This window comes from Puma concolor, chromosome E2, assembly GCF_028749965.1.
Source record: "Puma concolor isolate L17-30 chromosome E2, mPumCon1.1.hap2, whole genome shotgun sequence".
In the NCBI taxonomy this organism is placed as follows: Eukaryota; Metazoa; Chordata; class Mammalia; order Carnivora; family Felidae; genus Puma; species Puma concolor.
Genome location: NC_141681.1, coordinates 55731912 through 55971771, shown reverse-complemented (window position 1 = coordinate 55971771; position 239860 = coordinate 55731912). Strand labels below are relative to the sequence as shown.

General features: G+C 51.0%; 16 protein-coding genes, 1 long non-coding RNA gene, 1 other non-coding gene and 1 pseudogene across 41 annotated transcripts in view; 10 read left to right on the top strand and 9 right to left on the bottom strand.

The window, feature by feature from the left end:
- The window catches only part of LOC112851192 (sialic acid-binding Ig-like lectin 14), a 4186-nt gene extending 1139 nt beyond the window's left edge, over positions 1 to 3047 (top strand). The window contains exons 2-7 of the mRNA XM_025914737.2: positions 1 to 167; positions 341 to 619; positions 825 to 872; positions 2014 to 2271; positions 2367 to 2502; positions 2631 to 3047. The exon at positions 1 to 167 is cut by the window's left edge and continues 217 nt beyond it. Coding sequence (XP_025770522.1) covers positions 1 to 167; positions 341 to 619; positions 825 to 872; positions 2014 to 2271; positions 2367 to 2502; positions 2631 to 2673 — 931 coding nt within the window. The 3' untranslated portion in view covers positions 2674 to 3047. The remainder of the gene's footprint in view (positions 168 to 340; positions 620 to 824; positions 873 to 2013; positions 2272 to 2366; positions 2503 to 2630) is intronic.
- Positions 3048 to 18737: 15690 nt separating this feature from the next.
- SIGLEC10 (sialic acid binding Ig like lectin 10) lies at positions 18738 to 31409 on the top strand. Of its 12 annotated transcripts, none has more exons than XM_086688367.1 (12): positions 18738 to 18881; positions 18962 to 19342; positions 19672 to 19782; positions 20053 to 20100; positions 20233 to 20496; positions 21832 to 21879; positions 22011 to 22268; positions 22355 to 22639; positions 22949 to 23042; positions 23138 to 23285; positions 25863 to 26179; positions 26806 to 26943. In XM_086688367.1, the coding sequence occupies exons 1-11, from the start codon at positions 18845 to 18847 to the stop codon at positions 26145 to 26147; spliced, it is 1959 nt and encodes a 652-aa protein (XP_086544493.1). In that variant the 5' UTR covers positions 18738 to 18844; the 3' UTR covers positions 26148 to 26179; positions 26806 to 26943. The 12 variants fall into 12 exon arrangements, 10 of the variants coding, with proteins under 10 accessions (XP_086544493.1, XP_086544489.1, XP_086544486.1 ...); XR_015244431.1 differs by having other exon boundaries at positions 18739 to 18881; positions 19498 to 19782; positions 25863 to 26197; positions 26919 to 27055; XR_015244432.1 differs by having other exon boundaries at positions 18739 to 18881; positions 19498 to 19782; positions 25863 to 26197; positions 26806 to 26932.
- On the bottom strand, positions 26747 to 31466 carry LOC147573777 (uncharacterized). The gene is made up of 3 exons (XR_015244446.1): positions 31388 to 31466; positions 27133 to 27309; positions 26747 to 26887 (listed from the first exon to the last, which is right to left on the bottom strand). It is a non-coding gene; the product is annotated as an uncharacterized LOC147573777 (long non-coding RNA).
- A 5961-nt stretch (positions 31467 to 37427) lies between these two features.
- On the top strand, positions 37428 to 39562 carry CE2H19orf84 (chromosome E2 C19orf84 homolog). Its single transcript, XM_086690592.1, has 2 exons — positions 37428 to 37531; positions 38391 to 39562. Exons 1-2 carry the CDS (start codon positions 37497 to 37499, stop codon positions 38917 to 38919), a joined length of 564 nt encoding a protein of 187 aa, XP_086546718.1. The 5' UTR covers positions 37428 to 37496; the 3' UTR covers positions 38920 to 39562.
- Positions 39563 to 40227: 665 nt separating this feature from the next.
- On the top strand, positions 40228 to 46546 carry LIM2 (lens intrinsic membrane protein 2). The gene is made up of 4 exons (XM_086688722.1): positions 40228 to 40559; positions 44587 to 44749; positions 45830 to 45964; positions 46195 to 46546. The coding sequence occupies exons 1-4, from the start codon at positions 40251 to 40253 to the stop codon at positions 46254 to 46256; spliced, it is 669 nt and encodes a 222-aa protein (XP_086544848.1). The 5' UTR covers positions 40228 to 40250; the 3' UTR covers positions 46257 to 46546.
- Positions 46547 to 52661: 6115 nt separating this feature from the next.
- On the top strand, positions 52662 to 53808 carry NKG7 (natural killer cell granule protein 7). Its single transcript, XM_025914755.2, has 4 exons — positions 52662 to 53066; positions 53147 to 53293; positions 53378 to 53512; positions 53604 to 53808. The coding sequence occupies exons 1-4, from the start codon at positions 52910 to 52912 to the stop codon at positions 53660 to 53662; spliced, it is 498 nt and encodes a 165-aa protein (XP_025770540.1). The 5' UTR covers positions 52662 to 52909; the 3' UTR covers positions 53663 to 53808.
- A 121-nt stretch (positions 53809 to 53929) lies between these two features.
- CLDND2 (claudin domain containing 2) lies at positions 53930 to 57168 on the top strand. 4 transcript variants are annotated; one of them, XM_086690590.1, is made up of 4 exons: positions 53930 to 55836; positions 56169 to 56306; positions 56532 to 56604; positions 56877 to 57168. In XM_086690590.1, the coding sequence occupies exons 1-4, from the start codon at positions 55668 to 55670 to the stop codon at positions 57046 to 57048; spliced, it is 552 nt and encodes a 183-aa protein (XP_086546716.1). In that variant the 5' UTR covers positions 53930 to 55667; the 3' UTR covers positions 57049 to 57168. The 4 variants fall into 4 exon arrangements, with proteins under 4 accessions (XP_086546716.1, XP_086546717.1, XP_086546714.1 ...); XM_086690591.1 differs by having other exon boundaries at positions 56532 to 56651; positions 56877 to 56994; XM_086690588.1 differs by lacking the exon at positions 56877 to 57168 and having other exon boundaries at positions 53930 to 55322; positions 55655 to 55836; positions 56532 to 56870.
- Positions 57169 to 57666: 498 nt separating this feature from the next.
- Positions 57667 to 71108, top strand: ETFB (electron transfer flavoprotein subunit beta). Its single transcript, XM_086690587.1, has 6 exons — positions 57667 to 57826; positions 65506 to 65664; positions 65777 to 65935; positions 67788 to 67850; positions 70183 to 70341; positions 70895 to 71108. The coding sequence occupies exons 1-6, from the start codon at positions 57770 to 57772 to the stop codon at positions 71063 to 71065; spliced, it is 768 nt and encodes a 255-aa protein (XP_086546713.1). The 5' UTR covers positions 57667 to 57769; the 3' UTR covers positions 71066 to 71108.
- On the bottom strand, positions 69017 to 69112 carry LOC147573775 (U6 spliceosomal RNA; annotated as a pseudogene).
- Positions 71109 to 73793: 2685 nt separating the features above from the next.
- VSIG10L (V-set and immunoglobulin domain containing 10 like) lies at positions 73794 to 83337 on the top strand. Its single transcript, XM_086690585.1, has 10 exons — positions 73794 to 74339; positions 74420 to 75250; positions 75684 to 75977; positions 76137 to 76421; positions 77335 to 77589; positions 78038 to 78316; positions 78548 to 78844; positions 79684 to 79797; positions 80015 to 80169; positions 80894 to 83337. Exons 1-10 carry the CDS (start codon positions 74300 to 74302, stop codon positions 80963 to 80965), a joined length of 2622 nt encoding a protein of 873 aa, XP_086546711.1. The 5' UTR covers positions 73794 to 74299; the 3' UTR covers positions 80966 to 83337.
- A 1157-nt stretch (positions 83338 to 84494) lies between these two features.
- On the bottom strand, positions 84495 to 100635 carry IGLON5 (IgLON family member 5). Its single transcript, XM_086690586.1, has 8 exons — positions 100504 to 100635; positions 92731 to 92809; positions 91389 to 91621; positions 89939 to 90058; positions 88378 to 88512; positions 88093 to 88213; positions 87405 to 87559; positions 84495 to 86118 (listed from the first exon to the last, which is right to left on the bottom strand). Exons 1-8 carry the CDS (start codon positions 100580 to 100582, stop codon positions 86030 to 86032), a joined length of 1011 nt encoding a protein of 336 aa, XP_086546712.1. The 5' UTR covers positions 100583 to 100635; the 3' UTR covers positions 84495 to 86029.
- Positions 100636 to 109302: 8667 nt separating this feature from the next.
- On the bottom strand, positions 109303 to 123652 carry LOC112850839 (SIGLEC family-like protein 1). The gene is made up of 6 exons (XM_086690584.1): positions 123570 to 123652; positions 117198 to 117483; positions 116568 to 116849; positions 116319 to 116421; positions 111418 to 111556; positions 109303 to 110551 (listed from the first exon to the last, which is right to left on the bottom strand). The coding sequence occupies exons 2-6, from the start codon at positions 117217 to 117219 to the stop codon at positions 110135 to 110137; spliced, it is 963 nt and encodes a 320-aa protein (XP_086546710.1). The 5' UTR covers positions 117220 to 117483; positions 123570 to 123652; the 3' UTR covers positions 109303 to 110134.
- Positions 123653 to 125177: 1525 nt separating this feature from the next.
- On the bottom strand, positions 125178 to 141929 carry LOC147573774 (SIGLEC family-like protein 1). 4 transcript variants are annotated; one of them, XM_086690581.1, is made up of 8 exons: positions 141420 to 141926; positions 140947 to 141116; positions 140721 to 140855; positions 130237 to 130345; positions 128506 to 128787; positions 128281 to 128386; positions 126997 to 127153; positions 125178 to 125941 (listed from the first exon to the last, which is right to left on the bottom strand). In XM_086690581.1, the coding sequence occupies exons 4-8, from the start codon at positions 130238 to 130240 to the stop codon at positions 125927 to 125929; spliced, it is 564 nt and encodes a 187-aa protein (XP_086546707.1). In that variant the 5' UTR covers positions 130241 to 130345; positions 140721 to 140855; positions 140947 to 141116; positions 141420 to 141926; the 3' UTR covers positions 125178 to 125926. The 4 variants fall into 4 exon arrangements, with proteins under 4 accessions (XP_086546707.1, XP_086546706.1, XP_086546709.1 ...); XM_086690580.1 differs by lacking the exon at positions 140721 to 140855; XM_086690583.1 differs by lacking the exons at positions 126997 to 127153; positions 140721 to 140855 and having other exon boundaries at positions 141420 to 141929.
- A 7556-nt stretch (positions 141930 to 149485) lies between these two features.
- On the bottom strand, positions 149486 to 149592 carry LOC147573773 (U6 spliceosomal RNA). The gene has a single exon (XR_015245188.1). It is a non-coding gene; the product is annotated as a U6 spliceosomal RNA (small nuclear RNA).
- Positions 149593 to 149727: 135 nt separating this feature from the next.
- Positions 149728 to 159327, bottom strand: LOC112850838 (sialic acid-binding Ig-like lectin 5). Of its 3 annotated transcripts, none has more exons than XM_086690575.1 (9): positions 159176 to 159327; positions 158680 to 159084; positions 158228 to 158506; positions 157986 to 158033; positions 154505 to 154762; positions 154140 to 154424; positions 153734 to 153833; positions 153361 to 153442; positions 149728 to 151415 (listed from the first exon to the last, which is right to left on the bottom strand). In XM_086690575.1, the coding sequence occupies exons 1-9, from the start codon at positions 159225 to 159227 to the stop codon at positions 151242 to 151244; spliced, it is 1683 nt and encodes a 560-aa protein (XP_086546701.1). In that variant the 5' UTR covers positions 159228 to 159327; the 3' UTR covers positions 149728 to 151241. The 3 variants fall into 3 exon arrangements, with proteins under 3 accessions (XP_086546701.1, XP_086546700.1, XP_086546699.1); XM_086690574.1 differs by having other exon boundaries at positions 159170 to 159325; XM_086690573.1 differs by having other exon boundaries at positions 154505 to 154726; positions 159170 to 159224.
- A 9982-nt stretch (positions 159328 to 169309) lies between these two features.
- On the bottom strand, positions 169310 to 178095 carry LOC112851191 (myeloid cell surface antigen CD33-like). 4 transcript variants are annotated; one of them, XM_025914736.2, is made up of 7 exons: positions 177953 to 178055; positions 177515 to 177892; positions 177098 to 177376; positions 176821 to 176868; positions 175316 to 175412; positions 174946 to 175027; positions 169310 to 169791 (listed from the first exon to the last, which is right to left on the bottom strand). In XM_025914736.2, exons 1-7 carry the CDS (start codon positions 177990 to 177992, stop codon positions 169627 to 169629), a joined length of 1089 nt encoding a protein of 362 aa, XP_025770521.2. In that variant the 5' UTR covers positions 177993 to 178055; the 3' UTR covers positions 169310 to 169626. The 4 variants fall into 4 exon arrangements, with proteins under 4 accessions (XP_025770521.2, XP_025770520.2, XP_086546704.1 ...); XM_025914735.2 differs by having other exon boundaries at positions 177515 to 178095; XM_086690578.1 differs by lacking the exon at positions 176821 to 176868.
- Positions 178096 to 203981: 25886 nt separating this feature from the next.
- Positions 203982 to 216868, top strand: CEACAM18 (CEA cell adhesion molecule 18). Of its 2 annotated transcripts, XM_025914738.2 has the most exons (6): positions 203982 to 204155; positions 206133 to 206489; positions 207643 to 207915; positions 209666 to 209947; positions 211234 to 211369; positions 214518 to 216868. In XM_025914738.2, the coding sequence occupies exons 1-6, from the start codon at positions 204104 to 204106 to the stop codon at positions 214534 to 214536; spliced, it is 1119 nt and encodes a 372-aa protein (XP_025770523.1). In that variant the 5' UTR covers positions 203982 to 204103; the 3' UTR covers positions 214537 to 216868. The 2 variants fall into 2 exon arrangements, with proteins under 2 accessions (XP_025770523.1, XP_086546705.1); XM_086690579.1 differs by lacking the exon at positions 206133 to 206489.
- On the bottom strand, positions 213371 to 224754 carry LOC112851189 (sialic acid-binding Ig-like lectin 8). Its single transcript, XM_025914734.2, is given in 8 exon segments — positions 213371 to 213693; positions 219129 to 219225; positions 219788 to 219884; positions 220715 to 220963; positions 221808 to 221855; positions 222081 to 222119; positions 222122 to 222358; positions 222542 to 224754. Coding segments are annotated over 8 exon segments (1386 nt in total). The 5' UTR covers positions 222984 to 224754; the 3' UTR covers positions 213371 to 213516.
- A 7688-nt stretch (positions 224755 to 232442) lies between these two features.
- On the top strand, positions 232443 to 238210 carry CTU1 (cytosolic thiouridylase subunit 1). Its single transcript, XM_086690572.1, has 3 exons — positions 232443 to 232545; positions 235499 to 236047; positions 237620 to 238210. The coding sequence occupies exons 2-3, from the start codon at positions 235540 to 235542 to the stop codon at positions 238192 to 238194; spliced, it is 1083 nt and encodes a 360-aa protein (XP_086546698.1). The 5' UTR covers positions 232443 to 232545; positions 235499 to 235539; the 3' UTR covers positions 238195 to 238210.
- Positions 238211 to 239860: the final 1650 nt, after the last annotated feature.

Here is a 239860-nt window from a genome sequence, read left to right as displayed (position 1 = left end):
GACCCAGGGTCGATTCCGCCTCCTTGGAAACCCCCGGGACTACGACTGCTCCCTGGACATCAGAGACGCACGGAGAAGGGACTCGGGGACATACTTCTTTAGGGTGGAGAGAGGGCCTTCTGTGAGATATAATTTCCTACAGAACCGGCTCTCTGTGCGTGTGACAGGTAAGGAGTGGGGTCAAGGAGAGGACATGCATGGGTCCTGAGAGCCCCAGGGCAGGCCCGGGAGGGGACCCCCTGATTTCAATCCTGGCTGGGAGGAAACGGCTGGCCTGGTGTAGAGGCTGCTTCTGGGGGCACACGCAGGGCCTGGGTCTCTGTCTCTCTTTCTCCCTCAGCTCTCACACGGACACCTGACATCCACATCCAGGGGCCCCTAGAATCTGGCCAGCCCAAGAAGATTACCTGTAGCGTGCCCTGGGCCTGTAAGAGGGGGACGCCGCCGACCTTCTCCTGGATCGGGGATGCCCTCACCTCCCTGGGCCACAGGACACACTTCTCCTCGGTGCTCACCCTCACCCCGTGGCCCCAGGACCACGGCACCGACCTCACCTGTCGAGTGAGATTCCCCGGAGCTAACGTTAGCACAGAGAGGACCATCCAGCTCAACGTGTCCTGTGAGTGCCAGGCCAGGACGCCAGGGTCCCTGAGGACAGTGGGTGCTGGGGGTGGGGGAGGCAGGGCTTGGGTGGGATACTTGGGGAGTATTCTTGGAAGCACAGTTTCAAATGGAGAGAATACCCGGCACCCCCCCCCCCCCCCCCCCCCGCTCATGACCATCTCACAATACTGCAGGTGACCAATTATTTGTTCCTGTTCCAGATGCTCCGCAGAAACTGATCATCCGCATCTTCAGGGGAAATAGCACAGGTGGGAGACACCTGGGGCACAACTGATGTCTCAGAGGTCAGATAAGGGAATGTTGTAAGGGTCTGATGGAATGAAACCCCATGGCTCCTTATCCCCTCCCTGGTCCCGCCCCCTGGCCGGACTCTCTAGAATCACTGTGAGTCCTATTCCACCATGTGCTGTCACCACGGCTGCCTCCTCTCCCCTGACCTCTCTCCCCTCCTTGCCATCATTCCGTTTTCCTGATTCTCCGCTTCTCCTGTGACCATGACATTGCACTGTCCCACAAGGCATCTTAAATACAGCTTCCTGTTGCCAGGCTCCGGGCCTCTGGCTGCTTCCTGCGTGACCCCGTGGGTAAGCCCGTCCCCTGGTGCTTCCAGTCCTACGTCTGCCCTGAAGACCCCCACAGATCTCTGTCCCGTCCCGATCGTCCTGAGTGCACTCCCCTGCCACTGGTGGGAGGGCCTTCCTCCTGAACTACCTGAGTCAATATCCTGGAAGTCACTTTAGACATTTCTGTACCTCGCCCAACACTCCCCATGACTCAGTGAGTTTTGCAAACTGGACTTCCTGAAAATGTCACAGTGGCTCTCTTCCTCCACCCCCACAGCAGCAGCCCCGCCTCGGGCCTCTGTCTCTCTTACCTGGACACAGTGAGACCACCTGCACCCTGGTCCAGCCTTCTCTGTTCAGTCTCTGTCCCCTCCCCGTCCTGCCCGCTGCAGTTGGGCCCAAATGCGTCTCTACATGTCCCAGATCGGACCCTGTTCCTCCCCTGCTCAAAACCCTCCCATGGCTCCCCGTGGCCCTCAGAGGAAAGGCTGAGAACATCACCTGTGTGTGAGCCTCCGAATCTTCCCTGCAAGTGGTCAGACCTACCTGTGTCCACACCCCTCCTCGGCATCACGCACCAAAGTCCACGTCCTGGGATGTTCTCTGCCAGGTCTAGACATGGCCAACTCTTGCTCAGAGGTCCATCTGCCTGTCCTGGGATCACCGGGTACCTGTCCTCACTTCCCCTGATGGGTCTTCACTCTTACTTGCCTTAGCTTGGAACGCTTGTCTGCGAGACACTATATTCCACCCCCTGTGTCTGTGGAAGGACAGAGGGAGAGAAGGGGCTGTCAGTCCTGCCCTTCTGACTCTCTCTGTCCCCTAGTCCCAGAGGCCCTGGGCAATGCCACCTCTCTGCGAGTTGAGGAGGGCCAGTCCCTACGCCTGGTCTGTGACACTGACAGCCACTTCCCCGCCAGGCTGAGCTGGTCCCGGGGAAGCCTGACCCTGAGCCCCTCCCAGCCTTCAGATCCCGGGGTCCTAGTGCTGCCCCGGCTGGTCTTGGGGGATGGAGGAGAATTCACCTGCCGAGCTCAGCACCCGTGGGGCTCCAACCACGTCTCCCTGAACCTAATTGTGCAGGGTGAGTGCACGCAGGACACCTGCATTCCGAGGTGGGGCTGTGGACAGGACCAAGGTGTGGACTTAAGGAAACTCACTCCCATCCTCTTGCCCCAGGAATCTCCTGTTCCTGCCCCCCGCTATCTGGGGAGCCGTGGAACACCTGGCCTCTTGTCCTCACCCTGCTCAGAGGGGCCCTCATGGGGGCTGGCTTCCTTCTCACCTATGGCCTCACCTGCATCTACTACACCAGGTGAGAAGCCCTTTCTCAAGACGTCCCAGATTTGGGTGACCCCTCGGGTGACATCACATTCCTTGTCCTTTCCAGAGCAAACCCTCCACGGAACTGGTCTCTCATTTCGGAACTGTGTTTTCCACCAGGTTCAGAGGCTCCAAAGAGGATAAGGCTGCAGGTTGTAAGTGAGCCCCCTTCCTCGCCGTGATGCCGATGCCTGACGGCTGAAGATCCACCCAACTATCAGATCCCGAGACTCACCCTGGCACAGCTCTTGTGGAGCCCGGCGGTGCTGGATGGCGTGGCCCTGCCTCTTCTCCAGAACTACAGTCTCTTCACCTCTGCTGCCCGAGAAGCTCCCTGGTGGTTCTGCACCAATGGTGGGAGAGGGCAAGTGAGGGGGTGGATAAATCTTTGTTATTATTAATTGGAATTATGTAGCCCCTTTGTAACATTTTGCTTCTACCTTAATGTGGTTGGGATAAGCCCATAACTCAACCCCATACTATATTGTTATAAATCTCATAATATTATTATTTTGAAAACAGCGAATGTTAAAGAGATCTTTTTTCTCTCTTTTTCGATGTTTCCTTTCTTTTTTTTCTTCCTTCTTTTTGAATCCAAATTAGTTAACATATAGCATAATAATAATTTCAGGAATAGAATTTAGCGATTCATCGCCTACATAGAACACTCAGTGCTCCTCCCAACAGGTGCCCTCCTTAATGTCCCTTGCCCATTTAACCCCCACCCCCACCCAATACCTCACCAGCAACCCTCAGATTGTTCTCTGTATCTAAGAGTCTCCTAAGATTTGTCTCCCTTTCTGCTTTTGTCTTACTTTTGCTTCCCTTCCCTTATGTTCATCTGTTTTGTCTCCTAAAGTCCTCCTATGAGTGAAGTCATAGGATATTTGTCTTTCTATGACTGACTAATTTTGCTTAGCATAATACCCTCCAGTTCCATCCACGTAGTTACAAATGGCAAGATTTCATCCCTTTTGATTGCCGAGTAATACTCCATTGTATATATATACCACATCTTCTTTATCCGTTCATCCATCGATGGACATTTGGGCTCTTTCCATACTTCGGCTATTGTTGATAGTGCTGCTATTAACATTGGGGTGTACGTGCCCCTTCGAAACAGCACACCTGTATCCTTTGGATAAATACCTAGTAGTGCAATTGCTGGGTCATAGGGTAGTTCTATATTTTTAATTTTTTGAGAAATCTCCATACTGTTTTCCAGAGCAGCTGCACCAGTTTGCATTCTCCACAGCAGTGCAGGAGGGTTCTTCTTTCTCCACATCCTCGCCAACATCTGTTGTTTCCTGAGTTGTTATAAAGAGATCTCTTTTGGGGCGCCTGGGTGGCGCAGTCGGTTAAGCGTCCGACTTCAGCCAGGTCACGATCTCTCAGTCCGTGAGTTCGAGCCCCGTGTCAGGCTCTGGGCTGATGGCTCAGAGCCTGGAGCCTGTTTCCGATTCTGTGTCTCCCTCTCTCTCTGCCCCTCCCCCGTTCATGCTCTGTCTCTCTCTGTCCCAAAAATAAATAAATGTTGAAAAAAAAATTAAAAAAAAAAAAAAAAAAAAAAAAAAAAGAGATCTCTTTCATTAGAAAAAGAAACCATTTCATGTTTATCCACATATTAACCACTCAATTGCTCTTAATTTCTTTGTATACATTAAGATTTCTCTACAGCATCACTTTCCTTGTGCCTGAAATATTTTCTTATATTTCTTGTGGCATAGGTAGGCTGGTGATGAATTCTCTCAGCTCTTTTTTGTCTAAAAGCTTCTGTTTACATTAGCTTGGAAAGATATTTTTTATTGGGTAAAGAATTTTAGGATAACATTGTCTTCCCTTTCAGTTCTTCAAATTCTTTTGGTTTTCATAGTTTCTTGTGAGAATTCTGTAATTCTTATCTTTCTTTGTTTGTAGTTTGCCTTTTTCTCTGGCTGGTTTTAATATTTTCTCTTTTTCCCTGGGTTTAAATCATTTGGTTAATATATGCCTTCGGGTGTGTGTGTGTGTGTGTGTGTGTGTGTGTGTGTGAAGGAAGAGACAGGAAGATGGGGGGAGTGGTAGAGGGGAAAACAAAGAGAGAGAAAATATTATCCTGTTTGGAATTTGTTGAGTACCTTGGATCCGTGGATTTATAACACTGATCAAACTTGTAAAAATTGAAGCCAATATTTATTTCAATTTTTATTTTCTTCTTTAAAAGTTACATTTCCGGGGCGCCTGGGTGGCGCAGTCGGTTAAGCGTCCGACTTCAGCCAGGTCACGATCTCGCGGTCCGTGAGTTCGAGCCCCGCGTCGGGCTCTGGGCTGATGGCTCAGAGCCTGGAGCCTGTTTCCAATTCTGTGTCTCCCTCTCTCTCTGCCCCTCCCCCGTTCATGCTCTGTCTCTCTCTGTCCCAAAAATAAATAAACGTTGAAAAAAAAAATTAAAAAAAAAAAAAGTTACATTTCCTTTGGGGCGCCTGGGTGACTCAGTCGGTTAGGCGTCTGACTCTTGATCTCAGCTCAGGTCTTGATCTCACGGTTCGTGAATTCAAGCCCTGCATTGGGCTCTGCACTCATGGTGCAGACCCTGCTTGGGATTCTGTCTCTCCTTCAGTCTGCCCCTCCCCATTTGTTCTCTCTCACTCTCTCAAAATAAGTAAATGAACTTAAAAAAATTTTTTTAAGTTACATTTCCTTTCTTTTTAATCTTACACTCCTTCTCCATATAATGGTGACGTTTTCCTTTACATCCTTGAGTATATATGGCACATACTCATAATAAGTTTTTTAATGTCTTTGTCTCCTAGATCTGCCTCCTGTGTCATGTCTGACCCTGATCCCATTGGATGAATTTTTCTGTTGAGTGTCACGTGTTCATAATTCTTTGTATGTCTGGTAAGTTTTCACTGAGTGCTGGACACTGTCAGTTTTATGTGGCTGACTGCATGCTTTTGTTGTATTTCTTTAAAAACATTGGTCTTTTTTTTTTTTAAAGGCAGGTAGGTTACTAGCATGTTGGGCCAATATTTTTAAGACTTTTTAATTTTAGCCCCTCCTAAGATAGGTCTAGTGTTGGGCTAATTTTCTTTCACTTGAATGCCATCACCCTTTTGGAGCTTTCACTGAATACTCCATAGATTCAAAAAGGTATCTTTACTCTGGCTGGAGGGAATATACACATGTCCAAGCCCTTTGTGAGCTCTGGGAATCTTCCAACTAATAACTCTCTGGTAATTGCTCTCTCCTTAGAAATTGTTCTCATTTGGGTTCATGGGGTTTCACCCTATGCTTGTGCAGATCCAACGACTCCAGGACCTTTCATGGAGACTCTGAACCCTTTCTCCACAATACTCCCGTCTGAAACTCTGACCTACATATTTTAGCCACATCAGCTTCCTAACCTTCAAAGTCTGGCTGCTCAACTCAGTGAAATTTCAGTCCCTTTTATGGTGCCCTTACCCTTTTTCTTACTCTGCTATCTACAAACAAACTCCTCACAGAAAACCTCAGTGATTATATGGTTCACCTCATTTTTGTCCTTCTCTCAAGGATCACCATTCTTCCATGTATGAAAAGAGAAGTTTCTTGTATTTTGTTTTATATTCTAGTTGTTTACAGGAGGATAATTCTGGACCCTATGACTCTCTCATGCTCAGAAGCAGGAGTCTCCAGCAGACTGTTTGTTTGTTTATTTATTTATTTAATTTTAAAAATATCTTTATTTCTTTTTTAAATTAATTAATCAATCAATTTTTATTTTTTTTTTTAATTTTTTTTTCAACGTTTTATTTATTTTTGGGACAGAGAGAGACAGAGCATGAACGGGGGAGGAGCAGAGAGAGAGGGAGACACAGAATCGGAAACAGGCTCCAGGCTCTGAGCCATCAGCCCAGAGCCCGACGCGGGGCTCGAACTCACGGACCGCGAGATCGTGACCTGGCTGAAGTCGGACGCTTAACCGACTGCGCCACCCAGGCGCCCCAATCAATCAATTTTTAAATTTACATCCATGTTAGTTAGAATATAGTGCAACAATGATTTCAGGAGTAGATTCCAGTGATTCATCCCCTATGTATAACATCCAGTGCTCATCCCAACAAGTGTCTTCCTTAATGCCCCTTACCCATTTAGCCCATCCTCCCTCCCACAACCTCTCCAGTAAACCTCTGTTTGTTCTTCATAATTAAGAGTCTTTTATGTTTTGTCCCCCTCCCTGTTTTTATATTATTTTTGCTTCCTTTCCCTGTGATCGTCTGTTCTGTGTCTTAAATTCCTCATATGAGTGAAGTCATATGATATTTGTCTTTTTCTGACTAATTTTGCTTAACATAATACCCCTAGTTTCATCCACGTAGTTGCAAATGGCAAGATTTCATTCTTTTTGATTGCCGAGTAATACTCCATTGCATGTGTATACCACATCCTCTTTATCCATCCACCCATTGATGGACACTTGGGTTCTTTCCATACTTTGGCTATTGTTGATAGTGCTGCTATTAACATTGGGGTGCGTGTGTCTCTTTCAAACACTACACCTGTATCCTTTGGATAGATACCTACTAGTTCAATTGCTGGATCGTAGGGTAGATCTATATTTTTAATTTTTTGAGTAACCTCCATACTGTTTTCCAGAGTGGCTGCACCAGTTTGCATTCCCACCAGCAGTGCAAAAGGGTTCCTCTTTCTCCACATCCTTGCCAACATCTGTTGTTGCCTGAGTTGTTAATGTTAGCCATTCTGACTGATGTGAGGGGGTATCTCATTGTGGTTTTAACTTGTATTTCCCTGATGATGAGTGATGTTGAGCATTTTTCATTTTCATCTGGACGTCTTTGGAGAAGTGTCTATTCATGTCTTTTTGCCCATTGCTTCACTGGATTATTTGTCTTTTGGATGTCGAGTTTGATAAGTTCTTTATAGATTTTGGATACTAACCCTTTATCTGATATGTCACTTGCAAATATCTTCTCCCATTCCGTTGGTTGCCTTTTAGTTTTACTGACTGTTTCCTTCTCTGTGCGGAACCTTTTTGTTTTGATGAGGTCCCAATAGTTCATTTTTGCTTTTGTTTCCCTTGCCTCTGGAGATGTGTTGAGTAAGAAGTTGCTGTGGCCATGATCAAACAGGTTTTTGCCAGCTTTCTCCTCTAGGATTTTGAAGGCTTCCTGTCTTCTGTTTAGGTCTTTCATCCATTTTGAGTTTCTTTTTGTGTCTGGTGTAAGAAAGTGGTCCAGGTTCATTCTTCTGCATGCCGCTGTCCAGTTTTCCCAGCACCACTTGCTGAAGAGACTGTCTTTATTCCATTGGGTATTCTTTCCTGCTTTGTCAAAGATTAGTTGGCCATACGTTTGTGGGTCCATTTCTGGGTTCTCTATTCTATTCCATTGATCTGAGTGTCTGTTTTTGTGCCAGTACCATACTGTCTTGATACTTATAGCTTTGTAATACAGCTTGACATCCAGCATTGTGATGCCTCCAGCTTTGGTTTTCTTTTTCGGGATTGCTTTGGCTATTTGGGGTCTTTTCTGGTTCCATACAAATTTTAGGAGTGTTTGTTCTAGCTCTGTGAAGAATGCTGGTGTTATTTTGATAGGGATTGCATTGAATATGTAGATTGCTTTGGGTAGTATTGACAGTTTAACAATATTTGTTCTTCCAATCCAAGAGCTTGGAATATTTTTCCATTTTTTGGTGTGTCTTCTTCAATTTCTCTCATAAGCTTTCTATAGTTTTCAGTGTATAGACTTTTCACCCCTTTGGTTAGGTTTATTCCTAGGTCTTTTATGTTTTTTATTTATTTATTTTAAAGATTTTAATTTTTGTAAGTAATCTCTACACCCAACTCTCAACCCCAAGATTAAGAGTTACATAATCTACTGACTGAGCCAGCCAGGTGCTCCCCCACCCCCTTGAGGTTTTAATAACTGTTTTATTAAGATACAACTTATATAACACAAAATTAATTCATTGTAAGTGTACAGTTCAATGGCTTTTTTAGTAAATTTATGGAGTTGTGTAGTCATTGTCACACATTTTTATTAGCCTAAAGAGGACCCTTGTGCCCATTTGTAATCAATACCAGTCCTTTCACAGCTCCAGGAACTCATTGATCTGCTTTCAGTCTCTAATGAACTATTTTATGAATATTTCATATACATCGAATCACATAATATAAAGTCTGTTGTGCCTGATATCTTTCACCAGACATTAGGTTTTTGAGGTCCAAACATGTTAGAGCACATGCCATTAGTTAGTGGCATTTTATTCTCAATGTTATTACATTCTATGAATATACACCACATTACATTTATGCATTCACCAGCCGAGGGACATTTCAATCATTCCCCGTTTTGGCTTTTAAGAATAATGTTGCTGATTCCACTCCCATTCCTATTCTGGTTCAGGATGATAGGAACGCCATTCCAGTGGGATGAAGCAAGAATACAGGCGCCCTCTCCTCCAAGTCTGAAGTTGAGGGCCACGGCACCCTCCTATGAAAGGGCGGGTGGCTACCCCACTTCTCATCCCCTGCCAGCTACGTGTTGAAGACCCTAAATTCCAGGTGAACACAGCTGAGAAGTTAGAGGCTCTCTTCTTCGAGCTGCCCCCTATCCACAGGGCAGAGGCTCTAACTCTGAATACTGGTACTGGTAGGGAAGAGCATGATGGATAGTATTTTCTAGAATGACATAAATGTTTACTAGCTTGACAAGGGTTTTAGTTACATGAATAAATGCCAGCTCACCAAGTGATGTCTCTGAGCTCCCAGGGGTATCTGTTTTAGTCTGTTCAGGCCGCTATAACAAAGCACCACACACTGGGTAGCTTATGGACAACAGAAATTTATTTTTCACAGTTCGGAAGGCTGAGAAATTCAAGACCAAGACACCGACATATCCGGTGTCTTGTGAGAACACACGTCCTGGTTCACGGAGGGCTTTTCACTTGTCCTCATGTGGCGGGAGGGGTAAGGGTGCCGTCTAGGGTCTCTTTTATAAGGGCACACAAATCTCATTCAGGAAACTCTACCCTCCTAACCTAATCACCTCCCAAAGGCCGCACCTCCAAATACCACGGCACCGGGGATTCGGGCCTCAGCACTTGAATGTTGGGGGGAAGATACAGCATTCAGTCCATAGCAAAGGCTAAAGCCACATTTGGTAAATATTCGCGCAGTCATTCATGTTACTCTGGATTAGGGGCGGGGTGGGGGGGGGCTGCTGTGTGGTCATTTTGTAGCTTAGACAGTGTTCTTGTTTATGTCTGTGTTAAGACAGGATGATGGAGAATTCTCATCCTTAGCTTGTTCCATCTCAGTCACAGAGTGGACTCGTCTGGTGTGATATCCTGTGAGATCATGAAAAAAAAAATTTTTTTTTAGGTTTTTTATTTTTGAGAGAGAGAGAAAGAGACAGAGCACGAGTGGGGGAGGGGCAGAGAGAGAGGGAGACATAGAATCTGAAGCAGGCTCCAGGCTCTGAGCTGTCAGCACAGAGCCCGATGTGTGGCTTGAACTCGTGAACCTCGAGATCATGACCTGAGCCAAGGTCGGATGCTTAACCGACTGAGCCACCCAAGTGTCCCATGATCATTTATATTTATTTTATTTTATTTTATTTTATTATTTTATTTTATTATGTTTTTAAATTTATATCCAAATTAGTTAGCATACAGTGCAACAATGATTTCAGGAGTAGATTCCTTAATGCCCCTTACCTATTTAGCCCATCCCCTTCTCCCACAACCCCTCCAGTAACCCTCTGTTTGTTCTCCATAATTAAGAGTCTCTTATGTTTTGTCCCCCTCCCTGTTTTTATATTATTTTTGCTTCCTTTCCCTTGTGTTCATCTGTTCTGTGTCTTAAATTCCTCATATGAGTGAGGTCATATGATATGTCTTTCACTAATTTTGCTTAGCATAATACCTTCCAGTTCCATCCACGTAGTTGCAAATGACAAGATTTCATTCTTTTTGATTGCTGAGTAATACTTCATTGTATGTATATACCACATCCTCTTTATCCATTCATCCATTGATGGGCTTTTGGGCTCTTTCCATACTTTGGCTATTGTTGATAGTGCTGCTATAAACATGGGGGTGCATGTGTCCCTTCGAAACAGCATACCAGTATCCTTTGGATAAACACCTAGTACTGCAATTGCTGGGTCGTAGGGTAGTTCTATTTTTAGTCTTTTGAGTAACTTCCATACTGTTTTCCAGAGTGGCTGCACCAGTTTGCATTCCCACCAGCAGTGCAAAAGAGATCCTCTTTCTCCGCATCCTCGCCAACATCTGTTGTTGCCTGAGTTGTTAATGTTAGCCATTCTGACTGATGTGAGGTGGTATCTCATTGTGGTTTTAACTTGTATTTCCCTGATGATGAGTGATGTTGAGCATTCTTTCATGTGTCGGTTGGCCATCAGGATGTCTTCCTTGGAGAAGTGTCTATTCATGTCTTTTGCCCATTGCTTCACTGGATTATTTGTTTTTTGGGTGTCGAGTTTGATAAGTTCTTTATAGATTTTAAATACTAACCCTTTATCTGATACATCATTTGCAAATATCTTCTGTCGGTTGCTTTTTAGTTTTACTGATGATCATTTATATTTAATAAGAGAACACCGGGGCCTGGCTGTGAATGCCAGCACGGTCTGCTTTACTCTTTATCAAAGGGGAAAAAATGAAGATAATAGAGTAAAAAGATAGGAAGTTGAGAAGTAAATGGGGATCACATCACCGATAGTCTTGGTTCTTCACGTAAAGAGCTGGCATTTCACTTTGGAAAATGGATACTTCACACTGAGTGTCAAAACACACACCAGTGAGTAGCAATCACGTCTGATAATAAAATACTGAACCTGCAGCATTTTCCCTTTACTAGAAATTAGCGAATCCAAATGTATCGTAGATCAGTATTTCTCTCAGCATCTTGCTTTTTAATATGCCATCTTGACTTGAAGAGAAAAGGGAAGGCCCAGCTGAGGCTGCCTGTGTGTGATATTACACGACCCCAACCTAGACAGTGGGACCTGAGTAAGACCACATGCTATAGACTGGGTCCCCCCAAAACCTGTATGTTCAAACCTACCCACCAATGTGATGATAGTAAGAGGTGGTACCTTTAGGATGTGATTAGGTCATGAGGGTGGCGCCCTCATGAATGGGATTAGTGCCCTTGTGTAAAAGAGGCCCCAGAGACTCCCTTGCCCTTTCCACCACATGAGGGCATGGCGTTTTAGAAAATGGTCATCTGTGAACTAGAAAGTGGGCTCTCACCAGACATGGAATCTGCCAGCGCCTAGATCTTGGATTTCCAGCCTCCAGGACTGAGACAAGTGAGTGTTCCTTCCTTAAACCACCCGGTCTGTGGTAATTCTGTTATAGCGGCTGGTTGGATGAAGATAACACAGGAATGTGTTTTCTTATGCGGCCATCACATGGTGAGTGTGCCTGGGTGGGACTCCATTTGAGAACACTGTGTGAGCAGGGGCAGTACTGACGTGTTTTATATTTGGGGGAGGGTAGGGGCCCCTGGGCCGCTCAGTTGGTTGGGCCTCTGACTCCTGACTTTGGCTCAGGTGAGTTCGGCTCGTGAGTTCGAGGCCTGAGTTGGGCTCTGCGTTGACAATGTAGAGCCTGGTTGGGATTCTCTCTCCCTGCCTGTGTCTCTGCCCCTCCTCCACTTGCTCTCTATTTCTCCCTCTCAAAATAAATAAAAATAAACTTAAAAAAAAATTGGGGGGGGGGGTTAGGGGCACCTGTGTGGCTCAGTCAGCTGAATGTCTGGCTTCAGCTGAAATTGTGATCTCATGGTTCATGGGTTTGAGCCCCATGTTGGGCTTTGGGCTGACAGGTAGGAAGCTTGCTTCCTCTCTCTCTCTCTCTCTCTCTCTCTCTCTCTCCGCCCCTCCCCCGCTCTCCCTTTCTCTCTAAAAAATAAATTAACGTTAAATAAAAAAAATAAAATAAAATTATTTTGTGGCAGGGGAAGGAAGAAGAGTGGTTCCTGTCACTGCTTTAGTAGGCTGTCCCTGGCAGAGACTGTGTTTATTGAGGTGCAGTGAAAGGAGCAGTCATAATTTCTAGGCGCAGTGAGAACGAATGCAGCCTTTTGGGAAGAGCCCCGTTTGCAAGTGTGTGCGGCAGCGGAGAAGTATTCCCCGAGTTCTCCAGGACCAAGACCGCACAGACCCTAGTGCCTGGGGCTCCAGAGGGGTCGGTCGGAGCTGCGGGGACGGAGCGCCTCCTGGGGGCTACGTGCGGAGCTGCAGTAGAGGCAACTGAAGCCCCTGGGACAGGTCGCGTGCGGGACAAGCGGCAGGAAGAGGCTGGTGTGTGTGCGTGTTGGGGGGTGGGTTTGTCTAAGATGCCCCCTTCCCCAGATAAAGGCTCCTCACCACCCTCAGGGCCTCCACTACAGCCAGACCTGGACTCTTCATCCTGCGCTGGGACCCCGCCCCGCATGGCTCTGGTCCTCAGGTCCACATCCCTGCACCCTCCTGGGGCAGAATCCTGAACTAATTACCTCTCTCTCTCTCTCTCTCTCCCCTCCCCAACCTCTCCCGCCCCTTTACCTACCCCCCACCCCCACCCATCCACCTATCTACCTTTGACCCCATTGTGAGTTCAGGGGCGGAGGGAGCCTGAGCCCATGCTCAACATCTATTAATGAAACGAGAGGGGAGGCTTGCAGGGCTGGGTGTTTGTTCTAAAGGAATCCGTTCAGGGGTGCCTCGGGGGCTCAGTCAGTTGATTTCTGCTCTGGTCAAGATGAGTTCAAGACCTAGGTGAGGCTCTGTGCTGACAGCCCGGAGCCTGCTTGGGATTCTCTCTCCCTCCCTCTCTGCCCCTCACCGACTCTCCTTCTCCCAAAAATAAACATTTTCTTTTTTTAACGTTTATTTATTTTTGAGAGCGGGCGAGAGACAGAGTACAAGAAGGGATGGGGCAGAGAGAGAAGGAGGGAGACCCAGAATCCGACGCAGGGTCCAAGCTTCAAGTTGTCAGTACAGAGCTTGGTGCCAGGCTCAAACTCACAAACTGGGAGATCGTGACCTCAGCCGAAGTCAGATGCTCAACAGAAGGAGCCACCCAGGTGCTCCTAAAATAAATAAACATTTTTTTAATTTATTTTTTTTAATTTTTTTAATGTTTATTTCTGAGACAGAGAGAGACAGAGCATGAATGGGGGAGGGTCAGAGAGAGAGAGACACAGAATCTGAAGCAGGCTCCAGGCTCTGAGCTGTCAGCACAGAGCCCGATGCGAGGCTCGAACTCACAGACTGTGAGATCAGGACCTGAGCTGAAGTCGGAAGCTCAACCGACTGAACCACCCAGGCGCCCCTAAACAATTTTTTTTTAATTTTTAAAAAAAAATTTTTTTTTCAACGTTTTTATTTATTTTTGGGACAGAGAGAGACAGAGCATGAACGGGGGAGGGTCAGAGAGAGGGAGACACAGAATCGGAAACAGGCTCCAGGCTCTGAGCCATCAGCCCAGAGCCCGACGCGGGGCTCGAACTCCCGGACCGCGAGATCGTGACCTGGCTGAAGTCGGACGCTCAACCGACTGCGCCACCCAGGCGCCCCAAACATTTTTTTTTTTTAAATAAAGGAATACTTTCAGAAAAAATCTGAACATTCTTTGGCCCAAAAAAGATTCTCGTGGCCTCAGCTAGCTGCTTGACCCTTGTCTGGCCAAGGCTGGGGGATGGGCAGAGGTGATCTGGTCACACTGAGGAAGGGTGGAGAATTCTGAGGGGGCCCAAGAAGCCACAGGAAATTCAGAAGGGTGTGGGGGTGGGGAAATGTTGGGGACAACTCTAAACTGAGAACAGTGGGAGGGGCAGCCATGCGAAGACCATTCCTGGAAGTGACAGCCCCAAGTGTCACACATCACTGCCCCCCAAGTGGGAACAAACTTAGTAAATGTGAGAAACAGAGCTGGGATCACTGGTGGAATGCAAAAGCAAAGCAAAAGAGGGTTCAGAGTGAGTTTGGGGAGGTCATCGGGAGATAGGGTGAGCAGTTTGGATTTTCTCCTAAATATAACAGGACACCACTGCAACTTTCAAATAAGAGAGGGACTCGGTCTGATTTATATTTGAAAACATTTTTTAATGTTTATTTATTTCTGAGAGAGAGAAAGAGAGAGCATGGGAGCAGGGGAGGGGCAGAGAGAGAGAGGGAGACACAGAATTGGAAGCAGGCTCCAGGCTCCAAGCTGTCAGCACAGAGCTTAACTCGGGGCTCGAACTCACGAACCACGAGATCATGACCTGAGTTGAAGTCAGATGGGTAACCGACTGAGTCACCCAGGTGTCCCTAATTGAAAAGTAACTCTGGCTGCTGTGTTGACAAGGCACCATGGAGAGAGCAAACTAGAAGCAGGAATAATCAGTCACTGCTGTCCTACAGATGAGCGAGGGTGATGGCTTGGACCCAGGAAGTGACTCTCCATTGAGGGTGATTCTGCCATCCAGGGGACAGGTGGCAATGTCTGGAGTGTTTTTAGTTGTTACAGCTAGGGTGGACGGGGTGCTACTGGCATCTGAAGGCTGGAGGCCAGGGCTACTGATGAACATCCTGCCAGGGACCCCACCCCTCAGGAACTATTTGACTCAAAATGTCAGTAGTGCTGGTCAGCCTGGGTGGCTCAGTCTGTTGAGCAACCAACTCTTGATTTCGGCTCAGGTCATGATCTCATAGGCATGAGATTGAGCTCCAAGTGGGGGCTGCTTGAAATTCTCTCTCTCCGTTTCCCTTTGCCTTTCCCCTGTGCTCTCTCTCTCTCTAAAAAATTTTTTTTTTAATTTTTGAGAGAGCGAGAGAGAGAGATAAGCAAGGGAGGGGCAGAGACAGAGGGAGAGAGAGGATCCTAAGCAGGCTCCCGTGCTGTCAGTGTGGAGTCCAACACAGGGCTCATCCCACAAATTGTGAAATCATGACCTGAGCCCAAATGAAGTGTCAGATGCTTAGCCAACTGAGCCACCCAGGCAACTGCCCCAAATTGAAAAAAAAAAAAAAAAAAGTGTCAATGGTGCTAAGATTGAGACATCTTGGATGAGAGTAATGAATGGTAGTGGGGTGGGGATAAGTGGATGGGATTTTTTTAATACCTAAGAAGTTGAGCTGATGGGTCTTGTGGGTAATTGTACATGGGAGTAAAGAAAGTAAAGAAAGTAAAGGAAGCCGTCAGGCCAATGCTCGGGTGTGGGCAGGGCTTGGTGCCGCATAATATTTAGAGAGATGAAAAGCAGGCTTGTGGTGAGAAATAGTGCTGCATGATGCATGTTAAGCTTGAAATGCACACTGCAGATTCCTGAGTAGGTGTCTAATAGACAGGGAAGGGTCAGGGCTGAGATACAATTTACAGTCATCAGCTCGTTTATTGTTGTTGTGTTTTGTGGTTATCTATTTTGGCTTGCTTTTTATTTTTATTTTTGAAAGAGAGAGATAAAGAGAGTGAGCTGGGGAGAGGAACAGAGGGAAGGAGAGAGAGAGAATCCCAGGCAGTTTCCATGCTCAGCATGGAGCCCAACACAGAGCTCAATCCCATGATCGTGAGATCATGACCTGAGCTGAAATCAAGAGTCAGACCTGGGTGCCTGGGTGGCTCAGTCATTTAAGTGTCTGACTTTAGCTCAGGTCATGATCTCATGGTTCGTGGGTTTGAGCCCAGCATCAGGCTCTGTGCTGACAGCTCAGAGTCTGGAGTCTGCTTCCGATTTTGTGTCTCCCTCTCTCTCTGCTCATGCTCTCTGTGTCTCTTTCTCTCAAAAATAATTTAAAAAAGGGGCACCTGGGTGGCTCAGTCGGCTAAGCATCTGACTTCGGCCCAGGTCATGATCTCACCACTCGTGAGTTTGAGCCCGCATCAGGCTCTCTACGGTCAGCATGGAGCCCGCTTTGGTTCCTGTCTCCCTCTCTCTCTGCACCCGTCCCCCCAGCTCATGCTTTCTCGCTGTCTCAAAAATAAACAAAAACATTAAAATAATAATAATTTTTTAAAAAAGAGTCAGACACTCAACTGGCTGAGCCACCCAGGCTTTTAACCTCATTTTGAAGAAACTTTAGACTCACAGGAGTTGCAAAGAAACGTACAGGGACATCCTGTGGACTCAAATCTCCCCCCTCCTCCGTGTTATCATCTTCCACAACTAAGTACAATCTGAAAATCAAAGAATTGTCTGCACACAATCAGGGCAAGCCCATGTCAAGACCCAGGCCTCCCTCCTCTCTGGGAGGCCCCTCCTCTGTGAGCTCCATGCTGTGATATCTCTAGACAAGAGCCTCCCCTGGGAAAAGGGACCCTGGCTCTCCCCCAATAGAGCCCAGGTTGGGCAGTGGGGACCCGGATCAGAGTGCAGAAGGAGGTGGGTATTAGGGGCTGGGTTGTGCCCCCTTTGCCCCGTTCATATGTTGAAGCCTTAACCCCAGTACCTGCGAATGTGACTGTATGTGGAGATAGGGCCTTTAAATGGGTAATTCAGTTAAAGCAAGGCCATAGAGCAAGCTCAAATCCAGTATGCTGGTGTCCTTCTTTTTTTTTTTTTTATGTTTATCTATTTTGAGAGAGAGTGCAAGCAGAGAGGAGGCAGAGAGAGAGGGAGAGAGAAAGCATCCCAAGCAGGCTCCGTGCTGCCAGCCCAGAGCCTGACTTGGGGCTCGATCTCACAAACTGTGAAATCATGACCTGAGCTTAGATCAAGAGTTGGCCGACTGAGCCACCCAGGCGCCCCAGGACTGGTGTCCTTCTACGAAGAGATCAGGACACAGGCACACAAAGAGACATGGCCACGTGAGAGCTCAGTGGGAAGATGATGTCTACACCCCAGGGAGAGAGGCCTGGGAAGCAACCGACCTGTTCTTCCAGCCCTACTGACGCCTTCATCTTGGACTCCAGCCTCCGAACTGCGGGCAAGATGTTTTCTGTCATTTGAGCTGTTCTGTCTGTGGTGCTTTGTTACGGCAGCCCAAGCACGTGACACGAGAGCGAGGACAGAGGTGGCCACAGGTCACCTCCTCCGGGAGGCCTCTTCTGGTTTCCCAGGAAGAAGTGACCACGCCTTTGTCGTGAACATCTGTCCCAGCATCGGCTGGGGGGTGGCAGCGAGGGGGAGCAGTTACGAGCACTTCAGTGCTTTTTCATTTCTCAGAAGCTTCATTTACCAAACTGGGTCCCCTTGAGGTCAGACACCGTGACTGATTTGCCTGTGTCCTCAGGAGGCCGCGTGGCACCTGCACACACCAGGTCCCAGGCACGGAGGTTGACTGTGGGGGCAGGTGCTCCCATCACGACAGGTATTACCAGCAGGTGCATCCAACCTTAGGGCAGAAGAAGAAGGGGAGGTTGAGAGGTGGACAGAGGTCTTGGCATGGGGGCTTCCGGTGGACCTGGGGGCGGAAATCAGCGAGCCCTCCCAGTGAGGAGGAAGGGGTGGGACTGACACCAGCCTAGGGGTACCAGATCTGGCAAATAAAAACACAAAGGCGCCCAGTTAAATTTGCATTTCGGATATGAACGCTGAATAATTTTAGTATAACAATGTCCCGTTGCGATATTCGGGACATACTTCTAAAAAAAAAAAAAAAAATCATTCATCCTTTAACTGAAAGTCAACTTTAACTGGGGCACCTGGGTGGCCCAGTCGGTCAAGTGTCTGGCTTCAACTAGGGTCATGATGGCACGGTTCGTGAGTTGGAGCCCCTGATGGGGCTTTCTGCTGTCAGCACAGAGCCCGCTCCAGATCCCTTGTCCCCCTCTCTCTCTGGCCCTCCCCTGCTCTCTAAAGTCAACTTTAACTGGAGATTCTGAATTTTAACTGGCAAGACCCGTCAGCCCCCCACCTCCCACAACCCCCTTCCTGCATCCACTCTTGCTGTTCCCCACTGCCCTCCTTCCCCAGGGGCCCCTGTCTGAAGAAAGGCTCATTGTACACTTTCACTTCTGCTTCCTCAGCCACCTAAGGCCCAGCGGGAGAGCCCCGACCCTCCACCCACCCAGCCCCCATGGCCTCACCCACCTTCCACTCCCTCCCCCCCCCCAGGGGACCCCCAGAAGGACCAGCTCTGCCATCCCGAGCACCAGGCAGCCTCCCCCCGCCCCGCCCCACCCCCAGGAAAGATTCAGAGTCCTAGCGGGTGAGGTGGGGCTGGAGAGTGACAAGATGGGGCGCCCGGGGGGGGGGGGGGGGGGGGGAGGGGGGCGGGAGCGAGTGGGGGTGGGGCTCAGGACCGGTCACCTGGCCCGGGGTACAGCTTTCGCAACTGGCGGTTCCCCTTCCTCAGTGGAGGCGTCCGGGGGACGAGCCTGTGTGAGGGCAGGTCCAAGTGCACCCTCGTGCAGAGATGGCCCTGTCACTGCTGTTGGCCCTGCTGTGGGGCGGTGAGTGGGCCACGGGGCCAGAAGGGGCCTGGGTGGGGGCACGGGCTGGGCTTGCAGCTTGAGCCCTCTGTCTCCTTCAGGGTCTCAGGCTCAGGCCCCAGGATTCTCCCTGCAAGTGCAGAGCGTGGTGATGGTGCAGGAGGGCCTGTGTGTGCACGTGCCCTGCACCCTCTCCTACCCCCGGATAGGCTGGACGGAGGACACCCCCGCCCTCGGCTCCTGGTTCGTGGTCGGGACAGACACGAACAAGGGAAGACCGGTGGCCACAAACAAGTGGGATCAAGTGCAAGGTGGCTCCGGGGGCCGGTTCCAGCTCACTGGGGATCCCCGGAACCGCAGCTGCTCCTTGCTGATCAGAGACGCCCAGGTGGAGGACTCGGCACAGTACTTCTTTCGGGTGGAGAGAGGCAGTTACGTGCGGTATAATTTCGTGGAGAGCCCGCTCTATCTGGAAGTGACAGGTATGGACCGGGCTCCAGCAGGACTGGGCGGGAAACTCTCCTCCTCCCTGCCGTTCCCCACCCCCCCCACACACACACACTGTGGGGAGCAGATCAGGGGTCACCCCTGTAGCACCCCCTCCCAGGGCTAGGATTGTGCCCTCTCTTTGCCCCAGCCCTGACACAGAAGCCCGATGTCTACGTCCCAGAGACCCTGGAAGCAGGGCGCCAGGCGACACTCATCTGTGTGTTTAACTGGGCCTTTGAGGAATGTCCAGCCCCTACTTTCTCCTGGATGGGGGCCGCCGTCACCACCCCAGGGCCCGGACGCAAATCCTCCTACTTCTCAGTGCTTTCTCTCACACCGAGACCCCAGGACCACGGCACCCACCTCACGTGCCGGGTAGACTTCTCCAGAAAGGGCGTGAGCACAGAGACAACCGTTCGACTTAACGTCACCCGTGAGTCTGGTGGCCAGGGCATCAGGGTGTGCAGACGGGCACGGCGGGATGTGGCCGGCGGGGCATCCAGACAGGTCGGTGGGGAGTCGCATCACGCTGCCTCGGCCCTGGGAGGGGCTTGGGGACGCCATCTGCTCCCCAGCCACAAGCATCTTTGACACCAGTTTGTCACTCGCCTCCCGGAGGATATCACTTCGCCCCGAGGGGGTTCCCTCTTACTGCCAGGAGCCCCACGGTCCTCCCCCAAGCCAGGTCTCAATCTTGTTGCAGATGTCCCCAAAGACCTAGTTATCAGCGTTTCCAGAGCCAAGGCATCAGGTACGTATTGAGGGCCTGGGAGGGTGGGGCTGGTCCTCTGCGGAGGGTGGAGGCGAGGGAGACAGAGGGCGAGGGAGACTCTGTTCCTCCTTCAGCTTCTCTCTCTCTCTCTCCCGGCTTCTGTCTCTGCAGCCCCAGAGCCCCAGGGAGACAGCCCGGATCTGGAAGTCCAGAAAGGCCAGTTCCTGCAGCTGGTCTGTGCTTCCGAGAGCCAGTCCCCTGCCACCCTGAGCTGGGCCCTGGAGGACAGAATCCTTTCTTGGTCTCACCCCTGGACCCCCGGCCCCCTGGCTCTGGTGCTGACCCGGGTGATGCCTGGGGATTCAGGCTGCTACACCTGCCGAGCAGAGAACGGGCGTGGCTCCCAGAGCCGCACCCTGAACCTCTCCGTGCAGTGTGAGTGTGACCATCAGGAGCCTGGTTTCCAGAAAGGGAGAAGGAAGAGGGGGGGCTGGGGCTGGGGGGCAGGGCCCCGGAGCTCGAAAGGGACCTGGAACCCCAGGCTGAGGGGGCTAACAATTCTGATTCCAACTCCAACGTGGGTTTTCCACCACACCACCAAACAATTCTCTGATGCCAGCTGGGTGTTCTGCAACTCAACCCGGTTGAACACTGTCTACCTGGAGGTGGTGGCAGGTCTCACAGGTGAAGGGCTCGGTCCCGCAAGGTCCCCCCCCCGCTCCTTGGGCCCCCACTTCAGAGGCCAGTCACAAGCCAAGCTGACCAACTGGCTGTAGGTCGGAATTTCCCATGACCCCCCCCCCCACCTTGAATTCAATCGATTTGATAAAATGGGGCACAGAACTCAGAGGAACACTGCACTTACTGGATGGGGGGTTATTATAAAATGATACAACAGCAGACAGAAGAGATGCGTGGGGGGCAAGGCCGCTGCCCGCGTACCTCCCCGTGTTCACCAGTAGGGAGGCTCTTCAAACCCCATTCTCTTGGGTTTTTATGGAGGCTTCAACACGGAGGCAGGATTGACCAAAGCTTTGGCCACTGCCGTCCGATCCCACCTGCAATCGCTCTCCCTTCCCCGGAAGTCAGGGCAGGGATGGAAAGTCCCAAAGCTTCAGTCACCGAGGTTGGTTCTCTGGCCACCAGCCACCCCCCCCCCCCAGGTGCTTTCCAACGGTCCCCTCATTTACATCAACCCAGGTGTGGTTTGAAAGGGGTTTGTTTTGAATATCAAGACACCTTTATCGCTCTTGTCTTTTAGGAAATTCCGAGGGTTATAGGAACTCTGTGCCAGGAAGGGGAGAGATATGTATATTTATTTAATTTTTTTAAGTTTATTTATTTTGAGAGAGAGAGAGAGTGTGCGCGTGTGTGTGTGTGTGTGTGTGTGTGTGTGTGTGTGAGCAGGGGAAGGGCAGAGACAGAAGGAGACAGAGAATCCCAAGCAGGCTCCATGCTGTCAGCGGAGAGCCCGATGTGGGGCTTGAACTCACAAACCTTGAGCTCACGACCTGAGCCAAAACCAAGAGGCAGACACTTAACTGACCGAGCCGCTCAGGTGCCCTTAAATATTTTATTATAAATCACAACCATAGAGACCAGCCCTTCTTACCAGTCTGTTCCCTTGGGCCACTCAGTGGAGAATCAGTCACTAGGTGATTCCATGCTCGGCCAGCAGCCCTGCCCTCTTTGTCTCCAAGGACCGTTCTCTGCCCTGAGGGAACCCCCCCTCCCCACCCTTCTAGAGCCGGCACCCTGTCTCTGTTTCAGATGCCCCAGAGAACCTGAGAGTGATGGCCCTACAAGCAAACAGGACAGGTATGAAGGGGGACAGAGAACCTGGGGCCTCTTGGTGCCACACCGGGGGCCTCGGCGTCTGGAATGCTGCCATGCAAAAGGGTCCCTGTGCCCTCAGCTGAGCCTCTGAGCTTGCCTCTTCCTTCCCGCAGTCCTGGAAAACCTTGGGAATGGCACGTCCCTCCCAGCCCTGGAGGGCCAAAGCTTGCGTCTGCTCTGTGTCGCCCACAGCAACCCCCCAGCCCAGCTGAGCTGGGCCCTGCGGGGACAGACTCTGAGCCCCTCCCAGCCCGCAGACCCCGGGATCCTGGAGCTGCCTCAGATACAAACGGAGCATGAAGGAGTCCTCACCTGCCGAGCTCAGAACTCGCTGGGCTCCCAGCACGTCTCCCTGCTTCTCTCTGTGGTCTGTGAGTGTGGGGACCCCCGGGGGCGAGACGCCCGGGGCCTGGGGAGCAGAGGCGCCGCTGACCCTGCCCCTCCCCACCCCCTGCAGGCCCCCCGCGGCTGCTCGGCCCCTCCTGCTCCTGGGAGGGCGAGGCGCTGGGCTGCACCTGCTCCGCCCGAGCCCGGCCGGCCCCCACCCTGAGCTGGCGGCTGGGGGAGGGGCTGCTGGAGAAAAACCACAGCGACGCTTCCTTGACCGTCACCTCCAGCTCCGAGGGGCCCTGGGCCAACAGCTCCCTGAGCCTCAGGGGACCGCTGGGCTCTGGTCTCAGACTCAGCTGCGAGGCCCGGAATGCACATGGGGAACAGAGCGCCGCGGTCCTGCCGTTGCCAGGTCTGCGGGCCAGCTGGAGGCCCCACCCCCACCCCCGACGAGTGGAGGCTGAGTGGGGGCAGGGGCAAGGTCCTGTGGTTGGAGCAGGACCTGGGAAGGTGCACGTGGCACCTGCGGCTGGGAACGCAGAGGGCAATCCAAACTGGAAGGCCTGTCGCCTGGGTCCGGGGCGCAGAGGGGTTTCCAAAACTTGGACAGAAGGGGTTGCAGATAAAACTCCTGGAATGGGAGCTGGAACCTGAGCGCCCGGTGGCAGGTGGGCACGTTAACGGGGGAGGCTCAGAGCTGGCTGACCGTCTCCTTGCACAGATAAGAAGGGACTCCTCTCAAAGGCGTTGGGTAGCGGAATATTTCTGGGAATGGGCATCACGACGCTCCTTTTCCTCTGCCTCATCCTGGTCACGTGAGTTAGGAGCCTGCGCGATGGGGTGTGGGATCCGGGGCTGGGGACCGGGGAGGTGCCAGGGCGCACAATCAAGGGGCTTGTTCCCCGGGCAGGAAGACTCTGAGGAAGAAACAGGCCCAGGCAGGGACTCCGGCCCACGCAGGGACTCCGGCCCAGGCAGGGGCTCCGCCGAAGCCCAAGGCCACGCGGAGAAGCACGATCCTGGACTACATCAACGTGGTCCCCAATCCTGGTCCCCTGGTGAGTGGCTCCGTGTGCTGTCTCTACTTTCCCTGCTCAGACTCCCGGCCCTCGCCCCTCCCCTGCCCTGTCCCAACCCTTTTCCCCCAAGGGACATCAAGGTGGAAAAGGTATGGGTGTTGGATTCGAGTCCTGTGAGATCTTGACCAAATCACTCGCTCTCTCTGAGCCTCCATTTCTTCCTCTGCTTCCTTCGAGAGCTGGTTTGAGGATGAGAACACATCATGCACTTGCTCAAAATGTAGCGGCTCGCCCGTTCTTATCACCCCGATGAGGTTACTAATTCTAATTAATGATGTGATCATTCTTAATATCATGGAAAGTCCGTGTATTTAGTGATTAAGAGCGCGGCTCTGAAGTCAGCTCGTCCGGGTACAATCTTGGTTTTATCGCGGTGTGTTCTTGGACAAGTCTCTTAACTTCTCTGTGCCTTAGTTTAAAATGGGGGAAATGGGGGCGCCTGGGTGGCTCAGTCCTTAAGAGTCTGACCTCAGCTCAGGTCATGATCTCATGGTCTGCGAGTTTGGGCCCTGCATCGGGCTCTGTGCTGACAGCTCAGAGCCTGGAGCCTACTTCAGATTCTGTGCCTCCCTCTCTCTCTGCCCCTCCCCTGCTTGCTCTCTCTCTCTCTCTCTCTCTCAAAAATAAACATTAAAAAAATTTTTTTTAAAGAAAATGGGAGAAATAGTAGTATCTATTACGTAGGATCATTCTAAGTACTCGCTATGCTCATGGTACCTGTAAACATTTAGAATAGTAGCCGGCACCTAGTAAGTGTTCTACAAATGCCGGATAGTTTTAGGAGAGAACATTTATTTGTTTATTTACTTATTTATTTTTATTTTTACTTTTTTTAAGTTTATTTAGAGGGGAGGTGCGCATGTGCACAAGCAGGGGAGGGGCAGAGAGAGAGAGAGAGACAGAGACAGAGACAGAGAGAGAGAGAGAGAGAGAGAGAATCCCAAGCAGGCTCTCTGCTGTCAGCACAGAGCCTGATGTGGGGCTCGAACCCATATCAGACCATGACCTGAGCCGAAACCAACCGGGCCCCCCCCCAGGCACCCCCAGGAGAGAACATTTGTATGCTGATGACTCCAAAACTTGCATCTCTCAAACTCACCCTTGACCTTTAGACTCCTATCCAAGGTCCGGGCGGCATGTCTGTTCGAGTGTCTAACAGGCATCTCAGATTTAGCCCGTCCGAGTCGAATTTAGGACTAACTCCACTGCTTATGCTCTCCACGCGGCCCGGCTCGGCAAACAGCACCACGTCCGCCCGGCTGCCCAAGCCCGTCTTTCGCTCCTCTGTCCTCCACCACCCCACGATCAACCCATTAGCAAGACCCCTTCCAAATACACCCAAACCGCCTCTGCCGGTTCTGCCACTTCCTGTGTGTGCCCCCCTGCTTCCGCTCTCGCCGCCCCAGCTCTCTTTCCGTGTGCATGGTATCCTTTAAAAACCCAAATAGGGAGGCCCCTGGGTGGCTCAGTCGGTTAAGCATCTGAGTCCTGATTTCAGCTCATCATGATCTCACCTTTGGTGAGTTTGAGCCCAGCATCAGGCCCTGTGCTGACGGTGCAGAGCCTGCTTGGGCTTCTCTCTCTCTCCCTCTCTCTGCCCCTCCCCTTCTTTCTCTCTTTAAATAAACTTAAAAAAAAAAAAAAACCCAAATAGGGACAACTAACCCCCGTGGAATACTACTCAGCCATCAAAAGGAACAAATGATTGAAAGAAGCTACTGGTTGAAAAAACCTTAGAGACAAAAAAAAAAAAAAAAAAGGAACAAAGAAAAATGCCGATCTCCAATGGTCACGTGTGCAGGATTCCATGTTTATAACACCCTGCAAACGATCAGACTGTAGAGACCGAGGACAGATTAGTAGTGGCCAGGGTTAGGGACGGGAGGGCAGTGAGGACTAGAGAGGACCAGCAGGTGGGGAGAGCTTTGTGGGGAGGAACAGTTCTGTGTCTTGACTGTGCAGTGGGCTGCATGGATCCGCCTGTGTGTGTTCGCTCTGGCTGCCATAGCAAAGGGCTGCAGCCGGGGTGACTTAAACCACAGACGTCGTTTATTGTTTGTTCCTGCCCCAAGATGTAATCCTAGTTCTTTTTTTTTTTTTAATTTTTTTAATGTTTATTTATTTTTGAGAGAGAGAGAGAGAGAGAGAGAGTGCCAGCAGGGGAGGGTCAGAGAGAGAGGGAGACCCAGAATCCGAAGCAGGCTCCAGGCTCTGAGCTGTCAGCACAGGGCCCGAGGCGGGGCTCGAACTCACAAACCGTGAGATCATGACCTGAGCCGATGTCGGTCGCTTAACTGACTAAGCCACCCAGGCGCCCCAATCCCAGTTCTTAATTAGTGTCTGGTGCATGGTGAGCTCTCGAGTATTTGTGGAAGGAGGGAAGGAAGGAAGGAAGGAGAGAGGGAGAGGAGGGGAGGGAGGGAAGGGAGGAAGGAGGGGAAAGAGAGAGGGAGGAAGGAGAGGAGGGAGGGGAGGAAGGGGGAGGGAGGGAGGAAAGAGGGGAGGCGGGAAGGAAGAATAGAAGGAGGGAAGGAAGCCTGGTTGTTTCTCTCCCAGGCTCGCAATCGCAATCGGAACCAGAACCGGAAGGCCATGCCGAGCAGTCCTTCCCAGGCCTCTCCTCCAGGCGCTCCCTCCCAGGAATGTAAGAAAAACCAGAAGGAGCTACATGCTGCTCCCCACACTTGTCCAGGACCCAGATCATCCACGCAAGCCTCAGAATCAGAGAGTAACCAAGAGAATCTCCATTATGCTGCCCTCACCTTCTCGGGCCTCAGACCCTGGGACACCCGGGAGGCCAAGGACACAGGCCCGGAGTACGAGGACATCAAGTTTCACTGACGGTCTCCCGGGCTGCAGGGCTGGGATCCGGGGTAGGCGGAATGGAGAGGGTGAGGAAGACGAGCATCCTCTCTCTCTCTCTCTCTCTCTCTCTCTCTCTCTCTCTCTGTCTCCCTCACCCTCTTGGTCTCCAAGCATGGGTCCTCCCATTCCAGCGTTCCAGACCCGATCATTTGGAAAAGCTGGACGCATCTCTCTGGATGCACTATTATGAGAGGCAAGAGAAATCTTCTCTGCCACCCCCCCCCCCCCCCCGCAGCTGATCACACCGGCTCAGTTTCTCAAAGGTGGGAGGGACTTTAAAGGCAATTAACCTATCATCTTTGCGGGGTCAGCCAGCTAACCTCACAGGTCAGGTCTGACCCGCCGCCTAATTTCGAGCCAAGAGTGTTTTCCACATTTTAAATGGTTGTGGGGAGGGGCCAGCTCAGATGGGAGAGCTTACAACGCCTGATCTCCGGGGTGGTGAGTTCAAGCCCCAGGTCAGGTGTAGAGATTACTAAAATAATAATACTAATAAACTTAAAAAAATAAATTGGAGCGGGGAATCGAAAGCAGAAAAATGTTTCCTGATATGTGCTAAGGATATGAAATTCCAATTCCGGTGTCCATAAATAAAGTTTTATTGGATCACAGTTGCGCCCATTCTTTTATGCAGGACTCTGGCCCACGGCAGGCAGAGCTGAGTCCGAGATGTCTGCTGTCTGGGCGTCTGCAGGAAGAGTTTGCAGAATCTTCACCTAAAGTAAACACAGCCACTTATTTTTACAGAAGAGGAACAGAAGCAGATGTTCAGAGTGAGCTCAAGAGCAGCCACCGCAAAGATGTCCTGCTGGGCGACAAGACAGGAAGTCCCTCAGGGCAAGGACACCACGTGGAGACTGGGCGCAATTGTGCCCTCCAACGCATGAACCTGAGGAAGAACGATCGCAGGAGGGCATGGTACTGGGAACCCTCTCAAAATGTAATGGAAAGCAAAGCTCACCATGCACTCTGAATCGACCAGCCGGTGAAGAGAGAAGATGGGTCTATTTCTCCGAGGGGAGCAGGTCCTTCCTCCTTCCCCAGAAGTCAGAGTCCTAATTGCTTCACAGAAAGCTCTCATGGGGGATGGTTGCTACTTGCCAGGCAGAAAATTGAGGAGCCCAGAAGAGATGTTGGCCTTTGCATTAAAAAAAAAAAACAAAAAACGTTGGGGGCACCTGGGTGGCTCAGTCGGTTGAGCGGCCGACTCTTGGTTTTGGTTCAGGTCATGATCTCCCGGGTTGTGGGTTCAAGCCTGGCATGGGGCTCTGTGCTGACAGAGCGAAGCTGCTTGGGATTCTCTCTGCCCTCTCCCCTGGCTCTCACCCTCTCTCTCTCTCTGTCTCTCTCAGAAATAAATAAATAAACATTTAATAAGTAAATAACAGGGCACCTGGGTGGCTCAGTTGGTTAAGCGTCCAACTTCAGCTCGGGTCGCAATCTCATGGTTCATGAGTTTGAGACCTACGTGGGGCTCCATGCTGACAGCTCAGAGCCTGGAGCTTGCTTCGGATTCTGTGTCTCCCTCTCTGTCTGCCCCTCCCCTGCTTGCACTCTCTCTCTCTCTGTCTCAAAAATAAATAAACATTTTAAAAATTTGATAAATAAATAACAATAATAATAAAAATAAAGCCACACTGGAGAAATCTGTGGAACCAAGAGCATGTCCACACCCCAACAGCTGCCTGGCTCTAAAAATCTTTCCCCACTGCTTTGTCATCCTGCCTGAAGGGGGCGCTCTTGAGCGAAAAGGACTCGGAGCCTTGGGGGGCTTTTGGCTGGACTGGGACATAAAAGGCCCATCTCTGACCATGCTTGTGGTCCACAGGGTCAAGAGCTAAAGAGCAGGGAAAGGGTTAGAGGGGAGGGCATATCATTTCAAAGGGTGACAGCTTCCACGAAGAGGAAGGAGCTGGTGGTGGACAGGTTCATGTTTTCCCAGGTATTTGGCTAAGGTCCTGAGGCTTTGTGTCCTGAGAGAGAGAATAACCGGATGTTCGCAGACAAGCCCCGCTTCACCTAAACCCTCTCAAATTCCAGAGCTATTGATCTGTGGAGACATTTGTAACACGGACTAACACATATTGAGCACTTACGCCAGGCACTTCGGTGAATGCTTATTATATTATCCCACTCAACACAGAAACTCTTAAGGGAATTTTTGACTGGGGAAGTCTCCCTTCATCTTGCCAGATCCCAATTAACTGGTTCATATAAGGCAGCCCGAAAAGGTTCAGAACTTTAAGAAAGAACAGATGTTAATCCAGAAGAATTTAACAAAACCTCTTAATTTGTCTACCCAAGGTAATCGTCAGTACTAATGAGCTGAGGGGCGCCTGGGTGGCTCAAGACAGTTGAGCATCTGATGTTTGTTTTTTTTTTAAGTTTATTTGTTTATTTATTTATTTAGAGTGTGCGGGAAGGGCAGAAAGAGAGGGAGGGAGAGAGAGAATCCACACTGTCAGCGCAGGGCCTGATGGCGAGGCTCGAACTCGCGAACCGTCAGAACGTGACCTGAGCTGAAACCAAGAGTTGGATGTTCAACGCACTGAGCCACCCGGGCACCCCAGGCATCTGCCTCTTGATTTTGGCTCAGGTCATGATCTCAGGGTCGTGGGATCGAGCTCTGTGCAGGGCTCCACATTGAGCATGGAGCTGGCTTAAAATTCTCTCTTTCTCTCCCTCTGCCTCCTTTCCCTATTCATGCTCTCTCTCTCTCTCTAAAATAAAGTAATAATAACATAATAATAATAAGCTGATTCTTGCACTGGTTTCTTAGCCACTACTGGCAAGATTTATCTAATTCTGTTCATCCTTTTAGGGACTAAAGATCCCTTCTCTCCACCCCCACCCCCCACCATAATCTTAGAAAGACAAAAACAAAAAACAAAAAGCAAATCGTCCACAGTGGCCAGCTGCGTGGACACAGTCTGGCCGCTGCTTCCTCCAGAGATGAGGTGACAGACTTTCTCCCTCTCTCTTTTTTATTGTTTATTTACTTTTTTTTTGAGAGAGAGAGAGAGAGAGAGACAGAGTGTGAGTGGGGGAGGACAGAGTGAAAGGAGACACAGAATCTGAAGCAGGCTCCAGGCTCCGAGCTGTCAGCACAGAACCTGAAGCAGGGCTTGAACTCACAGACCTCGAGATCATGACCTGAGCCAAAGTCAGTCGCTTAACAGACTGAGCCACCCAGGTGCCCCTGGGCTCTCCTCTCTTTATACCTGAAATGATTGACAGGACTCCTGTCCAATCACAACTTTTCTCCTCATTCGAGCCACTAAGAGGCAGGTTCTGACTTTTCTCTAATACAAATGTTACAAAGAAGTTAGCATGTAAAAATTTTGATGACTTAGGGCCAGATGTGAAAACTGAAGACCAGCTCATAACTTTTTTCCTTTTATTAATCACAGCTTACAAAACTTCCTTCTTGTGAATGAAATGGCCTGAGCTTTGTGGTACCAAGATCTCCTGGTGACAGTTTAACAAATCACTCTGGTTCTCAGATGAAGATCACTGTGCAGCAAATAATGAAGAGGGAGAAAGAAAGGGGAGGGGGGAGACTTTGAGATGGAATTTTCCAAGGGTTTCGTGATGCAGATATTATGATCTCTGCTTTATAGCTGAGCAGACTGAGGCACCGGAAGGCTGCAGACGTGCCCAACACCACACGATTAGTAAGATTCAATCCCAGGCAATCTGATTCCCGAGCCCAGGCTCTTAGTCATGATCCTATATGGGCCTCCTGGTGAATTGTTGACCGGAGGTGTGGCTGGGCACCTGGGTGGCTCGGTCAGTTAAGAGATTCTTGGTTTCAGCTCAGGTCATGATCTCACGGTTCATGAGTTGGCATTTCTCTCTCTCCCTCTCTCTGCCCCTTCACTCTCTCTGGAGCTCTCTCTCTCTCTCAAAGCAAATAAATAAGCTTAAAAAAAAAAAAGAGGTGTGGCAGGTACAGCACATGGGAAGGACAAAGGATTTGTCCTTGTGTCCAGATTCTACCACTTACTAGCAGAGTAAGTGTAGGCCAAGTGATTTTCCCTCTCGGAGCCTCTATTTCCCCCTGCATTCAAATGACGGTAACACCCTTGCTCAAAAGCGGGTTGTAATGACTGAATAGAGACTGTAAATATAGTGTATAAACTGTAAAGCATCATTTAGACATTAACTATGCTTATCTGAGTACAACGAAGTAGGATTATTTAAGTATGGTGGAGAGCCTTCAGAAGAACAGAGAATTTATCTATCGGGATCCAAATCTCACGTTTGTTGAATGGCAACTATAATATGTGAAATCTTCTCAGCTCGTAAGAGGCTGCCCATTTGCATTAGCCATGGTGCCCCAGTCTGCAGGGGGGTTGCAAACAGCTTTGGAGAATAAGATACAGAGCGAGGGCGAGCACTGTGGTCACTGTCTCCCGTGCTTTCTGTTCTTCCTCCCACAGTCACCGTAGGAGCCCTGATTGGGCTGTTATTGGGTAGCTGGTGATACACCAGGGAGACCCCCTCAGACCTGTTTTGCCTTCTTCAGTGAGCCAACGCTCCTGGGACAGCATGAAGTACAACAGTGAATTAGGTGCAAGGATTCAAGTTGGCCACTAGGAGCCAGTATACACATAGTGAGGGAATTACGGACTCGGTTTAGGATCACCCAATGCAATCCCCTCATTTTAGAGACGGGGCTTAGACAGAGGGACAGGGTCTTGCCTAAGGCCATGCGGCAAAATGGCGGAAGTGAAACTCCTACCCAGCCAGGTCCTAGAATGGATGAGCATTGATTGCACAGCATGAATCCCTTTTAACAAATTTGGAGCGGGGAGGATGCCGGAGGGGCTTCTGTTTCCATTCCTGTACCCCCAAATCCTGCTATGAGAGCCACCTTTCAAAGTTTGTATGACCTAGGAAATTTCTTTTTTTTTTTTTGTAAGTTATTTATCTATTTTGAAAGAGAGAGGGAACAAGCGGAGAAGAGGCAGAGAGAGAGGGAGAGAGAGAGAATCCCAAGCTGGTTGGGCACTTTCAGCTCAGAGACCAACTCGGAGGTCTCAGTCTCGCAAACCGTGTGATCATGACCTGAGCTGAAATCAAGAGTTAGATGCTTCACCGACTGAACCACCCAGGCGCCCTGACTTGGGAAATTTCAAGAGTGCGTTGCTAGGGCAACAGGTTTGGCCAGGGGTCACTAACTTTGAAATATGTGAGCTAAGGTCCTGACTTACCAATAACGACTTGGGACTCGGAGGGAGCGAGGACGGTGTTATCCGGGACTCTGGGGAAGGGCAACGTTGTGTAAATGAAAATATGAATGACAACAGGCTTGGAGGCAGAAGACCCAGCCTGGACTTTCCCCCTTGTCACGTAGTCTCTATAACCAATTCATTAGGAGCTATCAGCCCCAGGAAGTATAAATACAAAACAGCTCTATGTTTCTGATCACTGATCCGATCATTCTCTCTCAAAACATTTTTTTCTCAGGTCATCTGACTGGCTCAGTCAGTGGAGCATGTGACTTTTGATCTCAGGGTCATGAGTTCAAGTCCCTATTGGGCATAGGGCCTGCTTTGAAAAAAAAAAGAATATTTTTCTTCTCAGCTCCTAACTATGTCTCAGATACTCTGCTCAGCCTGGTCTTAAGCCTTCCCTTCAGATTCCTCTCCATCCAGTAGCGGTTCAAGCTGGGACTTGCCTCCTTGGAGAAGAGAGGGACACCAATCATCCTGGACACATCTTTTCTCCATCCCCATTTAAAGCCCCGATTTCCCAAAGTTTGGGGGCCTAGAGGAGGGATGGGCATGGGGACAAGTGACTCTTGACCTGACTGGCCACAGCAGTAGCTTCTTGTCGGCTGAAGCCTTCTCCGGGCTAACCCTGGATGCGTCCAAAGACTGGCTCTCTTGCGGAGCAAGAATGTGAGAACCTGAGTGGGTCCAGTGAGGTTTTCTGAACTCCTCCGTTTTGTTTCGTTTTGTTTTTTTAATTTTATTTTTTTTTAAGTAATCTCTACGTGTTGGGGCGCCTGGGTGGCTAAGTCAGTTAAATGTCTGGCTCTTGGTTTTGGTTCAGGTCATGATCTCACAGTTCATGAGTTAAGCACTGTGTCGGGCTCCGCACTGACAGTGAAAAGCCTGCTTGGGATTCTCTCTGCCCATCCCCCCACTCGTGCTTCTCTCAATTAAAAAAAAAAAAAAAACCCTTAAAAAAAGTAATCTCTAGGGGCGCCTGGGTGGCTCAGTCGGTTGAGCGTCGGACTTCAGCTCAGGTCATGATCTCGTGGTCCATGAGTTCAAGCCCCACATCCGGCTCTGTGCTGACAGCTCCGAGCCTGGAGCCTACTTCAGATTCTGTGTCTCCCTCTTTCTCTGACCCTCCCCTGTTCATGCTCTGTCTCTGTCTCAAAAATAAACATTTAAAAATTAAAAAAAAAAGTAATCTCTACATACAACCTGTGGCTCAAACTTACAACCCCAGATCCACAGTCACATGCTCTAATGACTGAGCTAGCCAGGAACCCCTGGACTCCTCTGTTTCTTTTCTTTTCTTTTTAATATATACCTCTTTAAATTTTTTTAAATGTTTATTTTTGAGAGACAGACAGAGAGAGAGATAGAGACAGAGCATGAGCAGGGGAAGGGCAGAGAGAGAGACAGAACCCAGAGCAGGCTCCAGGCTCTGAGCTATCAGCACAGATCCCCACACGGGGCTCAAATTCACAAACTGTGAAATCATAACCCGAGCACATCTGAAGTCGGATGCTTAACCGACTGAGCCACCCAGGCGCCCCTGCAGGGTTCTGATTAGAAAGAAGGTATAACTTCTGGGTCAAAGTCTAAAGGTGAGCAGTCCCCCACCGCTACCTTGAAGGGTATGGGAAGAAAACAGTGAGGTCAGAGCCTCTAGAGGTGGGGAGAGTCTCCAAGGGAGGCAAGAAAGGCGGCGGGGGAGTGGGGGTGTCGGGGGGGGGGGGGGAAGGGGGGGTATTAAGGGTGGGACGGCAGGGAGAGAAGCCCTCAAGACCAGGAGGCCCTGGTGCCTAACGGCACTTGGAAAGGCCCCCAAGTTGGAAGGGTCCCCTGGAGGGGGACAGAAGTGGGGACTTAAGGGAACCCGTGAGCCCAGTAAGCTGGGAGGCCCTGAAAGTCCAGTCTTGGGACTACGCCCGAGGCCCTTGGGGGGGGGGGGGGTGGCAGTGGAAGGAAGGGGCTGAACCTAAGGCGGGGATGGGGCAACGGGGCTCCCTGGTGGGCCATGGAGACGCCTGCGCGGGATTGCCTCCCTCAGCCCGGGGTCCTGTCGCCCCTCCAAGCTTCGCTCGGCATCTCCAGGCCTGGGCTAGGTATCCCCGGACGCCGCAGACGCCACCCTGCGGAAGCAATAGCCATCGACTCCATTCAATTCCATAGCAAAAAAGTCCGGAGTAAGCCCTGAGAGAGGACAACCAATCAGAGAGCGAGCCGAGTTCGCGCTCAGAAATATAGCCAATTAAAGAGCGAGGGTGCCGGCTCGCGGATCTGCGGGATGCGGGGAGGGGACTCGGCGCCAACGCGAGCTCACTCGCCAATCAGAGCCGAGAATGACTGTATCGCGCGGCTGTCTAACACGGAGTGGGCGGAGCTCAAACGCAACGCTGCTGGAGTTTCCCCACGAATCGGAAGTTTCGCTGCCCCCGACGCAGGAGTTGATTGGTCACTTGCAGAACTTGCCTCCCAATGTTGGAAAACGGATGCAGGACATTCCCTTAGAGACACTAGAGCCCGCCTCCGCTCCCTAGCGTGGGAGGAAGGCCTTAAAGGGCCAGGTTCTTGGTAAGTCGACGTCGGACCTCTTCACAGAAATAGAAACAGTAGCAGAACAAAATCGAAAGCCATTCCATTATGTTGGAATTGACCAGGAAGGGCTATCTCTCGAAGAAACAGGGGACCCCAAAAGTTTAAGCAGTTTGCTTTAGGTCACGGACTTGTAAGTAGCGGAGCGGGGATTCGAACCTTCATTTCCAAGGCCTGTGTCTCGACAAAATAGCCACGCCTCTCTGGGATACGACATAACCAAAGGATGAGACCCAAATCCTAATCACACTCGCTGAGAAAGTCTTGGCTTCAATGATCAAATCTTTTCGGTCCAGCCACCTGGCCTTTGCTCACACCATTTCTTCTCACTCTAGACCTAGCCCAAAGGCCACCTCCCCTAAACAAAACAAAACACACAAAAAACCAAAAACGAAACCAACCAACCAACCAACCCTGCCCCTTGCTGGCAGGCAGCAAAGTTTTCCTGACCCCCTTCCCTCACGTCACCCCTTTGCCCCCAGGCAGCATTCCCTTCCCTCCCGGGCTTGGGGCTCTCACTGGCCTGTTCCAGTGTCCCGGCTCTGATGGCCCTGGAATGTTACCGTCGTCCATCTCTGTGCCTGTCCCCCACCCCTCCAGTCAGCCCTTCAAGGACAGGTGATACCTCCGAGCCATCAGCATCATCCAGCACAGGACCTGGATTGGAGAGAAGGGCAAAAAGTGAAAGCTCGTATCTGGGCTTTCCCTTCCCTAAGGTGGGATGTCGTGAACCTTCTAGTTAAAAAAAAAAAAAAAAAGAAAAGAAAAGAAAAAGAAAGAAAAGAAAAATCATATTCACTGGTCTGGCTGAAAACTTTGCATTATCCTCGATTCCTCATTAACTTATCACCCCCAGCAGCCCTGCTTGCTACAGGTTCTAACAAAATACCTTCTAAATCCCTTCACATCTTCCCATTCCCACTCCCCTCCCTACAAGTCACTGCCACCCCTTGCCTGGAGGATAGTGGCAATTTCCCTGGGCTTCCTGCAACCACTCTTGGCGTTCACCACAGCCTATTATTCTCCAAACCGCTGACACTGTGCTTTGCTTAAAACATAAATCAAATTATGTCACACTTCTGCTTACAAATGTTCAAAGTCATCTCAATGTTCTAAGAAAAAAAAAAAAAAAATCCAGTGTCTCCACTGCAGCCTACCAGGTCCTACATAATCTGGCTCCTGCTCGTGTCTCCCATCAACAGCCCAGATATGAGTCAGGCTGTGGAGTTCAGATCTCACTTGTGCCACTGACTAGCTCTGTGACCTCGAGTAACTTACTTAGACCCCTTGAGGCAAGGTCTGATCACCTGTGAAGTGAGGATTAAATGAGTTAGAATTACTAATTAAAATAGACCTCTACTGTATAAAATGACTAACTAGTATTCCTCAAAATGGTCAAGGTTGTGAAAAGCCAGCAAAGACGAGAAGCTGCTGTACCACAGACGAGTCTGGTAAATGGTATCCTGCATCAGTTCTAGAACAGAAAATAAGAGGACATTAGTGTGGGAACTGGTAAAATCCAGTAAGTCTGGAGTATGGTTAAGTCATGTTAGTTTCTTAGTTGCAATGAATGTTCCACGACAATGGAAGAAGATACACAGTAAGCAAAGCTGGGTGAGGACTATATGGGAGCTCTCCTTATGATCTTTATAATTTTTCTGTAAATATAAAAGTATTCCAGGGGCCCCTGGGTGGCTCAGTCGGTTAAGCAGATGACTTCGGCTCAGGTCATGATCTCGAAGTTCATGAGTTCGGGCCCCGTGTAATGACAGCTTGGAGTCTGGAGCCTGCTCCGGATTCTGTGTCTCCTTCGCCCTCTGCTCCTCCCGGGATCATGCTCTGTGTCTCTCTCAAAAATAGATAAACATTAAACAAATTTTAAATAAAAGTATTCCAAAAGAAAAATTGTATTTAAAAGCAAAGAGACCTATCCCTCACCCCCTCCAAGCTCTGCCCTTCCCAGTGCCTCAAACACTGTGTTCCTTCCACCCTCAGACCTTTGCACTTCCTTTTCCCTCCACTAGGAATACTCAACACCAACGTCTTCTGGCTCCTTCCACAGTAGCCTTCCCTGACCATCTTATTCAACTAAACTCACTGCCCCCTGTGCTTCTCTGTCCCCTTGCCCTGTCTTCACATTTCCACAGTCCTTATTCTTTTAAAAACATTTTTTTTTTTTTAGGTGTGCCTGTATGCCTCAGTTTGTTAAGCATCTGACTTCGGCTCAGGTTATAATCTCAGGGTTGGTGAACTCAAGCCTCCTGCTCTGTCAGCACAGAACCTGCTTCAGATCCTCTGTCTCTGTCTCTCTCTCTCTCTCTCTGCCCCTCCCCCACTCATGTTCTTTCTCTCTCTCTCTCTCAGAAATAAACTTAAAATTTTTTTTAATGTTTAATTTATTTCTGACATAGAGAGAGAGTGAGAAAGGGGCAGAGAGAGGAGAGAGAGAGAGAATCCTGAACAGGCTCTGAACTATCAGCGTGGAGCCCGACACGGGGTTTGAACCTGCAGTGAGATCATATCCTGAGCTGAAACCAAGAGCTGGATGCTTAACCGACTGTGCCATCCAGGCGTCCCCACAGAACTTATTCTAGGAAATGTATACTTGTGTCTTGTCTCTCTTGTTCTCTCTTAAAAATATGGGCTGTGTCTATTTTGTCCCGGGGCTCCACCCCCAAAGCCCAGTATGGGGCCTAGCATACAGTAGGCACTGAATACATATTTATTTTTTGAATACATACTTCTTAAATGAAGAGATTAAGAATGACTATTGTTTCCCAATAAAATACTACCAACACTCGCAGCAATAATGATAAGTAACTCTCATTTGTTGAAACAAATTAGTCTAGACTCTGTGTTGACTATTTTACACAAGTCGTATCTTTAAACCTCACAAGAACCTGGAAGGTAATATTCGCCCCATTTCTCAGATGGAGAAACGGAAGCACAGAGTCTAGAAGGACTGAAGGTCACAAAGTCAGTCAGAGACAGGGCCTGGGTGGAATCCACCTCTCGACTCCAGCCCATTGACGATCCCTTCTGCCGTGAGGGATGTCCAGATGTCCAGAATTCCCTATCTAAATGCCCCTTTAGTCCTAAAGAACCATGGGCCCCCTGAGGAAACGGCCAGAAATGCAGGTGGAAAGAGAGGAGGGGGCTAATGCCCTGACTCCTGGGTCTGAGAGGAGGGGGCTGGAGGGCTGGACTCCTGGGTCTGAGGGAGGAGGGGCTGGGGGCTTGGACCCCTGGGTCTGGGGGTGGAAGAAGCTCAGGCGCTGTACTCTTGGGACTCAGGAGGTAGAGAGCTGCGACCCCAGATACGTGGGGTTGAGAAATTAGGTCCTGAGACCCCAGCGCCCTTTCCCGCGGCTCCGCACGCCCCGAAGGCCACGCCCCACTTTGAACAAAGTCCCTCCCACTTTCTTCCAGACCTCTCTCCGCCTCTCAGGGCCCTGAAGAAATTCAGGCGAAGGTGCTAGAAGAAACTCGGGAGATCTCTGCAAAGATGGAACAGCAGGAGGAAGGGACTGGGCCCGAAGGGTAAGAGACACGAGACCCTTCCCACGGGGAGAACAGAGACCAGAGAGGGAAGGGAACAGAGAAAATCAGAGACAGAGTGGACAGACTCAGAGAGACTATCAGGAAAAAAAATTTTTTTTTTCCAGTGTCATCAGTTGTTAGAAACAGAATCTTGGAGATCTTGTGGTCAGATCTGAGCGAGATACTTAGGGATAGGGACACAGATGTTTGTGGAACAGGGAGAAATTTCAAGAAGGAATGAGAAGAAATCGGTGATGTCAGGAACAGTCACAGGGCTGTTATATTACTGAAATAGTAATAATAATCGTCAGACCCAGGTCTTTAACATGCACCTTTGCCACTATGCGAGGCCATCTTTTGGTGTGAAAAAATTAAGGTTCAGCACAAGGAAATGATTAGCCCAGAAACACACCGTGAGCAAGGCAGCCTGGAGCTGGGTTCTGTCTGATGCTGAAGTTCTGGTAGAGCTGTCTGTCTGTCTGTCTGTAAAGAGAGACGGGAAGAAAGAATGAGACAGAGATAGAAAGAGGGCACCTGGGTGCCTCAGTCGGGTAAGCGTCTGACTCCATTTCAGCTCAGGTCATGATCTCAGTTTAGTGAATTCGAGCCCCACGCCGGGCTCTGTGCTGACAGTGCGGAGCCTGCTTGAGATCCTCCTCCTCTCTCAAAAATAAATAAATAAACTAAATTAAAAAAATAAATAAAAGGAGGGGGGAGGGGGAGAGAAATGGAGAGAAGGGGATAAGGAGGTCAGAGGTGGATGCCCGGCTCAGTGGACTCCCAGGAGAAGTGCGGGACCACAGTAGGAAGGACGTAAAGAGATGCCGAGATCTGCTGACCTGTCCTCTTGTCGTTCTAGGAACAACCCGTCCCTGCCATCACCTGGGCCTGAGCCGTGGCCCTCTGGGCCATTCCCAGCCTTGCCACCTTTTCCCCTGGGGACCCCAGATCCAGCCCACCTGGGGCTCCCTGAGAGCTTGGCCTCTGTCACCGTCCCCATCCGTCTGGACGCCCTCTCCTACCTCCTGCACAGTGCCCTGCTGGGGGCCTACACCTTTCAACAGTGCTTGCCCTCCTGCCCCTGCAACTCACAGGCATGTTGCTCCCAGCCAGGCACCGCCACGAGGCCATCCAGGGGACGTGGGGGCTGGGACGTCCGACGCAGGCCAGGCCGGGGCCAAGGCCAGCCGCGATGGGGACCCAGAAGGGTGGAACAGCCGGAGAAGGGCTGGCGGGGGGGGTCTGGGGCTGGCCCCAAGACTCCCCCGGTGATGCCAGCCTCACCACCAAGGCTGCCTGCCCAGGATAGGAAGACGGAAGCTGGAGGTCGGGAGACACCCCAGGACATGCCAGCTGCCGCAGCAGAAAACTGGGACTCAGAATACTAGGACCCTGAGGGTCCAGCTCCCCAAACTCCTGAGAGGGCCCCTCAGGGTCACCAGGAGGGTTTTCCTGGAGCCCCAGGGCGACCTCAGCTATGGCAGAGATGCCCCAAGAAACATCGTGCTCCCATCTCTTTTCCCCCAAAACCATAGCCTCCTGCCAGTCACCCCATGAAACATGGACCCGACCTAGGATCCCACACCAGAGAAAACCCTGAGCCTCACCCCCGTGCCCCAAGCCATCCCCAACTCCCCACCCCCCATTCCAACCCCATCTACAGTGACAACCTCAGTCCCTCCCATCCCCACCTTCCCCTGCAAGCCCTTTCCGGTCCCCACTCTCAATACCACCTTCCCAATCCCACTCATTGCCATTTCTGTCCCCATCTGCACCCTTGCTCCCAGCTTCTCTACCCACCTCAGGCCCAACCCAACCCTCAACTGTGTCCTACACTTGAGCCCTAGTCCAGTCCACCTTCAACCCCAGCCAGCCCCATCCCGTCCTGTTTCCCAGCCCCAACCGTGACATGCCCTGTGACCCACCGGCAGAGAACCCCATTGGCCCAACAGACCTGCAACCTCCCAGCCCTTTTCCTGCCTTTCGGTGCCGGGAGCCTGGTTGAAAAATAAATGGAAGACTTGCCCCATATCTTGTGTCTCTGTGTGTGTGCTTACGCAGCTCAGGCTAACCCAGCGGGTGCTGTGAGCAAGGCCCGTGAAAGGGGTTAGGTCGTGGGGAGGGTCACAGAGAGAGGCCAGGGTGGCCGGGGCCGCGGGGAGGGAGGGCCTGGATCCCTGTTTCAGCGAATTCTATTTGGGGCCTCTGCCACCGGCCTTTGCCACCACTGCACTTCCAGCTGCTGGAAGCTTCTGGGCCACGGGGCCATTGTGTGGGGAGGCTTAAGGGATTTGGGGGACCCAGGCAGCAGAGAAGCCAGCAACCTGGCTCGGCTCAGTCTGCACAGAAGGGCCGAGGCAGACAGAAGGCTTGTCACAGGCTCTGCCACTCAGGTAGGGACCAGGCATCAGACCTGTAGACCCCTCCTCCCCCAAGATCTAGGGGTCCATCCTTCAGCTCCTTCCTCTCCCAGGGGCCTCATGGGGTCCCAGTCCCTAGCCCCCTCCTCACCTGGGATCTGGGAGTCCAGGCCTCCAGCCCCTCCTCCCGGGACCCAAGGGCCCAGCCCCCAGCTCCTTCCTCTCCCAGGGAACTGTTGTCCCAGCCCCTAGCCCCCTGGTCACCCGGGATCTGGGAGTCCAGGCCCCCAGTCCCTTCCTCTGCCGGGACCCAGGAGTCCAGCTCCTGACCCCACCTCTCGCCTTCTCCCTAGATCACCATGTACAGCTTCATGGGTGGCGGCCTCTTCTGTGCCTGGGTGGGGACCATCCTCCTGGTGGTGGCCACGGCGACAGATCACTGGATGCAGTACCGGCTGTCCGGGTCCTTTGCCCACCAGGGCCTGTGGCGGTACTGTCTGGGCAACAAGTGCTACCTGCAGACAGAGAGCATCGGTAAGGCTCCGGGGCCGGGTCGAGGCCGTGCCTGGGGTCGCAGGCCCTCTCGGGACAGGGGGCAGAGCCCCCACGGGGCAGAACCTCTCCACCTGTTTTGCAGGTGGAGAACTGTGTGGTTCAGAGAGGGAAAGGGACCAGCCAAAGATCACTCAGCATGGAAGGGGCAGAATTGGGATTTCAGTATTTTCTTTTAGTACAGTTAGGAGATGTACGAGAAGTTAAGTAGAGAGGTGGCATTTCCTGGCACGAAATAGATGTCGGGTACAGCACTTGGGGCTGAGGTTGTCAGAACAGCATTTTCTAAGCATCTACTGTGTATCAAGAACCAGGTTAGGGAAGCGCCTGGGTGGCTCAGCCGGTTGAGCATCCGACACTTGATTTGGGCTCAGGTCATGAACTCACGGCTCGTCAGTTCGAGCCCCGAGTCAGGGTCTGCACTGACAGCACAGAGCCTGCTTGGGATTCTCTTTCTCCCTCTTTCTCTGCCTCTCCCCTGCTCTCTCTCTCTCTCTTTCAAAAATAAATAAACGTTAAAAAAAATAAAGCGTTCATTGTTAAAAAAAAAAAAAAAAGAACTAGGTTAGGTGCTATGGGATACAGAAGTAATATGGACCCTAAATTTGCTAAGTACTGGATGGTAGTTTTTAATACCTACTGTGTGCCAGGCTATGTAATATATATGCCTCTAAGTACATGCATATGTATATATGTGACCTGTATATGTGCATATTATAATATATATTGCAAAAATGGGGATAAGAAAAGCTCTTCCAGCCTAGGGTTCTTGAAAGCTATATTATAATCATATATATTACATATATAAAATAATGTTATATGATATACTATAGATCTCTATTATCTCTCTCCATATATATGTATACAAAATATATGTACATCCATGCACGTATACATATATATTTGGAGAGAGATGCTCGCGTGTATTGTATGCCACTTTACATAATATATATTGTATAACATACATTATATATTAACAAATTAATAATATATAATGTTACATATTTTATAGGTACCAAATTCTAGTGGTAGTAGTAATAATGACCGGTATTTATTGAATGTTGTTGTGTCCTACACGCTGTTCTAAATGCTTGACATGGATTAATGCCCTTTGGTCTCCCAACAACACTGAGGGTGACACTTCTGCAAAGAAGACATGAGATGCGCCCTCAGAAAACCAACCATTCTCTTTACGGGGCTCGGGAGGAGGAGACAACCCTCCTGAGCCCTTCCACCCGGATTTCAGCCACCCCGGCTCACTGAACCTGCCTAGGGGAGGCAGCCGGAGGCCCATTTTGCAGGAGGGGTAAACTGAAGCAGGAAGCAGGGGAAAGATTTGCCCCGGCCTCAGGCTCCAGAGCCCGGTCTGCCTCCTGACTTCACGCGCCCCTTTCACTCCTGGCGGTCTCCTTCATCACATGTCTACCATTTCTCCTGCTTCAGCCTGGGAAAGCCCCGGGGACAGCCCCCCCCATCTTATCTGTGTTGGGGGTGGGGGAGAGGGAGGCACGACGGATCACATCGATAGATCGATAGATCGGTGCAGCTTCATCTGACCTCAACGCCGAAATCCTCAGGGACATCCCTCACCCTGACTGATTGCCGGGGAGCTGTCCAAGCAGCTGGCTCGACTTGCCCATCAACTGTAACTGGCTCGCCAAAATCAGAGCAGGGGACACGAGCTTGCAAGGGGCCAAACCCAGCCACAGACGCGTGTGTCTGGCGGTTTGAAGGTTTCTGAAGCGTCTGCCAGGACTTTTTTTTTTAAACTTAAAAAACATTGTTTTTGAGTATTTATTTTTGACACACACACACACACACACACACACACACACACGTAGAGAGCGAGCAGGGGAGGGGCAGAGAGAGAGGGAGACACAGAATCCGAGGCAGGTTCCAAGCTCTGAGCTGTCAGCACAGAGCCCGGGGAGGGGCTGAACTCATGACCTGAGCGGGTTTACCGACTGAGCCACCCAGGCGCCCCAGCGTCTGCCAGGATTTAAAAACTTGGAGATTTGGGCGCCCCCAGTCCTCCAGGCTTTTATCTTAATTAAAAAAAAAAAAAGTTTATTTACTTATTTTTGAAAGAATGAGAGACAGCACGTGAGCGGGGCGGGGCGGAGAGCTAGACGGAGACAGAGAATCCCAAGCAGACTCTTCAAGCTCTCAGCATAGAGCCCCATGCGGGGCTCGAACCCAGGCACCGTGAGATCATGACCTGACCTTTCACGGACCGAGCCACCCAGGTGCCCACAGACTGAGTGGCTTAAACAACAGAAATATACTGTCTCACGGCTCTAGAGTCTGGAAGTCTAATATCAAGGGGTCAGTAGAAGCGGGTCCTTCCGAGGCTGTGAGGGAGAATCTGTTCCCTGCCTCTCTCTCCCGGCTTCTGCTGGTCATCTGGCAGTCTTTGGCATTCCTTGGCATGTCCGTGCATCATCCGGATCTCTGCCCTCACCTTCACACGGTGCCCCCTGCATGTCTGTCTTCCTCCAAACCTCCCCATTTTAAGAGGCTACAAGTCATTTTGCATTAGGAATCCACTCTACTCCGGTATGACCTCATCTTCACTAATTACAGCTGCAATGACCCTATTTCCAAATAAGGTCATATTCTGGGGGGGGGTTAGAGGTTCAACACATGAATTTGGGGGCTCGGGGAGAGACCCGAATGGACCCAACACAGCATCCACGGAGAAACAGCCAGCCGTTTTTCTTGGTGGCGTTCGCACAAGACAAAAAGACTGCATTCTGCAAAGACCCGGACTTTGTACTTTTCGGTGGCAGGATCCAAGCTCTTCCCCCCGGAGCACAGCTGTTCTCCGTGCTCCCAGAGACAGAAGAGGCAAGCAGTTAAGAGCAAGGGCTTTGGTGCCTGGGTTTCAAGGCCAGTCCTACTGCTAATTATGGGACTCTGGGCACGTCGCTGTACCTCCGAGCCTTGGTTCCTTCACCTGAGAAATGGGGATAAAAATAGAACGTCCAGCTTAGGGAGGGAAACCAATAGACTCATGCGTGGAATGCATGCCCGGCACGCACTTGGCAGCTGCTAAGTGGAGAATGAGATCATAACTGTTATTGCCAGGGCATGTCCTAAAGGGCCAATGCAGAGCCAAGCACCGAAGAAGAATAGTGCTCAGTGCCCCACATTCATTTGTTCAGCGGGTGCGAGGGGTGTTGCGGTGAATGAGAAAGCAAGACCTTTGTCCTCACGTAACTGAGAAACCAGCAGGGAGACACAGATATAAACAAGTTAAAGAATAAATAGACAGGGGTGCCTGGGTGGCTCAGTCGGTTGGGCGTCCGACTTGGCTCAGGTCGTGGTCTCGCGGTTCGTGAGTTTGAGCCCCGCGTCGGGCTCTGTGCCGACAGCTTGGAGCCTGAAGCCTGCTTCAGATTCTGTGTCTCCCCCTCTTTCTGCTCATCCTCTGTCTCTCTCTGTCTCTCAATTATAAATAAAAGTTAACAAAATAAAAATAAATAAATAGACCATTTTCTTTTTCTTTAAAGTTTATTTATTTGAGAGAGAGAGAGAGGGAGGGAGGGAGGGAGGGAGGGAGGAGGGGGAGGGGCAGACAGAGATTCCCAAGCAGACTCCGCAAGGTCAGTACAGACACTCATGCAGGACTTGAACCCACGAACCGTGAGGTCATGACCTGAGCTGAAACCAAGAGTGGGACGCTCAACTGACTGAGCCACCCGGGTGCCCCTAAACAGGCCACTTTCAGATATGGGCAAGTGGTGTTAAGGAAATGAAAGAGAGCGATGGGAGGGAGGACAGGAAGTGATCAGGAGGCTTTCATTCGTTCTTGTACGTTCACTCATCCACCCAGTGAACGTTGTGCTGGGGGGTATTTGTGATGTAGAATCCTATCCTCAGGGAACCATCATGCTGGAAGGGGAAACCACCTGGGGGGGGGGGAGGATGTTGCCTGAGGGCTGAAAGGGTGCTTCCTAGAGGGGATTTGGGAGCTGGGCTGTGGAGGACCAATGGGAGTTTGCCAGGTGAAGAGGACAGTGTTTGTTTGCAAAGAGGTACGGGACGAGCTGGGTCAGGCATGTGGAGAGAGGCAAGGCATTCAGGCCTCAGAGGCAGCCCCGTTCACCGCTGAGGGCGGGGGTGGCAGGGGAGTGACCTTCTGGTGCTACCACAGCTTACTGGAACGCCACCCGGGCCTTCATGATCCTGTCGTCCCTGTGCGCCACCTCGGGCATCATCATGGGTATCCTGGCCTTTGCTCAGCAGCCTGCCTTCACACGCCTCTCCCGGCCCTTCTCCGCGGGCATCCTGTTTTTCGCCTCCAGTGAGTGGCCCCCCCTTCAACCCCCCCCTCGTCCCCTTCCCCACTCCCACCCACTCCCATTCCCTGCCCGTTTCCGTCCCGAACTCCACTCTCATCCGGGGTTCCACACCCATCCTAGTCTCACCCCGGCCCCAACCCCCACTCCGAGATGGGTTCTAAAGCCTCCTGCCAGTCAGCCTCTTCTGACCCCAGCTGCGACCCTGCGGCTCAGTTCTGGCACTTAACCACAAACCACCCAGAGACGGCATCACACCCCACTGGTTTGAGGGTGCCATTCCCAACCAGGCTGCCCCTACGTGGGTTGTGGGTGGAGTCCCCAGGCCATCTGCCCTTTGGACCAACTGCTGCACATTCAGGGGTTCCTGGGACCCGGTCAGGTTCAAACATTCTCCAGAAGAACTCACGGCACTCAGGAAAGCACTAAGCTCCTGATCATGGATTTATTATGAAGGATACAACTCAGCACCAGCTAAATCAAGAGATGCGTAGGGGTGGAGCCTGAGAGGGTCTTGAAGGCAGGACCCCCGCCCCCCACCCCAATAGCCTCCCCGGGGGATCAGAGCACACCGTGGAGCACATTGAAGTGTTCCCCAGCCAGAAAGCTCCAGCACTCCACGATGGAGTCGCTGGTCACATGACTGAGCTTAACCTCTAGCTTCCTTCCCCCGAGGTTCTTCGTCTGATGCCCAGTGACTCAAAGCCCCACCTGTCTGTTCTGTTCCCGAGGCTGGTCTTTCTGGTGACCAGTTCCTACCTAGGGTCATCTCAGCTCATCAACATAAATTCGTGTTGACCGGAGGGGCTCAGCAAGAACAAAGACACTCCTATTACCCAGAAAGTTCCAAGGATTTAGCGTCTCCCTTCCAGGAACCAGAGCCCCAGACCAGCCCAGGCAAATTCTTTATTGCACAGCACAGCCCTGGCCCATCCTCGCCCCAACCCTACTCCCCTCGCAGACTTACCTTTTTCCTTTCCCACCCCCACCCGGCCCTCCCCCTTCCTCAATCTCATTCCCACCCTCACCTGCAAACCCTACCCCACCTCTTTTCCCTCCCCCCTCCCCCCACCTTCTCTCTCTAGCCTTTTTTGTCCTGTTGGCCTTGGCCATTTACACTGGAGTCACTGTCAGCTTCCTCGGTCGCCGCTTCGGGGACTGGCGTTTTTCCTGGTCTTACATCCTGGGCTGGGTGGCCTTGCTCATGACCTTCTTCGCAGGTAAGGGGGCTTAGGGGTGCCAAGGTCAGTATCCGTGGCAGAGTGGGCGGCACTCTAGAGGGCGAGATGATGGGGTGTCCCGCACGGGCCTCCCAGCACAGCACGGAGCCAGAAGGCAGACTGCAGGCTTGCAGACACGCAGGGAGGAAGAGAGTGCGGTGTTGGGGTCTTGGGTTGGGAGCCCAGCCTAGAAGGACTTGGGGGGTCAACTGGGATCTCTTCTCACACAGGGATTTTCTACATGTGTGCCTACCGGATGCACGAATGTCGGCGCCTGTCTGCTCCCCGCTGAGCCCAATGTACCCCGACTTCATCTGGAAGTGAAAATAGGGCTGCTGAAAAAGAGGGGGAGGGTCTAGAGGCTACAATCCTGGTTCCTTGTGGGCAGGAGGGGGCCCAGTCCTGGACTCTGGGTGGGGGGGGCCTCTGATTTCTGCATCCCAAGGGGGAAGGAGGAAGAGTGGGGCCTAGTGGGAGGCAGTTGAGAAGACCCGAGGTCCAGCCCACGATGGGGGGTGTTAGAGAAATGGAATCTCCATTAGAGCGACTTTTTGAGAGTCTAATAAAACTGATGTGAAACGACTGACGTGTGGTTCCTGAGGGGTTGGGGTGGTGACAGGTGTGAGCGGTGGATGGGGTGGGGGTAATTGTACTACTGAGGCCTAACCCGCTCAGTTTGTGTGGGGACAGGCACAGACATCAACCACACAGTCCCCACCCAGGTGTTAACTACCCTTCAACTTCTAGGAAACTGATGTGTCGGGCCGATTCTGACAGCAATTCTGGTGTGTGTGTGTGTGTGTGTGTGTGTGTGTGTTTAATGTTTATTTAGAGAGACAGAGCATACGCACAAACTGAGAAGGGGCAGAGAGAGAGGGAGACAGAGCATCTGAAGCAGGCGCCACGCTGACAGCACAGAGCCCAGTGCGGGGCTTGAACCCACAAACCGCAAGATCGTGACCTGAGCTGAAGTTGGACACTTAAACGACTGAGCCCCGGGCGCGTCTGAAGCTTTTTATCCCACATCACCAAGTAACTCACTTCTGACACTGTCTGGTGGAGGTAGCATCAGATCCCTCAGGTGAAGGGCTCAGTCCTACAGACCAGCCCCCCAGCCCTGCCTCATGCTGTCACAAGTGCAGGGGGTCACCCGGGCTTCTGGTCGACCAGCAGTAGAGTGGAGTTTTCCCCCACTATCCTGGGGTTTGGTTAATTTGCCAGAGCGGCTCACAGAACTCAGAGAAACATTTTACTTACCAGATCACCAGTTTACTATCAGAGGGTATAACTCAGGGACAGCCAGACAGAAGGGATGCACAGGGCAAGGTGTGGGGAAAGGGCATGCTCTCCAGGGGGCCACCCTCCCCACTTTCCACGCGATCACCGACCTAGACGCCCTCTGAACCCAGTCCTCTTGGGTTTTTCTGGCGACTTCATTGAACAGGCGTCATCACTGACCACTGGTGATTCTCAGTCTCCAGCCCCTCCCTCCCCAGGTTGGGGGCAGGGGCTGAAACTTCCAACCATCTAGTCACGTGGTTGGTTCCCCTGACAATCTGCCCCTACCCTCCGGGGCTTTCTGTGAGTCGCCTCATTAGCGTAACAAATACACCTTCAAGGCTCTCCTCACCTATGAAATTCCAAGGCTTTTTAGCAGCTTTGTGCCAGGAACGGGACGAAGACCAACTATGTACACGTTTCTTATTATGAATCAGCAAAGTGGTGCGAAAACAGGATAAATGAAAAGATCTGTACAGAAAAACCACCTCGCTGTCCGCTCACACCGTCCCGCCCCTCCCCTCCCCGTGTGGGTCCCTCCAGTGGAAACACCCCATCTCCGATCGGCACCCCCTCCTGCACCTGCCTGTTCACACACCATTCATGACCTTGACCTTCTCATTCATTCACTCATTACCTCATTCAAGAAGCTGATGCCTATTGCCATGAGATTTACGGATATCTATCATAAAATAATAAGACTCTTTAGCAAGGCCGGTACTAATGATAAGAATATTAATTAGAACCTATGCTCAAACTGTCATGTTAATAGAGGCTTACTCCCTGGAAATATTTATTGGGCCCTCCACAAATAACAATAGTACCGTATTTATAGAGGCTTGCTCTGATAATAATGGCAATTGAGGCCATCTCTAATAATAATTTATTGAGGCCTATTTAAGTGGACATATTTACTGAGGCTTATGCCAGTAGTCATATTTATAGGTGTTTTTTTTTTTTTTTTCTGGCAATACTAATGATGTTGTAACTCCAGACTCCTCTCTAATACCCACTTGAAAGGAAGAGGCATCGCAGATCTCGAATCTCACGTATCCTGGTCTCTCCCACGTCCCTAACGGGCCTCCCCATCTTGCTCCATTGTCATCCATCTCTTCCAGCCAGGAATGTTGGGATCATTCTCAGATGCTTTGTTTCGTCCCACACCCCATGTCTGATTCGTCAGCAGGTAGCCTTGGCTCTACCTTAAAAGTGTGTCCAGAATTTGACTCCTTGCTCATCCAGTCACCCTGCTGATCTGGCCTCACCTGGCTTAGGGTCACAGTCCCTCAACCAGCTCTATCAGTGCCCCTACCCATGGCCTGTCCACTGTGGTCCTTTCTCTACGCAGCATTAAAAAAAAATTTTTTTTTTCAGTTTATTTATTTTGAAAGAGAGAGAGAGAGAGCAAGAGAGAGAGCATGCAAGCAGGGTGGGAGCAGAGAGAGAGGGAGAGAGAATCCCAAGCAGACTCTGCATTGATAGTATGAAGCCCCATGTGGGTCTCGAGCTCACAAACCTTGAGATCATGACCTGAGCTGAAATCAAGGGCCGAATGCCTAACTGACTGAGCCACCCAGTTGCCCCTCTACACAGCATTTAGAGGGATTTTTGTGAAAGCATGATTCAAATCACGTTATCCTCTCAATCGCCTCCCCCCCTTCCCCAGGTGGCTCCCAGTTCAGATGAACAGCTAGCCGATCAAGGTCATACAAGGTGCCACGTGTTCCAGACCCTGCCACCTCTTTGACTTAATCCTCCTTCCCTGACTACACTGACAGCGTGGAACCTATTTGGGATTCTCTCTCTCTCTCTCTCTCTCTCTTTCTCCCCCTCTGCCCCTTCCCTGCTTGTGTGCATGTGAGCGCTCACTCTCTCTTTTCTCAAAATGAATATTAAAAAAATAATAAAATAAAGGGAAAGAGCATATAACCCATTTGTAAATTATAGGCTACACAACTGGAAAGCATTACTTTTCCATGGATAATATATCCTGCTTTACATATGTAAAATGCCTGCTTTACATATGGTAGCAGGTATTTTTTTTTTAATTTTTAAAATTTATTTATTTTTGAGAATGAGAGAGACAGAGCACGAGCAGGGGAGGGGCAGAGAGAGAGGGAGACACAGAATCTGAAGCAGGCTCCAGGCTCTGAGCTGTCAGCACAGAGCCCCATGTGGGGCTCGAACCCATGAACTGTAAGATCATGACCTGAGCTGAAGTCAGACGCTCAACTGACTGAGCCCCCCTCCAGGCGCCCCTGGTAGCAGATATTTTTATTACTTTTTTTTTTTAAAGTTTACTTATTTTGAGAGAGAGAGAGAGAGAGAGAGAGAGAGAGAATCCCAAGCTGGCTCCATGCCATCAATGCAGAGCCAGACATGGGGCTAGATCTCATGAACCCGTGAGATCATGACCTGAGTGAAATGAAGAGTCAGACGCTTAACCAACTGAGCCACCCAAGTGTGCCAAGATTTGTATTTTTTTATTTCTTTATTTTTTATTTTTTAAAGTAATCTCTACCTATGGTGTGGGGCTTGAACTTGTAATCCCAAGATCAAGAGTTGCACGCCCTTCGGACTGAGCCAGCCAGGAGCCCTTCAGCTCACTATTTTTAGCTGACAGTTTCCATCTAATATTCTTTATTTTTTACGTCAGAGTGGATACATTAAGCTATATTCTACTCAGCAGGGAGACTAACAGACTTAGTACCTTTTTATCATCATAATAGACTGCATTAAATATTATTAATAGAGTAGGCCTCAGTAGAAATGGGGGCATCTTCCATAATAACCGTTTATAAACAGCATTCACTTCTTTACTACAGTGTAGGTTCAGTGAGAGTGAGGGTCTCATGTGCCTTCTACACCAGTGTTTCCCCGGAGCCTGGCATACTGCCTGACCTATAAGAGGCACTGGTTGGATTATTTCCAGAAGCCTCCTATGGGCCAGGCCCTTTGCTGTGCCCTGGGGGCCCCCAAATTAATCAGGCCTCATTCCTGCCTTGGAGTTCTTGACGTCTGAGCATGTGTGGAAAGTAGTGGAAGAAGAGACACTTTGGATCACGCCAAGTAAAGGTGGTCCCGGGAGATAATAATTGGGCTAGGGGTGTGGGAATAGCGTCCAGGACTGAGGGTGGAGGCTTCGGATTGGAGGACCTCAGCTCTGAAGACAGAACCAATAGAATAGAAAGACCAGGTGTCTAGGTGATCCAGGTGGGCCCGAGGACTGGGCAGAGTTTCTGCAGGATGGAGCCTCAGAAGGAATTCCCTGGGGCTGGGAGAGGCTGGAGAAAGTTAGAAGGGACTGGAGTGACCTGGAAACACTGGTGGCACTTGGGCAAGACTGGCAGAGACCCAAGGAGACCAAAAACTGGGACAGTGTCGGGGAGCCAGGGACCTGAGGTCTTGGGAAAAGCTTCAACACACACATCTTGTCGAGAAAAAGGATGGAGGTTCTGGAGGACAGTTCCATTTTCAACGTCACGTCAGCTGATTCAGGCTCTCCTGGAGGCTGTAGTCTGTCCTTATTGGCTTGAGGGGCATGTGCTGGAGGGTACCAAGAACCTGGGCCCACAGTCAGCCTTTGATGCCAACAAATGCGGAAGCCTGTTGGAGCCTGGTGCGGCCACGTGTGTGTGTACACACGCGTGCCTGTGCCTGTGTGTGCATGTGCCGTGGTGAGGGTGGGACTCAGGGAGATGAAGCAGGAGGGGTGTCTGGTTGGTTCAGTTGGGAGAGCATGTGACTCTTGATCTTGAGATCGTGAGTTTGAGCCCCATGTTGGGTTAGACATTAAATCAATAAACTTAAAAAAAAAAAAAAAGAGATGAACCAGGGTTAAAGGCTTGAGACTGGAGGTGGAATGTAAATGAAAATGAGTGGGATTGAGGTAGGATTTATAGGACTTGGGGTGGAGTAGGAGGAAGAGGGGCTTGGGGCCAGAAATATGATCTGGCATGGGGATGGGAGTGAGGATAAGGTTGAGTCTCAGGATGAGGATGGGTTTGAGTTGGGGATTGAGCTTGGTTTTGGAGATGGGGTTGGGGTTGAGTTTGGGGCTGGGTTTGTGAGTAAGAGGATGGAGGTTAGGTCAGGTGGCAGGACAGGGTTAAGGAGTAGGTTGTGCTTGTGCTTGGGGATGGGACTGACCTTAGCGTTGGTGTTGGTGATGAAAGTGGGGTCTGGTTTAGGAATTGAGGTGGAGTTGAGTTTGTTAGAGCTGGGTAGAGCTGGGTTATAAATGGGGCTGGGTTTGGGGTTAGGTATGAAGTTATGGATTGGGTTGAGTTGGGGTCAGGTTTGGGAATGAGAATAGGGTTGGGTTGGAGGATAGGGATGGAGTTCAGGATGGGGTTGGGTTTGAAATGGGGTAGAGACTGCAGATGGGCTCTGTGATCTGACACCTCCTTCGTCACACCTCCACGGCTCAGACTTCCTGAAGCCTGTCTGTTGCTCTCCACTAGAGCTACATCCACCGCCATTTTTGTGCCGGCGCCCTGCCGCTTATGATCTGAATCTCTCTCTGGGAGCCTGCCCTTCTGAGCATGTTCTCAGGAGTGGCCATCTATCTCAGTGGTGAGGGTCTGGGTGAAGGATGGGGGTTTGCAAACTGGAGTCTCTGATAATGGAAGAGGACCTGGGCTCTTGAGTCACTGTGTTGTGGGGCTGCTGGCTCAAGGTCATCTTCATGACAGAGGTCCTCTTCTAGGCCATTCCCCGGTTCATAGAGGTCAAGTGTGCCTGAGCCTTCTACCTGGGCTGCCACACCTTCACCTGACACTTGCTCATCTGTGAGGCATTACCTAGGACCTGGTATTGATATAGGCGGAGGGGGCTTGCTCTTGGAGGGTGGGAGGGTCCTGTGCCCCTGCCCCTGCCCCTGCCACTCAGGCACCCCGATGAAGGCCACTGGACTGGAGGCCCTGCTCAAAGCAGAGCTGTGTGTGAACTCTTCTTACCAGATAAGGATGTGGGCATGTCTTTCTCCCCACAAACTTTCAGAATTGTGATTCTCCACCCTCTGCTTGCCTTGGGTATAAGCTCCAAGCCATCGATCCAGGAATCTGAGCCCCTGCCTGCCTGCCTCTTCCTCGAGACCTGAGTCCAGGCCTCCAGACCTTGCCCCCTCAGCCCCAAGTATCTTGGCCTCCGGCCCCCTCTTTCTGCAGAGACGCCAAAGTCGGGGCCCCTCTCTTCCAGGATGGAAGGTTGCAGAACCCACAGGAAAGCATGACACAACCCTCAACTGTCCCCTCTGGCCACATCCCCCATTTAACTCACACCCTGGCCTCACTTGCCACCTCCCACCTTGAGGCCCCCAAGCCTCTCACACTTCTTCCAGGAAGCATCTTCTGATGTTAAGGGCTCTAAGGGTGGGAGGTACAGAACCTAAAACAGACAGGCAAGTTCTGAACCACCCCTCAAACCACTGATGAGATGACACTCTCCACCACACACTATGAGGGGACTTGAATCTCCTTGGGGGGAGGGCGTTGTCAGGGTAACCAGGAAGGGAGGGCTTACTGCAAGAGTCAGCTACTGGGAACTGCAGGAGACCACACCAGCCTGGTTTCAAAGGCTTAAAGGCTTCTCTTTCTGGAGCTCAGAGGACCCACGATCACCAGCTTCTTCATCTCCCAGGCCCCAGACACCCAACTGCTCATCTCCATGGAGCTCTGTCGGTCCTTGGCCTTATTCACTGGCTGCCTGGGCCTGGTGTCCATCCTGATCGCTTTGAGCACGGATTTCTGGTTCGTGGCCATGGGGCCTAAATTTTCATTTCACTCGGGCCTCTGGCCAGAGGGGTTTCACAATATGGTGGCAGGTAAGGGATGGCAGTCTCTTTTGGTGGGGGGGAGAGGGGTTGCGTGAGGGGCAGGCACCCAAATCTTCTCTCTTGCACAGCCTACATCCACGTGACACAGAGCTTCAGCATTCTGGCCGCCCTGTGTGGCCTGGTGTCGGTGATCCTCATGGTCCTGTCCTACATCCCCTCAGTGTCCATTCCAGGCCGCGGGCCCCTTGCCTCCTCTGTCACAGCCTTTGTTGCAGGTAGACTCCAGGCTGTACCTGGGGACTGGGGACTGGTGAGTTCCCACAGAGGTGCTGAGCAGTCTCTCCTGTCTTCATCCTCAGCCATCTTCGTGATGGTGGCCATGGTCGTCTACACCAGTGAGCGGTGGAACCAGCCCCAACACCCCCAGATCCAGTCCTTCTTCTCCTGGTCTTTCTACCTGGGCTGGGTTTCGATGATTCTCTTGCTCTGTGCAGGTAACCGCTGCTCCAGGAACTGGAGAGGCCGGCTGGGGGGCCTCTGAGAGAGCAGGGTGGGGCAGGTGTTAACCTCTCTCTGTCACCCCAGGTAGCCTGAGTCTGGGTGCTCACTGCAGTGCCCCCCGGCCTGGCTATGACACCTTGTGAGCGAGAGAGGCGACAACAGCAAGGTGAGGCGCTATTCTCTGAAGACACCATCAGGAGCCCCCCCTCCAGCCCTCACCCCCAGCCCTCCCCCAACCCCTTCATTTGCTTCTTTACCCATTCAACAAACATTTGCTAGGATCTGGTAATTCTGGGATTAATTCCGTCATGACATAAGCTGAGGGCAAGCCAGCTCCATGCTGGGTGACAGAAAGGACTCAGAGCCCTTACCTGTCATCCGTCTGCTACCAGCCGGTATAGGGGCCACTGTGGCCCCATGTCAGCTCCCTTTCCAGGCCTTGCCTTTCTCCCTGTTTCCACCTCAACACCCTGTCCTTTGTCTTTCCCACATTAGTGCTCTTTCCTTCTTACTCCCTGATTTTGCCACCCCTGTCTTCACTCTGGTCCTCCTCGCTCATTTCATTCACTCATTCACACATTGATTCATTCACTCCTTCAGCTGGCTTCTCCTGAGTTCATCCTTTCTGTTGGGTCTCCCTGGGGATGCTGATGGGAACCTGAGACCTGGGCCTTGCCCACTGGGGGCTGCAAGTCCGGTGGGGGAATTGAGACAGCAGTCAGGCGGTGGCGGGGGGGGGGGGGGAGATGAGCTTTCTGGGGAGAGGGTGTTTGGGGGTTTCTCGAGGGCCAAGGCAAAGTCATCTGGGCAGTGGGGCCCAAAGGTGTGGAGAGGCTGGAGGTTTTCAGGGGATGGAGAACAGTGCTCTGTGGCAGAATGTGGAATGCAGAGGTCATTGGGGTGTGAGGGTGGAGAGGTGGGTGAGAGCCAGGCCCCTAAGGCCACAGTGACTCTCTCTTGAGAGCAATGGGGGGCTAGAAGAAGGTTGTGAGGTGGGGAGGGACAGCGCCAGCTGCAGGTGCCCTATAGATCCCTCTGGGATATGCAGGGAGGTCAGAAAGGACAAAGGAGCTTGGCAATGCAATGGGTATGACTGGGACCGGGGCATGAGACGGAAAAGAGGGAAGGGGCCAGAAAGATTCAGGGGCTGGAAGGAATGGGACACAGGGATCCAAGGGCTTTGTGGAGTGATGGGCAGGAGGGGGCCAGGTTAGTGCCCAGGGTTCTGGTGCAACCAACTTGGGTGGGATGGTGGGGTCATCCCTGTTTTGGTGGGAGATGTTGAGCTCAGTTGGGATGTGGTTGGCAGGGGTCTGGGACAGAGAAGTGGGCTGGAGATGGTTGGGGTTGCTATCAGAGAATCAGTGGCCGAGGGAGTCGTGGCTGCGAGGAAACTCATCGGGTAAGAAGGTGCAGGACGGAGATTCCAGGAAAACCAGCCCTGGGAAGTGGAGGGAAGATCAAGAACAGGAGCCTGCATGGGGGTCTGAGAGGGCACAGCCAGAGAGATGGGGGCCTGGAGAGCTTCTGGGGTCAAGGGAAGAATTTTCAGCAGGATATGGTCTATCGTGTCATGGCCATCTGACTCTGAGCTGTCACTTTGTTAGAAAAGCTGTGTGTGTGTGGGTTTTTGTGTGTGTGGGGGGGTGTGTGTGGGTGTGGGTGGGTGGTTATCTCTTTAAGTGGCTGATGGGAGAGGGGGTTCTGGAACTCCTCCTGCCTCACAGAGACCCAGTCTCCCTTCCCCCACACCTCTGGACTCTGTGTCTAAGAAGCCCCTTGAGCTGGGTGTCAGTCATTTAGGTGGGTGTGTGCATGGGGGTTGGGGGAGGGCACTGGACAGGTTAGGGGCACACTCCACTGGAGGATGGAGATGTTCGAAAGACAGAGAGGTCCTTAAGCTGTGACTCCCTGTGGGTAAGGTCTCAAGGTGCCCAATAGTAGCAGTAGGACATGGGAGAAGGAGGTCTTGGGTTTGGGAAGGGCCTGAGGGAGGGGTCCCCAGACAGGGGTGCTGGGGTGAAGTCTGGGATATGTAGGGACATGTGTGTGTGGGTCTCAAGGGCTTGAAAGAGCTGAGAGAGGGGCCTGGGGGTGGGAGTGTTGGCCAATCTTGCGTGTGTGACCCTCCGCAGCAGCCTCCCTGGCATGGGGATGAAGCGGCGCCTTCAGAGCGGGGGCACCTTGCTGGGCTTCTTGGCCCAAATCCTCACGATTCTCTCCACTGCCACCAACTACTGGATCCACTACCCTGGGGGCCACAGTGGCCTGTGGAAGGAGTGTAATGGCGGCATCTGCTCCAACATCCCCTGCCAGAGTGAGGCCCCACCCGCCCAGATGTCCCCCACTAGACAGACAGCAACCCCCCCCCCCCCCGGCACTGAGCACAGCTGGCCCCCTCGCCTCACACAACAGCTGGGCACATCCTGCGGCGCCCCCACCCTCACCCCTTCCTCTCCAGTCTCAGATCCACCTGCTCCTCCGTGACAAAGACTACCACGAACCCCCACTTTGGGATCTGCTTCCCTGTTGGGACATTAACCGCCCCTCATGAAGCAACTTGCGAGTCCCTATCCAAACTAGACCGGCGGGTGGGGGCGGTGGCCCGGGGCGGCACCAGCGCGCGGCTGAGGCGGCCGCTCTCCCCAGCCACGCTGGCGGTGGCGGGCGCGTGCATGGTGCTGGCGGCGTGCTCCGCCGTCGTGGGTTTGGTGATGGGGCTGAGGATTCTGTGCCACGAGGGTGACTCGCGGGGCCAGACTATGAGCGGCACCTTCTTCCTCTGCGGTGAGATGGTAGCGGGCCCCCAGGCATAGGGCGGGCTTGGGAGTTGCGGGGGGCAGGGACCCAGGGTCTTGCACTTGGAGGCGCTCTGAAGGGAATGAGGGGAGGGGCCGGAGACCCAGAGGAGGGCGTGGCTGGGAGGAGGGGGCGTGGCCTGGGCGACGGGCGCGGTCTAGGGGCGCCTCCGAGCTGCGCCCTGGCTACGCTCACCCCGGGCGCGGGGCCCAGGGCTGCTGCTGCTGATCGCCCTGACAGGCTACACCGTCAAGAACGCGTGGAAAAACGACGTCTTCTTCTCATGGTCCTATTTTTCGGGGTGGCTGGCTTTACCCTTCTCTATCCTCGCGGGTAACCTGGACAGCGGGAAGAGGGTGGAGGAGACTGCCCTGAGCACCCCCCTCCCCATAGACTCCCCGTCGCCCTCCCAGGGACTCCCCAGCACACTCCGCTCCCGACTCCCGTACACCCGGCAGGATCGCCCTTAGAGCTCCGGACCCCCGTCCCCGGGGCGCTCCCCGTCATCCGCCCCAGGACCCACCGTCCCCCACCCGCCCTCCGCTCCTCTCCCGCCAGGCTTCTGCTTTCTGCTGGCGGACATGATCGTGCAGAGCACGGACGCCATCAGCGGATTCCCCGTGTGCTTGTGACCGCAGCCTGCCTGGGGCAGAATAAAGGAACGGCTTTCACCGCCGCGGCTCGTGTGCCTTTCTGGGGGACACGAACGCACGTGGGAACATGGATATGAAGAGGACGGGGAACCGGGACACGGGGATCCCTGGGGGCTCAGGGAGGACATAAGCACATGAACCTACAGGGAACGTGGAACATGGGGACACGAGCTTGGGGTGGACAAGGACACGGACTGGGAGGGGGAACGGGAATCAGGGGTAGTGGGGTCAGGAGCGCACAAGGGCGTTTGGAGGGGATGTAGGGACTTGCAGGGAAAACGAGTATAGGGGAACATAAGGGGCATGATCATGGGACGAGGAACATGGCAAAAAGAAAATGGGGAGACACAAGAGGACGTAGGGGACACGAGCATGGCGACTTGTAGAGTTGAGGAAAAGGCGGGGGACTGGGGAAGGGGATAAATCGAGGACACTGGGAAAAGTTTAGAATTCGTGGGAGGAACCAAGCTCCACTCCGGGAGCATCTCCCTACGCTCACGGCCTTTCCCCTAGTTCCCGGCCACGCCCCCTCCTCTAGGTCAGTTTCCTTTCCCCTCGGGTCCCGCCTCTTTGTCCAAGATTCGTTCCCTATTGGCCCCGATCCTCTTGCCACACCTGCCTCCCTTCCGGGCCTCCGGTTGGTCCTCTGTTGGGGCGGAGGCGGGCACCATAGCGGTTGACTGGCTGGCTGCGTGGAGCGCAGGCGCAGAGAGGGGCGGGGTGCGGGGGCGGAACGAGAAGTCTCGATCTGGGCGCCCAGCGAGCTCACTGACCCCGGCAGGTGGCAGAGGCAGGAAGATGGCGGAGCTGCGTGCGCTCGTGGCTGTTAAGAGGGTCATCGACTTCGCTGTGAAGGTGACCGCCCCCCCCCCCCCACCTCCCCGAATCCCGCGGCCGTGTGCTTCCGGGGTCACTGTATGGGAGGTCTTCTCGTACCTCTGATCTCTCCCGCTCTCCCCCCAAACGTCAAAGTACACCAGAGGGCAAAGATCAAGGACTGTGAGGTTCAGACCTCAGATCTCTCTTCATTCAGACCAGGCCCCTCTGGGGTCATGACCCCGTTCCCTTTTCTCGAGTCTGGATTCGCTGTCTTCATAGGGTGCAGTGCGAGTCACCTTCTCTATTTCTTACCTGCTGGAGGTGTCATGGCCCCTATTTATTAACACATGGAGAAACTGAGGCACAGAGAGGTCACTCAGCTAGGATGGGATAGAGCTGAGATTTCCGCTCCAGGTCTGTCTGACTTCTCAACCCAACTAAATGCTTTGCACACAAGCCGCACTTTAACCTTTAGGCTGCTTTGCACACTCCGTTGATTATTCCAATACCGGGCGCTGTGGGAACCCAGAAACTGTCTTTTACCCTACGTAGCCACAGGGTGAGTGAGGAGGTCCTGCTGGGAAGGGAGGGTGAAGTGTTTGCTGGAGACGGAATCCCGTCGGACTGAGCTGGTGGAATGACTCACATTCTCCATGAGGGGGCTGGGGGCAGCGTCTCTGAGGGCCTGGCTTGCCCCCAGAGAGAAGCTGGTCTGGACAGAGGTGAATCAGACGCAGTCTCGCAGGCCCGTGTCTCCTATTACTTGGCTTAAAGCAGACTGAAGGTGGTGACTGCCCATCCACGTGTGTCCCCACCATCAGACTGGGGTTCCACCTCTGCGTCTCCAGCATTGCCCAGCATAGGGCCTAGCTTGCCAGAGGCCTCAGGATGCATGAAACCAGGGCCCCTGCCAGTTTGGGGGGTGGGGTGGGCAGGAGGTCCCGGCAGCTGGGCTTGGCGTGGAAGCTTCAGTGATCATAACTGCCCATGTGTAGTGAGCGATTACTACGATTACTACGGAGGAGCAGGGCTCCAAGTCCTTGGCAGAGATTAACCCATTCAGTGCTTTCAAACCTGGGTGGCGCAGTCGGTTAAGCGTCTGACTTCAGCCAGGTCACGATCTCGCGGTCCGTGAGTTCGAGCCCCGCGTCAGGCACTGGGCTGATGGCTCAGAGCCTGGAGCCTGTTTCCGATTCTGTGTCTCCTTCTCTCTCTGCCCTCTCCCCCATTCATGCTCTGTCTCTCTCTGTCCCAAAAATAAATAAACGTTGAAAAAAAACAATTAAAAAAAAAAAAGCCGCTAGGTATTATCAGTCCCGTTAGACAGGTGAGGAAACTGAGAACCGTGGAGGTTCTGTTACCTGCCAGGTCACCCGCTCCAGGCAGCCAGAGTCAGAATCACAAGTGCAGGCAAGTCCCGCTCTGGTCTCTCCTCCTCCCCTTTTCACTCAGCAGCTGGGAGGCCCGATGACAGCAAATGGCAGGGATGTTGCTCAAGGTTCTGGGACCTGCCCTCCTGGTTTCCTCCGACCTGTAACTGTTCCTTCGGGCTCCGTCGCCCCCTGGGTCTCCTTCTGCCCCAGTCCTGGTCTCCATGGCCTGAGATGCCTAGGTCGTATCTGTCTCCCCGACCCGGCAGGCTCCAGTTTCATGGGCTTTGGGTCGCAGCCGCATCCAGCACGGGGACTGACGTGGGTGTGTGCCGAATGAGAGAACAAAGAGGGGGTGTCAGCTGCTGTCCTGTCCCTCTGGTCCATCCTCTCCCAGCCTCACAGCTCTTCCTGCACCGGGAGCTGCCCCGAGGCTCCCCAGCACCCTCAGGACAAAGTCCCAGCCCCTCAGTGTTTGAGACCCTTCGTGGTCCGGCCTTGGCCGCTGTTCTGCCGTCCACGGTGCCCTGTTCCTCCCTTACCCCTTGTGCTTCCATAGCTCCCACCTAATCTTTCCTGACAGACAGGGCCCCTTCTTGGCTTGGGCCCTTGTCCCCGCTGGGCCTTCTGCTTGGATACCCTTCCCTCTCCAGCCCTACTTGTACCTCCCTTGTCCTGCTTAACGCTGATCTGTCAATCGCATCGGCATTTAGTGATTCGCTGGTATCCCCTGTCCCAACCCTCTCATGCTCCTTGTTGTGTCCTTGGACACTCCTGCAGCCTCTCTGCACTCTGGGCTTGCCTCTCTGCACTCTGCTCCCACACTGGATTGGGATCCTCTGTCCACCCGGATGTCCCCTCCCCCCACTGGTGGCTCCTCAGGGTGCATGCACTTCGGTCCACTCTTGCCTCACTTGTCACCTTCTCTGGGAGGCCTGCCCTGGATCCTGACTTAAAGTTGCAACCCCCATTGTTCCCGTCCCCTCCCTGGCCGTAATTTCACCCATACTCTTGTCTCTTTGTAATCTCCTCTCATTTACTGATTGCTCTCTTTAGTGTCTGTCTCTCCTTCCAGAATTCCAGCTCCAGGGTGGGGAGGAGGGTCTGTCTGATGTAGTTACTGCTGTCTTAGTCATTGGTTCCCTCACAAGAACGGTTCAGAGCCAACTCCAGGCCAGCTGCCTGGGTCAGCTTCCTACTATGTGACCTTGGGGAGCTGCGTAACCACTCTGAGCCTTATTTTCCTCCACCCTACAATGGGGATAACAAGAGTACCTCCTGAATTGGGTGGCGGTGAAGATCGGATAAGCTCTTAGAGTAGTGCCTGGCTATGGGGCGCCAGGGTGGCTCCGTCGGTTGAGCGTCCAACCTCAGCTCAGGTCATAATCTCACGGTTTGTGAGTTCGAGCCCCGCCTTGGGCTCTGTGCCGACAGCTTGGAGCCTGCTTTGGATTCTGTGTCTCCCCATCTCTGCCCCTCTCCCCACTTGCTCTCTCTCTCTCTCTCTCTCTCAAAAACAAGTGTTGGCTGGCACGCAGTGAGTATTGTTATTATTGATAGTACTAGTAATGCAAGTTTACTTAGTCATTTGTTCAGAAACAGATGCCGTGCTCAGTGTGTGTCCGTGTGCACGTCTGTGATTGTGTGTTTAGGGTATTACTCAATAGGCAACCAGCGACACTCAGTTCTGGCCCATGAGGCTGTACCCTTCAGAGTTTCTTTCAAGGCCCGGGGAGAGGCCGAGTCGATTTTGCATTCGTGATTTGGTATGCATTTTCTATTTATTTATTTATTTTTATTTTTCTTATTTTTATTTTATTTTATTTTATTCTTTTTTTTCAATATATGAAATTTATTGTCAAATTGGTTTCCATACAACACCCAGTGCTCATCCCAAAAGGTGCCCTCCTCAATACCTATCACCCACCCTCCCCTCCCTCCCACCCCCCATCAACCCTCAGTTTGTTCTCAGTTTTTAAGAGTCTCTTATGCTTTGGCTCTCTCCCACTCTAACCTCTCTTTTTGTTTTTTTTTTTCCCCTCCCCCATGGGTTTCTGTTAAGTTTCTCAGGATCCACATAAGAGTGAAACCATATGGTATCTGTCTTTCTCTGTATGGCTTATTTCACTTAGCATCACACTCTCCAGTTCCATCCACGTTGCTACAAAGGGCCATATTTCGTTCTTTCTCATTGCCCTGTAGTACTCCATTGTGTATACAAACCACAATTTCTTTATCCATTCATCAGTTGACGGACATTTAGGCTCTTTCCATGATTTGGCTATTGTTGAGAGTGCTGCTATAAACATTGGGGTACAAGTGCCCCTATGCATCCGTACTCCTGTATCCCTTGGGTAAATTCCTAGCAGTGCTACTGCTGGGTCATAGGGTAGGTCTATTTTTAATTTTCTGAGGAACCTCCACACTGTTTTCCAGAGCGGCTGCACCAGTTTGCATTCCCACCAACAGTGCAAGAGGGTTCCCGTTTCTCCACGTCCTGTCCAGCATCTATAGTCTCCTGATTTGTTCATTTTGGCCACTCTGACTGGCGTGAGGTGATATCTGAGTGTGGTTTTGATTTGTATTTCCCTGATGAGGAGCGATGTTGAGCATCTTTTCATGTGCCTGTTGGCCATCCGGATGTCTTTTTTTTTTTTTTTAATTTTTTTTTTTCAACGTTTATTTATTTTTTTGGGGACAGAGAGAGACAGAGCATGAACGGGGGAGGGGCAGAGAGAGAGGGAGACACAGAATCGGAAACAAGCTCCAGGCTCTGAGCCATCAGCCCAGAGCCCGACACGGGGCTCGAACTCACGGACTGCGAGATGGTGACCTGGCTGAAGTCGGACGCTTAACCGACTGCGCCACCCAGGCGCCCCCGGATGTCTTCTTTAGAGAAGTGTCTATTCATGTTTTCTGCCCATTTCTTTACTGGATTATTTGTTTTTCGGGTGTGGAGTTTGGTGAGCTCTTTATAGATTTTGGATACTAGCCCTTTGTCCGATATGTCATTTGCAAATATCTTTTCCCATCCCGTTGGTTGCCTTTTAGTTTTGTTGGTTGTTTCCTTTGCTGTGCAGAAGCTTTTTATCTTCATAAGGTCCCAGTAATTCATTTTTGCTTTTAATTCCTTTGCCTTTGTGGATGTGTCGAGTAAGAGATTGCTACGGCTAAGGTCAGAGAGGTCTTTTCCTGTTTTCTCCTCTAGGGTTTGGATGGTTTCCTGTCTCACATTCAGGTCCTTTATCCATTTTGAGTTTATTTTTGTCAATGGTGTGAGAAAGTGGTCTAGTTTCAACCTTCTGCATGTTGCTGTCCAGTTCTCCCAGCACCATTTGTTAAAGAGACTGTCTTTTTTCCATTGGATGTTCTTTCCTGCTTTGTCAAAGAGTAGTTGGCCATACGTTTGTGGGTCTAGTTCTGGGGTTTCTATTCTATTCCATTGGTCTATGTGTCTGTTTTTGTGCCATATTTTATTTTATTCTTAAAAAAATTTTTTTTAATGTTTATTTATTTTTGAGAGAGAGAGACACACAGAGTACGAGTGGAGGAGGGGCAGAGAGAGAGGGAGACACAGAATCCGAAGCGGGCTCCGGGCTTTGAGCTGTCAGCACAGAGCCCAAGGCTGAACCCACGCTCTGTGAGATCATGACCTTAGCTGAAGTCGGACACTTAACTGTCCGAGCCACCCAGGCACCCCTATTTTTTATTTTTTTAAATATTTACTTATTTTTGAGAGAGACCGAGAGAGAGAGAGAGACAGAGAGAGAGGCAGAGCACACGTGGAGGAGGAGCAGAGAGAGAGAGAGGGAGACACAGAATTGAAAGCAGGCTCCAGGCTCTGAGCTGTCAGCACAGAGCCCGACGTGGGGCTCAAACTCATGAACCGTGAGATCATGACCTGAGCCGAAATCGGACACTCAACCAGCTGAGCCACCCAGGTGCCCCAGCTGCATTTTCTTAAAGCAGATCCTCCAAAGGATAGAAACTTCAGGCCCCAGAAAACCTGTTTCCATCTCTGGGCCTTACCTCAACCAGCCTGTGTTCCTCGGTTCTGGGAGGACACGGCCTTTTCCCCTTACCCTTGTTCCTTCTGCGCTTGGGACGGCTGGCACCTCCTCTTCCTTCAGGTCACACCTGTCACCTCCGTGAGGATGTTGGTCCTCTTTGCCTGCCCCAGACGCGATCTCCCGTAGAAGGGTCTCAGCCCTGACCACCACCTTGACCGTCGGTTGTGGGCATCTCTCCCTGGCCTTGGCCGTCCTGAATCACAGAGAAGTCCTTGAGCTGTGTCAAGAGTTCAGGGACGGCTTTCAGAAGTCACTTTACGAACACCTGCTCCTGTGTCGTGGGCCACGGATAGTAGGACCGGCTCTCCTACCTCTCGAGGGCCCATCTGGCAGCCTGGAGAGTCTCACGATTCCCAAGTCAGACTTGGAGTGAGGCTCTACTTCCTTGTGGTGTCATCCTGGGCAAGGCCCTTGGCCTCTCTGTGCCTCAGTTGGCCCATCTGTACAAGGGATGGGAATGGCAGTAACTAACCTCCTAGGCTGTCAGGACAGTTACATGAGTTCATGCACGTAATAAAGCCCTCGGGGCAGTTGATGCCTGCCGGGGTCATGGCTGTTTCTGTTGAACGTTAATAGTTTGCATCTTTAAGAGACACACGTCCTGACTCATCTCCTTTGACTGATAAAACCTCATTATTTAAAATCATTTGAAAAAAAAAAAAAGACCGGCACTGAATTTTGAGACCATCCATTGTTTCCTGACTTAGATAATTGAACTCAACAGTGTTTTCGAAGCTTCAAATCTCTGGCTTGAAAGGTCTTCCGTGGAGAAGATGAGCGGGCACCTTTCCCTGGTGCCGGTGCCAGAGGGCTCTCATCCCCTTCTGCTTGGGCGTGGGCAGCTTGGTGCCCGGAGTCTTGCCAGAGCGAGAGTGGGCTCGGGGCCCTCCACCAGCCCCCTGGCCCGTCAGCCAGCCTCTTACTGCGGGGGGCTGCTTTCCTGTTTAAAGGGGAGACCTATGTCTTGGATTTTATTTTTGTAACAAGAGGGCTTTTGTGTTTTATTTTTTATTTTTTTCATGTTTTTATTTATTTTTGAGAGAGAGAGACTGAGAAGGAGAGGGGGAGGGAGAGGGAGACACAGAATCCGAAGCAGGCTCTGGGCTCTGAGCTGTCACAACAGAGCCCGACGTGGGGCTCGAACTCACAAATCATGACATGACCTGAGCCGAGGCTGGACGCTTAACTGACTGAGCCACCCAGTTGCCCCTTTTGTGTTTTAGTGTCTATGCTGTTTACAAGTGTTTGAGCAGTTCTTTTTTTTTTTTAATGTTTATTCATTTTCGAGAGAAAGAGAGACACTTCGTGAGAGGGGAAAGGGCAGAGAGAGAGGGAGACACAGAATCCAAAGCAGGCTCCAGGCTCCGAGCTGTCAGCACGGAGCCCCACGCGTAGCTCGAACTCACGAACTGTGAGATTACGACTTGAGCCGAAGTCGGACACTTAACCGACTGAGCCACCCAGGCGCCCCTACAAGTGTTTGAGTGGTTTTAATGCAGGTTCTCACACGTGCATCTGCCAAGTTCTTTTTTGTGCAGGAACCTACAATATGCCAGGTGCTACGCTAGGCCTGTGAGTACAGTCGTGAACAGAGCTGACAGAAATCCCTGTCCTCAGGGACTTGACATTCTAAGGGAGAGAAGATCGATAGCAAATCTATATAAGTACAGCACAGGGGCGCCTGGGTGGCTCAGTCAGTTAAACGTCCGACTTTGGCTTAGGTCATGATCTCGTGGTTCGTGAGTTCGAGCCTCATGTCAGGCTTGTGCTGACAGCTCAGAGCCCGGAGCCCGCTTCGGATTCTGTGTCTTCCTCTCTCTCTTCCCCTGCCCGACTCACACGCTGTCTCTCTCCCTCTCTCTCTCAAATATAAATTAAAGCCTTAAAAAAATGAAAAGGAAACGTCAGGGTATGGTGTGCAAAGTAAGGGTAAGTATTGTTCAGCAAACCTCACATTCTGGTGGCATTCGTATTTATATGCAGGTATATGTTACATATTTGTAATACACTCCTGAGTATCGAAGATGCATTTCTCACCGTGGGTTATGGTAAACAGACATTGGCGAAACATGCTTTCAGGCCCAAGGAACAGAGCAGTGACAAGATGTCAGAGGTCCCCGGTGCTTAGCACATGTCTGAATGACACAATGAGAAGGTGACCCTCCACCTGCCTGTGGGACCCTGGGCAAGGCCCTGCCCCTTTCCGTGTCGTCCCCATCCGGCCCTTGCCTTCCCCGATCCCCTGACCCTGGCCCTTCCCTTCCTGGTTGGGCAGATCCGGGTAAAGCCTGACAAGACGGGCGTGGTCACAGATGGCGTGAAGCACTCCATGAACCCTTTCTGTGAGATCGCCATGGAGGAGGCCGTGCGGCTCAAGGAGAAAAAGCTGGTGAAAGAGGTCATCGCTGTCAGCTGTGGGCCTGCCCAGTGCCAGGTGGGAGAGGGTGCTGGGACCCTGAGGCCCGGGTCTGAGGGAGGAGGGACGGGACCAGGCTCCTGGGTACCCCTCGGGGCTACAAGCCAAGCCGAGTCCCTTCTGCTGGCAGGAGACCATCCGCACTGCTCTGGCCATGGGCGCAGACCGAGGCATCCACGTGGAGGTGCCAGCTGCAGAGGCAGATCGCCTGGGTCCCCTGCAGGTGGCCCGGGTCCTGGCCAAGCTGGCAGAGAAGGAGAAGGTAGACCTGGTGCTGCTGGGCAAGCAGGTAAGTGTGCCCATCCCCCCCCCCCCCCCCCCCCCGTCCCCATCCCTGCTCAGGACTGGCGGCGGGGTGGGCAGGAGCTGAGGCTTCAGGGGACCCAGGCTGGGTGGAGAGTTTGAGCAGGGTGGGCAGGGTGACGGGTCCTATGGGGTAAAGTGGGAGCCCTGGGGGCTGTGGCGATGGTCTGGGTGGGGGAAAGAGAGGCTTGATGGGACAGAGCAGAGAGACCTGTGGCTGGAGGGGCAGCGCTTGAGCTGCAGGGAGTGAGGGGAGGCGGAGAGGAGGTGAAGGTGGTGCTGGGGTCTGGCTGGGAGGGACAGAGAGGAAAGTTGTGGGAGAACTGAGGCTGTGAGGAATAGGCTGGAAGGGGAGAGACTGGAGGCCAGGGGCTTGGGGAGGAGCTTGGGGGCTAACATTGAGCTAGAACGCTACCTACCACCTGAGGTGGGTGTGAGTCTGGCTCAGCTGTTCCCTCTGGAGGCCAGGCAAACGACAGCCTTCCTTTGGGTAGCCTGCCCACACCCTCCCATTTGAGATAGACATTGTGGCCTCACCCAGGGAGGGGCAGAGGATCTTCAGAAGAGACCCAGAAGACAGTAGTGGGAGGGGAGAGATCTGGGGGGGGGGCTTAGGGACGAAGGCTGAGAAAGAATGTGAGAGACTGAGAGATCAGACAGGGCACTGGGATCGCACAGGAGACTCAGAGGTAGAGCCAGGGCCCTGGTGGGAAAAGACAGGGATCCCAGCAGGCTGGATCGGTCCCTGGGGAGAGGCGGAGGCTGATGAGTCTATATAGGTTGTGGGGTGTCCTGCCCAAGTCAGACAGTGGAAAACGAGAGATGACAAACAGCAAAGGAATCAGTACAAGTCAGTAAGCTGAGGCAGGGGGCCTAACCAGAGAACAGGCCAAAAAGGCACGGTCTGGGTAGGCTCAGGGCTCTGGGGACCCAGGTCTCTCACCAGCGCCCCAGGACACTGGTGCTGGCATCATGGCCTCTTGATGCCCCCTCCATTCTCTGGTGGGTCTCAGACTCATGTCCTGCCTGTCCTGGTTGTCAGGGACAGTTTCTGGGACCAGGGCCTCCAACTGGGAAGATGCAGGATAAACTGGTCAGGACAGTCTTTATTATAGGTGGCAGGGTCAGAATCAAACTGGCAGAAGCCAAAAAGTGAACCTGTTAGCTCATATAATTCAAGCTTCAGGCATGGCTTGATCCAGGTTCACATGTCAGCTCTAGGCTCCGCTCCTCTGTCTTGTTTTTACCTTCTGCACCTCCAGGCCCATATCTCAGGAGCCCAGCAACCTCAGCAGAAACAAAAGAGCCTCTTTCCCAAGAGCTTCAGGAACACTTCCAGAGCTGACTCTTCATTGGTCCAGCTTGAGTCAAGTACCAATCCCTGAACCAATCACTAGGGTCAGGGGATAGTTCCTACTCACTCAGTTCCCCAGTGCAGCTGGCCCAGGTCCTGGCTCAAGGGAGGCTTCTGTGAATTATACAGGGGGCAAAGATTTGGCACTGGGGATGCCAGATGTCCTTGTGTGCCCCTGGACAGGTGACTGCCTCTCACCAGGCCCAAGTGAAGGGATAGGATCATTCTAGGCCAGGAGTCAGCAAACTATGGCCCGTGGTCACCGCTGATTTTATAAAGCTTTATAAACAACCACCACGCTTGTTGCTTTATACAGGCACATTTCTATCTATGGCTGCTTGTGTACCACCGTGGCCGAGTTGCATCGCTGTGACTGAGACCGCATGATATTGAGAAAATGTTTGCTGATCCCCATCTAGACAAAGGCCCAAACGGTGCGTGAAAAGACCCACTGTCATACAGTCTTCTCTCTTTCTCCACTCAGGCCATCGATGATGACTGTAACCAGACGGGGCAGATGACCGCTGGATTTCTAGACTGGCCACAGGTGAGGCTGAAGTGAGGAGTACCTTCTGCGGGCTAGACCTGGGGGCTCAGAACAGGGCCACCCTTGTCCCTGCCTTTCTGGAGGAAGGCATGTGCAAGGATGGCTACTCCTGCTGAGAGGCAGGAGAAGTGTACAGCCAGGACGCCAGGCCTCGTCCAGGCCTTTGGTGCTCTGTCTTCAGCCCTGTCACTCTCCAACCACACACCAACGTCATCCCTGCCTCAGGGCCTTTGCACTTGCTCAACCCAGAACAATCCCTCAGATTGCCTCATGCCTTTCCCACTCTCTCCTTTAGGTCTGTGCTCAGTTATTACCTCTTTAGAGAGGCCTTCCTTACCCACCCTGTATGAAATCCTCATGTCCCCTCCTCAGTTCCAGATTCCCCACTCCCCACCTCTGCCAGTCCAGTAGAGACACGAGTCACCTAGGTAATTTAGAATTTTTCACAGCCAGATTAAAAAAGTAAAAAGAATCCGGCAAAATGAATTGCAATAATATTTTATTTAACCTAACACATCTAAAATATTATCATCTCAACATATAATCAATATAAAAACTCCTGAGCTCTGTCATATTCTTTTTTCTTTTTGTATGACGTCTTCAGAATCCAGTGTGGATTTTTATTTTATTTTATTTTATTTTATTTTATTTTAAATTATTTTAAATTATTTATTTTATTTTATTTTATTTTATTTTATTTTATTATTTTTTAAGTTTAGTTATATTTTGAGAGAGAGTGAGAGTGGAGGAGGGACAGAGAGAGAGGAAGAGCGAGAGAATCCCAAGCAGGCTCCCTGCTGTCAGCACAGACCCCAACATGGGGCTCAAACTCACAGACCACGAGATTATGACCTGAGCTGAAATCAAGAGTCAGATGAGTACTCGACTGAACCACCCAGGCACCCCTCCAGGGTGGATTTTATATCTACAGCACATCTCCATTCAGATGCTGAATTTTCATCAGAAATACTTAATTTAGATTCCTAAAATCCACAGTTGAAAACGTAGATTCACACACCCAGGTTGTCCCAAACACACTTCAAAGTTTTCCAGTGATCGCATTGAGTATTTTTTTAAATAGCTTTGTTGAGATGTAAGTGGTTTACAATAAACTGCACATTTTTTTTCCTTTTTAATTTTATTTTTTATTTTTTAAAATTTACATCAAACATACGGAGCCCTTCACGAATTTGTGTGTCATCCTTGCGCAGGGGTGGTGCTAATCTCTGTCGGTTCGTAGGATCGAGCCCGGCATCCAGCTCTGCACTGACAACCTGCTAGGGATTCTCTCCTCCTCTCTCTGTCCCTCCCCTGCTTGCATGCATGCACGCACATGCTCTCTAAACAAACAAACAAACAAACAAGCGAACGAACAAACTTAAAAAAAAAATAAAGTAAGATGAAAAATTCCATCCCTCAATCACACGAGCCACATTTCACATGCTCAGAATACGCATGAGTCCGCTTGATTACCGTTATTACTTGGTTACCGGTCACTTGGTTACCAACAGTCTTCCCGGCCAGGATAAATGCCCCCGAAAGCCCAGGCCTTGTTGGTCATGTTCACTGTGTATCCCCAGGGCTGGCTCATGGGGTGTTCGGATGAGACTAGGGGTGACGGAACATCCCGGCTAAGACTTGAAAGGTTTGTCCAGTGAGTGAGCGAATGGAGACAACGGGCCGATTAGACAGAGAGGGTGTAGGTACATCAGGAAATGTTGATTCAGGACTGAGGCACAGAGGGGCGTTGGCGAGAGTGTGGGCGTGGGCACTGAGCAAAGAAGATGGGGTCCCAGCAGATGTTTCCAGGGTCAGGGTGAGCACATGAGTCTGTTCTTACTCCAGCAGAGGGGCCTCGAAGGGAACTCCTGGGGACAGAATGGTGGGTAGTGGGAGCATGACATGGAGCTTAGAGCCAGACTGCCAGCTCTTGGGTGACAGCACATTTTTGAGCCTCGCCCTGCCTCAATTTTCCTCATCTGTAAAGTGGGGATAATAGCGTTTCCCGTATAGAGTTCCTGAGGGCCTGATGACTTAGTGCGTGGAAGTTGTTTACACGCAATACGTGTTCATCATTATTAAGGAAGGTTAATAATAGGTCGGAACCTAACTGGCAGGTTCAGGTCATTAAGACCTACACGTTGGCTGCCAGTGAAAGTACAGATTTTTGAGGTTCCCTTTCTGTGGCATCTTCCTGTTTGTGAACTTGATGTCTAAAGGTTACCTTGCAGGACTCTCTTCTGTTCTCTCATTCATTCGCCCACCTGTGCATGTGCTCACGTCGCTCTGTGCCTGCCGTGAATTAACCTCACCCACCCTCCCATCTCCCCAGGGCACATTCGCCTCCCAGGTGACACTGGAAGGGGACAAGGTGAAAGTGGAGCGGGAGATTGACGGGGGCCTGGAGACCCTGCGCCTGAAGCTGCCTGCCGTGGTGACCGCCGACCTGCGGCTCAACGAACCTCGCTATGCCACGTTGCCCAACATCATGGTGAGCACTTAGCAGATGGGTCACCGAGGGCCCAAGGATGCATGAGTGCATTGCACGCCCAGGGACTTCTTGTACGAAGGAAGGGATCATCACCCTGCGGAAAGAAAGAGTTTACTGTTCATCTTGGCTTGTAGGATGGGTTCATTGGGTCATTTTAGCCAATAGGGAGAGTTTAGTGTGCCATCTCAGCCAATAGGAAGGGCATCATCTCAGCCAATAGGAAGGGTTCAGTGGATCATCTCAGCCACCAGGGAGAGTTCAGTGGGTCGTCTCAGAAGGGTGGGTTCCGTGGGTCAGATGGGCCGGACTCATTAAGCTAGAAGGTTGAGTTTGCGAGTCCATTTCAGCCCGTGAAGGGCTTCTCAAGACAGCTAACTAAACAGGGACCCTCAGCAGAAGGGCTTCCCAGTAGGTCACGTCTGTCTGGCTAGCGGGGTCCAGAAAAGTTCGGGCGACGGGATTGCTTCTGCAGACATGGCACTCGTGGGTGGGAGGCTGTGGGAGGCTGGGCAGGGCTTCAGCAGCCCTGTGAACTGTCACTGCCCATGTGCAGAAAGCCAAGAAAAAGAAGATTGAGGTCATCAAGCCCGGAGACCTGGGTGTGGACCTTACCTCCAAGCTCTCCGTGGTTAGTGTGGAGGACCCGCCCCAGCGCACGGCCGGCGTCAAGGTGGAGACCACGGAGGACCTGGTGGCCAAGCTGAGGGAGATTGGGCGGATTTGAGCCCCTTCCCTGACACTCAGCAATAAAACTATGACCCTCCCGACGACCGTCTCTGTTAACTCATTCCGTGGAGACCTGTTCTTTGATTCATTCAACAAACATTTACTTAAGTCTCCCGTGTGCCAGGCCCTGTGCTGGGTGACGCCGGGGACCCAGGTGAGTCACATCCAGTCCCTGAGAAGCTTCCATGTTGGGGGGGGGGGTTGGGATGGACGTGGGCAGAGCCAGCTGTAAGCAGAGGTGACACCACACACTGAGGAGCCCACCTGGGGCGTCTGACCTGGAATGTGGGGTCGGAGACTTCCGGTAGATGGCATCCTAGTTGAATTCCTGAAAGATGAAGATCAGTGAGGGGGTGTCACGCTGCAGAGCTTTTGCTGGGAACTCGCAGGTGCCAGGGGCCCGTGGAGACTTGGGGAACAGGAGACAGCAAGCCTGGAAGTTCTGGTTCTGGTTGGGGACACAGAAAACATGTAAGGTGGGGATGAGGAGCCGGGGCCTGGAGTCACACTCTGATTTTATTATTTTATTTTTTTAAAGTGTATTTATTTATTTTTGAGAGAGAGCGCGTGTGCACGTGCCCGGAGGAGGGGCAGAGAGGGAGGGAGAGAATCCCAAGCGGGCTCTGCGCTGTCAGCACGGAGCCCGACGCGGGGCTCAATCCCACGAACCGTGAGATCGTGACCTGAGCCGAAATCAGGAGTCAGATGCTCAACCGACTGAGCCCCCCCAGGCGCCCCCAGACTCAGTGATTTTAGATCCTCCCTCAACTTTCCCAGCTGTGGGATCTTGAGTGAGTTACCTTGCATCTCTGAGTTCCGGTTTCCTCATCCGGCTGATCAAAATAGTAAGAACTTAGTGTAGTGGTTAAGGGCTTGGGGTTTGGATCCTGAGGCCCTGGCAAGTTCCTACTCTCCGAACGCCAATTTCCTCCTCCCTCAGGTGGCGTTAGTAATAATACCCGTGTTCTGGTTGGTTGATGTGGCATAACGAGACACCCCAAAACTCGCTGACTTAAACCACCAATCATTAGTTTGCCCATACATCTGAAAGCTGGGCAGGGCTTGGCAGGAGAGCTCGCCTCTCCTCCACGCGGCGTCAGCTGGGGTCTCAAACGGGGCCCGGGGATACATGTCCGAGATGGCTCAGTCACCTGGCCTGCATGCTGGCTGGCTGGGGTTGTTGGCTTGAGCTGGCTGTCGACCAGGGGCCATGATTCCTTCCCGTGGGCTGCTCGAGCTTCTTCACGGCATGGTGGCTGGCTTCCAGGAGGGAGTGTTCTACGACCCGTGAGGTGGGTTATGCCCGTCTCTGGGCCTCCATGCAGACACTGGCACGGGATCACTTCTGCTGTAGTCTCTTGGTCTGGTAGTAAGAGTCTACCTGGATCCACGGGGAGGGGACATAGACTCCGTAAGGGAGGAATTTGCTGGCATCTTTAAGTTACAAAACTTCCCCCATGAGGTTTTGAGGGAATTAATGTAGCACCTCCAGAACCACACCTAACGCACAGAAAATGCTCACTATGTATTATTACCCTTGTCATTACCATCAGCATGGTGAGAACTCCCTGGGTGAGCTCAGGGGACTGGATGCTGAGCAGAGATCCTGAGCCCAGCATGGGGTTGTAGCTTGCTTTCTTTCTGTTTTCATTGTGTGTTTTTTTTTTTTTTTTATGTTATTTATTTATTTATTTATTTATGTTATTTTTTTTATTTTTGAGAGATGGAGCATGAGTGGGGGAGGGACAGAGAGGGAGATACAGAATCTGAAGCAGGCTCCAGGCTCTGAGCTGTCAGCACAGAGCCTGATGCAGGGCTCGAACCCACGAATTGTGAAATCATGACCTGAACCGAAGTTGGATACTTAACCGACTGAGCCACCCAGATGCCCCATGGGGTGGTAGCTTTCTGAAGGAGTGAGCAGTCTGGCCATCCTGAGCCAAAGCCCAACTCCTCTCTCTGGCTGTGCAACCTCCTCCAGGTCCCTTGACCTCTCTGAGCCATAGTCTCCTAGCCTGTAACACGAGGATAATGACACCCAGCTCACAGGGTGTTTGGAAGTGTTTGGCCAGATAATGCCTGGGAAGCATTTCGCATGGTTCCTGGCACGGGAGAAGTGGTAATTATTATTATGATTCTTAATCAGGTGAGGCTGCAGGACAAGTTGTTGGGGGGGGGGCAGGGAGTGAGCAGAACATTCCAGGTAGAGAAGAGTGCCCACAAATCTGGGAGGGGAGAGATGGGGCATGAGAATGCCAAGGTATTCAAAGAGTGAGAGGGTGGAGGGTGTGGCTGGAGTGGGTGGGTCTGGGCCACTCAGGGTCTGGAAGGGTCCTTGGATGTCTCCTGAGGGCACAGGGGAGCTGTGGGAGGGGCAGGGGCAGAAAGAGGGGCCATGTGAGGATCCAGGGACTGGCACTGGTGGAGATTTGGAGGCTGGAGGGGGGAGGCAGAGAGAGCAGATAGGGCCTGTGCTACGGTCTGGCCAGTGGGAACCCAGAGGAAAGGCTGTGACAGAGATTCAGGGGGCAGAGCAGGAGGGGATGGGGAGAGAGGAGGGAAGACGCCCCACAGCCTCTGGGTAGATGGTGCAACGGCACTTGAGATGGAGAGCCCAGGAAGGGGGTTGTGTTGGAGGGAAGACGCTGAGTTTAGGGGGATGCAGGGCACTTGAGGCCCTGGGGGGCACGGAGATGCAGCTCTGGGTCTCTGGAGAGGGACTGGGTGGGAGGGAGCCAATTGAGACTTGGTTCTGAGGGCAGCAGGGAGCCATGGGAGGAGATGGAGCAGAGCAGGAGCAGGGTCAAATGCAGGTGCTGCAGGCAGGACAGAGTGGACTCGAAGCCGGAAGCTGAGGAGGAGGAAGCCCGAACGGAGGCCAAGGCCATCAGAGGTGGGACTCTCTGAAGGGTCACCTCACCCTCCTCCAAGAAGTCTTCCTGGCTGCCTTCCCCCACGGGTTTGCTACCACCACGTTTCCACTGGGACTCCTTTCTCGCCATCTTCACCTCGCATGTGGGGAGTGCAGAGTCAGATGGGACCAGCTGACGAGGACCAGTGGGGTGGGGGTGGCTGGCTCTGCCACTAGATTGGGGGTGGGGGCACCTCCCTCTGGGTCTGGCTTCCTTCCCCGCCCAGGAAGCTACCAGTCCTGTCGGACTTGTCGACCTGGGAGGCACAGGTGCAGGTCCTGGAGTCTCGCTGCAGTGTCCCCACAGGTGCGGCCAGCACCATGGACACCTCACGGGCTCTGCTGCTCTTCCTGCTCCTGGGTAAGTCCCCTGCGCAGCCCCTTCCCCACCAGCCCGCCCTCTTGGCAGCTCCCCAACGCCCTCCCCTCCTCTTCTTGCAGCCTCCGGAGCAGGGGTCGTCACCCACAGAGCCTCTTCTGGAGTTCAGCAAACCAATTTCTCCTTGGACTCAGAAAGCTCTTTCCGGGGCCCAGGTTCGAAAGTCTCCTCCATCAAACCCCCCGACTGGAAATTTCCAGAGCAGTCTCCAGGTTCAAAAACCACTGCTGCTATCCCTCATTCCACACGGTTTCCTGAGGCCTCAAATTTTAACGACGTGCCTAGGTCAAACGTTTCTGCTGAGGGCCAAAAGTTGAGCCCGGATCCTCCTACCTTCCCTGAGGTCCCTGGTTCCGAAGTATTTTCTGATATCTTGGGTTCTCAAGTTCCTGCCGAAAACTCAGAGCCATCCTCGGTTAAGACCCCAGCTTCAAACATTTCTGCTCAGGCCCTGGAGACTGAAGTTGAGACCCCACGTTCACAATTCTCCCCTAAGGATCAGGATCTTAAAATATCTGCCCAGAAGCCCGAATCCAAAGTAACTGCAGTAGCCCACCCAGTGGAAAGCTTCCCCCAGCAGGTGGGGAGGCCTCTGTCGGTGCTAGTGGGGACCACCATCCAGCTCCCTCTGGTTCCAGTTCCCAGCCTTGGCCCTCCTGCGCCTCTGGTGGTCTGGCGCCGAGGCTCCAAGGTGCTGGCAGCTGGAGGCCTGGGGCCGGGGGCCCCCCTGATCAGCTTGGATCCTGCTCACCGGGACCGCTTACGATTCGACCAGGCCCAGGGGGGCCTGGAACTTGCCTCTGCCCAGCTAGAGGATGCTGGGGTCTACACTGCTGAGGTCATTCGGGCTGGGGTCTCCCGGCAGATTCGGGAGTTCATGGTGGGTGTATATGGTAAGTGGGCACTGAGGTCCAGAGTGCAGGCCGCAGGGTCTGCTCTGCCAGACCTTTGGGCAGATCACTGCTGTCTGACCTGTTTTCTCCCCTGAGGAAGGGGTTCCTGGACAGGGGAGAGAGGACTTCTAGGCTAGAGGGAGGAAGGATAATAGGGGCTGGGGGCCAAGACGGGTTCTTGAGAGAAGTTGGGCCTGGGGATCAAGACTCCTGGGGGCTTGGAATCACGGGTCTCTGGGAGAAGAGGGGGTGGGGGAAGGGAGGGCGGGGGGGGGGGGCGCTGGGGGACTTAGTGGGTCCCTGAGAAGGAGGAATCCTGGGCTTGGGGCCCTGAAGTCCTGGGTGTGAGGAGTGAAGGCCGGGGCCTGCAGTCCTGGATCTGGGGGACGAGGGGGCCAGGGACCGGGTCCTGAGCCCATTCCCCTTCTCCCAGAGCCCCTGCCCCAGCTGTCTGTGCAGCCCGAGGCCCCGGAGATAGAGGAGGGGGCGGCCGAACTCCGGCTGCGCTGCAGAGGGTGGGGGCCGGGTCGCGGGGAGCTGAGCTGGAGCCGGGACGGACGCACCCTGGAGGCAGCGGACCCTGAGGGAGCGGAGCCACCGCGCATCCGCACAGAGGGCGACCAGCTGCTCATCGGGCACCCTGTGCGCAGCGACCACGCCCGGTACACTTGTCGCGTCCGCAGCCCCTTCGGCCACGCGGAGGCTGCGGCCGACGTCAGTGTCTTCTGTGAGTCGGGGTATGCCTCCGGTCGGGGGCTAGGATCTGGGCGCTCGGGGTCCCGACTCCCTGGAGAGGAGGGGGTTGTTGGAGGTCCAGTCCTCGCGGGTCGTGGCGGAGTCCCGGGTGACCCCAACTCTCCCGGTTGCGACCCCTTCCCCCACCCAGACGGCCCGGATCCTCCGGTCATCAAGGTCTCCTCGGACCGCGACGCCACCCCCGCCCTCTATGTCACCAAGGGCAGTAACGTGACCCTGCGCTGCTCCGCCGCCTCGCGGCCGCCCGCCGACATCGCGTGGAGCCTGGCCGACCCGACGGAGGCCGCCGTGCCCGCCGGCCCGCGTCTCCTGCTGCCCGCGGTCGGGCCGGGCCACGCCGGCGCCTACGCCTGCCTCGCCGCGAACCCGCGCACGGGCCGCCGCCGCCGTTCTCTGCTCAACCTCACCGTGGCAGGTGAGCGGGCCCGGGCGGGACCGAGCGGGCTTCGCCGAGGGGGCGGGGCCGCAGCAGAGGGGCGGGGCCAGCAAGGGAGGGAGGAGACTCCCCGTAAAAGGGGCGGGGATGCCCGGGATAAGCGGCGGGGCCAACGAGGGCCGGCGGGACTTGCTCGACTGGGTGAGGAAGGTCACGAGAGGGGAGGGGGCCAGATTCCCGGGCCAGGAGCAATCTCAACAAATTAAGAGGAGGATCAAATGGTGAAGAGTGGAGGCCGGAAAGGGACGGAGTTTCAGTTGCTTGGGCCTGTTGAGTGGGATCAGCAAATAAATTACCTGAGGGCCCCTGGGTGGTTCAGTCAATGAGCTACCGACTCTTCATTTCAACTGACGTCATGATCTCACAGTTAGTGAGATCGAGCCCCACCTTGGGCTCGTGCTGACAGCGCAGAACCTGCTTGGGAGACTCCCTCTCTCTTTCCCCTACCTCCGCTCATGCTCTCTCTCTCAAAATAAATAAATATTTTTTAAAAATTACCTGGGGAAAGGGGAGGAGTCATAAGAGAAGGGGGCTGGGCCATTCTAGAAAGGGCCGAGTTATCTTAGAAGAGGTCGGGGGGAGGGGTGTCGCATCCGTAGGGGCATTGATGTCTGGTTGATGGCTCCCAGTAACTTGGTGGAAGGGATAGGACTAGAAAGGAAGGGGGGGGGGTATGTTTGCAAGGAAAGAAATCCGTGCAAAGATGTTTTTCTAGGAGAGAGGGGCAGTCAGTGGGGCTGCCGCTGCCCACTCAGCCCGGAAGTTTCTGGGAAAAGGGACGCCTAGGGGACGGGTCCAGGTGAAGAGGGGTGGGCGTGAACGCGCGGAGATGAGGGGCTGGAGGGGCGAGGGGAGAGAGGCCGAGCCCCTGTTCTCTCCCTCTGCTCCACAGATCTGCCTCCGGGGTCCCCACAGTGCTCAGTGGAAGGCGGTCCAGGGGACCGCAGCCTCCGCTTCCGCTGCTCGTGGCCCGGCGGGGTCCCCGCGGCCTCCCTGCAGTTCCAGGGTCTCCCTGAAGGCGTCCGCGCAGGGCCGGCGCCCTCTGCGCTCCAGGCGGCTGTCCCCGCTCACCCCCGGCTCAGCGGCGTCCCCGTCACCTGCCTCGCTCGCCACCTGGTGACCACGCGCACCTGCACGGTTACCCCGGGTGAGAGCTGGTGGGGTTTCTTTCCTGTTTCCCGGGGAAGGGGTATACATTTTAGCTCCTTTAGGAAATGAGAAAGGTGGACTTCTAACTCCAGGAAAAGAGATTTCCTTTGTCTTCAAACCTACAGAAGCACCAATACCTCAAGCAGGGGAAGGGGCCACAGTTTCTTTCCTGGACCCAGGAAGAGGGCTGACATCTTCCTACGTGTCCAGAGCAATAAATGGTTGAGAATAATATGAGTTCCTCAGTCCAGCACCTGGGCCATAGTATGTATCTAATAAGTCCTTGCTAAGGAGATCAGGTGATGATGGACTGAGACATGGGCAGTGCTTCCTCATTTGGCTGACGTGTTGGGGTTTCACAGCTCTTTGCTTCACCAAAGCGGGCAGGACTTGGTCTTTGACTCCAGGGTCAGGTCTGGACTCGGCCCGGTTTCTTCTACCTGCAGAGGCCCCTCGGGAGGTGCTGCTGCGTCCTGCAGTGGAGGAAACACGGTCGGGGGAGGCAGAGGTGGCGCTGGAGGTCACTGGCTGTCCTCCACCATCCAGAGCATCTTGGGCCCGGGAAGGGCGGCCCGTGGCCCCAGGAGGAGGGGGTCGCCTGCGGCTCAGCCCAGATGGGCGCAGGCTCCTCATTAGCAACTTCAGCCTGGATTGGGACCTGGGAAATTACTCCGTGTTGTGCAGCGGGGCGCTGGGTGCCGGGGGCAACCAGATCACCCTCATTGGTGAGTCCATTCCTTTCCCAGAACCCAGAAGTCCTCTCTTCCCTCAAACCCGGTCCCCAGCCCCTTCTCCATCAGATCCAAGAGTTCAAGCCCTCAGTCCCCTTCCTCTTGTAGGCCTAGAAGTCTGGATCTCCAGACCCTCTACCCCAGGACCTATGGGTCCAGGTCCACAGCCCCCTTCCCTCTCCCATCTAGGACCCACAAATCCAGCCCCCACCTTAATTCCCCCAGGACCTTCCATCTCCTCGTGGAGGCTGCAGAGAACCCGGGATGCAGCAGTGCTGACTTGGGATGTGGAACGCGGGGCCCTGATCAGTGGTTTTGAGGTCCAGGCACGAACAGAAGGCCCCAACCTGGGTAGAGCCACCACCTACAGGGACTGGATCACCCTGCTCACCCTGGAGCCTCAGGAGCGGTCAGCTGTGGTGCCCCTTCCTCATCGGAACCCTGAGACCTGGGCCTTCCGTATCCTGCCCACCCTGGGGGGCCAGCCAGGGACCCCATCACAAAGCCAAGTCTACCAGGCCCGTGAGTTGGGGCTGCTGGAGGCTTCTCCTGGGCTGCTACCCTCAGTCTGTTTCGTTTATCCCCCTTCTCTGCTTGTATCCATTTTCTGGGGCTCCTTTAACAAAGTACCATGAACCGGGTGGCTTGGACCAATAGAAAGATACTCTCTCACAACTCGGCAGTCCTCCTTCTAATGGAAATGAGGGCCGTGCTCCCTCTGGGACTCTGGGTAGATGCTTTTCTGGCCTCTTCCAGCTTCTGATAATGGCCATTAGTCCTTGGATTGAATCCTTGGAGTTCCTTGGCTTGTAGCTGCAGCGCCCTGGTCTCTGCCTCCAGTTTTCCACAGCCTCCGCCTCCCTGTGCACACCTCTGTCTTCTTCTTGTAAGGACACTAGTCCGGTTGGGTCCGGGCCCATCCTCATGATCTCATCTTGACTTGATTGGTTGAATTGTGTCTCCCCCAGAAAGCTATATTGACATCTTAACCCTCAGTACCTGTGAATGTGACCTTACTTGGAAATAAGAGTCTTTGCAGAAGATTGACTCTATATCTATGATAGCACATTATTTCTGTCATAGCACATTTAGTTTTTGTCATAGCATAACCCATAATTAGGATATTAATTTGTGCCTTCATTTCTGATTTCCCTGAAAATGAATCCCCATGAGAATAGGTATCTGGGTTTGCTCACCAATGGATCGTTACCAGTAGAGTGCCAGGCACACCACAGTTACTCAGTAAATGCACAATGAATCAAGGTTCTTGGGTCCTATAAAAGAGTTGGAGCAGGGAGCTTAGGAAACTTGGCTCCAGCTCTAGTTCTTCCTGCTTCTGATTATCCTCTCTGGTCTTCCAGGCCCCACCCTGAGCCCAGGGGCCATTGCTGGCATCGTCCTGGGTTCCCTACTGGGCCTGGCGCTCCTGGCAGCGCTTCTCTACCTGTGCATCTGCTGCCTGTGCAGCTTTAGGGGTAAGTGAGGGGCCATCTGGGAGGGTCCCTAGGAAGAGACCCGCTGGAGACCTGGCTGAACCAGTCAGCGCAGTCACAGGTCATTCATCCCGCCTCCACCTCCATATCAGCCAATCAGAGTAAGGCTCCGCCTCTCAGCCTCGCTTCCCTGCTCATTGGCTGGGTTAGTATGTTGGTACAGCCAATCGCGTGTTTCTGTTTCTCCTCCTCTTTCCAGGAGACTCTCTGAAGAAAAAGAAGCATCCCCCCTCTTTGCCACCTGTGGTTCCCCCACTGGAAAAGAAGATGCAGAGTGTAACCCCAGTGCAGACGCCACTGCCTCTGCCCCTCAAAGTCCCGCTGGAGGACCCTAGCCCAAACAAGGCTCACCAGGTGAGTGGTGCCCCAGTGTCCTTCTGGAATAGGGGTGGAACTTTTCATGGTTTTTGTTTGTTTGCTTTTGTATTTAAAAAAAAAATTTTTTTTTAACGTTGACTCACTTTTTGAGAGAAAGAGAGAGAGACAGAAACCGAAGCAAACTCCAGGCTCTGCGCTGTCAGCCCAGAGCCTGTCGCGGGGCTCAAACCCATGAACTGTGAGATCATGACCTGAGCCAAAGTCGGATGCTTAACCGACTGAGCCACCCGGTCTCCCCTTTTATGTTTTAATCAGGGAGAGGAGACGGTCTGAGTTCTCTTCCTCCAGGTTTACTTGTTGGTTTACAAAATTAGTAAATTCCCCCCCACCCTTTTTTTTTAATGTATAGAAATCGGACAGGAATTCTCACCCAATTTTTGTCATGTTAAGAGTGAAATTCCAGCTTTCCTCCAAAGGAGAGAATACTCCTTTACTCTTCCATAAAAATTGGCAAAACTCCCGTTTTCTTTCTGTAGTGGGAGGGAACGTCTTCTTCCCTGAAAAAGCTGGGTTGTTGCATGTCTTGTCTCTCCCAAGGGTGGGTGAACATTTTTTTATTCTCCTTTTGCAAGTGGAGGGAACCCGGCTAATTTCTGAATAGCGTGAGCTAGCGCTAGAAAAGCGTGAGTCATGTCACATTCAGCATGTCACATTCAGGGTAACCTCTGAGGTTGTCTCCTTCCCTTCCTTTCTCTTCCAGGCCACTGGCCCCAGTCCAGTCATCTCTCTGGGCGGGGGCCCAAGGACTGTTCGGGCAGCCACACAGGTGTGACCTGCTTTGCACAGGATTTTTTGGGTAGGACTTCCTGGTAGGCAGGGCCATCCTGTCCTGCTGTGACTAAAGACTGGACCCTGAAAGTGGGACTTCCTGTCTCCTTCTCAGTGCAGAAGACTCCACTTGTATTTGCACAACCAAGCCGCTGTGGCTCCTGGGCTGGGAGAGACCCCTGCTGATCTACCACTGTGGTTTGCACACCCTCTAGGCAAGCGAGGGGCCTTCCTACGTCCACTTGCTTCTCCAGGCCACCCCCATGCAGCTCCCAGGGTCTTTGTCTTTTTTTGTTTTTTAATGTTTACTTTTGAGAGAGAGCGTGTGCAAGTGGGGGTGGGGTAGAGAGAGAAGGAGGCAGGGTCCCAAGCGGGCTCCACACCGACAGCAGAGACCCCAATGCAGGGCTCAAACTCATGAACCGTGAGATCGTGACCTGAGCTGAAGTCAGACACTTAACTGACCGAGCTCGCTAAGGCGTCCCCAGGGTCTTCATCTTAAAACAGCTCAGACTGGGTCCTTTTCTCTTTAAACCCTTCCGTGGCTGCCCTTTGCCCTTCAGAAATCTTCCTGAATCCTCACTGTGATTTTCAAAGCCTTATGGTTTGGCCTCTTGGCCTCTGACCACCCCCTCCTGCACTTTCACCCCTGCTACTTGATTAACACAAGGCTTTTTCTTCACCAGATGCTGGATTTGGCCTCCAGGGCTTTGCCCCAGAGGTTGCTCTGCTTGAAATACCACTTTTTGCCCTGTGCCGTCCGCTTCAGTGATTTATAGGAAATATATATTTGGTCATTCAGATGACCAAAATATGTTTTGCAGATATATCTGGTCTTGATCCACGGTTTCTGAAAATGATTCAGAGCCATAAAAGCAAAATACCCATTTCTTGCTATTAATGAAGGTGACTTTTGGATGCCCCCAAAGGCGGGGCTGGTTGCCTGGAGGGTCAAACCTGCAAATGGGGGATCTGGAACTTTCAGACCCATATCCGCCCCCCCCCCCATCTCCAGGAGGGGGAAGGACTGGAGGTTGAATCAGCCAATGGCCAGTGACTTAGTCAATCATAATTATATAATGAAGCCTCCATGAAAACCCAAGGGAACAGCGCTTTGGTCCATTTTGGGAGGGCTTCCACTCTTGGTGAACCAGAGTGCTCCCACGTACCACTAAGCTGGACTCCAAGATCCACAGGGACAGAAGTTCCTTTGTTTGGGAGCTTGCCCTGTGTATCTCTTTGTCTGGCTGTTGATTCCTGTCCTTTATCATATCCTTTAATAAACTGATCAATGTAAATAACTGTTTCCCTGAGTTCTGTGAGCCACTCTAGCAAATTAACCAAATCTAAGGAAGAGGTCTTTGGAACCTCCGATGTGTAGCCAGTCGGTCAGGAGCACAGGTAGCAGTTTGGGGCTTGCAGCTGGTGTCTGAAGTGGGGTATGGAGGTGGTAATCTCGTAGAACTGCACCCTTCACCTGGAGAATCTGATGCTACCTCTGGGTAGAGTGTCAGAATTGAGTTGGTGTCTGAGAATTGCTTGGTGTTGGGCTGCTAGAAAGAAGCCCATCAACCCAATCAAAGGAGGGATGTGGAGATTCAGAGCACAGTGAAGCGAGGCTTTAATCAACGTTCTTGCAAGAGGGAGTATCTGACGGACAGGCACACTCGGGGCAGTTACAGCAGACGATTTATCTCCTAGCACGCAAGTCCCTCCCCTGGTTCCTCATTGGCTGAGTACTACAGAGGTTACAGCCTGACCCGGAAGTTGCCTATGCCCATATAAGGCAAACAGTAGACTGATTGGAATAAATGTACATTCCCTGAGGTGATGCAGAGACTTTCAGTCCCTTCTCCCTTTGTTCTTTGGCGCATGCCCATTGCATGCCCATTGCAAAGCCCGCAAAGTGGAGAGGGGAAGAACCAGGAAGTGAAGTGTCTAAGAGTTTGGGAGTCCATTGTGGTGGTGGAGGAGGTGCGTACATATTTCCAATAGGTTGTAAATCTATTGTTAATTAGACAGCACAGCTTTTATTTGATATTTCTGAAAATGAATCATCTCCTTTACTTCTCACAGGGGGAACCCCCCAATGTTGGGATCAGGTCCAGAAACCCTAAAAATGTAACTATTACAAGCTTAGGAGACCCTTTCCTAACCCATGACCCTAACCTGCCTTGACCCTGACCCTTCTGCTCCTCAAACATAAATACAGAAGTACTTGTTTAGCCTCTGACTCCGTCTCTAAACTGAGAACTTCAGGAAGGCAGAGACTGTGTGTGTCATTTTATCCCCAGCACTTAACACAGAGCCTGGCACATAGCAGGCAATCAATAAATACTGCACATGTTTCGGTGCCAGCGAAAGGCTGGGCTTGCAGCTGCTGTCCCCAATGAGGTCTTTCTTTTTTACTGGGTTTCTCATTGGAAATTTAGGGAGTGCATCAATGAAGATTCCCTTGGCCGCAAGAAACAAAATAAATGGTGGCAAAATGGATGGTGGTTTCAGGCTGGCTCAGCAACTTAGTGACCCCATCAAGGACCTGAGCTCTCTACATCCTGCTCGGCCACCCCCAGTGGGTTGGCATATTGTCTTATGTAGCAAGATGGCTGCCACAGTGCCAGGCATCACCTCTTCACACAACTGTATCTGAAGGCAAAAGGAAGGGAGCAAGGTTCCCTTCCCACACCCCTTCCCTCGACCAACCTCACTAGCGAGGAAAAAACTTTCCTGGAAGCCTACTGGCAAAGTCTCCTTATTGACCCCAAACTAGCCACGTCACTGCAAGTGAGGCTGGGAAACCAAGTGTCTCAGCCTGTGTCGTGGGAGGTGGGTCTGAGAGCAAAGAAGGAGGAAACAACCAAAGCAAGGGCAACCAGCATCTGTCTCAGGGAAGGAAAGGATGTGAGGTATTCTGGTTAAAGATTGGGGTGAAAGAGGCCTTTGGGAAATAGAGCTCTTAGATCTTTTTGGAAAGGTGAAGCCTGGGGTCCTGGGTACCTGGATCCTTGATATCATTTCTGTATCAGAGCTTTCATTTCCTTTTTAATCACTAGAGTGAGGAACCTAACACACGTTGGCTTCTACATACAGGGGGCTCTGTTGCTTATGTAAGTGAAAGTGGGCATCAGGTAAATTTTGATCCAGCTACTCAAATGATGGCATCGTGGACTCAGTTTCTTTAGCTCGCTCCCCCTCCCCCCGCCACTCTGTATTTCAGTGTTTGTATCATTCTCAGGCTCTACGTGCTATCTTCCCCACCATTGCTATCCCGACAGACCAAAGATCTTCCATGTAATGGAGAAAAGCAACTCATCTAGATACACCTCACACCATTGAGCTACATTATCCAGTGGAATAGCATCTTGTGAATCCATACAGCTCTGGAACTCATTAGCCGAGAGGCTGAAGCCAATCAAAATCTACCAAAGACAGAGAAGGCAGAAATGATGCTGGAGAGGCACCACCAATGACCATGACCCTTTGCTCTCCACTCACTCAAATCCTTAATGACACGGATACTTGCAGGCAGAGACTTTGGAAAAAGGCGTTTATTGGTGTGGTGGTCTCAACACTCCCCATGAATCGGAACACACGGCCCCCAGGGCCCCCCGCCCCCTCCCTTGCATCCCTCCCCCTCCCCTCCCCATCCCCTGGACCCTGGGAATGGAAGACAATGTGGGATGGGGCCCACGCCCCCGTCTGAGGTACAGTCACTGCCCCTTGCCCCCCTGCCCCTGCTCTGAGCTCCTCCCCCCACCAAGCTCTGGGTAGTGTGGTTTGGGGCGAGTGTTTATAGCAGGTCCCCCAGGAGTCGGAGCTGGAGACTTGACATCTTGGACTGGACTGGGGATGCCTGTGTGACGCCTCTCTCTCCCCCACTTTGTGTGATGTGTGCCAAGATCGTGTCTTCCCACCTCAGAGCTGGGGTTACAGCCTCTCAGCACGCCCTCCTGACAAGTTGCCCACCCTCGGGGGGAACACAGCCGGTCACCAGCTGCGGTGCAGCCGGAGCCGGGGGGCCTATTGCTGGCCACGGTCGCTGGTATGTGTGTGTGTGTGTCTATGTGAGTGTGTGTGAGGGCGGTCAGGTCAGCCTTTGGGAGAGAGGCCAGGGAGTGGGGGAGTGGGGGACCAGCAAACCCACACCCGTGGGAAGCTGCGGGGGCACGGAGGGCAGCTGGTTGGTGCTGCGGGCGGCCAAGGGGAGTCGGGGGTCGGGGAGGGCAAAGCACTGAGACAGACAGGTGGCCACAGGCACCGGTCCGACAGTTGGATGGAAGCACCGATTGGCCCAGAGGGGGCCAGAAAGTCGGGGTGGGGGGCAGGGAAAGTGGGAAGGTCTCAGGCTGCTGAGCCAGCGATGGGACCTCTGGCTCCAGGCAGCTGGTGGTTGACAGCAATGAGGCCCCGGGCCAAGATGGAGATCGCTCACCTGCTCACAGAGGCTGAATGATAGCTTGACAGGCGAGGGTGACACCCCTCCCCACCCCCAACCTGCCCAGGAGACGCTCTATTAACAGGGAGGGGAAGGGGTGGGGTGCGTGCATACACTGGGGAAGCAGGGGGCCTGGAAAACCTCCCCTCACAGCTCCAGCCGCGAAGCCCACATACCTACCTCCAGCCAGAGGAGAGAGGCAGCAGCACTGGGGGGCAGTGGGCATGGGGGTGTTAGGGGAGGGAAGATTGCTGAGCCCCTCCCCCCACACATACACACACGTGCAGGCTCATGCTCACACACACCCACTACATACACACGATCCAGTTGACAGCCTGAGCTAAGAGAGGGGTGTGGGGTGGCCGGGGGTGGGTCGCAATCGGAAACGTGAACGGTGGCGAAAATGGCTGTAGAAAGATGCATAATTTTGCGTTATCCCTCACAGTGATGGGTTCTCTAAAGAGCTTTCCTCCTCCTCCTCCTCCTCCTCCTGCTTCTCCTCCTCTCTTCTTCCTCCTCGGTGGCAGAGAGCTCTTCCGCCCCCTCGAGACCCACGGCGCTGGCTCTCCCTTTTTCTCTAGCTCTCCGCCTCAGGCCCCTCGCAGGGGGGAGGCGAGCTGCGCTGGGTTCTTCCTACATCCTCCACCACAGCCAGCCCAGGGCGGAGAGGAGGGTCAGGGGCCCCGGGGGCCTCGGGGCTGAGTTCTCCAGGGATCCTGGGCCTGGGGAAAGACAGAGGGTCGCGGGGGTGGCCTGGGAAGGGGAGACCCCATGTGTGTTTCCCGGTGCCTTGTGTCTGCCCTGTCTCTGGGGGCAGAGACGCTAAGACACTTAGCGACACTTGTTTCTGTCTGCCACTCAGTCCCTCTCTCTTTTTCCGTCTTTCCCAGATGTTCTTTTTCACCGCCTCAGCCCGGGGCTCTCTCCACGTCGGTCTCTCCGTCGTACAGTTTCGGTCTATCCAGTATGGCCACCAAGGGTCTTGCAGTCGGCACATCCACAATGGTCCTCTTGACTTTCCTCCCCGAGACTGGCTACTGCACCCGTCCCAGCATCTCTCCACTTCAATACTTTACTACTACGTGCCCATCCACCCAGGTGCTCAAGCCGAAACCTGTGATCGCCTCGACCCCCACTTCCTTCTTCCTCCACCTTCAAAACTCTCGGCATACAGAGACTTTGTGCCACAGAGCGGGGCCTCCTGCCTCCATTTTGCACCCCCCCTACAGGCCATTCTTTAAATAGCATCAAAGTGATTTCTCTTTTGAAGCACCAACCACTAGGTCATTCCCTTGCTTAATAGCCTCTGGTGGCCTCACTCTGCAGTAGAATAAAATCCAAAATCCTTTCCATGGCCCATGAGACTCTGCCCCTCCCTTCCTCTTTCGGCTCAGCCTCCACGTGATCACTGTGCTCAGGTCATGCTAGCCTTCTCACTGTGCCCTTCCATATACGTTCCCTCTGCCTGCAAAGCTCTTCCCGCAGATCTTGGCCGGGCTGGCTGCTTCTGACCATTCAGGTCTCAGTTCAAATGTTATCCTCTCTAGGAAACTTCTGATGATGAGCTTATCTAACGCTACCATTTCCAATCCTTATTTATTTTCTCCGTCACCCTTATCGATATCCACTTTTTTTTTTTTTTTTTTGGTGCTTCTTTATGTACGTTTTTGTTTGCTTTTTATTTTATTTAAGTGTCTACTTATTTACTGCCTTTCTACTACTACTAGGCCATAAGCTCTGCGAGTCCCCAGACCTTGTCTCCTTTGGGCACTGCTGTGTCCCCAGCGCCGAAAGCCCTCCCCTTAGGGGGCACTCAGTGAATCGACATTCATTGAGGGAATGGGTTTCTTGCTCAGTCGCCTTGCTTAGGTCTCAGGGTCGACCTCTTTCCTAAGTTGGCAGTCGGTGTGGGGGACAGTCCCGGCCCCGCCCCTCGCCGACCCCGGCCCCGCCCCCCCGCCGATCCCCGCCCCCTCGCCCCGGCCCCGCCCCTCCCTCTCGGACTCACGCAGGAGCCTCATAGAAGCGCTGGACGCTCCGAGCCGGTTGGCGGCGCGACACGTGTAGTTGCCGTAATGCCGGGCGCTCACGTTGGCGAAGAGAAGCATCGAGCGGGTGCGCTCCGTCTGCACCTTCAGGCCCTCGGCTGTGCCGCTGATCAGCCTGCCGGGGACCCGGGTCAGGGACCGGGCCTTGGAACCCTGGCCTGGGACCCCCTCAGGGCGCAGATCCCACTGCACGCAGCTCTCAGGCTCCCTGATTTCCCAGAGACCCCGTATTCTGCCCCCGACCCCAGAGGCCCCTAGCCTCAGGCTCTAGCCCCCTATGGATCTCTGGGCCATTCGTACTGACACTCCTCTCTCCAGGCACCCCTAGGGGCCCCTCAGGGACACTGGACTCTCCTGGCGTTGGGCCCCCAATCTCTACGGGCTCCCAGATTCTGCTGGACCCCGGCCCCAATGGTCCTCTGAAGCCTCCCCGCCACAGCCTCAGCATCGACCCCTGAACTTCTCCCTGAACAGCCTGAGACCAGGCTCCAACGCTCATCATTGTGACACCCAAGTTTTCAGCAAGTCCCCACAGTCTCGCTAGAAGCTGGGCCCCATCCCCCAGAAGCTGGACTCCCCCAGTTCTCGAGACCTAGGGCTCGGCCACCTCCCCACCCCCACCGGGGCCGGACCCGGTGCTGTCCTCACAGTCTGTCATCCTTGTACCACTGGAAGTCCGCGGGGGGCACTGCCATAGCTTCGCAGCGCAGGAGGGCGGCCCGGCCCAGGGCTGTGCGGGCGCTGGTCACGTCCGTGATGGTCGGAGGATCTGGCGAGGGGTGAGAGTCAGCGAATTCTCCTAGCCAGGTGGGGCCTCGGGGGTTCCGTCCCCATCCCCCTCCTCCCTCCTTCCCGGGAGTCCGGCACTCCCCTTCCCCCTCCCCAGGGACCCAGGGCCTGCCCCCCTTTCGTGCCCAGTGCCAAGGGGCTCACAGTTGACTGTGACCAGCACACGGCGGCTGTCTGGCGCAGAGTTAACGCCGTTGTGAGTCACGCACTCATATTCGCCGGCCTGGCCCCGCTGGATGTCCGAAATCTCCAGGATCTCGCCCTCTGAGGTGAAGCCGTCTGTGCGGGGAGGGAAGGGGTGGGGGCGGGGCCGGACACAAACACTTAACACGGGACAACACGGGCACAACACGGACACACATCAGCGGGGCAGGCACCGCAGGGCCTGGAGTGCCCGGGTCAGTGGGAGCCAGGAAGGGTTTGCGGGAGGTTTGGGGTGGGGTGTGAATCAGCAGCCTGGGATCTCTTGCTAGGGGTCTGGCAGGGAACGAGGGTGTGGGGCTTAGTAACTAGAACCCAACGGGGAGGGTCCTAGAATTGGGGGGTGCATGAGAGGATCCAGGGATCTGGGAGCTCATGATTCAGATCATGAGGCTTAGAGCACCCAGTGGGGACAGTCCCAGGACCTTGGTGCTCGGAAAGCTCCAGATAATACGGACCCAAGGCAAGGGGTGAGGGTGGAAGGTGGGGGCAGATCCAGAGTTCTGGGATCTAGTTCTTGGATTCAGTGAATCAGGATCTAGTGATTGGGATCAGCAATCTGGGTATTTGGGGTCTTATGACAGATCACTGGGCTCAGAAGACATTTTGGACTAAGGGCGTCCAGGAAGCCAGGATCTCAAGCCCAGGCTTGTGGGGCTCAGATGACCCAGCGGGAAAGGATCCAGGATCTGACACCTAGTTACTGGGCTGAGTGATAAGCACCATTGGTCTCCAAAGACCCAGTCAGTGAGGATCTAGGGATCTGGGGAATGGTGGTGGAGATCCAGGTGAAAACGGTGGTGAGAGAGATCCAGCGATCTGGAATACCAGGTTCAGGTACCTTGCTGCTATGTTTGGGGGTAGTCTAGAGCAGTGGTTCTCAGCTCGATCGCCAGAATCACCCCAAGGGCTTGTTAAAACGGACTGGTGGTGGTATGGGCGGGGAGCTGGGGATCAGGTGGGGATCAGGTGGGGTGAGGTGGGGTTCTCATTCATTAGGTCTGGGATGGGTCCAGGATGTGCGTTTCTGGCAGGCTTCTCGCTGCTGTTGCTGGTCTGGGGACCAAACTTTGAGAACTGATGGGCTAGAGGATCCAGCGAGATGTAGTGAGGTGACCAGGAGATGGGAATAGGGATAGGGGCCACTGGCCATCGCTTGACTTAGGGTTAGTGGTAGGGATTCAGAACCCAGAATTACGTGAGCTGCCGGGGGGAGACCAGGGATACTAGCGGTGGGGACAGGGGGCAGGCTGGAATCTAGCAGGTGATTTAGAGGAAAGGGCCCAGGCCTGGGACGGCAGGTGGTGAAGGCTCTAAAGCTCTGGGGGCTGTTGGTAAAATAATGGGATCAGGTGGGGGTGAGGGAATCAAACCATGACAGAGGTTAGGGGGACCAGGGAAGGGGGAAAGTAGGAGTCTGGGAGTCTAGCTAGGGATATGGGGAATCGAGGGGCCCAGATTGTGGAGTGGGGAAAGGGGTTTGGGTCAGGGGAGGGGTCCTCACCTCGGAGCTGCCTCCAGGTCACTGTGGGCTCCGGCCGTCCCACGGCCAGGCAGAGCAGGTTCACGTTGCCTCCCTCGTTCACCGTCACGGGCGAGGAGATGTTCACGATGCGGGCGGGGACTGCAGGCCGGGAGGGGAGAGGTCGCGAGAGGGTGAATACGGCCTCCCAGGGCCCAGGAGTCCGGACCCCCAGCCCCTCCTCCCTCAGACCCAGGAGTCCAGCCAATATTTCCTCTGTCTTTCTGTAAGAATTCCTCTGTGTTTCTCCTCTGCCTCTGGGTCTGGCTCCTTGTCCAACTCCTGATCTCTGCCTTTCTCGTTCTTTCTCAGTCTCTGTCTCTCTCTCTCTCTACCTTCCTCCTGACTTGGTTCCTCTGCCCTCTGGTTTGACTTTCTCCCTTATCTCTGTCTACGTTTATTTATTAATTATTATTCTTATATTAAACAATTAGTAGATATAACAAATACTCATATGGTGCTTCCAGCGTGGTAACCCCGTTCTAAATGTTGTACAAAAGTTAGCTCATTAAACCTTCACTACCCTACCACCCTCTGAGGTTAATGTTGCTATTTAAAAAAAAAAAAAAAGAGTTTACTTATTTATTTATTTATTTAGAGAGAGAGAGAGAGAGAGAGAGAGGGAGAGAGAATCCCAAGCAGGCTGCGCAGTGTCAGCACAGAGCCCAACGTGGGGCTCGATCCCATGAACCGTGAGATCGTGACCGGAGCGGAAATCAAGAGTCGGACCCTCAACCGACTGAGCCGCCCAGGCGCCCCAGAGATTGCCAGGGTCGGCAGCTCGAATGTGTACGGCTATTTCTTCCAGCCATTTGAACGTGGCTCCAATCAGACCACATGAGAGGCCAGCGTTTAAATGACGGGGTGCTTTCTCTCTGTCTTTTCTGGCAGAGTATAAAATGAAGCTGCCTCTTCCAGTTGACGAAGTCTTGGGTTTGACGTGTGACAGTCCTCCCCGCTCTTCAGATGGCGAGTCCGAGGCCTCCTCGGATGCTCAGGGTCCCTCAGCAGGGCGGGTGGTCTGGCTCCTGAGACCAGACCTGTTCCTGCCACGTGGGGCAGCCCCCTGAGCTCTGTCCCGTTACTCTCTCTGTCTCCTGCCCCCTCGAGCCCCAGGGCCTGGAGCAGTGCCTTCACGTGGCAGGCGCTCAACCAACAGAGCTGAGTGAATGACCGCGATCTTCCTCGGAGCACCCCCTCACCCCTGTAGCTCTCCTGTCCTAGCAGCTGTCATGCTGAAGGGTCACTTTCCGGGTGCCTGTCCCTCCTTCTGCTCGGCTGAAATCTGCGAGGGCAGGGGCTGTGTCCGCCTCGCACACCACGTGTCGCCAGGGTCGGGGAGCGGGCACTTGGCGAGGATACGGATAGTCTCCCCCCCCCCCCCCGGCGCCCTCCACCCTCTCCGCCACCCAGGGCCCCGCTGAGGGCTCACCATGGACGATGAGGTAGACCTGAGTGGTGTATGGCTGGTGGCGGGTCTGGAAGGAGCAGGTGTAGAGGCCCTCGTCGCCGAGCCCCACCTGGGTGATGAGAATGGAGAACTCCTCGGGCGTGTTGATGAGCAGCCGCACCCGCGGGTCACTGGTCCAGCGGTCATTGCCAGCGTACAGGATGTTGGAGCGGTTCAGCCAGGCCACGCGGGTCACGTGCTCGTCGATGAAGCAGCTTCAGGGAGGACACGGGAGGACGGTTTTTGTCTCCCCCACCCCAGCCTGCCCCCCCAGGTTCTACCGTCGTGGGGGCTCGGAGGTGGGGGGAGGAAGGCCTCCTGCACGGTCAGTTCCCACTGAAGCCCCGTGAGGCCGAGGTGACTGTGCCCACTTTCCAGGTGGGTAAACTGAGCCTCAGAGAGGGAAAGTGTGAGCCTAAGTGCACAATGAAATGGTAGCTGATGGTTACTGAGTGATTGTTGGGTGCTAGAAACTGGAAAAGTATCTGGGGCACTCTGGGAGAGAGAGAGACGGAAATGCAGAGAGATGAGGCACAGGGACCCAGAGGGGGGGACAGAGATCCAGAGGGAGGGGGACAGAGACCCAGAGGGAGGGGGACAGAGATCCAGAGGGAGGGGGACAGGGACCTGAGGAGAGGGGAAAGAGACCCCGGGGGGGGGGGGACAGAGACCCAGAGAGTGGGGATAGAGACCCAGAGAGTGGGGACAGAGATCCAGAGGGAGGGGGACAGGGACCTGAGGAGAGGGGACAGAGACCCGGGGTGGGGGGGAACAGAGACCCAGAGAGTGGGGACAGGGATCCAGAAGGAGGGGGACAGAGATCCAGGGGGAGGGGGACAAGGACCCGGGGAGAAGGGAAAGAGACCCGGGGGGGTGGGCAGAGAGACCCGGGGCGGGGCGGACAGAGAGATCCAGAGAGAGGGAGATAGAGATCCAGAGAAGGGGACAGAGGCCCGGAGAGGGGGGCAGACCCAGTATGGGGAGCAGCATTGATCTGGCGGGAAATAAGGCTGGCTCTCATTTGCTAAGCAGTCACAATGTGCCTTGCTTTCTAAACTCAAGAGAGTGTGTGCAAAATCTTGAATCTCCACAACAGCCTCTACAGTGGTTATCATTCCTCTACCCATTTGGCAGATGGGGACACGGAGGCCCAGACAGGAAGCCAGGCCCAGAGTCCGTGCCCCTCACCACCTCTCCTGAGTGACAGGGACCAGGCTGCTTCTGCAGGTGAGGACTGGCTTCCCCTAAGGAAGGTGAAGAGTGGACTGGGTGATCTTCTGAGTCCCCGAGATGGGGGGGGGGGGGGTGGGGGGAGGGGAGGTACCTGAGGGTGGCGTTGTCACCTTCGCACACCGTGTAGTTGTCCGCGGGAGAGTTGAACTCCAGGCTCTGGGACAGCAGCCCTGGGGACGGGAGGGCCAGTTCGGCTCGGCAGCTCAGCGGGGACCGTACACATGTGCACACACACGCACGTGCCCTGGCCCACACAGGCATCTCCCAACCCCGAGGGCACACGCATCCTTCGGTGTTTCCCGAGACGCACGGCAGACGCGCACAGAGCAAGCACATGCAACGTGTTCCTTCCCATAAGCCCACACTGATCCAGACGGACCTGGACACACAGACCTACACGCCTCCAGATACTAAGACAGCACCCCGGTGACAGCGCATAAACACGTGTGGATATACGCACACACACACTCACAGATACTGCACGCAGACACATACATACACATGCACAGACTCACAAGTACCTAAATGTATATGCACAGACACACACGTGCAGATACACAGACAGCCGTGTACCTGGGCGCTCGCACACATGTTCAGACACGTTCACGTGCTCGCGCGTAGGCACACGAATTCAGAAATACACGGAAACGCACACAGAGCCACCCACACATGTGGATGCAGACACCCAGACGCGTAAACGCAGACACAGATGCACGCGTATATCCACTTGACGCACATCTATCACAGACGCACAAATACACCCCCTGGGCACCGTGTACAGCCACACGCAGACCTCGGCAGACACACGCGTCTGCAGACACGCCCGCCTGCCCGTGGCCACGGGGCACACTTGCAGGGGCCCGCCCACGCCTGCCCGCCCCCCCTCCCCCCCCCAGCGCCGCTCATGGGCACCGTCGCCCGGCACAGCCCCCACCCCCACCCATTCATCTCTCTGTGGACCGTGTCCAGCGGGCTGGACTGGGGCCAGGGAGTGGGGGCTGGGCATTCGGAGGCGGCGGCTGGCGACGGCATCAGGCGGGGGAGAGGAGGCCGGATGACCTTGGACGCCTGGGGAAGGAGGGCCTCGCAACGGGGCCGCCCTGCCCCCGCCCTGGCATGAGGAGCTAATTAATCTAATGAATTAATTGCCCGTGCCGTCCCCAATGACTCCCGGGGGCCCTCTCCATCAGCAGCCCCTCAGGACCGGGTTGGGGCAGAGCCAGTGCGGTGGGCTCCCCGGGTCGTGGGGTTTGGGATGGACCCTGCAGCCCCTTAGCCCGGCCAGAGTCACTCCCCGTGCTGCGTGCGGTGGACGCTGCCACACGGCCCTGGTGACAGCAGGAGACGGCCAGGGGACGGACGCACACAGGGACAGACACAGCACCAAGGCCCGGGGAAGGCACACGGAGCCAGGGCCGGAGGGGGAAACGGTCCCGCACTCCGACACAGGAACGGCGATGGGGCCTGCTCAGAGGCACGGGGGCGCACACAGTCCCGCTGACACGCAGCCCAGGACACGCAGCCAGCCCAAGGTCACCCTACCACACACAACTAGACCCACACAATCGTGCTGATGCCAACAGCCCCCCGCACGCAGGTGCAGTCTACGCACGAGCGGTTACAGCCCCATCCAGGGGGCCACCTCTCTCTCTTTCTCTCTCTCTCTCTCTCACCCGCCCCCCACGCCGGCCTAATCAGTCACACTGACACTGCCAGCCTGAGGGCCATGCTCAGCAGCCCACGCCCCTGCCCTCTGGAAAGTCGTGCAGAAAGCTACGGTGTGCAATGAGACAGTTACATGGCCACAGCCTCGCAACACAAAGGGGCTGCCCTGGGCCAAGAATCGGGTGCACACAGTCACGCTGTCACCTACGATCGGATCACACACACACACACACACACACACAGGATTGGTCACACTCCTGCTCATACACTCCCAAGCCGGGGCCGGACAATTCTTCCCCGTGGGGACTGCGCAGTGCGGGATGTTCAGCAGCATCTCTGGCCTCTACCCACCAGATGACAGTAGCTTCCCCCCTCTTCACAGTGGTGACAACCATACATGCCTCAGGTATTGCCGGATGCCCCTTAGAAGGCAAAAATCCCCCCTCCGCCCCCTGTGACAACCACTGTCCAAGGTTACAGGAGAAACGTGGGCTTAGGGGTGAGGACGGAACTGTCCCAGGTCCCCTGGGAACTGAGGGCTCCTGGGCTGAGCCCCTGACCGCAGCCAGGAGCCACCCAGAGGAGCTAGGCCCACAGACACAGGCAGGCAGGACCTTAATCATATGTCCTGACAGACACAGGCACACACTCCTTCCAGAGGTAAATCCCCGACCCTCAGAGCTGCCCGGGGCCCCTCCCGTGGCTTCCTGCTGCCTCCAGGACAAAGGCCCAGCCCCGCAACCTGGATCCGGGGCCCTGGGGTCGCTTCTCCTGCTTTGTCTCCCCTCGTGCATGTGTGGCCCAGCTCTGTGTTCCCCACCTTTCTCTTCATCGTGCCACCGTTTATGGCAAAATGTTTCTCCTTCTCCAGGGGTCTGGAATAATGAGGCCTCTCCTAGGAGACACAGCCCATATGTGCCAGGATGAGCTCCTGCCCCGCTCCCAGGGCACCTTGGATCAGACTCAGCTGCCTCCCCAACCTGCTCCTCCCGGCCAGAGCCTGGCTCAGACCATCTGTGTCCCCGGCACACCCAGCTCCAGGCTCAGCCGAGGGCAGTCCCAGGAGACTTCGTGATGAAGGACTCCACGTCTCAGGCGGGTCTTGGATTCCTGGTCCCCGTGTCTATAAATCTGGATGTCTTGGGTCCGTGAATCTGTCTCACACAATTCCCAGACTCCAGGATCAGGAACCCCCTCCCTGCTGTGTGACCTTGGGCAAGTCCCTTCCCTTTTCTGGGCTTTAGTAAGTGGAGGTGGGGGTGGGAATAGTCATTTCACACCCAGTTGGTCGCTGAGCACGGCTCCTGCCTCTCTCTCTCTCTCTCTCTCTCTCTCTCTCGGTCCTGATCACCCTGGATCCTGTCTGAGCCTGCTTCCCTCACCAGATGGGAGCCCCTCCAGGTGGGGCCTGTGTCTGACCCACCTCCAGGGTTCCAGCATTGCTGGCTCTGGGCCTGGCCCATAGGAGGCCTCGCGAGATGTTTAATGTATAAGCAAGCTGGTGCACATGAGATCCACTCGGTAGGAATTCTGCTTGGAAAACTCTCTCTCAATTCTGGGGAGCCCTCCCTACCCCTCCAAGCCTGGTCTGTTTTCCCACAATGCCTGGACTACCTCCCTTAGAGCTCATATCACACACTGTGGTGACCATCTGTGTCTGTTTCCCCCATCAGACTAGAAGTTTCTCGAGGGCAGAGCCTGGGTCTGACTCAGGTCTGTATGTACCCTCAGCATCTCCCAGCACAGGGCCTGACCCTGGAAGGCCTTGGGAAATACTTACTGGAAGGATGAATGTAAAGAGATACCTACAACATGTGTCTCCAGCTCTTGAACTCCTACTCCTTGTTCAAGACCCAAACTCAAATGCCCCCTCCTCCGGGAGGACCTCCCTGACTGTTCAAGACCGAGAGTGTCTCCACTCTCTACTGGATCCTCTCTGACTCGGCTGGGGCAGTGTTCAAGGGCGCCTCCCCCACCTGACCAGGTGTTCCCCAGGGGGCCCAATTCTTAGCTGTGTCCCCCAGAGCTGGGCTTAGCTCAGACCAGGGACGTGTTTGTAGGGAGAATGACTGGTCTTGAGAGGCTGGATAAGAAAGCCCCGAGGAATCCGTGCCACGAGATCAAATGTCTGCGCCACCGTTTCCTGGCCGGGGGACCCCCAGGCAGTCTGAGCCTCAGTTTCCTCATCTCTGAAAAGGGGGAAAAGAGCAGCTCTTCCCTCTGAGGGTTTTGTGAAGGATTTCATGGGAACATGCAAGAAAAACGTTTAACTCAGCGCTTAGCATGCAGAAAGGGCCCAATAAATGCGAGCTGCTCCTAACAGTACCTTCTTTTTTAGGAAACATCTATTGCTATCCCTGGTTCGGTGTCAGTCCCCTGGGGGTGGGGGTGGGGGTGGGGGCAGGGTGTAGGTCGCTCTATGCCCAGCACCCCCGAGTCGGCGACTGGTATACAGGTGCCCTGTCAGCATCTGCTCTCACACCACCACGCCAGCATGGCCAGGCCGCTGAAAGAACAGACTGGAGAACCCGGCTGCTCGGGGTTCGAGTCCCAGCTCTGCCGTTTGGTTGCACAAATTACTTTCAGGTCCCTGGGACTCAGGATTCCCACCCCCGAGTTGTGGTGGTGAGGATGAAAGGAGGTCACCCAAGCAACAGGTTCAACACAGAGCCTGCTGGTTAGGTGCTAGCCAACAGCTACAGGTGTGCCGGCTGTTGGGGTGATGAGGCGGCAGGTGCCAGCCTGTCCTGGGGGTGGGGCCGGTGGTGACAGAAGGACCACTTGGGTCTCCGCCAGTCTGGACTAGTAGCTGGCCAGGGAGCAGGTATGAGGGCTTGATTGATCAAGCGATGAAGGTCACGGCTAGGTGAGTTTCCTCTCCTTAAGAGAGAAGGAGATTTCTAACAAGATGGAGGCCCCTGGGCCACCCCTCAAAGAGACATAAGTGAAGCTGGGACCCTCCAGTGGGGGGATGCTTGGATTCCCCCGACAGGAAGCCAAGGCCCGCAAGCGTGTGTGACTTTGCAAAGGTCACTCTGGGAGCTGTGGCAGAGGGGAGGCTGGCCCGAGGGAGGGGTGGGGGAGGTGTTGGGAGGGGTGTGGCTCCGGCAGGGAAGAGCCGGTGAGAAGACCCCCTCTTCCTCTGAGCTGAGCTTGAAGTGTAGAGGCCTTCCCAGCACGGATGCCCTGGACTCCCGGAGTCTGGACGCTGAGCCAAGAGCCCTGGAACTTTCCACAACGTGTTGGCTGCTCCTTTCTGCTGGTTCCCACCTCAGGACCTTTGCCTCCACTGTTCCCTGGGGATCTGCGAAAGGCTGACTGCTCTCCTTTTAGTTCAAACTCCCCTCCGAGCGGCTCAGAGAGGGCTTCCTCAACCACCGGAGACCACATGCGCAGCGCGTCCCGAGTCAGTCTTACTGTTTTAGGCTACCCGTCACTCTCTGAAATTACCTGTTGCCTCCCATGCTTGTTTTGAGGTTTTGATCTGTCTCCGTCCCACTGGGATGGAAGCTCCTCGAGAGCTCCTTGAGTTCGTCTGGCTTGCTCACCGCTGTGTACGTATAGATAGATCCCCAGTGCCCAGAACGGAGACTCTGTGCTCAGTAAATATTTGTCAAATATCCAGTCCAGACAGACCGGGGGTCCGGAGGGCCCCGTGGACAGTGGCTGGCACGCCTCATTCCGCTGGCCCCACGCCACCTAATACCCCACGCCAGCCGGCCAGGAAGCAAAGGAACCGCCTGCACCATCTCTGGAAGTGAATACATATGTGTGGGTGTGGGTGTGTCAGCGTGGGTGCGAGTGTGTGTGTTGGCATAAAGAATTTAGGAAAGAAATGAAAAACAGAATGATATCTATGGATGCCAGGGAACTAAGGTTAAGTGGAAAAAAGCCAGTGGCAGAGAAATGGGCTCATTTTGTTTCTATCTCGGGAGAAACATCCACAAACAAACCAGTACCTTGCGTACAAGTGCAACTCTGCGTGTCTGACTTCGCGCGAGCGAGGGGGAGCGCCGGGACCGGCTCTCTCCGGAGTGTGGAGTGTGCCTTTTGGGAGGGGCGGGGCGGGGACAAGGTGGATTTACAGACTCGTGGTGGATTGCTCCCTTGCAGGCATTCCTTCCGGAATTTGGAAAGCAGCAAATGAATCAAAGAGGAGAGAAGATGCAGTTTTGTAGACACGGACCCAGGCTTTTTCTCAGAGCGCCCCAAATGACAGTGGGTGGGGCTGTCTGGCTGCCACCTGGCTCTGTCTCAGCCCGCGTTCCCCCGCCCCGTCCCCTGTTGTCCCCAGATCTCCCCCCGGGGACCCCAAGGCCCAGGAGTGGGAAAGGACTCGACCTAGGCCACAGACCGCCTCCTGGCTCCAAGAAGCTCCCAGCCCAGGATGTGCGTACAACAGTGATTTCTGGGATCTGCAAGACTCAGGGTGGAAAATGGGAAGTTATCTTGAGATCAAAGGAAAAGAGGGGGGGGAGGAAGGGAATCATGAGGGTACAGGGTACGAGGAGTGGGGGAAGGAGAAGCAGAAGGCAAGAGGCAAAGGGAGGACAAGGACAAAAATGAGAGGTGCCAGTGGGGACGTGAATTCCCAGAAGTGAAAGGCACACGGACGGACCACGGCGCACGTGAGGGGGGCTAGGAAGAGACAGGGACACGCGTGCGTGACAGTGAGAAACAGTTCTCCAGGCAGGGAGGGACAGATGTCAAATTGTGCTGAGACCAGCAGGGATGGAGAGACAGAGACCCCGAGAAAGAGACAAATGGGATGGCCCCCAGAGCTAGGGAGGCTCTGGAAATGACCTAGAGAGATGAGAGTCAGAGACAGAGAGGCAGACAGGCAGTCAGAGAGGCAGACGGTCAGGCCGGAGGAATGCTCCGACCTCAGACCCAATGAGCCTCCAGCCAGCTGAGGCCCGGGGGCTGGGGGTCCCGAGTGCGGAAACAGGCGTCCGGAACACACGGGGCCATGTCTGTGAGACCGTGGGTGTCTGCGGGTGCGGCTCTGGGTCAGACTCGGTGACGGGTGTTTATGTGTCTGTGCGTGACCCGCTGTGTGTGGGTGGAAGGCTGAGAGTGGCTGCCTGCCTGAGACTGTTGAGGACTCTATGTTGTCCCCGATTGTGTCCCAGACTCTGTGATCCTCGGTTCGGGGCAGGGCCTGGGGGAATCCTCCAGAAGCACCGAATTAACCCTGGTGCCTGCCTCCTGCCTCTTTGCTCTCTCTCCTGTCCTCAGGGGGCACCTCCTGGACCATCTCTGGGCTGCTGGCCCAGCGGTGACACACAAAGTCCAGCTGCACACCTGCTATCCAGAGATGGCCCAGGTCACCCCTCCCCATTCCACACAAACAGCCCCCAGCCCCCTGCTCCTGCACCACCAGGACTGAGATTAACCCTTTGACCCCATGTTAACCCTTCCCTTCCCTTGCTTCTCCATCTGCCTCTTCCATTCTCAGTCCAGCTTCTGAACCCTGCTACCCAGCAGGGGCTTCCCACATCTGAGTCCCCAGCCGGGGTCCCCAACTTCCTGGATCACCAGCTCCTTTCTCCCACGTAACTGCAACCTTCCAAACACCAACACTTTCTCCCAACCTAGATGACCCAGCTGGGAGCCCAGAGCCCCCCTTCTTCTCCTGGCCCTGGGCTGGAGCTCTGCGGACACCCCTGCCGCCTTCTCTTACAGACCCTGGGAAGGCACCATCCCCCCACCCTTGCCCAGAAACGCCTACCCCAGCCCTCAGGCCAGGACCCCCCTCAGGGACCGTCTTCACTCAGAGACTAAGACCCCCCGACGGGGCATCTCACTTCCCCTCCGCACCCCAACTCAGTTCAGAGATCCTGCCCAGGGACCCTTACTTTAGCGTTTGATCCCCCCTCCCTGGTAGGGAGCCGCAGACTCCCGCCCCCAGGCCGGGATCAGGTGTCCACGACCCCTCTCTCGCCGGCCGGGAGAAGCCGACCTCCGCCCCTAGGCCCAGGCTCGAGCCCCCGGGACGCGGAACCCTGCCCCCGGGCACGAATCCAGACGTCCGAGACCCCCTTCCCGGCCAGGGGGTGCAGCCCCCGCCCCCGGGCCCAGACCTCGGCGTCCGGGGCCCTCCCCTTCCTCGCCCGGGAGGCGGCCCCCCCCCCACCCCCAGTCCCCTCTCGGGACCCCGGCGTCCCGGCCGAGCCCCCCGCCCCCGACGCTGCGGTACCTCGGCTGATGACGGCCAGGCCGGCCAGGGCGGCGGCGGCGAGAAGCCGGAGCCGGGCCCCGGGCGCAGGGGGGGGCATCGCGGCAGCGGCGGCGCGAAGGGGGAGGGGAAAGGGGGGGCCGGTCCGGGGCGCGCGAGGCCGGGGGGAGAGGGGGAGGGGGAGGGGGACCCCGCCTGCGGCTGCACCGGCCCGGGGGGCGGCGGGGGCGGGGGGAGGGGGCTGGGGGGGCGCGACGAGGCGGCCGGAGCTGCTGCAGACCCGGGGAGGGGGGCGGCGCTGACGGGCAGGAAGGCCGACCAATCAGGGGAGGCGGGGGGCCGGGGAGGCGGGGCCGAGGGGGGGTTGCTTGTTGGAGGGAGAGGCCTTTGTTACTGCGGCCCGGCCCCTACCCCCTCCCGCCCGGGGCGTCCCCACGTCTTCCCACCTCGGATCCCCAGAACCCCGGGTCGGGGACACTTCCTGAGCCCACCTCCCTTCTGCTTCGGGGCCCAATATCATCATCCCTCAGACCCTGGAGTCCTGCCCCAGCCCCCTCCTCCCTCAGACCCGGGAGTCCTGCCCCCAGCCCCCTCCTCCCTCAGACCCAGGAGTCCTGCCCCCAGCCCCCTCCTCCCTCAGACCCGGGAGTCCTGCCCCCAGCCCCCTCCTCCCTCAGACCCGGGAGTCCTGCCCCCAGCCCCCTCCTCCCTCAGACCCGGGAGTCCTGCCCCAGCCCCCTCCTCCCTCAGACGCAGGAGTCCTGCCCCCAGCCCCCTCCTCCCTCAGACCCAGGAGTCCTGCCCCAGCCCCCTCCTCCCTCAGACCCTGGAGTCCTGCCCCAGCCCCCTCCTCCCTCAGACCCAGGAGTCCTGCTCCCAGCCCCCTCCTCCCTCAGACCCAGGAGTCCTGCCCCAGCCCCCTCCTCCCTCAGACCCAGGAGTCCTGCCCCAGCCCCCTCCTCCCTCAGACCCAGGAGTCCTGCCCCAGCCCCCTCCTCCCTCAGACCCAGGAGTCCTGCCCCAGCCTCCTCCTCCCTCAGATCCTGGAGTCCTGCCCCAGCCCCCTCCTCCCTCAGACCCTGGAGTCCTGCTCCCAGCCCCCTCCTCCCTCAGACCCAGGAGTCCTGCCCCCAGCCCCCTCCTCCCTCAGACCCAGCAGTCCTGCCCCAGCCCCCTCCTCCCTCAGATCCTGGAGTCCTGCCCCCAGCCCCCTCCTCCCTCAGACCCAGGAGTCCTGCCCCAGCCCCCTCCTCCCTCAGACCCTGGAGTCCTGCCCCAGCCCCCTCCGCCCTGAGACCCAGGAGTCCAGACTCCCAGCTCCTCCTCCCTCAGACCCAGGAGTCCTGGCCCCCAGCCCCTCCCCCAGACCCAGGGGTCCAGGCCCTCAGGCCCTCCTCCCTCAGACCCAGAAGTCCTGCTCCCAGCCCCTCCTCCCTCAGACCCAAGGGTCCTGTCCCAGCCCCCTCCTGCCTCAGATCCTGGAGTTGTGCCCCCAGCCCCCTCCTCGCCTCAGACCCAGGAGTCCTGCCTCCAGCCCCTTCCTGCTTCAGATCCTGGAGTCCTGCCCCCTGCCCCCTCCTCCCTCAGACCCAGGAGTACAGGCCCTGAGCCCCCTCCTCCCTCAGACCCAGGGGTCCAAGCCCACAGCCCCTCCTCCCTCAGACCCAGGAGTCCTGCCCCCAGGACCCTCCTCCCTCAGACCCAGGAGTCCTGCCCCCAGCCCCCTCCTTCCTCAGACCCAGGAGTACAGGCCCCCAGCCCCCTCCTCCCTCAGACCCAAGAGTCCTGCCCCCAGCCCCCTCCTCCCTCAGACCCAAGAGTCCTGCCCCCAGCCCCCTCCTCCCTCAGACCCAAGAGTCCTGCCCCCAGCCCCCTCCTCCCTCAGACCCAGGAGTCCTGCCCCAGCCTCCTCCTCCCTCAGATCCTGGAGTCCTGCCCCCAGCCCCCTCCTCCCTCAGACCCAGGAGTCCTGCCCCAGCCCCCTCCTCCCTCAGACCCTGGAGTCCTGCTCCCAGCCCCCTCCTCCCTCAGACCCAGGAGTCCTGCTCCCAGCCCCCTCCTCCCTCAGATCCTGGAGTCCTGCCCCCGGCCCCCTCCTCCCTCAGACCCAGAAGTCCTGCCCCAGCCCCCTCCTCCCTCAGACCCTGGAGTCCTGCTCCCAGCCCCCTCCTTCTTCAGACCCAGGAGTACAGGCCCCCAGCCCCCTCCTCCCTCAGACCCAAGAGTCCTGCCCCCAGCCCCCTCCTCCCTTAGTCTTAGGGGTCCGGGGCCCCTAGCCCCCTCCTCCCTCAGACCCAGGAGTACCGGCCCCCAGCCCCCTCTTCCCTCAGACCCAGGGGTCCAAGCCCACAGCCCCTCCTCCCTCAGACCCAGGAGTCCTGCCCCCAGGACCCTCCTCCCTCAGACCCAGGAGTCCAGGATCCCAGTTCCTCTTATTTCACGAATAACACTGCCTTTGGGGTGAAACTTCCTTTTTCTCTTCACTCCAGTCCTCATCCTCAGGATAGTAGGGGGAATGGGGCAGGACCAGGACCTGATCATGCGAGTGGGGAGGAGATGGTAACCCAGGGCTTAGGGCTCAGGTGCAGAAACTCTAGACTCCCCATTCTTTCACTTGGCTGTGTGACCTTAGATGAGTCCCTTCTCTTCCCAGAACCTCGGTGTCTCCCAACTACGTGTGATTAGTTCTTTCCTCCTGGTCCCACCATATACTCACTTCCTAGGTACTGTCCTCCCTCTCGGGTCCTCTCTCCCTGGGCCCACCAGGAGAGGCTTGCTTGTCCCCATCCGCCCTCCCCCCACCCCTCCGCCACAGGCCTCTGAAGCAAGGGAAGTCTCAGCCTCCCAGTCTGTGACATTTGGAGTCAGGGGTTTCTAAGTCACCCCACAGGGGCTGTTTTACTTCACAAGCACATCTATCCTCCCTTCCTGCCCCCACATCCAGTCTTTCTGCAAGAGCCTCCGGTTTTGCCTTTAAAATGGTTTCTGCTCTGTCCCCTCCTCCCTGTCCCTGTCCTCAGTACTCTCCCCAGTTAGAGCTGCCACCCCCCACCCCCACCCCAGCACTGCTCTGACCACAGCGGTGCCCTGGTCTACCTTTGTCTCCACCTTCAGATCAAAAACCACTAAGCACACAAGCCAGCACACTGATGCCGCTGCCGGCCTCAAACATTCACTTCGGCTCCGGCTGCCGCAGCCCTCATTCTGTTCCTCAAGCCAAACTTGCTGCGGCCTCAGGACTTTGCATCGGCTGTTCCCTCTGCTGAAATGCTCTTCCCACCAGGTTGGCACTAGACTGTTTCTGATCAGATGTCACATTTGAGAAGCCAAAGTAATCCCCCTCTTAACACCACAGCTCCCTTGTTGTCTCTGCAGCTCTTGGGATTCTTTTATTTCACGATTCTTTTATTTCACGTGTTCCCTTGTTTATCTCAGTCACTCCTCTCTACCGCCTCCGCCCCCCCCCCCCCCCCCAGCGTATCTTGGCTAGGGAGGGTCTTGTTGTCTGCTTCTGCGAGCCGGATATGAAACCACGTTAGTTTCAAAGTGGCCACGAAGGGAGTATTTACACCATGGCAATTAGCAAACACCGCAGAGCAGAACTTTCTTTTTGGAGGGCCGTTGTCCCAGGGCACCTCTGTACAAAATCGTTGTCGCCCTGGCAAAAGACCATTTATTGCTCCCCTTGAATTCAGGACCATCCAAGGAGCTCCCTCTTCCTGGATTGGCCTGGATGCCAGGCCTGATGACAACACGAGTACTTACCACATGCGGGCAGCTTTCTGAGCACTTTTTCGACATTATCTCCTTGAAGCCTCATGACATCCTTATGAGGTGTGTCTTGTTTTTATCTCTATTTCACAGATGAGGAAACAGAGACACAGAGAAGCGACAAAATTTCCCAAAGCCTTAGACACGGCTGAAGATCTTTGTCATATGTGTATCTGACAATGAACTGGTAGCCAGAATATACAAAGAGCCACTACAAATCAACAAGAGACAACTCATTTTTTAAAATTGGCAGGAACGGGGCTCCTGGGTGACTCAGTCAGTTAAGCATCTGACTCTTGATTTCTGCTCAGGTCATGATCTCACAGGTCTTGAGTTGAGCCCCCCGTCGGGCTCTGTGCTGGTGGCACGGACCCTGCTTGGGATTCTTTCTCTCCGTCTCTCTGCCCCTCCCCTTCTATCAAAATAAATAAACATTTTAAAAAATTGGCAAAAAGACTTGAACAAGCACTTCACACACACACACACACACACACACACACACACACACACACAAGGAAATCTGCCAATCACGTAAAAAGAATACCCCACTCCTCCCAGAACTCACAGAATGAATGGATAATCATACTACTTGGCTATTGCCTCTATGCTCCAAAGCCATCCTTTATTACCTGTTCTGCAAAAATAGAGCTGCAACCTTTAAACATTCCCCCTTTGCGGTAAGCAGGTTGCTAAGCTTTGTCAGTAGAGGGAAACTGAGGCACCCTGCAGGAGGAACAGGGCTTCTGCCTTGTTCTGATTTTTCCTTGGGCTTCTTCTTGCTCTTACCGCGTGGTCACCAGTGACACGTGTGGGGTGCATTCAGTGGCGCTCACCTCCGTCAGGTTTCGGGGGTGCCCACGGCGATGGCATCTCATCAAGTTTCAGTGCTGTCCCAGTTGATGGCTTCCCAGTGTGTCCTAGAAGCTGGCTTCCCAGCTTCACCCGCTGGCCCTTGGGTGGGGTGTTCTCTGCTTACTCAGTATCTGTGGACCAGCTCTGGTGTGGGCAAGCCAGCCAACTTCCCCGCAGTCCAAGGGTCCACACCCACATCTCTTGCAGTGTGGGCTCAACTCCAGCCTTGGCGGGGAGGGCCCTTTCCAGGCTCATTCCTTCCTCCGGCTTCCTCCCTGAGTCCCACAATATTCCTTTACCCCTTTAGAGATTATTACCTGTTGTAGTTAATAACTCCTTATATTAAAATTTCCCTGTTCAAATTAGAAAAGAAAATGCTCGGTTGGACCACTTTACAGTTTCTGTGCCTTAGTTGTGTCATCCAAAACACTGAGGGTAAGAATAATTTCTCCACGCCTTCCCCATCCGCCAGGGCTCCCTAGGGCTGCTGGAACAAATTGCCAAAAACATGGAAGCTTAGAACCACACACGCTGTTCCCTCCCGGTTTTGGAGACCAGCAGTCCAACACTGATGTCCCCCCGGGGCCAAAATCAAGATGTCGACAGGGCCATACTCTCTCCGGAGGCTTCTGGGGCTGGGTGGGGGAGAATCTGTCCCCTGCCTCTGTCAGCTTCTGGTCACCACCTGCAGGTTCCTTGGCTTGTGGCTGTGTGGCTCCAAGCTCCGCCCCTCACAGGCTGAACACCGGAGGGTGGGTGGCCAGAGAATGCTGTCTTCCCTGCCTGCTAGCAGCCTTCCTTGGTTCCTGTCTGGTGGCCCCTGGGGGCCACAGTGCTGCTTCTTAGCGGTGGGGGGAAACACAGGCACCGGGGGCAACGGGTTGTCTCTGGGCACTGGGATGAAGCCAGGGTTTTGCTTTTTCGTTCTGTTCCCCTTTGTAACTTGCTCCCGCAAAACCTCTTTGAAAATGAGTAATTCGTTAAAGCCCAAAGTTGGAAGTTCAAATAAAAGTATGTGGTCTTGGAAGGGACCCACGCCTCATGTTTGTGGGTTCTCAAGGGGCTCTTGGTTGGGTCCTGAGGGAACTGCAGCATCCTTCTGGAGATTTTTTTTTAAGTTTATTTTGAGAGAGAGAGAGAGAGTGCACAAGGGGCAGACGGCAGAAAGAGAGGGAGAGAAAGGATCCCAAGTAGGCTCCACGCTGTCAGCACAGAGCCCGATGTGGGGCTCGAACCCATGAATCATGAGATTATGACCTGAGCTGAAATCAAGAGTGGGATGCTTAACCCACACTGAGCCACCCAGGCACCCCCTCCCCCCCTTCTGGAGAATTCTTGCATTGGCTTTTTCCTCTCTGCAGACACACCAGGCACTCAGCCCCCAGGCCTTTGCTCACCTCTGTTCTCTGCCTGGATTCTCTTCTTCCAAGATCTTCACCTCCTCTGAGAGGCCTTCCACGGCCACCCTTGGCCAAGCAGGGACACCCACTGTTTTCCCTATCTCCCCTTACCTGTCATGCATCCTGCTTACTTATTCTAGTCTGCTTACCTTGCCCAGTCTTTCTCCCTTACCAGGCTCTAAGCTCCCCAAGGGAGCCCCCAAGGGACCATCTCTGTCTCATTCAACACCACGTCCCCAGTCCCTTACACATAGCAGGCTCTCAATACACTTTTCGAAAGTTTTTAAATTTATTTTGAGAAAGAGCCTGAGCGGGGGAGGGGCAGAGAGAGAGGGAGACGGAGGATCCCAAGCAGGCTCTGTGCTGACAGCAGAGAGCCTGATGTGGGGCTCAAACTCACGAACCATGCGATCATGACCTGAGCCGAAATCGAAAGTTGGATGCTTAACTGACTGAGCCACCCAGGAGCTCCTCTATACATTTTTTAAAAGAATAAATAACCCCTGGGGCTCCTGAGTGGCTCAGTTGGCTAAGTATCCAACTCTTGGTTTCAGCTCAGGTCATGATCTCTCAGTTTATGGGTTCGAGCCCTGCACTGGGCTCTGTGCTGACAGTGTAGAGCCTGCTTGGGATTCTCTCTTTCTCAAAGGAAAAAAAAAAAAAAAAAAGAATAACTCCTTACCCTCCTCACCAGCTTCCTCCCCACGAAAGGTCAGGTACGATCACCCACTTTGTAACTGCCACTGTCATGTCCCTGGAAATGTGCTGGGTGTTATTAATATCAGTTGAAGATACTCACTGCCCCAGGCAGGGCGGGTAGGGGGTGTCCGAGCACTGGCTCCCATGTCTCTATCTGTGCTCATCAGGCAGGCTCCTTAACCTCTCTGAGTCTCATTGTCCCTCCCCACAGCATGGAAATAATAATAGCATCCACCTCCCAGCACTGGGGTGGGGATCAAACGGTGGGGTCAGTTTTACGCGTGAACTTGGCTAGGGCCAGACGTCCCCATCAGTCAAACCTCCACCTAGTGTTGCCCAAAAGGTATTTCATGGGTGTGACTGACATCTTTAATCAGTCGAGATAATTCTCAATAATCTGGGTGGGCTTGATTCAATCAGTTGAAAGGTCTTCAGAGCAGATTGGATTCCCAGGAGACGAAATTCGGCTGGGGGACAATAGCTTCACAAGCCCGAGAGCCTCCTGACGGCCTGCCCTCCGGATGTCAGGCGTGCCTAGCCAGCCCCACAGCCACATAAGCCAATTCCTTGCAATACATCTCTCTTTTTCTCAATGTTTGTTTATTTTTGAGAGAGAGACAGAGTGTGAGTGGGGGAGGGACAGAGAGAGAGAGGAAGACCCAGAATCCGAAGCAGGGTCCGGTCACAGAGCCCGATGCGGGGCTCGAACCCACCAACTGCGAGATCATGACCAGAACCGAAGTTGGGCGCTTAACCAACGGAGCCACCCAGGCGCTCCACAATAAATCTCTTCATATAGACCGGCTACTAGTTGTTTCCTGGGCTGGACTCTGGTGGATACAAATGGGAGGATGTTGATGGGCTTAGAACAGGACCTGGAGCAAAGAGCTCAAACCGACGAGAGCTGCCAGCCGGGGCCCTCAACGTCCCGCGGTGCCAGGTAGCCGGAACACGTTCCCCCCTCACAGCGACGCAGGAGGTTATGGTCCCATTCCGCAGATGAAGCTGGGGATAGGGCAGCGCTGGGGTCCCGGCACAGGTAGCCCAGCCCCGGCGGCGCGCGGCGGCGGCTGATCCCGAAGCTCCATGCTCTCTCGGCCCTGCTGCAGTGACCGCGGGGGATCCCTCCGGTGGAGAGGCAGGGACAGTGGCAGCCCTGTCCTCCATCCTCCAAGCGCAGCTCGGTGCGGGCACACCAGGGGTTAACTGAGCCTGGAACCGGGCTTGGGGAGGGCGTGTGAGATGGTTGGGGAGCCAGAGACTCTGGAGAAAGAGGTCGGCCCTGCAGCCGCTCCTTGGCCGGGGATGCGTTTTCCAACCTCATCTTTGTGGAGCTGCTGCGGGCTCCCGCCCCCGCCACCCCCACCCTGCCACTCCCCCACGGGGACAGTCCGTTTTTCCTGAACTAGGTATCGCCGTGTCTGGGAGTCCTTAACCCGCTGGCCGCTGAAGTTGAACTTGCCACGTGTGCCCTCCAAGCATCAGTCCTTCTAGCTTCTCTGGAGAGCGGGCTGGGTGACTCCTCGGGCCCAGCCGGTGGCGTTTTGCCCGGCTCCTTTCTCCCTGTCGTCGCCCCCTTGCGGGAGCGCTAGGGCTCCTGCCTCCTAGCTTCCCTCCTGTGGCTCCCTGGCCCCCAGCACGTCTGCCCAGCGCGACGGCAATGCTGCGGCTCCCAGCCGGGGCCACACGCTCTCTTCCCAGGGCTGGCCCCTGTCCCTCCCCCTTCCAGAGGCTCCCCCTATGCAGCCCTGGCTGCGCAGCACCTGGACCTCACTCATCTGTCTCCCCAGCCCAGGGCCTGGCACACGGGGCCACTGCAGTCATTTGTGGCAGACGAGTGGACGAATTCCTGGAACGTCCTTCTCCACCCAAATAATCCTTCCTCATTCTTCCAGACCCAAGCCTCTTCCCAAGGTCTGGGGATTGTTTCCACTGGGCAAGGCGCTCGCATTCTGAATGACCACACCTCCTTTGGGCAGGAGGTGTGTTTAGAGAGAAGGTGTCTCCTCCAGGTCTATGCTTCTGATCAGACTTGCAAGTGATAGGTCCACACGGGGCTTTACATGGATCTATGCTGTCTTTTTTTTTTTTTTTTTTAAGTTTACTTATTTTTGGAGAGAGAGAGTGTACGAGTGGGAAAGGACAGAGAGGGAGACAGAGAATCCCAACACTGTCAGCACAGAGCCCGACGAACCATGAGATCACGACCTGAGCCAAAATCGAGTTGGATGCCTAAATGACTGAGCCACGCAGGTGCCCCAGGACCCATGGTGCTTTTTAAACACTGTTACTAACGTGTGTGAATCCAGAAATTTCACACTAGAATCTAGGTGTCTGGATTCTTCTGAAAATACAGAGATAGACAAAGGATGGATAGATGATAGATATAGATAGATAGATAGACAGACAGACAGAGGTAGATGACAGATACATTAAAACAAAAACCAGAAGACCCAGCAGTTCAGATCTCATTCCTGCCGGGAGGTAAGAGTTGGAGCGGAGTTCGCTGTTGCTGGCACCCCCTTCAGATGGGGAGCCTGCTCTCAGGATGGACCAGGTCCCCACCAGGCCAACGGCACCCGTTTTGTTACCTGTGGGGCCAATGTGGGCTTTTGATTTTGCAACCTGTGCACTAGAATCTTAGTGCAGGAGAAAATGGCCAGGGACGGGGAGAGCTGCTCCAGGGATCAAAGGTCCTGGGATGGAGGGGTCCTGAGCAGTGCACAGTGTTGCTGTGTGGCCTGAGGCACTCTGAGGCTCGGTTTCCCCGTTTGCAATGTCGGGGTGTGGAGGACGGGCTTCATGATCCCCAGTGTCCCTGCAGAGAGGCCTCTGGGGCTTCTTTAGTGTTTCGGGCTCTTCCCTCCCACAGCTCCCCGTTTCTCTCTGCAGAACGCCGAGGGCGGATTTGCTTGGCAGCGCCCGAGGCCTCAGGAGGGTGACTGGTCACTCTGGGTCACAGTGCCCGTGGCCTCTGCCACAGCATTAGCCCATTTCCTAGTGCTGCCTCCCCCCAGGCTCCTCTGTCCGTCCTCCGTGCTCCTGCACGTCCGCCTGCCGGCCCAGACCGTGTGGCTCAAGGGCAGGAAGCAGGTGTGTCCCTGGTGGGGGCTGACCAAGAGGCCTAGCACCCAGGAGTCTTTGGGGGGGATGTCTGCCCAGGGAATGCGTGAGCTCCTAGCAGTGGTCTCCGGTCTTAGGGTCTCAGACAAAGTCGCTGCTCCTGCCCTGTAGGTCTGTGAGGTCTGGCTGGGCCGGTCGGTCTCCGCATCTTCGATCCATGCCTGTGTCTTGATCCGTCTGGGAGTCTGTCTGTCCATGGTCTGTCCTCTCTCGGGAGCCCTAGACTGTGAGAAAACCAGGTCCTGGTGTTCCCCTGCCCTGGCCAAGCCCTTCCCCTTTCTGGGTCCCCATCAATAGAGGATACAAATAGCTGAGTTGTGCCCGCCCACCGCCAAATTCATATGTTGAAGTCCTAATCCCCAGCACCAGGCGACTGCATTTGGAGACAGGGCCTTTATAAAGAGATGATTAAGTTAACATGAGGCCATTAGGGTGGGCCCTAATCCATTATGACTGGTGGCCTCATACAAAGAGGAGACTAGGACACAGATGCACACAGGGAAGGCCACGTGAGGACGCAAGGAGAAGGTGGCCGTCTGTAAGTCAGGGAGAGAGGCCTCCAAAGGAGCCAGCCCTGCGGACGCTTTGATCTTGGTCTTCTGGCCTCTGGCACTGTGAAGATAAACTTGTGTGGTTTAAGCTCCCCAGTCTGTGGCACTCTGTTATGGCAGCTCCGAGCAGACTCAGAAGGCCCCACTCTCTGGTACTGACTGTTCTCTCCCAGCAGGGCAGCAGCCACTTGTGGCCAAGGCTGCCTCCCCAGGTGGGGCAGGGGCTGGGCCTGGAGCCCCTCAGGGTCCTCACCATCCATGGCACGGACTTGGCTTGAGGAACTAGACAGACACTCTGTTCAGGCCCAGCCCTGCCAATGGCCACGACTCGCAATGCGCAGGAGAGATTGCCGCCCTCTGGGCTCTGACCCTGGGGGGCTGGGTTCACAGGTCCAGGGACCCCTGAGAATCCTTGTTTCTAACCAGTGTTCCCCAGTGGTGCTGCTAGGCAGTGGGTGAGTTCCGGCAGCTTGTGGAGATCAGCTGGCGTCAGCTGTGCAGCAGCCTGGCTGGTGGCCCTGTCGAGCCCAGGGACTTACTTCCAATTGAGGCCCAGGAGTTTTGGCTTCAGACTCCACGGCTGTTTCTGGCTCCTCCGGCAGCTCTGGCTTCTGGATAATTGGGGTCTCTCTGGCCTTGGGAATGTGACTGTCCTCCCACCATTTAAGAGTCTTCATTCTAGGGCAACAAGCCTTGTGGTTAATACTGTGCTTAGTCTCCCCCCACCCCCTCCCTGTTCCCTGGGCTGGGGGTCAGAAGACCAATTTTCCCTCCATTTGCTGGTTCTGTGACCAGCACTGCACTGCCCTCATCAAATGCAGATACAAATCCCTATTCTCTTGAGCTGGATCCTCTTCCTAGCCTCTTTCCTGGCCTCATGCCCCAGAGATGGCTTGCAACTCCCCTGCTCCTGGCCCTCCCATGGCTCCCCAGCACTCCCAGCACAAAGTCCCAGCCCTCCCGCTCAGTGGCCCTCCACAGCTGTGCCTCTCCTCAGCTTCTCTTCCAGCCCTCTAATGTCTCAATATGTATACGATTTTTTTTTCCTAGACAAATCTTTTTTGCACCTTTCCTCTTAGTATTTTTGGCATATGTGTGCATATTAGTACACAGAGAGCTTCCTTCGTCTTTTTTACAGCTGCACAGTGCTCTGTTGTTAAGACGTACCATTGATTACACGACTGGTCCCTTCCTTTCTTGCCCTGGCAATGGCAACCACCCTGCTCACTGGTTCCCCTGCTGTGCCCAGTCTGGCTCTTCCCAAGGAGTGGGCATGCACGTGGGATTTTGTTTGTATTCAGGTATGGTGAAGCCAACAAATTGAGGGATGACTGCCATTGAAGACACTTTGTTATTCAAAGTTTCTGAGAGGGGGCACCCTGTGCCACACAAGGCCACACGGGGAAGCACTGGGGTCAGTCAGGAAGGGGAAGGAGTGAGGGGGAAGCATGTGTAGGAGCTTTAATTATGGTTTCCATGGGACTGGAACAGCACAGTACACAGATTTAGGACTGGCCCACCAAAGTACTTTATCCACCTGGACAGGTCATTAGTTGAGGATGGGCCTGTGACTCAAGCAGGGACAATCAGAGTCTTCTCTGGGATTGATGTATCACCAAGAAGAAGACAAGTTCTATTTCAGCTAGAGTTGCTGAGATCAGAGAATATAATCATGGGACTGCTTTGGCCATCTTGCCACAAGGTGGAAGGAAAGAGCCTCCAGAGGTCAAGTGAACACAGAAGGAAGCAGAACAAAGACACGGAGTCAGCAGACTCAACGTCATGTGTGGGGTGCCTGGGTGGCTCAGTTGGTTAAGCATCTAACTCTTGATTTTGGCTCAGGTCATGATCTCATGGTTTGTGAGACTGAGCCCCACATCAGGCTCTATGCTGACAGTGCGGAGCCTGCTTGGGATTCTCTCTCTCCCTCCTGTCTCTCTGCTCCTCCCCTGCTTGCTGTCTCAAAATAAATAAATAAACATAAAAAAATTAGAAGAAAAAAGGTAACTGAGGTAAAATGAGATCATATGGATGGGCCCTAATTGATAGGGCTGTATTTGGATAGGGGCTTCAATGAGGTGTAAGTTAAATTGAGGCACCCAATTTCAATTATGAGGCCCTCATAATCCAATATGACTGGTGTCCTTGTAAGAGGGACAGACAGGGCTGTGCTTGCACACGGGGATGACCAGGTGAAGAGGCAAGAGGGTGGCCATCTGCAAGCTAAGGAGAAGAGTCTCAGGAGAAACCAATCCTGCTGGCACTTTGATCTTGGACTTTCAGCCTCCAGAACCATGAGAAAATGAATCTCTGCTGTTGAAGTCTTCGACTTAACAGATGGTCAATATGTTCCTGCAGCAGATTACAGATGGCTGCAAGTTTCCGGCACTCTTCCCATGGAGAAATGGGGTCTCAAGTTTTCTCTTCCCCTTGAATCTTGGCTAGGTTATGACTTGCTCAAAGAGAATATGATGGAAGTGACACTCTGTTAATTCCAGGCATAGCCTTAAAGAGGGCTGGTGACTTCTGCCTTGGAAGAGACCATGATAAAAGAGGCCCTGATACTCCATGGAAAGTGAGAGGGGCCCAGATGAGCCCAGCCTTCTGGCTGTCCCCAGAAAAATGTCAGGCACATGAATGAAGGCACCTTGGACTTTCCAGCCCAGCCAGCCCAGCTGCTAGATAAATACCAAGTGACCTCTGTGGATACCACGGAAGCTGAAGAATCATTCAGGTGGGACCCCATTGTTTAAGGTTGCTAAGTTTAGGGGACTGTGATATAGCAAAAAATAACTGTTCTTCGTTCCTTGAGCTTGCTGAATTCAGCTCTCGTCACTCACAACTGGAAGAGTGCTGACTAATGTGACTTATCTCCTTAAACCATTATCCCATATGCATCATCTGTCGAAACTTCCACCTATGACAGTTTAAACCATAATAACCCCATGCTCTGCCTAGTTCTGTTCTATTCAGCTTTCTTTTTAAGTTTATTTATTTTGAGAGAGAGTAGAAACGTGCACGTGAGCAGGGGAGGGGCAGAAAGTTGGGAGGGGGAAGAGAGAGAATCCCAAGCAAGCTCCACGCTGGCAGCACAGAGTCCAATGTGGGGCTCAGTCTCATGAACCATGAGATCATGACCTGAGCCGAAACCAAGAGTCAGACAACTGACTGAGCCACCCAGAATCCCCTGTTCTGTTCAGCTTTCTTGGGCTCTTATCTAGTCTTGTGTTTCTGTTTTTTGATCTCACAGATGGAGGCTTCAGATCCAAGACGCCACACTCTATGCCTGTGAAGGCCCTCCTGGTTTCTCTTCCTTATCGCCCGCCCCACTGGGTACAACAGCTGTCCACTTGAGTGCCCTCTCCCTCCAGCTTCCACGGTCTCTTTGGTCTCCCATCCTGTCACCCTTCCATGGCACCCTGCCTGTAAAGACCCGAACCCAGATCAATGCTGCCATTCACCCCTTTTCTTCCAATGACAGCTGCTGGGAGGAAACATGACATAGCAATGATGCTTGGTGCTGCTAACAGTGAGCAACCTGCAGTCACCACTGGGCCTCTGTTGCTGGTCACCAATTGTTTTCCTTGCTCTTGTGTGGATCCCACTCATTCTCTTCAGTGGCCATTCCAACCACCTCACCGTCATTACCATTCTTCCTGATCCCTTCCCCCCACCCCTGCCCCCACCCACGTCATTTTCAGCAGACAGCCTCACCATACTTCTTCGCTGTGAAAAAAAAAAAACCCCATGTGCAGGAGGGCCTTACCCCCACCCCAACCAGAATCATAAACGCCACCTAAAGTGAACAAGAAAGATACAGAACATCTGCCATTGGATCCTGAGAATAATTTTGAGAGCAAGGATAACTGGCTGCCTCAGACAGTGCCATTTCAGTGGCTTGGTGCTGGAGAGCAGACAGCAAGGGATTGAAGAATGTAAGAGTGAGGAGAATCAGGCAGCGGGTATAAGCTATTCTCTCTCAAAAAAATTGGATGGTACATAGGAGGAGTTTGTGGGGCTGATGCAGGAGAGATTTGGGCATGTTTATATCTTTCAGAGAAAGAGCCAGTAAAGAAAGAATGATTGAAAATTTAAGAGACAGAAGGGATGATTAATGGAGTGTGGAGGAGATGGATTCCCAGGCAAAGGAGGTGAGGCTAACCTTGGACAGGAAGAGGGATGCCTCTTTCTCTGAAAAAGGCAAGGAGTAAATCACCAGTGCCGGTGGCAATAACTGTAGGGGTTGGGGAGTTGCTTTTTTTTCCTATGAAGTAGGTAAAACTTATTGCTGAGAGTGAGGGGGAGGAGATAAGAGAGTTGGGGAAAGAAAGAAAACATCTGTGATACTGACAGAGTTGTCTGTTGGGGAAAGCTCCCCAAGGGTGGGTGGGAAGATTTCTAGGCGGTATGGATGCTACCCTCCCCTACAAAGATGGAGATTCTGAAGCAGTGGGGTCCTCTTGGTATCTCCCTTGTATGGACCTCTAACCTAGCACTTGTTCACTTGTCTACGTCCCTGGAAAATACGGGACACAGGGCAAGAGGTAAAACAGAAAAAAAAAGTCTGAGAAATATTAAATGAGAAGCCCACAGTGAAAGGAAAGGGTGGATGCAGTCATGGCTGAAAAATTTCCAGAATTGATAAAATACACCAGATCACAGATGAAAAAGGCCAGATGTACACAACAACAAACAAACAAACAAACAAAAAAAGATATCCACACTTAGTCACAATAGAGTAGAACCATTAGCACTGACAATATCTGAAAGCCCAGTTGCCTGGGCGGGGGGGGGGGGCCTTGAAAACGCACCCAGTCCAGGTGCCAGGGAAAGTTTCCTGGAGTGCATGATGGGAGGGCTGTGAGCTGAGCCCTAAATGATGACTAAATTTCAGCCAGGTGAGAGAAAGGGGCAGGGATGCGAGGTGACGTGCAGAGAAGGGCATCGAGTAGAGGTCACAGTACAACTAGAGAAGATGTAAACATGATCAGTAAACCTGATTTAAAGGCTATATATCAATGGAACACTTCCTTCAACAAATATAGAATATACATTTCTTAAGCCTATGTGGAATATTTATAAAAACTACACAAAAATTGTGCCACAAAGAAAATAAAGAATTGAAATCATGCATAGTATATTCTTTCCACTTACTGGATTTAAGGTAGAAATAAAGAAAAGAGAATTATTAGAGAATGCTGTTGTGCCTGAGGAAAAAACCCATGGGTCAAAAAATCGTAATGGAAATTAGAAATATTTTAACCAAGTGATACTAAAATACTTTATATTAAAATTTGTGAGATGCAGCTATAGTTGTGCTTAGAGGGAAATTTATAGCCTTAAGGCAAATACTGGAGAAGAATGGAAGGGAATAAGGGACATAAATAAATGTAGTAGGTGTTGGAAAAGGCTTGATGATGAATTTCAACCTGATACTCACGCAAGGAGGACAAGGAAGAAGAAGAACAGTGCCGATGCAATGGATCCATACACAATGCCCTGGATCAGCCCCTTCACGAACACACTGTAAACTGAACGTTTATCTGGAATCAGAGGGAAGTGAGAGTGTTTTTTCTTCTAAGGCTGTGAAGTCTGAGCTACTCCTCTTCCCTCTGGCCCTGTGCCCATCCTCATCTTGGTCCCCAGGTGCTGTCATTCTAGCTCAGTCAGTAGTCCCCTGTGTACTTACCTGGTAGGAGGAAGATGCTTGAAGTATGGGTTCCATACTGGTTCTTCCCCTCACAGCGGAGACTCATGACTATTTCTGGCTCCCCTATGAGGCTGATGGTGCTGTTGGTCCAGGGGCCAATTATGGTGGAAGTCACCTGGAAGATGTTGTCTGTGCTGTTCACATCCACAGGAACACCTTCCATCAACCACTGCACAGAGGGTGTAGGGATCCCATGGAAGGAACAGTTGCACTGTAGAGTCTTCTCCAAGGAGCAAGATGAATAGAGCAGCCTAGTGGGTGCTACGGGAAGGGAAGGTCAGCAATCAGCAAGGTATCCTGACTTCCCTTTTCTACGTCCTTCAGGACCCAGCCTTTTCCTTATTCATGATTCTCAAGGAGCTTTGGAAAGAGTTTCTGGAAGCCCAGAGGAGTAGGACTTCACAGACCAGTTACCCTACATCCTCTTTCCTCATCTATCTCTGACTCTGGCTCAGCTCTTACCTCTGGCCTTCCAGCCATAGAAGCCCTGAGAAGATGTGACAGCTTCCCAGACTCCTCCCACCCAGCCCCACCCCAGGACTCAGGAATTTCTCTTGAGCCCACCAGTTCTCTGAGACTCTGCGTCTTCCTTTGCCCACCAGCACTTACAGACCGCCTGGAACATGACCATGCTACTTCTGGTCAACTTAGCTAGGGAGAAGTTCAAATAACATCTGAGAGTGGTGCCATAATCCTGAGGCTTTGGGGTGAAGTGCGGCACCAGGAGGAGGAGTTGCTGGAGCCGTCTGTGTTGGAGGACAGAGTGGGCCAATTCCAGGAAAGGAAAAGGGCTTTGGTTTCTCTGCACAGGTGCCTTTGATGGTACAGGTCAAGGTCACAGGATCTCCAGCCACAAGAATCTCTAGGTCGTGGAGCTCTGCTTTCTGGGTCTGGTCTGAAGGGAAAGACAGACTGGGACTGAAACAAGGGATCCTCATGGACATTTAACTGATGCACAGTATTTCCAAGTTACAAAGTGGTTTCTCACCCATTAGCTTACTTGGTACTCCTCCCCTCCACCCCAATAACCTCATGGAACCCGGGATTGTTGCATTTTCACAAGTATATTTCCCTTCTCTGCACTTTGTAGGTGAGCAAATGGAGGAGACTTGCTGAAGGAGGAAGAGCTTGAACCTGGACACTGCACTCTGAAGACTGAGGGTGAGTGCATTTTCTGAGGATCTACATTGCCTATGATTCCTTACCTGTCCCCCCATCCAGACCTCCTAGGGCCAGCTCCTATGCTGTCTTCCTTCCCAATCCAACTCTCCCCTCAAGCTCTGCCCCTTCCCAGCAGATCTGTGATCATTTCCCGCCTCCACCTCTTATCTGCTGGATGTTGTTGGCTAAGTCACTTCCTTTCTCTTTGCCATTTCTACTTGGAAACATAAGTTATCAATTATACCTATGTCATTGTATTATTGTTGTAAAAATGAAATACCTAAGGTTTAAAAAGCCCAGTGCCCTGTGAGGTAAAAACCACACAATTACCAATATGTCTTCTTGGAGTTCTTCCTTTACAAACCACCCACTGCATGAGACTGAATATCACCTGATATGGAGAGTTCAATATCCTCCCACAGGAAGAACTCTTGTGTTCTATATCTGTACAGAATAAGTGTGTCATGATGTCCCTTTTAAGTACATTATGGATCAGCAGGGTACACGCTTGTGCTTCAAGATTCCAAATAGTGTGGAATGTGCCTTTGGTGTTATCATCTATGGTAGCACTGAGTTGATTTATAGCTATGGGGGACATGATATTTTTATTAAGCCAGTAGGCCACAGGCACAGAATTGCTTGGGGATTCCTTGGGAAGTTCAAATATTCAAAAGATTATACTTCTTCCACTGGTACCTTCTTGACTTCCACCAAAACACAGAATGTAACCCTGTAGGAGAGAGATTCAAGTTGAAAAACTGACGCTAGTGCCCTCCAATATCCTACGTGTACATTAAAGGATTAACCTTACCCTAGAAAGGTCTGGCCCTTGCCCAGCTCCAGGGAGGTAACCTCTAAGCCCTTGGGATGTCTTACCTGATAAGAGTGTCTATTTACTTAGGGGAATGGACCATGCCAGGTAGTCTACGTGAACAGTGTGATTTTTGGTGGGGACCTTGGGTCACATGTGGTATCAGCTTGACCTCTGAAGTAGCTGGAGACTAAGGTCACCCATGCCTGTGGGACCAGGCTTCCAATAAAAAACCCTGGACACTAAAGCTCGGTGAGTTTCTCTGCTTGGCAGTACTATGCATATCGCCAAGCATTACTGCCAAGAGAAGTAAATACTGTATGCACAACTCTACTGGGAAAAGACAACTGAAAGCTCATTCTTGGTCTCTCCTAGATACTGCCCTACATGCCTTTTCCCTTGCTGATTTCAATCTCCATTTGTTTGCTATAATAAACCGTAACTAAATATAACAGTTTTTGCTGAGTTCTGGGAATCTTTCTTGTGAATCATTGAACCTGAGGGTGGTCTTGTGGACCCCTAACTGCACCACCCCAATTTAGTCTTCTGGGTTTTTTGTTGTTCTTATTGTTGGTAGTAATTGTATCTTGTGAAGTTGGCCATGTAGCCCCACTTCTGAATCTTGGTTTCTCAATCAGAAAAACAGGCACAACATTACCAGTGCTGCAATGCTGTGAGAATGAGATACATTAACCAGATGCACATGGTGCCTTATAATAATTGTAGATTGGAACTTAGCTGTTGGCTCCTAGGTGAACAATTGTTCTCTTCCCTTCTTCATTTACCAGATGACAGCTCTCTCTTGTACAAAATGGATGGGTGGTGAACTTCATGGTTCTTGAGGCCACTTCTAGCAATGCCATCTTAAAATTACGGTAGTAATACTGACTTGTGTAAGTGTTTACAGATTTCTCAATACCTTCATAGAAATCAGCTTAAGCCATCCTCATGATGATTTTATTATAGTCCCTTAGACACATTGGGTAACTGGGGCTCAGAGAGGTTAAAGGCATTGGTCCAGGTTACAGAGAAAGCAGTAACAGCATCAAGCCTGGGACTGGCTTTTCACATGTTATTCACCATGCTATTTCTCTGCTCTAAGATGTGACTTAATGACACCCACCACACAGATGATGGTGTTGAGAGAGAAGATGTGTATACATTTATTATCACTAAAGTTCTAGAGTGGTGTGGCACTAAAATGGCACTAGGAGTCAGAACACCTGGGTACTCCAACAGAGAAATTTCTAGGCAAGTTGCTGAATCTCCCAGAGCCTGCTTCCTCATCTGTGAAATGAGGACAATAATTCCTCATGGAGTTATTGGGTAGATGAAATGGGACCCACAGTGGGTCACAGAATATGCACATGGAAGAGGTCTATTATTTATTATTTATAAAGTACTTAATTCTCTATGTCTAACCTCTTCACCTTACTTCAGCCCTGCCTGTCTTCCACCCCCCACCCATACCCACCTCACCCCTACCCTTTCTTGGCTTCCTCAGACACTTCCCACCCTACCTCTCATTCCACTTACTGAACCATGACAGTGGCAATGTCATCAGCACTAACGGTCTCAGGGAAAAGAGAGGGCCAGATCTGTATGTTGTGGAGGGCAAGATTTGGAATGGATGAGGAGAGAGTCAGCAGGAAGTGGCATGAGGTGGAGGTAGAGGTAAATTCATAGCCCACTAGGGGTTTTTGTCTCTTCAGTCACTCTTAGGTTCCATTTGCCTAGAGAATCAGGAGTCTCATGGAAACAGAGGCTGAGGAGCTTCAAGGATAGAGCAGTGTCTCCATGAGTCTCTCTAGAGTCCAAATACCATGTCTTTCTTCTTTCCCCTCCAGCTGTCACCTCTGAGTCCTCCCCCTTTGAAGGACCTCAAATGCCAGGCTGAGAAGCTTGGCCTCTCTCCCAAGTTGATTAGGAAATCATGGGAACCACAGAAAGTTTTTGAACCATGGGGGAACAGGTTTGAACCATGGGGTGTCATAAAGATCACTATGGATCTGCATCAAGGAGAAAGAAATAGTTTAACAGAAAGATAATGCATCCTGAGCTGGAACCGTGGCTATGGAGGTGGAGAGGACGGGATATATTTAAGAGGTATTTGAACAATGGGGCACTGGGGTGGCTTAGTTGGTTAAGCATTTTGATTTCGGCTGAGGTCATGATCTCATTGTTCGTGAGATGGAGCCCCACATTGGGCTCTACGCTAATAGCACAGAGCCTGCTTGGGATTCTCTTTCTCTTCCTCTCTTTCTGCCTCCACCCGACTCTCTTTCTCTCTCTCTCTCTCAAAATAAATAATAAATAAACTAAAAAAAAAAAAGGTATTTGAGCAATAAAAGACATTTCTATGGCTGACAGGATAAATTCCAAACCCCTTTGCCTTGCATTTGAGGCTGTCCATGATTTTGCCCCACACTTGGCCTATCTCCACTGCTCCCTTCCCTACGCTCTGCCATTCTTTGCCTGACAAAGAGAAAAGTATCTTTCCACATATGGTCCATACATTCCTGTCTCTGTATATTTACTCAGGCCACTCTCCTTTTCATGGCATCCTTCTGCAACTCTCCCTTCTGCCCACATTCAAATCCTGTCTCTCCGAATTTCTAAGTCCAGGTCAAATTTAACTTCCTTCAAGTAGCCTTCTAGGATCTCCAGAACCACAAAGAAGTCTCCCTTCCCAGACTCTCTTAAGCACCCCTATACGTCCATCTCTTTTACGGCAATGTCTCAGACAAACTCTGAGAACTGTCCTCCCTGATAACCACTCTCCTGTGTATCCCTTTATTTCAAATTTGTTCAGGTGATTAATTCCCCAGTTTAAAAAAAACCCAACAACTATATTTCTGCCTCCTGTACATCCAGAGGTGGCTCTATGACAAAGCTGTGGCCAGTGGGCCAAGTACAAGAAAAAGGCTATTAAAATATCGACAGCAAATAAAAGCCTATCCAGCCTTTACCACATTTTCTTTACCGTCACAATTGAGCTCTGAAGAACTGTTTTCTGCATATAATCCTAGCTAATGGAATTCCAGAGCCTGGTTTTAAAAAAAATAAGTTTTCATAATAAAGGAAACAAGTCTCAGAAAGAATTGAAAAAGATGTTCACTTCCCCTGCAGCTATAAATCAAAAGATATTGTTCTGTGTTATAAAAGGGCTCAAGGAATCTGATTTGATATTGTACAAAACCAAGAATGTTTATAAGAATATAATTTATGTTCTCCTTTGCAATATACAGTTTTGTATGAATATTCATGACTGTTACTGACTTGTTCTGTTCTCTGTTGATACAAATCCGCCCTTGGAAGAACAATTTAAACAAAGTGGTCTTATGAGACTCCAAAGACATTAGAAATTATTCCATGTCTTATGAAAATGATATCCAAATAAAATGGAATTCTGACCAGTTGTCTTACTTGATAATTTCTTGCTCTGGTAACAATAACATTATAACTGACAACTCTGTTTTCTTAAATTGTATACCTATCTGTTAGGATTGTACTCTTCTCTTCTCCCAAATGTACGATGCAAAATAAAAACCTTGGACTCTGCTAGATTTATTATTAAGCAAATACTTTGAGAGACTTGTTTTCTTAAAATATCAACCATGCTGAAGACTTTGGGGAGTTCTGCTTTTCTGATACTAACACCACTTTCTGCTTGTTGCTTTCTTCTCCTTCCCCTTCCCCTCTTGCTCCTCCTCCTCCTCCTTCTCTTTCCCTGGAATATGGATGTGATGCTGGAGGTGGAGCAGCCATCTGGCAACCATGAGATAGCCATAAGGATCAAAACCACAGACTGAGGATGTTGTTGACAACAGCATGAGGGTTCTGGTTCCCTGCCAGCCTGATGGAGCCGCTACATTCACCACACATGCTTCCTCTTCATTTGGTTGTTTGTCTAGTTGGGAAGTTGATGAAATATCCTACCAGGGGAACTATCCAAGAGTGAGATCCTTGAGAGAAAGCCCTACATCAAACAGATCTTTGTGTCCTCCACAGAGCTTAGAAAGGTTCTTGTCTGATAAATATTCACTGAAGAAAAATGTACAAGCACAAATCGTAATGATTTTCCAACTATTTGTTTCTAGTTTAATTCCACTGTGGTTAGAAAACATACTTTATACGACTTCAATTCATTTACATTTGTTGAGGCTTGTTTTATAGCTCAGAACATAGTCTAAGTGTTCCATGAGCCCTTGACTAGAATATGTATTCTATTATTATTGGATGGAATATTCTATAAATGTCACTTAAGTCAATTTGGTTGATGGTATCTATATCCTTACTAATTTTTTCATCTGCTTGCTCAGTTACTGAAAGGGGAGATTTGCATTGTCTAGTTCTTTCTTCGGTTAGATTGTTGTTGTTTTTTTTTTTAATTTTTGAAATTAAAAATTCTAGTTATAAATTATTTCTCAGAATCTAATTGAATATAGTGATTTATTTACAACCTCAGGTCGAAGACTGAGGAGAGCTCTGTGGTGGTTCCACACTGGACTTTGCAGGTTACTCGCTGGAAGTTTTAGGCAAGTGCTGTTCCCTTTCTGGTTTCCCTCCCATTTCTCCCATCTATAAAATGAGAAGGTGTTATAGCCCAGTGTGTAATGGTCCTTCTGACTTTAAAATTCCGATCTCTCCCAATTTCTCATTCCCTTCTCCAGGGCCTGGTGCAGCCACGGGTTGTCTCCACAGGAAACCTCTTTCCCCTCCCGCTAAATGATCATTTCCTTTTCCAGACTTACCCCTTGTCTTGGGTTCCCACAGCGCCAACCAGGGCCCGCCTCAGCAGGTCTCTGCTAGGCTACTTTCCAGACAACTGAACATCCTCCTCGAGTTTGGCCGAGTGCATCACGTGATCGATTGGCCGACTCACTATCTACGGGAACTTCCTGTTCCCATAAGGGACGAACTGATTGGCTGATTTAAAGCCTCCCGACCCGCCGGATCCACCCACTGATGCGTGGAATAAGCATGTGTACAACTACTGGATGACTCACCGTGAAGGGACGAAGGGAGAGGAAGGCTAACGCATCAGGCTGACTCATAACAAGTTCAGTAGGCGGCCTGGGAATCCCCAGCCTCACCAACGTCCGACCAGCCAGAGGTCACGTGGGGAAGCCTCCCCGCGAAGTCCCGCCCCTCAGGCATGCCGTTAGCACACGTGAATCCCTCTGGAGCCAATCAGGGCCTAATGATGCACGCGGGGGCTGCTGGGACGGGGAGGGTCCGTGCAGTAGAACCCTTGAGTCTCCCGCGCCTGAGGCCGTCTGGAGCAAGCGGCAGTTCGTTTATCTTGAGCAGAAGGTTCTAAAACCCTACCAGCCCTGTGAACTGCAGGCCTAATCAGCCTTTAAGAGACACTCCTTCCTCAAGCCAGTACTGTGGGCAAGCAGGTGATGGGCGGTGAATTGAAAGCCATCGACCAAGGAACAAAATGCCATGTGCTCGACCCTCAGGGACGATGAGAAGGCATCTTGTGCCCCATTTCCCTTCCCGCAAGCAAGATCCCTATCACGAACAAAGCGAGACACGTGAGGAAGACCCAGCTCTTCATTCTCTTGTCCAAACCCATCCCTGACCTGTTCCCAACCCAGTTCCCATCCTCTCTCCCATTTCTCGTCTAGATGGCATTCTCCGCTGCTTAGGACCACACGTTCCGAAGTTACAGAGCACATGAGGAAATAACCCTCTGTGAGTGAGGATAGAACTTAAAACTTCTCACCAGAGCCTTTGAGGCCCTGAAAGATCTGGCACGTCCGGAGCTCACCCTTCCACCTGAGCTCCGGGGCATAGACCTGGGCTCTTAGACTCACTAAACTTCTCCCATCACAGAGCCTAGAATCTGCTGTCCCTCCGAGTAGCCCCTGATAATCCTTTTGGTCTCTCAGCCCAAATGTCACTTTCTCAGAGAGGCCTTCTCTGATTCTCTAATCCAAACTGGGTTCTTCCCCTTGTCCCTCATACTTTCTCATAGTATTATATCCTTTTTCTTCCTAGCACTTGTCAACATTGTAAGCTGCAGTTTTGTGTTTATTTCATTGTTGTTTGTGTACCTGTGTGGACCACGAGCTCCACGGAGGCAGGGCCAGTGTCTGTCTGGTTCACTCCACTACCCGGCACAAGGTGGATGCTTATATTTTTGTGGAATGTGTGAACTGTATGCCAAAGGAGTGACTGTGCATGGGGGCCTATATAAACATCTGCTCTTGAGTACGGGATGACCATCACATTGGTGCTGGATGGAGAACCATTGGATTTATGCACAAATAATGCTTCAGGGAAGAGATGACCCCTTTTTGCAACCTCTGAAAATTACCAGCATCTGGCTCCAGAAGGGAGGATGCCATCCACTCAGAGGGGAACAATACACAGCCATTGTCCATCCTCTTGCCAGATCCCTGTTCTCATTTCTTGTATGCCTGTCTTTCAGCCAAGAAATACTGCACTAACCTCTTAACTAGGCTCTTTGCCTCCGGTCTTCTATCTTCTGAGTTCCATAACTACTCCTAGCACGATTTCACTATGTATCATTCTTTGCTTCAAACCTTGCAACAGCTTATCATTCATTCATTCATTCATTCATCCATTCAGTTATTCGACAAACATCTTTGAGAGTCTTATATTTTAGGAACCATTCTAGGTGCTGGTGGTTCAAGTAGAAACCAAGACAGACAAGATACCTGTTCTTGTGGAACTTACATTCTAAGGGAGTCAAGATTAAGGCTCCAATGCCTTGTCTTGGCATTCAGGGATGGTCTCTGTGTCTTTTCTCCACCTGGACCTCTGGATACCACTTTTCACTCACTATCTACCTACATATGCCTCAGGTCAGGATACCGAAGTTCAAAGGGTGCAGTGGTGAAAAGGTTTCATCCAAAGACACATAGCCACTAAGCATTAAAGTTGGGATTCAATCCATATATGATGGCTCCAAAGCCTGGTGCTCTTGTATGTATATTCCAGGTTCTGGGCATACAGTAGGGGCTCCAAAGCTACTTCTGGACCATAGTCTCACATTTATTTTTCCTTTCGTTGATACCATCCTAGGCCAGAGCATACTTCTGGTTAACCTGAACAACAGATCATAGAGTTTGCTTGCAAAGATTCTAAGACCAGGTCCCAGAGTAACCCTACTCAATGGAGAACCAGTCAGTGTGAGGGACAGGTGGGGCTTGAGAGGGCTTTGTGAGCTGAGGAGGCTCCAGGGATCCGGGTTTGTTATAGACTCCAGGGTTTCTGGGGTGCCTAAGGATTCCGTGGACTTTGGTAATCCCGCAGATATTGGGGACTCCAGGTAGGCACGTAGTTTTCATAGGCTTCATGAGCTCCACTTTATCTTGCTTTTTCTGGAAGTTTAAGGTAAGCGGTGCTACAGAGCAGGGCAAAGAAAGAAGAATATTGGAATAAGTCGAGAGGTGAGGTATCTAGTTCTTAAATGGACAGAATCCTGTCTCTCCCTATGAGCACAGAATTACAGCAATGTGGAGCAGACATTGGCTTCACCTTTTCTCAGAACCCCATGACTGGAGCCTGCAACCTGTCTTCTCTCAGTGCCCCTCCCTGTGCATTCCTAGCACTGCGAGCCACCCAATGTTCCCCAGACTCTTCTGGGGAGTTCTGCCTGACTTCCCCAGGGAGGGTCAATCCCTCCCTCCTCAACTATAACTCCTGTCCCAGCCCTGTTGCTGCAAGGCTACCTTCCCACCAGCCTGCTTGCTCTCTGAGGACAGGGGCCTGGGTCTGACCCATTTCTGAGACCCCGGCATTGCCCAGCATGGAGGTTGGGAGATACTGCAGGATATCTTGGTGGAATTTAACAGCTTCTTGGTTTATCCGCAAAGGGACACCAGCTCCAATGCAGGGTTTAAGGAGGGCAGCAGGGCATTTCCAGTCCTCGAGGATTGTAAATGGTACATAACACTGAGGCCTGTCTCTTCCAAGCCCTGCTGAGGATATGGGGTGCAAGGTAAATGAAGACCTTGTCTTTCTTCTGGTCTCCAAGCACTTCAGGCTAACTTGGGCCTGTGGTATCTACAGACCGTGTTTTCTACAATCTGCCAAACACTCAGAGACCAAAGCCTTTGGCTTCCACTCTGATGCCACAAACACTGTTAGGGATTCTTTCAACCCCGTTCTCAATGGGGACTCAGTGTGAAGGGGTGTGTGTGTGTGTGTGTGTGTGTGTGTGTGTGTACATTGCTGATTCTAATGCCCTTTAAGTTATTTGTCTTAATTTTCATCCTTCTTCGCCTCTCTGGGCCTTGGCTTCACCATCTATAAGATGATCTGCAAGCACATTCTGGCATTCTAGGTGCCCCATAGGACTGATGATGGTAATTCCTTTAAACACTGTATGTGCTTCTCCTCGTGAGTCTTACTGCCATTATGCTGATAGTCTAGACTCCAGACGCAGTGGGTACCCACCAATATCTCACTCTCTGAAGATGGAGTGATTGTGGATTTTTCTGGCTCCTTAGGCTTCAGAGACAGCTTGGGTTCTTGGCATGCTCTGACTTTTGGGCTCTTTTCTGCTTTGACCGCTGCAATTTTCTTTGCCAGCTTCATTCTGATATGTTTCACCCTAAGGAAATGACCCCCCCCCCATCAGTTCCGGCTCTCTGCCCCCCACTGGGCTCTGGTCTCCACCAGAAGTTCTGGTTTAGAGCTTCAACGACACCACTGGCTTGCTGTGTTATCTGGGGCAAGCCACACAGCCTCTCTGGGAATTGGTTCCATCCTCTGTACAATTGGGAAACCTTGCTTATTGGGCTGTGAGGCTCAGATGAGGTCAGCCATGAAAGGGCTTTGCAAACTGTAAAGGATTGTTATTGGTCTTTAGGTGCAGCTGATTATACTTTAAAAATAGCTCCCCGGTTTGCCCTGCCACCTTGTGGCTCTTCTTTCTCACTCCTGATAGCCAGTCGATCCCAAGTGTCCCATCATCTCTCTGACTGCCCTTCATCACTTAAACCCAGCTCAAACTGGGCTCTTTATTATGTAGTCTTCCTGCCTGGCCTCATGCCTCTGGCTTTTGCCCTCTGGTCTGTGTACAGACACCTTGCACTAGGAGCTTTTCTTCCCTGCTTAACACTGTTCCTCGGCTCCCAACTGAGGATCAAGTCCAAGACACTTGGACTGGCCAGAGCCCCCCTCCCCCCCCCCACCCTCTCTCCCCCCGCTGAAGTCTCTGGCCTGACCTCTGGCAGCTCTGCCCTTCTCACTCTGGGCTTCTAGCCAATACATTTAGCCAAGTTTCGAGAGTCTTTAGGAACTAACACCAAGAAGCTTTCTCAACTTCATGTTCAGCCATTTCCCATCACTGTCAATGCATCTGACATTGCACACAGACACCGGCAATTCCTCAAATGTGTCTCTGGGGTCTGCATATGCTACTTTCCACCCAGCAAATGAGCACTCAGCCCCTCAGGGCCGCTTTAGACAGCACCCCGGGGAGCTCCACTGGCTTCTCCGTGGCTGCCACTTCCTCCTTTGCTTTCTCCTTTATGAAATTCACTGAAAGCCTCTGTCCCTTGGGCCTTGTTTGTGGCTGAGCATAGTCCTGAGGGCCCTGGACTGTGGTGACCATGTTTGGTGCCTCCTTCCCTTACCAGACCCTGAGCTCCTTGGACGCAGGGGTTCTGTCTTTCCCTTTCCCCGCCAGCACCCAGGCCAGGGCCTGCTGGGTACGGTTTTAGCCCTGGTACTCACATGAGTGGGATGAGGCAGAAAAACAGCAGTGAGGCTGCAATGGCTCCATAGACAACACCCTGGATCAGCCCTTTCATGAAAGTCTGGGGAAGAAAAGAACTCTTTCCTGGAAGGAGAGAGCATGTGAGAAAGTCTTCTGTCCTGAAAGCTTGGAGTTGGAGTCCGAGCTCTGCTCCCTCCTCAGCTCACTCCCTCACCCAGATACCGGGCCCCCTCTACCCTCACTTGGCATCAGTAGGATGCTCAAAGCATGGGTTCCATTTTGGTTCTTCCCCTCACAGAGAAGGCTTGTGCTCATTTTTGGCTGCTCTGTCAGGCTGATGGTGCTGTTGGCCCAGGGGGCAATTATGGTGGAAGTCACGTGGACACTGCTATCCACGCTGTTCGCACCCACGGGAGCCCCTCCCATCCACCACTGCACGGAGGGTGTGGGGATGCCATAGAAGGAACAGCTGCACAGAAGAGTCTTCTCCAAGGAACAAGAAGAATAGAGCAGCCTGGCAGGTGCTGTGGGGAGGAAGGATCAGCAATCAGCAAGCATCCTGACTTCCTTTCTCCACTTCCTCCAAGACCCAGCCTTCTCCTTATTTGTGACTCCCAAAGGAGCTTCCAAAAGACTTTCTGGAAGCCCAGAGGAGCTGGGCTTCACAGACAAGTTCCCCTTCATCCTTTCTCCTCACCTGGCTTCAAAGTGAATGCTGGACCTGACTAATGGCAAGGGAACTTTCTGAGGATCTGCATTGCCTCTGAGCCGTTACCTGACCCCCACCTCCACCCCCAGGCTCTTCCTCCCATCCCTCAGGCTCTGCTCCTTCCCAGTTCCATCTGTGATCAATTTCTTCCTCTCTCTCTCTTACTGTCCAGATGCTGTTGGGCAAGTCACTTCCCTTTCTTTATGCTTTCTCAGTTTGGAAAATGGGGGTATTTGCTGAACTGTATCATGCTATTACCGATGTAAGAATAAATGCCCTGGAGCACCTGGGTGAATCAGTCGGTTAAGCATCTGACTCTTGATTTTGGCTCAGGTCATGATCTCACGGTTCCTGAGTTTGAGCTCTACACTGAGCTCTGTGCTGATGGTGTGGAGCCTGCTTGGGATTCTCTCACTCCCTCTTTCTCTCTCTCCCCCCAGTAAGTAAATAAACTTAAAAAAAAAAACAAAAAACAATGAATGCCCTATGGTTGGCAGTGTTCCTAGCTGAGTACATGGTAAAATGTTCCCCATTCAATAAATAGAGCACCTTTCTAGATTTTCTTCTTCCCAGTCCCAAGTGGCCTTTGAGCACTCATCCTAAGCAGAGATTGCTATGGTGTTTTCTGAGTAAGAACATTTGAGCCTGCTTCACTCTACACAGAATGGGTGGGATATGTTATCCACTTGGTGACTTTCATCGGTTGATAAATAAGGAACAGTCACCCTCTTCAGGGTCTTTCAACAAGGAATCAGTTCTTAGCGTTACTGACAAAGCATACGTTGTCACCGGGAGTCGTTTGAGATTACTGGAAGAAAGGGGTAATTTTCTCTTAAAGAGTACCCCTTGATCTTGGACTTTTCATCTGGGTCACATGGAGGCAGGGGGATGAGGAAGTTTCAGGGACTCTCCTTGATTGCTGTCCTCTGGATTATGTATTTTTACCATCTGGGAAAGCGTGCCTGTGGACAGTGACTGACAGACACGGGAAAACTGACTACCCCTGGGTTTTCCAGCATTTTGTGCTTGTACCTTCAACCTCCTTGGCTGAGCGCCCACCCTCACCCCTAACTCCGCTCCCCGACCCAGTCTGCTCTTTGGCCCAGACATCCCCAGCCCTGCCGGGACCCGACACACAGATGTCTAATCCATGTTGGTTATTTGGTACCCTAACCCTTATGTCCTCTTCTCAGACCTCTGCAGCCTAGCCCCCCCTGGTCCTGGCACCTCAGACACCTCCAGCACTGCCCCTCACCCCACTCACCCATCTGCAGCAGCAGTGGTCCTCAGGAAGAGGAGGGGCCCGGGGTCTTTGCCTCAGCTGGCTCTCGCGTCAGAGCCATGTGGTTCAGAAGGGACGAGACGGCAGGTAACTGAAAGGATGTGGGTGGGAGAGCAGAAAGTATTCTTAGCAAGCCAGGGGCTTCTGTTTCTGGTCATCCTGGAGGTCTGTTCATCCTCAGAAGCAGGAATTACATGGGGTGAGACGTTCAAGAGCATCTAGGGACAGGAAGCACCCCGATGACCTCCGGTGGGGGGGTGCCCAATGCTGCATCTCCTTCTTTCTCCCCTGGTCTTTCCCTCCCAGACCCAGCCCACTTGGGAGAAACTCAGTTACCATGTCCCTTGGGTTCTCTCTCAAAGCAAATGGGGTTTCATGGAAGAGCTGTGTGCCTCAGAAGCACAGGACCAGTCCGGGTGTTTGGCATAACCCACAGGAACCATGAGAGGAATTGCCTAGAGCAGGAGCGACTCAGGCCAGGTGGCCAGGGAGGAGTGATGGTCCAGAAAGACAGGCTCTGCACCAACAGCAGAGAGCCGGATGCAGGGCTCTAACTCACGAACCGTGAGATCACAACCTGAGCTGAAGTCAGATACTCAACTGACTGAGCCACTAGGCGCCCCAAGGATGGGACAACCTTAACAGATCCTTTGGGAAAATGGGAATGGACAAGAATTCCTACCTCTGATAGGAGAAGTTCCAAACTTCCTTGCTTTGCAAATGAGATTCTCCACAATTTTGCCTCACCTTTGCTGTTCCCCCCTGCGCCTTTCCCAACATTTTCCACACCAAAGGGAAAGTGCTGCCTTCTCCAGTGTTCACCTTACACATCCTTCCCCCTTTCACAGCTTTTCCTCTGGCAACTCTGCTCCACCCACCTTCAAATCCTACTCCAGTTTCAAAGCTGAGTTGAGTGCCACTTCCTGCATGCAGCCTCTCCTGATCTCCCTGCCCGGTCAAAAGTGCAGAAATCTCTCCCCTTTCCAGAAGGACCCAGTTATTTCCTTTGTTGTTTCTTGAGGAAAGAGTCAGTTTTTCCCTCCTAGTAGAGTTATTTGTTTTTATGCAGCCAAACAACAACTCCTTATCCTGCTCTTCATTACTAACAAACCCAACTTTGTTTAGCGGTGCGTTGTTGCAAGTTAAAGCACTACTTTGTCCTCCTTTGCAGGTAACTTGGGGCACGTGACATTGTTTTATTGGAAGTGGGCTGAGGGTTCCCGGGAAAGTCTTCCTTTCCTGATATTGTCATTTCTTTCCTCCTTGTCGCTTTCTTCTCTTTCCTCCCTAGAATATGGATGTGATCCTGGAGGTAGAGCAGCCATTTGGCAGCCATGAGGTAACCACGAGGATGAACGCCACTCATGAAGGATATTCTAGCAGAATAGTTTGAGGAGCCCAATCCCTGATGGCCTTGTGTTACTGCTACACCAGCTCTGCACAGCCTATCTCTGTTCATCACTTTGGATGAGGAAGACAAATTTTTATTTGGTTAGGTCATTCTAGTTGGGAAACTAACACAATATCTTAGTAAAGAATCTACCTGAGACTGAGCCCTTTAAGGGAAGGCCCTACATCAAACAGACCTTTGTGACCTCAGAAGAGCTTAGAAAATGACCTTGCTTAGGGTGCCTGGGTGGCTCAGTCTGTTAAGCATCTGACTCTTTTTCTGTTTTTTAAGTTTATTTATTTTGAAAGAGAGAGAGAGGGAGGGGCAGAGAGAGAGAGAGAGAGAGAGAGAATCCCAAGGAGGCTGCATGTGGGCAGCTTGGAGCCCAATGTGGGGCTCGCTCTCACAAACTGTGAGATTGTGACCTGAGCTGAAATCAAGAGATGGACACTTAAACTGAGCCCCCCAGGCACCCCAAGGGTCTGACTTTTGATCTTGGCTCAGGTCATGATCTCACAGTTTGTGAGAGCGAGCCCTGTGTCAGGCTCTGTGCTGACAGTGCAGAGGCTACTTGGGATTCTCTCTCTCCCTCTCTATCTGCTCCTCTCCACTCAAAATAAATAGGTAAACATTAAAAAAGAAAGGAAGAAAGTGACCTTGTTTGGTAGTCACTGACAACATGTTCAACTGTCAGTTTTATCTTTTGTGAAACTATCCCCCCCCCTTTTTTTTTAAATAAAGCATTGACTTAAGAGCAGGGGCCCTGGATTTGAGTACTGATTATATAAGCTATGTCACTGATTCACTGGAGGACCACAGACAAGTCCTTTCCCTCTTTGGCCACGAGTCCTCCATTTCTGCACAAATTCCTGGAAAAGGCAGGATGAGGGGACGTGTCCCTAGTCTATAATGCCTTGTGGCAGACACTTCTGGCTTCTGACCCAACAGGCATCCCAGCACCATTATCCCTGTTCCCTCTACTACAGAGCCTTAAAATAACAAATATTAATGTTCCCAGGTTCCCTTACATGAATGTCCTGGTAGCCAGGTGACACAGTTTTGGTCAAGGGAAGGAAAAAAACCTTTCCAACCATATTGATATTTTACTGTTCAGAAAGGAACCTAGAAGGGAAAAAGAAAGCAAAACCCTAAAATTGAACACAAACGAGATCTAGTAAACCAATGAAAACAATGATAACAGAACCATTCTGGAAGAATGTCTATTTCAAGTAACCTTTGAACACAGTGCTCTGACTCTACTGTCTTGAGGGAGACAAAGAGAGTTATCAATACAAACCCTCGGCTTTAAAGAACAAATGCTATTTCCATATTCTGTTCATTGAAAGAGCCTAGAAGCAACGACATATCCCTAGTGATAAACATACCTAGCACCTATATCTTGGTTTCTAAACAATATCCATCATTGGGCTGGAGCCTGCATAAACCAGCTTTAAAAAGCTGATTATTGGGGCGCCTGGGTGGCGCAGTCGGTTAAGCGTCCGACTTCAGCCAGGTCACGATCTCGCGGTCCGTGAGCTCGAGCCCCGCGTCGGGCTCTGGGCTGATGGCTCAGAGCCTGGAGCCTGTTTCCGATTCTGTGTCTCCCTCTCTCTCTGCCCCTCCCCCGTTCATGCTCTGTCTCTCTCTGTCCCAAAAATAAATAAACGTTGAAAAAAAAATTAAAAAAAAAAAAGCTGATTATTAAATTTTCAAAAATGTTACAAGCTGGTTGTCAAACACGGCCATTATTAAAAATTAAATTATATAAACTTATAAACAAATTATATTAAAAGCAGAGATGGTAATCACTCGAAACTGATTACTCCCTAATTTTTCTAGTGCATTTTACTGTTATCTGTGTCCTTGAGATTATTTGCATCTATTGTACCTGTATGATGGAAATACCACATAACGGTGTGCTATTGTATCTCTTCCTAACTCTATATGATGAGTTGGTAGCTTGAGACTATCTCCAGTGAGAGTGTCTACACAGCAGAGGTTGGTGATACTACAATTCAGGGCTTCTTTTTCCCTTTGGAGATCCGGCTAGTAAATATTTACTAGCATTCCATTGCTAGTATTTCCCACTCAAAGGAACCCCTTCATGTTGGAACAGCCTTCCATAAACCAAGCAGCTCTTTGTTGGTCAACTGAGAGCTATTCACTGTCACCGCCCAAGTGGCAATAGGATCTGGCAGCTCCTCGGGTGCTAAAAGGAGGAGAAAGAGGCCATCTGCTCCCTAATGTGATGACTACCTCCTCACATTCCCATGGTACCAGGTTCCCCTATAAACCATTTCCATTTTATTACAGAACTCTTCTGGGCACGGTCTTCCTTATTATCGTGTTTACCCAAATTACCAAAGATATCATGGATATTTCAGGTTTCAGGATTATTGTACTTCCCTCCGTCCTGTGGGCATTTTCAATCAAAGCTCAATAGCCAGCTAGATGTCTGTCTCAAATGGAAATTTCCTGATTAAAAAAAAAAAAAAATCCCAGTGGTTGCCACTGGGTGGTGCTGGCTGGCTTTTGCCATAAACTGCAGTCTGCATAGACTCCCAAGACTTCACTCTAGTGGTTTTATGGTTAGGAGCTGGCCATATTCCCAAATGTAGAATGTGTGCCATCCAAAATCCAAATCAATCAAACGCTGGGTTTCTGACATGTTTTTTTTTTTTTTTCCTCACCAGATATCCTATATTCTTCAAATTAACAACCTGTGTGGGCCTGGGCAATTTTATTGGTTCCCATTTAGCATATACTGGCTGAAGGGAGGATTTACATGCCTCCTATTTCATAATACTAGGTAAGGGAGGTGTTTCCTAGTCAGACACGGTATGTACTTACATTCAGATAAAGGAGGAGACACAATGGCTTTACATAAAATCTGTTCAAGTATTCTATTTTTCATCTAAACAAACCCTCACTTTAACTCCTTCAATCCCTCTATTCCCATATCTTCCCAATCTAACTATAACTCCCACTAGCCTCCAGCTTAAGGAGTCCCAGAAACATCTCTTCTCCTGACCATTTTACCACTAATGTGCATGTGGCTTTGAGTCTCCAGCTAGGCATGGAGCCAAAGAACTGAGGCCCTTTTATTTACTTTTTTAAAAATTAAAAAAAGTGTTTTTATTTATTTTTGAGAGAGAGAGAGCACAAGCAGGGGAGGGGCAGAGAGAGAGGGAGACACAGAATCCAAAGCAGGCTCCAAGCTCCAAGCTGTCAGCACAGAGCCTGATGTGGGGCTCAAGCTTGTGAACTGTGATATTGTGACCTGAAATCAGACGTTTGACCGATTAAACCACCCAGGTGCCCCAATTATCATCTTGTTTTTAAAAGAATACTTATTTATTTTGAGAGAGCAAGCACGAGTTGGGGAGGGGCCACCCAAGAACCCCTGACCAATCATTACCTTGATTAGGTCATGGGACCATCACCTCAAGCCATTTGAAGTTCAGGTCCCATTGTCATATTTGCCTTTGGACTTTTGAAATTCCTCGAAACTAGGGTAACTAGAACAGATTTTATTAGGATCCTTCAAAGTTGGGGGGGAGGTATCTGAGGCTCCCCCTGGTCTACCCAAACTCCAAAAGCACTGCACTCAGACCTTTGTTTTGATCCCATCAATTTCTATTTTATTCATTTATTTTATTTTTTTAATGTTTATTTTTGAGAGAGAAAGAGACAGAGACAGAGTGCTAGTGGCGGAGGGGCAGAGATTGAGAGAGAGAGAGACAGAGAGAGAGAGACAGAATCTGAAGCAGGTTCCAGGCTCTGGGCTGTCAGCACAGAGCCTGATGTGGGGCTCAAACCCACAAACTGCGAAATATTGACCTGAGCCGAAGTTGGACACTTAACTGACTGAGCCACCCAGGTGCCCTGATTCATAACTATTTAAAGATTTTTCTCTTGGGGCGCCTGGGTGGCGCAGTCGGTTGAGCGTCCGACTTCAGCCAGGTCACGATCTCGCGGTCTGGGAGTTCGAGCCCCGCGTCAGGCTCTGGGCTGATGGCTCGGAGCCTGGAGCCTGTTTCCGATTCTGTGTCTCCCTCTCTCTCTGCCCCTCCCCCGTTCATGCTCTGTCTCTCTCTGTCCCAAAAATAAATAAACGTTGAAAAAAAAAAATTAAAAAAAAAAAAAAAAAGATTTTTCTCTCTGTAGGGATGAGTCCCTTTGACACTCCCTTCATCTTTCTCCGTTCTCTTGTGAATCACTCACTCTAATTTTCTTTGCGACCTATTGTTCCAACATGACTTTTCCCTTTAGTAGCAGCCCTGAGGCCAGCAGCCATAGCTCAGACTGAACAGAACCCAAGCTTGGACCAGCGTTAGGATCCACTCCAGCTCTTTTCTTTCATTATAGCTCTTACAGATAAAAGCAACCAAGGGATTGTTATATTTGGCTGGTTTCTTGAGATTTTGAATTTCCTTATGCACCTAGTGAGTCAATTCCTTCAGAGTTGGATCCATAATTAAAAAAAAAAAAAAAGAAGAAACACTGGTAACTTTAACTTCCTGTAACTAATTGCAGAACAGTTGCATTTTCATGCCCATGAGTGACTTTGGGGACATGTAGGAATGAAAGGTTCCTCATCCCCTGATTTCACATCTTTGTTCTTCCCAAACCATATGTTTCACTGAGTCAGGTTCTCGCAAATCTCATTTCTGAGGCCAACTGCAAAGTTAGGGAACAGTTCCAAAAAGATGGCCTCACTTCTGACACCAACTGCAGATTTCAGAGGTCTCTAAAACCACCCTCACTTCTAACACCAATTGCAAGTGTTAGGGTCCCCATGACTACTCATAGGTTCGATAATTCACTAGAAATATTCACAGAATTCCTGAAAGCTGTTATACTCATGGTTATTATTTATTACAACTGAAGGATTCGTATTAAAATCTAGCCAGGGAAGAAGCACATAGGGCAGAGTCCAGGAAAGTTCCAACCAGAGTTCCCAGCTGTCCTCTCCCTGTGGAGTCATGGACAGTATAACTCATATTTCCTGGTAATGATGTGCGACAATATGCATGGAATATGACGACCTCAGAAGTTCACCCAAGCCTTGTGTCCACAGTTTTTATTGGGCCTTCATCACATGGGCCCGACTGACTGCTCCCAGTCAGTCCCATCACATGGGTTTGGGTCTCTGTCTGTAGGTCCTTCTGAAGTTGAGCTGGTACCACATGATCCAAAGACCTTAAATCACATTGTTACATGATCTGGTGTGGCCGGCCCCTGCCTTGAATCACATTTGCAGACTATTCAGTGTGATGCAAGGCCCCCAGGCAAACAAAGACACTCCTGTCAGGCATGGCATCCTAGGGGCTTAGATATTATTTCCCAGAAGCCAAGGGTGAAGGCCAGATCTTTCTTCAAGCTGGGTTAAATACCTTATCACAAAGAATGATAAATGCCAAATCCAGGGTAGCAGTAATTTCTAGGTTTGAGTGGGAAATGTTTCTGGGGAAAGGATATATAAGAGGTATAACACACATTCCTTTTATACCATTTTCACACCTTTCAATATGTCTGAAATATTTCACAATATTTAAATGAAAATCTGATCATTTGTCATTTATGTAAAAGCTTTATATATGTGCATTACATGAAAATATATATGTTCACACATAATAGTTATATGTTCATATATAACACATTCATAAATGCACAAACATAAATGAAACAAAGATCTGGAAAGATACATAATAAGCTGGTACCAGTACTTACCTATGGGTAGAGCAGTGATAAGAGGAAAGATGAAGTAGGATTTTCAGTTTTTATTCTATACACGTTGGCATTGTTTGACACGTAAGTTTGCATTCATGTATTACATTGGGGAACAAATTCTTTTCATAAAGATGAATTAGTAAATGAAAACAAAGACAGGATTGCATAATTAGACCATAATGAAATGTTGAAAATCTTTGACTGAGATAAATATTTATTTATGTACTAATACCTGTCAATTCCACCTGTACATCATCTCATTTACTACTCCCAAGAACCTGAGAGACTGACTATACAATGTCCATACCATATATGGCCCTCAAGCCTCAACTGTATGACATGACTCTGACCCTCACTTTGCAGCAACAAATACAAGAAGCCAAACCACAACCTCTGTGGCAATCGGCCCAGTACAGTCAGAACTTGGTCAAAAACTTCCCTGTTTTTTGCCCCTGCTTCCAGCTCAGAACCAACCAAAGAAAGTGGACTCTGCTCCCCAATTCAACCACATAAGATACCCCCACTCTTTCTTCTTTCTTTCTTTCTTTCTTTCTTTCTTTCTTTCTTTCTTTCTGTTTCTTTTGAGAGCAAGAGGGGCAGAGGAAGAGAGAGAGAGGGAGAGAATCTTAATCTTAAGCAGGTGTGGAGCCTGACGTGGGGCTTGATTCCATAACTCTGGGATCGTGACCAGAGCCGAAACCAAGAGTCAGACGCTCAACTGACTGAGCCACCCAAGTGCCCCTAAATTGCCCCCACTTCAAATTAGCTAACCTCCAGCTTCCCCATGATAACACTCTCCTGTCAGACCCTATCTGAAACTCTTTTTCCCACTATGCTGCCTCCCTTTGAGTTGTTGCCACATGCAAGTGATGGTGGCTGACTCTCCTGTTACAGCTCTGAATAAGCAACTTGTTTGTTCTCACTTGGGTAGTCTTCGTTTATTTCCAGTAACCCTGAGGAATTAAGTCTTACAAAGGCCTCCTTATGGAGGAGGAAACTGAAGTGCAAGGTAGTAAGTGATTTCCTTAAATAAGTTAGAGATGGATCTAAAAGTCAAGTTCCGGGGCGCCTGGGTGGCTCAGTCGGTTAAGTGTCCGACTTCGGCTCAGGTCATGATCTCAAGGTTTGCGAGTTTGGGCCCCACGTTGGGCTGTGTGCTGACAGCTCAGAGCCTGGGTTCTGCTTCACATTCTGTGTCTCCCTCTCTCTCTGCCCCTCCTCTGCTCATGCTCTGGCTCTCTCTGTCTCAAAAATAAATAAAACATTTTTTTTAAAGTTTTTTTTTCAACGTTTATTTATTTTTGGGACAGAGAGAGACAGAGCATGAACGGGGGAGGGGCAGAGAGAGAGAGAGGGAGACACAGAATCGGAAACAGGCTCCAGGCTCTGAGCCATCAGCCCAGAGCCTGACGCGGGGCTCGAACTCACGGACCGTGAGATCGTGACCTGGTTGAAGTCGGATGCTTAACCGACTGCGCCACCCAGGCGCCCCAATAAAACATTTTAAAAAAATAAAATAAAATATAACTCAAGTTCCTCTTGCTCCACACCAACCTCCCAAGGAGCAGAAAAATGTTTATAAACTACCTACATTCTTTGGCCAACAGGCAACAGAGCAAGGGTAGAAAGTAATATTAAAAGTTTAAACATCCTTGCTCTCATCTCAGAAAAATAAAAATAAAAACCAATCACCTAAAACTTAGGAAACATGTCTCTAAATCAAATGAACTAGCACCTAGGAAGAAATCAAGAGTTGAAAGCTCAGAGTCCTTTGTGACCACCCTCTTTTCTCTCGTGGCCTGCAGCCATGTCGGAAAATCCTGTGGGCACTGATTTCAAAATACACTTCCCAGTCACCTCCACTGCTGTCACCCTGGCCCAAGACACCAGGCTCACTCACCCAGATGGCTGCAGGAACCGACTCACTGGCCTTGCTGCTCTACCTTAGTCCCTGTCCATTTTATTCCCCGTGCTGTGGCCAGAGGGAACCTATCAACACTTCAGTAACATCCTGCCCCTTCTCTGCTCAAAATTCTCCAGTGCCTCTCATCTCACTCCAAGTATAAGCCAAAGTTCTGCACGAGGTAGGTAGCCCCTCTCCCTTTACCTCTCTGACCTCACCTCCTGACACTCTACAGAGGCCCTGCTCTCTACTTCAAAGCACAGTCTGAGGGCGCCTGGGTGGCTCAGTCAGTTAAGCACCTGACTCTTGGTTTCAGCTCAGGTCACGATCCCACAATCTCACAGTTTGTGAGATTGAGCCCTGCGTCAGGCTCTGCGCTGACAGCTTGGAGCCTGTTTGGGATTCTCTCTCTGCCCCTCCCCTTCTCCCTCTCTCTCTCTTTCTCTCTCTCTCTAAAAACAAATAAATAGGGGCGCCTGGGTGGCTCAGTTGGTTAAGCGTCCGACTTCAGCCAGGTCACGATCTCACGGTCCGTGAGTTCGACCCCGCGTCGGGCTCTGGGCTGATGGCTCAGAGCCTGGAGCCTGTTTCCGATTCTGTGTCTCCCTCTCTCTCTGCCCCTCCCCCATTCATGCTCTGTCTCTCTCTGTCTCAAAAATAAATAAAACGTTAAAAAAAAATTTTTTTTAAAAACAAATAAATAAACTAAAAAAAAAAGTACAGTCTGCTTCCTCTAATGAGTCTCAAGAAGCACATTCCTTAGTGGTGGCACTCTCACTCATTCTCTCTAGCAACCAATATTGTGAGCACCTTGTTTACTCCAGGCACTGTTTTAGGGAAAGGGAATTAAATAAGAATAAGAATCCCTGTCTTCATTCTAGCAGGGAGGGAAGGCAGACAATGAATGAGTTGGCAATCAAGATAATTTGATAGCTAGGAAGTACCATGAAGAAAAATAACGCAGGATAATAGGATAGCGGGTTATGGGATGGGGGTGGCAATGGAGAAACAGCTTAGGTAGAGTGGTCAGAGAAAGCCTCTTTGAGGAAGTGACATTTGAGCGGATACCCAGAGGGAGGAAATCCATATCGGCTCCCCTTTTTCCATTGCCAATATATTCCCCCCTTCTCCGATTTAAAACCACATTTGGGGGCGCCTGAGTGGCTCAGTCAGTTAAGTGTCTGACTTCGGCTCAGGTCATGATCTCGTGATTCGTGAGCTCGAGCATGTGACGGGCTCTGTGCTGACAGCTCGGCCTGGAACCTGCTTCTGAATCTGTGTCTCCCTCCCTCTCTGCCCCTACCCCCCCCCCACACACTCTGTCTCTGTCTCTCAAAAATAAATAAACATTAAAAAACAAACAAACAAACCACATTTGGATGTTGGAATGAGCCCTGTCTGGGTCCAGGCCCAGGCTTTGCTAGTAAATCACTGAATAACCTTGGTCAAATATTTTCTCCTCTCTAGTTTTCCTTTGATTTCCTCATCTGTAACATGAGTGCATTTTCTGATTTGAGGTGTAGTGATCCATCTAGCTCTAAAATTCTGATTTCTTCTTGCTTTTCTCCTGCAAGGCTTTAGAGATACAGGGATGGCTCTTCATGCACCCTCTTTTTTCCTCCCCCCTATACTTCCCTTTGCCCATCTTTTCTCCTCTGCATTTTACCTTTGGCTCTCGTTGCAAGGGCTCCAGGATATTTTTCCTCCTCAGCACGCTTCCGACCGTGTATGACCTTGGCGGAGTCTAAATGCTACAAACGGCTTTTCCGACTCGCTGCGGGAAGCACTCCGCTTTTGGACGACTGGCCTACTTATGCTGACTGGAAAGCTGATTTTCTAGGGACACCAAGGACAAACAGTGAAACTGATTAACCCGCTTACACTCGGGATAACCGTGGGACTAATGACTGAACGCCTCACAGGGGGATTAATTTATTAAGAGACGGATTCAGAGGGAGCATAATTAACAGATGAGCAGGGCAGTCTACCAAGTGGGTGGATTATCAGATTCACTGATTAATTGGTTTGCAAGGGGACTACCTTTTTGACTCATAAGGACGCTAATCTGATCCTTAATCAACAGACCGCTTGGTGGGCTTATTAGACTGGTGACCCCCCCTGGCTGCCCTTGAGGCCGACCCGGTAACCGACTTGGTGGCGGGCTGAATGCACACAGGCTCCTGGTGAACTGAGCCTCCCCAGACGAGCAACCCAGAAGTAGTCTCTGTCCCACCGACAGGCTCCAGGGGGCCTCTCAGGTTGGAGAGCCGTCCTGGCACCCAACCGACCCCCCCAGTGACTGCCAAGCCCAGGGCCGTCTGACTGCCAGAGAAGCCCTGCGTTATGGAAGCCCAGTTGGCGGTTCCAACGCGCCAGGCCGCGCATTCAACGGTAGCCAGGAAGAAGAGGCCAGGAGAGGGCGCCCGACGCCAGCCGGCTTCCGTCGGTGGCGCGGGGAAGGCTGGAGGGCAACAGGAGTCCCCTGATCCCGCCTTCCAGCCTTGCATGGGGCGTGTCTACCCTGCAGCCAGTCACCGGCTGCATGGGCGTATCCCGCAGCCAATCAGCGGTTGCACGTGCCTTTCCGCCGCACCCAATCAAGGAGGCCGCTGAAGCTTGGCAACGCCCAGAAATAGTCTTGAGGACTTGAACCGGTTGTGGTGGGAATGTGGGTGCCCGTTTTCCTTTTAGAGAGGCCTTTCTTCATGATGCTAGTGAAAACTCTTCTACCCTGCCTGATTCTGCTGGCTCAAGCTCCTTGTTGCACTCATGAAACACTTTCTTAGCCATTAAACATTTTCACGGGTCGCCTGATTGGCTCAGACAGGTGGAGCATCCACTCTTGATCTAGAGGGTGTGAGTTGGAGCCCCACGCTGGGGGTAGATATTACCTAAAAAAAAAAAATCTTTTTTTTTTTTCCAGGACTGCCTGGGTGGCTCAGCCGGTTGAGCCTCCTACTCTTGATTTCTACTGGTCATGATCTCACGGTTAGTGGGTGGGTTAGAGCCCTGTCTGTGGCTCTGTGTTGGCAAGGGGAGCCTGCTTGGGATTCTCTCTCTCCCTGTCTCTCTGCCCCTCACCTGCTTTCGTGCTGTCTCTGTCTCTCAAAAATAAATAAAAACATTAAAAAATTTTTTAAAAAAACTGGGGCGCCTGGGTGGCTCAGTCCGTTAAGTGTCCGACTTTGGCTCAGGTCATGATCTCACCGTGCGTGGGTTGGAGCCCCCATCCAGCTCTGTGCTGAACGCTTGCTCAGAGCCTGGGGCCTGCTTCAGATTATGTGTCTCCTCTCTCTGCCCCTCCTCCACTCATGCTCTGTCTCACTCTGTCTTTCAAAAATACATAAATGTAAAATTAAAAATAAATACAAGTAAATAAATAGAGTTATCGTATTTGTTGTTGAGTTGCAGGACCTTCTTTTATTATCTGTTAATCCTTTATCAGATATCTGACTTGCAAATGTTTTTTTCCATTCTGTGGATTGCTTTTTCACAATGTCAAAAGTGTCATTAGATGCACGAAAATTTTCAGTTCTCATGAAGTCCAATTTATCTACTTTGTTGCCTGAGTTTTGGTGCCATGTCTAAAGGATATTGGTCTGTAGTTTCATTTTCTTGTAGTGTCTTTGTCTGGCTTTGGTATCAAGATAAAGTTCGTCTCATAGAATGAGTTAGGAAGTGTTCCCTCCTCTTTGATTTTTTGGAAGAGTTTGAGAAGGGGTGGTATTAATTCTTTATTTATTATGTTTTTCTAAAGATTTTATTTTTAAGTAATCTCTACAGCCAATGTAGGGCTTGAGCTTGCAACCCTGAGATCAAGAGCCACACGCTCTACCAACTGAGCAAGCCAGGTGCCCCTAATTCTTCTTTAAATGTTTGCTAGAACTCACCCATGAAACCATGTAGTCCTGAGATTTTCTTTGTTGGAAGGTTTTTGATTCCTGATTCAATCTTACTGGTTATAGTGTAAGGGTTAAATTGTACTGTAGGGCTAACGCTTAGCTTGAAAGATAACAACTTTGTTCTGATACTGAAGGTCAAAAGATAACAACTTTGCTTTTACTCTTGTAAATCATACTTCATACTCTTGTGAATCAGGCTTTACCAATGAAGGAAACAAAACCTCAAAAAAGAGCATCAGAGACAAGGTCAAAGAGATCCACTGGTTGCAACTTAGCGGCAGAAAATCTAAAATAATCACCTCATTCGATAACTGTTTCTGACTCATCTGGCAACTGTTTCTAACTCATCTGGGAACTATTTATCTGTTCTGTCCCAGATAATGATAAAACGATGTGATCGGCTTTAAAAACTCTGTACCCCGGCTGTTCAGGGCCACACTCTTATCAAGAGTGTTGGTCCCGATCAGTCAGCCTTGCCTCTCATTGTAATAAACTTTGTTGTGACTGTCACTGGTGCCCGTAGCATTCTGTTTCAGGAGTCGTGTGGATGCAACAATAGGTCTATCAGATTTTTTGTTTCTGATTGAGTCCTGCTAGATTGTGTGTTTCTAGGAACGTGTTCATTTACCTAGGTTACCCAATTTGTTGGCGTACAATTGATCATAGTACTCTCTTATAATCTTTTTAAAATATTTCTTAGTTGATCTACTAAAAGTTGGCCAATTTTGTTGATCTCTTCAAAGAACCAACTTTTGGTCTTGTTGATTTTCTTTATATTGTTATTCTATTTCATCATCTCCATTATAATTTTTATTATTTCGTTCCTTCTGCTAGCTTGGGGCTTAGTCCATTTTTCTTTGTCTTCCTTAATATGTGAAGTTAGGCAGTTTATTTGAAATCCTTCTTCCTTTTTAACATAAGCATTTACAGCTTTATATTTCTCTCTAAGCACTGCTTTCACTGCATCCCACGAATTTTGGCAGTGTTTTCTGCAGAATTTGTCTGCAGTATTTTCTGGTTTTCCTTGTGATTTCTTCATTGATCAAATGGTTGCTTAGGAGCATGTTGTTTTGATTTCCACATATTTGTGAGTTTTCCAGTTTTCCTTCTTATCATCAATTTCTAGTTTTGCTCCACAGGGATCAGAAAAGATGCTTTGCATAATTTCCATCTTTTCAGATTCATTCAGACTAGTTTTGTAGCAAGAGGAGTCCCTTTTGAACAAAGTCTTGCTTTGTCTAAATCCAGGTTCATTTTTTTTTTTTTTAATGTGGCAGACTGAAGGATGAAGTCCAGCCTCCTCAGCCTGGAGACAGGGCCCTTGGAGAGCAGACTCCAGCCAGAGTTTTGGGGAGGAAATTAATCTTGTCTCTTTCACCCCAGGTTACAGCTAGTGCAGACTGTCTGCTCTTGCCCAAAAGCTACCAGGTCATCTCCCACTTCCTTGTGCCTCATGTTATCACTCCCCGGGCTGCTTTTCCTCTTCTCTGCTTGGCCAACTCCTGCTTGCCCCTCAAGGTGTGGCTTAAAAGTGGTTTCCTCTGAAAAGCTTTCTCTTTTTTTCTTTTTCTTCTTTTCTTAAATAAAGTTTATTTATTTTGGGAGAGAGAGAAAGACAGCATGAGTGGGGGAGGGGGGGAGAGAGAGAGAGAGACAGAGAGAGAATCCCAAGTAGGCTCTGCACCATCAGCGCAGAGCCCGATACAGGGCTTGAACCCATGAACTGTGAGATTATGACCTGAGCCAAAATTGAGAGTTGGACATTTAACTGACTGAGCCACCCACCCGCACTTGGAAAGCTTTTTCTAATCCTTTTCCCACCCCTGAGGCAGAGGTCAGAGCTTTTGCCCTTGGGTCCTCAGACCATGGGCTCTGCTTATCTGTTTAATATCCCACGTCCATCTTTATACGAGCCTCATCACACTGTGGTTTTTTTTTAAGTTTATTTATTCATTTTGAGAGAGAGTGTGTGTGCCTATAAGTGGGAGAGAGGCACACACACACACACACACACACACACACGGACAGACAGAGTCCCAAGCAGGCTCCACTCTGTGATTGCAGATCCTGATGGTGCTCAAACTCACAAGATCATGACCTAAGTCAAAGTTGGACACTGAAAACCTGAGCCACCCAGGAGCCCCCACACTGTGTTTTAATAGGTTGCATATTTCTGTCTCTTCCCCAAACGCTGAACTTGAGCTTTTCTGAGGCAGGAACTGTATGTATCTTCTTCCTCTTGGAAGAAGTGTTCCCATCATATAATGGGCATGCAGCAAAAGTGTAGAGAACAAAGAAATGGAGAGAAAAGCAAAGATTTCCCAAGGTTCCCCTTGTGAATGTGATGTAAAGCTGCGGAAATGTACTTAATTGCTTTGTAACTGGCCAGGAGTCAAGCAGTGTCTGCGGTCACCTTGAAAAGAAGAACTGGGGAAAGTTGTCGGTCATTCTGCATGTGTGAGTGCATAGGAGCTCAACCCTAACCCAGTGGTTCTCAACTAAGCACATTTGTGTACCCTCGCCATGGACATTTTGAAATGTCTGGAGACATTTTTGGTTGTCAAAAATAGGTGTGGGAAGCCCCTGGCATCATGTGGGTAGAGACTAGGGCTGCTGCTTAACATCCTACAATGCACAGGACAGCCCCCTGCCCTCCCACACAATGAAGAATGATTCATCTCCTAATGCCCACATATCAATAGTGCTGAGGTTGGTTAGCAATGCCCTAACCCAACCCATGGGAGAATGCAGGGTTGGGGGTGGGGCCCAGGTAGGAAATGCAGCTTGTCTGAGGAAGTGGTATTTGAGCCAGATCTCAAAGGGTAAGTGCGCACTGTGAAGATGGAGAAAGGGGACAATATCACAGTGAGGTGGAACCATGTGAATAAAGCATGGAGAGCACAAGGGGCTGGGGATGTTCAGGAAGTGGCAAGGATGTGGCCAATATGTGTGAGGGGTGGTGGCTGAGGGAAAAGGGTGAGGCAGGTGACTGTGGGATTGTGGAAATTCTTGAGCAGCCCTCATTGGAGTGGACACCATCTGGAGGGAGAGGGGCAAGGAAGTTAGCAAGTTAGGGACAGATGTGCTGATGGGGAACCCAGAGGCTGGGGAACTGGCTGTTTCAATGGTCTGGGGGTTGGGGAGAGAAGTCAAGTGAGATCTGATCTGGGCATGCAGAGGAAGGGACAAACTGGGAACTTGGTGACTCATGGAAATGGTCACTGAGAGAGGTGGAAGTGAAACTAAATCCTGGCAATGAAGACTTGAAATAAGCCTTACACTTCTTCTTTGCTCACTTGCCTTTCTCTGGAACCACGGGGTTGCCTGCTGGATCCGGGTGTGGGTGGAGAATCTGACATCACATGTCTACACAGGTTGAAGCCTAGAGATGTGTAGCCAGTGGAATGATTACTGGGCAGCGTTTGGCCCTTGGCTGAGTGGACTTTGACCAGCCTCCCGAGGCTGCTCACCACACACTGGGCCCAATGCCACCCTGTGCTCATTAATTGCCTGCATTCTCAAATGAGTGAGCTAGGGAGTATTGTTATCCTCACTTGATGGAGGAGCAAGGGGAAACAGCAAGAGGTCAAATGGTGAAGTGGGCATTCGAATCCCAGCAGAATGACTGAAGAACATAAACTATTTTTTTTTAGTCAAGGGGAAATTCATGTAACATAAAATTAACAAAATTTAAAATTAATTCATTTTGGGGCGCCTGGGTGGCGCAGTCGGTTAAGCGTCCAACTTCAGCCAGGTCACGATCTCACGGTCCGTGAGTTAGAGCCCCGCGTCGGGCTCTGGGCTGATGGCTCAGAGCCTGGAGCCTGGTTGCGATTCTGTGTCTCCCTCTCTCTCTGCCCCTCCCCCGTTCATGCTCTGTCTCTCTCTGTCCCAAAAATAAATAAACGTTGAAAAAAAAAATTTTTTTAAATAAAATTAATTCATTTAAAAAATATCTCTTTTGAGAGAGACAGAGAGAGATCAGGGGAGGGGCAGACAAAGAGGGGGGCAGAGGATCCAAAGTGGACTCTGTGACAGCAGAGAGCCCAATGTGGGGCTTGATCTCACGAACTGTGAGATCATGACCTGAGCTGAATTTGGACACTTTACTGACAGAGCCACCCAGGAACCCCAAAATTAATGATTTTAAAGTGAATGATTCAGTGGCATTTGGTACATTCACAATGTTGTGTAACCTCTGCCTCTATCTGATTCCAGAACATTTTTATCACCCCAAAAAGAAACCCTTACACCCATTAAAGCAGTCATTCTCCCTTCCCCCCTTTCCACAGCCCCGGGCAGTCCCTCATCTGCTCTCTGTCTCTATGAATTTACCTATTTTGTATATTTCATATAAATGGAATAATATAATATGTGACCTTTGTGTCTGGTGTATTTCATTTAACGTATTTTTGAGGTTTGTGCATGTTGTATGTATCAGGGCTTCGGTCCTTTTTATGGCTGAATAAAATTCCATTACATGGATAGACCACATTTTGTTCACCCATTCATCCATTGATGGACATTTGGGTTGCTTCTACCTTTTGGCTATTATGAAGGGCCTTAAACATTCAACTGCTTTCCCCTACCACCTTCATAAAGACCACTTAGACGGTCTCTAGATCCTGTGATTAAACTACGGTGGAGAGATGAACAGGGTTTCTGGGGTTCCAGAGGAGGGAGTTCCAGAATCTTCTCCAAGATAGCAGGAAGGGGTGGAAGAAGGTTTCATGCTGGAAGTTGGGCCTTGAGTACTAGTGGGCCTTAGGGACACTTTATACCATGGCCAAGGGGACCTCATTGCCTCCAATGGGGGAGGAGAGGATGTGGACTCACCAGGTTCAAGAAGTGGTTCAGACAGTGGCCTCTTAAAGGAACAGGCAGAGAAGACCCTAGATTGGGGCCTGTGAGTGTGCAGAAGGGGAAGAGGTCTGTTTTGCAAGATACCACTGAGGGCCAGATCAGAAGTTGTGCCCTGGTGGGAAGTTGCAGCTAATACAGGCACAGGAGTATGAGGCTCTCCTTGAAGAGATAGCAGGCACCATGCCAGTGGATGGACATTCCCACACCCTGGGTGGAGAATCGAAGGGAGAAGCCGACTTGAGGGAAGGCACGGAGCCAGTTTGGGATGCATTGAAAGTGAGGAGCCTGTGGTCCTTCAGGGAGAGATGTCCAGGAAAACATAGGGATTTAGAGTCTAGGAGAAAGCCTTGGGCTGGAAATACAAGTTGAAGGCCCTATGCACATCATCCCCTTGCACTCAAGTGCAAAGCATTTCAGAGCTTTCCTGAGCCCACTGCATGTGCTGTGTCCAAGGCTGGGCTCTGAAAACATAGGGTCAGACATAGTGCTGTCCTTGCCTTGGGGGAGCTTATAGTCTGGAGAAATCAGAGTTAGATATTTGCAAGGATAATCTTTTTAAAAAATGTGAACGTAGGGGCACCTGGGTGGCTCAGTCAGTTAAACATCTGATTCTTGGTTTCAGCTCAGGTCATGATCTCTTGGTTTCATGAGATCAAGCCCCACGTTGGGTTCTGGGCTGGCAGCACAGCACCTGCTTGGGATTCTCTCTCTCTCTCTCTCTCTCTGTTTCTCTCTCTCTCTCTCTCTCTCTCTCTCCCTTCCTCCCTCCCTCCCCCACTCACGTGTCTCTACCTCTCAAGAAAGAAAGAAAGAACAATGAATGCAAATTTTGTTAAAGAGTACTATTCATGTAGAAAAGGACACAAATCACAGTGTGTTACTCAAAAATGTTGCACAGAGTGACCACATCTGAGCAGTTAGGACCCAGATCAAGACACAGATCTTACCTGGAGCCCTCACGACACCCCCACTGTCCCCTTCCAGTCACTACCCACCCCCCCCCAACAGTAGCCAGTATCTTGACTTCTAACAACAAAGATTAGTTTTGTCTGTTTCTGAACCTTATAACAAGGCTGTCACATAGTGGGGACTCTTGCGTCAGGGTTCTTCCACTCCACATTATGTTTCTAAGATTCTCCCTTGTTGTATGGGTTGCTCGTTTCCTTCTTCCACTGCATGGATACTCTGTCGACTATCTACCTGTCTTAGTGCTGGTGGGCATTTGGACAGGTTCCATTTTTCAGCCATTACAACCACAGCTGCCATGAACTTTCTCACACGCATTTGGTGAAATGTTTGTGTGCCCTTCTGTCAGATACACACGTTGCAGTGAAATTGCTGGCTCCTGTGCTCAGTGTTAGTAGAGAGTGACAAACATTTTTCCAAATGGTTGTACCAATTCTCACTCCCCACCCTGGCCCAGCGATATATGAGAGTTTCAGTAACCCTCTCCACATCCTCACCGACACTTGCTATTCTTGTCCACGGGCCATGCTAATAATCTTCTCTGGATCTTCCCAGTTTTAGTATATGTGCTGCTGAAGCACACTTGGTACTCTTCAAGAAAAAAAATTTTTTTAAGTTTATTTATTTATTTAGTAATCTCTACACCCAACGTAGAGCTCAAACTCACGATCCCGAGATCAAGAGTCGCATGCTCTTCCGACTGAGCCATCCAGGTGCCCCAAGGAAAAAAAAATGTTTATTGTGGTAAAGTATACTGTTTTAAAGGTACAATTAGTGGCATTAAGTACATTCACATTGTGTAACCATCCCCATCATCCATCCCTAGAACTTTTTAAAGTGAAATTCCGTGCCTATTAAATACTAACTGTCCACCCACTCTCCCAACCTCTCAGCTCTTTGGTAACCACTATGTACATCACTTATTTGTATTGTGGTAAAAAAACAAACCAAAACAAAACAACATAAATGTCTACCATCTTCAACATTTTTTTAGAGAGAGAGAGAAAGCACACACATGCAAGAGGGGGACGGGCAGAGAGAGAGAGAGAGAAAGACGGAAAGAGGGAGAGAGGGAGAGAATGTTAAGCAGGCTCCATGCTCAGCTAGGAGCTGGGGCCCCATCCCACATCTGTGAGGTCATGACCTGAGTTGAAATCAAAAGTCAGACAACCGTCTGAGCCACCCAGGCGCCCCACTCTTAAACATTTTTAAGTGTACTAGCTGCATGCACATCATTGATCTCTAGAAAATCTTCATCTTGCAGAACTAAAACTCTACCTATTACATAGCAGCTTCCTATTTCCCCCTCCCTGGGGGTTCCCCAAATTTCTAAGAATTTGATTACTTTAGATACTTTGTATAACTGGAATCATGCAGTATTTGTCTTTTGATGGTGGTTTATTTCCCTTAATGTAATGTCTCCAACACTTGATATTCTTGATATTGTTATTATTTTAGCCAATGTGGTCGTTGTGCTGTGGCACAGCATTGGGGGTTTTATTTGCATTTCCTTGGCAGCTACTGAAGTTAAACACCTTTCTATCTGCTAATTGGCCCCTTGACTTTCTTTCCTTTTTATTGAGTTGTCTGCTTTTTTCTTACTGACTTTTGGAAGATCCTTATATATTCTTTTTATACTGTGGATGGATCCTTCGTTAGATACATGTATTGGGAAATATCTTCTCCTGTTAGTTACATGCAGAAAGAGATTTACAAGGCGCCTGGGTGGCTCTGTCAGTTAAAATCTAACTTCAGCTCAGATCACGATCTCACCGTTTGTGGGTTCAAGCCCCATGTCGGGCTCTGTGCTGACAGCTCAGAACCTGGACCCTGCTTTGGATTCTGTGTCTCCCTCTCTCTCTGCCCCTCCGCTGCTCACACTCTCTCTCTCTCCTTCAAAATTATTAAACATTAAAAAAATTTAGGGGCACCTGGGTGGCTCAATCGGTTGAGCATCTGACTTTGGCTCTGGTCATGATCTTGTGGTTCATGGGTTCGAGCCCCGCGTCGGGCTCTGTGCTGACAGCTCAGACCCTGGAACCTGATTCAGATTCTGTGTCTCCCTCTCTCTGTTGCCTTTCCCCGCTCATCTGTGCTCTCTCTCTCTCTCTCTCTCTGTCTCTCAATAAATAAATAAACATTAAAAATTTTTTTAAATAAAAATAAAAACATCAGTGCCTGACACGCATTTCCTCAGAGATGCCCTGTCTGGGCTCTGTGGGTGGGGTCGTCATTTCTGGGTCTTGATCTCTGCATACTCGGTGGTCTCCCGGTCCTGAAAGTTGTGTGGCCTCAGCCCGTGGAATGTGAGGGAGGCGTAGTGGAGATTCCCTTCTTTCTCTGAAGGGAAGGCTGCTGCGGCTGGGGAAAGGGGGTCTGACCGGCTGTCTGACTGGCTGTGATCCTGAGGGGGAGGAAAGAAAGGCATTTGAGCTGGCCTTTGGGTCTGGAGTAGTAGTAGGGGCTTGGGGAACACTTAACCATTTATCCACTTCATGCCCATTTCCTGAGCATTCATTCATTCACTCACTCACTCACTCACTCATTCGTAGCTTTAACAAATTTTCATCATAATGGCATTGATTCCTTGCAAATCCCCCCACCACTCCCCTATGGATGATATAACTGTTGTCATTCCATTTTTTTTTTCTTTTTTTTTTTTTAATTTTTTTTTCAACGTTTATTTATTTTTGGGACAGAGAGAGACAGAGCATGAACGGGGGAGGGGCAGAGAGAGAGGGAGACACAGAATCGGAAGCAGGCTCCAGGCTCTGAGCCATCAGCCCAGAGCCCGACGCGGGGCTCGAACTCACGGACCGCAAGATCGTGACCTGGCTGAAGTCGGACGCTCAACCGACTGCGCCACCCAGGCGCCCCGTGTCATTCCATTTTATAGACAGAGTGTGCAAGGTCAAGAAACTCTTTAGGACACACCATCTCTGACCTCAGACAGCCTATCTGACCTCAGACAGACAATCCCAAGAGAGGACCTTGCCTATCAGAGCAAGGAGACAGTATCACATTGTCTCCCTCACACACACATGCAAATTATCTAATTGCACATTGTGATTTGGTGGGCAGAAGAAGGGTGCTAAGGGTGTGGGTGAGAATCACTGAGGCGAGTAGGAGCTCTGCCTCACCCCCCGCCCCCACCCAGAGGCTCACAGGGTGCTGGGGACAGGCCTGTGGTTATTACAGGGAGGCATGATGACAGTTTCCCTGCATAAGGCAGGGGAATATTGAAACTGGAGTGTGAAAGGCGATTAGGGGTCTGGCTGGTACAAATGGGGAAGGACAGAGGAAATCATGCATGCAAACGCACAAAGTCACAGAGAATGAGTCCTGCCTGGGGACAGGGAGCTCCTTTTGAGGGCGTGGGACAGATCACAGAACACCAGCCCAAGGAAATTGTGTAAAATACGGTCACTCCTAGCCACATGTGGCTACTGAGTACGTGAATCATGGCGATTCCTCATGGAGGTGTGCCATGAGTGTGAAATAAACCTTGGATTTCAAAGACTTGGTACCAAAGGAAGGAGAAGAAGAATTAGAAGAAGAAGAAGAAGAAGAAGAAGAAGAAGAAGAAGAAAGAAGAATGCAAACTATCTCATTAATAACCTATACATTGATTACTGATGATGTGATGGTGAAGTAATATTTTGAATATACTGGGTTAAATAAACATATTAAAATAGATCTCATGCTTCTCTCTATTTAAAATTTTTTAGTGTTTATTTATTTTTGAGAGAGAGAGAGAGAGAAACAGAGCACGAGGAGGGAGGGTCAGAGGGAGAGGGAGACACAGAATCTGAAGCAGGATCCAGGCTCTGAGCTGTCAGCACAGAGTCCGACGTGGGGCTCCAACTCACGGAGTGTGAGATCATGACCTGAGCCGAAGTCGGACGCTCAACCGACTGAGCCACCCAGGCGCCCCTCTCTACCTTTTAAATGTGGCCATTAGTAACTTTTAAGCTACGCACATGGTTCACATTATATTTTTGTTGGACTGTGCTGATCTAGACAGTGGGGGGGGGGCAGGCACAGGGGTGACAGCTGTTTGGGAATTTCTTGCCCAAAGCTTGGGAGGAGAGGTGGAGTTGTGGAGAGTGAGGCCAGTGCCCCAAGAGGGAGACAGTGGGGGCTCAGCAGGGAAGGGTCTAAATGGAGGAGAGGGGAGAGGAAAAGGTGTCTCTCCAGTCTTTGAGATGAGAGCAGCCAGAAATCCCAAGAGAGGACCAAATTTGGTGGGGGGAGGGGTGGTCAAGGAGGGACTCATTTTTGGCATGCCAAGTGAGCCACCTCATGGCCCAGTCCAGGACACCGGATAGAAAGATGCCCACACCACTCACCTGGGAGACTGTATTCAATGTGGGATGGACGTCATTCCTATGCACTGCTTTCCCGGTTGATTTCTGCCTGTAGGTCTTCACTCTGAGGAGAGAGATCAGGGCCTTTCAGCCTGGCTGGCTCACTGCTGGGACCCTGGAACTGTCTGGCTGCAGGGACCATAATGAGAACACATCTTCCCTCCTTGCAGACGGCAACCACCCACCCCATATGGGGAACAGACTACTGGCCCAGGGGTCAGGAGGCTGAATTCCTGATGCAGCTTCAACCCACTGCGCTCCTCCAGCTCTGGGCTTTGAGTCTGGGAGATTTTTCTGAGTCCCCTCCCTGACCCAAACTCGCGAGGCCCTCGCCCAAACCGGGGCCACCACTCACGCAAAGAAGATGATGAGGCAGAGACACAGAGCAAGCAGGGCCGTGACACCAGCTCCCCCAATGGCCCCCTGAAGCACACCTGTCCTGGGCCCTGGTCTCCCTGCAGGTAAGAGGCACCCGGGGTGAACTCCAGCACCATGAAGCAGGCACCTAAGCCTCCAGCCTTCTGGAATCCATGACCCCGGGTTGTGCCCACTTCTATCCAGGACTGGCTCCTCTGTCCCCCTGTCCCTCTATGGGATCCCAGCCACCTAGTCCCCCAGCCCCTCCCCCACCAACCTTCCGGTGACTTGGACCTCTGGCGCCCCTTGGCCCAGAGTCAGAAGCACTTCTCTGCTCGATCCTGCCTCGTGCACCTCCTTCCTCCAGGCATCACCCTCCCCTCACCCCGACACAGCCCCCTGACCTGGCAACAGCAGGACGGTGGCGCTCTGTTCCCCATGCACATTCCTGGCCTCGCAGCTGAGTCTGAGGCTGGAGCCCAGCGGCTCCATGAAGCTCAGGTTGCTGTTTGCCCAGGGCCCCTCGGAGCTGGAGGTGACGGTCAAGGAGGCATCGCTGTGGTTCCTCTCCAGCAGTCCCTCCCCCAGCCGCCAGTGCAGGGAGGGGGGCAGCTGGGATTGAGCAGAGCAGCTGCAGTGCAACCCCTCACCCTCCCAGGAGCAGGAGGGACCAAACAGCTTCGGGGGTTCTGCAGGACGACAGGAGAGGGATCAGAGGAGCCCCACCTCCCAGGACCCAGGCATCCTTCCCAGGTGTGCTCCAACTCACTCTTCACAAGGAGGCTCAGGGATGCTTCCAAAGAGCCCAGCGGGTGCTGAGCTCGGCAGACGTATATCCCATGGTCCCCCAGTTCCACCCGGGGCAGTTGCAGGATCCCGGGATTTGAGGGTTGTGAGGGCTTCAGGGTCAGGCTGCCCCGGGTCCAGCTCAACTTGGCAGGAGGGTTACTGTTGTGGTCACAGACCAGGTGTAGGGACTGGCCCTCCTGGACTGGGAGAGATGAACCATTGCCCAGAGCCTCAGGTGCTGGCAAGACAGAGAACAAGTTAAGCCCCGGCCCTCACCAGGGGTATTCTGTCTCCGTCTCTGTCTGTGTCTGTGTCTCTCTCTGTCTCTTTCTTTTCCTCACATCATTTAAGTCTGTTTCTTCTCTTCCACAGCATGATGGGCTCTTACGTTTGGGGTCAGCCCAAGGGGACAGAGCTGGGAGCAGGCACTACAGCCTTTCTAAGAATCCCTCTTGTATTCGTCTGAATTGCCTTGTTTCTCACCCACCTACCTCAGCCATCTGTGCCAACGCAGATCCCAGATTTGCCTCTAAGAACCTGCCGTTCTGTCTTTCACTAAGTTCACAAAGACTCGTCTCATTTAGCCGGGTCTGAGAGTTCACAGTCTTGTGAGCGAGATGCCCCCAAATCACTGTGATGTGTTTTGTGACAGGGGTCCGTTGTGCGGAGGGAGCCCTGAGGATGGGAGTTCAGTGACACTGTCAGGGCAGGGAGGGCTTCCTGGAGGAGGAGAGGCTACAGCAGAGCAGAAGAGGGGCTGGGAGCTGGCTGGAGGATGATGCTGGTAAGAAGAGCAATTGAGGGAGGCAGACACAGAAAATGCAGCTACGGCTGGGGCGTGAGAAGGCCCTGCACGTCAGGGAAAATCAAATAGTCCTGTAAGGCTTGAGTGAATGTGTATGCTTGGGAGTGTTTACATATGAGGCTTCTGGAGGTTAAAAAAGTAATATTAGACGACAGAAAGGCAGAGGTTTGAAAGGAAATATTGGTACACACAACATTATTGGTAAATGGTTAACAACCAGCTCATTGGGGAGGGAGGAGGGGAGGGGAAAAAAAAAAAACAACCAACCCTGACTTGCAACATTTGCCAATTTCCTTAGTGTAAACACATCCCTCCCGGCCAATTTCTAGCACCCAACTAGATGTCACTGAACCCAGAGTTGAGGAAGCATGGACACAATTGGCTCCCGCCTACCAGTGAAAGCCAACTCCAGGAAACCAATGAATGCAACACTTCCCCTCAAAAGAAAAAAAAAAAAATCATGTTTTTGCCTAACAAAGTCACCACATGCTAAGTCAAAGAGGCCATTATTAGGCTGCAAATAAATCCTTTCAACTAACATACAACTGATTTCCTTCATATAAAAAGAGCTTCTTCAAATCACTAAGAAAAAGTCCACAAAGAAATACAAATGATTCTTAAGTGTAACGAAACATACACAACGTTGTTTACAAAATGATCATTCAAATTAAAATGGCAGTGAGTTCACGTAAGATATCAGCAAGGATGAAATGAAAATGTTCAGCAGTTTGGGATTATAAAAAAAACAACTTCCATACCAAATGATTTGGCAGTCTCTGTAGAAATTACAAACACACCCTTTGATCTGGGACTTTTCTTCTTGAGACAATTATAGACACATGTACACATATGGGGAATGTTTGTACGAGTTATTTGTTGCAGTATTATTTGTCTTATCAAAAGTCTGGAAACCCCGTGGCTTTCCACCAATGGGGACTAATGAAGTACTTTACATTGTAATATACTTCGAATTAGAAGACCATGGAGTCGTCAGGAAGCATGAAGAAGGTTTCCTATGTACTCATAGACAGTCATGGACTAACGTCACTTAGTTGGGACAAATGCATCATGGCGATGTAAGACTTTTAACAACAAGCAAAGCTAGGTGAGGGCTTTATGGAAACTCTGTGTACTATATAAACCTAAAATTATGCCACGGTGAAAAGTCTATAAAAAATAATAGCCAAGTGAAATAAGTCAGTTTGAGAAAGACAAATACCATGTGATTTCACTCATATGTGGAATTTCAGAAGCAAAACAAACGAGCTAAGGGGAAAAAATAGAGAGAAAGACAAACCAAGAAACAGATTCTTAGCTATAGAGAACAAACTGATGGTTACTGGAGGGGAGGAGGTGGGCAATGGGGAAATAGGTGATGGGGATTGAGGAGGGCACTTGTGAGCACCAGGCGATGTATGCAAGTGTTGAATCACTATTTCATACACTTGAAACTAATATTACGCTATACGTTAACTAACTGGAATTTGAATAAAAACCTTAAAAAAATAATAAAGGTGTAGAGCAGCGTATACAATATGGTGTGTAGGTATGTGTGTGTTTTTAAATGGAGATGTGTAGATTACGTTTAGAAAGATAACCAAGAGGAGAGATACACAGGTGCTGAACAGTATTTTATTCTTATTCAGTTTTGCCAGGGACTGGAATGGGTTCCCTTCAAGCTCAATGTCCAAGCCCTAACCCCCAATACGGTGGTATTTGGAGCCCTTTGGATGGGCCTTTGGGAGGTGATAGGGTTAGATGAGCTCATGAGAGTAGGGCACTCAGGATGGGGTTAGTGCTCTTATAAGAAGAGACACCAGACAGCTTTCTTTCTTGCTTTTTTTTAAAATAATTTTTTAATGTTTATTTATTTCTGAGAGAGAAAGGGAGAGAGAGAGAATGAGCAGGGAAAGGGCAGAGAGAGAGAAAGAGAGAGAGAGAGAGGAAGACATAGAATCCGAAGCAGGCTTCGGGCTCTGAGCTGTCAGCACAGATCCTGATGCAGGACTTGAACCCACGACTGCAAGATCATGACCTGAGCCGAAGTCGGACACCCAACCGACTGAACCACCCGGGTGCCCCAGAAAGCATTCTTTCTCTCAGGTGCGCTAGAGAAAACACGGCCGAAAAGCAACCCCTTCACCCGGAGTGAGCTCTCCCCTGGAACCATATTGGCTGGAACCTTGGAAGCTTGACCTTATATTTGCCAGTCTCCAGAAATGTGAGGAATGAATGTCTGATGCTGAAGTCCCTCAGTCTGTGGTATTTTGTTCTGGCTGCCTGAGCAGACCAACACACTTTACGCTTACTATTTTAAAGAATATCATGTGAATGTTGAAGGAAACTGCAGGAATAGGCAGGGTACAGATCCTAAGGGAACAGGGCGAGATTTGGGAGGAGGACACAGCCCTCGCACCAGGGAGCGGCACACCCATCAGGCATGGAGGTTGTGCAAAACCCCTTGGGAACAGGGTCAGGAGTGGGAGGAAGCCAGTTTGTAAGCTGAGGATCCAGTGCGGGGGGCCGTCCCACCTCCACTACCCCACACCTGGCCTGAGCCTTTCTCCCACCTGAGTTCTAAAACCCCAGCTCTGCTCTGAGGGGTGGAGACAGACGCCCCTTCCGCCAAAGCCTGAGAGAAGAGGTTGCGTCCTACCTGTGCCTTCTCTCGGGAAAACGCTGATGGTCAGGTTCTGGGGCGCATCTGGACAGATAGACATAATTGTTTTCAGAGACAGGAAGATGAGGGTTGGCCCTATTCTCCCAGAAACTACAGAAATAGGAAAAGGGTGGAGTTGCATGTTTCCTTTCCTTCCTCCCCAGAATTCTAGACCCTGCCTCCCCCACCCCCAGCACCCACTGTCCTCAGGGACCCTGGTGTCCTGGCCTGGCACTCACAGGACACGTTGAGCTGGATGGTCCTCTCTGTGCTCACGTTAGCTCCAGGGAAGGTCACTCGACAGGTGAGGTTGGTTCCATGGTCCTGGGGCCCCGGGGTGAGGGTGAGCACCGAGGAGAAGTGTGTCCCATGGCCCAGGGAGGTGAGGGCATCCCCGATCCAAGAGAAGATCGGGGGTGTCCCCCTCTTACAGGCCCAGGGCACACTACAGGTAATGTTCTTGGGCTGGCCAGATTCTAGGGGCCCCTGGATGTGGATGTCAGGTGTCCGTGTGAGAGCTGAGGGAGAAAGAGATACAGAGACCCAGGCCCTGCGTGTGCCCCCAGAAGCAGCCTCTACACCAGGCCAGCCGTTTCCTCCCAGCCAGGATGGAAATCAGGGGGTCCCCTCCCGGACCTGCCCTGGGGCCCTCAGGACCCATGCATGTCCTCTCTTTGACCCCACTCCTTACTTGTCACATGCAGGAGGAGCCGGTAGTTCTTGAAATGATATTTACTCCCTATGTAATTGTATTTCACATAAGACCCTCTCTCCACCCTGAAGAAGTATGTCCCCGAGTCCCTTTTCTGTGCGTCTCTGATGTCCAGGGAGCAGTTGTAGTCCCTGAGGTCTTCAGGGAGGTGGAAACGGCCTTGGGTCTCCTGCTGCACTTCACGATTGGGGTTGTTTGTGGCCACTGGAGCACCCTGCTCTGTATTGGTCCCGTCCCGGAACCAGTAGCCGTGAGTTGGGTCCTCCTCAGTGTATTGGACTGAGGGGTAAGAGAAACTGCAGGGCACGAATGCACATAGACCCTCCTGCACCATCATGGGTGTCTGCACTTGCAGCTGAAATCTGGAATCCTGAGACTGGGACCCTGTGGGGAATCAAGGGTCAGTGGCAGCCCCTGCCCGCCCGGTCCTCTCGCCTCCGGCCCCATCCTCTCGCCTTGGCCCACTCACCTGCACACAGCAGCAGCAGCAGCAGCAGCAAAGGTGGCATCTGTGGGGTAAGAGTCATGGTGCCTTGGTGTTAGAGGATGGGGAGGAAGCCCCGATAGGAAGCCCAGGGCTGATGTCTGAAAAGTGACTGCCCATAGAAGAGGAACTTGTCTCCAGCATGCTTTCGGAGGTGGCGTGACCCTTAAACATTAACCACTCCTACTTTCCAGATGGGGTTCCAGCAATCCACTGCCCCCCGCCCCGGTCCCTGTCCGTGGCCGGTCCCTCCTGCCCCTCTGTCCCCACCAGGAGGGCAGGCACTACCCGGCCAATGACAGCTTCTAGAAGCCCAGAGGGTCAGTCCTGCCAGTCGTGGGGCTCAGGAAGGGGTTTAACCACTCTGCGCAGGGGAAGCTTGAGGCAAGAAGGACGGGGACAGGTCCCGCCCCCCCACACACCCAGGTGAGGGAGATGATGATTAATGAATGAATGAACATGACAACTGCATCATCACCATCTCCTTTCGGGGGAGTGGAGTCAAAGGGGAGAGTGTCAGACTTTGTGTCTGGTCTTGAAAACTTCCCTAACACCCAAAAAGACAGAGACACTCCAGGCCACGCAAGCTCCTGTTGGTAGAGCGTGAGCTGGTAAGAACACAGGCAGGGTTTGTAGGAAACCCCATTGCTCTGTGCAGCTAGGAGGTGAGTTCCCAGGTCTGAATGGCCAGAGTGGATGGGACCAGGACTCCGAGGGGGATCTTGAGCTTCTTGATCAGCTCATAGCCCCCTGCCCCAGGCTTCCCTGGGGTTGCATGCACCAGGCCATGCCTGGGAATTGGGCATTTGCTGCAAGATGACAGCACAGCATGATGTTGAGGGAGAATGCCCAGGTGTGCCTGGCCCTCCCAGCCTCCAAGCCTCAGTTTCCTCAGGAGTCCCATGGAAGGATCACAGTCAATACTTTGTCTGGGGGAGAATCCCACAGGAGGACAGGGGTGGGCATTTTCGGCAGAGGCGGGTGTGGCCATCTTGCATGTCAAATGCCTGGTCCTGTCCATTCCTCAGTGGTCATTCTGAGTCCTGCCTGTAGTAAGAAGCTCCTGGTGGTCAGTCCTGCCCTGAAGCTTCTTGATGGTACTGTGTTGTGATAACCCTAGCAAACCAGTGCATGGGGTTTTTGAGAAGACGGATGTGTTCATACAAGAAAAGTGCTCCCAGCAGGCTGGTCTGGCCCACCCTGGGCAAAGTCCGCACAGTGGCCAGTGGCGGGCCTGTAGGAGAGGGCTGATCTGAAGACGGAGGAAAAGGGAAGGGACAGATTTGGTAACGGTCTCTTCTGTGCTCGGATCTCTGCCTCACTCTTACTTAACCCCAGCCACACCTCCCCTTCTCTCCCCAGGACAGGACAGGCTCTGTGGGCCCCTGTTCCAGCTGGTCCCTCTGCTGGCTGAGCTGCTCCCGTCTTCGGAGCAGGGAGTCCTGGAGGCTGGGCTGAGTTAAGGCTGACCTTGGGGGAGCAACAGCCAGGGCCAGGACGGGGGAATCAGAGACACAGTCACAGCCTGGGGTGGACAGGGCTGACCCAGGAGCGAGGATGGGGCTGTCGGAGCCCGGAGGAGGGGGTGAGGATGTGCCTGGACGATGGGACAGCTGAGCCAGAGCTGGAGGGTGAGAAGGGTTTTCTGGGAGGCAGGCTTGTCTTATTCCAGAGAGCAGGTGGTGTGAGCAGACGGGGGGTCTGCCTGCAGCTCTGGCTGTGTTCTGGTCAGCCCCTGTGCATGTCAGTCATCAGGCTCTCTGCTCCAGGGGCCAAAGAAATCCAGTCTGATCTGAACCACCACGTTCCCCCACCCCCTCCTCCGCCTCCCATCTTCCCCCTCCTCCCCCTCCTCCTAACTCCCTTCCCTCCTCCTCTTCTCCTCCTCATCTTCCTCCTCCTCCTGTCTTCCTCCCTTTCCTCCTTCCCCACTCCTCCCCATCTTCTTCCTCCTCCTCCTCCTTCTGTTTTGGGAAAGAGAACGGTAACTGAACCACCCGATGAACTCTGCAGCCAATGAAGCTCATAGGTGTCCCAAGCAGGGGACCCTGGTTCCTCTGACCAGGTCTCTTCATCAACACCCAAGTTATCAGGAAGACGCCCCAAGGGCTTCCTCAGGGAGCCTAGAGTCAGGGTAGAAGGCGCTGGAGTATCCAAAAAGATGTTCTATTGGGTTGGGATGGACCCAGGACCATGGGAAGATCTTTCCAAGCACCCTTGGGGGGCTCCTAGTATGTCCCATGAACTCCTCTCACACCCCCCATGGGGCCCTCAGAGAAGGATTGAGAGGGAACTCCAGGAACAGAGACACTTTGTAGTACACCTGGGCCTCCCACATTGGCCCATGACCCCAGAGCCCAGCCATTTTTGCCCCCTGCTCTTTCACTCCCCGCTCCCCTTAGGTGACTTCACTTTGCTTCTCACTGGTCCTGGCTTCGTGTCCATCTTCCAAAGACCAAGAGATGTTTCCATCATCCCTGTCCATTCCCTGGTGATTGGCCTCAGTTCTTCCAGACACAGGCCAGCAGCTGGGCTGGCGAGGTCTCTGGATCTGCCGATTCAAGGACAGCAGGGACAGGTGGATGGTGATGTTGGTGGGCAGGAGAGGTGTGTACGAGAACAAAAAGGTGGCCCACATGGCAGAAAGTGGCACAGAGTCACAGGGCACCTCGACCTTTCTCTTCTGCTGGGACATTGGATCTGTCTGGTCTGAGAACTAGGACCTCAGCCTTCCCAGAGCAAAGCTCCCTGCGTGAGGAGTCAGTGGCTAATGCCTCATCTTGTGTGGTTGTGGTGTTTGTGTATCTGTAGTGTATGTGTCTGTGTATATGCATGTGTACTTGTGTCTGTAGTCTCTGTGTGTGCCTCTGTTGTGTGTGTGTTTCTTTGGTTTGTGTATATATATGTGTGTGTCTGTGTTTGCTGTCTGTGTGTGCATGTCTGAGGTATGTGTGTCTATGTATATTTGAAGTGTGTATGTGTCTGTGTATCTATGCGTGTCTGTGGTTTTTGTGTGTATTTCTGTATTGTGTCTGTATATATGTGTGTGTGATTTCTGTGTGAGTATTTTGAGCTGTGTCTGTGATCTCTATATGTATCTTTGAAGTACATACGTGTCTGTATTTGTGTGTATGTGTGTCTGTGTCCTCTGTGTGCATATTTAAGTTGTGTGTATGTGTCTATATAAAGGCTTGTGGTGCGTGTGTGTATATGTGTGTGCACTCAAACGTCAGTTTCTCAATGATAACATCCACGGACAACATATTGAAGAGTATAATCCATTTCATATCCCCTATATATCTTTCTCTTTTGTTTTTCTTCAAACTCCTTATCATGAATCAATATAACACATAATCTGCTTAATTATTGTCTGTCTCTCTTGTCATTAAAATGTAAGCTTCACAAAGGAACTTGTATCTCCCATCTACTGCTGAATCCACTCTGACTATAAAGATGGCTGGCATAACATTAGGGGATCAATGAATACTTGCTTTGAGAATTGTAAGGATGTTGGGGTGCCTGGCTGGCTCGGTTGGTGGACCACGTGAATTTTCATCTTGGGGTTGTGGGTTCGAGCTCCATGTTGAGTGTAGAGATTACTTAAAAAAATAAAATCTTAAAAAAAAGAATTGGGGCACCTCGGTGGCTTGGTTGGTCGAGCGTCTGACTTTGGCTCAGGTCATGATCTTGCAGTTCGTGGGTTCCAGCCCAGCATCGGGCTCTGTGCTGACAGCTCCAGAGCCTGGTTCCGATTCTGTCTCCCTCTGTCTGCCCCTCCCCCGCTTCCTCTCTGTCTGTCTTTCTCTCAAAAATAAATAAACATTTAAAAAAAGAATTGTAAGAATATTTAGAATAAGTGAAATAAGATTGCTGGCTGTCTCCAATGAAAACGTATGTATTCTTTTTTTTTTAATTTTTTAATGTTTATTTTTGAGAGAGAGAGAGACAGTGCAAGTTGGGGGGCGGTGCAGAAAGAGAGGGAGACACAGAATCTGAAGCAGGCTCCAGGCTCCAAGCCATCAGCACAGAGTCCAATGCGGGGCTCAAACTCTCAAACCGGGAGATCATGACCTGAGCCAAAGTCAACACTTAACCGTCTGAGCCACCCAGGTGCCCCAAAAAGTATGTATTCTTTAGAGCATGCCCTTTTGGGGTTATCTGATTCTAGCATTTTATTGCCTTTGAACTATTTTATTTTAATTTAATTTAATTTTAATTTTAATTAAAATTTTTTTTAACGTTTATTGATTTTTGAGAGAGAGAGAGCATGAGAAAGAGAGAGACAGCATGAGCAGAGGGAGAGGCAGAAAGAGAGAGGGAGACACAGAATCCGAAGCAGGCTCCAGGCTCATGACCCATCAGCACAGAGCCCAACATGGTGCTCGAACTCAAAAACCGTGAGATCATGACCTGAGCTGAAGTCGGACACTTAGCCGACTGAGCCACTCAGGTGCCCCAAATTTTATTTTATTTTTAATATTTGTTTATTTTTGAGAGAGAGAGGCAGACAGCAAGCAGGGGAGGGGCAGACAGAGAGGGAGACACAGAATCCAAAGTAAGCTCCAGGCTCAGCTGTCAGGACAGAGCCCGACACTGGGCTCCAATTCATGGGAGCCATAAGTTGGATGCTTAACCAACTGAGCCACCAAGGCACCCCTCTCTGAACTATTTTAAATGCTATGATTTATAGATAACTAATAACAATGCAAATAGTTCTTGTCCACAGACATGCATATACATTCTGTCTGGCTGGGGTGGGGGTGGGGGACCTGAATCTTCCTACCAAGCAAGTTTTACATGCTTCACAAATTCATTTCAATATTCCTTTACCCCATATAAATTTGTGCATCTTTAATTTCTGCCTGGTCCCCTCGTTCATAATGAATTAAATAAAATGCTGTTCATCGGGTATAAAGTTTCAATCATGCAAAGTGAAAAAGTTCTACAACATAGTGACTACAATTAACACTAATGTACGCTTAAAATTTTGTTAAGAGGTTAGATCTGATAGTGTGTGTGGGGTTTTTTTTTTTTTTGCCAAAATAAAAAAATCTCTTTTTTTAAATTTAAATTTTAGTTAGTTAACACACAGTGCAATATGGGTTTCAGGTGTAGAATTTAGTGATTCATCACTTACATACAACACCTAGTGCTGAAAAAATCTTTAACACATGTTTATTTTATATCTATGTGAGGGTCATGATGTTGCCTTTAAAAATGTTATTCTTTGGGGTGCCTGGGTGGCTCAGTCGTTTGAGTGTCCAACTTCAGCTCAGGGCATGCTCTCACAGTTCGTGGGTTCAAGCCCCACATCAGGCTGCCTGCTGTCAGCCTGTCAGTGTGGGGCCCACTTCAGATCCTCTGTTCCCCTCTATTTACCCCTCCCCCAGCTTGTACTTTCCCCAAAATAAATAAATATTTTTAAAAAATTTTTATTCTTTGATAGAATAAATAAATTAGTCTGTGCTTCTGTGCATGTGTTGGCTGTTGGCTTATGGTGTGCTGTAGGCATTAGAAACTGGTCCCTGCCCGCCCTGAGCCAAGTAAGGTGGTCCATGTAACAGCTTGAGCTCATCTTAAAGGATTTTGCTATTTCCACTTGGGCAACTGGGAGCCAATGGAGGGTTAGAAGCTGGAAATGACACTTGGGCTTTTAGAATTCTCTCTGGCTTCTCTGTGGAGAACAGATTGGAGGTGGGCAGAAAGCAGGTGAGAAGATGAATTTCCTTGACTGTGTATTTCTGTTCCCAAGATAGAAAGTGAGTCCTTGGGAGCAAGAATGTGCATTTCTCACAAGCAATTGTAGACTTGGTTTGCACCCTGTAATGACAAATTCTATAGGAGGTGATAAATATGTGTCAAGTGGCAATATTTATATAAAGGTAAACACACAAGTAGTAGAATCTTGCAAAAAGTATAGCTTCAATTTTGGTGAAGAAGATGACATAAAAAATGACTTTCCTCTCCTTGCATCTACTCACTCACAACCATAGGGAATAGTTTGGGAGACCAGAAGTGACAGGTGAACAAAAGTTTATTCATTTGTGTGTGTGTTCAGGGGCAGAGAGAAATCAGCAAAGTGCCTCCTTATTGTGCAGAGGTGGGTGAGGGGTGGAGAGAAAGGTTTGGGAGACAATGATTACAGTGCCCCCATGTCTGGCCCCTCCTTTGGACTCCCATGTCCAGGACTTTACCTTATCCTAAGAGGCAAATAATCTCCAGTTCTTCTCATCTTTTCTTTTCTAGAAGTTTCCAACTCTGCCTGTGAAAACCTGAGTGTCCTGTAGAATGCTGGCTGTGTGGGTGAATAGTGGTGAACCTTGCTCTGGTGTTTGGGGGACTCAGATAAGGGGTTGCCTGGGTAGGAGCCTGATTGCCTGGTGTAGTAGACCCTGGAGGGGCCACAGGGGAGGAAGCCAGCTCCCATGTGGGCACTCCTGAGCAGGGTGAGGACCAGAAAGAGGAACATATGAGGGGATTTGTGCAGGCATGAAGTTCCTGTTTCCAACCCTATCGGCAGGACCCAGGCTTCCTGCCACTTCCCAGCTCTGGGGCTCAAGACATCCTGGGTTAGTAACTGTAAGAGTTGCCGGGGCAGTAGTTGAGGTGCGAGCCTTGGAGTGGTTGAGACCACGTAAGAGGGACAAGGAGGCTCCCAGACAGAAATGTGAGGAAACATGGAAAAAGGAAAAACCCACCCCAGACTGAAAGAGTGAAAACAATTTAAATGGAGAAAGAAAAAAAAAAAAAAAAGCATCTCTGAAGTTATTCAGGCTTGGTAGGAAGACAGCTACAAAATTAAACAGAAACCTTATTTCTCCCAAGGTCTTACAACAGGTCTAAATACCATAAGGACCTCCTCTTTGAGTGATTAATACTTTCTTGCCAGAAATTCCCAAGACTGGCTTTATTATTCCATCTAATTACTGGAGACACCCATGCCTAAACCTCACCTCAGGACAGCACCTAATCCCCGGTTGACACCTTTTTGGGACAAAGCGCCCGAGTCTGACGAGGGAAGCACACACTACGGGGTCCCAGACATACCTGACCAACATCATTGACCTAGGATGTCACCAGACCCTTCCCTGGGCTCCTCCCACTCTGCACTGGGGGCTGATAAATGGCTCTCCGGGAGGTCGCTCTCCGTCCACCAGGAGACGCTGACGCCTGGAGAGCCCTAGGCAGGGGAGCTGGTGCTGTCCGTGGTGCTGAAACAGGGTCGCATTTTTGAGCTCCGGTACCTCCCAGCTCAGCAGAAGGGCTTGACCCAGATGCTTATGTTCCACTTTAAGGCCAGGAGGTCAAGTGGGTGGAGTTGGATGGAGCCAGAGGAGCAGTCAAGAGTGAGTGGTGCTGGCCTCTCTCTCCTTCATCTACGACCCCTCCTGTTCACTCTCAGGCATTGTTGCTCCTGTGGATGACGTCTGTCTGCCCCATTTGGTTGAGCCTTCTTGCTAAGGCCCTCTGCTTACTGGCCTCTGTATGCTCCTTTAATATAGCTTACTTCATCACACACACACACACACACACACACACGCACACACACACCTTCTGAAAGTGAGGAAGCTAGTCTTCACATTTGACAAAGGAGAACTTAGCGTCAGAGTCAGAAGTATTAGACAGCATGCTTGGATCTCTTTGTCCCTTTCTGTCCATCTGCCTCAGTGTTTCTAAGCAGGAGATATCTCAAGTCTGATGAGGAAGGTAAGCATTTTCTGGACACTTGTTTCCAGCTCTAACTGATTCCCCTTGTGGTGGTGGTCCTGCCTGATTGTCAGAAGAGCTCCCCTTCCATCCAGGAGAGAAATGAGCCTACCTGGCTCCCTCCTGTTTCTCAGTCAGGACTTGGGAAACAATGGGTCTGAGTGTCTTTCCTCTGATAGGTGGGGGTGGGTGGGTGGGGACTGAGATGTTCTGCCTCTGTGTTGTTCCCCTAGTCCTGGGGTCCCAAGCCAATTCACCTCGTACTCACAATGTTTCAGAATCCTCTTTTGGTTCTTGCACAACTTACAGGATTTTTAGTTGTGAGCGGAGGGAGGAATGATGGGTTGATGATAACTTGTCTGGGTTGGAAATCTAACCATTAACTTTTAATGTTTTCAACAGATGGTTGGCTCATGTCACCCAGCTTGACATTAACATAAACAGAAGTCTGACTCAGCTGTCCCTCCTGGATGTAAGGCAGAGAGAGTTAGGCCACAGACATTTTTTTCACACCACACCAAAATCCTCCATTTGTTTTTAGGTGTTACTTTATGATTTTATGGCATTATGCTTTATCCTTGACATGGATTCGGTGCTACTGGGGGGTTTGGGACTGTTTTATTCAAGATGATTTTTATTTTAAGTAAAATATTCATTTTTTTTAGGAGGAAGATTAAAAATTCCTGCTTGCCTTCACCATCTCAACCCTGACATCTATTTTTTTTTTAAGTTTATTTTGGGGATAAGAAGGTGCCAAATAGATGATGACCTAGTGATGGGTCTTCCTGGAGGAGAAATGTGGATGCAAGAAGATGGTGAGGAATGCGCAAGCATGGGAACACTTAGAGAATGATAGGAAGGATCGCTGAGCTAGGATATGGAGATGCACAAATAGACTGGGAAAGATTAAAAACAACCTGGAATTGGGGTGCCTGGGTGGCTCAGTCGGTTAAACGTCCAACTTCGGCTCAGGTCATGATCTCATGGTTTGTGAATTCAAGCCCCGCATTGGGCTCTCTGCTGACAGCTCAGAGCCTGGAGCCTGCTTCGGATTCTGTGTCTCCTTCTCTCTCTGCCCCTCCCCTGCTCAAGCTCTGTCTCTGTATAGGACTCTGTCAAAAATAAATAAAAGTTTAAAAAAAACAACCTGTAATAGAGGTCAGAAAACTATAGCTAGTGGGCTGCCTACTTTTGTAAATAAAATTTTGTTGGAACACATCCACTTTAATTCATTTCTAGCATGTCTATGGCTGCATGTGCACTATAAACACAGGGTTGGATAGTTGCTACAGAGACCATACAGCTTGCAAAGCCTAAAATATATGCTCTCTGCCCCTCTGAAAAAAAAAAATTCCTGCCCCCTGATCTGGAAAGTCAGATTAGAGGCTTATAAATTAGTCTTTGGGGCTGAGGAGATGGAGAGGTATTTTGACTGTGGTCAGCCCTGATTTTTAGGAGGTTGTGTAAATGTTAATATGTGATTTTGCCTCTAACAGGACTAGTAGGAAGCAGGCAGGAAGGAAAGGGAGGACTCAGAAGGGGAGAGGGATGATGCTGGAGGCCAAGTCAGGGAAGAGATCCATGGGGAGGGTTTTCTTTGTCTGATAAATATTCACTAATATTTACCATTAAGTACTATGTATGCATATAGAGTTTATTTTTTCCAGCTTTATTAAGATATAATTGACACATAACATTGTGTAATTTTATTTATTTATTTTTTTATTTTTTAAAAATTTTTTTTTCAACGTTTATTTATTTTTTTGGGGACAGAGAGAGACAGAGCATGAACAGGGGAGGGGCAGAGAGAGAGGGAGACACAGAATCGGAAACAGGCTCCAGGCTCTGAGCCATCAGCCCAGAGCCTGACGCGGGGCTCGAACTCACGGACCGCGAGATCGTGACCTGGCTGAAGTCGGACGCTTAACCGACTGCGCCACCCAGGCGCCCCTATTTATTTTTTTAATGTTTACTTATTTTTGAGAGAGACAGTGCAAGCCATGGAGGGGCAGACACACACACACACACACACACACACACACACACACACAATCCGAAACAGTCCCAATCTGAAAAAGGCTCCAGGCTCTGAGCTGTCAGCACAGAGTCCGAAGTGGGGCTCAAACTCATGATCTGTGAGATCATGACCTGAGCCGAAGTCAGACGCTTAACCGACTGAGCCACCCAGGTGCCCCTACATTGTGTAAATTTAAAGTGTACAATGTAATGATTTGATATATGTGTACATTGCAAAATGATTGCCACATGGGAGGATTTTGAGTACAGAGTGAGACTGACTCATTGCTGATGTGGTGTCCGGGACAGAACATATCCAGCCTCTAAGTGAAATGTCACTGACACCTTTCTGTCCAAGGGGGAAAGAACCAATGTGCACCAATGTCTCACAACGCAGCAGGATTTGTGCTGTGTGTTTTCCATATGCACTTTAATCCTCATGGAAGCCCTTACATCCATTTTGTAAAGCAGAAAACCGAGACATGGAGGAGTAAGGTGGCTTGCCTGACATCATAGTGCTAATAAATGAAAGAGCCTTGAATCCATGCCAGGCCTCTCTGATTGCAAAGCCTTAGTTCCAATACAGCAAGAAACTCACATGTAGTAGTTTATAAGTCCATTGCCTATGGGGATGTTAAGTCTCCAAGAACCAGCCTTTGGGTCCCCCTTCCTAGAGGATATGGACGCTCCCTCTGAGGCTGTTTGCTCCAGGTGGTTTGTCACTTTGTATTGACCTCTGAATATTCTGTGCAGGTGTTCTCCTTCATCTTGTGAAAGCTGATGGAGGCATAATGCAGCTCCTCCTCCATTTCCAAGGTGGGGGGCACCCCTGCAGAGCTTGTGGGCTCAGCAGGGAGTTCTGGCTCAGACTCCTGCTGGTAACCCTGTGTGGAGAGCAAAGAAGGGATCAGAGCAGGGCTCTTGGGGTGGGAGTGGGGGGTAAGGTGAGAAGGCAGAGAGGGTCCATGAAGTGAATTTGATTTAATAGGACATTGCTTTCTTCCACTCTTTTATCAAACATTTCTTATTTAGCAAATATAACACTATTGATTGCTTTCAAATTTTACTGAGCACTCACTCAGACCTATGCGGAAAATAGTTTACATAGAGAGAAACTAATTGTCAGAGAGGTTAGGTGCTACCCGGGGCCACACATCTGTTGATCATGAACTCAATCCTGGTCACTCTGGCACGGGACATGCAGGAGGGTGTTTATGAAAAGTTGACTTTTCTTCTGGGTATGTCTCCTTTGTTCTCACACTGTTACCTACATCCACAACACTTCTGACACCAGATTTGTGGGGTTTTCCCCACAGCAAGCAATTCTCCAACACCAGCTGAGTGGCCTGCAGTTCACTTCAATTCTGACACTCCCTACCCAGAGATAATGCCGGATCCCACACATTAAGGGCTCGGTCTTACAAGGCTAACCTCACCCCCAATTCACCTGCCAATAGGAAGTCGAGGTTGTAACCCGTGCTTCTGGCCAACTGGCTATAAATTCGTGGTTGCCATAACACCTATCTCAGGTTTCATTAATTTGCTAGAGTGGCTCATAGAACTCAGGAAAGCAGTTTGCTGTTTACCAGCTTATTATAAAAGGATGTGATAAAAGACACAGATGAACATCCAAATGGAAGAGGTGCCTAGGGTGAGGTGGGGGTGGGGAGTGGCAGGAGCTTCCACACCCTCTCCGGATGTACTGTTAGCATCTCCGTGTTGGAAGATTCCAACTTGGAACTTCCTTGAGCTCCATACTTTTGGGATGTTAATGGAGACTTCATCATATAGACATGATGGATCACTAATTTCATTTCTAGCATCTCTCCCCTCTCTGGATAATGGGGAGTGGGGATGAAAATACTGAGCTTCTAATCATGGCTTGGTCTTTCTTGTGATCTGCTCATCCAGAAGCCCACCCAGAGTCACCTTGTTAGAACAAAAGATGCTCCTATCACCCAGAAGGTTCCAAGGGATGTAGAAGTATGACCATTTTCTGTTGCAGATTAATTTCTCAAGATTTATGGCAACATTTCTCAAGAGCATTTGCACTTCCTCTCCTCCCATTTTCTCTTGAACTCATTCCAATCAAGAAAACTTCCTCCACTGGGCAACCAGATCTGCTTTTCTCAAGATTAACTGTGACACCATGTCCTAAATTTAAATGGTCATTTCTCAGAACTGATCTTACTGGGATTACTACCATTTGAAACAAATAAGCGTTCTCTTCTCCTTGAAACTTCATCTCCCTTTGGCTACCAGGACCCAAATCTACACTCTTTTTGTCATTTCTTTTTTTTTCTCAGTGGTCTTCTTGTTGTTTTCACCTTGTAGCCCTGTCTCTCCCGGGGTTCTGTCTGTGGACCTCTTCTCTTCCTTGTGGCTTCATCCCCTATCAGACCTTGATGTGTATGCTCCCCAAATCTCTGTGCCTCCTACCTGGACCCCTCTCCTGAGCTCCAGACCCTTGACATCTAACTTGTCTTCTTCATTTGGACATCTCAGAGGCACCTGAAGCTTATAGTAACCAAAATAAAGTTTGAACCCCCCTGAGAAATATACTCCCACAGAGATGGCAATTTCAGGAATTGGTGGTTCAATTATTTATGTTGCTCAAGGCAACCACATCGGAGTCATCTTTGGTATCTATGGACATGTATGGGCATCTATGGGTATTTATGACATCTATTAACATGTCTGGACATGCATGGACACCTGTGGATATTTATGGCATCTGTGGAGTCATTTTTGGCATTTATCACATCCATGTGGTGGAGGCAGTGAACTATCTCTGCTCACATCACACACATACTCTACCATTCCATTAGCAAATCCTGATTCATCATTGTTACCCATTGGACTATGTCTTATGGACTGAATTGTGTCTCCTTGGATTTATATGCTGAAGCTCTAACACCCAGTGCGCTGTATTTGGGGATGGGGCTTTTAAAAAAGTAATTAGGTTTAAGTGAGGTCATTAAGATAGGGCCCAAAATGACTTACGTCCTCATAAGAAGAAGAGACCCTGGAGATGTGTGTGCATAGAGAAAAGGCCACGTGAGGACATAGAGAGAAGGTAGTAATCTGCAAGCCAAGGGGAGAGTTTTCAGGAGAAACTAACCCTGCCATCACCTTGATCTTGGACTTCCAGCATAACAAAATATATGTTTCTGTAGTTTAAGACACTCAGTCTACAGTATCTTGTTATGGGAGGCTACATTATCTCTTGCCTGGATTACTTGAGTTTCTTCCTATTTGGTGTCCTCTTTTCCTAGCCTGATATAGGTATTCTCAGCACAGCAGACAGAGTGATCCCATTAAAATGAGCATCAGTTCATGTCTGTGAAATAATAAAAGATAAATGTGTATCAGAAGACAGAGAGAGAGAGAGAGAGAGAGAGAGAGAGAGAGATCTGCCCTTGGTTCCTGTACAGATTTCCTAAGACCCTTTTAAATTTCCTAAGTGATAAGAGTGCTAGGAGCATCTTCTGGTCTAATCTTTGGTCTTTGACCCTGGTTCTTGACACAGAGTTCCTAACTCCCTTGGGATTTCCTGGACAACAGCAGTGTCTTTTGTTCTAATGATGCGAATCTTGGTTGGCTCCTGGATGGAGGCTGGTCACAGAAATACAAAGCTGCGGTTAGAAGCTTGGAACTTCCAGCCCCATGTCCTCATCCCCCAGGAAGGGGAGAGGGGTGGGAAATAGAGGTAATGATCAATCACGTCTATGTCCATAAAAATCCCAATAGTATGGGGGTGGTTGTTAGGCAGCTTCTGGGTTGGTAAATATGTGGAGGGTGGCATACCTGGAAATAACTTGGGAGCTCCACACATCTCTTCTATCTGGATGTTCATCTGTATCCTTCATCATATACTTTTATAATAAACTGGTACACAGTAAATAAAATGCTTTCCTGAGTTCTGTGGGCCTCTCTGACAAAGTAATTGAAACCGAGGAAGGGGGTCGTGGGAACACCCGATTTATAGCCAGTTGGTTAGAAGCACAAGTGACAACTTGAGCTTGCGGTTGGTGTCTTAAGGGCGGTGGGGCTGTCTTATGGGCTGAGCCCTTATCTGTGGGATGTGATGCTAGCTCCAGATAGATAGTGTCAGAATTGAGTTGAGTTGTACAGTAGGACCTCCAGAGGGTGTCAGAGAGGATTACTTGGTGTGGTGAAAACCACACACACATTTAGAGACCAAAAGAGTTAGAAGTTAGGTATTTTGGATGAGTAGTAGTTCTGTGTGGTTTTCCTTTACGTTATCAGCCTTCTCAAAATACAAAGGTAATTATGGTGAACTGCAGGGCCTTGCAACGTCTGCAGCCCCCATGCCTCTCTCCATCTTCATTTCCTACCCATCGTTACCCACTGCCCCCCTCCCACACAGCTCTGTTCAAACACACTGTCCAACTTGCTGTTTTCCCCACACACCAGGCATGCCGCAACCTCAGGACCCCCAAACCTTGTTTAGAGCCATAGTGATTCTCTCAGGGTTCGCGCTGTGCTCCCTCACTTCCTGCGGGTGTCTTCTCAAAGACTCCAGTGCCAGGACTGACACCTCTCATTCTTCCATCTAATGCCCTTCCATAGCACTATTTCCTGACAATTTCTTGCATATTTTCACTACCTATATGTTCACTGTTTTCTCCACACACACACACCCCTCAATAAATGTAAGTCCTTGACAGCAGGGACATTTTATATTTGTAACATACATATTTGTAAAAACAGAGATATTTCCCAAGTATCCAGAACAATCGACAAGTGGAAGATATTTGCAAAGGAATGAATGAAGGCAAGGTGATTGCAGATCATGTACTCAGAAACCTCAGTGATGTCCACCTTAGAGTTTTAAATGAATAAATGAAAATTAGAGCTTGGAGATGAGCAGGACTAGGGCAGATTGACATAGACACGTGAGAAGGTGAGCACAGCGGAGCAATGATCCTGAGATGCAAAAATGCTCGCTATGCTTGAGGCGAGTGAGCAGGCTGGTGTCGGAGAGACAGAAGCATTGAAGGGGACCTTGGGTTTCCTGCCCCAAATCTCATACCAAGTTGTGTGGGCACCCGGCTTGCAGCAGTGTGGAGATGCAGTGCTTTTCAAACTTGGTCATGTGGGACAAGGGTTCTGCCTGGAGGTGATGCTAACATGCCAGGGAGGAGAAGCGGGGAGGGCTGCAGCAGGGTAGGGACTAAGAGGGGAGCTCAGCTCAGAGGGAGTGGATGCATTATGCTGTACTGTGGAGAAGCACAGGCCTGCACACCCTGCAGCACATTGGTGTGAGAAGTGCAGGGCTGGGGCGGGACAGGGTTGGGTCGCTGGCAGGGTATTAGGGACACAGGTGCCATCAGGGAGGTGAGTGATCAGCAGGAAGAGTATGTTTAGGAGCGTATTGACCACATGTTTGTGATGCTTTGGCATCTGGGGCCCTGCTAATCCTAGAGGAACTGCCCCTGCCAGGACTAGCCAATCTCTAGAGATGTTAAAGGACTTGCCTTGCAAGCATCTCTTTCATATGCAAACCAACCCATCCAAATCTCACACCCAAACCCTGCTTTATCCAGCTCTTACATTCTGGGTCACTATTCTTCTGCCTAATCACCCCAGGGCCAAGTACCAAGCAACTAGGGACGGCCCCAACACCCCAGAGCTTGCTGAAATGATTCAAACTAGCCAATCTTAAACTCACTTACCCCTTCTCAGCATGCCTTTCCTGTGGAAACTCCAATAAAGGCTCCCATCTGTGTCTCTCTATGCCCCCTCTGCCTTTTGGTCGACCTCAACCCTGTCCATGTGGTCTTATGTGTGATCATGTGTCCTTCTTCCTGGAACTTGAGTAACAGGGTGCCTTTTCAGTGGCAATCACCTCTTGATCTGTTGGCCTCAGACACTGAATAATAATAAAACCTACATTTTCAACTAAGCAGGAAGGTGATGAGCTCATTTCTGGATGTGCTGAATGGAGCATGGCTGTGCGCCACCCCAGGAGATGTAGAGGAGAATCTGCACACCAGGATGCCCACATCACTCACCAGGGGAGCTGGCCCTACAACTGAGTGGATGCCGTCCACGCCCGCTGCTCTCCGGGATGCTGTCTTCCTACAGGTCTTCACTCTGATGAGAGAACCAGGGTCTCTGACATAGGGTCACTCTCTTGAGGCTGGAGTGAGCTACTATGGCAGGTCAATGGTGGAGTGAGCCCAGAAGCCTTCATATCAAGACTTTGTAACAAGGTGCCCCGGCTCCTGGACTTCTGGAACCAGGGCTGGGAACATATTCATGCTTGGCCCAATGGTATCAGCTGGATTCTTACCATGACTGAACCTTTCGCCCTTGCTGTAGGGCCTCACAACCCCTGCAGGTCCCGCTTCTTTCCCTCTCGCCCACATCAACACAGCTCACCCAAAGAAGATGAGGCAGAGGCAGAGAGCAAGCAGCGTGGTGACACCAGCTCCCCAAATGGCACCTTTAATCATTCCTGCCCTGGTCTCCAGGTTCCCTGTAGACAGAGGCACTTGGGGTCAACTCCAATCTTGACAAGCAAGACACGTGGGGTCAACTCCAATCTTGACAAGCAAGACACGTGGGGTCAACTCCAATCTTGACAAGCAAGACACGTGGGGTCAACTCCAATCTTGACAAGCAAGACACGTGGGGTCAACTCCAATCTTGACAAGCAAGACACGTGGGGTCAACTCCAATCTTGACAAGCAAGACACGTGGGGTCAACTCCAATCTTGACAACTCCAGCATACTGAGAGGGGTACTCGTCCCCTCCCATCCAGGGTTCAGCCCTGAGGGTCTCCCACCCACTGCAGGACCTCAGCCTCCACCAGAAGGACATGGTCTGTGTGATACCATGTAGCTCTCACACTCCTGTTCAGCTACTACCATTTTTTCTAGGACCCAGGTTCTTCTCTGCAACAGATCCCAGATCTGTCTGCAGCAGGATCGTGGGGCTCTGGGCCCCGTGGGCGTGCCAGAGAGAGAGAGACATATGCACACAGCATATGTCTCTGTGGGATGTGGAAAGATTTTGTACTTCCTTCTCTCCAGGGAAGCTGTTTGAATCTCCTCTCCTGGCCTCCACTGACCCTGTCTCAGGGCCAAAGGTGGTCTCTTATGCTTCCAGAAGTGGGTGGAAGCAGCCAAGTATATATACTGTGAGCCTAACACACTCAGGGTGAGGGATGTGTCTCTGGGCACCACCTGTCAACCATTTGGTGGGCACTGAAAGAGTCCAAAAGGAGCTCACTGTCCAGGTGGGAACCAGATGTCACTGTCAATGGGAATAGAACAGTGAGGGAAAGCCTGGGCTCAGAGAGAGGTCAAGGTGACAGCTGAGGATTCACAGTCAAAAAATGTCCCGGAGACATTTGGGGACAGTGAAACTACTCTGCACGATACCACTAGATGGATACATGTCATTATGAATTGTCCAACCCATAGAATGCACAACACCAAGAATGAACCCTAATGTCAACTATGGACTTTTGGTGATAAAGGCAATTACATGTAGGTTTGATTGTGAGAAAGGTATTCTCTGGTGGGGGACACAGAGAGTGGAGAGGCTATGCATACAAAAGCAGGGGCTTGGGGGAAATCTCTTTACCTTCAGCTCAATTTTGTTATGAACCTAAAACTCCCCCCCCTCTAAAAATAAAGTCTCCTAAAAATGCCCCAAGGCCTTCAATGACTGGAGGAAGATAAAGAGTATACTCAAGATGGTGGGGAGAAAATAGCAGGTCACCCTGGCAAGACCAGAGTGGGAGGGGATGAGAGAGGTGGGCTGAGGGGGGTTCTCATGTCTAACTACAGCCCACCACACATCTACCCACTGACTCTGAAAGTTCTGCTCTGAAAGAAACTGCTAGTCAGTGCTCCATGGACAGGAGGCTTCTTCCCACCTTTGTCATCCACTAGGCAGACATCAGCTGTCGAGTTCTGTGTGGCACCTAGGATGGGAGGACAGGATTTCCCTCTTTAGTGAGGAAGGGTGATGTGAGATGCATGTGGACATCCTCCCACCCCCAGAAGCCACAGAAACACAGGAGGGACAGGACTTGAGTCATTCGAGGTCCCCTCCTCAGCCAGGCCTCCAGGACTAAAGCACCAGCATCCAGAACCTGGACTTCATGCCCCTCACCCCCTCAGGCACTCAGGTCATCCTGGCCCTACACTCACAGGTGACATTGAGCTGGACGGTCCTTTCCACCATCACACCAGCTGCAGGGAACTTCACCTGACAGGTGAGGTTGGTACCATGGTCCTGGGGCCGTGGGGTGAGGGTGAGCACTGAGGAGAGGTGGGTCCTGGGGCCCAGGGAGGTGAGAGCCGCTGACATCCAGGAGAAGATGGGGGGCGTGCCCTGTTCACAGGCCCAGGGCACAGAGCAGGTCAGGTTCCTGGGGTGTCCACACTCCAAGGTCTCAGGGATGAGGATGTCAGGTGTGTGGGTGAGGGCTGGTGAGGAGAGGGGGAGACACAGGGATCAGAAAGAGGGTCTGAGGTGCCGCCCTGAAAGAAGCCTCAGGCTTCTGTCAAGGTTGTCCCGGGACCCCTATCCTTCCCCTGTGGCCTCCCCTGCAGTGTGCTCCTTACCTGTCACATGCACAGAGAGCTGATTCTGTCTGTAACTATACCTTATATTAATCCCTGTCTCCACCCTAAAGACGTACGTCCCGGAGTCCCTTCTCTGTGCATCTCTGATGTCCAGGGAGCAGTCATGGTCCCGAGGGTCTCCAAGGAGGCGGAATCGGTCCTGGGTCTCCTTCTGTACTTTTCGATCTGGGTTGTTTGTGGCCACTGGAGCATCCAAATATATGTGGGCCCTTCCCCGGAACCAGTAGCCATGAACAGGGTTAGTCAAGTAGCTCGTGGGGTTGGAGAATTTGCAGGGCACGTATACACACAGGCCCTCCTGCACTGTCAGTGACTCCTGCACTTGCAGCCAGTACCTCTCATCCTGAGCCTGGGACCCTGTGGAGAAGGCAGGGTCAGCGGCAGTCCCCAGCTTCCCTCTCCCCTCGGCCCACTCACCTGCCCATAGCAGGAGCAGCAGCAGCGGTGGCAGCAGCATCTAGAGACAGAGGGTGTCTGGGCTTCCTGTGGGTGAAGGAGAAGGGAAGGCAGAGGGAGGGAAGCTGAGGAGGACCCACGGGAAGCTGGGGAGGAGCATGAGGGCTCACGATTTCACAAAGGGGGAACTGCCGCTGCGGAGCTCACCCCCTCTCTGCACAGAGCCTGTGACCCCTGCACTCCCAGTCCAAGACCCGGGAGACCCACCCAGGAGGAGAGACCAAGAACAGACCCTGTATCCTGCCTCCCATCTCCACTCTTCCCTCCACCACTGGAGCCTGGACCAGGACCTCTGAGAGCATATGAGGCATGGGACACAGTGAGTCTCCTAAGATCCTCCCATCTGAGGTGCTTGTCTGAGCAGCATGGTCTACACCAAGGAGCTAATCAACTCTTGTCTACAGCTGGAGGGTCACAGCCTCGTCTGGACCGAGTGGTCAGTCCTGCAAGGTGGAGGATTCTTTAGGTGTGTGAGCATCTGGGGCATAAGAAAAAGAAGGGGGCCACGGTGAGGTGAAGGCAGGATTCCTTCATTGATTCACTGATTGATTCTCCAAATACTTGGTGAACATCTGTGTTGGGGGACCTGAAGACAAGACACATGGGGTTGACCTGGTTCATCCTGCAACAGGGACCCCACCCAAGGCGCCACTTCCTCTGCAGATACGCTGTGCTTTCACTTTGTCCCTGTTAGGTTCACAGCTGCAGGCATGTGTGACCTTGCAATGTCTCTGCTGGCCTACTGCCGGTTTTTTTCTAAATATTCAAGGATGGGTCCATTTTTGTTTTTTTGCTTCTATTATGCTGATACATGAAGTTTCAGTGGCATCTCCAAACGGAAAACCATGTAGCGTCTTCACGTCAAACAAAAGGGAGAACACAAGTTCATGAGCCAGTGGACACTCTTTTCCATGAATGCTGTCTATACAGTCATTTGTGGACTGAAGTAATATGTTTGGTTGCTCATCATACAGATTAGCATTTCCCGTCATGTAAAAACTCTGATTCTCAAGGTGAAATTGGCTCAAAACACATAATATTCCAGAAAACATGAGTGGCATGAATATACGGCTGCAATTAAAATTTTAGGTTCTGCTCATGTATTTTTCCATCTCACTCTGTGGAGTATACATCTGGCAAATCCTTGATGTCTCTATTTACAATATGCATATATAATAGCATTTGCCGTCAACCATTTGTAAAATCTTCAAAACACAATAGTATCTAAATATATGTTCCATAAACATTACTACCATAGAGACACTTTTGCACCTTATCTGATAAGTGAGGAATTGAGTCTCCAATAAGTGAAATCATACCTTATTCTGGATTATTAAAAATGTGCGATTGTGGCACATAATGGAGAAGCCAATGCAGTTGGTTTTACAGTAAAGAAAGTTATACCATTTTCATGGACTGGGAAGATCTGTGAGTTCTCATTATGTTTCTTTAATGAACTTTGTACTTTTTATAAGACGGAATATAACTACTTGAAGTGCGCTTTTCTATGAATCCTGACAAATGTATACCTCCACAATCCGGACGTGAACGTAACCACCATCTCAACTGGGTTTCTGGCACCTCTGTGCAGCTCATCAAGCCATCTCCAGCCCCAGGTAACCATTGATCTGTTCCCTTCATGCCAATTTGAGAATTTCCTAGAAATGTACACTTTGTGTCTTCTGTATTCTCTCACTCAGCACAATAATTTTGAAATTGATCCAAGTCGTATTTATAGTTCATAATGCATTTATTACTATGTATTATGCCATTCATGGGTATATTGTAATCTTTTATTTATTCACCTATTGATAGACATTTGAGATTTTCAAGTTTGGGCTATGAATAGGAAGGTAAAACCTTTTTATGGACATGTTTATATACTATATAAACTATATATATATGTATATACACACATATATATGTATATACATATATACACATACATATGTATATATACATATATATACATATATATGTATATATATATATATATATATATATATAAAACACCCCCATGAGTATATAAAAGAAGGATATTTGTGAGACTGACACAACAATGTGTGTCAACTATACTTCAATAACAAAATAGACATAAAAACTGCTAAAAGAGAAAAAAGAGTCCCTCACCAAAATGTCATTATTAGGTCAAAGAGTAACTGCGTGTCTCACACTAGCAGGAATTGCTACACTACTCTCCATAATGGTTTTAACCTTTACTACTCCTATCCACAATATTTCAGAATTCTGGTACTTCCGCATTCTTGTTAATATTTGGTATTGTCAGCCTTTTAAAAATTTTAGCAATTTTGCAGAAGTTTAGTGTAGCTTGTGTTTTTTAATTCTTTTTTTTGTTTATTTATTTTTAAGAGAGAGAGAGTGTGTGCAGGGAAAGGGCAGAGAGAAAAAAAGAGAGAGAGAGAATCTCAAGCAGGCTCTACCAGGTCGGCGAAGAACCTGATGTGGGCCTCGAACTCAGTAACTGTGAGATCATGACCTGAGTCGAAATCGAGAGTTGAACACTTAACCGACTGGCTACCCAGGGGCCTCTTTAATTCTCAATGCATTTTAATTTTAGACATAGTGAGATTCACCTGTTAACATGTACAATTCTTGAAATTTGACTGATATATAGAATTATGTAATCATAACCACAGTCAAGGTACTGAAGAGTGCCATTCCCCAAGATCTTCTTTCCTCCTGTCGCTTGGTGGCCAAGTGCTCCCTCCTCCCATAACCTCTGCAAAAATGCTGGTCTGTTCTCCATTCCTCTTATTTTGCTGTTTACAGAATGTCATAGAAACGGAATCATGCAAGAGTCTGGCTTCATTCATTTGGCCTAATGCATTAGAAGGTCCTCCATATTGTTGAGTATGTATGCTAATAATTTGTACAATCTTGCATACACTAACCCCTGGGAGACCATTGGGGTTGTTTCCTGTTTTGGGGTGACTATGAATAAAATAACTGTCAACATTCACATGCAGGTTTTGTGGGAACGTGTTTTTGTTTCTCCTGGGTAAATATCTAGGCATTAGGTCCTCAGTCCCACATTTGGTGTAGGTTTGACTGAGACACGATTGCCAAACTGTTCTCCACAGTGGCTGTACCATTTGGTGTTTCCACCAGCAATGTGTGTGGTGGGTCCTGGTTGCTCCACACTCTCTTTCGTATTGGATATTACCAGGATTTTTCTCTTATTTTCATTTGGATTCTTTAGCCTTTGTAAGAGGAGTGCACTGGTATCTCATCCTGGTTCTAATCTGTGATTTCCTAAGGACAGGTGATGCTGGGCATGTTTTCATGTGCTCATTCTCCATTCTTTTTCCTTCTTTGGTGAAGTGGTTGATCAAATCTTTGGCTGCTTTGTTTTTACTGAAGCAAAATATGCATAACAGAACCTCTACCCTTTTAACCATTTTAATTCTTTAGGTCAGTGGCATTGTAGGGCGACCACCACCATCCATCTCTACAACCTTTTCCATCATCCCAATGTGACATTTTGTGCCTGTTAAATTAATAAGCCTCCATTCCCCCACCCATCTCTTGACCTTCACAGCCATCATTGTATTTTCTGTCTGTAAACTTGAGCTCTCTAGATACTTGGGGTAATGGAATCATACAGTATTTGTCCTTTTGTGACTGGCTTATTTCACTCACAGTAATGTCCTCAATCCACATTGTAGAATGTGTCAAACGTTCATTCTTTTTAAGACTGTGTAATATTCCACCTTTTGTTTTTGTGTTTATCTGTTGTTAGACCCTTGGGTTGTTTCTGCCGTTTTCACTGTCATGAATCATGCTGCTATGAACATGGATGTAGAAATATCTATTCAAGTTCCTGATTTTGAGCTTTTGTGTATATACTCAGACATGAGGTTCCTATCTCTTATGGCAATTCAATTTTTTTTTAATTTTTTTAACGTTTATTTATTTTTGAGACAGAGAGAGACAGAGCATGAATGGCGGAGGGGCAGAGAGAGAGGGAGACACAGAATCGGAAGCAGGCTCCAGGCTCTGAGCCATCAGCCCAGAGCCCGACACGGGGCTCGAACTCATGGACCGCGAGATCGTGACCTGAGCTGAAGTTGGACGCTTAACCGACTGAGCCACACAGGCGCCCCTCAATTTTTAATTTTTTGAGGAACTGCCATACTGAATTACACAGTCAATGCACCCTTTATAATCTCAAGAGTAAAACACAGGACTTCCACATTCTCTGCCTCCTTGCCAACACTTGTGATTTCCTGGGTTTTGTTTTGCGTTGTTTTTTATGATACCATCACTGTGTGGTTGTAATCTGCATTTGGCTGATATTGGATTTTGACCATCTTTTCATGCACTTAGTGGTCATTTGTATACTTTGTGAAAAAAATCTATTCAAATCCTTTGTCAATTTGTCAACAGGGTTGTTTCGTTTCTATTTTTTTACACAGTTAGGTTTCGTTTGTTTACTCATTGTTTGGTTTTGAGAGTCCTTGGTATATACTGGATACAACTCATTCATCAGATATATATTTGTAGGTATTTTCTCTCTGTCTGTCACTTGTCTTTTAGCTCTGTTAAGAGTGGCTTTTACAGAACAGCAGGTGCCTGGTCCCCAAGATGTGTGCCATGCCTGTGGTGACCCACTAGTGTATCAGGTCATGGAGGAACAAAGTAGAGGAAGTCTGGGGACTAATGGAGGCATTTAGGGGTGCAAAAATCACTTGATCAGTGCTGTGGACTGAACAATGTCCCCAAAGTAACCTCTGTCTTAATCCCTGAAACCTGTAGATGTTACCTTACAAGGAAACAGGGTCTTTGCAGATGTGATGAAGTTAGAGATATGGACTTGGAGATCGTCCTAGATTATCTGGGTTGGGCCCTAAACCTATCACAGTGTCCTTCTAAAGGGGAAGCAGAGGGTGACCTGCTACACACAGAGTAGCATCAGGCGACATGACCAGAGAAACACTGAGTGGAACAGTGACACCACAGATTAAGGGAGCCAGCCGCCACCATCACCCAGAAGAAGCAGGAGGAGTCTCTCCTTGAGCCTCAGGAGGGTGTGGAGCCCAACCAGTCCCGATTTCTGTTCAGCAAAACTGAATTGGGATTCTGGGGTTCAGAATACAGTACCCCAAGTTGTGTCCCTTGGGCATAATGACCCTTTCAGACTGAAAGAATTTTAAAAATGGCAGTTGAGTATGGAAACCAATTTCACAATAAACTTCATATATTGAAAATAAAATAAAATGACCCCAAAAAGCTAAAAAAAAAAAAAAAATGGCAGTTGAGGAAGGACTTTGTGACCTTCCCCTGCAGTGGGTCTCACTGAGAGGTGCCCTCCCTCCACCCGGAGGAAAGGAGCATCACATCTCTGAAGACAGATGGACAAAAGACAGGTGAAAAGATGGCCTTGCCAAGCCCTCTGTTACTACCCACAGCTCAAACTCTGTTCTTCTGGGTGTGGCCCTGAGTTTCCACTCTTCATCAGATCTACCTTTAAAAAACCACTGAGGGGCGCCTGGGTGGCACAGTCGGTTAAGCATCCGACTTCAGCCAGGTCACGATCTCGCGGTCCGTGAGTTCGAGCCCCGCGTCGGGCTCTGGGCTGATGGCTCAGAGCCCGGAGCCCATTTCCGGTTCTGTGTCTCCCTCTCTCTCTGCCCCTCCCCTGCTTGCACTCTGTCTCTCTCTCTCTCCCCCTCTCAAAAATAAATAAATACAGGGGCACCTGGGTAGCTCAGTCGGTTGGGCGTCCGACTTCAGCCAGGTCACGATCTCGCGGTCCGTGAGTTCGAGCCCCGCGTCAGGCTCTGGGCTGATGGCTCGGAGCCTGGAGCCTGCTTCCGATTCTGTGACTCCCTCTCTCTCTGCCCCTCCCCCCTTCATGCTCTGTCTCTCTCTGTCCCAAAAATAAATAAACGTTGAAAAAAAAAATTAAAAAAAAAAAAACCACTGAGATTTAACCATTTATTTGGGTCTTCATTTCCTTACGAGGGCTCCTGTGCCACATAAATCTCATATTAAATACACGTTCATGCTTTCCTGTCCTTCACCTGTCCTGTGTTACAGGTCCCAGGGGAGAACTTAGCAGGGCAGAGGGAAGAAATGTGCTTCATTCCTTACACAGCTTTCTGGCCTCCTTGTGAGGGATTGATTACGTTTCCTTTGTTTTAAGACACTGAGAGTGTGTCCTTTGTGACAACAGAAGCTGATACAGGAGGGAAGTTGGAGATGCCCTCTCCAGGAGCAATGCAGAGAAACACAGAGAACAACCCTCACTCTCCAGACCCTTCTTGGCTCTCTCTTTTTCCCCCACACACCACACCCATTACCTCAGAAACAAAATCCTGTTTGTTTTATCCTCATAATGTGTCCAAAATAAATGCCCACTCTTTTTGCTTCGAGCCAACATCACTTCCTGTCTTCAATAGGCATCATTTCCCTTCCCCATCTCTGTTGTGCTGTCATGGACCCATTCAGGCCAGTCCTGAGCAGAGCAGCCACAGGGATCCTATTAAAAGGAAAGTTCTATCATATCTCTGCTCTCCTCAAAGGCTTCAGATTGTTGCATTTTCAGCAAGGCTCACATGGTCTGCACCCCCACTGGGTGTCCACCCCCTCTGGGTCTCTTCCCCTATGAGGTCTGCACACCCACGGGGTCTGCACCATCCTCCCAGCATCCCCACCTGACGCTCCTGTGCTCTCAATCTTGGCCACTTGTTTCCAGTGAAACACCAAGCCAGCTCCCACGTCAGAGCTCTTACACTCACTGTGCCTTCTTTTCCATTTTCTTGGAGTAATTTTCTCTTAAGCAAACAGAACCTGCCTTGTCACTGCCTCAAGTCTTTGCTCAAATGTCACCTCCTCCTACTCTCAGTTGTAGAACATGCTCCCCAATATGTCACGTGCCACTCAGTCTACATGGTTTCTCTCCAAAAACATTTTCTACCCAGTGTGCTCTGTATTATTTCCTCTTTATTTCTTTTGATTTATATCCTTCTTGACTACAGAATGACATCTTCTTGATTATAATGATTTTTTTTTGCTATGTTCACAGATGCACCCTGACACCTACAAGGTGGTGTGTCAATAGTACTTGTTGAAGGAGTCTGTAAATAGCTGAATATTACTTCACTCAAAACCATATGAGACTCTCACTCTTACACACACACTTGTGCATACACACAGCTGGGTGGCATTTACTATTGAGCCTGAAGGTAACCAGGACTTGGAGATGTAGGAATGGGGAAAGTCTCATGCAAAGTCTTATAGTCAAAAGATCTCTAACATGGCTGGGTGTGGAGAAGTTGCAAGATGCAGGGAGAGGTAGGGATCTGGGTGGGGAGCCCAGAAGGGAACAGACCATGCCAGGTCTTCGAATCTAGCCTGTTTGCACCTCGGTCTTGGCCATGGAGAGGAATTGTAGCTCTTCATACTGTGGAGGAAGTGGACAATAATGGCGTCCTGAGGGGCGCCTGGGTGGCTCATTCGGTTAAGCGGCCGACTTCGGCTCAGGTCATGATCTCGTGGTCCATGAGTTCAAGCCCTGCATCGGGCTCTGTGCTGACAGCTCAGAGCCTGGAGCCTGTTTCAGATTCTGTGTCTCCCTCTCTCTGACCCTCCCCTGTTCATGCTCTGTCTCTCTCTGTCTCAATAAATAAACATTTAAAAAAAATAATAATAATAATAATGGCGTCCTGAGACTCCTTCTGGAGGCCTGTGTTGAGGAGGCAGGTGGGTTAGAGGCCTAGAGAAGAGACCACAGGAACAAGCAGGGTCAGGATGGGGAGGAGACGAGCATGAGGATGAGCAGGAGGAAGGATGGACAAGACTGAGTGATGTGTTGGATCAGGCAGAAGGGAGGGAGGCCACAGTGGAAAACCACACCCCAGTTCTGGCCTTAAAGATGAGGCCATGCCAGCCATGTGAGGGAATCCCAGTGGAGATGAAGGTTCAAGAGGAATGTGGCAGCTCAGCCTTGGCCATGCTAAGTGAAGCAATCCTGGGGCCATCCTGGAGGAGGTGATGGTGGGATGTTGGGTGGTGGGCTGCCCACATCACTTACCTGAGGGATTAACTGGGGGTGGTATTGGCCTCCTCCACGCCCCCTGCAGGCCTGGCTGTCTCCTTCCTGACGAATCTCAGTCTGAGAGAAGACACCAGGGCCTTTCCGTCTGGTCCTGGGAATGCAGGGCCAACTGATTCACTCCGGTTCCCAGCTAAGGGGCTGGAGGGCAGACAAGGTGGGAGAGTGCAGGTATGGCCCCATAGACAGCCGTGAACACAGCAGGTACAGCCCGTCCTGTCCTGGACACTGTGGAATCCTCACACCTGGTTGCCCTCCCCCCTGCCCTGCCCTCTGACCTGTTCAGTCCCTCCTGCACTGGGTCTGAGACTCAGCCACATGTCCTCACCCTCCCCATGCTTCCCCTCCCCCTGGGGCAGTGCTTACATGAGGATGATGAAGCAGAGGAGGAAGAGCAGGGTCTTGACAGTCACTTCCCCAGTGGCTACTAGAGCCACCATGTCAGGGACCCTGACTGTCCTGTAGGAACAAGGGATGAGGACAAAATTCATGTGCTTGATTGCAACCCTGAGTCCTCTGCTCCCTGCAGTATTCTTGACATTGGCTCTCAAGTCCTTCCTGCACCATTGGATGGGGGACCACCTGTGCCCGGGCCTCACCCCACCCTGTGCCCTGGCTTTCCAACAGTAGGATGGGAAAAATATGCATAAGTGGGACTTCATCGAAATGAATCCTTTTATTTTTTTAATTTTTTTTTTAATTTTTTTAACGTTTATTTATTTTTGAGATAGAGAGAGAGACAGAGCATGAATGGGGGAGGGTCAGAGAGAGGGAGACACAGAATCCGAAACAGGCTCCAGGCTCTGAGCTGTCAGCACAGAGCCGGACGCGGGGCTTGAACTCACAAACCGCGAGATCATGACCTGAGCCGAAGTCGGCCGCCCAACTGACTGAGCCACCCAGGCGCCCCGAAATGAATCCTTTTATTCATCTATTAGCCCTATTGAGAAAGTAAAAAGCCAACCTATTGAGTGGGAGAAAAAAATTACCAATGATAGATCTGATAAGGGAGTAGTATCCAGCACATAAAAAGAACACTTACAACTCAACAACAAAAAGACAAACAACCGAATTTAAAACCAGACGTTTGCAACAACGTGGGTGGAACTAGAGTGTATTATGCCAAGCAAAATAATCAGAGAAAGAGAGATATCGTATTATTTCACTCATATGTGGAATTTAAGAAACACAACACATGAACATAGGGGAAGGAAAGGAAAAAGAAAATAAAAACAGAGAGGGAGGAAAACCATAAGACACTCTTAAAAACACAGAATATACTGAGGGTGCTGGAGAGGAGGTGGTTGGGGGATGGACTAGATGGGTGATGGGCATTAAGAAGGGCACTTGTTAGGATGAGCACTGGGTGTTATATGCAAGTGATGAACCCGAAAATATACTCCTGACACCATTATTACACCATATGTTAACTAACTTGGATTTAAATTTAAATAATAAATAAATAAATAAATAAATGTCTGGAATGGGGTCCAGCAACCTACAGTTTACAGATTTGCCAGGAGATTTTCCTCCACAACAGCGTTGGATAATCACTCTCTTAAATAACATGTAACATTTTACAGTAGCAAACTCAAAAATACACTGAAAAATAATAACATAAAATAAAAATAGGAACAGGACTTAAATAAGTTCTGCACAGAAGATATACATATGACAAATATGTCCAAAAACAAAACAAAACAAAAGAACGACATCATTAGTCATTACGTAAATGCAAATCAGACTGCACTGACATACTCCTTCACACCCACTGGTAGGCTATCATTATTTTTTAAAGGAAAATAACAATACTGGTGAAAATATTTAGCAACTGGAAGCCTCACACACTGCTGGTGGGAATGTCAAATGGTGTTGTCACTGTGGCAAACAGTCTGGTATTATCCTCAGAAAGTTAAGACATAGAAACCACCTTTTGACCTAGCATTTACACTCCTGAACATATGCACTTGACCTAGCATTTACACTCCTGAAATGGAAAACAGTGTTCAACAACACCATGTCCTCTGATGTTCATAGTAGCATTCTAATAGCCCCAAGAAGAAGCCACCCAAATGTCCATCAGCTCATAAATGGAAGAACAGAATGTAGTACATCCATACAATAGAACGACAAAAGAGAATTAGTACTCATACATATTCTACGTGTGATCCTTGGAAAGGTTTTGTAAAATGAAAGAAACCAGACACCGAAGGCCATGCTTTGGGGGATTTCATTTAGTTGACATATTCCACAGTAGGCAAATCACCAGAGACAGAAGTCAGATTAGTGGTTTCCCATGTCAGGAGGAGGGGGAATGCGGGGGTCATTGCCTAACAGGTATGGGTGTCCCTTTGGGGTGATGACAATGCAGGGTGGATGGAATCAGGCAGTGGTGATAGTCGCACAACATTGGGACATCCTAAAAGCCATCTATTGTGCACTTAAACATGGCTGCAATGGAGAGTTACCTTTTAGGTGAATTTTTCCTCAAAAAAAAATAATAATGCATATCCACAAAATGCATATCCATAAAAGTACCATCTGGAGAGATTGGTTCCCACCTGGTTCTGGCAAAGATCAAAAAGTTTCACCCCATTCAGAGTTGGTGGAAACACATACTTTTCACCCCGGCTGTTGGAAATATAACCTTGCCCACCCTCTGTGGAGAAAACTTGGCCACGTCTCTCAAAAGTAGAAAGAACGTAAGGGGCACCTGGGTGGCTCGGTCAGTTGGGCATCCGACTTCGGCTCAGGTCATGATCTTGCAGTCCGTGAGCTCAAGCCCCACGTCGGGCTCTGTGCTGACAGCTCAGAGCCTGGAGCCTGCTTTGGATTCTGTGTCTCCTTCTCTCTCCGCCCCTCTTCCACTCATGCTCTCTCTCTCTCTCTCAAAAAAAAAAAAGAACGTAAGATCCTGCTCTTCTGGTTCTAGGAATTTATCCCATAGACCTAGACACACATACATGGAATGAGATACAAGATGATCAACTGCAGTTTTTCTGTTGGTGGAATAAAATGGACACTGCGTTTTTCCATTAGTAGAAGATGCATGCAGCAGAACCCATCCATGTGAAGGAATACTGCACAGTCACGGATAAGAAGGAGGACAGCCTGTGCCACTGATAGCAAAGGGCCCCTATATCCTTTGTGCAAACACAGCAATGCTCAGAGCAGCCCACGGACCCTGGTCATTTGCCAGGAGGGGACTGGGTATCTGAGGACAGATTCTGCTGTGCATTCTGAATACTTGTCCATGTGAACATATTACCTGTACAGAAGTATTAAATAAGTACTTGTTAGGGAAAATAAAAGACAGAGCAGGAAGAGTCATCAGGAGATGCATGATAAGGTGCCTGGAGAGGCAGATGGCCAGGTGGCCCTGTTCTACTGGTTCTCCTGGTAACAGGGGGGAGAGCAGAAATGGGGGAGGGAGGAGCCGTTGGGGACAGCTGCTCACAGGGCATGGGAGCTGGAGAGGAGGAGGGACCACTGGGTTCACCCACAGGGGTGCCTGGTCCCCAGAGTCAGTCAAAATGAGGCAGGGACCCAGCTCTTTCCTGAGCTTGGAAGAGGCCCAAGTCCCTACAGCCTGGGAGAAGGCTGCTTCCTACCTGTGCTGTGTCCCAGGCAGACCCTGAATGATGGGTTCTGTGTGGCACCTAGGATGGAAGGACGGGATTTCCCTCTTTAATGGGGTGGGGTGCTGTGAGATACATGTAGACATCCCCCCACCGCCAGAAGCCACAGAAACACGGGAGAGACAGGGCTTGAATCCTCCTAGGTCCCCTACTCAGCCAGGCCTCCAGGACTAAAGCATCAGCATCAGCACCCAGACCTGGACCTCCTGCCCCCCATCCCCTCAGGCACCCAGGTGGTCCTGGCCCCACACTCACAGGTGACATGGAGCTGGACGGCCCTTTCCACCATCACACCAATTGTAGGGAACTTCACCTGACAGGTGACGTTGGTGCCGTGGTCCTGGAGCCGTGGGGTGAGAGTGAGCACTGAGGGGAGGTGAGTCCTGGGGTCCAGGCAGGTGAGGGAGGCTGACGTCCAAGAGAAGATGGGGGGTGTGCCCCGCTCACAGGCTCAGGGCACAGAGCGGGTCAGGTTACTGGGGGGTGTCCAGACTCCAGGGTCTTAGGGATGAGGATGTCAGGTGTGTGGGTCAGGGCTGGGGGGAAGTGGGGAGACACGGGGATCAGAAGGTGGGTCCACAGTGTGGCCCTGAGAGAAGCCTCAGGATTTGGTCCAGCTCCTGACTCTGAGGCCTGACATATGTTACCCCCAACCTGTCCCAGGTTGTCCTGGGACCTTACCCATCACTTGCACAGAGCGCTGGGTCTGTGTGTAACTATATCTCAAATAAGGCCCTCTCTCCACCCTAAAGACATATGTCCCCAAGTCACTTCTCCGTGCATCTCTGATGTCCAGGAAGCAATTGTAGTCCCGGGGGTTTCCAAGGAGGTGGAATGGGCCCTGGGTCTCCTGCTGCAATTGTTGATGGGGGTTGTTTGTGGCCACTGGAGCATCCCGGTGTATACTGACCCCTTCCCGAAACCAGTATCCATGAGCTGGGGCATTGTCACTGTATTGGACCAGGGGGTAAGAGAAACTGGAATGCACAAAACACACACAGGCCCTTCTGCACCGTCACGGACTCTCGCCTCGCAGCTGGAAGCTGGGATCCTGAGCCCGGGACCCTGCAGGGAATCGAGGGTCCGTAGCGGCCCCCGCCCGCCTGGCCCTCTCCCCTCCGTCCACTCACCTGCCCACAACAGGGGCAGCAGCAGAGGCAACAACATCTTAGAGACAGATGTCTGGGCTTCCTGTGGGTGAAGAAGGGAAGGCAGAGGGAGGCTGAGGGGGGCCCACGGGAAGCTGGGGAGGAGCACGAGGCCTCACGATTTCGCAAAAGGGGAACTGCCGCTGTGGAGCTCACCCCCTCTCTGCACAGAGCCTGTGACACCCTGAAAGAGCAGACCCAGGCCGGCCGACTAGTGACTATGTCCCCGACATGGCCGCAGAAAGACGTTCCCGCTCTAACCTCAGACCACGCATCCTCCCCTTGAGTAAATTATGTTTTCTAAGATGAAACATAGGGGTTTCATCAGGCTACTGATTGATGCATTCTTCCGAAGTCTGAGCTGGGAGGAAGGGGAGTGTGAGAGGCATGGAAAGTGTGAGTTGAAGAGGGAGGGCTTCTCTCAGGGGCCAGAGGCAGGAGCCCTCAACCCTGTCCAGGCTTAGAATGACCTGGGAGCATTTTAATAACTGACCCCCTCCCCAAACCAGTTAAATCAGAGTCTCTGGGGATGGTATTTGGTGCTAGGTATTTATATAGCACAGCAAGGCTGACAGCCAATGGTTAATAGGTGACCAGTGAGAAACGTTCTGTATACACTGAGGCCAAACATGTTAAACAACCTCAGACACAGTGGTTCTTAAACTTCAGGTGCATCAGAATCTCCTGGAAGACTTGTTCAAACACAGATTGCTGAGCCCCACCCCCAGAGTTTCTGATTCAGTAGGTCTGTGACCACCAGGCCCAACATTTGCATTTTTAACAAGTTCCAGGTGACTCTGATAATTGCTGATCTGGGACCACAGTTTGGCAGCCAATCGGCTGAGGCCACGACCCTTCCCCAGCCAATCGGCTAAGACCATGATCCCTATAAGACCTTTGTGCTTTTGAAACTCGTTCTCTCTCTCTCCGGTATCTCACCACTGCCTCGGGTGCAGGTAGGGGATTGAGCTCGAGCTAGCTCGAATGAAGGCTCTTTGCTTTTGCATCAGACTTGGCTCCCTGGTGGTCTTTGGGGATCACAAATTCTGGGCATGACAACCCCTCGGCCTGAGACCCAGAAGACCCACCCAGGGAGGAGAGACCAGGAGCAGACCTCCGGGCACTTCCCTCTGTCACCGGAGCCTGGTTCACAGGGATGTGGGTCCTGCCTGTGGGGGCGGCCTCGACTTTGCTGGAGGCCTATCCTGATGGGGAAAAGTGCAGCAGTGATGTCTGAGATCTCCTCAGCACGAGTGCTAGAGAGTGGGTGTCCTAAGTCCTGCTGCTCAGGCTGTGGGCCCATTTGCTCTGGGGAAGCAGTCACTTCTTGGCCTGGCTCGATTTATAGCCTCTGTGTGTCTACCCCTGTTATTCTTTTTTTGTTTTCTTTCCAAAATAGGAAAGGCTTTTTTCTTTTCCTTTCTTAATTTCTTTCTTTTCCTTTCTTTTCTTTCTTTCTTTTCTTTCTTTCTTTTCTTTCTTTTCTTTCTTTCTTTTCTTTCTTTTCTTTTCTTTCTTTCTTTCTTTCTTTCTTTCTTTCTTTCTTTCTTTGTTTCTTTCTAATTTAATTTACATCCAAGTTAGTTAGCATACAGTGCAACAATAACCTCAGGAGTAGATTCCTTAGTGCCCCTTACCCATTTAGCCCATCCCTCCTCCCACAAGCCCTCCAGTAACCCTCAGTTTGTTCTCCATATTTATGAGTCTCTTCTGTTTTGTCCCCCTCCCTGTTTTTACATTATTTTTGTTTCTCTTCCCTTATTTCATCTGTTTTGTCTCTTAAAGTCCTCCTATGAGTGAAGTCTTATGATATTTGTCTTTCTCTAATTTCGCTTAGCATGATACCCTCCAGTTCCATCCACGTAGTTGCAAATGGCAAGATTTCATTCTTTTTGATTGCCGAGTAATACTCCATTGTGTGTATACACACACACACACACACACACACACACACACACACACACATATACCACATCTTTATCCATTCATCCATCGATGGACATTTGGGGTCTTTCCATACTTTGGCTATTGTTCATAGTGCTGCTATAAGCATTGGGGTGCATGTTTCCCAGAAAGGCTGTATTTTTAAGACTAAACAAATAGCACAAACGTAGACCTGTCATTCTTAAGCAGGGGCGTTGCCTGCACCCCACCCCACCCCCCCAGCCAGGGGACCATTGGCAGTGTCTTGACACATTTGATGGTCATAGCTTAGGACGAGGGTGTGTCTGGCAATTAGTGGGTTGAGACTAGGGATGCATTTAAATATACCTCTGATGTGCAGGATGGCTCCCACTGCAAAAAATCCTTCGGCTCCAAGGTTCAGTAGTCCTGAGGTTCAGAAAGCCTGGTCTAGAGGTGCCTGGGTGGCTCTGTCAGTTAAGCATCCGACTTCAGCTCAGGTCATGATCTCACGGTTCGTGAGTTCAAGACCTGCGTTTGGCTCCGTTGCTGACAGCTGGGAGCCTGGAGCCTGGTTCAGATTCTGTTTTCCTCTCTCTGCCCTTCCCCTGCCAGCACTCTGTCTATCTCTTAAAACATTTCTAAAAATGTAAAAAAAAAAAATTTTCCTGGTCTAGACTTGAGAGACATCTTCCAGGAGTGGGGTCTTGGAGGTTCTGCATGAGTGTCCAGCCTGTGAGAGATGAGAAAGGGTCTTGGGTGAAGAGTGAAGAAGACAGCCACTCATTCACTCACTCAACAGGTCCAGGGTGAACATCTGCTCTGTGTTAGGGCTGGAGGCACAGCAAACCCAGCTCCTGCCCTTGAGATGCACCCCATCGGGGGCAGAGACACACGGTCCACAGGCACCTGCCTGGTAGAGGCCATGAGGGCCGCGGGGCTGCAGACTCTGTCGTCAGGTGCTTCGGGGGCACGAATGACCAGAGTGGACATGGCCTGGACTCTCAAGGGACAGGAAGGAAGGTTCCCTGCTATAGGACCCTGCTGTGGACCCAAGGTCAATGCAGAGGCAAAATTGGGCTGAGCAGGGCAAGAGCTGTTTGCACCTCACACTGTGGTCCCCCTGCTCACATGGCCCTCCAGGGCCTCCAGGTCTCATGTGGGCCTTGTTTCCCACCCCCTTGCTCCTGCCCTGCCACATAGTCATCCTGCCAGCCCAGCTGGAGGCCACCCCTGCACCCACCGAAGGTGTTAGCTTCAGGCAGTGCAGGTGTCTAAGTGCCTTCCAGATGCTGCTGGCTCCTTGCCATCAGCTCTCTGACGTCCTCTGTGGGCAGACTGGCTTGTCCATTCCACCCCATTCATTGGACATCTGTGAGTGCAATGTCGTGCTCGCTGCATCGGTGAGGGAGGGCTTCCTACCCGAGGGTGATGGAGACACTGAACGTGTGACACCCACTGTTGGGCAAATGACATCAATAGCAGATTATCAGTCACATGTATTCACTGCCTTGGGGAAGAGGACGCACACAACGCAGACCCCATGGGGGCTGCACCCGGGAACACAGTGGACAACCAGGGCACGTGGGAGGCTGGCTCTGTAGCGACAAGAGTAAGTGGTGACTCATGGTTCCTGCTGGCGGATTCGAAGGGCTTGTTTGAATAATTCCACGGGCTGAAAGGGAACTCGTCTTAGTCCGCTCAGGCATCCGTAATAAAACACCATAGGGGTGCCAGGGTGGCTCGGTTGGTTAAGCGTCCGATTTCGGCTCAGGTCATATCTCATGGTTTGTGGGTTCCAGCCCCACGTCAGTCTCCACACTGTCAGCACAGAGCCTGCTTGGGATTCTCCCTCTCTCTGCCTCCCCTCCACTCTCTCTCTCTGCCCCTCCTCCTCTCTCTCTCTCTTTCTATCTCAAAATAAATAAATAAACATTCTAAAATAAAATAGAACAAAATAAATACCATAGACTGGAGGTGCTTGAACAACACAAATTTATTCCTCACAGGTCTGGACGGTGGGAAGTCTGAGATTACAGAGTCAGCAGATTGGGTTCCTGGTGAGTACATACTTTCTGGCCTGTAGGCAGCCACCTTCTCACAGTGTCCTCTCACAGTGACCTTTCCTCTTTACAAAGATGTGGTGACAGAGGAAAGAAAGGGGGGAGGGAGGGAGGAAGAGGGATCACTCTCTCTTCCTCTTTTTACAAGGTCACCAATCTTAGGACTCTCCTCCTACGATCTCATTTAATCTTAATTATCTCTGAAAATACAATCACATTGGGGGTTGGGGCTCCATCGTATGAATTGGGGGCGGTGGGGCACAATTCAGTCTACGTCATTCAGGTTCCATGGGGACCCCACATTCCATCCTTGTCCTCTCTGTAGGCAGTTTCATATCTGTCACATGCAAGGAAAGCAAACCATATAAGTAACTATATTTTGCATTTCCTCTTTTCACTCGAAAGACTTCTGTCGCATCCTCCATCATCCTGCGGTCAATGATGCTCAAGGCACAGTTATATTTCCCAGGGTCTCCAAGGAGGCAGAAGCATCCTGGAGTCACGACCTGTCATAGGTGGTCCAAGTGGGTCGTGGCCACTGGAGCATCCTGACCAAGCTCGTCCCTGCTCTGGACCCAGAAGCCATCCTGAGGGTAGGAGATGTTTCAAGACGTGGGGGCGCATGGCTTTCTTGTATCATCACAAACTTGCTGGTCCGCTTCCAGCTTGAAATCCTGATGCTCAGCCTGTGACCCCGGTGGGGTGGGGCGGAGCGAGGGTCTCTGCCTCAGCCCCCCTGCCATACCTGCTCACCCCTGGATGGCAGGGACAGCTGCAGCTCTGGGAAGCGATGGGCCAAACGCTTTGCTGGGATTTTCTCTCTCAAGGAATCATGAGCCGTGGGACCAAGAGGAAGTTCCGACAGGAAGGCGAAGTGACATTGATGTATGTGCGCAGAAACGGAACCTCAAACCCGTTCCCTATCAGAGCTAGACTGTCTTAGGAGATTGTGCTCTCTCCCCATTTTTCAGAGGGGGCTGCTGAAATTCAGAGAGGGCAACAGACATGCTGCCCAAAGGCACCTGGTAAGGCAAGACTGGCTCCCCGTCCCCAGGCTGCCTGCCCATGTCCTGACCTTTGGTACCTGCTCTAATGGGCAGGTATCAGGGAGTCATGTGATTTTTGCTGAGGATTAGTTCTGGAGTGGCCCAAGGTGGAGTTAAAGGCAGAAGGCTAGGAAGAACCCCGAGTGAGTTGACGGGAGATTTCCACGCATTCATTGATTTAACAAACAGAGTGAACACATTCACTGTGTCGGGGGCTGCAGCTAAGACCTGGCCTCACTTCTCCCTGCTTAGTGGGGTGGTCCCTAGGCGATTCCGGAATTTCATGACCCGAGCAAGAACCGGGAAGACCAGGTGAGGTGGGGCTTTCCTTCCAGGTTTTCGCCTGGTTCACCAGGCACTGGATCCCAACATCTGTGTTTTGAGAGGACAGGACCCGCCCGTCTCCTTGGTCATGTTGCTGGCCGTGCTCCATGACCGCATAAGGGCAGGGCTCATCACAGGACTCAGCGAGCGAATGCTTGAATGAATGAATGAATGAATGAAGGCTGTTCCAAACGCTCCTCCCGATGCACAGCGCCAGACTGCTCCTGATCCGGCTTCCCAGGGCAGTCTTTTCCTTACGGATGTTTTCGCTTCAGACAGTACCTCCTCTTGTCACGGTTCACACGTGGGGCTGTTTCTCTTGTTTTTCGCACACTCTGAGCAGCCTGTATGCGTCTGCGCCCCAGACCTGCCTGACATCACCCAGCGCTGTGCATTCTGTGGTTGGAAGAACAATTTGTGTCCTAGAAAATGGACTTGCACCAGTGTGCAATGGGGTTTTGTTACAAAATATCCTGTGCAGCCCAGGATAAAAAGCCATCCTCTCTCTTTGCAGTTGTGCCTGGAATGTTACTTTTATTTGAAAAAAAAATTTTTTTTAATGTTTATTTATTTTTGAGACAGAGAGAGACAGAGCATGAACGGGGGAGGGGCACACAGAATCCGAAACAGGCTCCAGGCTCTGAGCTGTCAGCACAGAGCCCGACGTGGGGCTCAAACTCATGGACCGTGAGATCATGACCTGAGCCGAAGTCGGACGCTTAAGGGACCAAGCCACCCAGGCGCCCTGGAATGTTACTTTTAAGCAACCTCCCCTCTAACGCTGAGCAAGTCAAAACAGAGGGTGAAACCTCAGCACAGCCAACAGAGGACAAATGAGTGTGTCCTTGACTGTTGAGATCTTCTTCCTGCGGGAATCTGCAGAGGCAGAAACACAAGTTGTGGCCACCAGAGGATAGTCGTGATCCCTCAAATTCTTGAGGTAACAATGATCCCTCTCCATTTGAACAGCAATGATGAGGTTCACAGCTGTCATATTCTTTTTTTTTTATTTTTTAAATGTTTATTTATTTTTGGCACAGAGAGAGACAGAGCATGAGTGGTGGAGGGGAAGAGAGAGAGGGAGACACAGAATTTGAGGCAGATTCCAGGCTCTGAGCTGTCAGCACAGGACCCAACACTGGGCTCGAACTCACGGACTGTGAGATCATGACCTGAGCCAAAGTCAGATGCTCAACCGACCGAGCCACCCAGGTACCCAAGAGCCACAGTTTTAGGTTCCAAAAATAAACATAAAAAAAGAAGAAATCGTGGATGACTATGAACTTAAAGACTATTGTAGAAATTACAACTTCTTTTTTTAAAAAAATTTTAACATTTATTTATTTTTCAGACAGAGAGAGGCAGAGCATGAACGGGGGAGGGTCAGAGAGAGGGAGACCTAGAATCCGAAGCTGGCTGCTGGCTCCAGGCTCCGAGCCGTCAGCACAGAGGCCGACACGGGGCTCGAACTCATGGACCGCAAGATCGTGACCTGAGTTGAAGTCGGACGCTTAACCTACTGAGCCACCCTGGTGCCCCTCTTTTTTTTTTTTTTTTAAAGACAGTACCTAGTGGACCTATTGAGGTACGATTGCTATATGAAAAAATGGCACATATTTAACGTGCTATTTGAACTTCTGCATACACCCGTAAAATCATGACCATGATCCTGACGATCCTGGTCACAAACATGCCTACCACCTCTCAAAAGTTCCCCTATGCCTCTATGCTTTTTTTTTTTTTTTTTTTGGTTTTGGTTTTGTCTGTTTGTTGTTGTTGTTGTAAAACAACAACAACAACAACAACAACAGAATAAAACTTAACATGAGCATCTGACTCTTGATTTCGGCTCAGGTCATGATTAGTTTGTGAGTTCAAGCCTCTCATTGGGCTCCGTGCTGACAACATGGAACCTGCTTGGGATTCTCTCTCTCTCCCTCTTTCTCTGCTCCTCTCCTGTTCACTCTGTCTTTCAAAAATAAACAAAACTTTAAAAAGTATTTTAAAAAAAGAATAACTATGACTAAAACAATTTGTTAATGGGTACCTAATATGAAAAGATGTAAATTGTGACATCAAAAATATAAAGTGTTGGGGCACCTGGGTAGCTCAGTTGGTTGTCCGACTTCGGCTCAGGTCATGATCTCATGGTTCGTGAGTTCCAATCCCACGTTGGGCTCTGTGCTGACAGCTCAGAGCCTGGAACCTGCTTCTGAGTCTGTGTCTCCCTAGCTCTCTGCCCCTCCCCCACTCATACCTGGTGTCTCTCTCTCAAAATTAAATAAAACATCAAACAAAGTTTTAAAAAATACAGTGTTGGAGGGGTTGACGTGTAGTTTTGTATGTGATTAAGTTAAGTTGCTATCAGGTTACAACAGACCGTTACAACACTGAGATATTTCATGATCTCCTTTTCTGGAGAGCAGATTGAGCTCCTGCTGGAGCCAGGATTTGAACCCCATCTTCCTGTCTCTGGAGCATCTGTGTTTTTTTTTTTTTTTTAATGTTTATTTATTTTTGAGAGAGTGAGCTCTCTCCTCCCAGTGGGGGAGGGGTAGAGAGAGACACAGAATCCAAAGCAGGCTCCAGGCTCTGAGTTGTCAGCGCAGAGTCTGACGTGGGGCTCGAACTCACCAACTGTGAGATCATGACCTGAACCAAAGTCACAGGCTTAACTGATTGAGCCACCCAGTCGCCCCAAGGAGCATCTGTTTTTAACTGTTCTCCCCAAATCCCCAAACTCCAGAAATTTAGAAAATATATAGTAAGGGACACGATGTGGTTATTTAATGGGGAGTAATTATTGACTTGGCCACCAGGTCTGGGGCACCTGTCTTTGTATGTCTCTGCCTTTGAGTCCCCTTTGGAATTCAGGACATAATTTGAACTGGCTATAGATGAGGCGGGTTCCAGGGTTCATATGATGGAGGCCCTATTACCCTCCTTGCTTTGGTTTGCTGTTGTTGCTGTTGTTTGGTGGTGTTGCTTGATTTTACTCCGCCTGGCTTTTGTTCTCAAATCCGTAAAGGTGGTAGCTGTAAGGTCCACGCTGCAGTTTCCTGCAGAAACGGGGGTCTGTGCACTTCCCCCGCAGCCTCACGGCGCCCCCTGGCGGCGGCGCATCTCTCCCAACGTTCCCTGCCCAGTTAGGGCGCCCTCTGCTGCTCACCCAGAGAGTTACCCGGATCGCTGCACCAGCCACCTCCTCCCTCCATCCCTCTCTTTCAAGCCATCTGCTTTCCCACCAGCTCCTCCCTGGTACCTGGCTCCCACCCTGCCACTCAGAGACCAATCTCTCTGACAGTCTCGCTACACAGGAATGATAAAAGGGAAATAATTATTACTGTGATCAATGTTGTTATTATCCGTGTTACTGTTATTTTCCCATTCCGCTTCCTTCTCTGGGAGCTGATTGGGGGCTTCTGCCTCCCAACCTCTCTAACCCTAACCCCATGAGGATGTAGACCAAGATCAAGGTTGCTGTGATTCACAACTCTGTGGCTCCCCGTGGTTGTCTGATGCACTTGGGGTAATGAGTTTGCCCAGACAGGGCCACGGGGACAGGGCTGGGGGGTGTCAGGGCTCCACATGGTTTGCAGTTCCACAAAGATCCACGGTAGCATTCCCTGTGACCTCCAGGCCTGGTGAGCAGGGAGGGGTGGATGTTTCCTAGTGTCCAGTCTGGCTGTACCAGGGAGAACCTTACCCTGGGAGGGGCAGTCATGTTTTGCCATCTTGATAAGAAGGTAACAAAGATGGGCTCCAGAAAGAGATTAAGGGCTCCTTGGGACTGCTTCCCAGGCTGCCACTTGCCCCCAGGTGAGCACTGGAGCTCACTAAAGGGAGCTACACCCGGTATTGGTACGCCTTTCTGGAGGGAGTCAATGCTCCAACATCTGTCAGACTTCACACTTTAGGAATGTTCAGGGGCTGACAATGTAGGAAGCCCCCAATTCCTGAATAAAGAGACAGGGTTTCAGATGAGATACTTAAAGTTATAGGGGATCCAGGGTGGAGTGAGCAAGGTCCAAGTCTGGGGTCACCTTGAGGGAATGAGAGTGAGTCTCTGAAGCCTGAGGTGTAGCCAAGCCTACAGTCTCCTCGTGAAGGTAGGGGCCTCCTGAGGGTCTCACTGCATTAAATGCTTGGAATCTCACTGTGGGCTCTGAAGGAAAGCAGTTCTGCCATATTGGTCCCAACTGACTGGACCAAGCATCACTTGCTACATATAGTCTGGATACAAGGAAGGGACATTCTCCTGCAATGATTTCGCACAAAGCTCTGTTGGATAAGGACGCTTCGTGCTGAGTGATATCAAATAGATACAATCAGAAGGTCTCTGTGGGCAGAGATTGCTGGTCTCATACTATTAACCATCCCCCCCTTTTCCTTCATAAGGACAAAAGAGGTAATAAGGGCACAAACCCTTAAGTAATGGGTAATTTAAGTACCTGTGAAGATTTTTGTTGTTAGGTCATACAATTGAAGTGTTTTTTAAAAATCTGGGGTGCCTGCATGGCACCAGCTTCAGCTCAGGTCATGATCTCGGGGTTCGTGAGTTCCAGCCCTGCGTTGGGCTCTGTGCTGACAGCTCAGAGCCTGGAGCCTGCTTTGGACTGTGTGTCTCCCTCTCTCTCTCTCTGCCCCTCCTCTGCTCATGCCCTCTCTCTCTCTCTCTCTCTCTCTCTTTCTCTCTCTCTCTCTCTCTCTCTCTCTCTCAAAAATAAATAAACATTAAAGTTTTTTAAATCTATAAATGCAGTTAAAAAATTTTTCCCCAAAAAGTTGTAAAACATAAAAAGGCTTACGTATGCTCATAGGGATTAACATTTCCTGAAACTGTGTGGGAGGCATTGGTCGCAGACATTTTCACATATTACCTCATTTAAAGCTCGAAACAGCCCTATGGAGAGGAAACATTGCACATCCCCACTTTACAGGTGGAGATAGTGAGGCTTAGTGAAGAAAGTCACATTCCTGAGATGATCTGGCAGGATGCTAGACTTGGATTTGAGCCCGGGCAGTGTAGTCTGGGATTCTCTCTGTCTCTCTTTTTAATTGTTTTTTTATTATTTATTTTGAGAGAGACAGAGAGAGCATGAGCGAGAGAGGGGCAGAGAGGGAGGGAGAGTGAGAATCCCAAGCAGGCTCTACAAGGTCAGCACACAGCCCAATGTGGGGCTCGAACCTATGAAACCATGAGATCATGACCTGATCCGAAATCAGGAGTCGGATGCTTAACCGACTGAGCCACCCAGGAGCCTCTGGGATTCTCTCTTTTAACCACAGGGTCTCTGTCCCAGAGGGCATCCATATGACCCCCTTCGCTTGTGACACCATTGCAAGTTCAGGGTAACCAAGAGAAACCTCAGTTTCTATCACTCACTGGAAGGACTCACATAACACCCTGAAAGCTGTTATCCTTGTGGTTAGGGATCATTACAGCATGAGGATACAGACTGATGTCACTAAAGGGGGGAAGGGCATGGGTCGGGGTCCAGGGGAATCCCAAGTGTGGGGTTTCCACTTGTCTCCAGTGGAGTCATGGACAGCATTAGCTCCTCCCAGCATGACTTTGTGACAGTGTGCTGATTAGGGAAGATTGCCTAAGCCTTGACGTCAGAGTTTTTATTAGGGCTCTGTCACATAGATATGTCCCACTGCTCACATAGCTGAACTTAGTCTTCAGCCCCTCCAAGGGCAGAGCTGATGCCATGTGACTCAAAGCCTTCATCATAATTTCCACTGTAGACTATCCAGTGTGTCCCAAAGCCCCCAGGTAAATAGACACTCTTATCAGACAGGACATTCTTTTTTTTATTTTTTTTTTTAATTTTTTTTCAACGTTTATTTATTTTTGGGACAGAGAGAGACAGAGCATGAACGGGGAAGGGGCAGAGAGAGAGGGAGACACAGGATCGGAAACAGGCTCCAGGCTCTGAGCCATCAGCCCAGAGCCCGACGCGGGGCTCGAACTCACGGACCGCGAGATCGCGAGATCCCGCGAGATCGTGAGATCCTGCGAGATCGTGACCTGGCTGAAGTCGGACGCTTAACCGACTGCGCCACCCAGGCGCCCCTGGACAGGACATTCTGAAGACTTAGAGATGCCTTCTAGGAGCTGAGGACAAAACCAGATTTGTCTTTGACTAAGGCTAAATTCATTATTACAGAAGTCTGTCTCTGGAACTCATCTAGCTCCACAAATGGGACTGGCCAAAAGTTGTTATACTGCTGTTTGTATAGAAAGAAAATATTTGGGTTGCTGGGGTGGCTCAGTCAGCTAAGCATCTGACTTCTGCTCAGGTCATGATCTCAAGGTTTGTGGGTTCGAGCCCTGCGCTGACAGCTCAGAACCTGGAGTCAGCTTCAGATTCTGTGTCTCCCTCTTTCTCTGCCCCTCGCCTGCTTGTGTGCTCTCTCTCTCTCTCTCTCTCTCAAAAATAATAAATAAACATAAAAATAAAGTATTACTTCTCTGAGGGAGAATATAATGTATATAATATAAACACCTACTATATATATATATATATAGAGAGAGAGAGAGAGAAAGAGAGAGAGAGAGAGAAAATGTTGAAAGAAGCGAATTACTCACAAATGGGGTATGGGTTGAACAAATCAATTCATGGCCAATTCAGTGGAGTAGTACGTGGTCATGAACAATGAGCAATGAAGATACAGAAGGAAGGGTTTCATGAGCTAAGGGCAGAAAAACAACTTCATGTGTTTTCTGGGGGCATCACTTACAATCAAATACCAAGAGGGACCAATTGAAGAATTTCAATGGTGAGTCATATATTATTTTCCTATTAAAACAAACACAGATGTGTTTTGCAGTAGGCTGCAAATATTCATATGGGTTTTTAGAAAACAGTAGGAGACTTCAGAGATATTGAATGGACCACTAGATACCCTAAGGTGTATATTCACCTGTCTCTGACTTAAAGTTGGGTTTAACATTGGAGAAGCCCAAATAAAGGATATTTCATGGTGTGATACCACCTAGGTAAAAATATACATGTGTGCCTGAGTATGTATGACATATCATATAACATGTAACATATCAAAACTGAAAAGTTTCAGACAAAGACCCTGGATATCTCTCCAGGTGGTCAAACCATTACAGGTGATTTTTTAATAGTATTAATCAAGTTAGGCTAAATAGTTATGTATTTTACTTATGAAGATTTTTTATTTACTTATATTTTTATTTATATTTATTTACAAATGTAAACATGTATGCTTGCATAAATATTTATATGTATATTTAGATAAACAATTATCTGTTTATTTATCACAAATATGAATATATTTACAAAGGTATATTTAGAGGGACTCCTGGGTAGCTCAGTCGGTTAAGCATCTGACTTCGGCTCAGGTCATGATCTCGCGGTTTTTGAGTTCAAGCCCGCCCCCCCCCCCCCACCCCGCCCCATCGGGCTCTGTGCTGACAGATCAGAGCCTGGAGTCTGCTTCAGATTCTGTGTCTCCCTCTCTGTCTGCACCTCCCCCAGTCATGCTCTGTGTCTCACTGTCTCTCAAAAGTGAACAAACATTGAAAAAAAATTACAAAAGAAAGTCTGATGTCTTCTATTTATTGTGCTTTTTGGTATTTTCCAGTTTTCCTAAAAGTAGCATATGGTGGTTTTTTTGTTGTTGTTGTAACCAGGGTAGAATAGTATTAAAAAATTTTTAAAACTAAGGTGGATAAATAATAAGCTACAGCCACCATAAAGTCATTAAGATAACATCCAACTCCCCAGCCCCGCCTGTGCTGTGGTTCAGAGTCCATCCTGGGACGCAGAGGGGGATGGGGACCAGCAGCCCAGGGCTGGAGACACAGGTCCGTGAAGGGGCAGAGGAGGCTGCCCGATCCCTGGAGAGACACCTAGCCCAGGAGAACCTGAGCAACCCATGGACCTTTCCAGACCCCGATGCAGACATTGGAGGGAGCTGGTTCTCCTAGGTAAGAAAGCTGAACCCACAGGACAGGGGAGGGGTAGAGGAGAGGTGGGCAGGAGTGACACCAGGACTCTCATGAGCTCACACACCGGGGCATATCGCGCCCATAGACACTCTCTCTGTCTCTCTGTCTCTCTTTCTCTCTCTCACACACACAGTGTTCATCCCCATCTGTACCCAGGAGTGATGAACTTGGACCCCCACACGCACTTGCTAGAAATGACCTCCTCTGTGTGCCAACCTGTCCTGACCCCTTTCCCTACCTCTCCAGCTGGACCTCTTCCCAACCACTCTTTCCCCCCAGGACCCTCTGAGCCCCCCTGACAGGGACAACTATCATGTCTCACTGGCCACCCTGGGTCCTATCCTCAAACACCACCAGTGTCCTCACCTGGAGGCCTGAAGCCGGGGGTCTCAGGTGTCTTTGCCCCCTCCATGGAATCAAGGTTTAGGGTACACAGAGAGTGGATCTCCGTGTCTTAGGTGATGACAGATCCCCACCCACACGAATGCACTCCACTGAACTTAGATGCTAAGTCAAAGCCGTGTGTAGACAGTCTTGGGGGACTTGATGTACCCAGATATCACCCAAGCTCATACACTGGGTTCTGCCTCATGATAAGGGATGCTGCGATGTGGCGGTGGCTGAGACAGCCCCCCTGGAGCCCAGAGTCCAGTGTGAGATGTAGATCTATCTCCAGATTCTGATGACCCAGAGTGATGGGGACAGGGATGAGGGGGTCCAGGAGGCTGGGGGAGCCCCAAGGGGCTGCCTGACCCAGACTGACAAGGAGAGGACATCAAAGCTGAGAACAGAAGGATGAGTAGAAGTGAATAGACAGACAAGTGGGGGGGGGGCGAACATGAAGAGGAGGGAGCAGGGATCAGTGTGCCAGAAATGGGGGACAGCAGGTGTGAAAGCCTGAAGTCAGGAAAGAATGTGGTGTATCAAGAAAGCTCTCTATGTCTGGGGGGGTGCCTGGGTGGCGCAGTCGGTGAAGCGTCCGACTTCAGCCAGGTCACGATCTCGCGGTCCATGAGTTCGAGCCCCACGTCGGGCTCTGGGCTGATGGCTCAGAGCCTGGAGCCTGTTTCCGATTCTGTGTCTCCCTCTCTCTCTGCCCCTCCCCCACTCATGCTCTGTCTCTCTCTGTCCCAAAAATAAATAAACACTAAAAAAAAATTAAAAAAAAAAAAAGAAAGCTCTCTATGTCTGGGGGCACACAGTGTAGATACTGCGTCTTCTGATAAATGAATGCACGAATGCGTGCATGAAGGAATGACTGACTGAATAAGGGGGTTCATGGGGGAAGTGGGGTAGGGTGGGTGTGATCCGAAAAGAAGCTAGATGAATCATACAGACCAGGTCTCTCTAAGAGTGTCTCATAAACCATGCTGAGTGTGAAATTTATCTATAGAGTGCTGGGGAGTCATGGAAGGTACCTGAGCATGGAGAGAGCAGGGTCACATCTGAGACTTTATAAAGATCCACGTAACTGTCATTTGAGGATGAGTTGGAGACTGAGTAACTGAGTATCCAAGGAGGAAGCCAGGCTGGAAGAGGGTGAGGAAGAAAGGGGCTGAGGGGATGGGAAAGAGGAGACAGGCTGGGGAGTTAGAAACCCTTGGTGTGCTCACCAGCGTCCCTGGTGATCATTGCCTGGACAGTGTAAATCAATCTTCTCTCTCTCTTTCTCTCTCTCATTCTCTCTCTCTCTCTCTCTCTCCTCTCTCTCTCTTTCTATTTCTCTCTTTCTCTCTCTTTTGCTCTCTCTTTCTCTCTCTTTCTCTCTCTCTTCTTTCTCTCCCTCTCTTTCTCTCTCTTTCTCTCTCTCTCATTCTCTCTCTCTTTCTCTCTCTTTTTCTCTCCTCTCTCTCTCCTCTCTGTCTCTTTCTCTCTCCTCTCTCTCCTCTCTCTCTCTCTTTCTCTCTCTCTCTTTCTCTCTCTCTCATGTATGTGTGTTTTGTTTGTCTTCTTCAGCCAGTCTACTGGCCTGTGGGACCCGCCAAGCCTACAGTCAAATCTCCATAGACCCAGAATCACTCTTAGGAATCAAGGGATTTCGGACAGTCCTGGTCCTCCAGAATGTCACCCAGGATGTTCAAGAATACAGCTGGCACCGAGGCGCAAATGACACTGCGGAAAATATGATTGTCAGCTACAAACCTCCCTCCGATACCTGGCAGTCTGGGCCCATGTTCAGTGGACGGGAGAACGTGACCAGGACAGGTAGCCTGGTGATCAGGAGGTCTGCATTAAATGACACAGGGAATTATACCGCGAGGGTGGACCTTGGCAACAGGACCGAGAAAGCAACAGGCTGCCTCAGTATTCAAGGTGAGTTGGCAGGTGGTGAGGTTCCTTGAAGATCATAGTGTCCAAGTGTCTCCACCCCTAGGTGACACTGGAAGGCTTGGCAGATGGTAGCCTAGCTTCTCCTGCAGAGATGGGTCACTCATTCCCGTCAAGGGTCCTGTTTCATGGTCAGGGTGTCAGTTATCTACTGCTGTGTAACAAACAGCAGCTTCAAACAGCATCCATTCATTATCATGCTCTCCTGTGGGTCAGAAGTCCAGGCGAGCGCTGCGCTCTGAGACGCACAAGGTGTTGACGCGGGGCTGTGTTCTCATGTATGGCTCTGTCCACTGGCATTTCGCATCATGGCTGTTTGCTTCTTCAGGGTCAGCCGAATTCTCTCCCCATGGTCTGCTAAGCAGGAGTCTTAAATAACAAAAGGTAATGTTCAGACTGACAGCCCATCACTTTTGCTTTATTACCTAGGTTAGAAGAAAGTCACAGGTTTCACCCAAATCTGAAGAAAGGGGATTATACAGGCTGGAGATCATGGGGCCATCTTGGAATTTTGTCTACCACAGACAGTTCCTGGGGGCACCACAGGGCTGGAGGGGAGAGTGTGGATTTGAAGACAGGAAGTCCTGTGTTTATCTCTGACTGTGTATATGTTGCATGGCCCTGAGCCTTTGTCTTCCCTCTGCAGTGTCCTCAGTTTCCTCATCTGTAGAATGGGGCTAGTATCTACCATTGTCTGTTGTAAAATTAAATGGAATATTTGTCAGGTGAATGGGACTCAGATAATGGGAAAAGTTATTATGGAGAGTCCAAATGCTAGCTGTCACTCTGAATTCTACCCATGGCTCCTCAGATGGGGGTGTTCTGGTTTTAGGGTCAGAGTTCAGAAACAACCATTAGGTCACATGCCCATGCCAAGAACCCACCATTATTGCAGTGGATGCCACAGGGATGGCTCAGTGCATAGGACAGTGGGCTCAGGCTAGTGCCCACACGTCAACCACTCATGCCTACACCTTACTTCTCTGTCCCTCTCAGTTCCAGGGCTGCTCTCCTGCCAAGACCCCAGGTACCACCTTACAACTTATGGCTTCTCCCCAAACCTAAAATTCCCCTTGGAGAGAAGCAGAGCTTGGGGAGGCAGACCCCACCCTTAATGTCTCCTTTCTGCTTCCCCCAGAGTTGGAAAAGAAGCCGGACATCTGGGCTAACGCCAGCTCTGTGGTAGAATATATGGATCCTGTGGCCGCCATTTGCTACACCAATGCCACCAATGTCAACTGGTATGTGGAGTACACACGGGTATCCAGCAATGACCGGATGACAGTCTCCCCGGACCTCAAGACCCTCATCATCCACAGGGTCAGCCGCTATGACAGAACACTTCAGTGTGAAACAGAAAGCATTCCAGAGTTTCCTCGGAGAAGTGAACCTCTCTCTCTCTCCGTGGACTGTGAGTGGTCTGGGGTCACAGGAGTGATGCCAGGGGTAGGCCCAGGGCCTCCCAGAGATGTAGCAATGAAACAGAACTGAAAAGCGGAAGCACCATAAGCCAGCCTGTAGCCAGCTGGATCTGGGTTTGAATCTCAGCTCTTTGGACTCAGAATCACCCTCACTGTACAGAAGGACCTGCTATTCAAGATGGGAACCCAATCCCCACTCCCCAGATTAGAAATAGTGTGACTTTGTTCAGATCTGGCTTTTGTAAAGAGGGGCCTGATTACAACTAATAGTTTCTTTTTTTTTTTTTTTTTAACGTTTTATTTATTTTTGAGACGGAGAGACAGAGCATGAGGGAGGAGGGGCAGAGAGAGAGGGAGACACAGAATCCAAAGCAGGCTCCAGGCTCTAAGCTGTCAGCACAGAGCCCAATGCAGGGCTCAAACTCACAAGCTGTGAGATCATGACCTGAGCCAAAGTCAGATGCCCAACAGGCTGAGCCACCCAGGTGCCCCACAACTAATAGTTTCTTGAAAATGACATTCAATGGGGTGCCTGGGTGGTTCAGTCAGTTGAGTGTCTGACTTCAGCTCAGGTCATGATCTCGCAGTTCATGAGTTCAAGCCCAGCGTCGGGCTCTGTGCTGACAGCTCAGAGCCTGGACCCTGCTTCTGATTCTGTGTCTCCCTCTCTCTCTGTCTGTCCCCTGCTCGTGCTGCCTCTCTCTGTCTCTCAAAAATGAATAAATGTTAAAAACATTCAATTTATTAAATTTTCAAATCCCAGGTTCCCTTGAGCCTTTTACATCCAATGATCTTTTTATTCCGGCTTTCTAAATTTAGCAAAATTGCCTTCACTTTTCCTTTCACTCACATTGAACTGCTCTCTTAAACAGTTTGATTTTAAAGCTAAATGACACATTTCATACATTCTCTTTTCTGCATGACCCTCTTTGGTCGTCCACCAGGGCAAGTACGCAGCCCCGCCAGACCTCCCCAAAATCTCAAACAGGTCTTGTAAAACCTAAGACATTGACTTATAAATACAATGAGCCTTGGGTCTTACAATGAGCCTGGGACCTTTCACATTGACCAAACTGTTTCACATCTCTCAACTGAGAAAAAGCACCAATCTTGAACAGTTTTCACGTCTAACTCCGGAACCACGTGGAGTCCGTCAGATTTCCTAACAAGCATGCTGTGGCAATCATGTGAAGAAAGTGGTTACAGAACAGATAGCTTCTGACCTCTGTACATGGCTTACTGGTCAGAGGCTTGCAACCAAGAGCCAGGACCCTTGGCCTGTAGCTGCTCAGGGAGATTCCTCCCCGGCCATAGGCGGAATTGGCTTTGTCCCTTCGTGGGTCTTCCGTAGGGGACTACGGAATCCCTAGTCCTCTCTTTTCATCTGTAAAATTGATCACAAGGGTTGTTATGGGAACGAAGCCAATGTGTCAGCCTGTAAAAGAGTCTGGCTTGCAGGGGGCCTGTTGTACGGTTTCTACTCTGTCCCTGTTTTACTGTGATGCGAAGGGCAATCACAGGGCTGGCTCACAGTAGGTGCAGGTAACGGAAAACATTATAATTATAGTTGTTTTTGGGACAGCCGCCTTGCATGTGTTGGCTCTAGGGGATGTTTGGGGTGCAGAGTGGGGGCACCTGCTGGTCGGCGGGGGAGGGGGGGCTGCATGCAGGTTGAGGGAAGGAGACAGGATCCCGAGGGGTCAGAAACACAGCTCTGAGACTTTTGCCTTGTCTCTGCAGATGGGCCAGACAAAGTGCAGCTGAGAACCAGTCACATCATCTTAAATGGCATCTTGTCTGCTAAGATCGGCTCCGAAGTGCACATGGAGTGTAACGCCATTTCCCGACCCAGTCCCAAGTACCACTGGACCCACAACGGCTCCCTCGTGAGCCTCTCAGGGGCAAAAATCATCCTCCCAAGTCTGTCCTGGGAGCAGATGGGCAGATACAGATGCATCGTGGAGAACCCCATGACTCAGCTGACCATGTACAGGGAATTTCAGATCCAGGTGCATAGATCAGGTGAGTACAGCAGCCCCCCTCTGGGGCTCATGCCCCACAAATAACTCCCACTTCCATGCTTTTGCCTCCATAGTGCCCGTCATCAGAAATGCCATCTCTACCTTACAATGCCATGCCCACGATGGTTGGGTAAAACCCCCATCCTCTGAGTTCTAAGTCTGAAGCTACCCCCTCTCTGAAGCCCTCAGGGACCTCAGATCAGAGCAAGGGTGAGCTCCAGGGAGATATGGCCAGCCAACATTTACTGAGCACCCTACTAGCTATGTGACCCTCACAGTCTCCCTTCAGAGCAAGTGACTGTTGTTAACACCACCTCCATTGTACAGGTGAGAAAACTGAGCTATGGGAAATTTAAGTGCTTTATTCAAGGTTCCAGCTCCAATCAGCAGAGGAGGCAGAGTTCAAATTCTGGCAGTCTGACCTTACAGCCTGTGCCCTGTTTTGCTGGACTGCCTTGAAATGAGGCGGGGTGGGGGAGCGGTGGTGGTGTAAGGGAAACAGAGATCTGTTGTGGACGTGGTGTCTGGAACTTGGCTTGGGAATCAATCTGTAAATGGGAAGAGCACCTCTCTGAGCCTCAGCGTCCCCATCTGTAGTGTCAAGATAATAAAGGTCCCTGTATGACAGGGCTCTGGCAGAATTCTGGCAGAATTAAATCAGACAGTGCATGAGAAGCAATCAGTCTGGCTCATCCCAGAGAGCGAGCCACACGCACAACTCAGTGTGAGCTGGAGATATTTATTCTGGTCTCTCCACACTATTTACTAATCACCTGCTATGCACCAGACATGACTGACAAACGTGCACAATTATGCACCGATTCATAGCTTTCTACTCCGCTGGACCGTGAGCTTTAGGAGGACAGAGCCTGGGAGAACTCTTGGCTCACCATTTGCCTCCAGTGCTTAACATGGTGCCTGGCACGTAGTTGGTGTTCAGTGAATATCTGTGCAATGAGTTAATGACCCTGTGTAACCAGCACCTCTGACCCTGTCACTCTCTACCACCTTGAGTGGGTTTATTCTTTTCCACAGCACTTCCTGCCACCTGCGATGATATTAGACATCTCTTTGCTTAATTGTCAACTGTCCACTTGCCAGCTGGAATGTTAGCCCCATGAGGGCAGGAAGGGTTTTTGTTGTTGTTGTTGTGCACTGCTGAATCCCTAGCACCCAGAACAGTGCCTTGTACACAGCAAATGTTGATAAATTTCTGAAGAATGAATGTGTGAGTGAGCGAAGGGTTGAGTGATGGTGTTCCTAACCCCCATGTATCCTCTCCTCCAGAGCACAGTCATGTTGTGAACAGAGGCTTCTACATCTCAGGAGCCAAAGTGGTGTGGCTCATCGTGATAACAGTCCTTAGCAGCATCTATCTCTGCGGAATCCTGATCTACATCTTGATCAGCCACCTCTCCACCAGGTGCCTGTTGCCCTGGGTCAAGGGTGGGGTGCTGGCTGGGGACTGGGTCTCAAGAGCACTGCCCTAAGAAGGGGAGGCAGAGCCAGAAGGGAGAAGGGACAGGCCAGGAATTGGTTGTCAGGAATCATCTGGGGCAGACAGAGAGGTCAAGGACCAGAAGCCAGTAGCAAAGAGGGAGAGCGTAGAGGTGGTCATGCCTCCAAAGACCAATGGGGTTTCACCCAATGACTTCAGCCCATTTCCTTTGTGTTTACGATGTGGATATGGAGGCCCACCTAGAGGGGCAGCTGTGAGAACAAGCGGGGTGGGTGCCGAGCATCCAGCATGAGTCTGGTACATGGTAGTCACTAGTTAGCAAGTGAAGCTGGAGAAACAGATAGTAAACTATGCAGAGGAGGAGACTGGGCAGAGGGAAGGTTCTGATCTGGGTTCAAATCCCAGCTCTGCCTCTAGCCTGCTGGGTGGCCATGAGTAGATCACATTCCCCTCAGGTCCTCTTAGCCCACCTGGAGCATGGGAAGGGGAACGCCTGCCCTGAAGGGTAATGTGGGGGCTAGAACTTACCTGGGAGGATGAAGCAGTCAGCAGCATTCTCAGTATAGAGTAGACCAGAATTTGTCAACCTCAGCACTATCAGTATTTGGAGCCAGATAATTATTTCAGGTGGGGATGGGGTATATGGCTATCCTGCACACTGTACCATGTTTAGCAACATCGCTGGCCTCTACCCACTTGGTATCTGTAGCAATTACCTCCATCACTCTAAGCGTAGACAACCAAAAATGACTCTAGGCATTAGAAAGGCCCCAACGAGGTGCCTGGGTGGCTCAGTAGGCTAAGCATCTGACTTTGGCTCAAGTCATGATCTTGCGGTCCGTGGGTTTGAGCCCCACGTCGGGCTCTGTGCTGACAGCTTGCAGCCTGGAGCCCGCTTCGGATTCTGTGTCTCCCTCTCTCTCTGACCTTCCCCCATTCATGCTCTGTCTCTCTCTGTCTCTAAAATGAATAAACATTAAAAAAAAATTTTAAATAAAAAAAAAAGAGAGAAAAAAAAAACCTTTAAAAAAGAAAAGAAAAGGTCTCAAGGAGAACAAAATTGCCTTGATTGAGAACCATTGAGGCATGATGGAGATGATGGTGATGTTAATGCCATGGTGACAATGGTTTTGATGGTAATGATGGTGGCAGTGGTGGCCGTGACCACAGTGAAGATGACTGTGGTGGTATCGACCGAGGTGATGATGAAGATTTTAGAAGACACATTCTTTTTTCAAATCACTTACTTTTTCGATATGGAACCTCTCTGTGATCATTACGTGGTCTCTGTATCACGAAGCTTGCAGTATCGGCCATCAGTGTGACAGCCCATTTGTGCTTTAGTTTGCCATGTGTAAAATGGGTGTAATACTGGCATTGACCTCATAGGGATATCTGTGCTCAGGCTTTTTGATTTTAGCCATTCTAGCCGATGTGATAGGGCATCTCATTGTGATGGATTTTCGTCTCCCTGATGTCCAGTAGCGTTGACCAGCTTTCCTGTACTTGCTGGCGATTTGGATCTCTTGTGAAATATATGGCTGCGTCTTTTCCCCCATTTTAACAGTTAGGTTATTGTGTTATTAACTGGTAATAATTCTTTATATATGCTAGGTTCAAGCCCCTTTTCAGAGATATATATATTTTTTTCTCCCAGTTTATGGCTTGTCTTTTCATTTTCTTAATCATGCCTTTTGATGAACAGAAATGTTTAATAATATATATATTATATTCCTGTTGGACAGCATTGCTCCAGAAGAAAATTTAGGAGGACATTTATGCATATGCATAGATTTCTTATAGGACATTCAAAATAGTAAGCATTATGTATATATTTACATATATATATGCTTACTATTATGTATATATATAACTTACTATTACTACTTACTATTACTTACTATTATGTATATATATTACTTACTTACTATTACTATTAGCATATATATAATGCTTACTAAATACTCTGTTTACAAAGCTTGTGTTCTTTCTGTCGTACTCACAGCTCATCACCTGGAGGGCTTCTAAGTCTACAGGAATTGGCTCCTGACTTTTTCTTTGCCCTTCAGGGGCCAAGATCTCTCAAGCCAGGGCGGGGTCTCAGCAGTCTCTCATTTGTGAATCCTGATCTCTGAGTACTCAATACTAGGGGCCACCTGTTCCTGTGGGCAGCAAGTCTCTGTCTGGTGAAAGTTGAGTGTTGCATAATGGAGCTCTTCTTCCTCCCGTAAGGAGGGGGTGGCGGCATCTGGGGGAAGGCTGCCTGCCCAGGCTTCAATCAGGAGACCCTGCGTGAAGCAAGAGAAAAGGGAGTCAGAACCAAACAGTGGGGGATAGAGTGAGGCAGAGAATACCCAGGAGAGAAGTCCATAAATTCCTTCATCCATTCATCTCACATACATTTTTGTGGAATTCCCTCCATTCATACTTTCCTCAAATATTTAATACATAGCACTTTATTTGATGCTTGCGAATCTCATTAATTTGCCACAACAACCCCATAAGGAAGATATTATTACTGTCCTCATTTTATCGATACGAAAACTGAGGGTGAACCAAGAAAACAGCGTGCTCAAAGTCCCCGGTGAAACCAGGATCCAGCCCAAGTCCTTTCTGACCCCAAAGCCTGGTGTCCTACTGAGGCCCCCTGTGTACGAGGCCCTGAGCTGGGTGCTGCATATACTGTAATGAGTACAGGAGATGTAGGCACTGACCTCTTGCAGCTGACTCTTTAATCGAGGGAGGAGGCAAGAAGCGAGTTAAACAAGTAAGTATCTAATGGTGAATTATGATATAATGGACAGGAACTGGGTAAGAGAGAGAGAGAATTACAAAGCCTCAATTTGAGCGCAGCACCTGTCCTTAGGGAGCTCACAGTTTCGTGGACGGACAATCAGTCAAAGAAATTATGTCCCTACGACATAGGCAGAAAAATAGCCCCCCAAAGATGCCCACACCCTAATCCCCTAGGACCTATGAATGTGTTACCTTACATGGAAAAAGGGATTTTAAGGATGAAGTTAGATTAGGGATATTGAGATGGGGAGTTTGCCCTGGATTATTGGGGTGTGACCAATGTAATCACAGGGGTCTTTATCTTTACAATTAAAAGGAGGCAGAGAGGGACTTGAAGATGTTATACTCATGGCCTTGAAGACAGAGACCTGGGTCACGAACGGAGGGATACAGATGCTCCTGGAAAAAGCAAGAAAATGCCTTTCTCCCCTGGAGCCTCCAGAAGGAACTCAGTCCTGCCTGCCAACGCCTTGGTTTTAACCCAGTGAAAACTTGTGGACTTGGATTTGTGACCTCTGGAACTGTAAGATGATAAATGTATGCTGTTGGAAGCCACTAAATGTGTGCTGGTTCATGACAGCAGCATGCTGTCCCCGCCCTTGATGCTCTGCTGCTCCCCGCCCTTGATGAGAGAACACTTCAACGGAACGATTCCTGTTTTTGTTGATTGTTCAGAGTAAGAGTTACACACACACACACACACAACCACCTCCTGACACCGTTGTTACCAAGGCCTCTGCTTAGTGAAAGCCACATGGGCCCCTTTCAGTCCCCGCCTTTCTGGACTTTGCAACAACAGAAAGGTCATCCAACTGCTTGTCTTCCCTAAACAAAAGCGCTTCTTTTCTGGACTGCAAGGTGTCCATCAGCAGCCTCTTTGCTGCTTGCTTTGCATTTCTCTGACCCCTAAGTATTAGAGGGGCCCCGGATACCTCCAGCCCATTCTCTCCCTTGAACTGTAGACTTTGATCCAGTGGTGTACTTGAAATCCCCATTCCCTCGTCCAAAACTCACACAGAACATATTCAAACGGAACTTCTCCTTTACTCCCCCAAATCTCTTCCTCCTACAACCTTCTCAAGCACGATGATTGGCGCCTCTGTTCTTCTGGTTGCCCACAGGAAAAATCTAGGAGTCATCCCAGACCCCCCTCTGTCACTCATATCCCACCCTCAATCCATTAGCAAACTCCATTTAGCCTTAACCTCAGACTTCATCCGGAATGCAAGCAAGCCCCACCCTCATGACATCTTGGTTCCAGCCACCATCATTTCCAGCCGGGAATGTTCCTCTAGCCTCCTTTTTAACTTCCCTGCCACACACAGTCTCTTTTGCACTTAGTGGCCAGAGGGATCTGTGAACATGAAAGCTGGATTGTGTCCTTCTTCTGCTTCAACGCCTCCAGACGCCCACAGTGGACTATATGTGCAGACATGATTTACAAACACCCTGACTTCTTCAAACTCATATCCCATTTCTTGGCACTTGCCTCTCTCTGTCTAATTACACAGACTTCCTGCTGGTCCTCCATTCACTGGTCTGCCTCCCATTTCTGAGCATTTGCACCTGCTGTTTATTCTGCCCGGCATGCTCTTTGATCACAATAGATTGCAAACTCTTGAACCTCCTTCATGTCTTTGCTTAATCATCTCTAACACAAACCACAGGCCAAACCTATGGAATGGTAGAGAATATTTGCAAATCATATATCTGAAAATACCCAGGATATTATCCAGGATAATATCCAGGATATATAAAGAACTCCTACAATTCAATAACAAAAAACCCCAAATAATTCAGTTTTTTAAATGGGTAAAAAAAAAAAACAAAAACACCTTGAATTAGACATTTCTCCAAAGAAGATATACAATGGCTAACAAGCCTATGCAAAGACACTCACCATTGCTAATCATTAGAGAGATGCAAATCAAAAGTACAGTGAGCTATCATCTGACATCCATGAGGAGTGAGATGATGCCCACTATAACAAGCAAAAAAAAAAAAAAATAGAAAATAGAAAATAGCAAGTGTTGGCAAGGATATGGAAAAAATGAGCCCTTGTGCACTGTTGGTGGGAAAGTCAAATGGTGCAGCCACTGTGGAAGACAGTATGGCGGTTTCTCAAAATTTAAAATGGAAACTCCCATGACCCAGCAATTCCACTTGTGAGTGTTTATCCCCCCAAATTGAAAGCAGGATCTCAAAAAGATATTTGCATGCCCATGTACATTGCAGCGTTATTCACAATAGCTGGGGGTGGAAGCAAACTTAGTATCCATCTGCAGAAGAATGGGTAAAGAAAATGTGCTATATACATTATTATATACAACAGGATATTATTCAGTCCTTGGAAAGAAGGACATCCTGTTACAGGCTACAACATGGATAAACCTTGAGCACATTATGCTAAGTGAAATAAGCCAGTCACAAAAATACAAAAACTGCACGATTCCACTTCTGTGATGTATCTACGAAAGCCATCAAACCTACAGAAGCAGAAAGCAGAATGGTGGTTTCAAGGGGCAGGAGTGTCAGGGGAAGTGGGTAGTCGCTGTCCGATGGACACATACAGAGTTTGTTTTGCAAGACGAAAATGTTCTAGAAATCTGTTGCACAACTATTCACTTAAAAATGGCTAAGGTGGTAAAGTTACCACAAAAAAATAAAGCACGGAAAAAACACAAGCCATCTCCCCAGCACCCCTGGTCTCTGTGCCCTTCACTTTCCCCCAAGTACACGTCTGCCTTTCACATTGTAGTCACTTATTTGTTGTTTGATTGGTTGTTTATTTGGTTTGGTTGTATCCCTCTGTCTAGACTGATACTTCACGGAGCCCAAGATGAACAATTTTTTTTTCAGAGATGAATCCCCGGCACCTGCAACCCCTCCCCTGTCACTTGGGAGGGGCTCAATAGCACTTCCCAAATGAATTAGTAAATAAAAGATACATGGTACTCTGCTCAAAACCCTCCAAAGACTTCCAGTCTGAATACAAATGAATGAAAAGCATGACATTTACATCACAGCATGAAGGCTGAACAGGAATGAAGAAGTGGAAATGGGAAGGAAGAGCATTTGAGGAGAGAATAACAGTCCATGTAAACACCAGAGGCACAAATAACCTTGTTCAGAGGAGTCCAGTGTGGATGGAGTGGAAAGTAAGGGTGACTTTCTGAGCCAACTAGAGCCTAAGGCAGAAGAAAACACGTGTGCTTATATATATATAAGCACACACACACACACACACACACACACACACACACATATATATAAGCACAAGCATATATATATATGTTTTTGTGTTTCTAACAGTTTTTCACCCACATTAAAATAATTAAAATATTATTGCAAACTTGAAGAATGCATGTAATAAAACATTACTTTCAGTTTAAATATTTTATTTATACCCGAACCAGAATTTATGATAATTTTGCTTTCCTGGTTTTACTGGAAGCAAATGCAGAGAGGACATTTTCAAAATCAACTTCTCTGCTCCTTTCATTTGCAACTGAGAATACTGCCATGTTTGACAATTTCTCTGGGTTCAGTTATGATCTTAGATAATTTTTTAATTTTTCTTTTGTTTTTTTCAACTTTTATTTTTTATTTTTGGGACAGAGAGAGACAGAGCATGAACGGGGGAGGGGCAGAGAGAGAGGGAGACACAGAATCGGAAACAGGCTCCAGGCTCTGAGCCATCAGCCCAGAGCCTGACGCAGGGCTCGAACCCACGGACTGCGAGATCGTGACCTGGCTGAAGTCGGACGCTTAACCGACTGCGCCACCCAGGCGCCCCTAATTTTTCTTTTGAAGAGAGAGAGTGCATGAGCAGGGGAGAGGGGCAGAGGGAGAAAGAGAGAATCCCAAGCAGTCCAACTGCACTCTGGAATCAGTGCAGAGTCCAACACGGGGCTCAATCTCACGAACTGTGAGATCACGACCTGAGGCAAAATCGAGAGTTAGATGCTCAACCGACTGAGCCACCTAGGTGCCCCTTAAATAATTTCTAACTAACTTCAGTCTAGTGATCCTGTCATTGTTTAGATTTTTTTTATATTTTAGTCACCATGGATGTTTTGCCTTAATTTTGTTTTTTTAAAAATAGTACACGAAAACATTATTTATCTGGATTACGGAGATTTTGGAGCACCTCCTTAAGTTTTGCATCTGGGGCAAGGGCCTTCTTCACTTCACCCTAACCCTAGTCCTTCTGGAGAGGTAGGTGCTCGAGAGGCCAGAATATGCAGGGCTGCAGGAGTTTGGACTTTATTCTCTAGGTCAGGGGTCCGCAAACTATGGCCCATGAATCAAATATGGCCCACTGCCTGTGTTCGTAAATAAAGTTTTATTGGAACGCAGCTGTGCTCATTCATTTGCATATGATCAATGGCTGTTTTCACTCTACAACAGCAGACATGAGTGGTTACAGCAGACTGTAAAGTGTGCAAAGCCAAAAGTATCTATCTGGCCCTTGATAGAAAAAGTTGCCAGCCTCTGCTTTAGACACTGGGGGCAAACAGGTGTTTAAATGCAGAGGAACTGGATAATGGTGGCTTTTGGATGACTGCTTGGTGTAGGACAAGGAAGGTAAGAGGCAAGGAGATGAGGAGGTCCAGGAAAAAGATTCTGAATCCTTGGCAATGATGGGGGTCAAGATAGAGAGAGGGGGCGAAGCTAGCTGTCCTTAAGAGGAAAAATGGACAAGATGTGAATTTGGGGCTGTAGGAAAGACAGGGAGGAGAGACAGAAGGTGACAGGAAAGAAAGAGGAGGGAGTGGTTATGCTGTCCCAAAGATGGGGAATCCCCAAGGAGGAGGAGGAGATAAGGAGAGGAACTTTGGCCATGCTCAGTAGAGCAATTCTAAATGCCATCCTGGGATAGGTATCCAGGCAGGATGTTTGATGTCAAGATGCCCAGGCCACTCACCTGAGACACTGACCTCGTGACAACGTTTGCACTCTCCACGCCTGTATTCTTGGTGCCCACTGAAGGCTTTGTCACTTTCTTCCTGTGGGATCTCACTCTGAAAGAAGAGACCGGAAAGCCTTTCAGTCTGGCCAGCTCAGCATGCTGTGGGCAGACTGACCCCCTCCTCCATTCTCTCTTAAGGGGCTGGAAGGGTGATGGAGGTGGGAGAGTGGTGATCCCATTCTAGAGATCCTAGTGTTGAGAATGCAGGCCTTCCTATCCTGGACAATGGGGACAGAGCTCTTTTTTTTTTTTTTAATTTTTTTCTTAATCTTTATTTATTTTTGAGAGAGAGAGAGAGAGCGAGCACGGGGGAGGGGCAGAGAGAGAGGGAGACACAGAATCTGAAGCAGGCTCCAGGCTCCCAGCTGTCAGCACACAGCCCGACACGGGGCTCAAACCCACGGACCACAAGATCGTGACCTGAGCCAAAGTCGGATGCTTAACCAGCTGAGCCACCCAGATGCCCCAAGAGTTCCATGACAGACTCACCCAGGTGCCATCGACCTCCTTCCTGCCCTTGCTTCAGATTCTTCACCCACCCAGGTCCCTCCATCCTGTGCTCGCCTGCCCTTCCCACCCAGGGCTATCCCTCCCTCCCAAAGGTCAATGCTCACAGGATAATGATGATGCAGAGGACCAGGAAGATCAGAGCCGTTGCACCTGCTCCCCCGACTGCCCCCAGCAGCCTTTCTGATAAAGGCCATGCTTTTCCTGCACACAGATTGAATTATTGGTGATTCCTCTCCAAGGACTCGGTATCTTCTCCCACTCCCTGTGGGACCCTAGATTTTTCCAGCCCCCCTGCCAGCCTCAAAACACAGGGACCTGGGGCTGGGGGAGGGGATTAGGACCAGGTGAGTGAGGCATACAGGGGCTGGATTGCAGCCTGTCTTTATTTAAAATGCAGTTACTTTGTCCATTGAGATATTTATTTTATGTTCGTGTATATATTTTTAAAAATACTGCGTTGCAGTATTACTTCTATTACTGAGGTTTTTTGGCTTCTCCTTAAATTAAAAACATTAATGTTTATTTTTGGGGGGGGAGGGGCAAAGAGAGAGGGAGACACAGAGTTCCAAGCGGGCTCCAGGCTCTGAGCTGTCAGCACGGAGTCTGACACAAGGCTCAAACCCAGGGACCGTGAGATCATGACCTGAGCCCAAGTCAGACACTTAACTGAGCCACACAGGCACCCTGGCTTCTCCTTAAAGTTTGGGCCCATGGTGGCCTCCTTCCTGCCCCACAAATCAAGGACCTTGTGTTCTCAGACACACCTGTGCAGGCCCCAGCCCCTCTCCTCCAAGACCCACCCCTTTCCCCTGGCTTCCCCTCTCAGCCTTCACCCCACCCTACAGCTGGGGTCTGGCTGGAAGAGGACAGTGATACTGGAGGTAGCAGGGAAAATCCAGGCCTCACAGGGGAGCACAGACCAGAGCTGAGATCCCCTTTAAGGGCCAGGGGGTGCAGCTGGGGAGCCCCGGGGGGGGTGGGGGGGGCAGGTGCTGTTGTTCTCCTCCAGCCACCCCCACAGATGCACTCACTCTGCAGCAAGAGGCTCAGGGAGACGTGCTGGGAGCCCACTGCATTCTGAGCTCGGCACGTATATTCCCCTTCATCTCTCTGCTGTACCCGAGGCAGCTCCAGCACCCCCGGGTTCGGGCTGCACAGGGTCAGGTGCCCCTGGGCCCAGCTCAGCCTGGCAGGGGGGTTGCTGTTGACGACACAGACCAGGCGCAAGGACTGGCTCTCCAGGACTGAAAGAGATGAGCCATTCTCCAGGGCTGTGGGTGCTGGAGAAAAGGAGACTGAGAGTCAGAGAGACAAAAAGAGAGAAAGCAGAAGGATATGGAAAGAGACCGGAGGAGGGGACGGGGAACAGAGGTCAATTGAAGTGCAGGAAAAGGCACACTTTCTCCCCTTGATGGTGGGAATGTGCACTTGTCCACCCTCCACGCAGGACAACTTGGCCGCATTTCTCAACTTGGAAAGAACATAAAAGCTACATTTTGCTTTTAGGAACTTACCCCACAGACATACATACACTTTGCTGTGAAAGGTGACACAAGTTTACTTACTCATCATAGCATTTTGGTTAATACAGTAAAATGAACGCCATGATTTTCCATGAGTGGAAGACGCACGCAGAAGCAGAACCCGCCCACGTGAAGGAACACTGCGCAGTCACAGAGCAGAAGGAGGACAGTCTGTGTCGCTGACGGCGAAGGGCCCCTTAGATCCTTGGCAAACACACGGAGGCTCAGAGCAGCCTCTGGACACGAGACACTTTCCGGGAGGGAACTGGACATCTGAGGCCGACTTTGCCGGGCGTCATGAATACGTGTCCGTGTGAATGGATTAGCTGTTCAAAAGCACTCAGATAAACGGTTGGCAGGAAAACAAAAGGTGAGGGCGTCCGGAGGTGCACGATAAGGGGCAGTTCTGCCGGGCGAGTGTCGCCCTGTGCTTGCTCTCCTGATAACAGGGGGGAGGGCAGAAGTGGGGGAGGGAGGGGCCGAAGGGGACAGCTGCTCACAGGGCCATGGGGGCCGGGGAGGGGGAGGGCCCCTGGGGGACCCACAAGAGGGACCCGGCCCTGCCCTTGCTCCCTGCACCCTAGTAGGGCCCCGATCCTACCTGTGCCGTTTTCTTGGAAGACAGTGACGGTCAAGTTCCACGGAGAATCTGGGACAGAAAGACATGGCAGATTGGCGTCAACGGAGAGGGCTGGTGGACATTGGCCCTCAGTCCCCACGGGAGCTGCAGGAATGGGAAGAGGGTGGAGATCCTCCTGACCCCCTCCCAGCCCACATTCCAGGACCCGACACCCAAGGTCCCAGGCCCTGACCCCCCAGCCAACTGCCCTCAGGACCCCATCAGGGATCCGGGTGGCCCTGGCCCGGTTCTCACAGGACACGTTGAGGTGAATGGTCCTCATTGTGGTCACTCGGTCCCAGGCAAGGTCACCTGACAGGTGAGGTCGGTGCCGTGGTCCTGGAGCCGTGGGGTGAGGGTGAGCACAGAGGAGAGGTGGGTCTTGGGGTCCAGGGAGGCGAGGGCCGCTGACGTCCAGGAGAAGATGGGGGGCGTGCCCCACGCACAGGCCCAGGGCACAGAGCAGGTCAGGTTACTGGGGTGTCCAGACTCCAGGGTCCCCGAGATAAGGATGTCAGGTGTCTGGGTCAGGGCTGGGGGGAGATGGGGAGACACGGGGATCAGGAGGAGGGTCCGAGGTGCAGCCTTGAGAGAAGCCTCAAGCTTTGGACCAGCCCCTGCCTCTGAGCCCCAACCTGCATTACCCCCAGCCCCTCCCGGGTTGTCCTGGGACCCCCAACCTTCCCCTGTGGCTTCTCCCACAATCTGCTCCTTACCTGTCACACGCACGGAGAGCTGGTCCCGTGTGTAAGTATATCTCACAGAAGGCCCCCTCTCCACCCTAAAGACGTATGTCCCCAAGTCCCCTCTCCGTACGTCTCTGATGTCCAGGGAGCAGTCGTAGTCCTGGGGGTTTCCGAGGAGGCGGAATCGGCCCTGGGACTCCTGCCGCACTTTTCCATCTGGGTTGTTTGTGGCCACTAGAACATCCTGTTGTACACCGGCCCTTTTCTGGAACCAGTAGCCGAGAGCTGGGGTAGACTCAGACCAGCCTTCCCGGGGATAGAAGCATCTGCAGGACACTCGCACACACAGGCCCTCCTGCCCCTTTGCGTCCTGCACTTGCAGCCAGTAATCCCCCTGTGGCCCCCTCCCGGCCCCCTTCTGGCCCTCGGCCCCCTCCCTCCCCCAGAGCAGGGCCAACAGCAGCAGAAGCATGTCTGGGCTTGGAGGCGCCAGGTCCCCGGGTAGCCTGTTTCTCCGGGTTTGTCTCTCAGAAGCTAAGAGCTACAAGACTGAGAGGAGGCCCCGACAGGAAGGTGACAGTGATGTCAGAACAGTGGCCCTCCTCAGAGAAGGAACCTCGCACGCAGACGCTGTCAGGGCCGGGACAGCCCTTGGGAATCAGCCATCCACCACTGCATCTCCACTGCTGGGGACCCTGGGCCTAGAGGCCAGAGAGGGTGAGAGCCTCGCCCAAATTCACACCCTGTGCAGGGCTCGAGCCCCATCTCCCGCCTTCCTGCCAATGCCCCACCCTTCTGGGGTCATTTTTTTGCAAAGTGAAAAAGGGTTCCTTCCTTTGGGCCAGACCACCTGAATCACAGGCCGTACATGTCTGTGGAACTCATGTGGGGACATAGGGACCTGAGAGATGGGGGAGGCCAAGGGTGGAGGTGTGAGGAGGTCAACTGTCCTCCCTCCCTTGGAATCCACATGGTAGGCCTCCCCTCCCTGCTCATGAGACCACACACTAGCCCCAGGCACTGCCCCTGGAGTCACTGCCAAGCAAGGAAAAAGTAGGTGTCGGTACCCAGAGCTCCCTGTGACAGGGGACACACAGGAAGAGAGAGGTGCTGTTCATAGGAAGGTTGGAGGTTGGAGGTTGTGTCGTAGGAAGACTGGGCACAGGGGACACTCAAGCAGGGGAGACGAAGATTCCAAGGACATTGAGGGGAGACTGACACAAAGGACACATGGGAAACTGAAGCTGTGGCTGTACACAGGGTTGGTATGGGGGGAAGGGCAGAGGAAAAGGGACCAATTTTGAAAGGGGTAGAAACTTCCCCCTTTGTTGCGGCTGTCTGGGTGCCAGGACGATTTCTTCACCGCTGGTATCTCACCCTTTTTTCCATTGCTCCAGAGGGTGGTGGGGTCTGCCAACCTCTGGAGCTTTGCCCATGAGGGCTCTGGTCCCAGGAGTCAGGTGTGCAGGAGACAGGGAGTGAGGAATGCCAGCTGGGTGTCATCCACTCTCCAGGTGGGGATGATTTGGTGAGAGAAGAGACGTGCACCTGAATTCACAGAAGGTTATGTTTAACTGTGTGGCTGGGGGCTGGGAGGAGGTTCTGGGAGGTTCTGGTGCCTCCTTCTACCTATGTTGGTTCTCTTGACACATTTGGGTGGGGGGAACATAAGATACAAAGAATAGACTCCAACAAGAACAACTCACTGATTCATCACAAAATAGAAACAGAGCATTGCAGGCACCCTGGACCATCCCTTCGATCCCCATCCCTATTGCACACCCCACTCCTCACAAAGGAGTCCCTAGACTCACTTTAATGTTGATTGTTCCCTTGCTTTTTTCTTCATGGTTTCATCACCCAAGCATGCTGCTTGTACTATGTAGTACTATGCTCATGATTTTCTTAAGACTGTGTATGCACAGAGAACATTAGTCTGTTTTCTTCCATGCAACTTCATGAATCTGCCCCTCCCATGTTACCCCTGCCCTGAATCCTTACCCATAACCAGGGGCACAGTCAGCACTGGGGTCACTGAGAAGGGAAGGGGCAGGATTTCGGCATGCATAGGCACTTCTGCACCATCATAATTCCTGCAATGCTGCCACGTGTCACCCTGCAGCCCCATCCCCCTGTGCTGGACTACACACAGCAGGGTCAATTGCAGCCTCTCTATAGTCAGAAGGGTTGGGCCATGTCCAATCTGTTTCCCATGGTCCCCAGTTTGCAAAGAAAAGCAGAAGGATGAGGGGCGCCTGGGTGGCTCAGTCGGTTAAGTGTCCAACTTCGGCTCAGGTCATGATCTCACGTTTTGTGGGTTCGAGCCCCGCGTCGGGCTCTGTGCTGACAGCTCAGAGCCTGGAGCCTGCTTTGGATTCTGTGTCTCCCTCTTTCTCTGCCCCTCCCCCATTCATGCTCTGTCTCTCTCACTCTGTCAAAAATAAATAAACATCAAAAATTAAAAAAAAAAAAAAAGAAAAGCAGAAGAATGAGGAGAGATACGGGGAAACCACAGAGAATCTAGCTGTGTGCAAAGGAGGAACTTATAACCCACAGGCCATCAGAGCTAGGAGGCCTTCTAGCCCCACTTCTTTGATTTTCAGAAGAAGACACTGAGGTCCAGAGTGGGCAAATGAATTGCACAACTCATATATGGGTGCCCTGTCTCATACACCACTGTCTACACAGAGAACTACTTAACCAATCTTTGTCAGACCAGAATTCATTGAGCTGGGAGATGGGTAGTTTATGTTAATCTGAGAGGGAAAAATTATCAACTTTTCCCATGAGATGGAGAGAAAATTTCATTCATTCATTCATTCATTCACTCATTCATTCAACAACCATTTACCTTATGCCTTCAGGTTTCCAGTAAAGGGGTGATATGAGAGATGTAGCTCTTGTCTTTGAGGGGAGTAGCATCTGGCTGGGAGACAGATTCCTGACGATTCCAATGTCACAGGGTAGGTGGCTGGGATGAGGGAGGTGAAGGCTAGGGATGGCTGAGGGGGATGGGTGGGGGGGACAGCGGGGCTCTTGCCCTTTTGAACTGCAAAGTGGGTCCTCAGAGACAAGTTGACATGGTAGGGACTCTCAGGCAATCTCAAGGGATGTGAATTCCACAGGTGATCTTGGTACCCTGAGAATTCCTGGACTCTCAGGTATTACGTTCTCTATCACACTCAGTCTCCTAATGTGCTGGAAATCCTCCTCCAGCTACCAAGTTTTGTGCTCTGTGACCAACATCACCTCTGCCCCAGCAGAGGAGGGGCCACCACCCACAGGGGGCGCTATCTCCAAACAGGACTTACCTGGCTGGGGGGTGGTCCCTGGGAAAGGGTGATGGTGCTGTCCGTGGTTCTGAATCAGAGGGGAGTGCTGGCTTTGGGCATGTCCACAGCTCTGCGGAGGGGCCTGATCACACAGAACAGGGATCCTAGGTCTGGAGTCAGTATAGTCAGCATGTCAGATGTGCTGGAGAGGGCTTAGGTCTACCTGGAAGGGAAACTCCAGGGGAAGGGAACTCCCTCAGGGGAAGGGAAGGTCTCAGTCTCTCCTCCTTATCCTTCTATCCACCCTCAGAAATGTCCTATGGACAATGCCAGGCTGTTGCCACTAGTTCAAGAGCAGGGAAAGTGAAGGTTCTGTGTTGCCCTTTTACATATCCGGTTCCATTTCATTTTCTGAACATCTCTGACAGAGAGGGGTAATCCCCTCATCACATAGAGCAGGCAGCCAAAACTCAAGACAGATGGGCAGCTGTAGGAACTAGCTTCCAAAGACCACCCCAAACAACCCTGCCCTTCCTTACACAAACATGGAGCTCCCCTCATTATGAGATAAAATTGTTATTATTATCTCCTCCTCTTGAATCAAGGTCGGGTCCATGACTACTTTGATTAATAGAATGTGGAGGACAAGATGTTCTAAGACTCATACAGCTCAGATATTAAGAAGGCTTGGTAGCTTCGGCTCCTGCCTCGCAGAGTCCTGGGCGTCTGTGTAAGCAACCCAGGGGACTCTGATGGAGAGAGAGGCTACATAGAGGAACCCTGAGCCTCAGACATCCAGGCCCAGCCCTGGCCACCATCATAACATAACTGCCCAGAAGAGCCCAGAGCAAGACAAGGGGTGAAACTGTCCAGCTGGGCTCTGACCAATTTACAGCACTGTGAGACAAAATACAATGATTGTTCAGGCTACTGAGTTGTAGGGTGGCTTGATGTGCAGCAACAGGTAACTGAAACACTAGCTTGCACAAATCATAGCTACTAGGTAAAAGGTAACGTTCTGAAGGTTTACAGGCCTGATGAATTTTTCTACATACTGTATTTCTTTTAAAAATTTTTAAAAATGTTTCTTTACTTATTTTGAGAGAGCAAGAGAGAGCAAGTGGAGGAGGAGTGGGGGGCGGTGGTGGTGGAGAGAATCCCAAGCAGGGTCTGTGCTGTCAGAGCAGAGCCCAATACAGGGCTCAAACCCATGGACTGTGAGATCATGGCCTGAGCCGACATCGTGAGTCAGAGACTTAACCAACTGAGCCACCCAGGCACCCCTTTTACATACGTATTTAAAGGATGGCTCTTAAGTGGGGATCTAAAGCCTTCAGTGAAGATGCCTGTGGAGCTTTGTCAGGCTAGGACTACATTTCCCAGAATCCCCTTCCACGTTTGCATCCAGGTTAAAGCTGGCTACAAGAGAAGGGAGAAGTTGAAGCAGCAGCCATGGGGCTCCGAGGGTCAGTGGAGGAGCAGGAACTATTGCAGCTCTCACACCCTGTGGCTGCTCTGGTGGCTCACTTTTGTTGGCTTGACATTCCAGCTGCTCAATTGCTGGGAGCGAAGAAGGTGTTGGGGGAAAGTGGCTGAATTTCCGGCAGCAAGAGCCATTGAGCCCTGGTACATTGATTGGTCCACCAATCCAGGGGGACACAGGTGGCCCAGAGAGAAGTTCACAGTGACATGCAAAGGATCCAGGAAAACAATGTGCCTGTTTCTCTCCTTCTAAGACATTGTCCCAGGATCTCTTTAACCTGACAACTAGGGCCATTTGCCTATTCACAGGAGCCCCATCTTCCCTGAGCAAAGGACAGGATATGGCCAACGGTCTCAGTAGTCAGAATGACCAATGCCCAGTTTTGTGTGTGTGTGTGTGTGTCTGTCTGTCTATGCTGATTAAATGCCCAGATTAAACATTGTTTCCGGGTGTGACTGTGGGGGTGTTTCCAGATGAGATTAGCATTTGAATCGGTTGACTTGGTTGACTCAGTAAAGTAGATAACCCCTTCTGGCTGCCAGTGGGCATCATCCAAGGTCTGAAAAGAACAAAAAGCAGAGGAAGAGCAGACTCATTCCTTCCTGAGCTGCGACATTGGTGTTTTCCTGCCTGTGCACTGGGATCTGCAGCATCAGTTCCCCCTGGTTCTCAGGCTTTGGGACTCAGACTGGAATTACACCTCTGGCTTTCCTGGGTCCCCAGCTTTCAGGTGGCAGATTGTGGGTCCCCTCAGCCTCCATTATTGAACCAGTTCTTCATAGTAAATCTCTGTTTGGTTCTGTTCCTCTGGGGAACCCTGTCTAGTACAGTCAAAAGGGGGACAAACAGATGAAAGCAAGACCTCATGGGCCATATTTCCTACTTTCTCATTATTTCCATGAGAAATAGAAGCCACTGAAAGTGGAAAGCTAGAGAATCAGAGAGTGAAACGTCCAGATTTGTGTTTTCAGGTGTTCTCTCCAGCTGCCCTGGGGGAGGGGGCGGGTTGGAGGGGCATCTGGAGTGGAGTCAACAGTCTGGGGCCGCTGACCATCCAGTATTTCTATTGACAAAGACTCCTGTCACTAAATGCAGCATGGCCCTCTTGCACAGCTGTGACCCCTAAGAATGCTGGGCTTTACTCTGCCCATAGTGTGTGATAAGTAAATGCTTGTGGAATGCACACCATTAAAAGTACAAATTTAGGGGGGAAAGGTGACAAATGTGGTATACAATAGGAACCAAATTTTGAGTTAAAAACTGTATAGTGTTAACAAGATAACAAAGGCTAGTCCCTGCATCAGGGGGCTGAGACTGGGTGGGACAGGAGGGAACAGGGAAGGGAGAGGAGGTGCATAGATGGGGGTAGGGGCAGGTAGAACACAAAGGAGCAGTCACAGGGTGTGTGGGCCAGGTGTTTCCAGGAAGAAGCTGACCATGATGTCCCCATATCTGTCCCTCTGGACTCCAGATCCACACCTTAGTCCCATCTCAAGAAGGGCGGAGACTCAGGCCTCTCAGCTCTGCTCCCTGGGGGCCCCCCACACCTGCAGGGACAACATGGCTCTCAGATCAGAGAGTCACCCCTTTAATTCTAACTACAGGTGGGGTGGGACAGCTCAGCCCCACCTGGAACTCAGGGACTTCCTGGAGACTTCCCTGGAGAGGGATAGGCCCGCTCACCTTGTGTAGTAGATCCGGTGAGGCCATAGGTGAAGAGGAAGCCAGCCCCCATGAGGGCCCCTCTGAGCAGGGTGAGGACCAGGGGCATGAGCCCTCCTACTCCTCAGTCACACAGTTGCCGGAAGAGGGGCTTTCTAGGGAAGTGGGGTGGGGGACTGGGGTGGGCAGGGGATGAAGTTCTGGCCCTAGGCCCTTCCACATCCTAAACACCTGGCCAGGCTGTCCACCCCCAGAATCTGTGTTGCAACTCACTTTGCACAGAGAGGCTGAAGGAAATGTTTTGGGAGCCCAGCGGGTGCTAAGCCTGGCAGGTGAATTCTCCTTCATCTCCAGCCCCTACGTGGGGCAGCTCCAGGACATCAGGTGCTTAGGGTTGGGGGGGGGGGTGCGGCTTGTTAGGGCTTTTCCTTCCTGGGACCAGCTCAGCATGGCAGGGGGTTGCTATTGGACCAGGATCCAGTGGGGGGTGAACAGGGGTGGTGGAGCTGAGAGGTGTGCCTCACCCACTTCCCAAACAGACACAGAGGGTGCACGACTATTTGACCCAAGCCCATGTATAGACTCCAGGAGTCTAGAGTGGCTGAAAGATCCTGGAGGGAGAGAGGCTTAGCTGAGACTAGAAGGAGGAGAGGAACTGGTCATATTAACATATGGAGGAAGGCACCTCAGGTAGAGGAGTGACAAGCAAAGGCAGTGAGCCTTTTATCCCCTGGAAAAAGATGTTTCCTACTGAATCAATTCCTTTATGGACACATGGCTATGAGCCTGGTAGATGAAAGGAAATGCAAATATCTCTGGGACCTGCTAGAGAGGACAGGGAAGTTTCTGCACCTGATAAGCTGAGGAAGTCACCCTGAGGTGCAGGGGAGCCACCAGAGGGCTCTGAGCGGGGAAGGGGCAGGGTAGGCTATGGGGGTAGGGAAACCTTTCTGGGCCTGTTCTATGTGGGACACAGACTTGACGGGAGACACCAGAGACCAGGAGGCTGGGCAGGAGGAAGGAGCAATGGTCAAGGCCATATGGGTGAAGGGGAGGAGGCAGGACAAAGAGGGGATGAGGAAGGGGGCAATTTGGGACATTTTCTGGAGATAAAGCTTACAGGACCCATTGATTCATGGGGGTCAGAGAGAAAAGGAGGCATGTGGAGTTAGGAGTCCTGACCCAAGTAACTGGGGGGATGGAGACCCGTGTCCCCCATTTCTGCACTTCAATGTCATATTTGGACCCTGCACCAAAGCCGTTAGAGAGACCCAGACTCCACCCTCATTTCCCACCCTAGACTCTTCTGGCTCCTGGCCCACTCACCTTCCTACAGCATGGATTACAGCAGCACTACCAGCAGCAGAAACATCTCTTGAACCATAAATGCCAGGCACTGTCTTGGGACAGTCTGGTCACCAGGGTCTCAGTATGGGAAAAGTGGTTAAACACACACACACACACACACACACACACACACACACACACACACACACAAGAGGAAGCCAGTGGATAGGAAAAGGATAGAAATTGTATGCATTAGTGCAACTTCAGACCCCCAGTCGCCAGAGATGAAGAGGTTCTTGGTCCTGCTCTGCAGGACTCAATGAAGTCTGAAGAAAGCAAAAGACCTCCAAAAGTCATACTGGCTGATGTATCTTTCATACTTGGAAAGCTTCATAGAAAATCGGTATGATTTCTGCCATTCAGAACTTGCCAGTGAATTTTTATCCCCTGGACAAAGATGTTTCCTACTGAATCAATTCCTTTATGGACACATGGCTATTTGGGGGTTTTGTTTCTTCTTGAGACCGTTTCGGTAAATGAAATTTTTCTTATAATTTTTACACGTCATCTGAATTTTAAAATGAAATATAATATATTTGAGTGAAACATCCCCTTATATTGTTCTTAAAGCAAAAGACATTGAAGCAAAACATACACGGAGAAAACAGTTCCGTTTATAAAGATAAGCTTGATCAATTTTCGTACGATGATGACATTCCTGGAATAACCACCTAGATCAAGAAACCCCACCAGCACTCATTCTCAGTTACTCCCCTCTAAAAAAGTAACCACTATGGGGCGCCTGGGTGGCGCAGTCGGTTAAGCGTCCGACTTCAGCCAGGTCACGATCTCGCGGTCCGTGAGTTCGAGCCCTGCGTCAGGCTCTGGGCTGATGGCTTGGAGCCTGGAGCCTGTTTCCGATTCTGCGTCTCCCTCTCTCTCTGCCCCTCCCCCGTTCATGCTCTGTTTCTCTCTGTCCCAAAAATAAATAAACGTTGAAAAAAAAAAATTTTTTTTTTAAATAAAAAATAAAAAAGTAACCACTATAAGTAATTTCTATCATCATTGATTAGTTTTCTGTTTTTGACTTCGATGTAGTTGGGATCTTAGTGTCTGGCTTCTTGTGCTTAATACTTTATTGTGAGAGTTACCCACACAACAGCTATCCATTCATTCTCACTGCTGAAAGAGTTTCATTGTGTGCATATGCCATACGCTATGCAATAGGATATTTGGGTTGTTTCTAGTCTGGAACAATTAGGAAGAGTGCTCATACAAACATGGCTTTGATGTGAATATGCACTTTTGTTTGGTGTATTTTTTAGAGTGGGATTTCTCAGTAATAATCGAGAGGGTCTGGGTCTCCAGGCCCCTGGGTTACTGGACCTCTGAGGCTCCAGGACACCGAGCCTAAAGACTACTGAGTCTCAGGGGTCTGGGCCTTTGGATCCCTCAGTCTCAGAAGTCGGGGTCTGGAGGGGTCAAGCCCTCTCTCACCGGCTTGCCATCCCGGAGCTCCACCTCCTGGTGAAGGGAAGTGTGTACTACCCGGTTCGCTGGCCGGGACCTCAATCTCACCCACTACCCAGAGCCAGGCACACGTCCAGAAACCACCCCCCACCCCCCCAACCACTAACAGCTGAGGCACGCGCAGAGACCTCAGCTCACACATACTGCTACCTCTCCCTATCCGACACGCTCATGCGCACCAATACCCCCCGCACGTGCACGCATGGATCCACTCCGAGCCCCGACCCTCGGACTTCCTGCCCTGCGCATGCGTCACCTCCACCTTTCGCACTCCTGAGCCGCCGCAGCACTCCCATCCTCAATTCCCAGCTGCAACGCCACCCTCAAAGGGTAGAAATCAATGCTCCACAGTGTCTTTAAAAGCCTGTAATAATCCCACGAAAACAGATAATCCGAATACAGCTACTTCGCCTTTTAAGTGTCCGGCACGGTGACGGTGACAACGCACTGCGACAGAAATTCTTTCTCTCTCTTTCTCTCACCGTCATAGAAACACTCTCTCTCTCTCTCTCTCTCTCTCTCTCTCAGCTCTGCCGCGTCCTAAGACCAGGCGCAGGCGCATAAAGGAAATCGGGCAGTACACTTTGGCAATCGGTAGAAGGGGCCGCAAGGGTTGCTGGGAGTTGTAGGACTGGGAGGCCTAGTAGCCGCAGGAACTTTGGAGTTGCCGCATGGGGTTCTAGGAGCAGTAGGCAAGACAGCCCCAAAGCCTTGTGGGAGTTGTAGTCTCCGGAGCCACTTCCGTGCCAGACTTCCGCGTGTGGTGCTGTTGGGACGTCCTAGTACCGCGTTCTGTCCAGGTGAGTAGTTGCTCCTGGAGCGTGTGGGCCCATGGGCCCCTGCTCGTTATTGCGGTGCCATGTGAGGTCGAGAGCCTCGGGGAGTGGTGACACTAGCCCCTGTGATTCCCTAACGCCTGTGTCCCAGAGGCCTTCTGGCCAGGATCCCCACTCTGGGCATTGTGGTCCATCCTGTTTCTTGCCCGTCCACCCCTTCCGCCAGGTGGGGATTCCACGATCTCCCTCCCCAACCCCCATGCCATTAGGCACATCAAAGAGGCCCCTACTGTGTCCTTGAGCTTCTGTTCTGATAGAGGGTTCACACACTGTCATCCTGACAAGGCTGTAATCCGGAGGCATCCCTGGGGTCCGCGTCTCTTCTGGGGGCATCTATTATTACCTCATTCTACAGTTCTTTACCGAGCGCCGACACTGTTCCAAGCCCAATGTGAGGCTGGTGGACGAGGCAGACCCAGTCCCTGACATTAGTACCCCGAAGGAGACAGGTCGGCCACCATGACGGGTAGAGCCATGGTCAGGCTGGGATGGAGGCATCGTAGCGGCCCTGTGAGCCTAGAGGGGGCGCCTGACCCAGGCTGGATTCAGTCTTCAGGGGGAAGACACTTAACAGGCATTTCAAACCTGATGTGTCCAAATGGAATTCCTGGGGACCCTCCTGACAAAATGGCCCCATCTTCCTCCCCGGTGCTCTGGCCAAAACCTCCAAGTCACTTTGCATTCACCTTTTCGCATCAGCCCCGCCTCCACCACAATCCAAGTCTTGTGCAAGTCCTATGGACTCTGCCTTCGGAACAGATCTAGAATCCCACCCTTCCCACCTCCACTGCCACCACCCCCACCCAGGCCACTTGCATCTGTCACTGGCTATTGCCATAGCCTCCTCACTGGCCTCCCTGCCTTTGCTCTTGCCCCCTAAAGGATGTTCCTCACACAGCAGTCAATGGAATGGGATCGTTTTAAAATATAAATTAGGGACACCTGGCTGGTTCAGTCAGTTAAACATCTGACTCTTGATTTCAATTTCCGCCTGGGTCCTGATCTCAGGGTTGATTAGGGATGTCGAGCCCTGTGTTGGGCTCCATGCTGGGCATGGTGCCTGCTTGGGATTCTCTCTCCCTCTCCATTTGTCCCTCCCCTTCTCGCTCTCGCTCTCTCTCTCTCTCTCTCTCTCTCTCTCCCCCAAACAAAACCCATGTCAGTTCATATCCCTTTCCTGCTCAGAATCCTCCTGTGGCTCATATCTCCCTATGAATAAAATTCAAACTCCATATCATGGCCTATGAGCCTCTGACAATCTGCACAGACTCAACACCTGCCAGGGTCTTCCTCCTTCAGGAGGCAGACCTCCAAAACTGGGTGACTGCAGATTTAGGGCAAGAGGAGGGATGAGTCCAAGGCGACTTTATGTCCTGTCCTGCCCTGCGAAGGGGCTAGGTGGAAGGTGGTGATGCTTTCAGGAGACAGGAAACAGCTGGGCTGGAGCAGGTTTCTGCCTCGTGGAATGGAGCCTGGCTAGTGTGGGCACTTGGGATCTGGGAGAAGGCCTAGCCAGAATCCTCAGTGGGGCATCTGGAGGACCAGCTGGATGGACATCACAATTCAGAGTCACCTACAAGGAGAATGGGCTGGGTGGAACCTGAGGACCATGATGAGGACTCTCCAAAAGAGACTGAGATTCAGCAGAAGAGAAACCAGGGCAGCAGAGAGAGGATCAAGTCCAAAGTCAAAGGAGAAAAAAGTTTCAAAGGGCTGTTGCTCAGCGCTGACAGATGCACCTGATGGTCACCACTGATGGCTCCTAAGCGTTACTTGCTGGCCACATGACAGGGAGGAGTTCTCTGAGCAGAGGAAAGAGCTGGTGCAAACACCTTCCAGTAGGTGCATCGTGGAGTGTTTGAGAGTAGAGACCAGCATGACTGAGGACAGTGGGACATGAGGTCAGAGAAAAAGGGAGCCAGATCACAGAGAGCCTCGGAGCCACTGGCTTTTCCTAAAGTGAGAAGGGTTGCATGGGACGATGTATAGAACATACCGGGCAGGGTCCGCTGGCTGTCCTGTGGAGAGGAGAGGAGGGTGGGCAGGGTGGAGGCAGGGACTCTGGTGAGGAGCCTCCTGCAGTATTGCTCACATGAGGGTGGCAGCCGTGGAGATGGGGAGACGCATCGCCTTCTGGGTTAAAGCTGCCGTCAAACAGGATTTGCTGTATGCCATTTGGGCATTTGGGGTTTGAGGTCTGAGGATGTGGAGAAATGGTCAGGACTTGACATTGCAATTTGGAGTCACCGGCAGGGAGAGGAAGAAGGGTGGCGAGAGCAGGTCAGCGTCCCGGAGCCCAAGGCATCTTGCCTGGGCAGCTGAAAGGATGGAAGTGCTCTTTACTGCAGGAGAAGCAGGCGTGGGAAGAAGAATTGGGAATCTGGGTTTTGAGGTGCCTGTTAGACATCTTGAGTGGCACTGGTCCCTTGGCTCAGAAAGTCACAGACAGTAAACAATAGCTCATATGAGGTCATTCCACATATGGTGGCAAAGCCTAGAAGCCACATATGGTGGCAAAGCCTAGAAGCAGATAACCTGCTGGGAGTCTCCTGCACTAGGCCAGACTGGAGGCGATGGTAGCTTGGGGAGGGGATACTGGGTTTACCAGGCGTGTGGGACCAAGGAGGGTGTAGCTAGAGGATTGGTTTTGGCTGGGGATGGAGGAGGTTGGAGGAGAGGGACGGAAAGGGGTCAGGGATGGGCTTATCCATGTTTTGATACACCCGTAGAAGCTTGTGGGAGATTCTGACACCAGAGCAGAGTTGAGCCCAGCCCTGGAGGCCCAAACACCCCACCTCGAAAACAAAAGCAACCCCAGATAGTCTCCTTGGAGATGTGATCCAGCAGCCTCCGCGGAGGCATCGACCCCGCAATCCGGAATCCGCACGTAACCTGCCTCCCCTCTCTCCCTGTCCAGGGGCAGCCAACTCCTCCCCGCCCGCCCGCCCGGAACCCACGATGCCCGCCCCGCAGTGCGCCTCCTGCCACGCGGCGCGCGCCGCCCTCCGCCGCCCGCGCTCCGGCCAAGCGCTGTGCGGCGCCTGCTTCTGCACCGCCTTCGAGGCCGAGGTGCTGCACACGGTGCTGGCGGGCCGCCTGCTGCCGCCCGGCGCCGTGGTGGCCGTGGGCGCCTCCGGCGGCAAGGACTCCACGGTGCTGGCGCACGTGCTGCGCGAGCTGGCGCCGCGCCTGGGCGTCTCGCTGCGCCTGGTGGCCGTGGACGAGGGCATCGGCGGCTACCGGGACGCGGCGCTGGCGGCCGTGCGGCGCCAGGCGGCGCGCTGGGACCTCCCGCTCACCGTCGTGGCCTACGCCGACCTCTTCGGGGGCTGGACGATGGACGCCGTGGCCCGCAGCACGGCCGGCTCCGGCCGCAGCCGCGCCTGCTGCACCTTCTGCGGGGTCCTGCGGCGCCGCGCGCTGGAGGAAGGGGCGCGCCTCGTGGGAGCCACGCACATCGTGACGGGTGAGCGCGGGCGCCGCAGCCGAGGGGCGCGGGGCGGGCGCTGCAAGGGGGCTGGGCGCGTGCCCAGCAAGGGGTGAAGGAGACGCCGGGGGTGCCCGAAGTGGGGGATCTCCACAAGAAGGGGGTGCGCACGCCCGCTGAAGGTGCGTGGGCAGAGTGTGCGCGCGCCGGGGTTGGGCGCGGCAAGCTTTGAGTCACTGCCTTCGCTTTGGCCGTGGAGGGGTGCAGGGGTGCTCTCCGGGGGCTGGGGCTGTGTTCCCTGCAGTTTTCAAAATGACATTCTCTGTGTCCCTTCACAAAAGGAGGCGAGTGAAGCGACACCACCCATCAGAAGCCATCTGTAGTCTGAAACGCAACTCTTTAGACCCCCCTTCTCTGTCGGCCTTTTCTCTCTGAGAACTTGAGAACTTACTCTCTCCCAACCGTTGCTTCAACACGTGATTGTTGACCATCTCCTCTGTACCAGACGCTTTGTAGCCTCGAGCAACACCTAACCTCGGTTACCTCATCTGTAAAACGGGGTTATTAATAGTATCGAGGTCCCAGGGTCGTTGGGAATAAAGCGAGTTCTGTGTGAGGCACTTAGACCAGAGACTGGCAAACAGCAGGCCTCACAGAGATGTTTGCGTCCTGATGCTGCCCAAGACAGCCTCTGCCCCTGCCCTCCCATCATGTCCATAATTATAACCCGGCAGGTGCTGCTAAGGAAAAATCACACAGACTTTGCCAGTTTACAACAGGAGGACCCAGTGAAGGGGGAAGCCTGGAGTTAGGAAGTGGTTCCTGAGTGAGCCTGACCTGAAGGCCGCCTGAGTAACCAGTGAAGGGCAGACCCAGTTGTTGGGGTCTGAGCAGAGTGGCTGGTGCAAAGGCCCTGAGGAGGGGAAGTGTGGCCAACTGGAGAAGCGCCAAGAAGACCAGTGTCTGTCGGACCAGACAGACTCAAGCATAAGACGACAAGATGCAGAATAGGTAGACGTTTAGGTGACGTTTATGGTGACTGTCGAGTAAATACTGAAGCTCTCGCTGGCCTTCCTGCACGCGGTGATCCGCATTCCCCGGCACTGGGACAGCAGCCTACTTGACAACCTCCACTGACCGTTAGAGGCCGCTGTGACTTCTCCGGTGCCGGTGCCGTGTGACGAACACCTTCAACTGAGACTGAAAAGATATTTGTAGCATAAAGCACTTCTACCCTCCTGAAAAAGCAGCTGGCACAGGGCCTGGTTGGCGATAAGTGGGTGGCAAATGAGGGCACCCCGGGTTGCCTCCTGGAGGCCTGTGTGTCCCCTCTCGTTTCTCACTGTGCCCACCGCCCACCTCCACCAGGCTGTCGCGCGGTGCCCAGGGGTCTCCCTGGCCCTGTCCGGCCCTCCCTGCTGTTCTCCGCCCCCCCCCCCCCCAATCTCTCTCCTGGTCCTGGCGTCCTGCAGTGTCTGGGGGTGGGGTGGGGGTCTCCAGCCCGGGTCGCCCACTCTGTGCCGCTCTCCAGGGCCCCTCCCCGTCCGTCTGGGTCCCTGCTGCCCCACGGCGGCGCCCCCATCTCACCGGCTCCCCGTCTCTCTCCCCCAGGCCACAACGCCGACGACATGGCGGAGACCGTGCTCATGAACTTCCTGCGGGGCGACGCGGGGCGGCTGGCCCGGGGCGGGGGCCTGGGCTCGCGGGGCGAGGGGGGCGCGCTGCCGCGCTGCCGCCCGCTGCAGCTGGCCTCGCAGAAGGAGGTGGTGCTGTACGCGCACTTCCGCCGCCTCGACTACTTCTCGGAGGAGTGCGTCTACGCGCCCGAGGCCTTCCGCGGCCACGCGCGCCACCTGCTCAAGCTCCTGGAGGCGGCGCGGCCGTCGGCGGCGCTGGACCTGGTGCACTCGGCCGAGCGCCTGGCCTTGGCCCCGGCCGCGCGGCCCCCGCCCCCCGGCGCCTGCTCCCGCTGCGGGGCGCTGGCCAGCCGCGCGCTCTGCCAGGCCTGCGCCCTCCTGGACGGGCTGCAGCGCGGCCGGCCCCGCCTGGCCATCGGCAAGGGCCGCGGGGGGCGCGACGAGGAGGGGTCGTCGGGGCCGCCACCCCCGCCTCCCAGCGACCCCGGCTCTGCGCCGGGCCCCGCCGCCGGGGGGTGCGGGGCTACCTGTAAAGAGCGCTGCGAATAAACCCAAGGGACCTCCGCCCGGGCTTCGGTGCGAGGCTGGGAGGGGGACGGACGGGACCGGTCGCCGCCGACCCCGCAGAAGCTGGGGGCCGGGACTCCTGGGTCTGAGGGAGGAGGGGCTGGGGGCCGGGACTTCCGGGTCTGAGGGAGGAGGGGCTGGGGGCCTGAACTGGGTCTGAGGGAGGAGGGGTTGGGGAATCAGGAATCCTGGGTCTGAGGGAGGAGGGCCTGTGGGGTCAGACTCCTGGGTCTGAGGGAGGAAGAACAGGGGCCAGGACTCCAGGGTCTGAGGGAGGAAGGGCTGGGGGCCAGGACTCTCGGGTCTGAGGGAGGAGGGGCTGGAGAGGCCAGTACTCCTGTGTCTCAGAGCTGGTAGGAATTAAGGGGCTGCTTGCCTCACACTCTGCCAGGTTCTGGGCATGCTCAGGAGAGTCCTAACGCTTCTGTAGGACCTACTATGTGTCATGTCTGACTGTTGCACGATAAGTAAAACCGCTTCACTTGAGGGACTCTCATTTACAGTAACCATGTTTACCTTTGAGCGCAGCGCACGGTGCGGATGCTGCACCATCCGGTTTCATCCACAGCGCGATCTTATTGGCTGTGCGGTCACCTAGGGGGAGTTTGTCCCTCTGAACCAGGGTTGGGGGAGGATGGCCAGAGTTCGCCTGTGGTTCAGCACCATCCTATAGAAATATAGTGGGAGTCAAATGTGTAATTGTCAGTTTTCTAGCAGGTTATTTTTTAAAGGAGGGGGAACAGGTGAACTTTTAGTAATATATTTTACTTGACCCAAATAAATATATTTGATCTAAATATCCAAAATATTACCATTTTAACACGTAGTCGCTATTTTTAAAACTATGAGGTATTTTACAGGCTTTTTTTTTTGTACTAAGCTTTTGAAATATAGTGTGTCTGTTATAGCCCATCTGCCTTCAGATTCAACCACTGTTCAGACGTCCCATTTGACCCGAGGGCCCCCGCACGGGAACTGGGAAGATGCTGTCCTCGGCCTTGGCCACAAGAGGTCACTGTGTCCACGCCTGTGCATCAGGTGGCCATTGCTGGCAAAATCAGGTCTCCGCTGTCCACTTGGGAGCTCTTCTCTCTGCCCCCCCACCCCCACCCAGGACCCCCTGATCTGAGCCAGCCGCCAAGGGCGAAAGGCACAGTCTGGCAGAAATATTAGGGCCCCATTGGAAACCTCCCTTGACCTCAAGACCTGTGTGTACATGCACTCATTCATTCTGCAAATATTTATTGAGCACTTCATTTGTGACAGCCGTGAACACATAAATACCTTCCCTAATGGGAGAGGCCAAAAAGAGAAAGAGTAAGTTGAATATATAGTATGTCAGATGGTGATAAATCAGGGGATGAAAACATGCCCACATTGAAGCAGGTGTACTGTAAGCCCTGGCAGTTGGGTTTTCTTTTTTCTTTTCTTTTCTTTTTTCTTTTTCTTTTCTTTTTTTTTTTTTTTTTTTTTTTTGTAACTTTTAAATGTTTATTCTTGAGAGAGGGGGAGAGTCAGAGAGAGGGGGAGACCCAGAGTCTGAAGCAGGCTCCAGGCTCTGAGCTGTCAGCATTCAAACTGCAAGATCACAACCTGAGCCACCCAGGCGCCCCTGGTTTTCTCTTTTTTGTAATCCAAGTGCCTGACT

What these genes read in the sequence shown, in the direction of transcription:
- SIGLEC10 (XM_086688360.1), top strand. Translation starts at nt 18,845, where the DNA reads ATGGCCCTGTCACTGCTGTTGGCCCTGCTGTGGGGCG. An exon ending in GTTGGCCCTGCTGTGGGGCG is followed by an intron (nt 18,882 to 18,961) that starts GTGAGTGGGCCA and finishes TGTCTCCTTCAG; the next exon opens with GGTCTCAGGCTCAGGCCCCA. An exon ending in TTCCAGAGCCAAGGCATCAG is followed by an intron (nt 20,101 to 20,232) that starts GTACGTATTGAG and finishes CTGTCTCTGCAG; the next exon opens with CCCCAGAGCCCCAGGGAGAC.
- CE2H19orf84 (XM_086690592.1), top strand. Translation starts at nt 37,497, where the DNA reads ATGGAACAGCAGGAGGAAGGGACTGGGCCCGAAGG. An exon ending in GAAGGGACTGGGCCCGAAGG is followed by an intron (nt 37,532 to 38,390) that starts GTAAGAGACACG and finishes TTGTCGTTCTAG; the next exon opens with GAACAACCCGTCCCTGCCAT.
- LIM2 (XM_086688722.1), top strand. Translation starts at nt 40,251, where the DNA reads ATGTACAGCTTCATGGGTGGCGGCCTCTTCTGTGCCTGGGTGGGGACC. An exon ending in TGTGGTTCAGAGAGGGAAAG is followed by an intron (nt 40,560 to 44,586) that starts GGACCAGCCAAA and finishes GAGTGACCTTCT; the next exon opens with GGTGCTACCACAGCTTACTG. An exon ending in GCTCATGACCTTCTTCGCAG is followed by an intron (nt 45,965 to 46,194) that starts GTAAGGGGGCTT and finishes CTTCTCACACAG; the next exon opens with GGATTTTCTACATGTGTGCC.
- NKG7 (XM_025914755.2), top strand. Translation starts at nt 52,910, where the DNA reads ATGGAGCTCTGTCGGTCCTTGGCCTTATTCACTGGCTGCCTGGGCCTG. An exon ending in GTTTCACAATATGGTGGCAG is followed by an intron (nt 53,067 to 53,146) that starts GTAAGGGATGGC and finishes TCTCTTGCACAG; the next exon opens with CCTACATCCACGTGACACAG. An exon ending in GATTCTCTTGCTCTGTGCAG is followed by an intron (nt 53,513 to 53,603) that starts GTAACCGCTGCT and finishes CTGTCACCCCAG; the next exon opens with GTAGCCTGAGTCTGGGTGCT.
- CLDND2 (XM_086690588.1), top strand. Translation starts at nt 55,668, where the DNA reads ATGGGGATGAAGCGGCGCCTTCAGAGCGGGGGCACCTTGCTGGGCTTC. An exon ending in CTCCAACATCCCCTGCCAGA is followed by an intron (nt 55,837 to 56,168) that starts GTGAGGCCCCAC and finishes CGCTCTCCCCAG; the next exon opens with CCACGCTGGCGGTGGCGGGC. An exon ending in CGGCACCTTCTTCCTCTGCG is followed by an intron (nt 56,307 to 56,531) that starts GTGAGATGGTAG and finishes CGCGGGGCCCAG; the next exon opens with GGCTGCTGCTGCTGATCGCC.
- ETFB (XM_086690587.1), top strand. Translation starts at nt 57,770, where the DNA reads ATGGCGGAGCTGCGTGCGCTCGTGGCTGTTAAGAGGGTCATCGACTTC. An exon ending in GATTTCTAGACTGGCCACAG is followed by an intron (nt 67,851 to 70,182) that starts GTGAGGCTGAAG and finishes CCATCTCCCCAG; the next exon opens with GGCACATTCGCCTCCCAGGT. An exon ending in CCACGTTGCCCAACATCATG is followed by an intron (nt 70,342 to 70,894) that starts GTGAGCACTTAG and finishes GCCCATGTGCAG; the next exon opens with AAAGCCAAGAAAAAGAAGAT.
- VSIG10L (XM_086690585.1), top strand. Translation starts at nt 74,300, where the DNA reads ATGGACACCTCACGGGCTCTGCTGCTCTTCCTGCTCCTGG. An exon ending in GGCCGACGTCAGTGTCTTCT is followed by an intron (nt 75,978 to 76,136) that starts GTGAGTCGGGGT and finishes TCCCCCACCCAG; the next exon opens with ACGGCCCGGATCCTCCGGTC. An exon ending in GCCCAAACAAGGCTCACCAG is followed by an intron (nt 80,170 to 80,893) that starts GTGAGTGGTGCC and finishes TTTCTCTTCCAG; the next exon opens with GCCACTGGCCCCAGTCCAGT.
- IGLON5 (XM_086690586.1), bottom strand. Translation starts at nt 100,582, where the DNA reads ATGCCCCCCCCTGCGCCCGGGGCCCGGCTCCGGCTTCTCGCCGCCGCC. An exon ending in GGTGACAACGCCACCCTCAG is followed by an intron (nt 91,622 to 92,730) that starts GTACCTCCCCTC and finishes TCCTCCCTGAAG; the next exon opens with CTGCTTCATCGACGAGCACG. An exon ending in GGTCTACCTCATCGTCCATG is followed by an intron (nt 90,059 to 91,388) that starts GTGAGCCCTCAG and finishes CCCGGCCTGCAG; the next exon opens with TCCCCGCCCGCATCGTGAAC.
- LOC112850839 (XM_086690584.1), bottom strand. Translation starts at nt 117,219, where the DNA reads ATGGTCATGTTCCAGGCGGTCT. An exon ending in GGTCATGTTCCAGGCGGTCT is followed by an intron (nt 116,850 to 117,197) that starts GTAAGTGCTGGT and finishes CCCTTCCCGTAG; the next exon opens with CACCCACTAGGCTGCTCTAT. An exon ending in CTCCTGGGCCTCAATTGGAA is followed by an intron (nt 110,552 to 111,417) that starts GTAAGTCCCTGG and finishes GTTTTCTCACAG; the next exon opens with TCTAGGGCTCCCGAGAGAGG.
- LOC147573774 (XM_086690581.1), bottom strand. An exon ending in GAGCATCCTACTGATGCCAA is followed by an intron (nt 128,387 to 128,505) that starts GTGAGGGTAGAG and finishes CTCTCCTTCCAG; the next exon opens with GAAAGAGTTCTTTTCTTCCC. An exon ending in TTCTGCCTCATCCCACTCAT is followed by an intron (nt 127,154 to 128,280) that starts GTGAGTACCAGG and finishes TCATTTCCTTAG; the next exon opens with GGTGAAACATATCAGAATGA.
- LOC112850838 (XM_086690574.1), bottom strand. Translation starts at nt 159,227, where the DNA reads ATGACTCTTACCCCACAGATGCCACCTTTGCTGCTGCTGCTGCTGCTG. An exon ending in CACCGTCCTGCTGTTGCCAG is followed by an intron (nt 153,834 to 154,139) that starts GTCAGGGGGCTG and finishes TCTTACCTGCAG; the next exon opens with GGAGACCAGGGCCCAGGACA. An exon ending in TGCCTCATCATCTTCTTTGC is followed by an intron (nt 153,443 to 153,733) that starts GTGAGTGGTGGC and finishes CTCTCTCCTCAG; the next exon opens with AGTGAAGACCTACAGGCAGA.
- LOC112851191 (XM_025914735.2), bottom strand. Translation starts at nt 177,992, where the DNA reads ATGCTGCTGCCACCGCTGCTGCTGCTCCTGCTATGGGCAGGTGAGTGG. An exon ending in GCTCTCTGTGCATGTGACAG is followed by an intron (nt 177,377 to 177,514) that starts GTAAGGAGCACA and finishes TCTCCTCACCAG; the next exon opens with CCCTCACCCACACACCTGAC. An exon ending in CGTCCAGCTCAATGTCACCT is followed by an intron (nt 176,869 to 177,097) that starts GTGAGTGTAGGG and finishes CTCCCATCCTAG; the next exon opens with GTGCCACACAGAACTCGACA.
- CEACAM18 (XM_025914738.2), top strand. Translation starts at nt 204,104, where the DNA reads ATGGACCTTTCCAGACCCCGATGCAGACATTGGAGGGAGCTGGTTCTC. An exon ending in TCTCTCTCTCTCCGTGGACT is followed by an intron (nt 207,916 to 209,665) that starts GTGAGTGGTCTG and finishes TTGTCTCTGCAG; the next exon opens with ATGGGCCAGACAAAGTGCAG. An exon ending in GATCCAGGTGCATAGATCAG is followed by an intron (nt 209,948 to 211,233) that starts GTGAGTACAGCA and finishes CCTCTCCTCCAG; the next exon opens with AGCACAGTCATGTTGTGAAC.
- CTU1 (XM_086690572.1), top strand. Translation starts at nt 235,540, where the DNA reads ATGCCCGCCCCGCAGTGCGCCTCCTGCCACGCGGCGCGCGCCGCCCTC. An exon ending in AGCCACGCACATCGTGACGG is followed by an intron (nt 236,048 to 237,619) that starts GTGAGCGCGGGC and finishes TCTCTCCCCCAG; the next exon opens with GCCACAACGCCGACGACATG.